The sequence below is a fragment of the Lissotriton vulgaris genome, chromosome 5, assembly GCF_964263255.1.
Source record: "Lissotriton vulgaris chromosome 5, aLisVul1.2, whole genome shotgun sequence".
NCBI lineage: Eukaryota > Metazoa > Chordata > Amphibia > Caudata > Salamandridae > Lissotriton > Lissotriton vulgaris.
This window is the reverse complement of record NC_141693.1, coordinates 433,224,375-433,512,732: the sequence shown is the minus strand read 5'-3', so window position 1 is coordinate 433,512,732 and position 288,358 is coordinate 433,224,375. Positions and strand designations below refer to the sequence as shown.

Below are 288,358 nucleotides of genomic sequence, written 5' to 3'. Positions count from 1 at the left end.
TGAGTAAAGTTGCGCTGACGGAGGGAAGCGCTGCAATGCCTGCAAAGTAATAATAGCAAAATCCCCCATGAGTAAGTGCACAAAGCGGAGCCCACCCGCATTCACCACGAGGCCCCCCCCCCCCTTCCACCAACAACACTCAAGCACTGAGCACCGTACGTGCATCAAGCCCCTGCACGTCCTGGGGTAAGGAAAAATACAGACTAACTCACCATGGAGGAATAATCCGGCTGCAGGACGGAGACCCAGTAAGGCTGATTTCAAGACAGCCAGAGACATTTGCATACGAGTCCCACGGAAAGGCTGCAGCTGAGCGTGAGCTGTGACGCCTGAGCGGGACAGAGCGATCGTCGCCGCCGGTTTCTCCTGATGTTTCTAGGATCCTTTGTGACCGCTTTAAGAGACAGCCAGCATATCAGCCTAGGCTGGAAGACTCATATACGCTGGAAGGCATTTCACCAGGAAGCATCCCCTTTGAACTTAATGAAATAAAGAAATAAGAAAATTCCGTACCCCATTAATTCATATGGACAGAATTTTTACGCTGGATAGCATTTAAACTAAGAAGTAATCCCCACTGAATATAAAGACGTAAGATAGAGAATCTCTTACTCAAAGAAGCTGTTTACCTACCTTCATCTCACTGCGTAGGATAGCCCGGCTGGGTCTAGCAGGAGGCTGCTCCCCCAGGTCCTGATGAAGACCCGCGTAGGCGCCGAATTTGCGCCACTTTTGGGTTGAAACGTCGACATTTAAACAACATTGAACCTACATTCTAAGGACTCTGTACCCAAGACTGACTATTGCAGTGTACAGAAGACATTTGGTCTAGGAAAATATTGGTCCCCTGTCCCCTTTTTTCAAGACACTGTAAATCAGCATTGTATATACTGCATTTTGCACTGGCACTATTCCACAGAGCACCAATTGTCACAATATACTCACTATTGTCACCATTTTACAAAATCGACCGCCTATAGAATGTAAGTACTTATAAATGAATACAATTTATAAAGTATCTAGTAAAAACTACAGTCGGTTTGGATTCCTTGTTTTCACTTTCGTGAATTTGCATTTTGATTTGCTCCTTCTGCATTTTGATTTGTTCCTCTGCAATGAATGAATCAATTGTATCAAATAAGAGATATATGAAGAAATATAGTGAGCCCGTATGAACCAACTGTGTGTAAATTTTGCTGTATTGCCTAGGTTCATATACTGGGTCACCCCATTGATACTTAACTAGTGTGAGCAGGTGGCTAGCCTGATCCTTCCCGGCGTTCAAACCAGGCTGAGGGGATCGGGAGGTCCATGGCATGCCTGCAGGAGACCAGCGCACGGTCAGAGTGAGAGCACGAGGCTCGCAGCGGTTGGGGAACTGTTACAGCCGGTAAAGGACAAGGGAACCCTGCCATCTAGTGGACTTTTTTCGGTACTGCAGCAAATGGAAAATAAACAAGCTTACAACAAAGCTTAGGAAGTACTGCAGGAAAAAAAGACAGGCTGGCAGCAGCATAAAGATGGAGGGAAAGAGCACCTGTGAGTAGAAAGGACCTATTTGGCAGAGACAAGCTAAGAAAGGGATTCCAGTGTACAAGCAAGCATGTAGCAACCAGACGTACAGGGACTGCAGTGAAGAGACTACAAAGGGCAGCAACCTGCCCGCACTCACGTCAAGAAAAGATTGCAACTGATCATGCTGCAATAAACAAAGGACAGCACGCAGATGTGCCAGAGTGAGACAAGGACGTCCCTGAGTCACAAGAAGGAAGTGAGTGGACAAACTGCATCCACCCAACAAGGACTGTGCTGCCGCCACATCAAGTGGAGTGAACAAGCGGAACGCAAGAGACATTGCGCAGATGTACCCCGAACGCGGAAGGTACAAGTCAGCGCCTGAAAGCGAGGAAGCTGCACCCAAGGACCAGAGGATGTGCGCAGCAAACACCAGAAGAGCGCACCCAGAAGCGCGCCAAAGCTATCGAACTGCGACGGAAACGAAAATGGTTGCACAGACAACCAGAAGCTTGAAGACACTTACCGGAGGAAGCCGACCAGCTAGATGATCGCCCAAGCAAAGAAGCTGACCAGTCAGATGGTCGCCCAAGCAAAGAAGCCGACCAGCCAGATGGTCGCCCAAGCAAAGAAGCCAACCCACGGGAAGGTTGCGACAGGAGGTGACCGAAGCAGAGGTCAGCGAGAATCCACGTAACAAGAAGTCCGACACGTGGACTGAAGGTAGCCTGCCTGAGATCGGCAGAGTGAACTGGCAAGAGGTCCAAGAAGTTCAACTAAGACGTGGTCCGCGAACAGGGACCAACGAACTTCGACATCACAAGTTTGCAGAGCAAAACTGAAAGTGAAGGGAAGGTCGCGACGCGAACTCTGGCGGTTAGAGTGAAAAGAAGACAGTGTCCCAGGACTAGGACAAGACCGGGAAGACGTGTGCAGAGGGCGCACGCTGCATGAGGAAGCCCGGCCAGAGAATATGAAAGGAGATCGCCCCAGGTTACGTCGCGGCGGAAAAGGAAAAAAGGAGGAAGACCAACTGGGAACGTGTGAAGAGGTCTATGGACGGGACCAAGGAAGGGTCGGATAATATTGACAGGAAGAAGGTGCGACGCCTGGTCCGGTCAGCAGAAGACAAGCAAGTGTTGTCCTAGGGGTAAGACACAACCAGGGAGACACATGTGGAGTGCACGCCACATGGAGATGGCCTGGATGATGAAGATAAGAGGAAAGGGACCGACCACGTCGCAAAAGGAAAAAGAAAAAGAAGGGAATTGAGTGGCATGGCGCCACCAGAAATAACAACGTCCAGGGAGAAGAAAAGAGGTGTGACAAGTCAACACACACACCGGAAGAGGAAGGTGACATGCGCTGGAACATCAGAGTGCATCGGAGCACAAAGCCTGGGAAGAACATCAGCGGCACGGAGCAAAGACGTCTACCGACGAGGACTCTATCCCCAAGGCGATCGCAGGTGGGAGCAGGATGCACTATTAGCAACACCTACCTCTGGGGTTGAGCGGAAGATTGGATGGCGAGAGTGCTCAGGCATCCGGAAACAAAGGAACTGACCACTCCACAGCAGCCCGTGGAAATCCAAGGGGCAGAGGCCTCAAGGGACTCTGGCATCAGCAGATCCCAGACGAGAGATAGATCCACAGCCATACATCTGCAGGTCCCAGAAGGGTAAAGACCTCGCATGCAATGACAGGAGACACAAAACACAACCCTAGAGGTGGAACGAAGAACAGAACGGTGAGGCTCGTAGCGTGTCCCACTCACGGCCCGAAGGCTATTGTGGAGCAACACGTCAGAAAGCACCAGTCCCGTGGAAGCCTGGCAAAGAGGCCTCCCAGCCATCCTGAGAGAGGAACACCGGCGAGAGGGGCATCCTAGTGAGAGGGATGTTTGCACCTACTCTTTATTTGCCAAGAAACACTTTGAAGCCTGCCCGAAGACACCGCAAGAACCAGGACTGAACGGCGGAAAGCAACACCTAGCCATCCACCGTCTCTCCAGCTGATGTTTGTCACCACAAGAGCGAGGCAGAGCATGGCTGCAAAGCAACGTCCAGTTACAGAGCCAAGTGGAGGCCGGACCCGGAGAGCACTCCTGAACTGTGCCAACATAAACTGGTAGTCCAAGCCGCTGTTTGCCAACATAGCTATTCTGCGAGCAACTGAAGAGACTTAGCGGAAGTTTCAGCTATTATATTTTTGTGGTTCATTTTCCTCCCACTGGTTTCAGATTTTTCCGGGGTTTTGATTTAGTACTAAGTTTGGGAGGGATGTACTGACGTGCAGTCAGCACACTAGTGTTTCTCAGTTACTTTGTACTACACTGTGCACCCACCCACCACAGACGTCACCGGTCAGGTGATGCTAAGATAATAAAAGTGGCCGGGCGCACGTGCTCGAGGCCATTTGTACCCAGTAATCACGGTGTCTGGGTCACGGTCCTTGCTCAGCATGTGGGCCTAGCACCCGACTCTACACTCATGTAAAGCTCTCCGATACCCCTATCTTAAATTGCTAATTAATAGAACGAACAGCAGGATAGGGTTGGGAAAAGGCTTGCTCATGAAATGTGTTTAGAAGAAAAAAGTTCCAACAACCAACGCAGATGGGAATTAGTAGTTAGGTCAAGGGAAACTGAACAGATAAGAGATACACAGATGGGAGAACACCCTACATCCAATAGAAATAGGGGAGAGTAAACTTGAAAGCATACGGACCAATAAAAATGTGAAGGCAGGATGTAAGTCCCTTTTAAGATATATTAAAAACCATAGATTTTACAAGCACATTGCAGGTGAAAACTAAAAATGGCAATTTCAGAACAGTAACGTGCTCCACAAAACATGGTTTTTCTTAGATAAGTAGTAAGCAGCACATTAGCGAGAGACACAGTGCAGCAGAATAGTGGTCTCATACCAACCAATCCCTCTTCCCCATTCCTACAAGGTTTCCCAACATTCAGCCTTTTCGGACAGTCCAGGTTATCTATCACCCAACCTATGTTTTATCTGGCCTGTAATTTTAAGTCTAGGCTTGTAAAAAATACTGGTAAAATCAGCAAAAGTCAAAACATGCATTCAAAATAGCAAATATTTTAACAAATAACTTTGATTATTTTATGCCTGTCTAAACTATTCCTCACAACTACTGCTAAGATAAACAGAATGGCATATTCAGAAATAACACATCAGAATTTATACTAAGTCATAATGCTTCATTCCAGAAATTCTAAACATTAGGAAACGTCTAAAATTGTTTTATCGGAAAGGAAGCCTTAACGCCTTCACAGCTCAGACGCTCCCACGGACCGCTTGGTTACAGGACTGTGTGCAGTGTCAACCCTATTCATATTCTGCTCCTGTATCCGTGCTGCCGTACGTGTGAGCTAGGTGCAACCTATCCACATCGATGTAGGGGTGGAGCTTGTTTGGAACTTTTTGGGGGAAATGTGGCCTCTTCTTTCTTGATGGGTCCAGGCTTCTTTCTTCCTGTCGGTGCACGGGTTATTTGGTCCTGGGCTTCGTAAAATCGAAGGTTTCCGAGAGTACCCGGACTCGTTAAGTGTACGCATTGGGCGAAGAACAGTTGGCGGTAAATTGTGAGTCTAACAGTTTAGAGTTTTCCACGTGGGTGAAGTACTGTCTGAGCTGTGCGGGTAGAGCTTGTGCTTAAACTGTTATTTTATAACTAGGGTGGTATTTAACTTATCCTGTTATTTTTCAGCCAGCGCGGAAGCACATAGCATGTCACTGAGGAGTAGGGTGACCAACGGGCATGGGTGTGAATTCAGGGCGGGGAGTGTAAAAATTCAGGACAAAGGGTCAAAATTCAGAACAAAAATTCAGGACGGAGGGTCAAAATTCAGGACGATAATTACTGACACTACAAATTAAGTTGTGCAATAGTATGTGAGTAAATAGACAACAAACATAAGTACAAGTCAAAATAAGTGACATAGCGGCCTCCCCACTTTCAAGTCCTAGTAAATCCCATATTGCTCTGGGTGTTTTTTCTGGCCCAAGGGAAAGGAAATAGGATTTTAGTACTGCCCAGCACTTCAACAGTTGCGCAGTGACTGGGAACAATGTGAGCCACCGTGTTGGGACATGCCGAAACAAAGGCTGCCACTCTAGGACCACAAAAGTGAAAAACCCTTTCAATCCCGCTGTCCGCTTTGTAGAAGAATAGAAATGGCGGTAGACTTTTAAAACAAAGGATTCTACATCTATTGAAAGTCCATTAATAGCTTGTTTAGCATAGTTATGCAGGATATGGGCAGAACAGTTTGCAGGCAGAAGGTCTCCATTTGCTCCCTTCAAATGCTGGAACAGAATGATTTTTTTTTTTTAATTTTTTTTATTGCAGAATTAGAAACAAGACCTCAAAATAGGCCAACCGTTACACTTATGGCATCACGAAGGTTGAAGTGACATAAATACACTACACAGCCATTTAGCCCACATCCCGGAGGCTGGGCGGCGCGCCAAGTCTCCTGCTCTCCAGAAGATGCCTCAGTGTATGCCCTTCTCGGGCGTCTGGTCAGTTGCACCATGTAGTATCTGCTTTTACCCCCCTAAAGCCCACCCCCCTTGCACCATCGAGACCCAGATTGCACCCTGGGTCACCTTCAACAGTTCTTATCCACACCATTTCAGACCCACCTGGTTCTTCTTAACTATGTCGCAGTGCTTAACTATCAGTCTCAACAACGCCCCCCCCCCCTCCACCCCCCCTCAACTGCTGCTGATGCGGGCACCTATAATCCGTCCTAACGTCGAAGCACGCCACCCATCAGGATCCACGCGCAATCATTTAATCTACATGGAACCCAATCCTATCACTGCTCTTCCTCTTCATCTTCCGTCATATAATCACGCAGCGCTTGGACCACCATCTCCCAGGCTCTCGCCGGCTCCGAGCATTTCTCACTGCCAGTTCTAGTGGCCTGTCGCATTCTGATAACACTTTCGCAGCCTGACCACTTCAACAGCTCATTCATCCATCTCCTTGTTTCCAGTGCCAAGTTATCTCTCTCTGAGCCAACATGATTCCCAGGTCAATAAATTTACTCGTTATTTTTGTCCTCTTAGTATGAGGGAACCAGAGGAGCAGACATGCCGCCATATCAAAGTCTACCTCCCTGTCCGTTACTGCATTCAGGAGTTCCCCCACTCCCGGCCAGTACGCCCCTAGCTTCGGGCATCCCCATAGCAGATGATCCAGATCAACCTCGGGCGCCAAGCATCTCGGGCACATGGCATCGAGCACCTGGAAATACCGTTTCATCCTCTCTGGGGTCAGGTACGCCCTATGGACAATGAAAAAGTGCACCTGTTGAAATCGTGCGTTCCTCGTCCCCTTCCACGTCCGTCGCAGCACCTGGGTCCAGACAGTGTCCGGTATGGGCTTGCCTATGCTGTCCTCCCATCGCGACTTCAGTGCCAGCAGTGGCGCCAGTCCCTCATTCAGCATTCTAGTATGGAGGCAAGTCACTGCTTTGACAGTGCCCGCTGCCATCACCACATATTGGCATGCCATGGTCATCTCCGGCTCTGCCAACCCTCCCCTCCAATGTCTCTGCATCGCTGCCAGCACTGCTGCGTGCAGTAGGAAAGTTCCGTCTGGCAAGCCAAAATGCTCCTGTAGCGTCTGATAGGGGACTAACGTCCCATCGATATACAGATCCCCCACCACCTGCAAGCCCAGCTCCTCCCATTCCAATAGCTGGGACCAATCGCCCCCATGTGGCAGCGCGGTCAGCATTCCCAGCGGTATCTCCGGTGCATACGGCCGGTCTCTTTTCGCTCTTTTTAAGCTCCTATGCCAACATAATTTAAGTGTCCTTTCCTCTATCGTAAGATCTCTCATACCCAGTTTCTGTTGCATTATTATATACGACAAGACACACCTCTGGATGCCAATCCCACGTTCATACTCAGGACCCCCTGAATTCTCTGGCAATATTTTGTGTTAATACCTGGAGTTGTGCCGCCAGGTAGTATAATTCAAAGTCGGGAACGGCCATCCCCCCTTCGGACTTGGGTCTAGTCAGGGTACCCAGTGCCACCCTGCGCCGTCCATGGCCCCAAAGGAAGCTAGTCACCAGCGTCTTCAGTTCTTTAAAGATCCGCTGCGGGATCCATATCGGTAGCGTCCGGAAATAATAGAGCAACCGCGGGAGTGCCACCATCTTCAACAATGCCACTCGACCCAGCACCGACAGAGGGAGGGAGGCCCAGAAATCCATGCAACCCTTCAGCGCGCGAACACAACGCTCCACGTTCCCCTCCAAGAGGTCCGCAGCCTCATGATAAATGCGCACCCCCAAGTAGGTGAAGCAGGAGGGCTCCCACACCACCTCTCTCGCTAGTGGTGGACAGGGCGTACTCTTCCGCAATGGGAACACACAGGTCTTAGTCCAATTCACCCTGAGGCCTGACAGCTGCCCGAATCTAACCAGCATATTCACTGCTCCCTCTAGTGATTGTCTAGGATCCGCTAGATACAATAACAGATCATCAGCGTATAGTGATATATAATGCGACTCTGACCCTTGCGGGATCCCACTATACATGGCGCCTGATCGTGCCTGTGCCGCCAACGGCTCCATCGCCAAAGCGAACAGCAGAGGGGACAGTGAGCAGCCCTGTCTCGTTCCCCTACAAACAGGGTAAGCCGAAGATACAATAGGCCCCAGTCGTACTCGCGCCTTCGCCAACGAATAAAGCACCCTCGTCCATCTCGGAAAGCCTTCTCCGACCCCAAATTTCAACAGCACCCCATCCAGGTACTCCCACTCGAGGCTATTGAAAGCCTTTTCGATATCAACCGCCAACACCACGGGATCAAGAGCCGATGCCCCGGCGCCATCTATGATTCGGATCAGACGACGTATATTCATCGACGTGCTCCTAGTCGGGATAAATCCCGCTTGATCCCTATGCACCGATGTGGTCATGTGTGGCAGTAGCCTGGTGGCTAGGATGCGACTCAAGATCTTATAATCCACCATTAACATAGACAATGGTCGGTAAGAAGTCACATCCAACGCATCTCTGCCCGGCTTCAGCAGCGGCACCACCAGTGCCTCCCTCATAGATTCAGGCAAGCACCCCGCCTGTTTTGCTTCCGAGTACACCACCAATAGTCTGGGCGCTAGTGTATCAACAAATTTGGCGTAAAATTCTATCGGTAAGCCGTCCACCCCTGGGGTTTTGTTCCGAGCCATATGTTTAATTGCCCCCCTTATCTCGGCCAATGTTATGGGGCCCCCCAGTTCTTTTGCCTCTTCGTTATCCATCACCGGTAGTGGGATCAGATCCAGGTATTCGCCTATCTCCGAGACCTCCGCCTTTAGTTGGCATTCATACAGTCCCGTGTAATAGGACTGAAAGCGCGCCAGGATTGCTGATTGAGAGTAGACTACGTCCCCATCCTCCTTTCTTATACTCATGACCGGGCACCCCCTAGGCTCTGGATCAGCTAGCTTGGCAAGGAGCGTACCCACTTTATCTCGTTCCTCATGTACCTTAAGAACATACAACTTATAATCATAGCACCGCAGCCGTTCCGTCTCAGTCGCCACCACTTCTTTAGCCTGCATCAGTTGCTCCTGTAAATCCGGCCGCTCAGGCCTTCGCTGTTCCAGCCCCCTCAACACCTCTTCTGCTTTCGCAAGATCATTCAAGACTGTCTTTCTCTCATTCGAAAATCTACCCATGCATACCCCTCTCACCACTACTTTCATCGCATCCCATTCTATTGACCTGGTCGTGGCTGAGCCTCCATTCTCCTCAAAGTAGCAGTCAATGCCCTGTCGAACCGTGTCGCTAAACACCAGGTCTTCCAGTGTATCAGGCCGCAGCCGCCATGACGGAACCGCCGATTTCGCCTGCTGCCACTGCATTGAGATCAATAAGGGGTTATGATCCGAAATGGTCCTGGTCAAATATTCAGAATGAGTCACCACAGCCGCCAGGGGGCCACTACACAGCACCGAGTCTAGTCTAACATGTAAGTCGTGAAGTGTGGAAAAGTAGGAGTAATTCCTAATCTCAGGATGCTGTTCCCTCCACACATCTACCAATCCCCACCGCTCCTGCCAATCCTTCCTGTGGGTTGCTAGCCTGCGCACCGGGGAATCGACCAATGGCGGGTGCGACCTATCCAGCTGCACATCAGTAATTGAATTAAAATCTCCCGCCAGTATGATAGGGCCCGCCAAGAAATAGGCCAGCGAGCGCGTTAAACCCTCAAAGAAGTGGGCCTGATCGGAGTTGGGGGCATATATATTACACAGGACCACCTCTCTGCCGTAGTCACCCCTCAACCGCTACATATCTATCCTCAGGATCTACCCGCTGACTAGTCACCTGGAATGGCGTCCCCGCCCTTATCCATATTAGCACCCCTCTGGCAAATGCTGAGTATGTTGTGCCTAACAACTGATTCCGCCACCTCTTCTGTAAAGCCCCGCACTCTTACTTGGTCAAATGGGTTTCCTGAAGCATTGCTATCTGTACGCCCCGCCTCACCAGATAGGCATGCACTTTATGACGTTTCACCATCGTACGAATTCCTCGGACATTCCATGTAACACATTTCACATTAGGTAACGTCCCCGTGATGTACTTTTCTGCACAGTGGCACTAGCCAACAATTATCCCCCGCATTGCAGCAGTTGTATACCCCCTTCAACAACATCCCCCGCAACTCCCCAAACCCCTCTCCCCAGGACAGGACCTAATAACCCAGCTTCAGCCCAGTTCCAAACCTCCAACACCCCACACATTATTCTAACCTGTGGTCGTCACCACAGAAGGCCTTAAGGGCCTCAAGAGGTCGATGGAGCGCCGTACCAGGGTAGGCAGAGCTCCCGCCCGCGCCCGCAGTCCCATACTGCTTATACAGCCCCATACCTGGTAGTTCAACAAAGGTCTGGAGAGTCTGTACCAACAGATACCTCGGAATTGTTCGATGTTCTCAAGCCTCACTCATTAAACAAGCCATCCGAAGTTTGTGGCGTGACCGCCGGTCCCCTTGCACTCCCCGTGTCTGAGTCGTCGCCTCCGGATTTCTCTCCCTCCTCCTCCGATTCCGACCCTCCGGATGTTCTCTCCTGCTGCGACCCTGTGATGGTCGCCGTTGCAGCCAGCGCTCCCCTCCTGTCAGCTGCCATCTGTGCTTCTCGCTCGGCCCTTTTGAGCTTATTCCGGGAGCGGATGCTCTGTGATTTTCTGATCTGGACCGGCTTCTGCTGTTCCCTTCCGCTTTTGTGCGCGCGATCCGTCCCTGCACGATACAGTTCAAGCCACGCCCATGCCTCGTCAGGAGTCTGAAAGAAGTGGGTCCTGTCATCAAGGATCACTCTCAATTTGGCAGGAAAGAGCAAGGAGTATTGGATCCCCTTGTCTCTCAGTTCCTTTTTCACTGACAAGAAGGATGCTCTGCTTTTCTGAACTTCCTGCGTGTAATCCAGAAAGACCGTGACTTTGTTATTGTCCACTTGGAAGGGGCCCTGGGACCGTGCCCTCTGTATCAACAGATCGCGGTCCTTATAGTGCAACAATTTGACCACCATCGGCCGAGGCGGTCGGCCCTCCAGGGGCGGTTTGGCAGGGACCCTATGCGCTCTCTCCAGGGAGAAGAAGGGAGACAAACCCTCCGGCGCCACAACCGTCTTAAACCACTTCTCCATATAGGACACAGCGTCCCCTTTTTCAATTTTTTCTGGAAGACCCACTACCCTCACGTTATTCCTCCGGTTACGACTTTCCGCATCCTCCGCTCGTCGCTCCAGAGTCGCCAGACGGCCGAGGATATCCGTCAGTTTATGTTCCGCGGTCACCACCGCTGGTTTGAGGTCCTGAAGCAGTTGTTCATTCGTTTTCACTCTATCCGAGAGCTTGGCGTGGTCTGCCCTCAGTAGGCCCAGCCCCGTTGCGACCTGCGCAATGTCTTGATGCAGCGATTCCTTTGTCGCGGTGATCGCCTCCGGGATGGTGTTGAGGCGCAGGTTCAGCCTCTGTTCTTGTGTCGAAGCCTCCAATGGGGCTTGAGTACCACCATCTTGGGCCAAAGCGATCGCGTCTTCTCGCCCTTGTGGCGTATTCAAAACATCACCCAGAGCGGCCATCTTGACCGTGATACGTGCGCCTCTCGGGCCGCCGCCAAGGGCCACACCAGTTCACCGTGCTCACACCACAGGCCCTCCGGGGTCCCAGGCACCTCCCCGTGGCGACCAGTGATAGAGTACACAGGGTTCGGCAACCACAGTCACGGACCATCAATGGCCTCACAGCACCCCTGAGCACACTTCTGTCCACAGACTACTACCGCTGACCTATGGCCGTGTGCTGCGTGGGGCCACCAGCACTTCCACAGCGACCCAAGGAACTGTCCAGTCCAGAGCAGCAAGCCCGCAGCACACCTTCAAAAGGGCAGGCGGGCGTTATCCAGAGCCGATCGCGCCGGCCGCCCAAACCAGTACACTGTGGTAATTGAATCTGCCGTCCCAGCTCTCTTTCCACGTTCGCTCAATCACCACGCTACGCGGTCTCCAGGCGGGCAGCGCCCACCGCCGGCCTCGGGGCACATAGGACGATCCAGCCAGCTCCAGTCACTCATAGGGGCACTCAGGGACCGGAGGGGCTCAGGTCCGGGTCCGCTCTCGCTGCCGTGTTTCAGGCTGCCGCCCCCCCACAGCGCTTCTCACACGGGCGGCCGAGCCCTTCCTCTAACGCGCCCCCTTCAGCAAAGCCCGACCAGTTCCTCGGGTGAGCGGCCACCGCCGGCTGCCGGTGTTGCTGCCCAGGAGCAGTCCGTCGTTCACCAAGCCTTCTTGTAGGGGAGCGGGGAAGCGGGAGGGGGAGGGGCACCGCGCTCACCGATCTGTAGGATCCCAATATCCCCGCCGCTCCGAGCCGGCTCTGATGGCACCCCCCGTCGAGTCCCCGCTCCACTTGCTCCGCTGGGCAGCCACCGATGTACCGGCTCAGTTCGGGTGATTCAGCTCTTGGATCCTCCGAGCTCCATGCGCCGCCATTTTCCCTTTGTCCTCGGCCCGGCTTCTCCGAGCTCCGGGATCAGATCAGCACGCTGTTACCGAGGTCCCGCTGGAATCCAGACTCTTCCCTCCGGTCTGGCTACACCTCGTGCTGCAAAGTCGTACCTCCAGGGGCACCAAGGGCAGGATTAACAGGATATTTGTCGGGACTCGGCGCGGAGCTACACGCTCACACAGCCATCCCGATCGGCGCCCAAGTCACGCCATGCTGGAACAGAATGATGTCGTCCATAGTCAACACTTGCGTTGTCCCCACAGTATGTCGCGACGTGCTCCATTTTCAAACCATGGTTATTTAATTTTGTTGTGATCTGCTGTGCAATATCTGTAGCAGTCTCTGCTGCATCCTCGTAGAAATCCAGCAGAGTGTAGGCCACACCGGAGGTGAAATTAAAGTGCAGCAACTAAAGTGGATAGAGTTTAATGTTACCTTTGTTTGAGGCATCACTGAAAACAGTAAAATAACCATCTTTTAAGTATTCTTGTGCTTGCTGCAACAATAGAGGTGCAAGCACATTCAGAGTGATGCTCGAGGCCTTTGTGCGGCCACAAGATGCTTTCATCGCTATGGATGAGTCGGGATACATTACTTTGCTTAGCTTGATGCCACAATCCAGGGAGCGGTAGGAGATGTGATGCTTCACAGCATGGTACATAAAAGGGTGTAAGCACGCAAAGAAAATCTCCATTGGTGAAGAAAACAATGGCCACAATGGGGCTTAGAACTGCAAATTTAAACTAAAGTGTCGGCTGGCAACCCGAAAGCAATTATGACGTGCTCTTAATATAAACAGAGTGAGAAAAGCGCGGTAAAGGCAACCTGACTTGGTAAACACTGCTGCACATTTAAAGAAAGTAATAGAAAATTGTTAGATGGCTCGCCTATTCAGTTTGGGAGTCTTAGAGTGTGACAAAGCAAAAAGAGTGTAAAAGAATTACATAAAACCCATGTCACATTATGATGAAGCAAGCAATTACTTACTTTGGATACTTCTGACTGGAAGCTTGGTTGCAGGAAAGATGAAATTGTGGCACTCAGTATGTGGAGTTATGTTTGGATGCGATGACACAACTTGTGCATGCTACTATCACGCAACATAATTCAGGCCTAAACATGATACTGGGACCGGAGAGTCAGCCGTTTTTAGGGTGATCTGCTCACCGGAGACTGAGGCATAGGAGAAGCACAGCATTTGTAAAACTGAAATGTTTAAACTAACTTAAACAAACGTGGAATAAGGAGTGAGAGGCGGTTTTGCCTACAGGGACATTTAAAGTTTTCACCTTAATGGTGCCAATATCTTAAAATATTCTTAAATGAATACTGTCTCCTGTATTTATGAAACCTGTCCGGGTTCTGCAAACATTGTCTGATCCTGGGCATGTGCAATTTCTCTCCGGACCATCTTCATTGGCTTAGGTTATAAATGCTGCCTTCCGATTGTTTTTAAGTTTGTTAGTCGGGCCCCATGACAGCCATGTCAGTCATTTGTATCCTTCAGGGCTACTGGCCCCTTTACTCGAAACACTATTTTCTTTCCCGTGTCCTCCCACCCACGCCCCCTCTGGCAGTCTGTGATTTCTCTGCCCCCCCTCCCATTCATGCCTTTTAGCCCGCCCGCAGCCCCGTTTCAAATGCAATAGGACTCACGTAAAGGCGAGTTCTATTGTATTGCAAATGCTTGTTTTTAAAGTATTGCGCACTAACATGCGCGCTGCCTTACATCTGGCGCATGCGCCAAAAGTCTCGCACACCACTCGTTTATTAAGCTGACTGCGAAAATTATGCCAGCCGATTAAGATTTTACGGTCAACCTACGGTTAGGCTTCTGGCGGAAACAGAGGCTAACTTCAAACTGGGAACACATCCACTCAGAAGCCCACCTGTCAGCTATATAGTAAGACGGGTCAGACAGATACTGTCTCTGCACCTCAGAGGCACGCGTGGACGACACAGCTAATAAGCACATCGGAATTTCACACAGCGCATTAAGATTGGTTGAGGTGCCAAAAATTCTCCAATCCTAGGTCATAGTTTACATTTCGAGTTGTGCCCACTCCAAGAAAATTTTCAGGTATGGGATTGGCCAAAATACGACCCGGAAGTACTAGGGCGGACAGAGGTACAGCAGGATCTTGGAGGTCTCTACTGGCCGAAAAGTGAGTCAAAAGTTTATTGTATAAATAACTTCTACAATTAGTCACAAAAGGTACTGTGTTTTTAGTTACCCGATGGTCCAAGCATAGGCTAATTGGCTGTTTTGATTTATACTTTCAAAAAAGGTGTTTTACATATAGCCCCATGAGCGAATGGTCTGTGGTTCGAGATTCTTCGGGGTCGTGGGGACACTGCCAGGGGGTGATATCCGCCACAGTTTATATCAACCTGGGGGAGCGAGAAAAGATCTATTAACCCTTATTTTTTTCATAGCGGTAACTCAACAGAAGGTAATGGACTGCTTTACATGAGAACGCATTTGTTTATGGTAGGCACAGGGAGATGAAGGGATTTTCCCAGTATAGCAGAATGTTGGGCCGATGCCGAAACTTGAACCTGGTTCCCCATCGCCAAAGTTGGCGGCTCTGGCCATTACGTCACATCCTCGCAATCGAGTCTCTGCATTGACCCAACAACATTCTATGATTCTGGACAGTTGTATTTTGGAGTGCTTTACACAGGCACCAGTTACCTTTACAGGGACACATCCTCTCTGGATGTTTATCCGCGTTTATATTATTTCGTAATGAGGCATCTTAATGAAGAAAGCTGCTGAAAGTCTCCCTACACAAACATCCATTAGATTCTTACCTGGTGAGCTCCCTGCTTTCCTTGTCTGATCCCTATCGCACCAGACCTACACTTTAAAGCATCCCGATGCTTCACTTAGGCACAAGGTGCTTTATAAATGTAACCAGGTAGCGATATAACCAAGTGCAAGTTCATATTTTTTAAATTACATTTGCTATTACAAAGGGCTTCAGTAGGAGTGGTAAGGAAGGACACGCTTGAAGAGGGACGTGGTGGTGGTATGGACGTTGTTTGTGGTAGGGTGACGAGACGTCCCGGATTTCTCAGGACTGTCGCAGATTTCAGAGTACTGTCCCGAAGCTTTTCTTCATGTTAAGTATGTCTCGGTTTTTAGAACAAAGGTCAAGTCCTCCTGCAAACCAAAGCCCGTTTGAAAGTTCTGCTCATGTTTCCAGAATTTTTACAGGCACATCTAACGTTGGAAATAATGTATCTGCCTCTTCCAAGCAGCGCAGAAGAAGGCCGGCTGCATGCTCAGAGGAGACAGAGTGGGAGGAGGGCAGGGGGCTCAGGCTGGCGATCCTGCCATAGGCACGCATTTACATAGATAACATAGCAAAATATATATTTACACACACAGGGCTTTAAGTGGGATGGAAAAACTGAGGGGTCTCGCAAAGTGGCGTGACCAACATAATTAAGGGTCCGGCTAAAAAGCACCTAAGCTGAAAATCTATGCTTAGCTTCTCTGGTTGCCATCCGACTGGCAATTTGGAACTTCTGTCATTACATCCAGGTATACAATTCAGCAAGTAACACTACCCTTACAACAAGCCAGTACTATTGGCTTTGTCAATGGGTTTTAGTTGCACAACATGAATAAGCAATAGCCATGGCTTCGTAGTATAGCATATTGAAAATGCTCCCGTTTTGAAATGATAACACTATAAAAGAACAACTCTCCATGAAATTCACATGAAAGACAGTGAAGGGACCAGTCTCATCACCTGCTTTTTAGAACTGCTGGTGCTGAACACCGGCAAGACCAGGCCCACTTAAAGGGTGTGTGTGTGCGCGTATAATAATCAGAACAGGCCAAAAATAGAAGTACAGGACTAAAAGATCAGAAGCCCTGAGAGCGCTGACAAACAGCCATGAACACGCCTTTTAAAGATGTACTGACACGGAGGCACGCGCTCTGCATCAACTTCCTTTTGAATGCATTGGACCGCAGAGGGAAATTGGAGGGGCGCATTAGAAAATTATCTAATTGTAGGTATATATTTACCTATTTTTTTTAATATAGTTTACAGTTTGTCTATTATACAGTGCATTGATAAGTGTGTGTATCCATGTATGTAGATTTAGAGTGATTGTAGCTAACCTCAAGGCAACCGGGTGCTCTGTTAATTGATAATACAATTATTCATGTTATGTATTTGATTGTTGACTGTTTTGAGGCAATTCTTGAGCCTCTGTTTACACATAAATTGCTCACATAACCTGCTGTGGGATGGGAAGAGATGCTTGTTGCAGTAGGAAACAGCTGTACCATCTACAAGGACTTAAATTACAACTAAGAAATGAATGGAGTGATTGCTTTCAAAAGCTATGCACTCTTAAGGTGCTGTCAGTATTAAAAATCTTTATTCGAATTTCCAAGAATTCATAAAAGCACATATACAATTACACGGTTTATCATAAAATCCATAAAAATAATTTTGAACATCAAGCATAGTAAAAATGAGACTTAAGCATTGTCCATCATTTTGCGGGCGCGAACAGCAATTTTTAGGAAAGTGCAAATATGGCAAATTATCTCCTCATTGTCCGGGGTAAGCAGCAATTGATAAGAATCTTCCATAGTGATTGGTCTATGTTTTTAAAAAAAATGAATTAAAAGCCATTTAGTATACTTCAGATAAAAAGTACATGAGAAGAAAAAATGTAAATCATTTTGGTTACTTAGCCCATCACAAGGGCAATTTGTTTTACTTAGACTTGAATGGTGGCCCAAAGGGAAAATTAGCAAAAATCTAATGGAACCTGCCCTCAGTCGGACCAGGAGGCTTCTTTCCAATGTGTCATCGGTAGAGTTAAATACAGTGCTAAGGGATATCTATATAGTTCCTTATCCATATACCTAGCAACTGTAGTTTTCTCCGATTCTATCCTGAGTCTGTCCATTTTGTAAAGTGCGTAAAGTGCTTTCTTCAGGTCATTTTTATTCACCATGTTGGCTTTGCTTGGATTAGTAAATATACTATATTTTCCTATCCTGCACAAGCTTTTATAAACATACGAAAGCCAGGGAATCTCCATTCCCCTTTCACATTTTAGAGTCGGTTATGATCTCTTGGGTCAGAGTGGCTAGATTGTTCCTCCATACTGAATGCCAGAATATCACCGTCGTGTGCTAATATAATCCGATACAAAGTCTAAATGTAGTTCTTTGTGCAAAATATAATTAGAAGTAGAAATTGGTACACTTAACAGCTTTCTACAGAATCGATTTTCTTCCTGCTGTATATGTTTCTTATTTCCTGTGCCCCATACTTCGGATCCATAGGTGGCTACGGGCACACATTGTAGTCTAAAAATCTTGACAATTGCTTTAATAACACCAAATTTCTTCGGTCTGGGGATGCTTGAAATTGAGTTGATGGCCTTTGAAAATTTGCTCGTGGACTGGGCCAAATGCCCAGTCCACCAGCCATTCGCAGCAAAGGCCATTCCCAAATATGGAACAGGCATTTACAATGCAATAGGTCTCGCATTTGGAAAGTTTGAGCTATTGGCATTATAAATGGCGAAGCTTTTATTTATATTGTTAGTTTTGAAATTAAAGTAATAGGTGTGTTATTTACAATGCCACGTGAATTTTGTAACTTGTTGAAATAATGTTATGCATATTAAAGTTATTGCTGACTTTGTGAAATTCTGCAAAGGTGGTGCGGCAATTATTAGTATTAATGAAAAACATGACATTACAATTTATGTGAAAGAAGTGTTAATTAATTATGTATAGCAAAAGTAGAATAGTAAAACATATTTCGAACTTGTAATGAAAGTTAGCATTTTTTTTATGATAGACAAAGAAATGGACAATGTTTATAGTTTGTTGTAAATATAAGCAAAAAGCAATGGTAATTTTACGAAATTTGTATTTGTAAGTATATGTACAATATTAGAATTTTTTTTGCTGAGCATATCTTACATTTGTGTAATATAAGCATTGGAATTATGCCTGTAACAATATTATACATTTAAATGAAGTAGGCAAAAATATATGTCTTTTTTTTTTCAATTGGCAATATTGTGCAATGTACAAAGTTACAAGCCATGTTAAAACAGTTTTGGTATTTATCAATTTGTAGTCTATAAAGATTTGTTGATAAGTAGTTTGAACATTGTAAATAGATATAATTTTTAGAAACAAATGATAGTTAAGAAATCTATAGCATATAAGGCAATAAACTTTTAGTCTGAAAGAAAACATGGAACACTTTTGGGTAATATATATTTTTTATTAGGCATGTTTATAATTTGAACAAATTGTAATAGAAATACCTTTATAAAAGTAGACAAGTAAAACATAGTAATGTATAGTAACACATAAACAAGTGTGCTTTAATATTATGCTATAAAATGTAAAGATGCAAAACAGTATCTGAAAAGGTAATAGAACTATTCTTCTGTTTGTTTTTGTAAACACGGTTTTTAGCGCAGTAAAACAATTTTTTTTATGATGTTACAGTTGCTTAATTATATTGGTAATGCATCCATTGCAAAATAAAACATTCAATGATATTGGTAAATACTGCATTAATGAATTTTCTAAGTCTTCAGTATCTGTTGCAATACTTAAAAAGTCCATTAAAATGGTATTGTTTATGTCCATGGATTGGATGTGGTCACTTCCTTCGATTTGCACAGCCATTGTGCTTTTTTCCTGACGTGTTTTTTCTACTCCAAATAATGTGACGTTAATGTCTTCATGTTGTGGTTGTTTTTTCTGTAGAGAGAGGTTTTTATTACTGAGTTTTCCTTTTTTTTTTTTTAGGATGATAGCTGTTAAAGGAATTTTTACTTACTTGTATTGTAGTATTTCTAGTTGTGTTCAATATCTTTTCCCCATTGAACATGTGTACAGACAAGTGTGTTAACTGTACATATTGTCCTATGTCCGTAGTAAAGTCAGTTGCTTCTCTCCAGAGAGAAATTTTGACAGAGTCTGTGGCGTCATTAATGGTAATACTTTTTATCTTTGTGTCTTGTCCATTGACAAAGATAGTTTTTGTATCTTCTACCTGCAGTATATAAAATAATAATTTGTTGCTGTGTTTTATATATTTATGTTAAGGCAATATTAATATAATATTTTTAGTACATTTAACTTAATAACTATAGCTATTATGTTGTTAGAAAGTACAGAAAATAAATTAGTATCATTTATTTACATATTGTTTCAAGTATACAATAATGAAATAAATAAATATAAGATGACTTACAATACATAACATTTTCTGGTAAAGAAGTGGTTGTTTAAATACATAAGTGTTACTTACATGTTTTTTCTATTGTTGTTTTTTTATGTTTTTCTAAATAGTGTGATATAGAAATGTTTTTACTTACTTGTTATCGTTGCTTAATAGTTGAATGGCAGTAAAATAATGTTGCAAGTTTGTTCTACAAAGGTAATTTGTTGGTAGAGTAGCAGTAGTAAAAAGATGAGATTGTGAAATAAGTGTAGTGGTGTTGCAGGGATTGACATTAACTTGTAGTTAGCTATTAATGTGTATTTTAAGGAGTACTTCTATTTGTTGTTGTGTAAAGTATTATGGAATGCAAAGTTAGTGGAGGCCAATTAAGGAAAGTGTGAAAATTTTTGATTATAGGGTGTTAAGTAGAAAAAGAACAATACACTGCATTGTGATGTGCTACTATGTGAAGCTATCTTATTGGAGAAGGCAGTGACATGCTGAGATGTATGTGGGCTGGAGAAGGCTGTGACATGCTGACATGCTAGTGGAATTGAAGAAGCTAGTGACATGCTGCAAGGTCTATGGCAGTGGAGAAGGGCAGTGAAATAGTTATAGCCTGTTGGGATTGGAGAAGGGGCAATGACATGCTGTTAGTGGGAGGCTGGTGTGGCTGAAGAAGGTAGTGATATGCTGATAGGCTGGTGGTGCTGCAGTACTATTCTGATATGCGAGAGTCTTTTGAGGCTGAAATGGTAAGTGAAATGTTGATAGGTGCTAGGGCTGGAGGAGATAGTGACATGCTGTGTGATTGTGGAAGTGGAGAATGGTAGTGACATGGTGACAGTAGTGTGGGGCTGGAGATGGGCAGTGACATTTTGATAAGTTAGTTGGATTGGAAAAGGCAGTGACATAATGACAGGATTGTGGGTGTAGTAGGGAAGTGACATGTATACAAGATTGTGGTGCTGGAGAAGGCAGTGACATGCTGACACGCTGTTGATGTTGAAGAAGGGTAGTGACATGATGACTGTTGGTTTGGGTGGGGAAGGCTAAAAATGAGCTTAAGTAACTCCTTTTCTGTTGCAAAAAGTGCAATTATTGCATTGGGATACAAACGCCTGGGTATTTTACTAAATACTGGTGATTATGATGAATGTGATGGTGGAGCAGTAGTGTATTGTACAACTTTTGTTAGACATGCAGGTTGTGTGAATATCAATAGTTTACCATTTACTTGTTGCTATTAACTTGTACAATTTTTTCTTATTGTACAAGTACTTGTTGAAACAAGTGAATGTTCTATGGCAGTGAGTATTATTGTATGTAGCTTTTAGATTAAAGTAAAATATAGAAAAGTTTTTACTTACGTTGTATTTAGGTATGGGCGTATTTTGCGGATCCACGATCCGCGGATTTTGCGGATTTGCGGATCGTAGATCTGCAAAATCGGCGGATTTGCGGATCTGCGGATTTGCCCTGCTGAATGAGTCACTTCATTCAGCTTCAACTAGTTTCAGCGGCCATGTGTGTGTTACTATGCAATCGCCCCGAGGGGCGCAGAGTTCCCTTGAGTGAGCTGTCCATCATAGTGGTTGAATGGCGGGAAGACGGTGCAAACCGTGAGTGTGTGGGCGGGGCTAAACGGGCAGGGCTTCCATGCGAGTTCACATGCTTCTTGTGTGTATAAAAGGTTATAGAAAGATCAGTTCAGCAGATGAAGAGAAAGAAGCTCCTAATCATAGGAACAGCACGGGTATTGCGCTTGTGAAAGTCAAGGATGCAAAGGCCTCTATCCAGCATCACAGCTGATTTTCCACGGTAGATTTGAGAAGAAGGCACACTTGCCTTGACGACGCTCACGATTATTTTTGGGCTGATGAATGAGTCACTCACAGGAAGGGCATGTTGCAGCGGCCATGTGTGTGTTACTATGCAATCGCCCTGAGGGGCGCAGAGTTCCCTTGGGTGAGCTGTCTATCACAGTGGGTCAATGGTGGGAAGACGGTGCACACTGTGAGTGTGTGGGGGGGGGGCTTCCAAGCCCAAAGTCAGGCACACCAAAGGGCGCAGGGGTCCCTTTAGTGAGCTGTCCATTATAGTGGGTGAATGGCGGGAAGATGGTGCAAACTGCGAGTGTGTGGGCAGGGCCAAACGGGCAGGGCTTCCATGCGAGTTCACATGCTTCTTGTGTGTATAAAAGGTCAGAGAATGATCAGGTCAGCAGATGAAGAGAAAGAAGCTCCTGGTCACAGGTACAGCACGGGTATTGTGCTCGTGAAAGTCAAGGATGCAAAGGCCTCTAACAAGCATCACAGCTGATTTTCCCCAGTAGATTTGGGAAGAAGGCACACCTGCCTCGATGACGCTCACAATTGTTTTTGGGCTGATGAATGAGTCACTCACAGGAAGGGCATGTTGTAAATATTTTACGATGGCGCTGGCAAGCTGCCAGCGCCATCCTAAAATACTTACTAAATTAGCTTCAACAGGAAGCTCTAATAGATAAATTAAAGCAGGTGTGAGCACCTGCCCTGTTTTATCTATTAGAGCTTCCTGTTGAAGCTAACTTAGTAACTTTTTTAGGATGGCGCTGGCAGCTTGCCGGCGCCATCGTAAAATAGTTACAAGAGGCCAGCCAGTCTTCAATTTTGCCCCCGGAATCTTAGCTCGCGGATTTGCGAATTCGCGGTAAATTCGCGGGAGTTCGCGCATCGCGAATTTACCGAAAATTTGCAAAATCCGCGAGCGGAACGGATTTTGCGCTCACCCCTAGTTGTATTGGTAATTAATGTTTGCCTTTTGTAATTGTGTAACATTTACTTGTTGCAAATAACATTGTACAATTTTATTTTGGTGTACAAGTACTTTTTTGAAACAAGTGAATGCTTTACGTTAGTTACTATTATTGTATGAAGCTTCTGTTATTAGTAATATATAGAAACGTTTTTACTTACGTTGTATTGCTAATTAATAGCTGGTTTCTGTAATTGTGTAGCATTTACTTGTTGCAATTAACATTGTACAATTTTTATTGTGTTGTACAAGTACTTGTTTGAAACAAGTGAATGCTTTATGTTAGTGACTATTATTGTATGAATGTTTTTGATAATAGTAAAATATAGAAAGTTTTTACTTACGTTGTATTGCTAATTAATAGCTGGTTTCTGGAATTTCATAGCATTTACTTGTTGCAATTAACATTGTACAAATTTTTATTTTGTTGTACAAGTACTTGTTTGAAACAAGTAAATGCTTTACTTAGTGATTGTTTGTATAAAGCTTTTTGTTAATAGTAAAATATAAAGATTTTTTTTACTTACGTTGTATTCGTAATATGGCCGGGATGCCTGTCACCCCCTCCCAACACAATCCCCAAGGATGGGAAGACGGACGCAGTTCTGAACTTTTGGAAGGCGGGAGGGAGTTACCCTCCCGGCCGTATTTATTAAAATATGAAACAAAATTAAAACATTAAAATAAACGTTTCATATCATGTACAATTTTTCACCCCTAGTTGTATTGGTAATTAATGTCTGCCTTTTGTAATTGTGTAACATTTACTTGTTGCAAATAACATTGTACAATATTATTTTGGTGTACAAGTACTTCTTTGAAACAAGGGAATGCTTTACGTTAGTTACTATTATTGTATGAAGCTTCTGTTATTAGATATATATAGAAACGTTTTTACTTACGCTGTATTGCTAACTAATAGCTGGTTTCTGTAATTGTGTAGCATTTACTTGTTGCAATTAACATTGTACAATTTTTATTGTGTTGTACAAGTACTTGTTTGAAACAAGTGAATGCTTTATGTTAGTGACTATTATTGTATGAATGTTTTTGATAATAGTAAAATATAGAAAGTTTTTACTTACGTTGTATTGCTAATTAATAGCTGGTTTCTGGAATTTCATAGCATTTACTTGTTACAATTAACATTGTACAAATTTTTATTTTGTTGTACAAGTACTTGTTTGAAACAAGTAAATGCTTTACTTAGTGATTGTTTGTATAAAGCTTTTTGTTAATAGTAAAATATAAATTCTTTTTTTACTTACGTTGTATTCGTAATATGGCCGGGATGCCTGTCACCCCCTCCCAACACAATCCCCAAGGATGGGAAGACGGACGCAGTTCTGAACTTTTGGAAGGCGGGAGGGAGTTACCCTCCCGGCCGTATTTATTAAAATATGAAACAAAATTAAAACATTAAAATAAACGTTTCATATCATGTACAATTTTTCATTTATAACATTCCGATGCAGACACGTTTATTGGCTAACCTTAACAAATCTCTAATACAAAGGTTCTCGTAGCCGAGTCTAAACATCCTGCAAATGCATACTTTCTAAATAAAAATTGTACATCCTAACATTACGGGCCAACGGCAAGGTCTTAACCGGTGTCAGATCCCTACTACCAGAACTCCCCCCTCACGGTGTGAGGGGCGGGCGCACAGAGGACTGTACCTCTGTGCCAACTTCCAATTTCCCTTGTCTTAGCGGGGGCCCTTTATTTAACTCGACGCCATCTTAGTGGTCGTCCGAGGACTCGTGTGAGGTGTCTAGAAGGTAGCGTGGACCCCCCCTCCCACCCCACACTGTTCATCACATCCGCCGTCGCGGATATCCTGGCCCCGGGAAATTCCTAGGAGGGGCATCGAGCCGCCTCCTCCCCTGGGAGGGGCCTTGACCGCCTTCCCTTCGGCGACCCCATACTTAGTGGGTGCCGCCTCCCCGTGTGAGGGGCCAATGGCCGCCTCCCCCCGGGCGCTCCCATCCATAATGGGTGGCGCCCCTCCTCTAGGGACCTTGAAATTACTGCTCACCGATCATGACCTTACCGCCCGACCAAAAATAAATACGACGTCTTATGAACCTATTGAAGTAAAGCGAATAACTTAACATTCTAATATTTATTCAACACATTTCTCAATTAGACTATGATACTCCGCTGCACTGGGGGAGAAAATGTTATGAAGCAAATCATTTTATTGCAATAAAACAGCAACATCTTTAATAACCACTACAACCAAAAAGGATACTATCAAAGCAAATCAATTTTATTGCACTACTAACGTTGCCATAAGGGGCTGGTGGGTGGGTCAAAATTGCTCCTTGTTCCGTCAAGGGCTCACGTGCAACGAGAGGGTGCAGCTTCCAAGCACAGGAACAAGAGGATGCTTCTTCGGATTGTTGCTCCTTTTATTCCTCTTCGGGAGGGCGTGTACCCTCCTCTGGTACGCCTACGGGGCGTGGCCAACGGTGTAGGTGTCTAGGACAACCCTTCTTGGGCGGGAAAAGGCGCGCCCCGGCTACGCCGCTTCGGGCATACCAGCCGAGACACGCCCCCCGCCCAAAATGGTTTCCCGGGGGGATCCGGGCCCCCTACCATACGTTCGGGGGGACCGAGTGGTCGCCCCTTTCCATATGGCCGGGATGCCTGTCACCCCCTCCCAACACAATCCCCAAGGATGGGAAGACGGACGCAGTTCTGAACTTTTGGAAGGCGGGAGGGAGTTACCCTCCCGGCCGTATTTATTAAAATATGAAACAAAATTAAAACATTAAAATAAACGTTTCATATCATGTACAATTTTTCATTTATAACATTCCAATGCAGACACGTTTATTGGCTAACCTTAACAAATCTCTAATAGAAAGGTTCTCCTAGCCGAGTCTAAACATCCTGCAAATGCATACTTTCTAAATAAAAATTGTACATCCTAACATTACGGGCCAACGGCAAGGTCTTAACCGGTGTCAGATCCCTACTACCAGAACTCCCCCCTCACGGTGTGAGGGGCGGGCACACAGAGGACTGTACCTCTGTGCCAACTTCCAATTTCCCTTGTCTTAGCGGGGGCCCTTTATTTAACTCGATGCCATCTTAGTGGTCGTCCGAGGACTCGTGTGAGGTGTCTAGAAGGTAGCGTGGACCCCCCTCCCACCCCACACTGTTCATCACATCCGCCGTCGCGGATATCCTGGCCCCGGGAAATTCCTAGGAGGGGCATCGAGCCGCCTCCTCCCCTGGGAGGGGCCTATGACCGCCTTCCCTTCGGCGACCCCATACTTAGTGGGTGCCGCCTCCCCGTGTGAGGGGCCAATGGCCGCCTCCCCCCGGGCGCTCCCATCCATAATGGGTGGCGCCCCTCCACTAGGGACCTTGAAATTACTGCTCACCGATCATGACCTTACCGCCACAGGCCGGATAGTTGACCGGCTATCCGGCCCCCCCACAAACTCCTACTAAAGGTCATGCTTTACAAACCCCTTAACCATGCTATGAAGTCTCCTATGAGTAAGACATTCCCCTCCCGGGACAAATGGACCCCATCTTCGAGATACATGTGATCCCCCCGAATACATCCATGCGGAATACTGTGCAACTGTTCCGAACGAAACAACCTACCAAGCTTGTTATTGACTTTCTTTACTGAATGATTCAAAGCTGACACAGAGAGGGCCCCCCGCCACACCTTTCTGGGAATAATGTGTGACCATGCTATCGTGCACCCCGGGATCCTTCTCGCCAACCAGCTAACAGTGAATAGAACCTGCTCGAGGAGTACCCGCCGACCGAGCGTCACCAAATCATTGCCTCCCAGGTGTACTATGATTATAGACGGCGGTGACCTTGTCCGCCCTAACAGTCCCTCGACAAAACATTGAAACTGGTCAATACAGAGCCCGCCCCTTCCGTGGAAGGTCACCCTGTACCCGTATTCCCCAGCTGCGTGAATCATGTCACCTGCTTTGAATACGTCCCCGGCACGCCTCACGTATGAGTGGCCCACGACCCACACCACTCTCTCCTCAGCCGTTGGTCTTTGACCGCTGATCCCCAGGTGTCGGGTCGACTGCACAGTCCGCCCCGCATCGCATGCTCGCGAAACTGTAAACCAAACAAAAACAAGAAGCGTGAGTGCATGACATCGGCCTCACAACATGTGCAACCGCACATACCTTTTATAACAGTTCGAGGACCATCGTCCCAATTGTTTCACCATTTCCACACTCTGACCCCTGGCTGTAGCTTCTGTAGCAGCCCCTATCCTAAAGGAATGGGTCCCAAAATCGCCCGGGTCCAAGCCCGCTGCCGCGATTGCCATTGTTAACACCCGCTGAAACTGAAACCTTGTCAGTGGGGTGGCGTCAGTGTGTCTCAGCAAGCTTCCCCCCCATGCTACCGCCCTTTGCGCTAAATATTCCTCAACGCATTGTACTGGGCACATGGGGGACCCTCGCATGCGCTGAACAACAATACTGTCCCCCATCGCACCCTGATCGGTTTTAGACCTGGCTATCGTGATTACCATTGAATCACCCTTGATCAGGATGTGTTCCCGACACAGACCTCCCCCCATATCCTTCTTATTTTTTGCTACCAGCTCGCTCACCCGCATAGCCCCATGGAATGCTAATGCGAAAGCGGCCCGGAATAGCACTGCCTCGGACTGGGAGGAACATATCGCGGGGAGTACCGACATCAACAGGGACAACATTTTCAACCCAATCGGGCGCCTTTCGCCTACTCTATGACCCTCGAGGCGTTGCCACCCACGCAGTTCCTTCTTTACTAAAAAGGACGATGTGGGGTCCTTGATGCCATGCGCCTGCGCCATGAATGCAATGGCGGCCCGGTGCGTATTAGCCGTTGCTGCTGATCGGCCTGCCTTGTGGAGTGCTACTAAAAACTTTAGGACATACTCCTCCTGTCCCCAATTATCCCCTCCTGCTGGACCCAAAAATGCACAATAGGAACGAAACGCTCCTTCGTACGCTTTCCTTGTCCTGGGGGCTAGGCTTGCTCCCACGAGGTCCTGTAATCCGGGGCACCGAGCAACCAGAGAGCTTCGGGGAATGGTGCCGCCACTAGGTCCGCGGAGGGTAGATAACCCCTGAAGGCCTGCATGTGGGAACGAGAGAGCGCATCAGCCGCATGATTCAGCACACCCGGCACGTGCCTCGCCCTAAACTGCACGTTCAGTCTCATGCAAAGTAGCATAATTTCCTTCAATAATCTCAATATCCACTTGCAGCGTGCTGCCTGGTTATTTATGCATTCAACTACGGTCATGTTGTCGGACCAAAACACCACTGAGCAGCCACGGAACTCGTCCGGCCATGCCTTCAGGGCCACAAAAATGGGGAACAACTCAAGAAACCCAATGTTACCTGTGAGCCCACTGGTGAGCCACCACGTCGGCCATGTTTGCGCCGACCATCGATTACCAAAAATGGCGCCAAATCCAACGCTCCCTGCCGAATCGGTCCACAAACCCAGCTCGTCCGAGGATGCTGGTGGCTTGCTCCACACCACTCGACCGTTGAAATCCGCCAGAAATGCCAACCATATGCGCATATCCTGGCGAACCTCTGCAGACAGTCTCGTGCGATGGTGTCCTTCTTTGAGACCGACCATGGCTTGGGCAATAGAGCGGGAAAAGGGACGGGCCATTGGCATTACTCTAAGGGCAAAGTTAAGCTGGCCCACTGCTTGTTGCAACTGATGGAGAGTTACTTTTTCTTTGCTAATGCACAATTCTAGAGAAGCCCTGAATTTCATTACTTTGTCCCTGGGCAAACGGAAGCATCCCTCCACTGAATCGAGCTCAATTCCAAGAAACTCGAGTGAAGTAGATGGTCCCACCGTCTTCCCTGGTGCCAATGGCACGCCGAACCGCTTCATGAGATTGCAAAATTCCAACAAAGCCTGTGCACATTCCGTGTCACCGGCTGGCCCCAAGAACAAAAAATCATCTAGGTAATGCATAACCTGTGTATAGCCCGTAGCTCTGGTAAACGCCCATTGCAGAAAACAACTGAATTTCTCAAAATAAGCACAAGAGATGGAGCAACCCATTGGCATACATCTATCCATATAGTAGCGTCCTTGAAACATAAAACCTAACAGACGCTGATCCTGAGGGTGTACTGGGAGCAACCGGAATGCTGATTCGATATCTGATTTAGCCATCAGCGCTCCGGGCCCCAGGCGATTCAACATGGCGACGGCCTCATCAAAGGATGCGTACCGCACCGAACAAACTCCTGGGTCAATCGCATCGTTCACCGAAAGACCCCTAGGAGCCGACAAGTTGTGAATTAACCTAAACTCACCCGGGTCCTTCTTGGGGACTGCTCCCAACGGTGAACAAACTAAATTAGCAACTGGCGGTTGCCTATATGGGCCGGCCACCCGGCCACGGGCAACCTCCTTTGCAATCTTATTTTCCAACACCGCCGTATTCTGCTGAACCGACAGTTGGTTTTTACACAGTGATTCCCCCCGAAAATCCCCCACCGGGATGTGGAAACCATACGAGAAACCGTCCCGCAACACCCCGGCGGAGACATGATCAGGGTATTCATTTAGCCAGGGGATCATTGCCATGATATCTACGGGGGTAGGTAGCGAAGCCCCGTGGTCGACATTAGACCTGTTTGGCCCCTCCCTTACCCCCTGTATCACCATTTTTGGCTCTGCACGAAGTCTCGGGTGTGAAGAGTGTCCGCACCCCGCACACTCATGCCTGAACTTACATGTCCCTTGTGGCCTCGTGCACTTGCCTCTGTTAAAGTTCCAACAAACCCCTTTTCTACCCCCATTCCCACCATTCCTCGGTTGGTGGTCAACTGCGGGGTCTGTCCGAAAGGGCGCCGCCGATTGATGGCGGGAGGGCGCCGACCCATTCCCGCCAAGCGAAGACGACTTCGTCGCGCCCGGCAGGAGCTGCTTCTGCCAAGATATGGAGTCGAGACAATCCCACGTCAGAGATGAATCGTGCTCCTTGGCTTTACGAAACTTACTATCATAACCCATCCATACATCACCCTCATATGTGTCATAGAAATCCATTATACGTGTCTGATAGCAGGCTAATTCAGACAAAACCTCGGGCCTACGTTCCCCCATGATCGCAGTAAACATTGCAAATGCCCTGGCCCAATTTGAGATTGTCTCATCAACCCTGAAACCCGCCATTTTTGCACGCCACACACTCGGGTGCCATAAATCCTTCTGAGATTTAACATACTCCACCTCGTGATGATCAGTCAGGAGAGAAAACATATTCACATACTTATCAGCCCAAATCAATTCCTTCGTGGCCAGCGGAATATGTTGGACCACTTTTTCCCTTCTTGAAGGTAACACCCCTTCCCTTGCCATTGGCAATGGCTGCTTACCCGAATCCAAAGCTGGTCCCGCTGTTTTTCCAACGCCAGCCGCTGGTCGTTCTGGAGGAACCTGTGAGGGGACAAGAGGGAGATTCGCCTTTGCGGCATCTCGCGATTGCCGCAACTGCTTCATTAGTAACCTGGCCTCCTCGGCCGTGTCTCCTGGCGCCGTCGTACCCTCGGTACTTTTGCCGAGCCATGCGGCTAACTGGGCGGCCAATTCCGGAGGCATGTCCTCCTCATCAGTGGGCGTAACTACAACAGGGATCGGTTGGCCCGCGTCCGGCATCGGAACCGGGGCCTCCACCGGACCAACCGGGCTTGTCGGGGGTGACTCGGGAACCGGGGCCTCCCCCCCTGCCGCCCTATTCCTAGCCTTTTTACCTCTCCCAGCGGGGACTACTCCCGGCAATGCTGGCCCGATGACTTTCTTCGGTCTGCCCGTATTATTCATTGCCGCCATCTGTTTTTTCATGCTCGCCATATCCTTCATCAACATGCGAAGCATCTGTTCAGTCCCTGCCTTCTTTCCGGCCCTCTTGCCAGGCATCGTTGTGGGATATTCGGTCCTTGCTGCGCAACGAGGTCCTGGATCCAAAGGTTGGGAGACGCTGAAAGAGAAGCACAAAAATTACAAGTTCTCAAAATTGCTCCTTGTTCCGTCGAGGGCTCACGTGCAACGAGAGGGTGCAGCTTCCAAGCACAAGAACAAGAGGATGCTTCTTCGGATTGTTGCTCCTTTTATTCCTCTTCGGGAGGGCGTGTACCCTCCTCTGGTACGCCTACGGGGCGTGGCCAACGATGTAGGTGTCTAGGACAACCCTTCTTGGGCGGGAAAAGGCGTGCCCCGGCTACGCCGCTTCGGGCATACCAGCCGAGACACGCCCCCTGCCCAAAATGGTTTCCCGGGGGGATCCGGGCCCCCTACCATACGTTCGGGGGGACCGAGTGGTCGCCCCTTTCCATTAATTGCTGCTTTCTTTATGTTGTAAGCTGGTCACTTCATATTTAAACACATTTTCTCTTTGAATGTTTAGTTAACATTTTAAAATAGTCCCTTGAATATTCTTACTGGTATATTCTAATTTATGTCTGTACATGTTATTATAATCATTTATAAGTACATTTCAACGGATACAATTTGTTACAGTTATACAGTTGTAAAACTGAGCAGCTCATAACAGTAGTTAAATGACATTACATTAAAAAGTGATAGAATGCAGCTTACCTTTGTTATTGTTCCTGAGACACTCATAACTGTCTTTACAGCAGCTCCACGGACAGTTTTTATGGGAGATACAGGTGGTGCCAGTGGCTGTAGAATTTGTTCAGCCTCCTGTATTATACCTGCGTAAATTGTAAGTGGTGGCATTCTTGCAATTTTTGTTTGCTTTGTTATCAACAATATACCATTCTTATACAAATAATTACGTATTATCATTCCATTTTGTTCTTTCGTTTGCATATAGTATGTTTCATCATAACATGTTGCTTTTATAGTGCCAGTTTCATCTGCCAAAGCCATGTGGTACAAAACTCTATTTTCTTGCTTTGAATTGCGATAATAAGTCTTTGTTGAATATCTGATGATGTTGACACGTAGTGCTTTTTGATATGGCTTTGTATTGTCTTCTTTGCTGTTTTTCAATTCTTCAATGGAAATCATCTGTAAAACATAATGCATTTATTAAGGATATTGTAATGAATAATAGGCAAATGATTAATTTGTATTACAAAACTTTAATGCATTTTTTCAAATAGCTATCCATATTGGTTTGTGGTCACTGTAATATGATTCTAATGTGCCGTAATTTGTAACATGTGCATTTGTAAAAATGTGGTCTAGCAAAGAGTTGTAATCTGTTGTAGGTGTGTTTATTTTTTGTTCGCAATTAAAATGTGTTTGCATGTAATTTATTAGCAATTTGCTATTGTGTGTTTCTTGCTGTAGTTCAGTATCAAAATCACCCATTATGATATATTCATGATGTGGATATGCATTCATTGTTGTACTTAAAATTGTTAACAATGTTTGTATTGCAACTTTAGGTGGCTTGTATATAATTACTATTAGGTATTGTATGTTGTTGATTTCTTGTATGAATTTTAAAATGTCAATTTGTTGTTCAGTTGTGAATATCGGATGTACTACATCATGTTTTTTGTAATATATAGCTATTCCATGTTTTGCATGTTTATTATAAAATTTGTCAAATATTATACAATTATAACGATCAATATTGTATGTGTCAGAAGGTGCTTTGTATGTAATGTTGATTTCAGTTAGACATAATATGTCAGCATGTAATATATTAGTATCAGCTTGCATTGCTTTAAAATGTTTTTGCAGTGATCTTATGTTATGCATTATAAGTGTGAAATTTTTGTCATATTGATGTATTTGTGGTATAGATATTTATAATAACATATATGTTCTTAAGCGAAACGTTTCTTCATGGACTTTAAAGTGTGTTAATATTTTGCTTTCATTAAAGTTTTTAATGTATATGTTTTTCAAAGACTTTGCTCTGCTGATTGCTACATAATGTAAATGATGTGTTTTGCTGTTATTAAAATGTATATATAATGGTTCTTTTGTTTCACCTTGCGTTCTGTGTATAGTGCGTGCAGATGATTGTCGTAATGGAAATTGTTTTCGTATTATAGTTATGAACTTCTTACTGTATTGGAAATGACGAGAAATTGGTAGTATAGGTGTCCAAGTTGGAGAAATACTTGCATTGTATAGGTGTTTATTTTGTTGTCTTGTTTGTTTGCCTATTTTGTTATTGTCAAATTGTACCCAAATAATAATTGGAATATTATTTGCAGTATCTACATATTCGACTATACCTGTTGCACCATTAGTTAAACCGTCATTTACATTAATATTAGAAGTTAGATCGTAACGTAATTTTATGGCAATATTTAATATTTTGGGCAAGCCCATTGTGTGTGTTGTGTTTGTAGGTAATTTTTGTAATATTATTTCTTTTACTTCTGCAGTTAAGTCTCCTGCTACTTAATCTATAGCTACTGTTGTATACATTGCGTAGTTTTTTATGTGTTGCATCAAAACATTGTTATTTATTTCATTTACTTCGTTGTTAGTACCCATTATGTATGGTATAGTTTGTATTAATGTTGAGTCTGGTTCTATTTCGCGAGATTTTAATGTTTGCACATCAATGCTTGTTTGCTCACCTATTCTTAGTCTATTAAGCATTTGTGCGAATGGTAAATCATTAATCTGTCTCATTATTTTGGTGAGTTCAAATAATTTAAAATGTGTTTGCCATAAGTTTGTACTTAATGGTCCATACATATGCTTTGAGTTTTCAAATATATATGTACCAAACACTGGTTTCAATTGGTAAAAGTCTCCAATTGCTATTATAGATATTCCTCCAAATGGTTCAGTAGATGATTTTATTTCTTGCATTCTATTGTGTATGAAAGTGAACATATTTGTCCCGACCATTGATATTTCATCTATTATTAATACTTTTAAATGCATTAATTTACTTTGTAATGCAGCTCTATTTTCATGTGTTAATTGCTTATATGTAAATGTTTGAGAAACTGGAATTTTAAATGTACTATGTAATGTTTGTCCTTGTATATTATGTGCTGCTTTTCCTGTTGGTGCTGTTAGTAATATGTGAACGTTGTCTGGATTTTCTCCTGCTTTAGTATTATAGTATCGTAGTAATGTTTGGTGAAGTGCAGTTATTAGGAAACTTTTGCCTACTCCTGCACCACCAGTACAAAAAGTGAAGAAAGATGTTGTTTTTGTTATTAGCCAATTTAAATGATGATATAAAAAATTTAGTTGTTCAGTTGTTAAATTTTGCATAAGACTATCATATTCTTCTTGTGGTAGTATATTTTGTATTAATAATTCTTCTTCTGTACTAGTTCTAATTCCTAAACCTAGTGATAAGTCATATGTTGCATCTTTTTGATAGTCTTGTGTGGTTTGTTCTTGGTTATCTATTGATATTAGTGTTGTAGGTGAAGGAGGTGGTAGTAGCGTATCATTATCATTATATGTTTATTCATCATTAATTATTATGCTTTGTTTATTATACAAGTAATAGTTTGTGTCTACTTCTTTTTTTACTTCTAAGTATCTTTCATAGTATGTACTTTTTTGTGAAATTATATTACTTTCTATTCTCCATGGGTAGTAAAGCATTAGTAAGTCTCTGTAATGATTTTCAGTATCGTTAATCTTATTAAATCTACAATAACGTATAATTTTGTTTTTGGTACGTTCCTTGTATATTTTATTGTCTAAGATATTAGATAATGTATTTATTTCAAGTTCTTCGTCATCTGAGCTATAAAAATTAGTTTCTAAAAGTAAGTCATCATAAGTACTTTGCAGTTTTTTGTTCTTTGTTTTTTGTTTTGTATTGAATTTCGATGCATAATCAGCTAAAGTACATTGTTCTAATGTAATTGGGCGTTTACTATACTTGTTAACTACATTGTCGAATTGTACCTTTGTTGATGTTTCTGGCATTATATTAAGTGTATTGATGTCTTTCATTAAGTATGTTCGTTTTTCTGGCATACTTGTATTGATAAATACAAATGAACGTGAACTTTTCCTTAATGGTATTTGCAATATAAGGTAAGCGGCTTCTTGTGCACTAATTTCAGTACAATTTAAAAATGTATTGCCAATTAATTTTAATTGTTCTTTAATGTTTACATTATAGGTAACTTCTTTTGCAGCTTGTGCTATTATTTTACTTACTCCACGTTGAGATTTACTAATATATGATACAATATATACAGCACAAGCATATGCATCTAAAACATACTGTATATCTATGTTAGCTTGCCATGCTTGTAAAATTATTTTATTGTAATTATTAATATAACATTCAGATGGCGTTCTTTTCAAAACAATAGTTGTTTTTTTATTTGTGATCGTATGCATGTTATATATTGTTCTTCAGTCATTTGCAGTTGTTCTAAAAAGTCTTCATATGTGTAATCTGCAAATTGCTCTGTATTCATTGGTGAATGAATAACATCTATGTGTTCTTTTAATGTAGTAGGTGTTTCTTCTAATTGTAATGGCTTTAATATCATTGTACAAGCCATAGGATATCTTGGGAATTGATATTTGCATGTTCTTTGATGCTTAATACGGAAATTTTTATATTCCCAATCTGGATTTATGGTTATTCCATATTCTTTAAACAAATCACTATTATAAGCTAAATATATGGCAGCTTTTTTTTACTATATTAGGTCTTACATTTTCATAATGTGTGTATGATTTATAACGTAACTTTCTCTTTAATTGTCTTGGTAATATTGTAATAGTTGTCATAACATCAGCTGGTACATTAACAATAGCACCTGTTAATGCTTTTTGAAATCCATGTGGTAATGTTTTAATTTGTAAAAAAGGAATTCTTGGAGATATTAATCTTTCTTCTAAATTATGCAAATGAAGTTCAGATGGTATTTTTGGAACTCATTCCATTGTAGACTGAACATGGTGGTATTTTTTTTAATTATGTATTGATAGCATGTATTACATATATAATTTGTTTTCACTTATGTTACATAACAAGAAAGTTTTGTGATCACTAATATTTTTTATATCTTTAACTGTTTGTTTGTGCCACATTTGGTTACAAATGGTACATACATATTCAGGCCCATATTTTATTTCATTATGAAAGTTATCTATTATAGATAATGTTTGTAACAAGTCTGGATTAATATTGTGTATTTTACTTGTATTAATATTGTCAATTATATTTACATTTTCAATGACATTGCTTTCAATAGATGCTTTATTTTGTGAGGTATTAATTATCATAGTTGGTATTATGTCACTTTCAATACTGTTACTTATATCTATATTGATATCATGTTGTATGTTTGGGACAACATTTGTTATATTTGCATGCTCAATAGCTGTAAGTGAACATGTTGATTGTTCACTGTAATGTATAAGCATTTTTTCAATGCATTTTGTTTCATTTTTTAAATTAAATCTTTTTTGTGTTTTTTTAAATGAAGATCTAAGAATGGTAGATACAGTGAAAGGTATTATTTTGAGTATTATTACATCTGTATTATATGACACTATTTTATGTGTTAGTATATATATATATTGCATAAAATTTGTATATCCTTTTATGTTTTTATCTATTTGGTATGATATTAGTACTAATGTTTTGCTTAATTTGTTCTCCGTCTGAATAATAAATGCAATAGTTTGCATTTTCTTTAATAATAACAATTAAAAAAGAATTTATAAGTATTATAATAGAGTTATATATATCTAATGTATTTTCTATAGTTAATTTTATATTTATTTCCAATGCATTATTTTGTAACATTTTATGCATCTTTAACTTTTTCATTTGGATTGAAAATATTTCCTTATTGTATTCAATATAGTTACGTACATCTTCTATGTTTATGTTTTTTTAATAAAAAGTTAATATATCTATATATAATTTTTTGCTAAGTTGCATTTATATTATGCATAACTTCTGTAGTCCATTTCTGAGTGTTTTTTGTTTTATTATAAATTATAGCAAATACAATATTGCAAATACATATATTTTCTGTTTCATTAACGTCTAATTGTGTATTAATTACATTATTGTTAAACTTAACTTCTATTATTGAGTTAATATTTTTATCTTTAACATTAAAAATATTAGTTTTAGTATTATCTAATTCGTATACTGCAGATTGTTTTATTGCCTAACTATCTTTTTTTTTGTTAATAACTTTTATTGCTTGTTGACTGTTAATATCTGTTTGTATATTTGTTGTTATCAACTTCTGAGTATTTTCGTTTTTGTTTTTATTTTTTTCTATTGGTACTTTCACATTGCATATTGTATTAATATGCTTTTTTTCAGTATATGCTAAGTTTTTCTTGAGTATACTTGCATATGTTTCTTTGTCTATATTTGTTGTCTGCTGACTTGTAATATTTTGTTCTGAAAGTGTGTTAGTTTTTTTTTTGAGAACTTCATAATTAATTTTATTTGTGTTATGTCTTTTGTTATCTGTTTTTTGTGTGTAATAGTTGTAGTTATTGTATTTAATATTGATGTTTCTTCTTGTGCGTATGTAGTAATGTTAGTTTGTTTTACTTGTAAGTTATATGTTGTTGCTTGTTCACCTTTGCTACTTTGATTATCTGTTTGTGCTAATATATTTGTGTTATGTACAAAAAAACTACTTTTATGTTGACTATTTTGTTCTTTCCGATAAGCTTGTTGAAATGTATCTGTTTGTATTTTAGTAATATCTATTGGTGTTAATTCAAATTGTACATCTACTGCATTAAACGGTTTTATGTAATTTGCTAAGTTAAAAATATAATGTAGCACATCTTGAAAAGTCTTTTTTTGCATTACTATACATGTGCCATTTGGATGTGGCATGCCAGTTTTATCCCGACTATGCGAATCAAATATAAAGTACTTATCTTCAATTTTAAATATAGAAATAACATAAACATCCATACAAAGTAAGACCCTAGAATGTGCTATTGCTAGATTTAATGCTTCTTGTATGTCTGGATATCACAAATCAAACCGTTCAAATATATTACCATAGTATGGTTGTCTAAGTCGAATTGAATATATATCATTCCCATGTGTAATATATTTTGGCAGATCATCAGGATGCATAAAATCTTGTTTGTTAATAGAATGCATTTTTATATACAATGCATCTCCAAGGTCCATTATGTAATGCAAGTCTTCTGAATCCCATATATACGCTAGTTTACTGTTGTTGTGAATAATAGCAAATAAACTATTTGGTAAGCATTGTTTGCCTCTAGAATTTTGTGAAAATTTGTCATGTGCTTGATTATATTGAGCTTGTATAATGTTATGCATATCTATATATTTATATGTGGTTATGTATTAAGAAATTGTTAAGTAATTATTATGAGTAAGTGTATTTTTTATATTTTATGTATGTTATAAATGGTATAGTTATGTGTAATATATATTAAAGTAATGTTGTTATTTTTGAAGAGATAGTAAGTTATTCTTTATAACGTTATTAATTGTATAGTTATGTAAAAATTATAGAATGTTATGCAGTACTTTGTAGTAAATAGTAATATCTAACTAAAGGTGTTTGTAATAAAGTATAAGTAACAGGCAATAGCAAGCAATGCAACAATATATATACAATGATTTGCAAGTTACATTTGTGTATTTTAATGAAAATTAATTACCTTGCTGTTAGCTTCTTCTTTTGTATAACCTGTAATAAAAAGCAAAGAATGCATTATTGTATTAATTTAATTATTTATTTGTAACATTATTTTAAATTAAACAGTCATATTTATAATGCATTTTAACAATGTAATTTAACTTATGACATTTCGTTTTATATTTACTGTTAGTAAAAAGAATATATTTATACAGTGAAAGTGTTTAATAGATATTCATATAAATAGATGTATAAAACTATAGTAGAAATAATCTGTAAGGGCTAAGAGGAAACTGTAGTAATACTGAATAAAAATCATTAATATATAAAGTAATTGCAGCATAGTGAGTGCCCAGTTACATATATTAAATTATTGTATTTAAACTGTAATGTAGTAATACTTAGAAGTTCAGGCAGAGTAATATACGTTGATAAATATAGTGATAATGGCATAGTGCATGCAAATTGCAGACAAATTTAGTGATAATGACAATTAAAGTTTGAACAATTGAATAAAAATTTACATTTGTAAAGAGCACAATTACTAGTGAGGGTCTTATTGCCGGGGCTTGTCAGGGAAAGCAAGCAAGCTATTGGCCAGAGTCACATGGAGCTGGGCTAATGTATGGCTGCCTTGGGGATGGAATTGTTATTCTTAGATTTTTAAGTCAGTCATCTTTGCTGTGGTGTTACACCTCTCTTAAAGTAATGTTACAGCTATATAGTGAGGATAATGTGTACTGGTTTAGATATACATATTGCATTGTGTTAACGAAAGACTTTGCTGCTTTATATACATACATATTGTGGTGTTTTACACACATGTACAGTGCTGTATTTTAAATAAGCATATAGACTGCTTTATACATATATATATATATATATATATATATATATATATATATTATTGTTTGACATACACACTGCACTGCCTACTAAATACACAGTGCTGCGTTGCATAAATTCATAATATGCTATTTCAGATACAATGTTGCTTTACACACGTACACACACTGTGCTTTTCCATACATATATAGTATTGCTATATATATATACACTATGTTGCTTTACAAACACATTGTGTTGTCTGACATACAAACAATACTGCCTCTCATATATACACATATGCACTGTCTTACACACATAGTGCTGCATTACACATACTCATACACATACACTGTAGTGACTTACAAAGATACATACTACACTTTATTATATATACACTGTGCTGTAAAAGACATATATAGCAACGTGCTACAATTAATATAGTACTTTACAGCTACATTAAATTGTTTATATAATAAACACTGTGCTGCATTACATACACACTAAACTTATTTACACATACACTGCAAGGCATTATACATACACAATGCTGTCTCACTCATATACTTATTGGTCTGCTTTTCATACATATTACATTGCTTTACACACATATTGCACTAGTTCACATATATACTGCAGTCTTACATACATACTGTAGTACCTTAGACATATTGTGCTATTTCACAAATATACTGCAAAGATGTACATACACCCAATGCTCCTTAACACACATATACATATACACTATGCTACTTTATATATACACACAGATTTCTTTCTATGTACACTGCATTGCTGTAGACACATAGTGCTGCTTCACACACAGCAACACTGTGCTGATTTATACATCTACAATCTTCCTTTACACACACACATATATGCATACTGACTTATGCTTATATATGCATTTTGCATTGGCTCACACATATGTTGCATTTCTACATACACACAGTGCTACATTGCATACACACACTTTGCATTACTTTATACACACACAGTGCTGTTTTACATAGACACATATATACACTATCCTGCCTCACATACATACATGCTGCACTGCTTTACATAAACAATATGCTGCCTTATAAATATACTAAATCTAAAAAGGGGGTGGTGTTGGACAGAGTTTCGGAATCAAGCAGAATACTTATACCCAGTCAACAGATGAGGGCTTGACCCATCACTGTTTTTTAGCTCACTGCACCATCTTAGCTTAGATGTTCTGAACTGGGATGGGCCAGTGAGTTAAATAACGGTGATGGATTAAGCCCTGATCTTTCAACTGGGTAAGAGTGGTCTGCTTAATTCAGACACTCTGTTTATTACCACCCCCTTTTCTGAATATTTTTTGGCCTATATAGGTGTGGCAGGGTATACTTAGACATGAGTTCCTTACTAACTACTCCATCAGGATTCAAGCAAGCCGGGCTGACGACGGCTGAAATTCAGAAACCGTTCCCTGGAAGCTTGTCTCCTTTCTGGTGAAGAATTGGCTTGGTAGTTTGGTCTGCCCTGTTCTCATGATGCACTGGGCCAGGGATAGACTGATTTGCATATAGTCATGTTCAGAATTGGCTTGGTAGTTTGGTCTGCCCTGTTCTCATGATGCACTGGGCCAGAGATAGACTGGTTTGCATATAGTCAGGTTCTGAACTGGAATGGGGCAGTGAGTTAAATAACGGTGATGGATCAAGCCCTGATCTTTTGACTGGGTAAGAGTGGTCTGCTTAATTCAGACACTCTATTCATCACTACCCCCTTTTCTGAATCGGTATTGGCCACTGTAGGTGTGGCAGGGTATACTTAGACATGAGTCCCTTACTCACTGTTCTATATAGATTCAAGCGAGCAGGGCTGACGATGACTGAAATGCTAGAAACTGGTCCCCGAAAGCTTGTCTTCTTTCTGGTAAAGAATTGGCTTGGTAGTTTGGTATGCCCTGTTCCCATGATGCACTGGGCCAGGGAGAGACTGATTTGCATATAGTTAGGTTCTGAACTGGGATGAGGCAGTGAGTTAAATAACGGTGATGGATCAAGCCCTGATCTTTAGACTAGGTAAGAGTGGTCTGCTTAATTCAGCCACTGTGTTCATCACCACCTCCTTTTCTGAATCGCCTTATAAATATACAGCAGTGTGCTATATACATACTATGCTGTTTTACACACACAATGTATTGTTTTAAACATATACACTGCAGTGCTTCACACATATACACTGCAGTGCTACACATACACTGTATAACCTTACATATACTACATTGCTTCATATGTACTGTGTTAATTTACACAACATAATGCTACTTTATTTATATACACACACATATTGTACTGCCTCACAGATAAATACACTGCATTGCATTACACACATAATTTACTGCCTTACACACACACACACATTGGTGTGTTACAAACAGACACTGCACTCCTTTACACACACTGCACTGTTTAATACACATGGTGCTGCTTTATACATAAATACTGTATTGCTTTAGAAACATATACTGTGTTAACTTACATATACATAAATTGCAATTTTTTATACACACACTGTGTTATTTCATATATACATTATGCTTTAACATACATATACTGTGCTGTCTTCACACACACACACTGTGCTTGTTTATACATACACTGCGCTGCTTGTCACATATACAATGATGTCTTACAATAATTGTGTTGCCTCTTATACATACTGAACTGCTTTACATACACATACTGTGCTGTTTCACACATATACCGCTGCTATACATACACTGTAGTAACTTATATACATTGGCTTCTTATACACACACTGCAGTACTTCACACATATACAATGCTGCCTCACATACACTGTGTTGCTTCTTATACATACTGCACTGCTTTACATACATATGCTGTGCTGTTACACACATATACTGCTGCTATACATACACTGTAGTACCTTATAGACATTGGCTAATTATACACACACTGCAGTACTTGACACATATACAATGCTGCCTCACATACACTATGTTGCCTCTTATGTATACTGTACTGGTTTATATACACACACGGTGCTTTTATACATATACTGCACTGCTATACATACATAGCACTACCTTATATACATTTGTTGCCTTACATACACATTGCATTGTTATATATACATATACTCTTGCTTTATAAACATACATACATATGATACACTTCCTCACACATATACATATTGTATTGCCTTACATATACATTGCACTGCCTTACAAATACACAGTCCTGTTTTGCATATACTATATTGTGCTGTGTTACACACTATGCTGCTTTACACATGTACATACATACACTGTGCTGCTCTGCACATACATATTGCATTGCTTTATATATACACTGTACTATTTTACATACACATAATGCTGCTTTACATACACATACACACTGCTATATTTCATACACACATAGCGCTGCCTTATACATACACAAACACACATAGTACTTTCATACCCACATATATTGTTGCCTTATAAACAAACACATATTAACTGCCTTATACACACACATTGCTGCTTATTATACAATTATACTATGCTGTTACACACACACAATGCTGCTTTACACATGTATACACACCTATTGTGCTGCTTCATACATACACATTGCATTATACATACACTGTGTTGTTTTACATATACGTTGTGCTGTATTATATATACATACATAGTGCATTGCATTACACACACATAGTGATGCCTTACATATACACAGATTATTGCATTATTGTTTTTATTTGCGTAGTGCAGTGTTTCCATACGTTAAGTAAAGTGAAGAGTGGGGCCGTTTTGTAGTGCTGTACTATCGAGCGCGTAAAAAAAAATACTTGGAAAAGGGCATTTAGCAGCACGCTAGATAGTATGCTCAGTAATAGTGGCTAATAGGGCAGAGCGAAGCAAGAAGAAAAGGACACACATAGTGATGCCTTACATATACACAGATTTTTGCATTATTGTTTTTATTTGCGTAGTGTGGTGTTTCCATATGTTAAGTAAAGTGAAGAGAGGGGCCGTTTTGTAGTGCTGTACCATCGAGCGTGTAAAAAAGTAATACTTGGAAAAGGGCATTTAGTAGCACGCTAAAGAGTATGCTCAGTAATAGTGGCTAATAAGGCAGAGCGAGGCGGGAAGATAAGCGATAGATCATGCAATGCAAAAAAATGTTAAGAGGGACTGACAGCAGGCGTGGGCTATTATGGAGTTGTATTTTTGTTTCGGCAAATGTGAGCGTGTTTGTGGCAGTCACGGGATGATATGTAAGAAGCAGGTGCTGCGCGCAAGCAAAACGTACAGAGCGCATTAAGATTAATATATTAGCATTGTTCTACAAATGCAGTATTTTAATATTTAATTTAAATGTACTTGCTAAAATAATTCTTTTATATGACTGCCGATTTTTAGTATATTATATTATTTTTTTAAACTTAATAATTAATAACGTAAAAATTACGATTATTAATTGTAACAACAAAACAAATAGTACGCTGAAAGTGAAAATGATAGCTTTTAGTCACATAAGCGTATGCATTGCGCATGCGCCTTGTGCGTCGGACATGGGCGTGGGATAGAGCACGTAGCAGAGTCTAATTTTTAGGTAAGCTGTTTGTTATGCTTGCATGTTGCTAACTATGGAGAGAAACAGAAGTGAAAGACATGTTTATAGAAGTTTAATGGCTGGTAAGTTGAGCACGTTCTCTGTATATATTGTGTGTTATGTTGTACATGTGAAGCTCTTATTGTACGCTATATGTGAAGTGTGTGTGATACTATATGTGTTGTATGCGTAATATACTGTGTAGTATCGCATTTGAAATGCTGTATGCGTGAAGTGTAGTGTAACGTTGTAAAGAAGCTGTAAATAGAAAATAGTGTGAGTATTTAAACGTATTTTGTTCTCTGCTGTTATTGCAGATTGTACGACCATTACTTAAAATGGCGCCTTTAAGACATGTTGCATGTGAATGTTGACGCAGGAAGTTATTAGTAAAGTACCAAAAAGCAGCTTTTTTTGAGAAATAAATGTTGTTTTGTTATTTTTACGTACCTGTAATGCCAGGGACTGAAATTTGAGTAAAAAACGTTTTAATTGCGTGTGTTGTGGACATTAAACGGAAATGTGTGTTTTTAAATATTTATCCTGTATTAGCGCACTTAAGGTATGTTACCAATAATAAAACAAACTAATGTAAAAGCAACATATCGTTTATGAAAAATGTAATTAGTATATTGTTTTTTAACGACTGCTATTTGGCATAAAGGAAAAAGCACGCGTAAAATAATAAGGAACGTTTTTACTTTTAATGTGAAAGTAATTCGTAATGGGAACCTAAAGTATGTTAACAAATGAGCAAGCGTAGTAAATTAAACGTAACTTTGTAATAATTAATTTAGCTATGTATAGTAATTCTAAATGTGTTACGTGTCACGTTAATAAATAAAGTACGAAAAGCAGCATGGTAAACAAACGCGTTTTTTTGTTGATGTTACGTACTTGTAACACAAGAAAAGTAAATTTACGTTGACAGCTAAAATAAGTTATAGTCTTTGTTGTGAACTTTTACTTGAAACGCCGCTTTTAAATAATTATTGTGTATTAACGCACTTGACGTTTGTTAATAAATAATTAAGCGTGTTAAGTGAAACACATTGTTGTAATGCTAAATCTAAATATATTATGTGTGAGGTGTTAATGCCGTGCACAAGCAAGGATATTGGTAAGGTGTAAATAAGCGTAAGATAGGCATTGCACACAGAGCTTATACAGTAAATAAGAAAGCATGCTGAATGAAAGGCAGCCTTTGCATAAAAATGGTAGCACGCATTTAAATTTGAGATGCAATGAAAGTGTTTTGCCGGAAATAACGATTAATATTATGCGTGCTGTGTAAAAGACTGATGTGGTATACAATTGTAAGTGCATGTCGCTTTGTATGTAATAATGTATTATTGTGATGCAATAATTTAAACGTATTTGCGCAGTTATTTAAATGTGCGCATTTTGGCGCGTATAAAGTACGGGGTAGGAGGAAAGAGGCAGGGTGGAGGGGGGTGCCTGGACGATAGTAGTTGGAAGGAGAGAGCGAGTGGAATAAATGCGGTAAATAGTGCGTGAATTTAGAGCGGGCAGGGGGCGGTAGCGGAAGGAGGGGGGGTTGGGTAATAGTAGCTAGAAGCGAAGAGGGAAGCGCAAGAAAAGCTGTACATAATGCTATGTAAGTAAATATGGACAGGACAGCGTTAGGCGTTTATTTTTATAGACTTACTGTTTATGTGAGCAAATGCGAGGGTGTTTGCGGAAGTAATGGGTGGTATGTAAGAGGATGGTGTTGCACATAATTATAAGCGCACGTTAGTTTGCATATTAATAATATATTTTGTAATGTAATAATGTGAACGTATTTTCCTAATTATATTGATGTGTGCAGCTTAGCGTGTAGGAAGTTTGAGGCGAGGTGGAATGAAGGGCAGGCTTGTTATGTTGTAATATAGACTGTGTGAAAATGAACGAGTGAAAGAAAGGCATTGAGCAGCATGGGGGAAGGGGGGGGGGAGGCTAGGTGATAATAGCTGAAAGCGAACAGGAAAGCGCCAAAACCTGTAGTGGTGCTTTGTAAGTGAATATTGAGCGGAGAGAGGGCGGCAGCAGTAAGGAGGGGGGGAAGGGGTGTAAACGATATTAGCTGGAAGTAAACATGGGAGCGTAAGTAAAGCGCCAGATAATGCTTGTAGCAGATAATCGCGAACATATTTTGATAATTTACTATACAAAGAAAACTATTTTGTAGCTACTTCCAAAGTACATTAGCGTTATGTCAAACGTATCCAAATTTAAATATGCATTATTTTACATACCAATGAATTATACAATAATTGTATGTATTTTTCCAGTATTTTAGATTTGCATAATGCGACGTGTAGATAGTGCAAGGAAATGAGTGTAAAAAGGGCACTGGGTAGCAAGGCAGGGGGGGGGAGAGGCTAGACGGTAATAGCTGTAAGCGGACAGGGAAGCGCCCAAAAACCTGTAGATAATGCTTTGTTAGTGAATATTGAGCGGACAGGGGGCGGCAGCAGGGGGGAGGGGGGGTGTGTAAGCGATATTACTTGGAAGTAAAGATGGAAGCGCAAGTAAAGCGCTAGATAATGCTGTGCAAGTAAATATGAATCACACAGGGGGCGGCAGCAGAAGGGAGGGGGGGCTGTGTGATAGTAACTGAAAGAGGAGAGCGGAGCGGATGAAAAGCAATAGATAATGCTGTGCAATTGTATATAAAGTAGACAGAGTTAGGCTTTGACTATGGTGGAGTTGTTGTTTTTTTGAACCAATGCAAAGTTTTTTTGCAGAACTAGTGTCACTTAGAATTGTAAATCCACGTTCCTTTATATACTAATAATGTAATATGCCAATCCAATATTTTGAAAGTATTTGCGCAGTTATTTTGATGTGCGCAACTTGGCGCGTAGAAAGTACGAAGTGGTAGGAGAGAGGGGCATGTTTGTTGTGAGGTATTATAGGTGTGTAATTAGAAACTAGTAAAAGAAGGGCAGTGAGCAGTAAGGGGGGGGAGGGAGGGTTGGGCGATGGTAGCTAAAAGCGGAGAGCGAAGCGGAAGGAAAGCGGTAAATATTGCCTTATAAGTAAATATTTAGCGGTTAGGTGTGGTAGCCGGGTGGGGGGGGGGGGGATTAGAGCTGGACGATAGTAGTTGGAAGGAGAGAGCCAGTGCCAGAAAATCTGTAAATAGTGCGTGTATTTAAAGCGGGCAGGGGCGGCAGTGAAAAGGGGAGAGGGTTGGGTGATGGTAGCTGGAAGAGGAGAGGGAAGCGTAGGAAAAGGTGTACATAATGCTGTGCTTGTGAATATGGACAGGATAGCGTTAGGCTCAAATATGCGCAGTTGGCGTATAGAAATGCGAGGCGAAGTAAAGAGAGGAACATGTTTGTTATGTTGAAATATGTAGCGTGTGAAAGAGAAGGAGTGTAAGAAAGACACTGTACAACGGGGAGGGGAGGAGGAGTAGGTGATGATAACTGTAGGCCGATAGCGAAGCGCAAGAAAAGGGGGAGATAATACTATGCAAGTAAATTTGAACAGCGGACAGGAGAGAGGCCTTTGTTATTGTAGATGTAGTGTTTTATTAGGGCAAATTTTATTAAGGACATCGGGGAGTTTAAAATAAGCATAAAAAAGGCATCGCGCACAGAGCTAATTTATTAATTAAGGAAGCGCGCTCCAATCCAACAATTAGAAAGTATTTGCACAGTTATTTTGATGTGCGCAGCTTGGCGCGTAGAAAGTACGAGGTGGGAGGAGAGAGGGGCCTGTTTGTTGTGAGGTATTATAAGCGTGTAATTAGAAACTAGTAAAAGAAGGGCAGGGAGCAGTGGGGGGGAGGGAGGGTTGGGCGATGGTAGCTAAAAGCAGAGAGCGAAGTGGAAGGAAAGCGGTAAATATTGCCTTATAAGTAAATATGTAGCGAATAGGTGCGGTAGCCGGGTGGGGGGGGGGGGGAGAGAGCTGGACGATAGTAGTTAAAAGGAGAGAGCGAGTGCCAGAAAATCTGTAAATGCGTGAATTTAAAGCGGGCAGAGGGCGGCAGCGGAAAGGGGAGGGGTTGGGTGATGGTAGCTGGAAGCGGAGAGGGAAGCGTAGGAAAAGCTGTACATAATGCTGTGCTTGTGAATATGGACAGGATAGCGTAAGGCTCAGATATGCGCAGTTGGCGTATAGAAGTGCGAGGCGAAGTAAAGAGAGGGGCGTGTTTGTTATGTTGAAATATGGAGCGTGTGAAAGAGAAGGAGTGTAAGAAAGACACTGTACAACCGGGAGGGGAGGAGGACTAGGTGATGGTAACTGGAGGCAGAGAGCGACGCGCAAGAAAAGGGGGAGATAATCCTATGCAAGTAATGTTAACAGCGGACAGGAGAGAGGCCTTTCCTATTGTAGATGTAGTATTTATTAGGGCAAATGAAAGCAAGGACATCGGGGAGTTTCAAATAAGCATAAAAAAGGCATCGCGCACAGAGCTAATCCATTAATTAAGGAAGCACGCTAACTGAAAATTATTGTTTTTTAGAAACATTGTAGTAAGTAACAGTTGTTATATATATAATTTGCGATGAAAAAACATTACTTCCTATCTAGTACAAAGTTTATTACAATTGTTTGTTGGTACTTACGTTGTTGCTGTGAAAATTATTTCTTGAGCAGTATTTGTTTGCTGTTTGCTTCGATAAAGGCAACTGTGGCAGCAGACGCTGTAGAGAAATGCAGGAAATGATTAATTTTTTGAAACCCATTGCAAACTGCAAATAATAAACTTGTTAAAAATATGTAAGTAAACTTACCTATTGCAATAAAGGCAGCGAAAATCGAACGTCCAACAGTGTGCAGCAGAAGCAGCCAAAAACCACGGTACACTACAAGGCAAAAGCTTGTTGTGGAAGAGGTCAAGTAGCATGTGCTTTGCATGAGAACAAGGTTTCTGTTTAAGTACCTTTGTTTACCATCAGATAGGAAAGTTTGGTGCAATAAAATGCCACAGGCGCAGAGGAACGAAATACATTGTGTTAGTGTGAAAATGGCCACAAGTGTGAAAAGAACTTGTCTGGTAAGCGTCAATGTGAAGGAAAGGTTAAAGGTGACCTATAAAATAGAAGGAGTTTCGTTTCTTTAAAATCTACCCAGTTACTGGGAAATGTAGGCACGTTTCTTGAAAATCGAAACCAAACTTGTTTTTTTTTATGTTTGGGGCATGTTCTTTTAAAATAATCTTTGTTTAGTCTTTAAAAGCATACCAATTTCAGTTTGTAATCCTCAACGACATGCACCAAAGGTATTGCGTGAAAACGACTTGTGTGTTAAGCGTTAATGAAAGGAAACGTTCAAGGTGAGCTCTAAAATAAAAGGAGTTTCTTTTCTTTACAATCTACGCAGTTACTGCGAAATGTAGACACGTTTATGGGAAATGGAAACGTAACGTTTGTAATTGTAAGAACATGCACTTAACATATTTAACATGCCATATTTACAAGAAGATATATTTTTGTGGCTGCCTGTAATTGTACTTGCGGGATGTTAGTTTGTACAAAGCAATAATTTGCATGATGGCACATTTTGCTTCAAAATTTAAAACAGCAGACAAGAAAGCGGCAAGTTAGCTTATTGTTTAGCACCTATTCGACATCACGCTGTTCTAAGCCTACTGCAAACTTTCCCACCCCAGCGGAAATTGCTCCGAAAGCACACCTTTTAAGACGGCAACACTATTCCTTTAAAAGAAACCGATCTCTACATTTGCATGGCGCAGACTTAATCAAATACACAAACGGTAAAGCAAAGAAAGTAACACCTCTTAGAGAGCTACATCCAAAGTGCTCGCCATTTGCATGGCGCCAACTGAGTATAGCAAAAGATTACCCGACTAGCAAGTGCTGAGGACGCATACGCATTGCACACAAAGAGGCATGACATTATTTAAAGGAGTCACTGTCATGCTTTCAATACGGAATAGAACGCTAAATGTGCCTTTACTGTAAAAGCCTACCCGCCTACTTCATAGTGATAGCGCACACGCAGTGCACGCAAACAGGCATAACATTATTTAAATGAGTAAGCATTGCATTAACAGTTAACGCTGCCGTCAGGCTTCCGATACTGGTTAGAACGCTAACCATGGCGCCAGATTAATAAAAACACAGCTTCATAACAAGCAGCTTGAGCCATTGATTCTTTTAAAAGAGAGCACTGCAAAGAAGTGTTTTGAAAGGAGTAGGAGCAAAAAACATAATCCATGCATAGTGCTCAGCAGAAAACATGACGCCAGAATAATAAAACAAGCAGCTTGACCCATTCATAACTTTAAAAGAGAGCACTGCAAAGAAGTGTTTTCAAAGGGATATGAGCGTGCATGTTCATTACGAGCCATCTTGCAAATAATTACAGATAATGTTCACAGCAAGCCTGTTCATTCGAAGCCAGCCTCGGGAAAACGAAACTAATGAAAAGCGAAACTGACACTGCCACTGCACACAAAGCTGCACGCTCCCGAGGTGAAATCTGACAATGGAAAGGCGCACGTCTGATTGCTGTCCACTTTCACAAATACGGGCAACATAAGTTGTCGAGCTGACAGCATTCATGCTTTCGCATGAATGCCAAATCAGCTCGACCTAAAAATATGTGTAGCAATAAGTCTTTCATCCCCTACCTGTATGGAGTTCAATTTTCTTTTCCCTGGGCCACATGACATTATAAAAGACTTTTTAAAATTAACCCGCAAATCTAGATCATCCATATATTTTGTAAATCTTTTTACTAAGATACGCAAAGAATTAGGACCGCATCGTCTGCGTAAAGTAGAGCGGGTAACAATTTACTGTTTATTATAGGAACACCTGGGGTGGGATTTTCAAGATAGTTACTTAGGCCATTAATAAAAATGATGAAAAGCAGGGGTGCTAAAACGCACCCCTGCCTGACTCCCCTTCCTATTTTAATTGGCCCGGTTAATTCCCCTCCCATTCCTATCTGTAAGGGTTGCTGTTGCTAGGGTAGCGAGCAAAGAGGCAAAGTCACAAAGTAAGGTATAGTGGTATTGGGGGTTTATTAAAGTAACAACGGTAGAAAAGGACTGTAGGCCGACGTATAGGTCTTTCTTCTGTTCCACCAGGACTCCCGAGTTGAACATCAGTCGAAAGGTCTTCTCACTCGCAAGGGGCGTTGTGCGGGAATGGAAAGAAAGAAAGAATAAGCCACATTACTGGACTGCGCTATTTATCTGATACAAGTGAGGGGCGGGGAAAGGACGTGTGGGGGATCACCAGGGACCATCACCGGTTGTTGTGTTTCCTTAATGGGGGCGGCACTCTAAGCGCTCCCGTCCCTTATCCACCCAGCCGCCCTCTACCCGTTCCCTCCCTCAGACTGAAAGAGCCCCCGTATACGAGCCCGTACCTTGCGGTGCCACACTTCTCCAGGTGAAGTGTGGCTGGGCGGTGCGTGGTTCCGTTGGCCTCCTGGCTGTCCTGCTGGCGGTTTCTCCTCGTCTCCTGCTTCGGTCTCCCTCAGCAATCCGGTTCCGGGTTCCTTCCGTCCAGCGGCGAAGACGTCCGATGCTTCCTGTGCTGCTCCGGCGTTCGCGCCCTTCTGTTCGAAATCTCGCGTTATCAGCGCCGCCGTAGGCGATGATTGGACCTCAGGGGATGACGTCACTGATGAATGTCCCGCCTCCGGGTAAGCCCAGGCGGCCGTGGAAGGTGTACGAACATCCTGTGTGCGCCGAGGCGGAAACGAAGAGGGACAAACATCAGTAGCAGAGTCGTGGCAGGTAGGAACCCCCTGACACATCCCCCCCCAGGATTTCCCCGATCGGGGGAAAGAGGAAACCGGGACAGGAAGTCAGCATTGCCCTGGTCAAGACCCTTGCGATGTCGAACTTCAATCTGGAAGGGCTGGAGAGCAAGAAACCAGCGAAGGATGCGGTCATTGTGGCCACGGTTGCGCTGCAGCCATGTCAAAGGGGCATGGTCCGTATACAGGACAAAAGGACGACCCTCCAGATAGTACCGGAGTTTGTCCACACTCCAGCGGACAGCCAAACACTCTTTCTCAATGGTGGAGTAAGCCTGTTCTCTGGGGAAGAGTTTACGACTGATGAAAAGAACCGGCCTTTCCAATCCATCAGAGTCTTCCTGGGAAAGGACCGCCCCAATACCCACCCCAGAGGCATCAGTCTGAAGAATGAAAGGTTTCCTATAGTTCGGTGAAACCAGAACAGGCGAAGTGGTAAGGATAGTTTGCAACGCCTGGAAAGCTTTGGTTTCTCTAGGACCAGGGGCTGGCAATCTTGGGGACGACTGTGATTTCTTCAACAAGTCCGTGAGAGGACTGGCTATTTCTGCAAACTGTGGAATGAACTGTCTGTAGTACCCCACTAATCCTAAGAAAGCCCTCAACTCCCTTTTGGTTTTGGGATAGGGAAGTTCTAGGATAGCCTTCACTTTCTCCGTCTGGGGTTCGATCAGTCCATTTCCCAAAACGTACCCCAGGTACTTAACCTTTTTGAAGGCCACTCTGGTTTTCTTGGCATTAATGTGGAACCCTGTGGTGCGTAGACTACAGAGGATTTTCTCGAGATGTACTTTGTGATCTTCCCACGTTTTACTAAAGATGACAATGTCGTCCAAGTAAGCGGAAGAATATTGCTGGTGGGAGGACAGGACCGTATCCATTGCTCGCTGGAATGTGGCCGGAGCTCCATGTAGGCCAAAAGGAAGAACAATAAATTGAAAATGGCCTGAGGGGGTGGAGAAAGCTGTCTTCTCTTGGTCTGCTGGGTGTAGGGGAATCTGCCAATACCCCTTGGTGAGATCAATAGTCGTAATATATTGTGCCTCACCAAGACGCTCCAGTAGTTCATCCACGCGAAGCAGTGGATAAGCATCCTGTTTTGAGACCCTATTGACAGCTCTAAAGTCAATGCAAAAACGGATACTGCCATCCGGTTTGGGAACAAGTACAACCGGAGAACACCAGTTGCTTTTAGAGGGCACAATCACTCCAGAACGTAACATCTGGTTGATTTCGTCCTGAAAGGCTTGTCTTCTGGCCTCAGGGATCCTATACGGTTTTTGTTTTACTACAGTACCGTGTGGAGTGGGAATGGTGTGAACCGCTATGTTGGCTTTCCCGGGCTGGTCAGAAAAAACATCCTTATAACGGAGAAGTAGGGTCAGAATCTCTTCTCTCTGAGCCTCCGTTATTTCTGGGTTGATAGGAGTGTTGTGCACCGTATGAGGTACGGTCTCGACTGTTTGTACCGATTGGGGAGGTTTTCCCAACCATTTTTTTAACAGGTTAATGTGATACATTTGAGTCTTATTCCCTTTTACACGTAATACATAGGTGGTCTTTCCTATTTTTCGGAGAACCTCAAAAGGTCCTTGCCATTCTTTCCTGAGCTTGTGTGTAGAGGATGGCAATAACACTAAAGCCCAGTCGCCCACATCCAATTCCCTCCACTTTTTCCCTTTGTCGTAAAATGTCTTTTGTTTCTTCTGGGCTACAGCGAGATGCTCATGGGCCAGCGTCCTTAGTTTATGGAGCCTAGTCTGAAGTTGTTGTGTATAGTCCAAGAGGGCCTCTGCCTCTTGGGCTTCCCTCCTTTTCCCAACTGTCCTTCGTAATCTCTAGTAATGTCCTGGGAGCACGACCAAAGAGCAATTCGAAAGGAGATGTACCCAGACTAGCTTGTTTTTGACTTCGGAGAACAAAGAGGGCCAAAGGCAACAACTGGTCCCAATTCTTACCATCCCCGGACAAAAGCTTCTTCAGTGTGAGTTTTAGGCTACCATTATACCTCTCAACTAGGCCATCTGTCTGGGGATGGTATACAGAGGTTTTAATGTGCTTGACTCCTAGTTGTTTACAGACTTGGGCCATTAAACGTGATACGAATGGGGTTCCTTGATCTGTAATAATTTCGCGAGGAAAGCCCATTCGGGAAAAGACTTCCACCGACTTCTGAGCAATGGCTGTAGAAGTGGTTGCTCTGAGAGGGAATGCTTCGGGGTACCGAGTGGCATAGTCCACTAAGACCAGGGCATACAAAATGTCCTCTTGTTGATTTTGGCAATGGACCAATAAGGTCCATTCCTACCCTGTCAAACGACTTCCCGATGATGGGTAGGGGGATCAGAGGAACCGGTGGGGGAACATAAGGATTTCTACGCTGGCAAATCTGACACTCCTGACAATAACGCTGTATCTGTGCGTACACTCCAGGCCAAAAGAAATGCTTTAGGATGGCCTGTCCTGTCTTTTCTGCCCCTGAATGACCTGCCAGTAAATGGGCATGTGCAAAGAAAAGTATCTGGTCTCTAAAGTCAACAGGAACTAAGAGTTGTGGGGTGTCATCGGGCTTGGCTAACCTGTACAATAACCCGTTTTTCTCAATAAAGGTGGGGAATGTCCTCAGCGAAGGATCCTGACCGGAGCGGGCAATTTGCCAAGCGTTGGCAAGTGTAGCGTCATTCAACTGTGCTGTTCTAAAGTGTGCATCTCTAGCCCAGGGCTCAGGAACAAGCAGTGCATTACGTGGATCAGTTTGCAAGGCATCCTTTAACAGAGCAGAAAACCCCGGGTTATCGGTGCCTATGATCACGGGCTCCGGTAGAGTAGGCATAACCCCCACCACTACTTCCGTTACAGTTCCTGCAGCGGTACACAGACTAACGGTGGCCAGGGGATATTCCCTTACATCCCCATGAACACAGCGTATATGCACAGTTTTTCCACCCATTAAACATGAGGAAGGTACCAGTTCTTGTCGTACGACCGAGTGTCTGCACCCGGAATCCAGTAATGCCCTTACTACTTTCCCGTGTATGGTTACACTCACGTAAAACACCGGTCCAGTTTCTTCTGCAAACAGAAGGGAATATGGAGTGTAACTGACGTCCTTGGGTTCTTCATCCCTCTCTTTCGGTTTTTTTCTGCAAAACCTCGCTATATGTCCCCACTCTCCACAATCATAACATTGAGGACCAGGATTAGGTTGTACCTCCGGTTTGGGAAAACGTGGGCGCGGAGATTCAAACAGAGGCTTTGCATACTTTTTCTCGACCCTCCCTGGTAAGGGTTTCAGAGGTTTTTCTGGTTCTTTCACAGGGGGACGTCCCTGGGCACGGGCATAAGAAGTGGCCATTTCAATGGCATGTTCCATTGTGTACCAACTAGTTTTGGATTGAATCCCTACTCTGAGCAGAAATTTCTCATCTCGAGGTGAGTCACAAATTGCGGAACACCTCTTTCTTGACATACTTGGGAGGACTGTGCCTTTGGAGATGGGCTAACAGTTTTCCGGTCTGTCTTTACCTCCGATAGGTGTATCGCCCAACTGATCTGGAATTGCGACACTTTCCAATTTTAATTGGTAATGTACCCAACACTTCTTTTAACTTCCTTCTGATTGGAACCCCAATTTATAAATGGTTAAAATATTTACACTTACCATTACAGGTGCTTCCCCGTCCCCTTCCCTACTACCGTCCTGAAGAAGACCCGCAGCAGAGGTCGTGACTTTCCCTTATTGCGCCAGGGTCGAAACGTCGACGATCCCCCCGTTACTTCCTTAAAGCCTACACCTGCCCCTTCCTGTCCCTTTGTATAATATTGTATATAGATTGTAAATGGGTAGGCTTTACATGTGCAATGTACAAATAATTTCTCTGTTGCACTAAATTACTTTGAAATCTATACTTACACCTTCCTTCACTTGAGCACCAACTCTCTTTTTTCCCTTTCTTTTTCCCTTTGCTGAAATTTTATGAATTTGTAAATAAACTGCAGTAGAAATTGTTGTATACATTGTTGTGTTGGGTCTCCTGTATTTTTGAGCTGAATTAAGCTAACTATACATCTCCTTGTGTCTGTATGTTCAGATTTAGTCTGATTTTGTTTTTGACTGTGAAGAAACAATATTCACATCATTAGTTGTGTTTAAAAATTGTATCTAGGACCACTTTCCTTATATATATATGTTCTAGAGTTAGTCCTGCGTGTTGTTTCAACCGCCGTTGCGTACCATAGGGGAGTGCCTCTAGAAACTGTTCAAGGTATATTTTATTCATCACATCGTCTATGTTCCCTTCCTGTGGTTTCAACCAAAGGTCTGCGGCTGCTTTTAGTTTGTAAAACAGAGTCTTAGGAAGATCCCCAGGGGTTCCGCGTTCCTGTCGGAATTTAAGTCTATGAGTTTCTTCGTCTACACCCAACCAGTCCAAGATATATTTCTTTACAACGGCATACACTGCGGTGCCATCTCTATTGATCATTTGGTAAGCGGATTGGGTTTCACCTGTTAGCAGGGGTGCAAGATAGAATGGCCACCTATCTCCCGGCCAAGCACTGGCCCTGGCAGCCCTTTCAAAATTAAGGAAGAAAGCCAAAGGGTCATCACCCGGGGTGAACTTTTGTAGAGGGACAACGGTACCGGGGGCATTCGTTCTACCTTGACCCAACACAGTCATGAGTTGGTTCTGTCCCTCAGCCAATTTCACAAGGTTATCGACTTGAGCCTGTATGGCGTTGGAAAATGTTGTGTGGTCAGTGTCAGCCTGAGTAGCGGTTTGGCCTATTGCCCACTCGAGTTTGTCCTGGGCCTCTTTCATTTGCTGTATTAGGGCTTCCATCTTGTATCAGAGGACGGTTCAGAGGGGGATCCGAGTCACGGCACCACTTGTAAGGGTTGCTGTTGCTAGGGTAGCGAGCAAAGAGGCAAAGTCACAAAGAAAGGTAGAGTGGTATTGGGGGTTTATTAAAGTAACAACGGTAGAAAAGGACTGTAGGCCGACGTATAGATCTTTCTTCTGTTCCACCAGGACTCCCGAGTTGGACATCAGTCGAAAGGTCTTCTCACTCGCAAGGGGCGTTGTGCGGGAATGGAAAGAAAGAAAGAATACGCCACATTACTGGACTGCGCTATTTATCTGATACAAGTGAGGGGCGGGGAAAGGACGTGAGGGGGATCACCAGGGACCATCACCGGTTGTTGTGTTTCCTTAATGGGGGCGGCACTCTAAGCGATCCCGTCCCTTATCCACCCAGCCGCCCTCTACCCGTTCCCTCCCTCAGACTGAAAGAGCCCCTGTATACGAGCCCGTACCTTGCGGTGCCACACTTCTCCAGGTGAAGTGTGGCTGGGCGGTGCGTGGTTCCGTTGGCCTCCTGGCTGTCCTGCTGGCGGTTTCTCCTCGTCTCCTGCTTCGGTCTCCCTCAGCAATCCGGTTCCGGGTTCCTTCCGTCCAGCGGCGAAGACGTCCGATGCTTCCTGTGCTGCTCCGGCGTTCGCGCCCTTCTGTTCGAAATCTCGCGTTATCAGCGCCGCCGTAGGCGATGATTGGACCTCAGGGGATGACGTCACTGATGAAGGCCCCGCCTCCGGGTAAGCCCAGGCGGCCGTGGAAGGTGTACGAACATCCTGTGTGTGCCGAGGCGGAAACGAAGAGGGACAAACATCAGTAGCAGAGTCGTGGCAGGTAGGAACCCCCTGACACTATCCTAACTCTTGATTTTAGATCTGTATGTAAAAATGCTAAAAAGTGGACCAATGTGTGGTCCAATCCATAACCCAGTAAAATAGACCAAAGCTTGGACCTGTTAACTAAATCAAAAGCGGATGACGGGTTCATAAACGCTAAATAAATAGGGGCAGAACGAGCAATGTTATATTTGTCAATAATTAATTTAAGATTTAAACATTGTTCGACTGTGCCAACCCTGCTTCGAATCCTAATTGACACGGGGATAGAATGCCACTTTCCTCTGTCCAAACAACTATCCTATTATAGATAACGCGGCCCAGAATCTTTAAAGTGTTATCTAATAATGAGATAGGTCTGTAATTCACAGGATCAGACCTATCTCCCTTTTTATATATGGGGACAATTATACTAGTTCCCCAGGTTTCGAGCATCGGTGCTTCAGGTAGGCTATTAAAAACATTCACAAGGATTGGGGCCCATAGGTTAGGTTTCCATTTAATAAGATCAATTGGCAACACGTCAGGTCCGGGTGCCTTGTTACCAAGACTCTGGGCAATTGCCACTTCCACTTCTCTTAGGGTTATCTGTAAATTACCAAGCTGTTCTGGTACATGGTGATTCAAGCTATTTTACGGTGGTGCATATATTTTGGAAAAATGTAATTCCCATGCGCTACTGGCAATAGTGCACCTTACTGGTGTTAGTTGTTGGCCCATATTACGGAGATTTTTTACCGCGGGCCAGAATAAGTTGCCATGTTTCCCTGCTGCAGTTTCTGCCAGGGTTTCCCAACGTTCTCCCAGAATTATACCTCTCCGCTTGTCTAAAGCTAATTTATAGACTTTCCTAGCTGCACTGACATTTGCCCTCATTCGAGGAGTCTCTATAAGGGCCTTCCGCAATTTCCAATTTGCCTCAGAACAATTATGGTCAAACCACTTTGTATCTTTTGGACCCTGGGGTACTTGTACTGATAAAAGGGTTCTGACTGTAGAGCATATTTTCGTAAAATATGCAATAACTTCATGACCACTGGTTGTTGTAGCTGAGCATAAGTTCATTAACATATACTCCTCAGTTAATAATGAATTTGTGATCTCATCTTTGTCTATGCCTCTCCATTTCAGCCTCAATCTATCTGTGGATACACTTATATCCCTCGCCCCCTGCATGGTGCCGTAGACAGGCCGTTGAGCTAATCGTAAAACGACTGTCACTGGGTTGTGGTCCCCAAAATCTGTTGCCACAACCTCAGTTACCAATATGCGGTCCACCAAACTGGGGGAAACAAAGATAAAATCAATAGTTGAAGTGCTGACTCTTCCTCTATGTGTAGGAGCCTGCTGAGTAGTAGATTGTCGGCCAAAGTCCATTGTATTACTCGAAATATGTTCATTAAGCAGGGCTCTCAATTCAAGTCCCCTCCGCCTAGCTGGCTCCCAATTGTTTATTCCTCTGTCCCAAGTATCCTTTGGAAGTTTGGCGTTGAAGTCCTCGCCCAATACAATCCCCAGGTCTTCACCTTTGTCCCAACTATCCTCTAATTTGGAAATAAATTTAGAAAGTGCTACAAAGTTCTTATTTGGAATGGAAATAAAATCATTATTATAAAAATGTATTAGGAAAAAAGAGACTTGACGCTTGTATTCTATGACCTGTAAATTAGGGTTATTGGTATCTATGTTCTTAAAACTCCCCCAGCCATTATACTAAACCCGACAAACAGACCTCCCACGGCCCGGCCAAAGTGTGACTTGGAGGCCACTGTGCTGAAGCAGTGGAACCCATCTATATGCAGGTCATGCGGGGCCCATGTTTCTTGGAACATTATTATGTCGTACATAGAAATTAAGTGTAATCTAGCTTCAAGACCGGCAATGTTCCAACTGAGTATTTTGAGGTTTCAATCACTGTTGCGCTGATTAAGGTTGCCTCTTTTTGGCGCAAGGGTTAGTGTGTTCAGTTCCTCAGCTGGCCCACTCTGTTTATATATTCCATTATCTAACTCAGGTTGCCTTAAGGGGTTCTCAACCTCCTGCCTATCCCGAACAATATCTGGTGCAGAGAATTCTAAATTTGTCTTCTAAAGCATTTGTTACTATTGATGGGGGCAATTCCTCTCCACCATTTTCCACAATTAATACACCCCTACGTAAGACTGAAAGATTCTGGGTGATAGGAATGGGTTTATCCTTGCACCGTCAGTCTACTCCCTCAAGACCTTCTTGTACATGGAGAATGTCAAAGCGGTCTTGGATAGGGACTTTGAAATAACTGTTGTAGAAATCCCTATGCCACTTCCCCTGTGCGCTTTCTAAGTACGTGTTACATTGGGCCATTGGCGGTGGTGGGTAAAAATACCTCAGATGTACTGTTTGTACCCTCCAGCCACTAATATGTTTTACCACCCGCCTATCTCTGAAGTTCACTACGATGCAGTCCCCTTCTTGAACTTTTTGTCTCTGTCCCACCCAACTTAGTCTGCGGACATGAAGAATTTCACAGTGTAAGGATGGAGGAATCGGCCTGTACCTATTTAGCCAGTGGCTTTAATTCAAAGTAGCTTTCTGGCTTACCCTCTTCTAAGCCTGGTACCCCTATTAAGGCCACAGTGTATGGGAATGATTCCGGCGGCAGGTCAATACGTGTGTACTTATTCATTGATCTTACTCTGTCAGATTGATTTTTGCCCAGGCCCTCATCTACCCTTTTATCCCGAGCTTCCCATGAGTATTGCCAGTTTCTAATTCCCTGATCTGAACATCATTAGATATCTCCATTCTCTCTTCCCCTGATGTGGATCTGGGCTTATTTGCTGGAAACGTATGCCTGGTAACGGATGTTCTGTGTGGTTGCGTACATTTGACAGACATACTTGTACCAGATGTAACTATTGGGCTATTCATATTTATAGGGGGGTTTGCTGGTGTCGTAGTAGTTAGAGTCTGTAGTGGAGAAGTGTGGCTCAATGGTTAGAGCGGCAGACCTTGATGCAGAGCACTGGCCAGGGACCAGGGTTCGATTCCCGCCTCGGCGGGATCGGGCTTAAATTCCTCTGACCGGATATTCTCGCCTCAGTGCCGATTCTAAGCATGGGTCCCACGCTGCAACTCTGGGCAATAGCTTGCTTAGTCTCCACAAAGGCCCCCTGATACACAAGGGATGCCTGGTTTCACCATGGGATGCCCAGGAGTGGACACCCCACAAGGAAAAGCCAGGAGGGGTTCCCTTGTGGTAGGCGTACAAGCGCCGGGATGCCTCCGGGTCACTGTTCGCGCTATACAAATACGCAACATTCACATTTACATTCTGCATGCTTCATCAGCATCTCATTATTTAACCGTGACACTTCCTCAATTTTTACCAATTTCTCCCCTATTCCCTTTACCCTTTCAAGGAAAGGTAGCATAAGCGACTTGACCAGTTGTTCCATTTTTAACAAAAAGCCCTCTATAAATATTGTATTTTCCGATGGCTGATTTTCATGTTCTACCGTGATAATGTCAGTTTTTTTAATTTCATGGGTAGTTATTGGCGAGGTATAATCTGTAGCAGTTATAGTCTGTACTGCTATACTAGCACTCCTGGGCGCTTGAGTTTTGCTTCCTCCTTTTTCAGTTATGGTTTTTGCCATATCCGTCCTTCGTGTCCTGCTTGTTAATAGGCATTTCTTTGAGTGTTTTAGTTTTCTCTCCACGATTAGGGATATGTTTAGATTTGGACCTGGTCCTGGGGGGTGAGGTATTATTGCTAGCTGTGCTAACATCATTTGAGTCACTAGACTCAGCCTCAGCCAATTCTTCAACAGAATCGCTACTCTGTACTAGTGGTGTATTTAACGTGGAACTCGGAGAACCCTCTTTATCAATAACCAAGTTGTTTTCCCCCACTTGTGATCTAACTTGATGTGGTGTATTGGGGTTTGCTATGGTCCCCATAGATGAGCGTCTGTGGTATAAGGGTTCCAATGACAGACGCCTTTCTGTTGAAGCAGTTTCTTTTTCGAGGACGCTAGCAGGTCTAAATATAAAGTTGTCTAGGGTACCCATGACACTACCACCAACTCCTCCCTTTCGCACTATGTCATTCCGTGTTGTCATAGCCTCTATCTTAGACACGGTAGTATTAAATATTATAAGTGTCACAGATTATACATACGCTCCAGGAGACGTTAATAATATGGCCCAGTCCAGTATCGCTCAGTCACGAACTGTCCCGCCCTTGGCCCGGGACGCTCCCGCGACGCGGGGAATGATGCAAATATTTAAGCGCCTCCTGGCGCGATGACCCGGTATGCGACTTCCGGTCGAAAGGGCTGCTGGGGATTGTGGTCTCAGCCCCTCAAGCTCTCCCCCACTCAGCAGCCGCACTAAAAGGTGTAGAAGTGCGGCGGCGGGGGGGGGGGGAGCAAACACAGCAGCGTAGGGCAGCGGTTCGGGATTGGTAGCGGCCCCGGAGGAAGCAGGTAGGACTTTTAGTAGTTCGCCAGAGTTCGCCAAAGTTCAGAGCTTAGTCCTGTTATTTATATGTCAAACTCATCAAGTTGTTGCCAGGAATAAATTATGAAAATGTGACATAGCGTGACATCTGTGATCATGACGAAGCGCTTACACAGTGATATATTTATAGCTTTTCCCTACATATTAACCAGCCGAAACGCTTCATTAAATTGACATCAGGGTGCAGCTGCCATCAGATATCGGTGCTTGTTGATTGTCAGCTTCACTAAATCCAAACTTTGCTTTAATTTGGGAGGGTAGGGGCGTGGGAGATGCACATACGAAGAATTACAGAGATCACTGTAATCAGAGCTTACAAGGCTTTCTGCAAGCTTTCAGTAAAAGCATGCAGATCGGTACTGGGGCACACAAGCACAGTGGCCTACACAAAATCAACAATTAATTTGGGCTGCTGGATTTTACCACAGGCCGAACGCCACTGAAGTCATGTTAAAACTCTTAGTTAGTATAGCCCTGCTTCTCTAAAGTTCATCAACAACAGGCATGCATAAAGCTTCTTATTTGATGATATCAGCTCCAATTTGTCTTTACTTTTTGACATTCAAAAAGTGCCCCTTTAACCCCTCCCCTGCTGATGACGGAACCGCTCTATCATCAGCTGCGGTGGCGCTGTGCTGATGACGGAGCGGTTCCGATATGGCCCGCCGATGCCTTGCGCGGCGCGAATTCCGCGCCTGCGCTGAGTGTTCTATTGAGCGGGCAGGGCCAATGACGGAACCGCTCCGTCATAAGCACAGCGCAACCGACGCTGGTGACAGAGCGGTTTCGTCACCAGCATGCGCCCGCCGCATTTCCGCCCGCCCCCTTAGCACTGCGGCGGAATAGCCGCCGCAGTGAAGGGGTTAAAGCTGGCTCTTCTTAATATAGGCAACAGCTCCTCTGCACTTTATTTACTCTCCCCATGGGTGTGCAAGTTTACTTTATATTAGCCACTAAACTACCTAGTGGTATAACATTTTAGAGGGGGCTGCATCAGTTTCTTTGTCAGAGCACTTACATAGTGATACCTTTACAGCCACAGAGATCTACATTGCACTACTGTGCGATAATATGCTGCATCACTAAATACTTGTAAGGTCCCAAAGGCGAGACCGATTGCATTGCAAATGCTTGTTTCCATACTCTGTGCTAAAACAGATTGGATAAAACCTCTGTGTTGTCAGCCTCTTAGCATTTACATAATAAGACATATGAATAGGAGGAATTTACTAAAAATGTTGAGGGGGGCTGGTTCTCGTTCTTTAGGGAGTAGACCTTTTAAGGACAGCCTATAAATGGTGTTGTCGTAATCACACATATTGCTGCTTGACAGGTTACATAATTGAGAGCAACCCAACGAAGGTCTTGTAAAGATAGTGAACGAAGGTCTTGTAAAGATAGTGGACGAACGTCTCATCTCTCCAGGGAATACATGCACGTATATCTAATAAGTGTACGTGAGCCAGGAAGCATGTTCGAGTTAATATTAACATTGCGGCAAGACAGGAGTCCATTTCAGCTGCAGGATGAACCGGTGTCTTTTATACATTTTGTTCCAAATGTACATCTTTTAAATATTTATACCACGAGGGGCAGTTTAATCTTTGTAGAAGGGATGTGTAATTATGAAGTGATCTGCACCTGGGACTTCTCATTTACAACATGCGGCTAGGCGGTGGAGTAGTGAAATGAGTGGTAATCGGTGCCGTTCACTTAAGATAAAATAACGTTTTCAAGTTTTATTTTGCACGAAAAATTCTCTGGTCAGACAGCCCCAAAACAAGTTTTTCACCACTGGACACAACCTTGAATGCCGCACGAGATTCATCTCGAAAACATACGTTTCCTTGTGTAGATTTCAAAAACACCGTGATTGATTCCCCTTCAGAAGACTATGCCTCAGTCTCTGGTAACGGGAAAGAGTGAGGCATAGTGAACATACACTGAAAATAAACGCACCTCACGCTTCATGAGGCAAAGAAAGCAGCAACTAAATTTACCGATCACCAAATCGGAATAAGTAGGTGTTAGCTGGTAAACGGCTAATCCACGGCAGACTGGTGATTCAACAAAAATGCAAAAGCTAAAGGCTGAAAACGTGCTCTGCATGTCCGGTAGTACCGTCGTAGCTGTTCTCATTAGCCCTGACGCATCAGGCCAATAAGAACACTCCTGCAGTGTACTAACAAGCTCTAGGATTGGCTGATGGCTTTCAAGCCAATCCTAGATCGCTTTGTTTGTTCTCCATTATCAACGATTGGAGGAACGATTGGTGATAGAAAGGCACATGATCGGCCCACCAACTGGTCACCCAACAGCAGGTAAAATTACGGACAAATGGAAACCTTCACGGACAACGGACTTACGGCCGATATTATGGTTGGTCACCCTACTGAGGAGTTCCGTGACCCTATAGAGTTAAAGAGGAACGAGGCCGAAGGTCACGTTAGTCAGAGGTGACTTGTAAATATTGAAATAGAGATGGGCGAGCCACTGAAAGCTCGAGCCTGAAGCCTGGCTCAGCTCAGGGTGCTTCTAGAGCCCCCAGCACCTAACGAGACGCTTTCATTTGGTTTCTCACTCCCTCTACCCAGGCTGTGGCTTTAGGGCCAGTGCTGCCGACTTTGTAATTGGGAAACCAGGTTCCAGTCTCGGTGTCGGCACATCATCTGATTCTGCGCAAATCCCTTAATGTCCCTATTCCTGAGCAATGAACGTCACCTCGTGTAACGAAGTAAAACTTTTTGGTGAAATAAAATATTTGCCCAAGATCACAACATGAAAGCAGCGAAGCCACGATTTATCCAGGTTTTCTAGTTTTGCTTTGTACAAATCAGCCAGGAAATTACTATCTTTATGTTTAGGATTGTTGCAATTTTTATATAACGTGAGCTCGTCCCAAACGCCAAACTGGAGTGCTTTATATGAGCACCAGTTACATGATTGTGTATGGAATCATTTTCAGTTATTGAGTTCAGAATACTAGTTGTTCAGAAAACCGTTTGTGCTTGATTTAATAGACTATAATGTTGCTCTGCTATAATATGGACCACATACAGGTTTTACATGACAATTGCCTTACCTCTTAGTGCACTAATCGTTTGTTTAAAAACGATTGCTTTTAGTAAATACTTCTCAGTGCAGTGCCATGATGTGACGTATTATTAACCTCAAAGTTTCATATGTTATAGAAATACACATTTTTTAATAGAGAAGTGCTTTATTTTGTTTTACACGATGCTTGTTGTGTGACTTACATAGCAAACATTTTCAGGGCTCGGCTCGTGCTCAGCTATCTGAGCCAGACCCATGGCTCGGCTCTCCCTGCAAGTGTATTGGCTTGCCAACCTCTTTATACTTATAATGTACGACATAAGGTACTTTATTCCAGAACAGAATAAGGAAACGCTACATTTTGTTTTCATTTTTTAACATGCAGCTTTAATTATCCCCGTGACCTGCCTTTCTCCTGGACTGTTGGCTCTGGCAGCAGGCATTGTAATATTAGAACTCAATTGTGATCACATCACTGCCATCCTTATGGAACTCCATTGGCTGCCCTTGCTGGCCGGCAGCATCTTTAAAACCATTTGCATCACTTACAAAACTATCACGATCAGCAACCCCCTTTATCTTGTAGACAAGCTCACCATTGCTGGTGGATCTCGGTGCGCCTGCGGCAATGACTCTACCAGATTGCAGAATAAGAAGTTAAAAAAACAACATAAAAACAAGACCACATTGCCTTTTCCATCAATTTACCCAGGACCGGGAACAGTATCCCCATATACATCAGGACCGCCCAGCTCTGCTCCAATTTAGGAAAGAGTTGAAGGCTCACCTATTTCAAGAACACTACTTCTCAATGCATTAACCAACCACAGCCGAGCTTCCTCTCCTCTTACTTCTTGACTTTGTTTGTCCTTTACCAGGTACAGGGTTTCCCTGCCTTTTGGCTAGGCTTGCACTATAGAATTTCCAATATAGATACATACAAACTGTAATAAGTTATTACAGTTAGTGGGCTAAGTTGTTTTTTTTATTATCACAAGACGCCTGTAATAAGGAAATTAGAGATGGTCTTTTATACGGGGTAGGCAGCCTCCCTTGTATTGTAAGGTGATCATACAAACTCCACACTCTTCTGATAACTGGCTGAAATACCATGATCGCTTGAACGTCACTTTTGACATGTGAGTCCATTTGGCACAACTGCATTAGCTCTGATGTGAGTTTTAACTGTGCAACCTCTAGGTACACTGGTGGTGTAGTTTTGTTGCTGTGTAATTTGGTTGCAACATACTGAGGGTCCTACCTATAAACATGTTGATGCAACCTGGCGGTCGTTGATTTGCTGGACTGCACATGCAGTGAGAAGTACTTGTGCCAGTTGCAGAAGCTTTGCCGATCTAGCTCATGCTTGACACCAGAGTCGAAAGCTGCTCTATATCACCTCATGGGAACTGTATGAAAGAGTGGTCTTAAGCCACAGCAATGGTGATCCTCCAGTGCTGCACATCTTTCTACTGCAGACTCGGAGGATCTTGAGGTTCATAGTGTCAAACACTACAAAGAGAGTAAGGACCAAGCATTGCCCTGAGCCTTTTTAGGTCTTTTATGATCAGTTTCATATTGGTCGATTTTGATGCTACACCAAACTACTGCTCCAATTACTGAAGGTGGAGTTGACTTATCATATTTCCTCAGAGATTAACGAATATCTGTGTTTAAAGAATCTTCTCCAGTGATGTAAGGAAGGAGCTCAGCCATACGCTGGAAATGGCATCTGTGCCTGCACTGACTTTCGTCAACAAGTGGGGACTAAGCGGTTCTTGAGATTCTCGGGATGTTACATGAAGCTTGGCTTTCAGTTACAAGCTTGGCTGTAAAAGGTGTGAGGACAGGCGTGGCCTTTCGAAGATTTGTGTATCGCAGATTTTAGAAGGAGATACATGGTTTCATCAACTTGAAAGTCTTGCCAATTGCGTCTAATGAGACTATTGTCAACTTGCAGAACGAGGAGGCACGGAGGATGTTTTCACATCTGCACTGGTTCGAGAACACCAAGTCATAAGTCAAGTCATAACATTTATATAGCGCACTACATACCCAGAGGGTTTCAAGGCGCTTAGGAAGGGGAGGAGGATTATTGTTAAAAAAAACAGTAGAAAACAAAAGAAAAATAGTCAACAACAATAAACAATAAAGCTCTATCAGAAATTATTTTGCTCATTGGTTTCTGTACACAAGTGGACTTAATATACTGTTTCATTCTAGGTTTTTATTTACAAAAAAACGTAAATTGTATTATCTAATCAATGTCTGTCACTTTGCTATAGACCTTTCCTAACTCTGTTTCTTCCCTATGTATAGCAAGTGCTACTATATTATATAGGGGTCCCCTTTTTCCAAATATTTAAGATCAGTTGAGTGTCATCCGCGTAGGAGATGATGTTGAGGTTGTGTTGGCGGGCGATGGCTGCGAGGGGGCTCATGTATACGTTGAAGAGGGTGGGACTGAGTGAGGATCCTTGTGGTACGCCGCAGATGATTTCAGAGGCCTCGGACTTGAATGGTGGGAGGCGGACTCTCTGGGTTCTTCCGGTGAGGAATGAGGTGATCCATTCCAGTGCCTTTTCTTGGATTCCGATGTTTCTGAGGCGTTGTAAAAGGGTTTTGTGGCAGACTGTGTCGAAGGCTGCAGAGAGGTCGAGGAGGATGAGGGCGACTGTGTCTCCATTGTCTAGTAGAGTTCGAATGTCGTCTGTTGCTGCGATGAGGGCGGTCTCAGTGCTGTGTTTGGCTCGGAAGCCAGATTGTGAGGGGTCGAGTGATTTGTTGGCTTCTAGGAAGGCGGCGAGCTGGTTGTTGACAGCTTTCTCGATGACTTTGGCCGGGAATGGAAGAAGCGAGATGGGGCGGTAGTTTTTGAGTTCGGTGGCGTTGTAAAAGGGTTTTGTGGCAGACTGTGTCGAAGGCTGCAGAGAGGTCGAGGAGGATGAGGGCGACTGTGTCTCCATTCTCTAGTAGAGTTCGAATGTCGTCTGTTGCTGCGATGAGGGCGGTCTCAGTGCTGTGTTTGGCTCGGAAGCCAGATTGTGAGGGGTCGAGTGATTTGTTGGCTTCTAGGAAGGCGGCGAGCTGGTTGTTGACAGCTTTCTCGATGACTTTGGCCGGGAATGGAAGAAGCGAGATGGGGCGGTAGTTTTTGAGTTCGGTGGGGTCTGCTGTTGGTTTTTTCAGAAGGGCGGTGAGTTCAGCGTGTTTCCAGTCTTCTGGGAAGGTAGCGGAGTTGAAGGAGCAGTTGATGAAGTCTCGGAGGTGCGGAGCTATGATGGAGTCTGCTCTGTTGAAGATGTGGTGAGGGCAGGGGTCTGTGGGGGATCCAGAGTGGATGGAATTCATCAGGCGGATGGTGTCCTCAGTGGAGATTAGGTTCCAGGCGTTAAGGGTGTTAACGGGGGGGAGATGGTCAGCTGATGGTAGGGTGGGTTGGCTTCCGGGTTGGTTGTCAAAGCTGTTGTGGATGTCTGCAATCTTGTTGTGGAAAAAAGAGGCTAGGGAATCGCAGAGGGTTTGAGAGGGGGTGATGTCGTTGGAGTTGGCCGAGGGATTGGAAAATTCCTTGACGATGTTGAAAAGTTCCTTGCTGTTGTGGGCGTTGTTGTCAAGTCGATCCTTGAATGCTGTTTTCTTGGCTTTTCGGATCAGTTGGTGGTGAGTACGGATGGCGCTTTTGAAGGCGTCCTTGGTGCTGGTGGATGGGTCTTTTTTCCAGTCCTTTTCAAGGGAGCGGCACAGTTTCTTGGACTTCTTGAGGTCATTGTTGAACCATGAGGCCTTCTTGATGCCAAGTTTGTGTTGACGTTTTTTCAGTGGTGCTAAGGTGTCGGCGGTTTTGGATAGCCAAAGGGTGAGGTTGGAGGCGGCTTCGTTGGCGTTAGAAGAGAGGGCTGGGGAGGTTTGAAGGAGCGATGTGGAGATCTGCTCCGTGGTGATTTTGTTCCAGTTTCTTTGTAGAGTTGGTTGGAGGTGGATGATGGGTTTTGGCTTGTTGTAGGTGAAGTGAACGCAGAGGGTTGCGAAAGTAGTGTGTGATATGGTAATTTGTTAAAAGTAGTATGCCAGTTCTTGACAGCAGATCTATTGAGCAGCAGTAGAAGGCACTCACTAAGCTGGTGTTTTCCAGTCGCTTTTGAAAAGTACTTTTGAGAAGTCCTCAGTGTGCGATCTGCCGTACTCTCCTTAGATCGAGTTGGAACTGTGAAGGCTAAACATCGACCAGTATTGGAGACGGAAGGAATATGGGCAGAGTGGTTAAGTTTATCATTAACTGCTGTCATTCATATCAGTGTATTTCTCCATTTGAACTCAAGTACAGTAGTGATTTTAGGGTTGTATGTAATGATATTAGTATTAGCTTCACAAAATATTCGAAACTCAATAACTTACTGTGCTATAAAACAATATAGCATAACCGGTGTAGAAAACAAGTAACAACACACCAATGAGCTTTACTCTGTAATGCATCCAAGAATAACGGCAGAAAATCATAAAAACTTGTTTGGTGTCGCAAACAGTGCTCAGAAATGTTAAATGTTGTTTTAGAGCCACTTAGATAATTACATCCTTTTTAGCTCAAGCCTGGGCAGCACATGGGCTGCTCTGCCAGGCATGATGTATTCAGGAAGGGACTTAAAGCTCTGCCCATCTTTTCAATTAGTTCCTGTTACTGTTGTCTCTAAATGGTTGCTTGTGATTCGTTAATAGGCTTCTTAGTCCCTCCTTAGTAACGCCTTGTCTGCATTTGTAACCTCTCATGAGGACAGGACATTTTATTTGTGGTGTTATTCAATATGTTTATTTAGTCTGTGAGCACTATTTTCTTTACTTATTTAGCCCTACTGCAAACACGTCATGCTTTCCTGCGCGAGGCACCTTCAGGTTCGAGAACGGCAGCCGTTCATTTCTTTTGTTATGTGCAACTGCCGAAATTAACACTGATCGCAGCCCCTCATCTCTGTCCCACGCATGTTGTTCCTGCTTACATTTCAAGTGCTTTACTTATTTGTGTTTTTAATAGCAGTCCGCAGGGCACCGGAGGGCTCCAAACATGCTACAATGCTTGGCACATTATCTCCCCACACCGTCATATGGTGGCAGCCGTCTGCTTTTGCTTGGTTCTGTATGCCAGTGCGGCAGCTGGCCTCCCCTGGTATTTAAAGGCATTATGAAAGTTAGTAGAAAAGAAAACTATAATTATGCACTGCTGTAATTAAGACGTTCACTACTAACGTCTGATTCCCAGATTATGATCTCGTTAGGAAGGTCTCCTGACGGATACTGGAATGTGCGAATCCGATTCAGTGCCTATGTTTCCGACCTAGTTGTCACCTGTTCCAAAAGACCAAGTACGATGCGATGATCTCGTCCGCGTCGACAGAATCGTTTCCGGAACCCAATCCTGTCTGAGTGACTCGTTCGCAGATGAATGGAGCCAGACTCCGACTGAGCGAGTGCAATGCACGATTTGGTAGGCTGTATCACCTCGGTCTCAGTGAGACGAAGTGGCGGTCGGAATCGGACTTCAAGGAGTCATAGCAGCCCCCCTTCACCTAAAGCCCTTCTAATCGGTCTCAGGGGGGAGCCTATGGGGCCCCCGAACCATGCATGCACAGTGTGGCGGGCAACCTGAGGTTCCCGTAATACAATAAAGGGGGTGTTTAAGGGAAATATTTATTGACCTGGCATTGCTACGATCCCTACGTACAATGAAAGAACAAGTAGTAGTAATGGGTCAGGGATAACTAAAGCTATCTAAAAAACTGTGTATACATATCCGGATACAATCCAGGAATCCAAGGTATTCGTGGTGAAAAATTGTGTTCCCATCAGATACCCATCCTGTACCGCCCTACATCATTTGGGATCCTTCACCCGAAGGAAGTGGAAGCATGTCCACTGTGGATTAGGTAGATTGTAGCCTAATCGTCTAGAAGGATACAGGGATGTGTTGAGAGAAAGAGTGGTATCAGGGGGTAAAATGACTAGCAGTGCAAATTATTGAAAGTGCTATGTGCAACAAATAAGTGAATGAGTTAATATTGGGTTGCAGGAATGGAAAATGAAATTTAATAGGATCCTACCCACACCCAAGGTTAAAAAACAGTGCAAAGTAGTGTAACAAATAACTACTTAGATGTGATCGAGGTCGACATGTTTCTGCAGTGTAATAGGGTCAAGGGATCCCTTTCTGCTTCTTCAGGACCTTAACAAAGGATGCTACTGCTGATATGTGTATCATAGTGATTTAAAATCATATCACCCACAGTATGGGGAATAAGCTCTCCACCTCACCCGGCTACAGCTCAGGTAGAAATGGAGCACCGCTGTGTCCGTCGGTACTCCTGACATCCGTCTAGGCTGTCATGTGGGAGGTTCCCGCCACAGGGTGTACGCTTTTCTTCACCCACCCCTTTTTGCTAAGGGAGCCTGTGTACGCATCGGTACACGGTCTCCCATAGAGTTCAATGGGAGTCCGATCGAACAGCATACAGCTGCAACTTACTCGTTTGGTCGGACTTGCACAGCGTGATTCGCTTGGAAAGCCCTCCGGATCAGAGTTGTATGGAGGGCTTTCCTTGCGAGATCGTAATCTGTCCCTTAATGGTAGCAGTGTGGTCATGACAACATCACAGGCTGCATGGGGCGCAGATTCAACAATTGCAATTCAATAGGTCTCACATTTGCAAGAGTTTAAGCTATTGGCATTGTAAATAACAGTGCCTTTAATTTTATCTGTTCTAAAAAACATCACATAAAAAAGGCATTGTCATTTACAATGCCAATAGATGAAACCCTTGCAAATGCGAGACCTATTGCGTTGCAAGTGCTTGTTTGTTCTCTACTATGCTAGTAGGACTGGGGATTTTGTTGTATCCCATGAACCAATACATTTTATGACTAGACATTCACCTACAGTACCTGCTTGTTTCTAAGAAATGAACATCACCCCATCATATTTAACATCATTAGAATGTAAGTGCTTGTTCATTTTAGCCAGCATAATTATTCCATAGCAATTTTGCATTCCACTACAGTGGGCCCTCCTACATAATGTTCAGGCGTCTCAGTTGTGCACCCAAGGCCTCTACAGGTGCAGTTTTTTAAATCCTATCAGACAACCAAGTGCTTAAAAACCCTTTATTTGTTCAAAACACTATTTAAAAGAAAAGGTAACATTTTCTTGGAGAGTGGATATTATTAAACATGTTTTTCTTTTGGATAGGATCTATTTAATGTAGCTTTTTAACATGCAAGTGCAGCTGAAGTGTGTTAATTCAAAGATGAGTCGGGTCCAAATTTAGATTTGAGTTAAGTTTGCATGCCCTTAAGTACATTAATCTGCAATTACTATTAAAGAGGCATGTAATGTTAAGTTACAGTAGTTTTAGATTTAGTTCCAGTTTGATTAACTTATTTTTTCGCCTAACGTAGTCTTTGTGGTAGAATTTAGGAATTTATGACAAAAAAATAAATAAAGCAAGCAGTGATCAATCTCTGTACCCTATTTTTAGGTCGAGTTATTTATAACTCGAAACCTATTGGGGCTAAACTAAGAGCAAAACTAAGCTCTCAAAAAATGCAGATTTCCAGAAGTGCATGTGTCCCGTGCACGCGCTTCTATCCGCCTGCCTGCCTCGCATCACCACATCAAAGCCAGCCATCTGTTGCTTCCCCAGCGTGGTGCCGCCAGCAGCTTCACTTCAAGGGGATCCGCTCCGCCCCCAGCTGCATCAAAGGCTTTCATTTCACGGTCGCGTTTATTTACTTTCATTTCGCGGCCGCGTTTTTTCTGCCCCTGTTAGGCTCGTTTTTTGTGCCTTTCTGTCCCTATCACCCCAACTATGCATCTGTCGGCAGTCTAATCGTGAGAAACGCAGGCGACTGAACTTACACTTCCATAAAGTCCTCTTTGATTTGCAAGCATGACTGCTATACGTGTTTAAAGCACTGCATTTTGAAATCACACTGCCTGTAAGGCGAGAAGATAATGTATCCTAAAGCCGCCCTTTCTTGTTAAGCTTGTTTGTACTCACATCCCAATATAAGCTTTTACAGCAGCCCGACTCATCCGGTGTTTGGCAAAGTCTCAGTGCAGCTTCTATTTCGTGCCTCTAAAACTCTCCCATCACCCCCTCAGTTTGCCGTCCCAGCCCAGGACACTTGCCTGAGGCAGCGACCCTCCTGGGGCACAGCATGAGATGATATGGCATCCTCCTGCTCGCTGGATGGCAGAACATGTACGCATGGTTCTGGTCATCTTCTTCAGGCCCTGTTTGGGCTGTCGGTTGACCACCTCCTCCGTCCTGGGTCTTCGTCTCGTTTTCTCCTATACACTCGTAGTAACTTATTCTTTCAATTTTCATCTTTTGATGTTTGAAGGCGAATTTAGATGCACTACAGCGAGATTGTTTTTTAGCAAATACAAAAAAAAGTGTACTGTTTCGTTATTATTACTTACAGGTGGCAAATAGGTGTTTATATTTGCGGCAGTAGGGATTAGGTTTTGCGTTGAGTTTAACAGAACAGACTATTGCGCTGTCACTGTATTTAGCACATTGAAATGCAAGAGTTGCACCATTAAAGATTCCGTAGTCTGACACACTCGCCTGCCTCACGCACCACACCAGCCTTATGCACCCGGGAACTCAGAATGCACACTACACCCACATACACTGACCCCTCCTCATACACTGCCCCCATTTCACTGCTCTCTCACACATTAGCCACTCAGAGTACTTTAGGCCACATACACTGCACACTTACAACCCGCGCACGCACACAGCCCGCACCCTTATACACTTACACTTTGCCCTTATACAATTCACCCTCACACACTGCTTTCTTACGATGTCAGTATGTTTTTTTTTCAAATTATACAATAAAACACACGTAACAGGATGAAAGCGTTTACAAAAGGCGTCATTACATTTTAATTTGAATTGTAGGGGGTTGTAAAAGCCTGTGTTTTATGCTTCTTTTTTGTATTACTACATTTTACAATAAGTGCACGTGGACGTTGCAGTCTACAAATGTGGTGGCGCCGACGGGCCCTGCTCTCACTCTCTTACCACAAACATTAAACTCACGAAGCACAACACCCTCTCCCTCTCCATATGGTCGCTAGAGTTTTCTTTGATCTCCGCCGCACGCTCTTACTGTCTCCTCTCCACCCACGCGTCTCTCAGCTTCCATGGAGTTACGTACTTCCTTTTACATGTACTCTCACAAGCTCGATCATTGTTTTACATGAAAACATGTTGCCTACGTGTATTACATTTATTTACTTGCATTGCTTTAGTAACTCACATTTACGCGCCCAAATTAGTTCGTCATTGTTTTGTATAAAAACATTTTCTTTAGACCGATTACAATCTAAGGCAAATTACAAATAGACATTCCATGCAAAAAACACTGTTATTATTGGATTCACTACCACTTCACTCTGGGGCACCACCACATCACTCTGAGACATCACCACATCACTCAGGGACACCCCGACATCACTCAGGGACACCCCGACATCACTCAGGGACACCCCGACATCACTCAGGGACACCCCGACATCACTCAGGGACACCCCGACATCACTCAGGGACACCAGCGCATCACTCAGGGACACCAGCGCATCACTCAGGGACACCCCCACATCACTCAGGGACACCCCCACATCACTCAGGGACACCCCCACATCACTCAGAGACACCAGCACATCACTCGTTGACACCAGCACATCACTTGTTGACACCACAGCATCACTCAGACACCAGCACATCACTCAGGGACACCACGGCATCACTCAGAGACACCAGCCCATCACTCAGGGACACCACGGCATCACTCAGAGACACCAGCACATCACTCAGGGACACCCAGACATCACTCCGGGACTCCACCACATCACTCAGGTACACCCCCACATCACTCAGGTACACCCCCACATCACTCAGGGACACCCCCACATCACTCAGGGACACCCCCACATCACTCAGGGACACCCCCACATCACTCAGGGACACCCCCACATCACTCAGGGACACCCCCACATCACTCAGGGACACCCCCACATCACTCAGAGACACCCCCACATCACTCAGAGACACCCCCACATCACTCAGAGACACCAGCACATCACTCGTTGACACCAGCACATCACTCGTTGACACCAGCACATCACTCGTTGACACCAGCACATCACTCGTTGACACCAGCACATCACTCGTTGACACCAGCACATCACTCGTTGACACCAGCACATCACTCGTTGACACCAGCACATCACTCGTTGACACCAGCACATCACTCGTTGACACCAGCACATCACTCGTTGACACCAGCACATCACTCGTTGACACCAGCACATCACTCGTTGACACCAGCACATCACTCGTTGACACCAGCACATCACTCGTTGACACCAGCACATCACTCGTTGACACCAGCACATCACTCGTTGACACCACGGCATCACTCGTTGACACCACGGCATCACTCGTTGACACCACGGCATCACTCAGAGACACCAGCACATCACTCAGGGACACCAGGGCATCACTCAGAGACACCAGCACATCACTCGGGGACACCACAGCATCAGTCTTGTACACCACCACATCACTCTGGTACACCACCACATTACTCTGGTACACCACCACATTACTCTGGTACACCACCACATTACTCTGGTACACCACCACATTACTCTGGTACACCACCACATTACTCTGGTACACCACCACATTACTCTGGTACACCACCACATTACTCTGGTACACCACCACATTACTCTGGTACACCACCACATTACTCTGGTACACCACCACATTACTCTGGTACACCACCACATTACTCTGGTACACCACCACATCACTCATGGTCAACACCACACCACTCAGGGACACTACCAAATCACTCAGGTACACCACCACAACACTCAGGTACAACAACTCACAATATCACTCTCCCTCACTATCTCACTACCTCGCAAACTCACTCTCCCTCACTATCTCACTGCCACACTCTCTCTCTCTCACTGCCACACTCTCTCTCTCTCGCTGCCACACTCTCTCTCTCTCTCTCACTGCCACACTCTCTCTCACTGCCACACTCTCTCTCTCTCTCACTGCCACACTCTCTCTCTTACTGCCACACTCTCTCTCTCACTGCCACACACTCTCTCTCTCTTACTGCCACACTCTCTCTCTCTCACTGCCACACACTCGCTCTCTCACTCCCACACACACTCTCTCTCACTCCCACACACTCTCTCTCACTCCCACACACTGTCTCTCTCACTCCCACACACTCTCTCTCTCACTCCCACACACTCTCTCTCTCACTGCCACACTCTCTCTCTCACTGCCACACACTCTATATCACTGCCACACACTCTATATCACTGCCACACACTCTATATCACTGCCACACACTCTATATCACTGCCACACACTCTATATCACTGCCACACACTCTATATCGCTGCCACACATTCTATATCGCTGCCACACTCTCTCTCACTCTCTCTCTCACTCCCACACACTCTCTCTCTCACTGCCACACACTCTCTCTCTCACTGCCACACACTTTATCTCACTGCCACACACTCTCTCTCTCACTGCCACACACTTTATCTCACTGCCACACACTCTATATCACTGCCACACACTCTATATCACTGCCACACACCCTATATCACTGCCACACTCTCTCACTGCCACACTCTCTCATAACAAAACACAACAAAACATAGCATAGCATAACAAAACAAAGCATAGGATAGCAAAACATAACATAGCATAACAAAACATAGCATAGCAAAACACAACAACACCTAGCATAACAAAACATAGCATAGCATAACAAAACATAGCATAGCAGAACAAAACATATAATAGCATTGCAAAACATAGCATAGCATACCAAACACAACAAAACATAGCATAGCACAGCATAAAAAAATAGCATAGCAAAACAAAGCGTAGCATAATAAAACACAACAAAACATAGCATTACATAAGAAAACCTAGCATAGCATAACAAAGCATAGCATAGCAAAACATAGCAAAGCATAACAAAATATAGCATAGCATAACAAAACACAGCATAGCATAACAAAACACAGCATAGCATAACATAAAAAACACAGCATAGCGTAGCATAACAAATCAAAGCATAGAATAGCATAACCAAGCATAGCAAAACATAGCATAGCATAACAAAACATAGCATAGCATAACAAAACACAGCATAGCATAACAAATCAAAGCATAGGATAGCAAAACATAGCATAACAAAACAAAGCAAAGGATAGCAAAACAAAATATAGCATAACATAACAAAGCAAAACATAGCATAACACAACAAAACATAGCATAGCTTAACAAAACACAACAAAAAATAGCAAAACATATCATAGCATAACAAAACATAGCATAATAAAAAACACAAAAAACATAGCATAACAAAACAGCATAACAAAGCATAGCAAAACATAGCATAGCATAACAAAACATAGCATAGCATAACAAAACACAGCATAGCATAGCATAACAAATCAAAGCATAGGTAGCAAAACATAGCATAGCATAACCACACAACATAGGATAAGAAAACATAGCATAGCATACAGCATCACTCAGCTCCACCACAGCATCACTCGGGGGCACCCCAACATCACTATGCGCTACCACAGCATCACTGAACGCTACAGCATCACTCGTTCGCCATCACAACATCACTCAGCGCCACCACAACATCAATCTGTGCAACCATTCAACAATAACTGGTTCAAATATGTTCTCTCAATGTTTCAAGCTTTATTACAAATGTAACAAAAAGATGTTATTTCACTTCTGTTCTTGGATTTTATTTTCGTCACAATAAAATACACTGAACATAATCTTCACAAAAGTTATTTACAAATGTTTAAGCTATTGCCATTATAAATTACAATAACTTTTATTTAAGTATTAAATATTAAATAAAAATTAAAAGCCATTGTTATTTGTAATATCAATTCATGAAAGTCACGTAAATACAATACATATTGTATTACAAATGCTATAGGTGTCACATTTGCGAAAGTTATAACTATTGGCATTGTAAATGACAAAGCTATTTTGCTATTTTCAAAACCAACACATAAATAAAAAATGTGTCATTTACAATACCAATAGCTCAAACTTTCCTAATTCGAGACCTATTGCATTGCAAATGCTTGTTGCATCTATTAGTTATCCACCTCTACTGGAGTGAAGGCCATCTACTATTTCTGTACTGTCGGGTGCAAAGTCGATTTTAGATCCCTAGGCTTTAAAGGAAGGCAGAATGAAAATACTATCTCAATGCGCCCAGTGGGAATTAAATTGTATAGGCATGCAATGGTCGTCTTGAGCCCTTTCTACAGATATAAAATAAAAATGAGCTCAAGAAAAAAATGCTTTTATCACTATGAAGTTGTGCTTGGAACTAATGTAGATCTACCCCAAGATGTTTTAGATTTTCCATGTGAATACATTCTTCATCCTTCAAATGTGTTTTTTCCAAACCATTCAGCAAAACGTTCCCTAGAGAGGTCTGTCATTTCTTTGCTGGGACTACTGCTTAAAAAAAAACCAACATCAAAAACAGGACAATCTTTTTTGTTTCTTACGCCTGTTGCTAGAAGAAAGTTTTTCACTGAGCAAACGGACTGATTGTGGAATATTGGAAGCTGTTTTATAGAATGCTACATGCCTACTGTCCAGGAGTAATAGTCTATTTTGCACTAGGTAGTAAGTAACGAGTATGGATCTGATTCCTTTCCTGTTTTCCAAGATATGCAAGGTACTTTTACATAGAACAATTTATATTTTCTTGGAACCATTACTGATGATTTATGGGTGAAGTTGCTGATTCTCAAGTAGGTTAAGCAGCCTTCACAAATCAATTCAGGTACTGCTTGGTAATTAGTGCGTACTTGCTGTCATATGTCATGGCTGAAAACTTCATTCACCCTCCCTCATTAGTGAAAAAATCCAGTATCAGAAATCTCTAATCACCTGTGGGTTCACAGATGTCACTGCCTTCCTCTCCCATCTGATGTTTGTCTTCTCCAAAATGATGTCAAGATGGCATATTTCGACTGAGTTTTAATACCCTCTGATGTGAAATGCGACGTTTTGAATGGCAGTTACTGATAACGGGGAGATGCTGCTCGGAGAGTTTTTTTTAAACATGTACCAACTTAATAAAGCACTTGTGTTTCACCACGTTGCGCATAAATCTGGTTAAACCACCTGAAGGATTTTCTATGAAGCAGAATAATTGATTAACATAAGCATGGCTATTTTGGAAGACACCTCTTGGGCAATCATTGGTACAGGATAGTGACGTGTTTTTCAATATATGTCGCCTTGTGAGCATATATGGTTATAGATTTTAGTTCTGTCTTTATTGTCTCTGGCAGCAGGTTTTTCGAACTTTGATTTCTTGTTTGATTTGATTTCAGTTTTTTTGTCGTTCTTTTCACTTTAGGTTTCTCTCAGTTACCCTAAGTGATGCGTCTACAACAGCTCCTGCGTCAGGCAGGGGAGTTTAGGGAAACATTTAACTTTGCGGGCCGGGACATGGCACACTGGTTCCCAGGACATATGTCGAGGGGTAAGTGAGAGATGGCCTTTTGTACCATGTTAACAGCAAATATGTTGTATTGTACAGGAAAAAAAAATCAAGGTCCTCTGGTAGTGGGGGCTTTGAATGAGCCACCTGCATTAGTGTCATACATATGCGTGGAGGTCTTTGTCAGAGAGACACCTGAAAGTTATCCGCAAACAATGTCATAGACATTCAAGAGCATCCTCTAATTATCAGGGGAAACATATTTGATTCTGTTTGCATGACACCAGGGCAGCAGCAATTCCTCACTTTAAAACCACTACCTGTTCAGGTAAGACATGAAGGGCTTTTGCAAAAAAATGTCATGCTGAACTCGGTCCACCCATCTCCAGCCTGATTAAGCTTGTCCAAAACTATTACAGGAATCTTTTGAACATAGCCACCCTCCTTCCCCCATAAATCATGTAGTGAAAGACAGCAAAGCTGTTTGCTACATGGCGCACTGCTACATAAATAGTGAAAAGTGCACTGAGGCTGAAGGACACCCTGCTGAAAGTCTCCAATGCCTTCACAGTTTAGTGTCGTTAGTACATCTTAAATGACAAACTTCAAAATAAAATAATGGTAACATTCGACATGCAGTTGATCACCATAGATTGTTTTCAAACTACTCACAAATGTCAGCAAGGGGTCTAGTAAATCAGGTCGCAGATCATCATCATCTGCTCCTGAACACCCCAACAATTCCTGATGAGAGTTGCATCAAATTTGCCTCCTCCTTCCTTGGCAACATCAGATAACTTAGAAAACATTAATGTTTTCACATGAAGCTGTCAGTTTGAACTAGTTTTTCTTTGTTTCACAGTCCCTTAAATCACAAGGCCAACTCATAAAACAAACATTGACAAAGCCAATAGGTGCAGCTGTTTCAAGTTGTGTTGCGACCTTTTGTCTTTGCCAGCACTAGTTGCCAATGCCATTGGCTTCTGCCGGAAATCAAAATGGTTGCCAGTGCATCATGACGCATGTGCCTGCATGCCGACAATATTGGAATGCGATTCTTTACTTTAAGAAATAAAAATTCCATGATGGCTGCCATCATGGAATGGTAAATTAAAAATGGCAAAATGGCGATCAGTGCATGACTATATGTGCCCATGGATTTATTTATTTAATTTATTTATAGGTTTATATAGCGCTGGAATTGACTCCAGGAGGAGTATCTCTGCGCTTAATTCGCCTAATAGATAGAGAGAAATGCTCCCTGGATTTTAAAGGAGGAGCTACGTTTGAAACAAGAAAGTTTTCAGGAATTTCCTAAATGCCAGAGGGTTGGTGCAAAGCCTAAGGGTGGCGGGTAGAGTGTTCCAAAGAAGTGGGCCCAGGTAGGAAAGAGCCTTTTTCCGCCCAGTCTCGCCCTTCTAATTGGGGGGATTTGAAGTAGGAACTGATTGCTGGAGCGGAGAGCGCGTGTTGGATTGTAGGGAACAAACCTTTCCGCCAGATAAGTGGGCCCCAAGTTGTGCATGCCCTTGTGGATGATACAACAGGTTTTGAAATTGACTCGTTGTCGAATCGGTAACCAATGAAGCTGGTCCTGTAGGGGGCGAGAGGGAGATCTGGGGGGGGCATTCAAAACCAGCCTTGCGGCGGTGTTTTGAACCACCTGGAGCTTACTGAGTAAACTGTTGTTGGCAGATATAAGTAACCCGTTACAATAGTCCAGGCGACTGAGCACCAGGACCTGAACAAGGGTTTTCCTAGAGGAGTCTGGTAGTAATGGAAACACTCTTCTGAGTAGTCCAATTACGTGGAAATAGGATCAGGCTGTTTCGATATGTGTTCTTTTAGGGACAGGCCTTGATCCAGCCGTACACCCAGGTTCTTCGCTACCTGCTTAGGGCTGGCGACAGGGCCGAGGTCTAAAGGCCACCAGTCCTGGGTCCACAGCAGGGTGGCCTCACCAAAGAGCATTACCTCAGTTTTCCCTGTGTTGCACTGCAGGAAATTCGCGGCCATCCATTGAGATACAGCCCTCATACCCTCTGAAAAGGACTGTTTAACTGCCATAGTTAGTGTCTGGAAAGGGAAGTGAGTGTCATCAGCATATGACACAGGAATGAATCCATAAGATCTCATAAGGTCCGCAAGGGGTGCCACATATATGTTGAAAAGCGTGGGGCTCAAGCACGAACCCTGTGGCACCCCCTTGGTAACCTCCACAGGTGCAGAATGGAAGGAACCCATACTAACACTCTGTGTGCGGCCAGATAAAAAACTCCGCATCCAGGATAGTGCTGAATCCCCTACTCCCACCTCCATCAGGCGACTGAGCAAGATGTCGTGCGATATTGTGTCGAATGTTGCGGACAGGTCCAATAGCACCAGATTCATAGAGCTCCTTTTATCCTGCGACATTCTGATTGTGTCAGTCACAGAGAGGAGCGCTGATTCTGTGCTATAGTTGGGCCTGAAACCGGACTGGGAATAAGCCAAGCCTCCAGTTGACTCAATAAAGTTCGACAAATGAGTGTTGACGTGTTTTTCCGTTATCTTGCTCAAGTACGGGAGGAGAGATATGGGTCGGAAGTTAGATCACTCAGTCCAAGGGATGGTGGAGTTTTTACGGATGGGTCTCACCAGAGCCTTCTTCCACTCCCGTTGTACCTCACCTTCCGAAAGAGAGAGGTTAACCAAGGATTGGACCAAGGGACCGAGTGACTTGCCCAAAAATGTCTTAATTTGGCCGATTAGCGTCTCTATGTCGCTTAGACTGGCAGCTGGAAATGCCGTAAGCAAGATAGTCAGTGGCCTTGGAACTCTGTGGTGACACAAAAGGACAACATATAGGACTATTTGTCTTGATAATTTTATCGTAGATTACCTCTATTTTGTTAGTAAAAAATAGAGAGATGTCCTCAAATAATTGTTGAGAAGACAAGTCAAGACTCTCACAAGCCGTAGGTTTGGTGAAAGATTGAAGGATCCGGTACAGCACCTTGGAGGAGTTGCCTGCCTCAGTTAATTGAGCGGCTATATGGTTTTTCCGTGCCAGTCTAATGTTTTCATGATATATAGACAAGGCAATATGGTAGTCACGTTTGTCTTCCTCCAAGTGAGATTTCCTCCAGGCCTTTTCTAACTTTCTACAAGCCTGCTTGTAGGAGCGTAGTTGATCAGTGTACCAAACCTCTTGACAGGGTGCGGGACGCTGCCTACATAATTTCATGGGAGCTAAAGAGTCAACGCGGTGGGGATGGCAAGATTATACTTGGATAAGGCCAGCTCGATGTTATCTGAGGCTGTAATACGGGGCTCGACTAATGCCTCCTGGAAAGAGTCTGATGACACTTTGTACCACTGTCTGCGAAGGAAAGAAAGGGATGGGCACCGTTTACTGGGTTTGTCCATCCCAAGTATGGAAAATTCCATAACAAAATGGTCGGACCAGTTCACCTGCGTGGGAGGGCTACATACAATCTTGGAGGAAATAGAGAAGATCATGTCCAATGTATGGCCGGCAGAGTGAGTGGGACCCTTGTGTCGTATTAGTCCTAGTAGAGATAAATCGGCTGAAAAGGACAGGGTTTCAGGGTTGTCAGGTAGATCACCATGCACATTAAAATCCCCTAACAATAGGAAGTCGTTTCCGGATTTAAAGTGCAGGGCCAGTACTTCGACTAAGGAGATTGCAAAATTGGTGCTTGGGCCCGGTGGGCGGTAGACCAGCACCCCTGTCCAGCAGGCCTTTGAGGGGGTATTGATCCTAAAGACCATTACTTCCATACTGGCAGTGCTCCTTTGATCCAGTATGGAGACAGTAATCCCATTTTTATAAATAATGACAATACCTCCTCCAGTTTTAACAGGTCTCTAGCCTCACCATCTTAAATCCCTCTGGAATACCCAGGGTGATTGCAGGGACCGAGTGGGGTTTCTGCCAAGTTTCTGTCAGGAAGCACAGTTCAGGCTGAACAGTGGAAATGAGAACCCATACTTCAGTGAGACGTTTAGGCAGAGATCGAGTGTTACAAAACAGGTTCTTCCACCCGTCAAGCGGGTGTGTAACCTCCGTGAGAGACGCTGCAGGTTGACTTATACAGGAGGCCTGGCTGAAACCGACAATGTCAGCACGAGATCGGACCTTCTAGGCATGGCCAGGTTTCGGGGGCACAGCCCTGCAAGGTGGCTGTCTGCAAGCTTAGTAACTCCTGAATGGAATAGCTAACACGACAGTCTGTTTTACTGTCCCTAGCAGAAAGGACAGAATGGACAGAGTCCATGGCCCCTGGCCCCGTCCCGTCTAAGATTGCAATCTTAGACATTTTTTTCTGATACAAACAAGGCACTGAGTGACTGCTTCCATGTCTGGGCATGCATAGTCACTCACCAGTGGCCATATTGCCAATTTTAATCTACCGTAATAAGATGGCCAACTGCCATTTAACAAAGGTAAATTAAAAACAAGAAAAAGATGCTGGACCCACAAAAATAGAAGCAAGCAGCCTGAAATCACTTTGCCACTGCTGGGTCCTTATATAAAAGAAAAATGTGAAAAATAAATAAAACCAGCCAGTAGTCCAGGGAGAGGCAGAGAAGTAACGGACAAGCTTGGAGGAAGAGAAGAAGCACAAAATAGAGAACATGGCAGAGGGATATGAAGAGTAACGGCTGGATGAAGGATAGAACAAGGAAAAACATGCACTCCCATGAAAACAAATTAAATAAATAGTTCCTTTATGTGAGCAATTGAAGGATACAACTCATCCAGTCAAAAACTAGACTGAGGAGGAATGCCTTAGAATCAGGAGCATGGAACTTCGCTAGACAAGAAAGCCATCTAATCGTGATCAAGGGGCTGTCACAAGGCCCACTTTTTAGTGCTTACCTAGGCCCGAAAGATGTGTCGGCATTCATGGGAAGCTTCTCAATTTTTTGTTTTGACTTTAGCTTTTTATAATAGTAAATCAACACAATGCTTTGCATGATTTTACATCACAAGACTGCTGTGCTTATCTTTAGTAAGTAACTCCAAATGTATCGTATTTATTCAGTAGGTCTTTGATAACACCGAGCTGGAACTTACTGTAGAGAGGAGCTAAAAATAAAAGCAGCCACACGTTTCCAGTGAAATTGACATTTTTATCAGTGGTTTCATATAAAAATTTGCACTTTCAGACACTGGTACTTGTATTGTTGATAAATGTTTGAAGAGCAACCTAAGAGACTGGTTAGAATGAAAATCCAAATGGAGAAGTGTGGCTCACTGGGTAGAGCAGGCAGACCCTGAAGCAGAGGTCAGACCCGGGACCAGGGTTCAATTCCCGACGCGGCAGGGTCTTGAGCTCAAATGTCCACGGACTCGACAATTCTCGCTTCGGTGCCTGACCTAATCATGGGTTCACACTCTGCAACTCTGGGCATTAAGCTTGCTTAATCTCCACAACGGCCCCCCCGCGGCGGGATGCCTGGCTTTCACCTTGGGGATCCCCGTTAGGGGCTATCTCACAGGGAAAAGCCAGGACGGGTTCCCAAGGCAAGCGCCGAGATGCCTCCGGGTAGTCGAGCGCTATATAAGAACCTACAAAAAAAAAAAAAAAAAAAAATGTGTTTTCAGTAATGCACGCACTTCTAATTATAGCTTAGTGTGAATAAAGAAACAAATTAGATTTCATAGCCACTGCTGCATGTATTGTCAGTATGAGACATAATTAGATAGATATGTTACTTATGTTGTATTTAATGGGACTATAAAATAATGCTTCTTGATTGTGCTGTAGTGCAAGAATTGAGTTCCAAGTTAGTGGTTTTATAAATGTTGGCACTATAAATGTAAATAGTATAAAATAGGAAGATCAATAGCAGCTACATGGGCTGAAAGACTAGCAGACTGAACTACCATTTGGCAGATGTCCCAACTGTTTAGCAGACAAGGAGGCTGATTGAGTGGCAGACTGACTAAATGCCTAGCAGACGGGCTGCCTGACATAGCAGTCTTACTTGCTGGCGAATGTGCAGGCTGCCTTACGAATGTGCAGGCTGCCTTACTGCCTGGCGGACGTGTAGAATGTGGGTAAATCAGGACTCTAAGACTGTGTTTTTCAACACTCCTGAGGAGACCTGGGCTTGGCTCTCTGCAGTGCGGCCCCTAATAGTGAGTCGCCCACCGAGTTTGCACCCTAACACTTCACCTACTTACAAAGTCCCGGACCAGCGGGGGCACTGGAGAAGTGGCACCGGAAGCGATTGCGCCAGACACCTAACGGATGGGTTGCTGCAGAGATCTCCTCTGACTCCAAAAGGAACCCAGGACACAGCCCATGACCACAGGTCCAGCAGACCCACCAAGTGGGGAAAGACCGAGAGATGACCAGGACTGTATCTGCAGTGTTGCCAGATAAGGTTTCTCGAGAGTGGGTGATGGGTGTTTCGCCTACACCATCTAGATCCATCACCCCCTAGTTAGGTCTCTGTTCAAGTTGGGATTGGGCAGCAGAAGCTTCTACTGGGTGGTAAGTATAGGGTGAGGGATTTTGGGGGTATGGGGCTGTTTTTCTGTTGCATTTAGCTAATGTATTTTATTGTTTGGTTGCTTGATGAAACTATGTGCATCACCCAATCCGCTCTTGCCACTATGTGTGACTCCTAGATGTTGCAGGAACCGTCCCTCTGGAGACTGGCCTAGTAATGGATGGGTGACACCCCATGAGGATATCTGTTAAGCCACTACACACTAACAGTATGGGGACATATTCAGTAATGACCTATCATGTTAGTGGCTTGCTGGACCTGGTCAAGAGGGGGAGCGAATTACAGTTTGCACAAAGAAACAATCCCCAAATCCTGCTGCTCCAAGAAACCCACTTGCACTGACACAACTTCCAATTCCTATCCCGCAAGAGTTACAATAGAGTGTTCTACGCATGTTACACTGGGCTCCCGGGGTGTGGCCATCCTCCTACATAGGACTCTGCCCTTGGCCGATACATAATCTTGAGGGGCTCCATAGAGGGAACCCTTACAATGTAATCAGTAGTGTATTCGTCCCACCTGTCACACACCAATCCACCTTGGTGACCCTTAGGGGACTGATTGCGGCTCTGCCCCTGGGGTGACTATTGTGGGGGGGCTCAAAATCAGGGTACTGTGTGAAAGGGATGGACCATGAGAAAAGGAGCATCATCATGGAACTAGAAACTTCAATACTGTCGCGTGAATGGGATGGCCTAGGTGGGCTGACAGACTTGACACGAAGCAGCCTTGCGCCAATTGTGCCTTGAGGAAGCTTGCAGGTGCTACATGGCTTCCAAAAGGAGGGTTTACGAATGGGGGAACAATTCCAGTAAGCTGTTGCACTGGTTAGCCACGAAAGATACGGGGACGAGAGTGGTGCCTGTGATCACGGATGAGGCGAGGCAGGCATGGAGGACATTCAGGGGACATTTGCAGTATTCGCTCGATACTATGAAGCGCTTTATGCAGCTCAGGCGTGCCAAAAATGCAAATCATAGGCCTCCCTGGTCGCTGACCTCCCGATGTATAACTTGACTGAAGCAGACAGAACGACCCTAGAGCAGACAATGACAATCTAGGAAGTGGGTGTAGCCTTGACAGGCCTAAACTCCGGTAAGACAATGGGACAGGACGGCTGCCTGGTGTAATACTACCGAAAGCTCCAAACGGACATCCTTCCACTCCTCCTGAACATGCTTATCAAAGTGAGTACCAGTGGCTCCTTGTTCCCAGATGTGGACTTAGCAACGCAGGTTGTCATACCCAAACTGGGCCGCCCTCAGGCCCGTTGTGCATCATAGCAACCCATCTCCCTCATCAACACGGAGGTCAAGACGTATGCATAACTCCTGGCCAACCACTTGCTGCGTTTTGTACCCCTGCTGGATGACCCCGACTAATGAGCCTTCATACCACGTCACAGCACCTGACACTAAATTAGAGGAGGTGCTAGAGAATAACCCACAGAAAGGACGCCTGCTCATGAGCCACCTGCGACGAGGGAGGAGCTCACAGATTCATATAACTCTGGTGTCAAGCTCATCTATACATGTTGGAGCACCTGAAGGAGAAATGGGAGAGGCGTGTGGGAACAGTGGATGTAGCAGACTGTTGCGACGCCTGTATGACCCCCATGCCTTAGCGATATCTGCGTGGCTCTGGCTGGTGCAATTAAAATTCCTGCCTCAGGCATACCTCACACCCTTCTGGTTATAGGAGGCAAGTAACCATACCGCCCCTGCATGCAATAGGTACCAAAACCCACTCAGGGACATTTACCATATGGCGTGGTCGTGCCCGGTTATACAATCGTACTGGGACACCATCATGAGGGCCTTATCCGCTGTAGTGGAGACACACATTGAGGCACCCCCCAAGATTGCACCGCTGGGCATATTGGAGGATATGGGAGGGCTCAGTGGTGAAAGGACTGTGGTGGGTATAGGCACTGTAGTGGCCAAAATACCTTACCGGGCAATGGAGCTTGCAGGCTACTTCTTCTTTAACAGCGTGGACTAATCGCATGGACCGGTGCACCAAAATGGAGGAAACAATATGCATGGGTAGGGGATGTCCTTGTAAATACGAGACCGCTTGGAGGAAATGGTTGACACACTATGGTCTGGATAGTTGAGAGTGGAGCTGATTGACTTCGAGGGTCAGATACTGGATGGAGGCGCGAGGGATGGGGGGAGGGGCAGGCACATTACCCAGGATATATGCCAAAGAAGAACATCTGTATTTTCTTTAATCGTTGTTGATATGGCCCCCAGCCCTCAACCCCCCTTCACCAACACTATTGTAGACCTCATTGCACCCCAGGCTCTTGCATCCACTGACTAAATCCTACTCTGAGACCTCAATCTGGACAATCCCAGTGAACAGAACACTGCCTCCCTTCTGGAGAACGTCACCAACATTAGACACAAGCAGCTAGTTACTGCACCAACCCACACAGCTGGACACACACTCGACCCAGTCTTCTCCGCCAGTGGTAACATCATCTATAGACACACCACCGAACTCTCCTGGACCGGCCATCACTGCGTGCATCTCGCCTTCGCCACACCCACAGTACACCACCTCCATCAAGGCCACCAAAGGACTTCTCGTCAACTCCCTCAGCACAACCACTCCGCCAATGCCTATGGATGCCTACACTGTAGCACGCAACCTCCACCGATGGATCTCCTACTGCGCCAACACCCTGGCACCCCTCAAGAAAAGACCAGGCAAACAACACTCCAAGAAGGCCAGCTGGTTTATTCCCGCCCTCCATGAGTCCAGACACACCTGCAGATGTACTGGCTGCTAGAAGTACACCGGACACGGCTCCCGCTCGAGTTAGGACACAGAACCTCTTGCAGGTCCATGTGCTTTCCAAATTGAAATATCCCTGACTCGGGACTTTGCACATTGTGGACCAGGTATTCGACGCACGTACAGAAATCATTCCAAGATACCACTGTCCTCTTCATTACAACCGTTTCATGTATTACCGGCCTAATCTGTGATGCTGTCCTAGTGAGAGTCAAATATACCACCTAGTGCACTTGAGAATTGTTTATCTTTATTTTCTTTTACAACGTGTTTGCTCCATGATAATTCACATAGAAGAATTATGTTCTTTCCCTTGGCCTATAGTACGTCACAGATCTTCTTGTATGCATGTGGTCTAACCATACTCTGCTTTCCTCAGAAATCCAATATTTTTTCCTTGTAGCAGTATATGATAAACATTGGAGGAAACCCTTCTTACATGAAGGTTATCTTGAAATATGATGTTTCTTTGACATTTGTTGAATATCTTGATAATCTAATAAAACGTTTCAAATTAAATAATTAAATAATTTAGTACCACACCTCTTCTCTGATCCTCCAAGGATTTCATCCCCCTATCATTCAAATTTCCTTTCTTTTACTTCATCTTTCTGCTATATTCTTACTTTCTTCATCCCTCTTTTCTGCCTTTTTTAGTATTCCATTTTTCCATTCATCTCATCCACACCTTATTTCATTCTTTCCTTCTTTACACTCCCTATGCTTAAGTCACAAACATATCCTAGACCAGTGACCAAGCAGAGGGCAGTGCGATAGGCCATTCTCTTTAAAATACATTACTGCCATTGAAATTAATGTGACTGTTGTCACTATCTGCAATTAATTAGAGACCGTTTCTGGTTCAAATCCTGATTGGGGTGTCTCCTTCTTTCATCCTTGCAAGGTCGATAAAATGTTCATAATTTATGTGGCTTTAACGACTGTGATACCTATCATGAGTATTTCAAATGTGACATCTGCGCCATGCAGACATCCCCTATGCCATTACATTTTTTAATCCCGGCTTCTTTATTTGCTTACATATGGTTTGTTAAAACACCCTTCCTGCTGTTTTTATGAGCCACATGTTTTTAAATCCGAGCACAGTTTTCAAGATAAAATGTGGCTTGTTGACAACATAGAAGCCTAGTTTGACTCGATCAAGCCCACCCTCAAGGCTGCCTGGTGCATCCATCACTAGCACGCAGAAGGAAGACATTCTTTGTGAATAGGATGGAGAATGAACAGAAGAACAACTATCTAGACTTAATCTGGTTGGTCTGCAAACCTTTTCATTTGTGCTACAGACTTCTCTCAACTCACTTGGCTGATTTCACCATTTCCAGGTCCTCGGAGTTGACAAACTTTTCTTGCATGCCGCCTCTGTTTAGGAACATCAATGCTAGAGGGAGACAAAAAGAGTACAGTGCCCCACTTTGGCCACAGTAAATGTCTGCATTTGGCTCCGTATATATTGTGTAGCAGAGGTTCCTGCCTGGGGCTTGTGGTGTCATGCAACTCCACCAGAAACATTCTTTGCCCTCCATCAGGGAGGAGCAGTTTTTCCTAATGCCTTCCTCTTCATCGACTTCAGTCTCCAACCTGACAGGTCATCTACTTGCTGCCTGTCCAGTTGCTGTTTTGCCTTTCTGGAGGAGCCAAGCCTACTCTGTCTTTGAAAAGATTGATGTAAGGATCAAAATCTCACATTCGAATACATTTTGATGAGGTGGTTGTGTTAAGGAAAGTCATGGCTGCAGTATATCAGGATTTTTCATAAAAGGCTACCTCCTTGCAGCAAGAAACGTCTACGCTTTTAAATAACAAAATTCTACACATTTAGTATTAAATCTGTTTTATTGAAAAGATACAAAAACAGAGAATACAAATAACATGGCCTACAACCCAGCGGGCCGGCCAAAAAAAGGCGCAGTTTATGCAAGCAAATCAATGACAATAACAGAGTTTCAAGTGTTAAACACAGCAAGCCGCCTACAACCCATCAGGGCCGGCCGCGTAGTAACAAAAAATGGAGCGCCAAGACGCTACACTCTAATCCTTGCGGTGATTGAAAGATCAGGAGGCCACAGATCGCCGCACCTCCCATAGAAACGACCACCCCCCAGATCAACCCACAGTGTTTAATCTGTATATTGTTGACAAATGATTGCACCAGCAAATATGGCACCAGTCCTCAAGGCCTTAGCCGTGTACTGCATCGGGAGCCAAGCAGCCAGAAAGCTGTCCAGAACATCAGCCGAGCTATACTCAAGAAGAAAGTCGATGCCTATGTGAGGGCCACAGCCTGGGCGAACAAAGACACAAAAAGGAAAAAAGAAAACCAGAACCCCACCCATCCCCCCCAAACCCAACACCCCTCCGGCCCAACCATCCCCCACCCCGTTCTAGGTCCAACCCCCATGGGAGAATGACAGGCTACCAATGAACAATTCTAAACATTTACTATTTTTTTTAGGTCTTGCAGACCTGCGTGGCAGCACGCATGCGCTGCTCGCTCTGCGAGGCTTCTTGTAATCTGGACATTTCAGAAGTGGAGTTCAAGCCCCACCCTTTCTTTCCATTGGCTTGCGTCATCGTTCATGCTAAACGGTGGCTTTTCATTGTAAAGGAGACTTCTTAGTACCTCCTTGTTACCGTCCTGTCTCCTTTTGGCCTCGCCCACCCAGACTAGATCTTTTGCTCGCGGCGTTACACTGTGTCTTTTAGTTAGCTGCTAACCACTTTTTTCTTGCGTTAGTGCAATGACAATGCCTTGCAGAGGAGCCCTCCGTTGTGCGCTCTTATGTAATGTCGGCCGTGTTACTTTGTGTTGTATGCTTTTACGTAATGCCAGCCAGGGAATACTTATTTATTTATTTTTGTTAACAAGCGCGACGACCACGTTACTTTGTTTACCTGCGGACACCGCGCTGCTTCTATGGCCTCTCACATATTCATCACATGCGCTCTTAAAATATTATTGTAGCATCTTTTTTTTGTTTTTTTGGAGGTCTGCAACTATGAAATGTCTAATTCATTCAATTAATTTTAGATAGCGCGGATATTTCCCAAAGACGCTAGAGCGCTTTACAACCGAGATAGATCATTCCATAAGGTGAAACCTTACACCATCATGGCGCAGACATTGGGGTACAGTATTAGTTGCATCACTCCTAAGAATCCACTGAAAGGCGAGGCAGAGGGAACAATGGGACCTTTTCCTTTTCTCATGGTGGTTTTTACACGTAGGTGGGGCGGCAAGTTGCTAGTGTCGAGATATGGGCAGCCATCAGGTGTGGGAGGGGTGAGACTACTGTGACAACACTGCCAGTAGGGGTTCTACTGAGACACTGATGACGTAGGCCCCATGTCAAAGGTCACAGAAAGAACAAAGGTCACCTCACGTGCACAAGAAGGGAGGGCGGGTCCTGAGTTTAATATTAAAAAGACATGCCACATTCTCAGTCTGAAGAGAAGAGTTCAGTGAATAAATCTGCTCCCCGTGAAAAAATACTCCTGGGGCAAGGTATCGGGCATTCGACCCTCACCTGTTCCTGCCCATTACGTGAAAACCCAGCAAACATTGGCTTCATCCCTGCCACGGTCAATAGAAGAACGGGTTTCTATGCCAGCAGTGGGGGGCCCTTCGGAGTGGGGAACACGAGGGGGTGTCATGGCCTCGCACTCTTACGGGACTGTCCATGAAGTCCCAGTTGGCTAAGGTTACCAGGTGTCTTTATTGTAAGGTCGGGCCCTCGGCCCTCATGCTAGTAATGACTGGACCACAGGACACACTGGATACAGGGTACAACTGGCCACGAGCACGTGCGCTCAGCCACTTTTATTATAGCTGTGTCACCTGACCAGTGACATCAGTGGTGGGTGGGTGTTTAGTGTAATTAGTGTAATTACATCCTTAGCACTAGAATGCTAACTGTGACTCTGGGTCCTTACATCCCTCCCAAAATTGGTGAAAATCAAACCAAACAGAAAATGTCCAAAACCCTGTGGGGAAAAGAAAGACACCAAAGTATGACATTGGACTCATGATTTCAAACGAGTCTCTTTGGCAGCTTGCAAACCGCAGGCAGTGTAGTTCCTGCATCCAGGACTAACAGTTCTCTGTGTTACGGCTCGTAGTTCGGCGGGTTCATTCTTTATCTGTGCCGTCTGGACTTTGTTATTAGCCCTGCCTTTGCTTCGCTCACTTAGTGATGATGAGTAGTTGGAGAGAGATGGATGATATAGGTGTTGACTGTCTTCTTGCTTCTTTTCTCCATTCTAGATTGGTGATGTGTCCGGGCAGGCTACAATGTTGTCTCTCGGCGGGTGAAGAGAATAGGTGCAAACATCCCTCTCACTAGGATGCCACTCTCGCCGGTGTTCTTCTCTCACCAGATGTCCGGGAGGACCTCTTTGCCAGGTTTCCACTGGACTGGTGTTTTCGGTCGTGTTGCTCTACCATAGCCTTGGGGCCGTGAGCAGGGCGCTCCACGAGCCTCACCGTTGTGTCCTGGTTCCACCTGAAGGTTGAGTTGTCGACTCTTTTTCCTTGCTCGCGAGGCTTTCATCCTCGTGGATCCTGCAGACACGCAACTGAGAATCTGTCTCCCGTGCCGGACTTGCTGCCACCAGAGTCCCTTGAGGCCTCTGCTTCCTGGATTGCCACGGGCTGGTGTGAGGTGGTCAGTTCCTCAGCTTCCGGAGGCCTGAGCAGTCTCGCCATCTAATCTTCCGCTTAACCCCAGAGGTAGATGTCGCCAACAGTCTAGCTTGCTCTCTTCTGCTATCTCCATGTGGATGGATGGCTCGTAGGTAGCTGTCTTTGATCTGCGCTGCCGGTGCTCTTGCCAGGCCTTGTCTTCCAATGCACTCAGATGTTCCAGTGCCTGTCACCTTCCTTCTTTTTGCAGGGGCGGCTTCTTCTTGCAGTGGCGGTGTGCCACTCTGATTTCTCCTTCCTTCTTTCTCAGTGGCGGTGGCCACTCTGATCTTTCTTCCTTCTTTTTGAAATGGCAGTGTGCCACTCTGATTTCTCCTTCCTTATTTGCTCAGTGGCGGTGGCCACTTTGATCTTTCTTCCTTCTTCTTCTTCTTGCGACGTACCCTGGCCCAATCTTCTTCATCTTCTCTGGCCAGGCTTCCCCGTGCAGCGCGCGCACTCCGCACGTGTCTTCCTAGTCGTGTCCTAGTCCTAGGACACTGTCATCTTGTCACTCAACTCCCAGGGTTAGCGTCGCAACCTTCACTCTTTCGATCGCCTCCTTTAATTTGTGAAGTTGAAGTTCGTTGGTCCATGTCCGCGGACCGCGCCTTGGCTGAACTTCTTGGACCTCGTGTTGGTCCCTTCTGCCGATGTCCGGCAGGTAGGCTTCGTGGTGCGACCATCTGACTGGTCGACTTCTTGGTGCGACCATCTGGCTGGTCGGATTCGTGCTTTGTGACCAGGCTGAGTGGTCAGGTTGCTCTTGTGCTCAGTCTTCACTTCTGCGGGTTGTCTGCGCAACCATTTTTCTTTCATCGCAGTTTGATTGCTTTGGTGCGCATCTGGGTGCGCTCTTCGGGTGTTCCCTTGTAGTTTGCTGCTTTGGGCTAGTGCTGTCTGCACTGCTGCGCATTTGTGTCATGCGGCTCTGCACTTCCTGGTGCCGAGTTCCAGAACCATTGTTACTGAGGCAGGAATACAACTCCCAGAATGCTCTAGTTCATGTGCCTGCCACACAGGTTCATCGTGGTTTATCGCAGAAACTCCGATGCGGTTGTTTACATCATGCTGTCATGGAAAAAGTACGCACTAGGACCGGTTCTAGCAGGTGAGAACCGGCTGCAGCTGGGGGGTTTCTGGTAAGACCGCGACCCAACAGAACAAGCGCTTTGCTGCAATAAATGCTGCTTCCAGGCGCTTCTGTTTTTTCAGATTATTCTGAGCAATCCCCAAACTAACCCTCTCTCTCCCCTTAGGAACAATGTCAGTCAGCCTTGAGTCGAAGCTCCCTCTGTTGGGCAGGCGGAGAGCTACAGCTGGCACCGGCTGAGGCGTAGGTATCATTTGTGCAGCAGGTGCAGTGGCCACCGGGCGACAGGGGTCCACTGCACCCGAATAATTACTGCAAGCTGAAGATAAGGTATAAACACGCAAAAATGACTACAAAATAAATAAAATAATAAAAAGTGGAAAAAAGCACTGTCTGGATCAAGTAATATCCGTCTAGTCATGGGAATGAAATGCACTGCTTGTTAGGCTGATGTGCACAGGTGATCAGGATCGAGCTATTTATTTATTTTGAACTTTCATAATGAGTGCGGTGCCCGCTTCAAGAACACTGTGCTTGTTTATTGTTGTTGTTGTTTTTTTTTTTACTTTAAAACTGATCACCGCGACTGCTTCAAGGACATCGTGGTCCGTGTTAAAGTAAAAAAAAGAAACTGAGCGCGGTGTCCATGAAGCAGCACCGCGCTCCGTTTTAAACTTAAGCAAGGATTTGCAATGTAATAGGTCTCACATTTACACAAGTTTAAGCTATTGGCATTGTAAATGACCATGCCTTTTGTTTATGTTTAAAAAAACTAAAATAATAGGCATTGTCATTTACAAGGCCAATAGCTTAAACTCGCATAAATGCGACACCTATTGCATTGCAAATGCTTGTTATTCTTATCTGAGTTAAAGTTAGATCCATGTCTTTGGCCGTCCAATCGGTCTTAAACAATAGTGTAATATTTTCCCTCCTAGTTTTGTGGACCATTCCAGAAAAAAACAGTTAAGGTCGGATCCTGGGAGGTTAACCTGGAGTGAACAACTAGGGGTGAATGCTGTAGAGGGGGCAACAGAGATTTACCGTGGTAGGGGGAGAACTGTGCTTTCCTCAGCCCTAGTAAACGGTGGGGAAAACGGAGCATTAACTAAGGTTAATCAGTTGGGGCAAAGGGTGAGAGAGTTTTTCTATGGTTATTCATCTCTTTAAGGGTTTTGTAATACCACTTCTGTCTTGAGAGAGAGCACAAGGATGGCAGTAAGGGATTAAGTGTTGCACCACCTGTATATACACCTGAGTACAAATAGATTCCTGTAAAGAAGTTGCCCACCTCCTGAGTCCACTGCCACAGGACTACAATTAGATAAATACAGAACAAGCAAATAGAGAGGCAACTCGAACCCTGATAAATGGTATGTATCAAAGCAACAAAATACAACACATGTCCTTCAATAATATGAAAAAAGTCCAGTTTTAATGAGTCTTCTTGATATGATGACAGAGTAAACATCCAGTATTCACAATATAAGATGACCAGGGGAACAGCTAAGAAACAGCCAACGCGTTTCACCCTTAACGGGCTTCCTCAGGGCAGAAATGATTAGTGGTGAATGCGGTCTCGCTATTTTTAGGCCTGTGCTGATATGATAAGCCGATTCAGAAAAGGGGGTGGTGATGAACAGAGTGTCTGAATTAAGCAGGTCTGCCCTGTTCATCATTATGCACTGAGCCAGGGTCAGACTAATTTGCATATAGCCACGTTCTGAGCTGGGATGGTGCAGTGAGCTAAAAAACGGTGATGGATCAAGCCCTGATCTTTGGACTGGGTGAGAGTGGTCTGCTTAATTCAGACACTCTGTTCATCACCACCCCCTTTTCTGAATCATTTTTGTCCACCACAAGCGTGGAAGGGTATACTCAGATGTGAGTCCCTAGCTCATTGCACCATCAGGATTCAAGCAAGCCGGGCCAAAGACGGCTGAAATGCCAGAAACCGGTCCCCGGTAGCTTGTTTCCTTCCCAGTATAAGAATTGGCTTGGTAGTTTGGTCTGCCCTGTTCCATGATGCACTGGGCCAGGGTCAGACTAATTTGCATATAGCCACGTTCTGAGCTGGGATGGTGCAGTGAGCTAAAAAACGGTGATGGATCAAGCCCTGATCCTTGGACTGGGTAAGAGTGGTCTGCTTAATTCAGACACTCTGTTCATCACCACCCCCTTTTCTGAATCATCGATATGATAAGCCAGCAACTTGTTATTATAAGTGTCCCTTGTAAGTAACGAAAAACCGAGCAAAAGGAATGAAGGACGAAATTGAGACAGGATCAGAATCCAATAACTGTAGTTCAATAACACTATACTCTCTGTATAGATCTTTAATTTTCTTTCAAAACGTGTGTAATCATGCGGTAAAGGTGTATGTTAGGTATACAAAACCCCAAGTAAGTTCCCAATTATAAGGTCGTCCCCATTCCATCCAGCAAGTCTAACTCTTGCTTGTAGTCAGTCATATTTCGCGCCAAAGAAAAGGAAAAAAAACACTACTGTCTTCCAAGATGTATCACTGAATAATAACGATGAATCAGGGTTTTCTTGTACCTGAACGTGCTGATGTGTAGCAGGATTCCACATGACGATTTCCGGTGACCAGATGTACAATTTATTTGTCTACTCTTCAAGAATGCATTTCGACTAGAAATGCTCCACATAGTGCTAATATGTATCTGTAAAATAAGAATAGCTGGATGATTTGTCGATAAAAACAGGATAGTACATATATGTATCATACATTCAAATACACAAAATATCAGTGACAAATTAGTGCAATGTTAAAACTGTTCTTGCTGGGTGATATATTCCTTAAGAGTTGTTTTGAATGGTAGAGTGTAGCGATTGAGTGACCTTCAGCTGGAGTAGCCTTCCAGTGTAGTTGCCCCACTAACTGAAAGGATTGTAATCCAGATGCACACATGGGAGTTAAAATGTTGCTAAGAAGTTTTTTGTGGCCATGCGTAGGGTGCGAGTGGGAACGTAACGTTACTGGGGTCCTGAAAGATAGCTCGAGGAGCAGATGTCTTCCCGAACATCAAAACACAGTTGCACTGAAGCTTTGTTGATGGTCCCAAAAAACCTTCATTGCAGCTATGTGCCTTGCTTACGCGTACACGTTGTGACCTCCAACATAACTAAAGAATTGGGCTTTTTTAATTTCTATCTCACTGGTAAAAGTGCCTCGGGGCACACCAAGGCGACCTTTGCGTGTCAGCATAAGTGTTATACAAATGACCTATAATATAACATTTGGGACCATATTAACATAAAGAATTGTATTGTTACCACACAGCAGACCCTGATCCTTGACTGCTCCTGAGATATAATTAGCTAGTGATTCACTATTTCCCTTCTCCCCTCATAGGTCTTACACAGATGAAGGCCAACCTCAAGGATGTGGACTGTCTCATTGAGGTGCATGATGCTAGAATATCCTTTTATTCTTGACATGTTGCTCCAGCAGTCAGGTAAACTACAAAGAGCGCTGTAATGTCAAATTTGATAGGGCTACAACTCCATTTGGATAAGAGACATGTCCGGCTCTTAGAAGTGCGTTGCTTTTGGTTGGAGACCGACTTTGTTAGGGAGCATGCCACTATTGCTGTGTCTCAAATTAGCTTGGCTCCACTTGCCCCCCCCAGTACAGCTGCTTACCAATTTGATTATGACAAAATGAGAGGACAATGCTCCAGATAACATTTGAGTTGTGAGATATTGTACTCCCTGTTTTCTAATAGGTAGCTTAACTAGAAAAAAAAGAAATAATTTGCGGGCGTTTAACATTTTTTAAAACTATGAAAACTGTAAATCATTCATTTTTAAATATTATGTAGTTTAACACTGTTAAAAATTGTTCAAAACTAAAACTGTTCATTGTGTGTTTTTGAAAACTGCATTGTTGCACAGGTTTGTAGATGATCACTATGGTCAATTACATTTGTGCATAGATAGGCTTGAGGCAAGGTTATTGAGGATGAAAGAGGGGAGCTATTAAAGATCTCTTATCTGTATAAAAAATGGAAGTATCTACTTCATCTACATTGAGTAGCAGCTAATTTGTGAAGGCTGTAGTCTGTGAGTGGGTATTTTGTACGAGCTGTTATTTGCTAGCCAATTTATGACTGGGTAGAGCTTAGGCTTAATAGACGGCTGTGACACTTGGTTGGACTGAGACCAGCCCACCCAGGCCTTTTGGTGAGTGCAATTCATCCATCCTCCAGTTGTGGTTACGTGCTGTCCCAAGACTCATCTCAAGATCACACAAATTAATGAAGTCTACATATTCTTGAAAAGGCATGTTGTGGTTGTATTTAGTGGCGGTCATTAATTTTGGCAGGGAGGCGGGCAGGGCATACTACATGCACACACATACACACACTCACCCATGCATTCACAAACACGCACATACACACACCCATTCACAGCACTCGCTCACAACAAATTCATACATTTATACATACACACACACATGCACCAAACACCCAAAAACATAAAACTTACCTGTCCTGCCGCTCCTGGAGAGAAAAGCCTCAGAGGTCCCAGTAGGGTTGGAATTGCGCCTTCTCTCAGGGAGGCAGTAGTCCCTCCCTCTTCACAGAGTAGGATGGATTCGGTGAGACTTGCTGTCCCCACCCCACACACCCATAGAGAGTACTCAATTTCCCCATAACCAGTCTGCCCTTAAAAGTAACAAAGTGCAAATAACTTTGGTATAGGCAGGCTGAATGTTAACAACATTGACTGGTGTAATTATTTTAAATCGCACAAGTTGTAACGCATTTACATGTTTTAATGTTTTGTTATATTTTCCACAAATTTGTTTCTTACTTTGATGAAATTCCTTCTGAAAAATGAAGCATGTATCTTTTGAATGCATCAATGAAGAATAATGTTGCTTGTAGATGATACTAAATTATTACAATTGATAAAGTAAGGTACAACAACTGAATGTGTTGCATCTGAAATCTGCTGAATAAAAAAGCAGTGTTGTGAATTGGAGGCCAGGTACCCTTTTTTGTCTACATTCTCTCAGGGAGACAGTAGTCCCTCCCTTTTCTCAGAGTAGGATGGATTCAGTGAGACTGTGTGATGTGGTGTCACTGATTGACACTTGGCCCTGGGTACTTCAAGGCTTACAACTGAAGTGCCCAGGTCCGAAGCAATCAGTGACACACTCCCTTGTCAAGAAGGGGAGGGCCTTGCTACAGTTTTACCAGGCCGAGGAGGTCATGCACGGAGGGTTGTGAGATCCTTGTCCTGACAAAGTTCTTTTTGAGTTCAAGAAAAGGTTTATTGAAAATATTAATATGATCATATAAGTCATACTTCGTAGTGACAATCATTTACCAATGCATAAGTTCAGAAATAAATAATCAAGAAACACGTTATACAATAAACGTTAATATAGTGAACAAATAACATAAAAAATTATACGAATGTGATCAAAGAATCACGAGAATCACTAATTATGGTATATGTGCATGTCAAAGAACAAGAAAGAAAAAATACTACGCATATGACAAGCTAAGCAGGATTATAATCATACAATGGAAAGTCAAGGAGGCTTGGTAACTTCTTGTATTGAGGGAACAAGTGAAAAAGTTTTCTTTGCGGAATCATTTAGAAATTGTGTAAGGAGGAACTAAAGGTGTAAGCGTTTCATAGCAAGAGAGATAGGGTGAACAAGCGGTGTATCAAGATGGTGATTATGGCACACAGAATACCACCAGGCTAAATGAGACAATTTAGAGGAATCCTTCCAATTTTTTGATATCTGCTGGAAAGCTACTGCTAGTAACAGATCAATGAGTTTTAACTGGGATTGTTCCTTATTCCAGTCCAATGATAAACTGCCTAAGAAAATATTTGTGAAGGAGAGAGGAACTGTGGTGTGAAAAATACTGTTAATTTGGGGCCAGACCTGTGTCCAATATTTAAAAACATGTGTGCAGGTGAAAAACATGTGTTTAAGATCAGCATCATCCTGGGAACATGTCCAACAAGTATTGGGATGTGTATTATGTATCTTGTGTAGGTGAGTGGGGGTGAAAAACAATAGATTATAAATAAAATAAAAAGTGTTTGTGTTGTGCCGGCCGCTCTGGAGGATTTTCTAAGTGTTGTCCAAATTTTGTTCCATAAAGAAATGGGCCCAATCGTCTCCAGATCCGATTCCCATTGGAGTTCCACTTTAGTTTTGTCGCGGTTCTCTGGGGATGTTGTTAGACGGGTGTAAATAGTGGAAGCTTTGGGGCTTATAAACAAGAGATTATGCCATGGGAAGAGGTGTTTGGGAGGTAAGGCAGGTGAGGTCCTGACAAAGTTCTGCTCAGGCAGCCAGGAGCCTGCGCATGCCTAGCTCCTGGCTGCCTGACCTGAACAAGAAGTGTATCTATTAGGCTAGCCTTTTCTCAGACGGATAGACACTCTTCTCAGAACAAACGGTGAGGGGGGCCCATTTGCCCATATGGACGGGCATTGGCTGGCTGTATTGCACAGGTCCAGTCATTTTCTCAATGTTTCTTTTGCTGACACAAATATATAACGCAGTTGTTCAATTAGCGGAGTTCAGCTGGCCCCTGGACCCCAACCCTGACATCTTATTGTTTGGAGTTTGCAGTGTGTTCATTTTCTAAGATAAAGCCCTCTAATGTTTAATTATATCTTGGTTTTCATAACCTTGTATCTTCAAATGTACTAAACACATTTCAGGATTCGGTAAAGGTATACCAACTCTTAAAATGGGTTGTGAAATGGATAGCAAATTGTTATTTGGGTGTGTTTAGGGGTGGGTAGTTTGTGTCCCTTCCACATAGTGATTCCTACCCATATGTATCAATGGTGTAAGACTGAAATAGCGGGGTAAACCACTGAACGGTTACTGACCCCCAATTTGGGCTGGTGACTGATAGACAAAAGGGAAGCTGTCCCTTCTGAATGTCGCAAAAGGTTTCAAAGGGAGCAGACAGTGGTCCAGGGGAACACTGCAAACTCTTGAAGAAACTTTACAAAAAAGGAAACTTCTTTACTTTAAGGAAAATTTGCTGCTTTACAAAATATGTCTTTATTTAAAATCAGTCACATACGTGGGTGCCTGTTGACCCTTGTGCGGTTCACCATGCTTGTGAAAGCCACTAATCTGAGGCACAGTTTGCAAACTACCTAATGAATATTAAGGAGGTAGTTCCGATTGTGACCCACTCCGCTTTGGAATTTTGAAAATCAACATATTGGTACATAGGTTGGTTTGCAAATACCACACTGGTCTCAGAAATATTGGTCGCAAATTGTGACCCGTTTTTACCACCATTGTATTAGTACATCTGGCCTTAAATCCCTGAAACAGCATATGTGTCTTCTTGTCAAAGATAAGCTGAAAGTTAGACACCAAGGGGCAACATTCCTCTATTCTTTTATGTAGATATTTTATGAAGCACAGCTTATCTTATGAGAACTTTGGAGTTCCGAATACAGCATGCTCAGAGTAGAGCTGCACAATTAACTGTGCGACCACAGAACTGTGACCCTTTACAAATAATAGATGGATTGTTAAACAGTCCACAACTACAGACCTTTGTCAAACAGTCCTCAATAGTAAAATGACTTCCAAGAACACATGAAACATAACCAGAATCATGACTCTGTACTGTTCCTGCTTAATTGGACAGGGGAAGGGCAAACACACGTTTCTGATTTCCAAAGTCGAGCTTAATAAGCCTAACGAATGTGGGCCTAATTAAACCTATAAGAGAACCTGGCTCTCTCATTAAGCTGCTTATGACATCCGCTAGACTTTTTCATGGTAACTAACAGGACAGTATTATTAAAGCCATTGGTGTAAAGACACAGAGTTCAAGTTTGATTACGCCTGCTATTGAGTGACAAAAGCAACAGCAGATATTTAGGAATTTTCTTACTTTAAACCAAAGAGGACAAGATCATTCTGTTGTGTTGTGAGTTACATGATAAACTACAACACATGCTAGTTGAATTCAATTCGACTTCAAGAAAGAAAAACAAAATATATGCGAAAAGATTTATTTATATATATATATATATATATATATATATATATATATATATATAGATAGATAGATAGATAGATAGATAGATAGATATTTGTCTGTGTATGTGTGTGTGTGTGTATATCTATACTAATATAATAAAGAGAGAGCCCAAACCTTTGTGGTGGGTAATCTCAGGAACCACAGCACCAATCACAACACCCAATACAGCGTTGGAAAGGGCAGTTGCAGTAGAAGGACATAGGCTATGAAGACGCCCACCATATACATTTAAAAGTTAAAAGAACCGTGCCAGCAAAGTAGTCCCTTGTGGGCGTGTCTGCGTTTTGCTGTGGGCGTGTGCTGGAGGCGTGACAAACGCTGAGGGTGTGTGGTACGTTCTGCCCTTCATGCCATGTCTCATATCGTGTGCTAATCCCTCCCTGCTCCCTTTAAATACCCCTGCACCCCATAATCATAACCCACCCTTACTCCTTAAAATACCCCAACACCCTTACACACTAACCCATCTTAACCCTATAAATATACCCTGTACCCCAAAACCCAAACCTATCCCTAAACCCTAAAAATAGCCCTGTATCCCAAAACCTAGCCCTGAACCCTATAAATACCCCTGTACCTCAAAACCCTAACCTACCCCTGAACCCTAAAAACACCCCTGTACCCCAAAACCAAAACCCAAACCTAGCCCTGAACCCTAAAAATACCACTGTACCCCAAAACCCAAACCTACCCCTGAACCCTAAAATACCCCTGTACCCCAAAACCCAAACCTAGCCCGAACCCTTAAAATACCTCTGTACCCCAAAACCCAAACCTACCCCTGAACCCTAAAAATACCCCTGTACCCCAAAACTCAAACCCAGCCCTAAACCCTTAAAATACAGCTGTACCCCAAAAGCCAAACCTAGCCCTGAACCCTAAAATTACCCCTGTACCCCAAAACCCATACCTATCCCAAAATCCTAAAACTACCCCTGTACCCCATAACCCAAAACTATATTTGAACCTTAATACCCAAACACCCCAAAACATACCTCAGTACCCCAAAACATATACCCCTATGCCAATACTTACCATATCCAAACATTAAAAAAAACATGCTTTAACCATTCATGCATTTACAACGAATTTTGTTGTAAATGTATGCCTGGTAAAAGCATATAAAATGTAATGCCATGCGTTATAATGGCATTGCGGAGTCATGGTACTTTCGTAATGAAAGTATGCGGAGTGATGGTATGCAGAAAGAAAGTTGCGGAATAATGATTGTCCCCCCCCCCCCCCGGTAAGTACATTGGTGGCACGGGGGCCCACATCTCCAGCAACATACTCATATTTTTTCACCACCCACTTGAAAAATGCCCAGGTCTCTCCCATAGATGGCCAGAACAGACATACACTTCTAGACACACCTCCTGCCACAAGTTCTAGAATTGCGAACTTTAGAGCTGGGAAGCTACGTTCGAATCTCGGCATCAGCTCAACATCCTGTGATTCCAGGCAAATCGATTTGTCTCCCCGTGCCTACCACAAATGAATGTGTCCTTCTGTAATGTAAATTGTGCTCATGCCATGTTGTCGAGTTCGCGCTATATAATATTGCAAGGAAAAATAAAGTAGGGAAACTCAAGTTCACACACTACTGAACGCGCACTCTTAAGTGCATCAGCAGTGCACTGTGAATCGGAGCGTTTCACAGGTCTGTCACAGATAAGAAATGCTATCAAAACGAAATCCTACAAAACAATATACTACTGGCCGGCAGCAATTTCTACCCAGATAACGTCGGGACTAGCTGCTAGTGTGTGTATATATATATATATATATATATATATATATGTATATGTATGTATATATATATGTATGTAATGACAATCCTTATAACCTCAGATTTACTTCAAAGATCAGCACTAAAAAAGCAGATTTTTTGGATGTCATGGTCTATATTGACAATCACAGTAGAGTGCAGACTACCCTTCACCGTAAGAGCACGGCAGGCAACACTACCCTCCATGCCTCCAGTCTACATCCCAGGCACACAATTCAGAGTATTCCATATGGAGAAATTTTGAGGTTAAAAAGAATTTGTAGTGTTGCCTCTGATTTCGATACCTGTGTTGATGAGTTGCGTATCCGCATGAAAGCCCGTGGTTACACTGAAAAAATGTTTAATCTAGCTCTAGCTAAATCTCAGAGTAGAACCCGGGCGAGTTTGATAATGCAAGCCTCCGACGATACAGAATTACCTGACGAAACATTAAATATTGCCAAACAAGAATGTCCCAGGTTTATTACGAACTATAGCAGCCAACACAACAAAATAAGACAAATGTTCAACCATCACTGGCCCACGGTATTAACTGACAATGTTTTGGGCAACATACTTCCTGACAAACCTTTGGTTACCTTTCGCCGGGCACTGAATATGGGAGCTACACTAGATCAAAGCAGCCCAGAGCTCAAACTGAAACCCAGTTGGCTAATCAAGGAGGGATTCCGAAAATGCTCTACGTGTAGAGCTTGTAATTTTGGAATAAATAAAACACACTATAAAACTCCCTTCAGCGACAGAGTTTCCCATCAAGGGCCAATTTACGTGTAAAACAGAATATGCTGTATATGCACTGACATGCACCTGTGGCCTCAATTATGTAGGCAGCACTATACAACCGGTGCATGTCAGAATCTTGCAGCATATTCGGGCCATTCTACACTCAGATCCTGCTTATCCTGTCGCCCGCCATTTTTTGAGCTCACACAACAAAGACATCAATTGTCTATCATATTATGTTGTGGCTTCAGTTCCCAAATCTAGAAGAGGGGGTAATCGAGAACTAAAACTCCGACAATCGGAGTCACGTATGATTCTCGAATATGATAGTAAGTGGCCAAATGGGCTCAATATCACAGAGGATCTTCGTCACTTTATATAATAAGGTTTATGATGTAAACATGGAGTCCTTGTAAACAAAGTATCAGCTCTGGATATTATGGCTGAGATACCCGCCACCCCCTCTCAACACAATCCCCAAAAGGAGGGAAACCGGAAACAGTTCTTAAAGTTTTTGGATGTGGGAGGGAGTGACCCTCCCGGCCGTATTTATTAAAACAAAAAATTAAAACATTAAACGTTTCATATTATGTACAATTTCATTATCACATTGCGATGTTTGGCTAACCTTAACATATTCTCTAATACAGAGGTTCTCCTAGCCGAACTAGCATCCTACAAAAACATTCTCTAGAAACACTGAAATTGTACATCCTAACGTTTAAGGGCCAACGGCAAGGTCATAACCGGTGTCAAGATCCCTAACCAGACTTACCCCTCCCACTTGGGAGGGGCGACAGCACAGAGGCTTACCTCAAGTGCAACTACTAACAATTTCCCTTGACTTGACGGGGGCACTTAAGACTCGACGCCATTTAAAGGTCGTTCGAAGACTTGTGTGTGGTATCTATAAGGTATCGTGGACCTCTCCCCACCCCACACAACTTACCGCATCTGCCGTCGCAGATGACACTGGCCCCGGGAAATTCCCCAGGAGGGGGCTGTAACCCCTCCTACAAAGGAAGGGGCCTTGACCGCCTTTCCTTTACTTCCGGCGACCCGCCCTTAGACGGGACCGCCTCCCCATTGAGGGGCCAATGGCCACCTCTCCCGAGCGCTCCCATCCGTGTTGGGTGACGCCCACTCATAGGGATCTTCTAATTAGTGCTCACCGATCATGACCTTACCGCCACAGGTCCGGATAGTTGACCGGCTATCCGGACCCCCCACAAAACTCCTACCTAAAGGTCATGTTTTAACGATTTTAACCAGGCTAAGAAGTTTCCTATGAGTAACTCATTCCCCACCCTTGACAAATGCACACCATCCCCCAAATACATACTGTCATTGTTAATACAACTATGTGAGATCGAATGCAATGTCTTGGAACGGAACAACCTACTCACTTTGTTATTCAGTTTTTTAACAGAATGATTCAAAGCAGGGATCGAGATAGCCCCCCGCCACACTTTTCGTGGGATCATATGAGACCACGCAATTATGCACCCCGGAACTCTCCTCGCTAACCAACTTACCGTGGAAAGCATAGCCTCCAGGAGAAGTCGTCTACCGGTGGTGACCAAATCATTGCCCCCCAAATGCACTATGACTATGGACGGCGGTGACCTCATCCGCTCTAACAAACCCTCAAAGAATGCTTGAAACTGGTCAATACAGAGACCGCCTCTTCCGTAGAAGGACACTCTGTACCCGTATTCCCCAGGTACGTAAATCATGTCACCTGCTTTGAATACGTCTGCGGCCCGTCTCACGTATGAGTGGCCCACGACCCACACCTCCTTTCTCACAGCCGGTGATGTGCGACCGCTGGCCTGGTGTTGGGTCGACTGCACAGTCCGCCCTGCCGCGTAGGCTTGCGCAACTGAAAACAAACAAAAGACAAGAAGCGTGAGTACATGATTACAGCTTCACAACATGTGCAATCTCACATACCTCTTATAACAATTGGAGGACCAACGCCCCACTCGTTTCACTTGTTCTACATTAAGACCCCTGGCTGTAGCTTCAGTGGCAGCCCCTATTCGAAAGGAATGGGTCCCAAATTCGCCCGGGTCCAAGCCCGCTGCGGCAATGGCCATTGCAAGCACCCGCTGAAACTGAAACCTCGTCAGCGGGGTGGCGTCTGCATGCCTCAACAATGTCCCCCCCCATGATGCCACCCTTCGTGCTAGGTAATCTTCTAAACACTGTACCGGACACATGGAGGACCCGGGGGTCCTGCGAATGATCGTGCAGTCCCCCCTCCCATCTTGATCGGTCTTGGACCTGAGAAAGGAGACAATCATCGCATCGCCCCTGATCTGAACATGTTCCCTGCACAAGCCCCCCGCCACATCCTGTTTGTTCCTTGCAACCAGCTCACTTATTCTCATAGCCCCGTGAAATGCCAGCGTAAATGCAGTCCGGAACAAACAGGTCTCGAAAGGAGACGAGCATGTGTTAGGGAGTGTGGCCAGTAACTGGGACAACCTATCCAGACCTATCGGTCGTCTTACGTCTACTCTGCGACCCTCTAGGCGTTGCCACCCACGCAGCGCCTTTTGTACTGAAAAAAAACGCTGTCGGGTCCTGGATGCCATGGGCCCTGGCAACAAAGGAAATGGCGGCACGATGCCTTTGGGCCGTAGCCACCGACTTCCCAGCCCTACGCAAGGACATCAGAAAATGTACTACCCACTCTTCCTGACCCCAAAGTCCCCCTCTCTCAGCCCCCAAAAAGGCTAAATAGGCCTGAAACGCCCCTTCATATGCCTTCCTTGTCCTGGGTGCTAGACTCTCTCCCACGAGGTGACGAAGTTCGGGGCACCGAGAGACCAGAGATCTTCGGGGAACGGTGCCGGCTCTGGGTCTGCTGAAGGAAGGAAACCCGAGAAAGCCTGCATGTGAAAACGAGACAGTGCATCAGCAGCCTGATTCATCACCCCCGGGACATGTTTTGCTCTGAAAACCACGTTCAGTTGCATACACAGTAAGACAATTTCTTTGAGCAGCCTCAAAATCAATTTACAACGGGCTGCCTGACTATTGATGCATTCTACAACGGTCATATTGTCGGACCAGAATACGACAGAATGATCTCTGAACCCTTCAGGCCAGGTTCTCAGTGCCACCAGAATGGGAAATAGTTCAAGGAAAGCAATATTACTCGTCAGCCCCTTCTCGTGCCACCATGGGGGCCACCTTTGTGCAGACCATTTTGTGCCGAAGATGGCGCCAAAGCCTATGCTTCCTGCTGAATCTGTCCATAGCCCAAGCTCTTCGGAGGACACGGCTGGCTTGTTCCAGACGACTCGACCATTGAAGTCCGCCAAAAATGCTAACCAAATTCGCATGTCCTGGCGGACCTCAGCCGATAACCTCGTACGATGATGACCCTCCTTTAGGCCAACCATCGCTTGGGCAATTGAGCGGGAAAAGGGGCGGGCCATTGGGATCACCCTCAAGGCAAAGTTCAACTTTCCCACCAATTGTTGCAACTGATGCAGTGTAACCTTAGATGCATTTAAACATACTTGGAGGGCTGTCCTGAATTTCAACACTTTGATAGCTGGTAAACGGAAACACCCCTCCCTTGAGTCCAACTCGATCCCCAAAAACTCGAGGCAAGTCGTGGGACCCATAGTTTTACCCGGTGCCAATGGCACGCCAAAATGACCCATCAACACACAGAATTCAGCTAAGGCCTGGGCACATTCGGAATTTCCGGCGGGACCAAGGAACAGAAAGTCGTCAAGGTAGTGCATGACATTTCGGAAACCCGTTTTCGTAGTGAACACCCATTGCAGGAAAGTACTGAATTTCTCAAAATAAGCACATGATATAGAGCATCCCATTGGCATACACCTATCCATGTAAAATGACCCCTGAAACCCGAATCCCAGAAGACGCTGGTCGTCTGGGTGTACCGGGAGCAACCGGAACGCTGACTCGATATCTGATTTCGCCATCAACGTCCCGGGCCCCAGGCGATTCAAGATGGCTACTGCCTCATCAAACGATGCGTATCGCACCGAACAAACTTCTGGATCAATTGCATCGTTCACCGAAAGACCATGTGGAGCAGACAAATTATGGATCAAACGAAACTCTCCTGGGTCCTTCTTGGGGACCACCCCTAACGGAGAACAGGCAAAATCCGGTACCGGGGGTACACTAAACGGGCCGGCGACCCGTCCCCGGCTAACCTCTTTCTGAATCTTCTCTTGCACTACAGATGTATGTTGTAAAACGGACAGTTGATTTTTGCACGTCCCTACACCCTGAAAGTCCCCCACCGGGATGCGGAAACCATGTGTAAAACCGTTCCGCAGCACCCCGGCAGAAGTACGATCCGGGTATTCGCTGAGCCAGGGAATCATTGCCAAGGTATCAATCGGGGTTGGTAAAGGCGCCCCTCGGACTATCTTAGACCTGTTTGGCGCCTCCCTTTCCCCCATTCTCACTCGTTCTGGCTCTGCACGATGACTCAGGATGGGACGACCCACAAGTACTACATTCGTGTTTGAGTTTACAAGTTCCCGGAGGCCTGGTACATTTCCCTTTGTTGAAATTAAAACAGAAACCCTTTCTCCCCGTATTGCCTGCGGGTCTCGAATAATCGTCGGTGCTCGTACTTGGTCGAAAGGGCGTCCCCACATTTTGGCGGGAGTAATCAACAACATTGCTCCCAACCAATGGCATTTTTAACATTCCTGATTCCTTCATTTTATCCCATGTCACAGAATCGTAACAATCCCAAGTCAAACTCTTGTTATGCTCCTTTTCTTTCCTGAACAGATTGTCATAACAGAACCAATGGTTACCTTGATACGCTGTCGAGTAACCCATAATTCGTGATTGATAAATGGGAAATTCGGGAAGCAACTCGGGCCTACGTTCCCCCAAAATCGATGTAAAAATACCCCACGCATTGCCCCAGTTGCCAATATTCTCATTTACCTTAAAGGCGGCCATTTTTGCGCGCCAAACACTTGGATGCATTAAGTCCTTCTGACTCTTGACATGCTCTACCTCATAATGATCGACAAGCAGGGAGAATATATTCACGTATTCCCCCGCCCAAATCTTTTCTTTTATTGCTAAAGGAACATGCTGCCCCAATCTTTCTCTACGAGAGGGTACTGACTCGTCCCTTGCGATCGGCAATGGCCGCTTACCTGAACCGGATGCTGCTTCTGCCACTTGTGGCCTTTCTATCACTGCTACCGGTGCGGTCACCTTGGCTGCTTCTTTCTCCTTACGCAGCTTTCTTATCAGCGCCTGTGCCTCGGCAGCCGTGGCGCCCCCAGTACTATCGCCCAACCATGCTGCTAGCTGTGCTGCCAGCTCGGGGGGCATATCCTCGTTGGTTGTCGGGGTGATGACAACGGGGATTGGATTCCCCTCCATCGGTAGCGGGGTCGGCACCTCGAGCGGGGCAGAGGGAGCCGGGACATCGCCCCCGGCTGGAACCCTTCTCGGCCTCTTAGGTCTCCCTCCAGCCGGTGGTTGGCCCGATCCCTCCTCACCGTCTCGCTCCGCCAGCCGCTTCTTTATGTCGGACATATCCTTACAAAGGGCCCGAACCATCTGCTCCGTCGTCATTCTCTTTGCGCCTTTCTTGGGCATCTCTCCGACGAAGTATCTAGAAGACAAAGAAAAAGATCAAAACGCTCAAAAATTGGCTCTTCGTTCTGTCCCGAGCTCACGTGTAGCGAGGAGGTGCAGCTTCGGAGCACAAGAACAAGAGGACGTCTTCTGGTCTTGCGTCTCTTTTTATCCGTCTTCAGGGCGGGCGTAAACCCGCCCCTGCCTGCCCCTAGGGCGGGGCTGGCTACGTCGGTGTCTAGGCCAGCCCACTCTAGGGCGGGAAAAAGCGCGCCCTGGCTACGCCGCTTCGGGCATACCAGCCGAGACGCGCCTCCCGCCCAAAAATGGCTTCCCGGGGGGATCGAGGCACTCCGCCATACGTTCGGGGGGACCGAGTGGTCGCCCCTTTCCAAACTTCCCCTAGGTAGTCAGGTTCCCTGTTACCTAGTGGACCATATAAATATATAGGAATCTGTATATGTCTGTATATGTAAAAATATATAACATGAACTAGGATATGACTTTTCTGATAGGTAAGACAGGTGGCCAGTCAAGTTCCTTGTTGGCCTCCTTTTCATAAAAACAGATAGCCCCTTACCTCCTCCTATTTTGTAAATATACACTAATTACTATTTAAAAATTTTGTATACACTTTTTTACTACCTAATGTTATTTAATCAGCACGTATTTTACACTGGGTGTTTTTAGTCATAATTAATTTTACATATTGTAGTTTTAATACCAGTATCAAATGTTTTTACAGTTTTTAATATGAGATATAGTAAAGGACAATGTCCTATCTCTAACTGTTAAACTGCATTTATGCATTGAATACACATGGTACTTTTGTGCAATATGTTGGCTCAGCACTTTATTCCCATCCTCCTTATTCCCTCATGCACTTTAATATACTCCACTTGACGCAGGCTCAGAACCGGTCTAATTTAAATACATTCACACTTATACATTAGCCCGCTAGTCACTTTAAAGATTTTATACATATGAAATATTTGGTCTTTTTTTAAGGGATTTATCCTGAAAATATGAAATTCCTATCAACTATGTGTGTGGGATCATATGACATTATCATTGCATTTATTTATATTTTATGGTATGTTGTTTTAAAGAATGTCTTTTTACACATACTCTTTTTGCAATAATGTATAAAGGCCATATGTAACAACTGATTCGATATATATATATAAAAGTATGTCTTTTATGTCTATCAGACTGCAACATCACGTGTCTGGGCGGGCTAATTGTGTCACACTGCATTATAAAATTAGAAAAATCTAACTGGTTCACTTGCATGTGAACAAGGGCTCTTGAAGCCCGAAACGCGTAGTGACCTCTTGCTACCGACTGTAATGCAAATAAAGAACCTGTGTAGCGCATCAGCTGGTCCGTCTCCTCTGTTCCTGCGCCGGCCTGACCTCCGGTCTGACTCGGAAGTGGTGTGTGGAGTTTTGTGCATGTATATATATATGTATGTATATATATGTATGTATATATATGTATGTATATATATATATATATATGTATATGTATATATATATGTATGTATGTATATATATATGTATGTATGTATATATATGTATGTATGTATATATATGTATGTATGTATATATATGTATGTATGTATATATATGTATGTATGTATGTATATATATGTGTATATATATATATATATATATATATATATATATGTATGTATGTATGTATATATATGTGTGTATATGTGTATATATATATATATATATATATATATATATATATATATATATATATATATATATATATATATGGTACGTGGCGCTCCCGTAGACTAACACAGCAGAATCAGCCGATCAGCAATGCAGGAACAAGCAAGACCCAAGTGATGGTGCAAATATTTTTTATTTAGAATTTAGCCCAGCACCAGTCCGCCATGACGCGTTTCGGCTAGAGATAGCCTTGATCACATGACCAATATATATATATATATTTGTGTATATATATATATTCGTGTGTGTATATATATTTGTGTGTATATATATATATATGTCCAAAAAGTCGTCACACACTGAGCTGTCGCTGCCAAATCCAACAAGCACTGGCGTTGCCAATAGGTTTCGCATTTGGAAAGTTGGAGCTATTGGTTTTGTAAATGACATTTTATATTTATATATTGTTATTTACAATGCCAATAACGATATATAAATATAAAATGTCATTTACAAAACCAATAGCTCCAACTTTCCAAATGCGAATCCTATTGGCAACGGCAGTGCTTGTTTTGCTTAAGGCCTTTTTGGATTCCCACAGAAATCTAAGTGGCCCAGAGACTGGCGAAGAAGTCAAGACTGCTTCTCGCCTGCACCACAGGCCGGGCAGGAGCTCCCGGGAGGGGGTGTGGTGCGTGTCAGAGCCTTCCTGTAGCGGAGGTGCCTAGGGGAGTGGTGGTTCTAGTGTGTAAAGCGTACTCCAAGGCCCCGCCCGTGAAATGTCAATAATATAATTATGTGCCTGCTTTCTGGGGCCGGTTTGGTGAACTTACCCCTGGATTCCCTCTCTAAACTAAACTAAGCTAACCTAACCTGTGTAATAAATAAACATGCAACACAATGTATCTACAAAAGAGTTGTCCGTGTCCTTTATTGTGTTATGTGTATGGTATTGTAAGATTATATTTGTTCTCGCATCCTGCAAGGGCTAGGGTAGCTATGTAGCTTGCCAAAGGGTTACTTCGTTGATGTAGAGCCGTCTGTTGCATGATCCCGTTCTCCTGCATGTCACAGAGTGGGCGGCAAGAGTTGCTGGTTGACAGCAGGACGTAAACCATCTTTACAGCAGGTTTGCTGGCACCCGCTCATTATCCTGCTCTTTTTTGGTTGCCACTCTAACTTGTATAAAACAAGCATTGTAAATGCTTACAATCGGGTGTTGGGCGCCAATGTAGTTATATTCATTCTTCTTTTGTATAGTGGTATTGCTTTGTGTGTTATGTCAACGAATAACTGTAACAGTAAATGATAGTGAACAGCTGTACTCAATGCGCATAACAACAATAAAAATGTTTACACATTTTTTTTCGTTTTTTTTTTAAATCTTCGGTGACTTCTGTTTTCCTACAGAAATCCGAGTTGATATCTTTTTCAATTAAATGTATTTCCTCGCTCGCCCTCCACTGTCTCGTTATAATTGACATTAATGTCATGATTGTTTACTGCTTTACAGGTTTTCACAGTTTCGTGGTATCGAGTTCATCTGAGGCTTAACCTACATAAAGAGTCTAAATAATTTTGCAGTGGAGTCAGACTACACGTGTGTCTGGGAGCTCATTTTTTTACAGAACTGCCTTAAGCATCCTCTTCTGTAAATTCTTTGTTACCTTTCATAGCTCTGTAAAACGAGTTTAACTTGAAAGTTGACTAATCGTTATGAACGGCCTGTTGTGAATGGTAGTGAGCCAGCAAGTAGTTCAAAGAAGGGGGTTGCTGCACTGTTCCTCAGGAGGGGGAAAATTGAGGAGAAGCTGACGTGACCTAAGGTGTGGGTAGTACACCTTGGGCATCCATTTAGTTGGATGTATTTGCCTCACACACCCAAAAGGGTGTCATGCATCATCATTGGCGGTTGCTCCTCGTCGGGGGAGCGGTGCAATCCCCAACGGGCTCACCTCTAGGAGGGGCTCTTTAGCGGAGATCTTTTGTATCCAACAGCCCTATGGTGAAGTGAGGGTATGTGGGCAGAGTATCAGATGGACTCGGTGTAGTGATTAAAATGCAGTAGGGGATGCCGGAAATAACTTTATTCTGGGGGTCCCCCTACTACAATTAAAACCAGTGGGGAAAGGCGAAAAGCTAGGGGTAACCAAATTAGGTAAAGTAATCCTAGAGAGGCCTTAGAAAACAGTGGGTCAACATGTTTCTCGCATTTGGTTAATCACCTGCGATTCATCAGGACCTTTAAAATTGAAGTGAAAAAGAATTTTTAACATGCGAGTGTCATGTATGTGGTGTAGGTGTATATTACCTTGGTGGGAAGTCCTATGCCTAAATAATGAGACAAAACAGAACATTATAAATAATATTTTTTCTCTTCCCATCAAAAGCATGAACTGGGTCAGCGTCAGCATATAAAGAACAATGAGGCATGCTCCATGTGATGTTGGGGGTGAGGACCCAGCCAGCAAGGACATTTGAACACGTTAGTCCCGTGTACTATGAATTGTCTGCATTTGTATTTTGTTTGGCCAGCACTGGAGTTGGTGGGAGGAGTGGAAAAGGAAACCCTGTGTTTACAGTTAAGCAATGCTGTGAAGGAGACATCATGATGGATCAGGAGTCTGAACACTGCAGTAAAGACGGCTCCAGTGAAATCCATCGTCGTCACTCAAGACTACATCACACAGACGGCTGGAGCTCGATTCAAGTGTTCTTAAATATTATGAAACCTTATTTTTTCAGTGAATGGTTTGACTGATGAAATCCATCTCCCGGTTTAAGAAGAAAACCGTATTGTGCATTTTTAAAATGTAGCTTCGTATGTAACTATCCGTTGCATCTATATGGTTTTTACATGATCTACATATTGTGCAATTTGATCATATTATTTTCTTGACCCTTTTTATAGCCGTTTAGCCAGTAACATAATTCAGAGCAGGCACGTAATACTACATGCGTGGAGGGAAGCCGGATGGGGGCGGGAGAGCCTGGTGGGGGGGCAGGAATGCGAGCGAGGGGAGGAGAAGTGTGGCAGGCGGATTCCGTCGTCGTCACTCAAGGCTACATCACACAGACGGCTGGAGCTCGATTCAAGTGTTCTTAAATATTATGAAACCTTATTTTTTCAGTAAATGGTTTGACTGATGAAATCCATCTCCCGGTGTAAGAAGAAAACCGTATTGTGCATTTTTAAAATGTAGCTTCGTATGTAACTATCCGTTGCATCTATATGGTTTTTACATGATCTACATATTGTGCAATTTGATCATATTATTTTCTTGACCCTTTTTATCGCTGTTTAGCCAGTAACATAATTCAGAGCAGGCACGTAATACTACATGCGTGGAGGGAAGCCGGATGGGGGCGGGAGAGCCTGGTGGGGGGGCGGGAATGCGAGCGAGGGGAGGAGAAGTGTGGCAGGCAGATGCGCCGAGGGAAGCCGGATGGGGACGGGAGAGCCTGGTGGGGGGGCGGGAATGCGAGCGAGGAGAGAGAAGTGTGGCAGGCGGATTAGGGCGATGCGCGTGCTTGCGTGGTCACGTGACCCGCTTTTGTGGTCACGTGACTCACATGCACTGTGAAGAAACCGCAGTGGTTTGAAGAGTCGATCGAGCCCTTGAATTTTCGCCTATTACATTCGCAAGCGAATGATAATAGGCGAAACCTAAAAATGACGAAGAGCAGACCCTTAGATTGCTGGTGCAAAGTGATTTCGTTTATTTGTGCCTACGCGTCCGCCATGATGCGTTTCGCCTCGGAAAGAAGCTTGATCTCGTGATATATTGCATGCTGGAAAGACAGACTTTTAAAGTGACAGTGCAGTTGCATTGATAGTCAAGTTGTAAACATAGACAAAATACTGTGCAAATAAACACAATGGAATAAATAAATAAATATCGTTCCCTATATCAGAAAGCGCCAAGTAGCAGCATAATGGGGCACATTAAGAAATATCCAAAATAAAAACATGTGTAAAAAATTCATATAAAACATGGTGCCAACTGTGAGATGGAAACTCTCATACCATCTTTCACATTGGTATTTATGGGGCCCAAAAGAACAGAATAACCCCAATGTCTCTAGGCCCAATTACAAAATGCTGCTGCATATTATGAGCCTCTGTTTAAAATATTGCACAATCCCAAAATTGAGGATAACAACTGTCCAACAAACCATCCGGTTTTATACAGCCCAAGTGGGCGATGCTGATGGTCCAAGTCTGCCCAAAAAGTTAAAGTGCAGGGTGCAAAGTGCAAATGAAATAGTGCAAAATACGCTAATTGTGCAAAAAACAGACAGATCATAAATACATTTATATCATAAGTAACTGTGCCTCGCTCAGCCTCAATCTGTAACCACAATAAATCACTACATATAGTCAGATTCCCCGGACAGGCAAAATCTTACTGGTTAGTTTTTAAATACACGTGTATAGGTCCTCCCTTTCATTTAATCCATTTGGATTTTTGCTGTCCAACTCCAATATATCAAAAACAACTAAGGAGTGCTTAAGTGTAGCTAAAAAATACCCATATACCCAAAAACAAATGAAACGGCAATAATAGTGACAGTTTATTCCTGGACCCCAACCTTAGTCAGGTAGTTCTGTGTATTAAGCATGACTATACCCACTAATCAGGAGGTATCCACCCTGTGGCCAAGGATGTCAATGTCCAACAAGGCAAGGCAAACAGCCTTTTGTTTAGAAGGACCCTCACTCACCACTAGTTGGTGACATGCTTCATCATCGGGTCCCCGCTGGGGTGACCGAATGTCGCCCCAGCGTGCTACAAAGCCTGAGTTACAGCGGAGCGGGTTTTGGTGGTGAGTGTACTAGTGATTAAACTCAAATGTGTGTGCAGAATAAGTGAGTGCAAAATTAAAAAATACAGTGTTAAAGCCCAAACAAAATATTTAATGCAGGCTAACCCGTATTAAGGTTAAAAACATGAAAATCGGACAATCAATGGTACTGTATTAGGTGACCTGTGTCCTTAATTACAACAACTGGTCAACATGTTTCTTCTGTCAAAAAAGCGGGATCGCGCAGCATTCGTCAGGACCACACTAAATGGCACTCCGGGTGTATGCACGCTCTAAGGTACACCCTCCCGTGAGGCACTTATGTGAAAAATACAAAAATTAATTGAAAAGGAATAAATTACTCACGGTTATTAACCGTGGCGGCGCACTGTGGAGTACAGTCGCCTCGAGGTACCTGTAGAAGAAAAAGGAACAAACTGACACTTAGAACATGAACATCAATAAGACATGTAATCCTGCTTAGTCACACGTCTTTGTATCTACATCAAGGCTCACTTATGCCCCCGTGTCATAGACCCCATAGTACGGTGAAAGGGTCAAGATTCCCCTTTTACTAAGGAAATAATCCCCATGCCAAACACGATTGTCATGCATGGACAGGGAAAAAACGTGCGTTCCCTGAGGTGTAGATGCAGTAATAGCGTCTGCTTCATCACCTTAACACCAAATCGGCAATTCGACCACCCTGCTGCTAATCCAACCAAATACTCATGCTGAAAAAATCAGGGTGATCATGAAGAGAAAAACAATAGACTCACGAAAAGCAAGATTAAGGACCTCAGTGAGGAGGATCTGATAAGAGTGACTGAATTTCAAAGTACGGCAGGGTGGGCTAATGGTATCAATTGCGTGTGAAAAACACGATGTAACCCACGTGACCGAAGAAATGCTTGTGGCAAGTATAATCAAGCAAGTATGCACATTCATGCCGAGTGTGGGGAATAAAAACTAATTCCAAACCTAGAGGAAGAATTTACGAATTTTAAGAAACTCGTAGACTACCTGGGTCAGGACAGCGTTGGGCAATGTTCACGCAGCGTCCTGAGGAATGAAAAACAACGGTAAACACTTAGCAGAGTTCTCGTGAAACCGCTGACTAAGGGACCGGTAGCGGGACTCCTCTCGAATCCAGCCTGACACTTACTTTCACGCCTGCGGCTCCCCGCCCTGCACCTACATCAAGGGATCACCGTCCGCCCGGAAGGTAAAACAGCAATGGAGCCAGGCTGTTTAGATTCTCATTACTGTCTGTCACGTGACCGGCGTACGCGAATGCCGGCGGCGTGACACGTTCCTGTCTGTCACATGACCGGCGTACGTGGACACCAATGACGTAAGGCCCACTGCTAGGGAAAACATGAAAATTAAAGGGGGCAGTGTTAAGAAACAGCCTGCAGGGTTCGAGACCCCGTGTCCCCACTAGACACATGCGTAGCGCCGTGAGAAATTATCAAGACTACAAAAATCAAAAGGCAAAATAATGCACATTATTGCAATCTATCAAGGTACAGCCATAGCGTGTTTTGTATCAGAGTACAGCCATAGCGTGCATTGTTAAGCACATTAGTGTTTAACTACACTGGAAATGGTAAATCACTAATTAGATGGAATTACCTTCATTAAATAAAATCAAACATGGTATCACTGAAAGGAACACTCAGATGGAGTCAAACTCTGTTTATCAACAGGCTATGAGTGCCCTGATTGTGTAGGGAGTAGTGTCTCATATACCAATGATTTATAAAAGGAAAAAAAAAGGAGAAAAACAGAAGTCAGTCTATCCTTTTGCTAATGGGTGTGCATGAATACAGAAACCTGATGGGTAGGTGTGCATGAATACAGAAACCTGATCCGAAATCAGTAATTCCCCAAATTACATTGATCCGGAGGGTCATAACACTAACACCATGGTATCATGTAAAGCAAAGAACTGTGTTTGAGAATGCACACAACAAGACTCTCGGGGGTAGTGGGAGAAAATATAAATCCCTGATCATGAAGAATCTGTATGCCACCAATGAACAACAGTAGGCCCTTCAGTTTTGTTTCAATACTGACCCCCACGGAATATCATCATTCAAACCAGACTTGTTGGTTGATAAGCGGTAAATCCATCGTTGTTCTTTTTCAAACAATTGGGCTTCTGATCCTGTTGGTACTTGTTCCAAAACCGTCCAGCGCATGTCGTTGGGAGTATGTTGCTTTTCCAAAAAATGGGTAGTCATCTTAGTTGTTGTTTTACGGCAGCGGATATTGCTGCGATGCTCACCTATTCTTACTTTGATGCGTCTGGACGTCATGCCAATGTATTGTAAGCCACAAGAGCACGTGATTACATAAATCACACTGTCTGTATTACAATTCGTGTTACCACGTTGTTCCCAGATTTGGCCATTTGAAAGGTTCAGTGTTCTGGTGTGGGTAGTAAGGTGACATATACTATAATTCCCGCAAGGGAAATGACCCGTGACTGCTGGCAATCCCCAGGCATTGAGCACTGTTGACCCTGAATTCAAGGGAGTAAAGTCCCTGGGGCGAGTGTGGACCAAAGAGTCTTTCAAACTGGTAGCTCTTTTGTACGAGAATAAAGGTTTTTCCCACTTGTGTCTATTGCTGGTCAGTATCTTCCAGTGTTTGGAGATGCTCCTGTTGACGGCATTAGATAGTGGATTATATGTTGTCACGCAAGTAAGTGGGACTTCTGTGTTTTGGGTCCTTGGACTGGTATCAAGTAGCGTCTCTCTCTGCTGGTTTCTTGCTCTCCTCTGACTGTTGTTAATTATCCTTTGAGGCTATCCCCTGTTTTGCAATTTCGTTGTTAGTTCCTTTGATTGTTGTTTATAGTCAGGTAAATTACTGCAATTCCGGCGTAGCCTTAAAAACTGGCCGTAGGGAAGATTTTCCCGCAGGGCCCTGGGATGGTAACTTGTGAAGTATAACAGGTTGTTTTTAGCTGTGGGTTTCACGAAAGTTTTAGTCTCCAGGTGGTTTTCTCGCCTCCTGATGGTAACATCCAGGAATGTAATGGTATCAGAGGAATAATCCTGCGTGAATTTCAAATGTTGGTCACAGGTGTTCAGCCATGTAAAAAAATTCCGCAATGTGTCCTCACCACCTTTCCATATCATCAACACATCATCAATATAGCGCTGCCAAAAGATGATGTTGGCAGCGAAAGGGTTCGTGGGGCCAAGGATGTATTCGACCTCAAAGTTGTAAACATACAACCCTGCCACCGAAGGGGCAAAAGTGCTGCCCATTGAAGTGCCTGTGGCCTGAAGATAGATATTCCCCTCATATTCGAAATAATTTTTCTTCAGGGCCAGAGTGGCGCATTCTACCACAAAGGAGCGTGATGTTTCAAAATCCCAAGACGTGTTATCCAATGCCTCTTGTACAATTTTGATGGTGTCATCCTGTGGAATACAGGTATAAAGGCTCTCGATGTCCATTGTGACAAGCAGACATGGCTCATTGGGCAGGGTGATGGTATTGAGCATTGCAAGAAGGCTCTTCGTATCTTTAAGATACATACTGGTAGACTCAATAATTGGTCTCAGGAAAAAATCACAATATTTGGAAAGTGGTTCCAAAATGGAACCGATTCCTGAGACGATTGGGCGTCCTGGAGGAGGTAATGTATTTTTGTGAGTCTTGGGCAGTATGTAAAAATACGGTACTTTCTTGGCTGTTGTGGTTAAGAAGTCAGCCTCCTTTTTTGAAATATATCCATCTCTCTCTGCCGTGGAAAAAAGATCACAAATTTAATCGTGTAGACTCGAAGTGGGATCGTCTGCAAGTGGGATATAATTGGTGGTATTGCTTAATAAGCGGGTGCACTCTCTGTCATAGTCCACTTTATTCTGGATGACTACCCCTCCCCCTTTGTCTGCACTCTTAATAATGATGTCCTTGTTTTTCTTTAAGGACTGAATTGCTTGAAATTCCGCTGTTGTCAAGTTTTTAAAGGGTGTGGGTTCCTGTAACTGTTCAACCTCCAGAGAAACTGCCTGTTCGAAAGCCAGGATTTCAGGGGGAACCATGTTAGGAGGAGGAGTAAAAGTTGATTTTAATCTGAAATTAGTGTCGCTTTTGATAACCTCACTAGGATCATTTTCCCTACTCTCAAAAAAACTCTTCAGTCTTAACTTTCTGAAGAATTCGTTCAGTTCATAATTTAATTTGAACCGATCCAGTTTGGGAGTTGGAATGAAGCCCAATCCTTTTTCCAAGACATCTTCCTCAGCCTTATTAAGATTGTAGGACGAGAGGTTGGTAATTAGGGTTTCGCGCTGCTTGGGCCCGGTCTCTGCTCCCCTGACCTGCTCCGGCTGTTGTCCCCCGATGTTTCCGGTTGTTCCCAATGTACCTGCACATTGCCCTTCTGTCTGCCCCTGTCCCTTCTGCCTCAGTCTAAAAAAGGATGGGGGTAGGGTGGTTGGTTAAATTGGGGTTGTGGGACGAAAGGAGCATTCCAGCCCATCATTGGATGGAAGGGAGGTTGGAAAGCATTCTGTAGGTAAGGTATCATCCCAGGTTGTGGATACAGTGGTTGCCACCCTTGGAATGGATATTGTGGTTGGGGTTGTTGTCCCCGTCCTCTGCCACGGCCTCTCCCTCTTCCTCTTTTGCCCACGCTTTCAGTGCTAGAACCACTAGTGTTGGAATCCACCGAGGTGTCGGAATTATATCCTGATGTTGGTGTGGGTGTGTAGTCCGGGCAAGAGTAGGGGTAAACCTTAGAATAGGACCAGCGTTTCAAGTCCTTTTGTAATTTTTGGGACTTTGATTGGGCTAAGTTTTCTTTGAACTCATTTTGTTCCTTGTTCAGTTCTTCAAGCCTTTTCTTATATCCAGTAATAGTTGTTTTTATGTGGGCTTCCGTAGTCTGAATATCAATAAGCAGAGCTTCAGATAGACGCAGTGCGGTCTTAATGATCAGGATGCCCCAATCCCTGGTACAGTGCCAAGCAATTTGCGCCCATTCTTTTCGGAACAGGGCGTCATCAAGGAATATCCTTGGGGCATTGGTGACCAAAAGCCCTTTGGGTGCTGCATTATTGTTAAGATATTCCTTGATCATGGTACCATGAAGGATGGCCCTAATCCGGCTGCGTTTAAGTTCTCCTAATTTCTCCCAGTCCCCTGTTTGGGATATAGCATGTGCTAGGAGAGGATCAGAAAAAAGGTGTTATCACTAAGTAGATCATCTACCTCTTCTTTAGAGAAGGAAAGGCCCTGGTCCTCCATCATGGATGTTTTGTATTGTTAATCGTGAGTCATAGGATAAAGAAAATAGAAAAAGAGTAGCTAAATCTCTCACAGCTGTGCGCTGGTCTTCAATCTTTATGTATCAACGGGAGAGGTAGGGCTCGAGTCAACACTCCTGTGCCCCCTAAGGTTATATCAAAAACAACTAAGGAGTGCTTAAGTGTAGCTAAAAAAAAACCATATACCCAAAAACAAATGAAACGGCAATAATAGTGACAGTTTATTCCTGGACCCCAACCTTAGTCAGGTAGTTCTGTGTATTAAGCATGACTATACCCACTAATCAGGAGGTATCCACCCTGTGGCCAAGGATGTCAATGTCCAACAAGGCAAGGCAAACAGCCTTTTGTTTAGAAGGACCCTCACTCTCCACTAGTTGGTGACATGCTTCATCATCGGGTCCCCGCTGGGGTGACCGAATGTCGCCCCAGCGTGCTACAACGCCTGAGTTACAGCGGAGCGGGTTTTGGTGGTGAGTGTACTAGTGATTAAACTCAAATGTGTGTGCAGAATAAGTGAGTGCAAAATTTAAAAATACAGGGTTAAAGCCCAAACAAAATATTTAATGCAGGCTAACCCGTATTAAGGTTAAAAACATGAAAATCGGAGAATCAATGGTACTGTATTAGGTGACCTGTGTCCTTAATTACAACAACTGGTCAACATGTTTCTGCTGTCAAAAAAGCGGGATTGCGCAGCATTCGTCAGGACCACACTAAATGGCACTCCGGGGGTATGCACGCTCTAAGGTACACCCTCCCGTGAGGCACTTATGTGAAAAATACAAAAATTAATTGAAAAGGAAAAAATTACTCACGGTTATTAACTGTGGCGGCGCGCTGTGGAGTACAGTCGCCTCGAGGTACCTGTAGAAGAAAAAGGAACAAACTGACACTTAGAACATGAACATCAATAAGACTTGTAATCCTGCTTAGTCACACGTCTTTGTATCTACATCAAGGCTCACTTGTGACCCCTTGTCATAGACCCCATAGTACGGTGAAAGGGTCAAGATTCCCCTTTTACTAAGGAAATAATCCCCATGCCAAACTAGATTGTCATGCATGGACAGGGAAAAAAACGTGCGTTCCCTGAGGTGTAGATGCAGTAATAGCGTCTGCTTCATCACCTTAACACCAAATCGGCAATTCGACCACCCTGCTGCTAATCCAACCAAATACTCATGCTGAAAAAATCAGGGTGATCATGAAGAGAAAAACAATAGACTCACGAAAAGCAAGATTAAGGACCTCAGTGAGGAGGATCTGATAAGAGTGACTGAATTTCAAAGTACGGCAAGGTGGGCTAATGGTATCAATTGCATGTGAAAAACACGATATAACCCACGTGACTGAAGAAATGCGTGTGGCAAGTATAATCAAGCAAGTATGCACATTCATGCCGAGTGTGGGGAATAAAAACTAATTCCAAACCTAGAGGAAGAACTTACGAATTTTAAGAAACTCGTAGACTACCTGGGCCAGGACCAATATACCAGACCAATATATATCTCGTCTCGAGGAGACGGAGTATGGCCTCCTGATCTCCTCCTCTCCTAGATGCTACTACTGTGTCGATGACATAGTATTGGAGTTGACCTGGATTACCTGTATGTTTCAGTTCGAAATGCCTGGCAACCGGGTAAGTCTGGTCATGCCCAACAATCGCCCGTATGTGTTGGAGTATCCGTTTATGGGCGGGGAACCTGGTGCTACCAACATCCCTCAACCCACACGGACACTCCAACACATACACTGCATAGTCAGTCCTGCACGTTAGCCTCTTAGTGATAGCGATTGGTTCCTGCCTGAAAGGACTACTGTAATGCGTCCTATTGCTCCTATAACGGCAGGCTTTGCATTGCGGACATGTTTTAAATCCCTTACTTAGGGACAACCATGTGGTGGATAATTGATGTTCCAACGGATTCATGACTAAAGCCTTAGCCATAGAGGGTGATCTTCTAAAGGTAAGTAGTGGTTTACTGGCTACTTTGTGTCCAATGACTGGGTCACTTTGTACTAGGTTCCAATTCTTATAGAGAATCATTCTGAGCTTCCCATGTTGACGATTATAAGTTAATATAATACGTGAGAATATGTGAGGGTATATTGGAATCCTGACCTCTAGCTTGATCTACCATTGTCTTTGGAATCATGGCCTCCTGTCTGGTGATGGTCTGAGTGCGTTAAATGGCCTTTGTAAGAATTGTGGGAATACCCTCTATCTAGGAAGCGTTTCTTACTATCCTCCTGAGAGCTGCGCACTCAGAATTAGTACCTCAAATTCTTCTGATATATATATGTGTATATATATGAGTACGCAAACTGTCCTTAGCGAGAAAGCTCTGTACAGCTGGTGCTGGCGGCGAGATAAGTGCAAAAACAACAGTTGATGGACAGAATGCAGAACAATGTCATACATTCACCCCAGTACGGCGAGATAAGGGCAGAATCTCGCTAAAGTATTCATGCAAATTCCATAAATACGCAGCACTCTTCTTGGATTTTCAAACTAAGTGTTCGAGGCATGTGGGCTGCTGAATTCATATCTTGTGCATAGATCGCCACCTAGTGTTGGGTCCGGATGATTGCACTTTGTTGTCTTGGAAGAGTCTTGGAAGTATCACGAGATAGGTGACTCCTCCCTTGGACTACAGTGCGCATGGGCATCTTCTCCATCCTCAGCTTGTTTTTTTCCGCCATTGGATTCGGATGCTAACTCCTATACTCCAACTTTGGAATCAAAAACAAAACTTTCTAAAGGCCAAAAGGCCTTCGATTCAACGGTATTGTTCTCGCTCGGTACCTCTCTACTCGATCCTGCCTTCCATCTCGAATCGGTCGTCGACGCGGGCCTTTGGGCCTTTTCGATGCAACGTGAGTCGACTGTCGATGGAAAGAAGCCCCTTTAAAAGGTGCCCACAATGCCACTCCAAGTTCCCACATACTGATAAGCACTCAGTATGCAACAAGTGCCTTTCCCCAGACCATAAGGAAGAAACCTGTCCAGCCTGCGCCCAGTTTCGATCGAAGAAAACTATTCGAAACCGATGGGCCGCTAGGCAAGAAATGCAGCGACAGGCACCGGAACCGGACAACATCTTCGATGAAGACCAGGATCTACAGGAAGCTCCAGACTCGGACCTAGAAATCGTCACCGTCGAGGACTACTCGGACTCCGATGACGACATCCCACCGGGGCAAATCGTGAGTACCCTGCCCCCGACACCAACTACCCCGTTACCAAAGGCTCCGGTCAAGGCATCGCTAAAAGGCCTTAGCCAAGATCATAAAAAAGTGTCGCAAACCCCAAACAAGCCTACTGTTCCGAAATCCGTCGACCCGGCAAAAGGTGCCGTACCAAAACCCGCGCCAATGCCGGAAAAACCTGTCGACCCGAAGACACCAGCTCCAAAAACACCAGTCGATCCCAAAAAATACCATCGACTCGGAAAAAGACACTCATCCAAAAAAGCCAAAGTCACCAGTCGATCCGAAAAAGAACATCGACTCGGAAAAGGACACCCCTCCAAAAAAAACTACGGAGCACAAGAAACGCGTCGAACCGAAAGTTCCGGTCGACCCGAAAAAATGGCCCAGAGCCGATAAAATCCGTTACTAAGCCAAAAGTCGTCGAAAAACCAAAGTCTAACACTCAACCCAGGACTGTAGAGGAAGAACCCTTCCACCCAGATCCTTCTGACGACCAGGCAAAGATATACATTAATCCAGAGACTGGTAAAGTTACCATCCTGTATAGAAAAAAGAAGCCTTTGGACTTTGAACCTCAGTCCTCTATTCCATTAAAGAAAAAGGATTTTGGGACTTCTCCCTCTAGACCCTTCATTCCTTTTCAGTCTATCATGCCTACTACACCTTTTATGCCCTACTCTCCTTATTCTCCTTCTCACCACGGGGACAATGAAGGTAACATGGGGGATGAGCCACAGCCTCAATATGATTTTCCACAAGATCCTGAACCACAAGAGGAACCATGGGAGGAGCCAACAGACCCTTACAACACCCATCCCATCCCTGATATACCCTCATACCCTACTAAGCCGTCACCTACTGATGACATCGTAGTCTTTAATCAACTCATAGACAGGGCAGCACAATTCCACAATGTAGATATGCATAACGACCCTGTTGAGGAAGACTTCTTGTTTGACACCTTCCCTACATCAGAAAAAAGTGTCAAAACACTTCCCATGTTAAAGGGAGTTCTGAAACATGCACCTGACATATTTAAGTATACAGCCAGGGCACGGGTAATCAACCCCAGAATAGAAAAAAAGTATAGGGCAGCTCCTACAGACCCTACTTACATAAGAGGGCAGTTACCACTAGGCTCCCTGGTAGTGGTCAACGCACGAAAAAGAGCCAACTCCCAAACGACTGGGGAAGCACCTCCCCCGAACAAGGAGTCAAAAATACTAGAGGCATCAGGCAAAAGGGTAGCAGCACAAGCCTCCAACTCATGGAGGATTGCTAATACACAAGCCCTACTGACTCGTTACGACAGGGCGCAGTACGATCAGCTAGAAAGCCTAATGCACCACCTACCTGAGCCTTTCTAAGCACAAGCCCAGGATCTTATTCAAGAGGGAAAATTCATAACAAACGCCTCCATCAAATGTGCGCTTGACGCAGCAGACACTGCAGCTAGGTCAATCAACACTAGCGTCCTACTACGCAGACATGCATGGCTGCGTATTTCTGGTTTTAAAAATGAGGTGCAGTCCACCATTCTTAACCAGCCTGTCAATCAGGATTTTCTATTTGGCCCTGCTGTCAACACCATTTTGGATAAAATGAAAAAGGACACAGAGACCGCAAAATAAATGGGGGCATTGCAATTTCAGCAACATAGAGGCTCCTTTCGTCGCTCCTCATACAGAGCAACTACACGATGAAATACCTCACAAACATCTGCCTCATACAAAAGTAACACACAAGGTTCCTTCAACAAGAACACAAACAGAGGAGGTTACAGGGGAAACAACAATAAGGGAAGAGGACGTGGAGGCAATAACACCAGAGCCTCCATGGCCACAAAACAGTGACTTCATTACGCTACCTCCAGACAACCTAACACCGGTCGGAGGCAGAGTCCAACAGTTCCTGCCTGTCTGGAACGCAATTACCACAGACAGGTGGGTGAGAGAAATTATCCAGTCTGGCTATTGCCTAGAACTGACTTCCACACCACCAAACATACCACCCAGACATCGTCCAATGTCCAAGGGAACACATCACCCTGCTACAACAAGAGGTGAACTGCATGCTAGAAAAGGGGGCCATAGAGCAAGTCCCTTTCCAACAGCAAGGCACAGGAGTGTACTCCCTATACTTCCTTATTACCAAGTAGGATGGTTCCCTCCGATCAATATTGGACCTAAGACCCCTAAATTAATACATACTATCGGAGCACTTTCATATGATCACACTACAACAAGTGCTCCCGTTGCTACAACAAGGAGATTTCCTAGCAACACTAGACCTCAAAGGTGCGTATTTTCACATACCCATCCATCCAGCCCACAGAAAATACCTCAGGTTCACAATAGAAGGTCAACACTATCAATTCAAGGTTTTGCCCTTCGGGGTTACCACGGCTCCAAGAGTGTTTACAAAATGCTTAGCGACAGTAGCAGCACATCTCAGAAGGCAACACGTCCATGTGTGCCCTTATCTGGACGATTGGCTGATACAGGCAAAATCGTACCAACAGTGCGCAGCACACACGTCTCAAACAATCCAGTTGCTACACAGCCTAGGCTTTTCAATCAACTACGCAAAATCACATCTGCAACCGTCCCTCAAACAGCAGTACCTGGGAGCCACTATAGACACCTCGGTGGCAAAGGCATATCCAAACTCAGCAAGGATATCAATCAAAGCATTTATATAGCGCACTACTCACCCGGACGGTCTCAAGGCGCTAGGGGAGGGGGGTCCGCTACTGCTCGAACAGCCAAGTCTTGAGCTGCTTCCTGAAGGCAAGGTGGTCCTGGGTCCGGCGGAGGTGGGTCGGGAGGGAGTTCCAAGTCTTGGCGGCCAGGTAGGAGAAGGATCTTCCTCCTGTGGTGGCTCTTCAGATGCGGGGGACGGCGGCGAGGGCGTGGCCGGTCGATCGAAGCTGGCGTGTGGGGGCGTAGAAGTTGAGGCGGCTGTTGAGGTATCCTGGGCCTTGGTTGTGTAGGGCTTTGTGTGCGTGGGTGAGGAGACGGAAGGTGATTCTCTTGTTGACCGGGAGCCAGTGCAGATCTCTCAGGTGTCCGGAAATGTGGCTGCGACGGGGGATGTCCAGGATGAGTCGTGCTGAGGCGTTCTGAATCCGCTGGAGTCTTCTGGAGTTTGGCGGTGGTTCCGGCGTAGAGGGAGTTGCCGTAGTCCAGACGGCTGGTGACGAGGGCCTGGGTGACCGTCTTCCTGGTCTCGGTGGGGATCCACCGGAAGATCTTACGTAGCATGCGCAGGATGTTGAAGCACGACGAGGAGACGGCGTTGACTTGTCTGGTCATGGAGAGGGAGGAGTCCAGGATGAAGCCCAGGTTGCGTGCGTGGTCTGTTGGTTTGGGTGCGCTGCCCAGGGCGGGGGGCCACCAGGAGTCGTCCCAGGCGGAGGGTGAAGATCCCAGGATGAGGACTTCCGTCTTGTCCGAGTTCAGTTTCAGGCGGCTGTTCGTCATCCACTTGGCTACGTCTGTCATCCCTTCGTGTAGGTTGGCTCTGGCGGTGGCGGGGTCGTTGGTGAGGGAGAGGATCAGCTGGGTGTCGTCGGCGTAGGAGATGATGTTGAGGTTGTGTTGGCGTGCGATGGCTGCGAGGGGGCTCATGTAGACGTTGAAGAGGTTTGGGCTGAGCGAGGAGCCTTGAGGAACGCCGCAGATGACTTCGGTGGCTTCTGATCTGAACGGGGGGAGGCGGACTCTCTGTGTCCTTCCGGCGAGGAACGAGATGATCCATTCCAGTGCCTTCTCCTGGATTCCGACGTTGCTGAGGCGCCGCACTAGGGTACGGTGGCAGACAGTGTCGAAGGCCGCGGAGAGGTCTAGGAGGATGAGGGCCGCTGTTTCTCCGTTGTCGAGCAGGGCTCGGATGTCATCGGTGGCTGCGATCAGGGCGGTCTCGGTGCTGTGGTTGGCCCGGAAGACAGACTGCGAGAGGTCGAGGGATCCGTTCGTCTCGAGGAAGGCGGCCAGCTGCTTGTTGACGGTCTTCTCGATGATTTTTGCAGGAAACAGGAGCAGCGAGATGGGGCGGTAGTTCTTGAGGTCGGTGGGGTCGGCTGATGGCTTCTTTAGTAGAGCGCTGAGTTCGGCGTGCTTCCAGTTCTCCGGGAAGGTAGCGGTGTCGAAGGAGGTGTTGATGATGTCCCGCAGGTGGGGTGCGATGACAGCGTCGGCCTTGTTGAAGACGTGGTGAGGGCAGGGGTCGGTCGGAGAGTGGATGGAGTTCATCGTGCGGATGGTATCTTCGGTGCTGATCGGGGTCCAGGCACGGAGGGTGGTGGTGGGGGGCGGTGGTTCAGTCGTGGCGTGCGTCAGTTGAGTGCTGAAATTGTTGTGTATGTCCGCAAACTTGTTGTGGAAGTAGGAGGCGAGGGAGTTGCAGAGGTCTTGCGAAGGGGTGATGTCGTTGTTTCCGGCGTTGGGGTTGGAGAGCTCTTTAACGATGTTGAAGAGTTCCTTGCTGTTGTGTGCGTTGTTGTCCAGTCGTTCCTTAAATGCAGTTTTCTTGGTGGCGTGGATCAGTTGGTGGTGTTTTCGGGTGGCGAGCTTGAGGGCAGTCATGTTGTTCGGTTTTGGGTCTCTGCGCCAGGCTTTCTTGAGTGCTCGGCCGTTCTTCTTGGAGCTCTTGAGTTCGTCGGTGAACCATGGGGCTTTCTTGCTGCCGGGGCTGCTTGGTGGGGTCTTCAGAGGGGCGAGTTCGTCTGCGCAGTTGCTGATCCACTTCGCGAGGTTGGTGGCCGCCTGGCTTGGGTTCGTTGCGCTGGTGGGAGGGTTCATGCTCAGGGAAGTTGCGAGCTGGTCGGCTGTGATCTTGTTCCAGCTTCTGCGTGCAACCTGTTGCTGGTGGTGGTGGATCGTGGTCCTTCTGAAGCTGAAGTGGACGCAGCTGTGGTCCGTCCAGTGGAGTCCGGTGGCGTGGCTGAAGGTGATGTCCTTGCTGGATGAGAACACGGGGTCGAGTGTGTGTCCGGCGTAGTGGGTGGTCACCAGCTGCTTGAGACCGAGGTTGGCGAGGTTGTCCAGCAGGGTGGTGGTGTTGCGGTCATTGTTGTTCTCCAGGTGGAAGTTGAGGTCCCCGAGGAGGATGTAGTCAGCGGAGAGGAGGGCGTGCGGGCTGATGAAGTCGGCGATGTCTTCGCTGAATTGTGTGCGTGGTCCCGGGGGTCTGTAGATGAGGGTGCCTCTGAGGGTGGTCTTGGGGCTGATGTGGATCTGGAAGTGCAGGTGTTCGGCGGGTGCGAGGGTGTCGTCGGTGTTGGTCGTGTTGTGGATGGTGTTCCTGTGGATGATGGCGATGCCTTCTCCTGTCTGGTTGACGCGGTCTCTCCGGATGATCTTGTAGCCGTCCGGGATGGCGATGGCGATGTCGGGCGCTGAGGAGGCGTTCATCCAGGTTTTCGTGAGGAAGGCGACGTCTGGGGCTGTGGTGTCGAGCAGGTTCCAGAGCTCGACGGCGTGTCCGTGGATGGAGCGGGTGTTGAGCAGGATGCACTTGAGGTGGTTGCTGCTGGTGCTCGGCTTGGTCGGTGCTGGTGTAGTGCAGGTCCGGATGCAGGTGAACTTGCAGGAGTGGCAGCAGAAGGGTCCGTGGGTGCGTCTCGGGGTGGCTCGATAGCAGCCCGGGATTCGACCGACGTCGAGTGCGTAGAGTTCGGTGGCGTCGGAGGTCCGGCGGGTGGGCTGGTGTCTGCGAGAGCCAGGGGTCCTGGCTCTGGGCGCGGTCCAGGCGCGGACGGGTGCAGACGGGCTTACCTTTGGCGCACCTTCGGCGCTTAATCGGTGCGCCCGCTGCTCGTCAACGCTGCGCGTTTGCCACTCTGCCATATGAGGAGAGTGGGGGGGGGGCGGGGCGAGGGAGGAGCAGCTGGGAGGCGGGAGCGGGGCGGTGAATGTGAAGGGCGATAGAGGGAAGGGGGTCGGGGCCGCAGGGGGGCAGCTGCGGGGAGCGGGCGGGAAACGTGACCGGGGCTGGAGGGGGAGCAGCAAGGGGGAACAGCGAAGATCAGAGGGCACAACAAGCAGACAACACAGAGGTAAAAAGGCACAAAACAAGATACTTAGAGCTGGGGGCCACGCAGGGGGTAAACAATGGAGAAAACAAACGGGGGGCAACGCTGACACAAGCGACGTTGGTTACCGCAGCGCAGCAGAGGAACTACCGCTCCAGCAGACCAGGAGCACGGCTGCGGGCAGTGGCGGCAATCGGCAGGGTTGGAACCTGGGCTCACTCGCAGAGAGTGTGCGCGGTGCGTGGGGTGACCGGCCCAGAGGGTCAGCGGTCACTGCCCACCACCGCGTGCACTCTGCACTATATTGCCCAGTGGGAGGGAGGAGAAGCTGGGAGGCGGGAGTGGGGCGGCGAATGGGAAGGGAGATAGAGGGTAGGGGGGCGGGGCCGCAGGGCGGCAGCGGCGGGGAGCGGGCGGGAAACGCGACCGGGGCTGGAGGGGGAGCAGCGAAGATCAGAGGGCACAACAAGCGGACAACATAGAGGTAAAAAGGCACAAAACAAGATACTTAGAGCTGGGAGCCACGCACGGGGTAAACAATGGAGAAAACAAACGGGGGGGCAACGCTGACTCAAGCGACGTTGGTTACCGCAGCGCAGCAGAGGAACTACCGCTCCAGCAGACCAGGAGCACGGCTGCGGGCAGTTGCGGCAATCGGCAGGGTTGGAACCTGGGCTCACTCGCAGAGAGTGTGCGCGGTGCGTGGGGTGACCGGCCCAGAGGGTCAGAGGCCAGTATGCAGTCACCCATTCGCAAATTACTGCCAAAACACTCTCTGCCAGCTCAAGTCTTCATGCAGCTCATAGGCATGATGGCTTCCTGCATATTCATTGTCCCCCATGCCAGACTTCAAATGCGCCCATTACAGGAAAGCCTAGCACGGCAATGGAACCAGGCTCAAGGACAACTAAAAGACCTAGGGCCAGATGTAGGTGGCCGAAAATAGCCATTTACCGATCGGTAACGGCCGAATTTGGCCGTTACCGACTGGTAAATGGCCATTGACATGTAGGGGCCCTTAAATGTTGCATTTTCGGTAATTTTACCGATTCGGTAATTTTACCGATTTGGTAATTTTACCGAAAATGCAAGATTGAAATGTGGGTAGCCAATTTTCCATTGGCACATGGCTTTCAGAATCGGTATTTTACCATGGAATACAAATCCATGGTAAAATACCGATTCCTGTGTACATGCACATCTGTGCATGTGCACATGTGCCATGTGACAGACAGACGTGCCCTTAGGGCATGTCTGTGTGCCACATTGCACACATGCCCGTTTTGGGGGTGCTAGAGGGTGTCAAAGTGACACCCCCTGCACCCTTGACAAATTCGGTATTTACAGATTCGGTAAATACCGAATCGGTATTTGAATTGAATCCTATGGGCTTCAAGGCCCATAGAATTCAATAGCAAATACCGATTCGGTATTTATCGAACCGGTAAATACCGAATTTTTAAGGAATCGGTAATAAATCCAGATGGTGGTACCTACATCCCATTTACCGATTTTGAAATACCGAATCGGTAAAATTCGGTAATATTCGGTATTTCCAAATCGGTAAATGTGATTTACCTACATCTGGCCCCTAGTGTTGCACTCACAACTCTCTGCAGTGGTGGAACCCCCAAAACCTTTCCAAGGGGCGACTGTTCCAAGAGCCGGTTCCACAACTAGAACTAACAGCGGACGCATCACTGACAGGCTGGGGAGCCCATCTCCTTCAATACACAGTACAAGGGCTCTGGACAAACAAACAGAAAAAGCTGCATATCAACCAACTGGAATTGCTAGCAATATTCCTAGCCCTAAAAGCATTTAAGAAATACTTGTACAGCAAGACGGTGTTGATCAGGACGGACAACATGACCGCGATGTACTATATCCAGAAACAGGGAGGAACGCACTCTCCACAGCTGTCCCAACTGGCACAAAGCATATGGAAGTGGGCGATTCCCAAAAACATTTTCTCCTAGCAGAACACCTTCCAGGGAAGGACAATCAGGTTGCCGACCTGCTCAGCAGGCACAGCCAACAACTACACGAATGGGAGATTCACCCCCAGGTTCTCCAGCCATTCTTCAAAGAGTGGGGTCGCCCAGAAATAGACCTGTTCGCCACAAAAGAAAACTCGAAATGCCAGTACTTTGCCGACAGGTTCCCAGATCCATTGTCACAGGGCAATGCGATATGGATGAACTGGTCAGGCAGATTTGCGTACGCTTTTCCACCAGCACCGCTGATCCCGCTGGTGGCACGCAAACTGTGGCAACACTCCCTCACACTAATCCTACTTGCTCCCACATGGGCGAGACAACCATGGTACACAACGTTCCTAGAACTCTCAGTAGTTCCTCATCAAAGACTGTGCCTTGCACCTGATCTTCTAACTCAGAACCATGGAGAAATCAGACACCCAGATCCCAATCAAATGAACCTAGCGATCTGGCTCCTGAGGTCTTAGAGTTTGGATACCTTAACTTGCCCCCAGATTGCATGAACATCATTAGGGAGGCAAGAAGACCAACCACACGAGCTATGCAGCTAAATGGAAGAGATTTGTTATTTATTGCAACAATAATCAAATCAACCCCTTAGACGCTTCAATACAAAACATTATATGTTACCTGCTGCATCTACAAAAATGTAACTTAGCATCCTCTTCAATACGACTACACCTCGCTGCTATAGCAGCATACCTTTAAAACAGGCAACACCTTTCACTGTTTAGAGTACCAGCAATCAAAGCCTTCATGGAGAGTGTAAAAAGGGTGATTCCTTCTAGGCACCCCCCTTACCCAGTCTGGAATCTAAGGCCTAGATATATCAAGCATTTTGCGATTCGTTAAGGCCGGAATTCGCACTTCACGAATCGCAAACGGACATTTTGCATCTTTTGGGATGTATGTGAAATTAGCAAAATAAGCAATCGCAAAAAATTGCGATTCCTTATTTTGCTTAAGCATTTAAGGAATAGCAATTTTGCGATTCCTTAAATGCCATGTATGAAGCTTTTTTAATTTGTGAATTCAGGTTAAGGAATCGCAAATTAACACCAACTTGAGGTTCGTGTTAATTTACGAAATTCTTTCAAAAACCAAAATTTGGCAATTTTGAGGGTGGCATGTGACACACATACATGCCCATAGGGCATGTATGTGCGCCATATGCACACACATGTAAGTTTCAGGGGTGCAGCAGGGTGTCCATGAGACACCCCTGCACCCTTGCAATAATTCTCAAATTGCGATTTAGCAAATTGCGAATTCGCAATTTGAGAATTATTTCGCAATCATTCCTCTGGGCCTCCTGGCCCATAAGAATGAATGGGAAATTATTCCTTATTTGTGAATTCGCAACTTGCGAATTCGCAAATTAGGAATAATAAGGACTCGCAAAAAAATAGCGATTTAAAATATACATCCCATTTTGCGATTTCTTAATAGCGATTCGGTAAAAATCGCTATTAAGAAATCGCAAATAGGAACGATGATATATCTAGGCCCAAATATACTGCTTATCAGACTCATGGGCCCTCCTTTCGAACTTCTACATTCATGCGAACTACAATTCTTAACGTGGAAGGTTGCATTCTTGGTTGCCATCACCTCACTCAGAAGAGTGAGTGAATTACAAGCACTAACAATTCAAGAACCTTTCATGCAGGTTCATGCCAACAGGGTGGTTCTTAGAACAAACCCTAAATTCATGCCTAAGGTTGTATACAATTTCCATATCAACCAATCAATAGAACTGCCAGTGTTCTTTCAAAATCCACAGTCAGTAGCTGAGAGAGCCCTGCACACATTAGACGTAAAGAGAGCTCTACTTTATTATGTGGACAGAACTAAATCCTTTAGGAAAACAAAACAACTGTTTGTTGCTTTTGCATCACAACACAAAGGGAATCCAATTACAAAATCAGGAATAGCCAGATGGATAGTTAAATGCATTCAAATATGCTATCAAAAGGCAAAACGCATGTTAACTGTCCCCCCAAGAGCACACTCCACAAGACAAATGGGGGCATCCATGGCTTTCCTAGGAAATATTCCTCTTGAAGATATCTGTAAGGCAGCCACGTGGACCACCATACACACTTTCACAAAACACTACTGTGTAGACGTGCAAGCAAAACAGCAAGCTGCGGTAGGCCAGGCTGTCCTCAAAACTCTTTTTCAAACTGCTGCAGCTGGCACAGGTAGCCACCGCTAGAGGAGATACTGCTATACAGTCTATGCACAAGATATGAATTCAGCAGCCCACATGCCTCGAACGGAATATGCTACTTACCAGTATGCATCTGTTCTTGGCATGTATGTATGTATAGCGTACTTATATAGCGCATACTGTCACGCATGTAGGGCTGCTGACATTCATATCACCCGCCCTCCTCCCCGGTGCCTGTAGCAGCTGCAGCATTATCTCTGGCATGGCCATCTCTTACTTTACTATCTTCATCTCTGCCTCAATGGCGAAAAACAATCTGAGGATGGAGAAGATGCCCATGCGCACTGTAGTCTAAGGGAGGAGTCACCTATCTCGTGATACTTCGAAGACTCTTCCAAGACAACAAAGTGCAATCATCCGGACTCAACACTAGGCGGCGATCTATGCACAAGATATGAATGTCAGCAGCGCTACATGCCAAGAACAGATGCATACTGGTAAAGTAGCATGTTCCTTATCTTCTCCACCTACGCGTTTCGAACAAAACAGTTCTTGATCACGATAGTTAGACAAGTCCATTTTCACTTTCTACTATTTATACTAAGTCACCACAGTTGCTCATAATGAGGCATTGTGGGTAGTATTATTTAACTGTTAGACATTAACAATTAGTAGAAAGTGAAAATGGACTTGTCTAACTTCCGTGATCAAGTACTGTTTTATTCGAAACGCGTAGGTGGAGAAGAGAGAGATGGTCTTTAAAACGAAGTTTGAAAATCCAAGAAGAGTGCTGCTTTTTTTATTTTATTTGCTTGAATATGTGTTCATATATATATATATGTGTGTGTGTGTGTATATATTGTATATATATATATATATATGTGTGTGTGTGTGTATATGTATATGTATATGTACCTAGATATGCATTTCTCTGGTTTTGTACGAGTGAAATGTCATCCTAACAATAACATCTCTGTAACCTTTGTTTTTTTAATGGGAAAAAAATATGTATATTTTAGCTCCTTTTTTATTTTCACTGTATATTAACAATTTGGACCGAGAACTTATCAAGCTGGGAGTGGACTCCCCCAAAATTGGCCAGCGTCCGGTACCCGTCCTCTTGTATGCGGACGACGCAGTGTTGCTAGCCCGCACCCCACTGGGTTTACAAAAGCTAATTGATGGCTTTGTCAATTTTATGAATTCATTGGATCTCTCTGCAAACCTGGACAAGTCCTTCGTTATGTCCACAGGTATAAACTCAAAAAAGGCCTTTTCACACAGCATAGGTTCACACAAACTAGGAAGAGTTAAGTTCTTCTCTTATCTAGGCGTACTTTTTGATGAGAAACTGGAATTCAGAAACCTGGCTGAAAAACATGCATCTAAACTGGTGGCTTCAACGGGCGCTCTAATGGCATATGGGAGGAGGTTAGGCAGATGGTCGCCGGAACAGATACTGAATCTTTACAGAGTGGTTTCCTGCGCCAAGGTGTCATACGGGGCAGAAGTCTGGGGCTGTAAAACTAATCATGTACACCAGATACAAGCCGAGGAAAATAATTTTTTTTTAAAAACTATTAAAGGTTCCTCAGAGCACCCCTTCACACATAACACACTTGAAATTGGGCGAGCCATATATCGAGGACAGAATTATGGTTCGACCCATCCTGGCCTGGATTAAGATTTGGACTAACTCAGAGGCTGGCCTCAGTAGACAGATCATCAAGGACTGCCTGAGCCGGGACAGAGGGGGTCAGATTCCTTGGCTCAAATATGTAAATGATACCATGGAAGGAATTGGCTGCTTGAATCTGTTCTCTGAGCCGGAGTCGATGACCACCCAGAACAAAACCCTGGCCCAAAAACTTTTAAGTGTTTGGGTAACAGCCAGAAGGGCCCGCGCTGAAAACAGGAAAATATCCGTTGTGGCCCACGGTTTACTAAAAACAACAATACCTGGAATGGAACCATACCTAGCGGTAATGTACAATGCGCAGGAAAGATTTTACATGACTAGGTTCCGACTGAATCTCCTTCACCATTTATTGGCTGTTCCCGCAGGATTCACACGCTCGGTAGAGTGGAAGGGTACCTGCGGCTGCGACACTAGGTCTCCGCAGGATACCCTTCACTTTGTTTTATTATGTCCTTTTTTCCTAGAGCCTAGAAGGAAGTTTTTAGTAAAGATTTTGAAAGATAAAAGACTGAGACATGCTAAAGCAGCCCTCCTTTTTCTGCAAAAAGCCTCAGACCCATATACTTTGTTATGTGTAATAAGTTTTATTAAGGCTGCCATGAGACTAAGGAACTCCAGGGAAACATCTGCCCACATCATTACTACATAGACTGAATCAATGTTCGAATAAGATTCCCAATGAACTATTGCTCTTTCTTCCCCTTTTTTTAGTCCTATTTTTATTGTTTTTAATAAGTCATTTTAAAATGCTTTTTAAATATTGTATGTATGCACTTTCATGTTCTTTAATGGTATCTTTTTAAGTACTGAATAAAGATAATTTGAATTGAATTGAATTAATGGGAAAAAAAATATATATATATATATACACATATATCAAAAAGAAATTCACACACTATTCAAAACCGTGAAAACAAGCCCTCCAGTCAAATATCAGGTAAGTAGATTTATTCTTTAGGCAGACAAAGCATAACGTTTTTCGACCCTATGCGGGTCTTAATCATATGCTGACATGAGGGTCAGTTGCATCTGACTTTAAATATGCTTAGATCTTGAACATTGATGAAGACTAGGAGTGCAGTACACTTAGTTTCCAACACTGTGATGAATGTTTTTATCACCTAAAAAGGACCAGGCAACATTTTTCATAATGAATACTCTCAACAATACACTGCTTATGCCCTCTATTCAGTAATGATCGAGTTCATAAGTCCTGGCCCTAAATAGTGTCTTTGATCGGACTAATATGTCCATAATGTTTTGTAACTGCCTCAAAAAGCATTGTAACGTCCTTCACTTTAAACCTTTTGTTTCATGCCTTGATAAGTCTCAATAAGATGAAAATGCCCCATTCAAACCTCTAAGGGAATAATTTCATGTAGTGCCAGGCTGCAATCAATCTTCATTTTACCTCCATGGCACTTGACCTCATGTGCTCGTTGCTCGACGGGCTGCCTGCAAGAATTCATTATCTTCTTTTGAAAGTGTAAGAGTTCAGCGACCCTTACAAACCTTGGTTGCTACTTAAATTTAGAGAAATCTTCAGCCTGCAGGCCTCCAGGTAAATCAGTGGCACCATCTCTGCAGCAATCCTTCTTTCCAGAGCCAATGCAGCCCACTCCATGAATATCTAGCCTAATGGGTCGGGGCTTGTAGGCGACGTCACTGCCAGAAAATAGCAAAAAGAAATTCACACAATATTCAAAAATGTGAAAACAAGCCCTCCAGTCAAACATCAGGTATGATGGTATGAATATTGCATGAATTTCTTTTTGCTATTCTCTGGCGGTGATGTCTCCTGTAAACCCCGACCCATTAGCCTGGTGTCACATGTGTGTGTGTACACACACGCCCCCCCCAGCCCAGGAAGGAAACTAGCCAGCAGGTGAGTAATCAATGATTTATTGGCCGCATCTGGCAAGCAGGAAACAAGGAGAAAAAGGCATCCCTATATGAACTGAGCCAGACGCGTTTCGGGTACTGACGTCCCTTCTTCAATGGCTTGAGTTCCTGTGTTAACCTGACCTGAAACGTGTCTGGCTAAGTTCATATACGGATGCCTTTTTCTCCCTGTTTCCTGCTTACAAGATGCTGCCAAGAAAACATTGATCACTTACCGGAGTGCTGAAAACAACCAACAGTTTTGGTTGACCACGTCCGTGCGGACCGTTGTCGGTGTCAGATGGCTTGTAAACAGTACCTTTGGTTATGGCCGACCACGTGCATCGGTGTCAGTGCGGGCTGGTTGCGGCAACCGTCATGGTGCAGCGTGCGGTGCCCTCAGGACGTGGTGCAGGCAGCGGCTTGGTGACGCCAGCTTTGTCTGTGAGACCGGGGTGGCGATCCGAAGTGGGGCAGTGCTTACTGCGGTGCTGACAGGTCATGGTTCAGGCGGTGGTGCCAGTCGATTGAAGCTAATGTGCCGTGGCTGCAGTGTGGGATGAGGCGGTGTTTTGTGCAGCTTACGAGCGGGCCCCCAGACCACGATGCAGACCATGGCTGCAATGTCAGCTGGCAACGGCGTCCTTGGTGAGACCAAGGCGGTAGGGTGAAGTGAGGCAGTGCAAGAAGAAGCTTGGTGGCAGTCATTGGTGAGACCAGGGTTCCGGTATGAAGTCCGGTGGTGCCCTCTGTGGTGCCTTCAGGTCATGGAACGCCGGAAGTCTTGGTGGCGGTATCCGATTGCAGTTTCCCTCTGTGGCAACTAAGACACATGGTACCCAGAGGAAGTTGAAGGTTTTGCTGTTCCTGAGACTTCTTGGACAGGGGGCACACTCTACTTCAAGCCCTTGGAGATACACAGTAGAAAAGGTTGCAGAAAGCTCAGTCCAGCTCTTTCTCTGCCCAACACAGAAGCAGCTATTGAAGGCCAACACAGCAAAGCACCCAGTAAAGTGGTAATCTCTCCTTGCAGCTTCCCTAGCTCTTCTTCTTGGCAGGTTCCTTGATCCAAGCAAGTTCTAAAGTCCTGGGGTCTGGGCCCCAATATTTATACCACATTTCCCTTTGTTTTCTTGCGGCAGCGAGTGTCTGTGCTCAGTCCAAACAGTTTCTGTCTTTTCTGGCCCAGCTTCCTGGCAGGAGGTAGAGACAGCATTTTTCAAGGTAGACCAGGCCTATTCAAGTGCAAGGAAATCTCCTCCCACTACTCTAAATACAGCCCAGGTCTATTGAACCTAGTCCAGACTCATCCAGGGGAGGCAGAACACACCTCAACCCCCAGTGGCTATCTGAAGAGAATGCAAATTCCCAGCCCTTGTCACTCCAAAGCCAGGCAGTCAATCTAAAAACCAGCAGAGGCACACATGATGGCTAAGCAAGAAAATACCCACTTTCTAAAATTGGTATTTTCAAACACACAACATAAAAATCATCTTTACTAAAAGATGCATTTTTACATTCTGAGTTCAAGCATACTAAACTCCATTTCTCTATCTTGTCCCAATGGGAAGTTATACTTGTAAGATGTTACAGGGTATCTCCCGTTCTATCCTATGGGACAGATATCCTTTCAGTAGTGAAAAACAAATACATTGTATTTCACTATCAGGATATGTCGCGCACACCAGTACATGTCCTACCTTTTACATATACTGCACCCTGCCTACAGGGTTCCCTTGGTCCTACCTGAGGGGTGTCTTGCATGACAGAAAAGGGAATGTTTGGGGGCCTGGCAGGTGGGTGCACTTGCCAGGTCGACATGGCAGTCACAACTGCACATAGACACTGCGGTGGCAGAGATGAGAACCCTTTAAAGGGCTGCAGGTGTGGGTGGCACAACTCGTGCTGCAGGCCCACTATCAGCATTTGATTTACAGGCTCTGGGCACAAACCGCTAGATGGGGCCCATAGAATCCCCTGGATTAAATTTGTACATGACTTAGTGAATGAACTGGGTCACCCCGAATATTTCACTACCCCATCTTCAATGATGGTTATTACAATAAAGACATTAAAGAACGAGGGTATCCAGTTCTTAGAAGCTAAAAGACTACACGGAGAATCTGCAACTAAAATAACCGCGAGAAGTCATCAGTTGTTACGTACTACCCTTGGGATGGAACCCTATTTATCTTTAGTACCTGGGACTTTTGATAGATTCTTTCTCACTAGGTTAACATTGGGTATTATTCACAGGTTGATGACCTTCCCAAAAATGAACGATTGGTCTTGTACATTTTCACTATGCCCTTGCGATAACATCTCTACCCAAACCACTATGCACTTAGTCCTATCCACTATGCACTTAGTCCTATTTTGTAAATCTTATCATGAGCATAAGAAAGTTTGGATCATACCTTTTTTAAGAAAACTCGGGCTTAGGCAGTGTCGTAAAGCAATGCTCCAGCTTCAATTATTAGAGAACAAGCATATAGCATGGAGAGTAGCCCAGTTCTTAAAAGCTGCATTTTATATCAGGAAAAGTATTTATTTAATGGTGTAGTATTGTAAAAATTTATTGTATTGTGTTTTTTTCACTTGTAAATAATATGCTGTGTTTTTAGGTTTTGTGCTTTTATTACTGTTTTATATAGCAGCCGAATAAAGCTTTCCTTGACTTGACTTGACTTAGTGCACTGTACTAGGGAGTTGAAGGTAAATCAAATAAGCCAATCATGGAAACAGCAATCCATTAACACAATTTACATAGGAAGCAGTTACACTTTGGCACTGATCAGCAGTTGCCAAGTGCCCAAATCATCTAGACCAGCAAAACGAAATCCAGCACACAGCAAAAACATAGGGGGCAGAGGCAAAAAGACAGGGAAAAACATACCAAGTCTAACTGCACTATTTTCCACATGGTTGGGCTGAATATAGAATACAGATGTCAAGGGTCTGTTGCATAATCAGGAATATAGTGGTGTCTGCATTTGGTGTTATCCAGCTAAACTGATCTTTGCTTTCAACCTTGAAGTCAATCAGATTATCTGCATTTTAATTGCTCCTATTTTAAATAGTTTATATCTCTTGTTTTTGTTCCTTGTGTCTGGCTCTCTCGCTTGATGTGAGTACAGGGGAGAATGTTCTCTGAGCCTCACACCAGGGCCAGAGTTGAAGCCTCAATCCGACGCTAGCGGTAAGCCTCATCCACCCCATTGTCACACTCACCTGTCCCCTTAGTTCTTCCACAAGTGTGTGTGTGTGTGTGTGTCTGTGTGTTATATATATATATATATATATATATATATATATATATATATATACATACATACAGCCCGTCCTGACGTTGTCCGGGGATGAAATACAAATGTACCGTCCTGGCTTCTACGAAGGCTGAGGGTGTGTTTGTCCTCTCCGAAAGCGACAGTGTGCAAATGCCCCTGAGCTGTCCCAGCTTGGTCGCTTCACGCACTCCCCAAAGACTGGGTGGTGCACAGATACGCCACACACGTCGGCCTCGTCCGATGGCAAACTTTCCCGAACGCGACTCCCCCCGCTTTACAATGCAGCAAGCGCCTCAGAATGCACAGGCCCACAACAACGGTGACCGGCACGCACCTCACGACGTGCACGAACGCTAATCTAACTGTGATAGGATGCTGTTCTCAGGCTGCAGGCGTATCTATGGGTTACAATGCTGAATGCTTAACGCACACACCCACCCGCGCAGAACGCACACGCCCACCTCAGAGCTGGTGCTACTTCCAAGGGACTACTTTGTGAAACAACGTACTTTGCCCTTCTAAAGTATATGTTTTGCTGGTGTATAGCCTATGTCCATCTGCTTACCCTGACCTTTACAATGCTGTTTTGCGTGTTGTGATTGGTGCTGTACTTCTTGAGCTTACCCGCCTCAAAGGTTTCAGCTCTCTCTTTATAATAGTAGTATAGATATAGATAGATATATATTTCACCAGAGTTCCCACAACTCACTCCACAATCGAGGCAAAGATAGGGACACGGACACCAGGTTAGTGCGTGATTTCTTTCTTTATTCTAAGAGGCAGATGCTTTGGCATGGTGGATGACACGTTTCGCCAAACAGGTGGGCTTGTGTTTGTGTGTATATATATATATATATATATATATATATATATATATATATATATATATTATTTTTTATTTTTTATTTTTATCTACTGGCAGTCGCCAGTAGGTATAGTTAGGACCTTGTTTCTATAGGAAAAGCATTTTTTGTTTTGCCAATATCTTTGACATCGTTTGACAAATCTTTGTGAAATTTTCAAAACTAATGAGGTTGTCAGGTCAGCGGCTGTGTTAAAGGTTTCGGGGTGATTCGTCAAGTGGGGGTCGAGAAAAAGGGTGGGGTCCCAAAATGCTTTTTCTGCATGTTAATTTACATAGGAAACTGTTGAAGCAGCTACAGCCCAAACTGCTGAACGGAATTGCACCAAATTTGGCAGAAAGGTAGCTCCTGTTCCAGAGTGCACTCTTTGTTAAATGGTGTAAATTTGTTCAGTATTTCCTGAGAAATGTAAACATTTCTCAGATATAGAACTTTGGCCTCCAAGGATTCGCGAATCCTCCTGATCTCCAGCCTGCAATCTGATTGGCTGCCAACACTTCAAACCAGGAAGTGGTGGCAGCCATCTTGTGACTTTGTTGAACGAGTCACAAGAAAAAAGGTGAAAGAACCTGAAAAAACAAGAAAAGGGGTCAGGGTGTTTCCACCCTGACCCCCTAGGCCTAGCTCTTTGTTTCCGTTCGGCCCCCGGGTGGGCCAGGTCCCAGGGGACAATGATAAATAAGACATGCGTGGACCCGCGCATGCCCCTACACCTCTGGGGATCACCACCTTCCCGGGGCTTATACATTGAATGCAGGGGGCTACGTGGCCTCCTGCAGCCCCGTTGGACCGCCACCTTCCCAAGGCTATATTGACAAAAACAATGCATGGGGGGCTCCTGCCCTTTGCATCCTGAGGGCCTCAGGACTAAAATGGACTTCATCCCCCAAGCAGCAGTGCGCCAGGAGGTGCGTTTGCAGAGTGGTGGGAAAAGGGGGCATGGCCTTGACCTCCTCTCAGCAATCCGGCTGTGTGGGGCTTACTAGAGGTAAATGGAGAGCTAGTTGGCCCCCCGGCACCCTCAAGAGGCAAGGGAACTTCATCCCCCAACCAAGAGTGTGCCAGGAGGCGCGTTTGCTTACTGGTGGCGAAAGGGGGATTGCCTGCTATCAGAACTCAGCAATCCTGCTGTGTGGGGGTAGTTGGCCCACAAGGACGTCCTTGGGCCAACTTCCTCTCTTACCACCAGTAAGTCCCACCATTAAGTCCCACACAGTGGGATTGTTAAGAGATCTTCAGCGGCCACGTCCCCCTTTTTCCACCACTCTGGAAACGCGCCTCCTGCGCACTCCTGGTTGGTGGATGATGTCCTCTTTATTCCGAAGGGACCTTGGGGGCCAAGAACTACCTAGGTAGCTCCTGTAAGTACTGCGTAGAAGAATTTCTGAGGCTGGTTGGAGGACCAGTCCCTTTTCTCCACCACACTGCAACAGTGACTGCTGGTTAAAAAACTTTAGAAATTCACTTTAAAAAACCAAGGGTTACAGGGATGTTATAGTTAGGAATTAGCATTTAAAAAACCTTAGACATTCACGGAAAAAACAGGTTACAGGAACATTATATTTAGGCTGACGTTTCACTTGTACAAAACCTGTGAAGTTCAGCCGTTATAGTTAGCTGAGTTAACTAGAACCCGCGCCCCCGTAATGCACTGCTGATGACGTCACATATCCCATCGCTCATGACATGGTCAGTGACATCACTGATGACATTTCAGATAACTTCATCCATATAATCTCTGAATCATCTACTCCTACCCCAATATAACCTTTATTTCATACACCCACTCCAAATTTCAGACTACCATTCTTGAAACCATAGACACAGCAATACCAGTAAGTACATACTCACTCACTGATTCATAGGTCTACACACACATCCACTCACTCACCCATACAACCACTCATACACCCAGTCACTCACCAATACAGTCTCTGATATATCCACTCATACACCCATTAACACGCACACACCACCACTTACCCATAGAGCTATTCACACACCTAGTCACTCACCCAAATAGTCACACACTGCCACTAACTCACCTATACAGTTATACACACACCACCTCACTTATTCATACAGATACTAACACATATTTACTCTCTTATACAATCACTGACACAAGCACACACTCCTCCATACAGCCACTTTCACAATCACTCACTAACACATACAGTCACCTATATACTCCAACACTCACATATACTGCCTTTCATATATTCAGTTACTCACTCATATACCAGAGACATCCATCCATCCACTCATTGACACAGCCATACACACACTCGCTCACACATACAGCCCCTCACAGACTCACTTGTGAACCCATACACCCAGTGATTCACCCACTCACACTTCCATGCAGAAAGTCACCCCCCCCCTCACCCCCCCCCCCCCACTCAGGCACCCATACAAGTACTCGGACAACACATCAATAACCCATATAGACACGTCTGTATCTACTCACCAACTCATGCAGCCACTTACACACTATCTGACAGACTGATACAGACATTCATACAGATTAGTCACTCACCCATACATTCTCTGAGACAGGTATAATCACTCACTTATACAGTCAGTCACGCGCCCGCTGAATCATCCATACAGACATTCACACACCCACTCTTTTTTCAATACACCTTGGCATGTATATATATAACATTCTTAAACTTTTTAGAAATGCTGAGTTTCTGGATGATGTCATCAGTGATGTCATTTGAGATATCAGTGATGTCACTGATCGTGTCATGAGTAATGTAATGTGTGACATCATCAGCAGTGCATTGCAGGGGCATGAGATCTAGTTAGCTCAGCTAACTATAACGGCTGAATTTAACAGGTTTTGTCCTAGTGAAATGTCGGCCTATTTTTTTCTGTGAAATAAAAAATAAAAATAAATATATAAATATATCCATATCCCAAAGTAGTTTTGTAGGGCTGTTGATTGAGAATTGGTTGTTTCTTCCTCCTTTATGTGGTACAAATTGCTATGTATACTATCTCTTTCAGGAAACTACCAGTAGATCCCTATTTCAGGCTTATGTGTGGACCACTGTTTTGTATGTTTACATTTATTATAGATTTATTTTTTCTTTGAGCACTGATTAAATAGGTCCTGAGGAATACAATGGCCCCTCTGATGGGGTCATTAGTAGAAACATGCCCACTTCTTTGGAAACATCCAGCGGATAGGATTATGACTGGCTGGCCCTCTGCTTGGTTTTAATCCTGACTTAGGGACCTATGAAAAACGTGTTGAGTATCCTGGAGCCAGTTTTAATTTGCACACCCTTTCACTCATTTCCTGCTTCCCTTTCCACTTTGTGCTCATTAGAAAGGTATTTATTATACCTCTGAAAAACATCCCTGAGCTCCTCCCTCTAGTGAGGTGGTTGTACCCCACAAGATGACTAGGCATAACGGTGCGGGGAGGTTCCCTATGAGGAAGCATGCCACCTCTGGTGGGTGAGGGAATTCGTCCTTTAAAAGGAACACCCCACATCAGTTACATACACCAACTCTCATTGCTTTCCTTTCCTCTATTTAGACCCATGTGTTTGTTTTGTGATTGGGTAAAATGCAGCTGTGCCTGTCATTCGAAGAGGGATGGACCAAAAACACAAAAGTCCTTGAATTATGCAGAAAGCTGCAGTGTCTACCTCTACAAATGTTACATTTATAAAGTCACACTTAGTAGGTTACTTTGGTTGTATTCTAGCAGACCATGCTTCCTACATATAACATACTGTTTTTGACTAATCTCTAAAAGTAACAGATGTTGCTCCAACGTTCGTCCCTACAATCAACAGACAATACTCAGATAGTCATTTCTACCTTGATTCTCAATCCTCTTGTACATTACAGTCAGCAATTCCTGTTTCCTTAACTGAATTTGTTAAAAAAATTATTCTCTACATTGAGCAGTGTTCCAGCTCTCTTCCTCTCTGTTAGCAATTGGTGTGTCTAACTTTGTTCTTATTGTGTTCATTTAGTGCTATAATCCTTATCTCTACAGTGATCAGGCAGTACCCTGACTTTTCATCCATAGTGAGCAAACAGTGCTATGAGTCTCATACCTGCAGTGAGAAGTCAGAGCACTGACCATGAGGGCAATGTCCTCTGAATCAGATTCTTAAAATGGGCAGACTGTGCAGCAAACTGCTGTAAGAAGGCACTGTTACATACAGTGAGGGTGTAGTTTCTGACGTTAATCTCCATAGCAAGTGTCTACTCTACATAGTGAGTAAGCAGTAATCAGACCTCAAAGCTTACTTTCAGCAGACAGTGATCTGACCCTCATCTCTACATTGAGCAGACACTGTTCTTCGCCTTTGGTAGACAAGTGGTTTCTATAAAAGTTAAATGTTGTATTTACTCAAACTATACAGATTTTATCCTAAAGTAATACTCGCTGGTACCATCCTTTAGTATTTTAAAGTATTTGTTCTTGCACACCAGGATAAATTTCAGGATTCAGTGAGCCTACAAGCCCATTCCTTTTCTACATAATTGTGTGGTTGTTTATGAGTATAAAGCCACCATGGACTAAAAGCTTTGGATCAGTAGAACTATTCTGTATGGAGAGTTCCAGGCCTGTAGGCGGTAGCTAAGGTGCATTTATCCATCATCTGGATACTGGATTCGATGAATCCTCCCATCTCGGAGCTGAATTAGTAACATGTTGTGTATCTTGGGAGATCTTGGTTCAGAAAAAGAGTCTGGATGGCTCTGATACCTCAGATGTATAAGATCATTTGTATATATATATATATATATATATATATATATATATATATATATATATATATATATATATATCTAAAATACTCCTTACCTTTATATCTTTAGGATTGAAAGAAAGTAGTACAGGCAGTTGCTTCTTGTAAACCATCCTCATTCCATCACCAATGAGCATTCGGGTGGGAAGATCTAAAGACACAAAAGATATTGAGAAGACAAGACTGCGTAGGAATCCAAAGGGGTGCCATGGGCCCAAACCCAAGCATTTGGTGGCATATGGAAGTTTCTTTGACTGCACAAATGCAGTGTGCCAACAGATATTTTCATGTTAACAACCCGAATAGTCTAGAGAAGAAAAACTACCAAGTTTACTCCAATGGACATTGTGCGCCTCAGCCCATAGTACTTTTTTGAGGAAGCAGTAGAACATTTCACTTATCTCTTTTTAAATAGAAGCATTGGGTAGTGGAAATAGAGCAGATGGTGCATGCAATATTTAGATAAATCAGATCTCTCTCTCACTCCTATATATCCGCCTTTTTGGCTTCTTACATTATGCTCACAGTACTGTCATCCTAGCTGGATTAGCTAAAAGCAGATAGTTAACTACTTTCTACTTTTTTTCTTGAAATAGAAACACATACAGGTTGGGCAGGGAAGGTTGTCAATGACAGTATTTCCTGTGACAGAAGATTTAATATTGTTGTTCTTAACTCGAATCACATCCCGCTATCAGGGCGAAACCCGCTGTTTCAGGAGAGCCTGGGAGCCAAACCGCATTTGTTGCTGCTCAACAAAATGGACCTAGCAGATCTAACTGAGAAGCAGGTAATAACCATCTTAATCCTATCTCAAGATTTGACTGTCTTCAATCCTGCAACACTCTCCCGCTTGACCTGATCCCAAAAATTGCCATTCTTATGCTTGTTTTCAGATATTAATATTTCACTCTTACTTCAAAATATGATGATTTCACAACTAAGAAATGTCCTTTCTCTCAAGACTGGGTAATCCCACTCCTGCCTAAAAACACTACAATTTTATTCCTGGCCGAATGTCGGTTTTCATATCTTTTGTCCCAATATAGGACTGTCCTACTGCCATCAAGATACATGGGAATCTTGTTTCTACCCCATGTCATGCCAATCTCACCCATCTCCAGAGACCTGTGTAGAATGGATGCATAGCAATATTGATGTTTCAACACCATTTAACTATAGAGTCTTATCAATTGCTAGAGACAGAACATACAGAGGTGTTACAATATGTTTAATCCCACATACAAAAATGTGCTTTGTTATCTTTGAAGATGCTTTTGTATGCTGTGATGTAATGTCTTTTCTTGGGTATCATTTTAAACTGTGTAGGATGAATCTGAATCTAGTGAAGTAAAGGGTTTGACATTTGAAGCCTTCTGTCCTCTTTTCTCATGTTTTTTTCTAATGAACCAGTTTTTGAAATACCAGGGTCTTCCCTGCCCAGGATGATGTAGATGTAAAAGATGCCCTTTTCCTGAGGGTCCAGTTGTGAACTTAGGCAGCATTTCCTCATTATTGTAGTTTTACAGAGGGTCCCATTTGTGTTCCCAAAGTGCTTTTGGGGATGTTAGGGGAATAGCAGGTATTATTTTAGAATGATGCACAGGCGTCATATATGTCATCATTGCACCTTTCCATGTGAGAAGTCACATTGAAGTTACAATGCTTGGACTTAAAACTTGAGGCAGTCGGATGAAGACAGAGGTTATTACATTATGAGAATGAAGACTGTCAAAGCTGTCTATAGCAACTTTACCCTTGCCCGTCACTTTGAACACAAACAGTTCTAGGAGAGGGGAGGGGGCTGCCGGTGAACGTCAGTGCTTTTTTGGCCGTTTTTTTTATAAGGGAAGCTCATCACCTTTATGGAAACTGTGCTTTGCATTAGTTTGTATATGAGTAGAGCAATTATAAAAGTGATTTGGTCTACCTACTTAATCAGCGTTGGTGGTACATTATTGAACGAACTCTTGCGAGCAGATTGTCTTCAGCACTTTACTTACATTTATCTCCTGCCTACCTTGTCACCTAGGGGATTTCTTTCTTGGAACTGTATTGGCGTACATGATCTCCATCAAGATGCCATACCACAGGGATTATGCACTGAATGAAAATTCAAGAATCAGAAACTATGTAGGGATTACAGCTCAGTCTACATTCCTAGAAAAACCTAGAGGGCCTTCCTTGAAATTGCAGCAGTGGATGGAAAGATTTCAAGCATTTGTCAAATCTATTGGTTGGGAAATTTATGTTGCGGGAAAAAGTGGCAAGTTGTGTTAGGTGGAATGGTGAAGAGTTTGTTCGTATTTTTCTGATTTGCAGTTGATTGTAAAGGAGTTGGATGAATTTGATATAGTAATACGTATGTTAGATGAAATATATTGCTTGTGGAAAAAACAAGTAGTGGAAGGCACCGTTTTTTGCAAAGGGGTATAAAGTAGAATTGTATGTGGTAGCATAGGACGGGCTTGCTGCTTACCTGCTATTTTCAGGATTTTTTCGATTAGATGATAAAGGACAATTTTGTTAAAAAAGCAAGCAATCTTAAAAAAATCATTACAACTTCTAAAGGTAAGGGTTTACTGATAAAAAAGAGTTTCAAATTTCAACGATATTACAGAATGCCTTGGATTTTTATAGATTTTTGAGAGCTTATGTCTTCAATTTACTGTTTGTAGGTGTTGTTTTGGGATATGTCTGCAGGAAAGTGGGGATAAGACGCTGTTCACCCTTGCTATTACCAAGCACTGTGGAACCAGCTTTTAGTTTCTGCAGTCCACTTTAAAGGTGTATTGGCTGTTTTACTGTCCTCAGTTTGGATTGGATTTAAAATCAAATATCCCAAATTGGGTACTCCAGGGAGTTGGCATAAAGACTTACAACTTTCTAACTTGTTTATCTTCTGGGTCCAGGGACGGATCACTAGGAAGGGGACTGGGGAGCTGAAGAGGGAATCATAAAGAGTGGATCGGGGAGCCCAGAATTAACCTCTTGATGGACGTATTGCTGTGGCTGACATCCAGGTGTGAACTCTAGTCACCCCCATGATCTGTTGTTGGACAGTCAGCTTTGGAGTCTTTCCTGCTGCGACAAACTGCCTTTCAAGAGGAACGAAAATACAGAAAAGTGTCCACTACAAAAGAAGCAGAACCCCAACATAAAAATTCAAAGGCTCAGACCCACATTTAGTGTCTGGAAATGGACTATAAGAAAGGAGGGGGGATTGAGACCCCAAATGTTGTCATCTGACCAGCAGCAAGACAAGCTATGTGAGAAGGGGAAACTCTGCAAGAATTTTGCCTGTGACCAGGACTGAGTGCCAAGGTCTGATAGGGCCCCTACTGGGTGAGGGGGACATCACTGAGGGAAACCAAGGCCACCTGCCCTGAAGCTTGGAGCACCAGCGCCTGACTCATTGCAGAGACTTGTGTGCCCGGTGAGGAAGAGGAGAGTGTTGGAGGGAGCAACGTCCAGTAGGGACTCCCAGTGAGAGGACTCCCCGAACAAGGTGTGAGAAAACCACTGAAGTCATTGCCTGTGTGTAGGAATCATCAGGCGACCCTCTACAGATGTCTGCTATGGACAGAAGTGTGTACTGAAGGCCATACTGGAGGTGCAAAACCCATACTGTCTCATTGCAGTGACCTCTTAGGCTAAAGGGGGCCACCACTGAAGTTATTGTTGCAAGCGTGTTAAGACTCATGTCCGCCTTAGCACCGATTCTATATGCCGGGAAGGGCTGCCGTGGTGCGGGCGATTGCATCTTAGGAGTCTGTGCCGAGGCTGAAAAGTATTGCTACCGGAGGCGGCTGCCGGTAAGAGCATTGCAAGACATTTAGACGTTTGGCCCTTTGCACAGAAGATTGCGGCTGTGACCTGTGGGCCGATCCTGCCCACAAAACCTGCCCCCGACTTCAAGGACCGTGAATGAGGCTCCAGAAGACATCTTACCCTTGCTGGGATTCACTTGGGAGCTGGAGGATCGAATTCCCCTGCCACAACACCCTCCTCTCCCCCCCCTCTCAAGTGAGTAAGATTGACTTACCTCTTCTTTGCAGGTTGGGAGTATCTCCAATTTCTGGGCAAAGCCAGTAGCACCACTTGATGGAGAGAGCCTGTGCCTACTAAATCAATAGTGAATGGACACTTGTAACCACGTTACAGATAGATTTTATGGATCACCCTCATAAACGCTATGTATCTTTGCGGTTTATATCGTTTTTCCGCCCCACATATGGGTTTTGGCATTATCATTGGGTGTTCCAAATTTGTGCTATGCCAGCCTCAAGCCTGCAGCAATCTCTGGTGTAGCGTGGTAGTGTCCAGAGATAAAAGTGCCCCCACCCCCTCCCCCCCAAAAAAGGTGAAAAGATATGTTCACTTAAAATAGACTCTCACCTGATTTGAACTTTAATCATCAGGTGTGAATTTTTGTAGATAAAAGCAAGGGATATAATAGAAGATTGTGTTAATGGATCTCTTTATATCACTTCAATAAAGGTCGACATGTTTCTGTCCCATCTTGCCCAGCCGGGTCTAAGAAACATTCGTCAGGACAAAAAAACAAGGTTTAAAATGTGATTCACACTATTTGTGTGATATCTAGTGGATTTTGGCCACTCTGTCTCCAAATTAGGTATGTTGTACCTTCGATGGAATAGACCGCGCTTTAACAGGAGCACAGGATTCTCTGGTCCTAAACCGCACTGTGGAAATGCTCCGCTTCTGGTGCTGGCTTTGCTCCCGATTGAGAGCCTGTGCCTACCACATGTGCCAGGAGCAGCTCAAATTCTATCAGGATCAAGACTGGTGAGCGCCCGCAGACAGGGCACTCGCTGCCGCGCTGAATGCTTCCATACTGCAGTAGCAGGGAAGACTTGAACTGGGCCTGTGGGGCACCACTCTCACTGCTGACAGTGCTACGGTACCACTGACACTTTTGACTAATTTCTAAAGAGTTAAAATGGCACTTTTGAGTACAACCCACTAGTGAGCATTCCCTGGATCAATCAATCAATCATAACATTTGTAAAGCGCACTACTCACCCGTGAGGGTCTCAAGGCGCTGAGGGGAGGGGTGCTGCTACTGCTCGAATAGTCAGGTCTTGAGTAGCCTCCTAAGGGTGAGTAGGTCCTGCGTATGCCGTAGAAGGATGGGGAGGGTGTTCCATGTTTTGGCGGCGAGGTGGGAGAACGATCTGCCCCGGTGTTAGCTCTTCGGATACGGGGGATGGTGGCGATGTCGGCGGAACGGAGCTGGCGGTTCGGGGTGTAGAAGTTAGGTCGTCTGTTGAGGTATGTCGGTTCGGTGTTTTGGAGTGCTTTGTGTGCGTGGGTGAGAAGCTTGAAGGTGACGGGAAGCCAGTGCTGGTCTTTTAGGTGAGGTGTGATGTGGCTGCGGCAAGGGATGTCAAGGATTAAGCGTGCGGAGGCGTTCTGTATGCGTTGTAGTTGTTTCAGGAGTTTGACCGAGGCGCCTGCGTAGAGGGCGTTACCGTAGTCCAGCCTGCTGCTGATGAGGGCCTGTGTGACCGTTCTTGTTTCGGTGGGGATCCACCTGTAGATCATGCGGAGGGTGTTGAAGCAGGAGGACTAGACGGCGTTGACTTGCTTGGTCACGGAAAGTGTTGAGTCGAGGATGAACCCTAGGTTGCGTGCGTAGTCGGTGGGTGTCAGTGCTGCTCCCAGTGCGGTTCGCCACCAGGAGTCATCGCACGGTGAGGGAGTGGAGCTGAGGGTGAGGACTTCTGTCTTGTCTGAGTTCACCTTCAGGCAGCTGGTCTTCTTCCACTCTGCGATGGCTTTCATTCCTTCGTGAAGGTTGGTTTTGGCGGTGAAGGGGTCCTTGGTGAGGGAGAGGATCAGCTGGGTGTCCTTGGCGTAGGAGATGATGTCGAGGTTGTGCAGTCGGGCGACGTGAGCGAGTGGTGCCATGTAGATGTTGAACAATGTTGGGCTGTGGGATTATCCTTGGGGGATCTCTGTGGCTTTGGATTGAAAAGGGGTGAGGTGGACACTCTGGGTTCTGCCAGAGATGAAGGAGGTGGCCCAGTCCAGTGCTTTGTCTCGGATCCCAGCGTTGTGGAGGCGTGTGCGTAGAGTGCGGTGGCAGACAGTGTTGAAGGCGGCTGACAGGTCCAGGAGGATGAGGGCCGCGGTTTCGCCGTTGTCCAGTACGATCCTGATGTCATAAGTGGCAGCGATGAGGGCAGTTTCGCTGCTGTGGTTGCTGCGGAACCTGGACTGGGACGGATCCAAGATGCTGTTCTCCTCGAGGTACCAGGTCAGTTGTCTGTTGATGGTCTTCTTGATGACCTTAGTCTGGGAACGGGAGCAGAGAGATGGGTTGGAAGTTCTTGAGGTCCTTGGGATCCACCTTGGGTTTTTAAATTTTTTTTTTTTTAATTTTTTGAAAACCTTTATTGTGCGAATGGAAGCATAAATATACGGGCCTACAACCAATCAGGCCGGCCACGACACATTATGAACGCACATGAGTCAACATTGATGTTCCCCGGCAATCGCCCAGTGTTGTACAGGCAAGGGATCAAACATTAAAGGGCTGAATATAACCGCTAGAAGCAGGATTGAAGAAGGTCAATTTTATAGTATAATAGGAAGTATAGCAGGATCAGTTGCAACTTTTAACATCTGAATTCCCATGGCGGGCTACTTTTAAAGCATCAAAACAGAGGGGCATTGATAAATGGGAATAACAGCAGCGATTGACAGGAATCAACGTATAGACGCCCCGTTCAGAACAGTTCCCACCGCGGCCCACCACACACCCGTCACCACCTGAATGCGTGCTGGTACAAATCAGAGGAATCAGAACAGCAACGTAAAGATAGTCATCCACTATACTAACCCAAATAAAGAGAAAAAGGAGGGAGGGGTAGAGAAAAGAATATTAGAAAGAGGGAAAGAAAGAACGCAGCGCCACTGCACGCGCCCCACGGTGAATAAAGCACGCAGAACTGAAAGACCCGCTATCGGGGTCAAGGCGTGTAAGACAGGATATATGTGCAACCAATATCGTGGCAGCGGGGAAGTCATCCCCTTCACTACCAGCTAACACTCCATGGAAGACACGCGCAGACACAGCGTCCCGATAAAGGGATACAAAAGAGCCATAGAACTAAAAGAAAAATGAACAATATAGAGACCCCATCCCTCCCTGCACCCCTGCAGAAGGCTACAACCTACCCCCCCAGCAGCGTGCCTGTCGCCCTAATTGGAGCCCGAAATATAGAAAAATCAGAAAGTGAGAAAAGAAACACAACAGACAAAAGAAAAAGGGGGGGGAAGGGATCCAGTGGGAGAGGAGATCTGCAATCGAGTCATTCGGCTCCTACCCCCCGCCTTCACACAACTGAAACCCACATCAAAGCGAGATCGACACAACCTCAAGTATCAGGAGCAGGAAAAGGAATCCGCCATATTGCCACAGCTGCGGGCAGTCCTCATCTCCATCCGTTAACCAGTAGTCCGCCGAGGCAAGTCTGTCTCACCCCTGTCCTCTCCTGATCATAGCTTTCATGCGCAATAAAGTAGTAGGCAGCAAACAGTTCGGCATGGAGTGTACACAGGATCGAAACAAGTCAGGCCAAGGGTGTAAACCAGAGGACCCCAGTCTCAAACGGCAAAGCAAGCAATGGCTGCAGCAGACCAGACTTTCAAATAGCAACATCAGGAGCAGCAAACAGTCTGGGTGCGGTCCCGCCGCCCATAAAAGCGAGGTCTCCCCCACAGGGCAGCAGCGGGACCTCACCAAAGCAGTTCGAATCGAACATCCGCCGAGCTCCCCAGCCAGACCGGCATGGACGTGCCCCGACGTGGGGCCCCCGCCCATGCCTGCCACAATCAAAGCTTCCTGGAGATTCGGGGCCGCAGACATACAGTCTTGTAAATGCACGGTGGCAGCACTCTTCGCAGCAGCCGAGGGGGGCCAAGCAGCACACACCACAAGTCGAGCCGCGTTCATGGGGGACGGTCCAACAGGCATGGCGGCAGAACCGCTATTTTGCACAACAGCGTCGAAGGCCATGGCCGCACGTAAAGAACATAGGGCGGCAAGGACATCACCAATCGTGGGCTCACGCCCACAAGTCTCGGCCATCGTGTATTTCAGCAACCCAGGTTTGCCGCCCCGAGCAGATCCGGGACTCAGGGCGCTGGCCGCCATCTTGCAAGTGCAGCCGTGACTCTCCGCGCCTCAACTTCTGGAGTGGGCTCTCAAGCAAGGCCCACCGCTGGAGTCCCCTCGAGCCCCAGTAATGGCAATCTTGGTGCAGAAAGAAGGGCCACCAAAAACGGGGGCCGCCGGCGCCACCGTCCCACGGACGCCGCCCGCCGAATCCGGGCGAAGTGCTTCAAGATGGCCGGACAAGGCAACAGAGGGGGGACAAGCCTCCTGCACGGTCTACCCCCATCCGAGGCGAGCCGCGCCCTGCCACAGGGCCCCCAGGCCGCCAGACCGGGCCCAGTCAGTCGCCACCGGCACAACCGCACAACGGCCTCTTCAGCCGACCCCTCTCCTCCACCGGGGGCCGGCGCCGACACCCCACTCCGGCCGACTGTCACAGGCGAGTCCCCGGCCTGCACGCCGCGGAGGCCCCGGAACAAGCAAGGGCACAACTCCAGATCCGCGGCACACAGGAGCCCCTGGGACAGACGGTAAGCGCGAGCAGTGTTTCACCTTCCCATTTCTTGCCGAGTGTGTCTCCTCGGGGCAGGATGAAGTTCAGGATATGCGTTTAGGCAGGAAGGTTGACGGAGCCGAGCTACAGTGCGGCCATCACGGTCGCGAGCTTGGCTCCTCCCCTCCGCCTTGGGTTTTTTGAGTAAGGTCTTGATCTCGGCGTGCTTCTAGCTTTTGGGGAAGGTAGCAGTCTCGAAGGAGATGTTGATGGCTTTGTGGAGATGGGGTGCGATGGTGGAGCTGGCTTTGTTGAAGATGTTGTGTGGGCATGGGTCTGATGGAGAGCCGGAGTGGATGCTGTTCATGATTTTGATGGTGTCATTGTTTATGTTGGTCCAGGTGAGCAGGGGATTGGCGAGGGTGGTGGCTGTGAGGTTGGCGGTCTCAATGATTGTCGGGGTGGTCAGGGTGTTGAAGCTGTCAATGTCTGGAAGAAGGTGGCGAGGGCGTCGCACAGGTCTTGAGAAGGTGGGATGTTGTTGGTGTTGGAGCTGGGGTTAGAGAGCTCCTTCACGATGCTGAAGAGCTCTTTGCTGTTGTGTGCATTGTTGTCTAGAGGTCCTTTTGACAGATCTGATGAGGTGATGGCATCTGCGGATGGCGTTCCTGTGAGCTGCGTAGCTGTCTGGTGTATGTTCGCGTTGCCATTTCTTCTGACCTTCGGAAGATTGTATTATTGCTTGCAAATGTCGTTATTGCTTTGTGATTGTAGAGTTAGAAATAAAACACATTATCTTGTTATAAAAGCAAGTATTTGGATTGAAATTGATTTATTGACTGCACTGTGTTCACTTTGAGTTATGAGTCGTGTTCACACGAGGGAGCCTTTGACTGTTCATCTACAGCAACCACAGAGAGTGAATTGTAGAAGAGGTGTTTGGCCCAGTTGCTCAGGATCCCTAGTGAAACATCAGGAGTAAAATTCCTAAACCACCACGCTTAGGCCCAGTAGCCCCTGAGTGCCCTGTGGCCCTCTGAATGGGGTTCTGACTGTGGGTTAGTTGCCTTAAGGTATAACTAAAAATATTAATAGGTGCAATTGGAATTAAAACAGGCTGCAGTGATCTCCAGTATGTCATGTTTAAGGTTGTTGTGAGTGTAATTCTGAAGTACAAGTTCTACAGTCTTAAGGAAGATTCCAAGAATGCATGTTTCATTTTTCTTGTCCATATGCTTTACTGAGAATACGATTGTAAGGTGTAGTTTGTATTGGGGTCCGTTTTAAATATATATATATATATATATATAATTTTAGTAATGGTAGGTGCCTGACTTCCAAATTGGCTTCAAGAATATGCATATATGTCGCAGAGATTTGGCCTTATTCTCAATAATGCGCACCACATAACTGGAAGATATCTGATCCCATGTGGACACTCGTGTTGGGTAAATGACTTTGACATTGAATAGCACAGCACATCATGCAGTGCATCTCTCTGCATGATGTGTCAGAGGGAGCAGCTGGGTTAGGCTGACAGCATGAGGTGATTCCCAGATTGCAGTCAGATGTTTATGACGGAATCACTCATTTTAGTACTGCACTGTGCTATGTTGGGCCGGTGAGTTAATGTGTCAGTTCAGTTCTGCCTCCTGTCATCTACTTGTCACTGCACTGAGCAGCTGCTGCAGCTTTCTGAGTTTCTCTCTCCATAGGTAGTGGTGTCAGCAATTGTAGCCATTTCAGAGATGTGTGTTGCTGGTGGGTAACTTTGAGACAAGTGGGTGGTAGAGGTGAGGTCTCCAGGTGGTCTGGTCAACAGGGGTTTACTTTTTTTCTGTGTTTGTTTAGACACATTTGTAGTTCTTTCTTATGCTTTATGCCCCAAGGGAGAGTAGGCCTTGTTGGGTAACAAGGAAGCTGAGGGCCAGTGTACCATTGCACCCCTTCCCTCCTTTATCAGATTTGATGTTAACTGAGGTGTCTGGGAAGATGATAACACCGAGTATTTGGATTACCCCAGCTGCTTAGCAGGTTAATGCAACAATGAGAAATAAAAAACCAAGCAGGAGTGGACCTCTGGCCATCTTGTTAAATGGCTAGCCATGCATCACCACCCTCCTACTCTTACCATAGCACATGCCAATCTGTGGACACTAGAAAGACATACAGTTTTCATTGGGACATGTACATCAGACTTCTAGTTCAAGATGTGGGCAACTTATTTTTGCGAAAACAGATGACTGACTTATTTCTTATTAAAAAAAGTGTAGATTATTCCAGTCCACAAATATGTTGATATTAGTTCTATTGCCTGTCGATAATGCCCTGGCTTGAAACTTGAAAGCTTACTTCTAGTACAAAATACAGACCAACAGGGCGCATTGTACGCAGGTGACATGCAGTATGTACACATTGGAGCGTAATACATGTGCAATTTCTGTAGTTACGATGTGTGCCGCAGCTATGTTGTATTTACAGCATTGGTATCATTTCTCTCAATCGATTATTGCATTGTCTATTATGATTTATATGCTTTACGTTAATTACGATGAATTTTGCATGTTCCAAGATGTCTGCCACTCTGATGACAGAGAAGATGTACTGTTGTCCTTCTCCTATCTTCATTACTTTGCTGCCGGTAACTTTACTAGTCGAACTTCACTGCACTTTTCAGTTACGTACGTGATCAAGGCTTCTCTGCAAGCTGAAACATGTTGTATCTGAATAAACACCCTTGGAACTAATGAAGACTGGCGTTTTTGTTTACTGAGAGCGCACGTATTTGGAACTTTTCGTGCAAAATAAAGATATATCCTTCGAAATTATAATGTTTATAGGTGGGTTGGGATGAAAGGGAAATTATTTTCTTGTCTCATTGGTTTCTGGCACTTGGACACCTGTGCTGTGAGAAAGGCACTGTTTACATTCTCACCTCTGTCCGAGGGGAAGTGTACTGGTTAGAGCAAGAGCTCTGCATGTGCTTTTACCTCCACCCTGATGTTGCAAGAGGGTCAGTGGTTCTACCAGCACTACCACCTAGTCAATGTGCTAATCCTGATAGTAGAGGGAGGTGGATAATTTGGGAGCAGATTTTGTTTGTACTGGAAACCAAGTCACAGTTTGATTACCTCTGCAGGATTTGGCAGCGCTTGAGTGAGAATATGTTTGGGTATGTTATTCTGAAACGCATATATTTATCTTTGAATTGGCATTTCAGAGAATAATGAATGAGCTGGAGCATCAAGGCATCAAAAAAGTGATTTTCACGAATTGTGTCAAAGATGAAAACATTGACAAGGTGAGTGAACGTGAAGCCCTGTTATAAGATTTTCTCACTGTTGAATGTTCTTTTTGTGTTCGAGTGCATATCCCCTAGGCACTGTTTAGGGCCCTGTGACTCTTATTTGGGAAGAGATTCCTTTTGAGGCTTGGTTCTTAGAGACCTGTTACGTTTTTTCTAACCTGGAAACCTACCTAGTGCTCTCTACTTCTACTTTCTCCCCTCCCCTCAGCCATCCTGTGACCTACTCCTCCCACATGTCTTGCTACACTCCCACCTTGATCCTTGCAACATTTTGCCACCTCCCTTGTTGTATTGCCTTGTAATTTTTTCGTAAACTCTCCGAATAGGCTCTATACATGGTGAACTCCTCTCCCCGTGCCATATGACCCTGAGACTGTACACTGAGGCCTTGAATCTCATCCATGTGAATCTGACTTCCTCATAACTAACCTTCGGTTAACTTCTCTTAGGGCCAGGCAACACTTTTCTCAGGAAGATGAAACTTCCCCAACCTTCATTGAGATACACTTCACCCTCCCTTATGATTTAATAACATCTTATGCGTTTCCCTTGAGGGTTACAATGGTTCTTTCCTGGTCCACTTGAAACTCATATTGGCCCACATGACTCTTCTTTAGGTTTTTATAATTCTTCGGTGATGTTGCAAGGCTCGCTCTAGCATATACAAGGGTCTCCAGCGGGTCTTAGACTGTAAACATTTTGTCTCTTTATTGGCTCTATGATTCTTCCTTGTGGACCACACACTTAGTCCTGTGGTTCTGTTTTTGTGTTCTGCGAATCCTGTTTTACCTTGGATTCCTTTCTATGTTATGCAACTTTTCTTTATGACTCCTTTTTTTTATAGTTTAGAAAGCTTTATTAAAATAGATGAAAATGATATGGTACAAAATTCTAGTAAGTATCGTGGAGTACAGTCTAATGAATAACATGGAATATGAACATTAGTAAGAGTTAAATATAATCTATGAGTAGCACAGTAAGAGTTAACATTTTTTGGTTTAGAATTAGAAATAGTAGAAAAAGGGGGACAGAAAGAAGAGAGAGAAAGAAAAGGAGGAAAAGAGAAAAAGGGTACAAGATAACAGCTAATATATCATATGAGCTGCAAAAAATGTTCCAATAACAATCATAACATAATTTCTATATGAAAAATACAATTTTGAACAGCATACAGGCAAAAAAGAAATGAATAAACACTGCATTCACTGTGGTTGAAAAAGACATCCTTGGCTTGAAGTGCTGCAGAAGAAATATAATTAGTGAGGGGAGACCAAAAGGCCTCTTTATGTATAAGCTGTTGAGAAATGGTCACATACGCTCTATCAAGCCTATGATGGTAACAAAACAAATTCCACCAAGCGGGGAAGGAAACTTTGGATGCGTCCTTCCAGCTAGAGGTAATAACCTGAAAAGCAATAGCAATGGATAGATCTATAAATGAGTCAAGCCTACGAGCACCAAACCACTGCATAGAATTACTACCCACAACTATATATTGAATGTCAAAAGGAAAATTTGTGGAGGAAATAGAAGCAATAGACTTGCATACTTTTGTCCAAAAAGTGAAAATATTGGGACAAAGAAAAAAAGAATGAATATATGTGCCAGGAGTATTCTTACAGGTCCAGCATTTAGGAGATAGGTCAGAGCTAAATTTAGAAACAGCTAATGGGGTTAGAAAGAGTCTCTGGTAGAAATAATAAAGTGTCTGGGTGGTGTTAGTATTGCAAGAAGTATGGTGTATTCGAGCCCAAATGGAGTTCTGTGTGTGTATAGAAAAAGTGTACTGAAGGTCCTTTTCCCATAAGAGTTCAACCGTGCTTTTAGAACGATTGGGTATAGAAAAAAAAAGATATTTGTAGATATGAGATGCACGTAGAAAAGGGGAAGAAGGTAGCGGAAGGATAGAAGGGTCAGGTGAAGAGGGAGAGGTTTCAGAGAGAAGAGAAAGCCGGTGAGATAAAATCTATCTCAAAGGTTCAAACTTAGAGAGTGACTTGACGGATAAATTATATTTAGATTGGATTTCCTGAGGAGATCAAATCTGCTTATTATGAATGAAATGTTTTTTTTTTTTTATGACCTTTATTAGAAGCAAGTAAGAAATACACAGCTTCCACGCCTACAACCTGTAAGAGCAGGCCGGCAGCATCAACATGAATGAAATGTTTTACAAGAATAACCAGTGTAAGAATCCAGTCTTTTTTCCAAAAGATAGTGCGGTTTGAAATTTTAATGGATTTATTGTGCCAGATAGAGGAATCCAGAAATAGCTGAAGTGGTGAACGCGATTTACTAAAAATTGGAGAGAGAGTAGAGATAAGATACGGAATAGTAGGAGATTTGAAAGAAAGAGGAGGGTGAGCAGAAATGGCTAATGAGGGAAAGGGTAATGGATAACAGATTTTTCCAATTTATACCATTCTGACGGGAGGGTCATCAGAGGAAGAAAGATAGGGCAAAACCTGCTGTATAAGAAAGGAGGAATGATACTGATGAAATTTAGGAAGATTAACCCCACCATTATCCTTAGGAGCAGATAAAGCAGAAAGAGATATGCGAGCTTTCCTGTTATTCCAAAGAAATTTACAAAGGATACTGTTAAGATTCTTAAAGAATTTTAAAGTGAGTCGTACTGGTAACATAAAAAGATAGAAATTAATTACTGGAAGCATCATCATCTTAGATGTATCTGACCTGCCCCACTAAGACCGGAATAATGGGGACCACTTCCTTACCTTACCAGAGATTTTTGATAAGACATCATCCAAGTTCAGATGAACCGTCTTAGCAACTAAAGAAGAATATTTAATCCCTAGACAAGTTATGTGATTAGTATTCCATTAAAAATCTATTCCTTCAAACGTACTTTTAAGGCAATGTTTATTTAACGGGAGAATTTCAGACTTAGAAAAATTTAACTTATATGCAGACAATGCAGCATATGAAGACAAAAGGTTGGTAAAAGCAGGTAAAGAGATAGCAGGATCAGACATATATAACAGAATATCATCAGCATAGGCCGTGAACTTGACTTCGATGGATTTATTAGGAAAACCCCAAAAAGCAGGAGAGCTTCTAAGGGAGTGAAGAAAAGATTCCAGGGACAAGATCAAAAGCAAAGGAGACAAAGAACAACCTTAACGGGTGCCTCGTTGAAGAGTAAAATAAGGAGATTGGAAGCCATTAACAAAGACCGAAGTAGTAGGAGAGGAGTACAGCAAACAAATCGGAGATAAAATAACAGTGCCAAAACCATGCATCATAAAAAGCCATTGAATGCGGTCAAAAGGTTTCTCCGCATCTAGGGTGATAGCGGCAATGGGGTAGAGCTTTTGGCGGCAAGGTGTATAATGTTCAAAAAAAGTTCTATAATTGTCAGCGATCGTTCCACCTTTAACAAATCCTGTTTGCTCATAACCGATCAGATCTGGAATAACGTTATTAATATGAAGAACAAGGACTTTAGCAAAAGTCTTACAATCTAAATTGATTAAAGAAATAGGGCGATAGCTAGCACAAGAAGAGGGATCCTTGCCCTTCTTAGGAATTAGACAGATCATAGCTTCCAGAAAAGAACCACTAGCTTCTTTGTGAGACGTAAAATGCTGGAATAAAGATAAAAGATGAGGAAGTAAAAACTGAGAGAAACAAGAATAAAATTCAGCAGTAAAACTGTCTGGGCCAGGAAACTTATCTTTTGGTAATTGAGCTTGGGCGGATTTAATTTCAGAAACAGAAAGTTCCTTTTCTAATATGGAGCAGTCAGGAAGTGAAGAGGGACGTGCAGGAAGTATTTAAAAAAAACTAATATAGTGCTTCCTCAGAAGGAGAAGATTCTGGAGTATACAGAGTCTTATAAAAATCAGTAAAACACTTTAATATTTCATCATCCTTGAAATGATCGACACCTCCATTATCAGTGATCTTGACTACCTTAGCACGTTGGCATTTCACTTTTAAATGATTTTGAGTTGACTTTGAGTAGAGAATCAGAAGCTTCTTCAGTAGATTTCTTATTAAAAGACAACTTAGCCTGAATGAACTCTTTTAAGGTATCCCAATTATTAGAAGTAAAATATGTGGGTTTGAGGCGTTTAATAGATGCTAGCAGAGAAGCGGAGTCCTTCCTACATTGTTTCCTTTTAGCCGCAACGTAACCAATGATGAATCCTCTGGCTGTTGCTTGAAGGCATCCCATATTGTGGGAAAGGGAATATCCGGAGTAGCATTCCTAAGGAAGAAATCTGGCAAGAACTCTATAAAGCGTTCCAGAAACTTATGATCCTTGAATAGATAATTGTTGAAGCACCACCTGTAGGGTTTGGAAGGTTCAGAGGGGAGGTCCAAATAAATCAAAACTGGGGCATGATCGGAAATAAGAATAGAACCAATATCAGAATGTATTAGATTAGAAAGGAGATGGGGACTCAAAAAGATATAATCTATTCTAGAAGAAGATTTGTGAGTGGGAGAATAGAAAGTGTACTCTAACGTATCCGGATGGGATATTCTCCATGCATCAACAATACCCCTCGAATGAATTGTAGACCTGAAGGTTTTTTGCATTGTGTTGGGAATGTACCTAGTGTTAGATTTCCTGTCTGTGAAGGGGTCCATGGCCTGATTGCAATCACCTCCCACTAGTAAGTTAGAATCTGGACAGGAATGAAGAGTGTGTGACATATTTTTCTAAAATTGTACATCAACACCGGTGGGGCCGTATATATTAAGAAGGGAGAGAGGGGAACTATTTATGTTAAGATGTAAAAGGAGCCACCTTCCATCACCATCTCTCTCCTCATTCTCCACAACAGGAGAAAGGGATTTGTGAAATAAAGTAATCACTCCATTTTTCCTGTCTTTGGACGGGGAACAAAAAGTATGACCCACCCATTGTCTTTTAAGAGAAATAATCTCATCTTCGTTCAAGTGGGTCTCCTGAAGCATTGCTATTTTACATTGCAGCCTAGACAAGTGAGTTAGGACCCTCTGTTTCTTAAGCAGGTTACGTAGCCTTTTAACATTCCATGAAACAATGCAAACATTATCAGTCATAATAGCTAGAGAGAAACACCATTAAGCAACAATGTATGCAAATGGTAACATTTTAGCAACATCTCAGACAAACTATAACTTTTGGAAAACATTGAGAAAAAAGAATAATAGAGCAATAACAAAATGGAAAATACCAAGAGATGGAAAAAGATAAAAATGTTACGCTGAAAAGAAAAAGGGAAGAAATGAGGACAGTATGGATAAGTGAATAATAAAAGATATAAATAAAAAAATAAACTAGTAAAAGGAAGTAAAAAGAGAAAAGATAGAAAAGGTAGAAGAGGTAAGTGATAGACAAAGACAAGTTAACAAGTAGCCCGAAGACTTCAGTCAAGAGAGACAGGATAAATAACCAGAATAAAAAGAATAGCATGAGGAAGCAGATAGCCGCAAAGGGAAGAAAGATGGCCAATCCAGCCAGGACATCCGAGAACAACCGGAACCGAATAATAGAGAAATAAATGTGAAAACAAGGAGCCAATATGAGACAAAACAATGAACAAGACAAACTACAGATCAGACCTGAATCGGTAAACGTGAAGCAGGCAATCAAAACAACCAGAATATGTGAAGAAATACTTAACACTTACCATACGTGAGGATAACTGTAAACATTAGGATTAAAGTGGAAAGGCATGGAAGAGGGAAGCATCGGGGGAATGGGTCTGAACATGAGGAGAGAACATCTGTGGAGAGAGACAGAGAAAAACAGTAACCAGTTATGACCAGCCATAGTAACAAACAAAATACCATAGTCTAGAAAAAACAACTACAACAATCCGAGACCAACAACATTGGAAGAAATTCAACATCTTAAAACAGATATGATAAAAGGGATGAACTCAGAGAACATAAGTCAAAGTATAAACAACAAATTGATGAGGTCCCTCCAAAGTCCATCTCATCCCCTTTATGACGATAAATACATTGTCTTAGATCTTTAGGACGATCAAAAGAGTAGGACCTCTCTTTATAAGTAACTTTAAAGTAGCAAGGGTGTACCAAACTGAATCTGGCATTCATGGAGCGAAGCGCCGGGTGGAGAGAAAGATATTCCTTGCGACAAGTTGCAGTAGCACGAGCAATATCTTGAGAAAAAAAGACTTTGTGACGACACCATAACCTCTGTTTTCTTTGTCTAGCCGCTGAGCGGATCATTAACAGTTCATTATATTCCAGAAATAAAACGATTATCCCTCTGGGACGGTTAGTTGATATTGAAGAAGAAGAACCTCAATTTTTAGGGCCAATGCGATGAGCACGCTGCAGATTGAGATTCACACCTTCTTTGAGACCAACAATTTTGGGAATATGTGTCTTTAGAAGGTGATCATGTCGGAAACTTCCTCCCCCTCAGGAATGCCATAAATGCGAAGATTATTGCGCCTGTTGAGATTTTCTAAATCCTCTGTTTGCGACTTGAGAAGAGCAATCTCTTTAGTCATGGCAACAACCTGGGGGATCAGATCTTGAGTGTTGCTAATTCTCTGTTCCATCTCTGACACTCTTGAATCTAAATTGGACCATTTATCATCCATCCTCTGAAGGGTAGCGTTGGTTTCAATTACAAAAGGTTTAATCAGCTTTATCTCCTCCATAAGATCTTACAGTGTGATAGAAAGTGGAGACTTGGTAGGCGAACTAGGTTCCATCTTATGACGTTTGGGAGGGGCAGCAGGGTTGGAGTCCTTGCAAAGAGAAAACATACTTGGTGGAGTATTTTTCTGACCAAAACAATAAGATGAATCCATATGGCAGGAAGTAAAAATGTAAAAGTGTCCGGAAGATGAGCAAAAAATATAAGCAGAATAAGACACCTGTAAGAGGCAGCTAAAGGCAATAGTAAAGACAGCTCCTCTGGATATCGCCTCACACAGTTGAAGCACGATGTTAGAATCTACTTACGCCCAAACGAAAACCAGATTCAGTGTCTGTAACCAGTTGTGTTTGTGACAACCATACAGTTAAAGGTGCCCATTAACTGTTATGCCAGGCTCGTAAAGTATTTCAACTTAGCTTAATCCATCTTAATTCATGTACCAGGAAGGTAGCCAAACATTGGAGCATTTGTGCTCATTGGAGGGCAATGTGCATACTATTCCAGTAATTAGAACCAACACTGCGTAAAGAAAAAAAAAACACAGGTGAAGCAAAAACAGTCTCAAATAACATTCCAAGTGTAACGTGTCATATCGCTGGGAGCCGGCGAAGTAAAAAAATAGTATTAAGGGCCATTTCTCAGAGTCTATATAAAGGCAAGTAACTGTAATGTTGCCTAATCTGTAAAGCTTTTGCACATAAAATGATGTTACTTCCTGATAAAATAACAATATGAGAGTCAACAGGGAAGCTCATTTGAAATTCCAGCCAGCAATAAAAGAAAGAAAGAAAAAAAAAGAGAAATCCCAAAAATAAAGGTGTCCATCAAAAACACAGAGCTACAAATGTAGAACTGCAGTGGCGACTTATAACATTTTGCCGCAAGCAGCCCGAGAAGCCTGTGGATAAAGGTAGCGTCCCGCTGAGGACAAAATGGCGGGCGCCACAGTGAGCACTTGAGGAAAGGCGGTGTGGGGGAAAACAGGCAGAAAACAAGACCAAAAAGAAAAAAAATCTGCTACCTGTGCCCCCGCGTCCGCTCTGCAAACGCCTCAATCCATGCCACTGGAAATGTCGAAAAAACTGATCCAGCAATACAAAAGGTCCCGCTTGCAATGCGGAGCCTCAGCCGGACACAGCCATCTTACGGCAGCTCAAGCCACCCCCCCAACCCCCTTATGACTCCTCGACTGTTCTAAACGTTCTCTTCCTCTCCTTCCTCTCCTTTGAGGTGCGCTGTGACTAGGATACTTTACCAGTATTTATAGTGCTTTTTTTTACTTTACCATGAACACACAATTCGGATTTGTTGTTCTCTGTAACTACTAATGAAAGCCTTGTGACTTTCCTCAAGGCCCTATAAGTACATGAGGCCCTACGACTGTCTATTGAACTATCTTTCTACACCTGGGTGCATGGTGTTACAGTATAAGCTTGAAACTCTGCATGTCTGAAAACTTGAACACTTCAATTACCTATGGGTCTCGAGTTCCTATATGTATGGAATTATGAAGCTTGGGAATCTTGTCCCTAGCCGTGTACCCATTCACCATTTGGGAGTTGTGGGCTCAGAGAATCTGCATCTTAAGGGTCCTGAAATCTGATTCCCTGTACACATTAGGATGTGCTATCAGGCCTTTCACTCTGTGCAGTCCTGAGCTACAAGTCCTTGGACATTTGTGTTCTGAGTGTCTGTTTCCTCATCTTGTGAATACTCCTGAGGCATCAGTCGGTATCCAGAAATGTATTAGCAGTAACTCTGAGCACCTGCAGCTCTGCTCCAATACATTCCAATTTGCAATTGACATGTGGAGCTTCACAGAAGTGCCATCCATCCATGCGGATGTAATTTCCTTTGTTTCCGTGTCCTCGGATGTGGCTCTAGAGATTCTCCCAGGTCTTTTGGCGAGAGTTTTACTGCCAAATTATCCAGTGTGCAAGGGAAATCTCACATCCTAAAATGACAACCTACCATGCAGAAAGTGTCTTAACAAATGTCTGTGACTGAACAACATGAAGTCTGATTGTGGTGCCTCGTGTTGGACCTGGACTCCAAGCCCTGTGGTGACTGTGCCCAGATAACCCCAAAAACCAGTTTGTGACTGCGAAGCCAAACTCTACGTCACCCAGCACAAGAAGACTCTGTGCCATGATCGGTCGAAATCTAAAGGAAGATCCTGTTTCTGCTCCCGAAGTTATTCCTGCAGCAAGACCTCTTCGGGGTCAAAGTTGTCGTGCAAATTGAAGAACAAAAAAAAATCCTAGCATGAAATCGCTCTCTTCTGCCAATTGTGAATTCCCGAGTGGCCACTAAGATGTTAGCGTGCCTCTCAGTCTCTTTCCTGATTTCCATCGGACCCAGTTTCATCCCTGGCCCGACACATCCTGACTTCCCGGGTTCGAGGCTATGCTGCGGCTCTTCTGCACTTTATTGGTTCCCTCTGGCACGCCTTTGGGCCCCAGTGAACGTTAGGGGCGTCCAGTTAGACCTCCGCTGGCAGATACGCTCTCGGCACTGTCTATGTCCCTTTGAACCACATTGGGTCCAGCACCAATTTCGTTCCCAGCTGCGGTGTTACCAAACTGGGCATACACTGTTTCCATTGATCGTGATGTTGACGCTATTGATGCCGAATAAGGTTATACAGCTTATAATACTATTCGACTCTGAACGGAATTTACCATGACCTTAACTGAGGTCACCCCATGCGCCATCGGGCATGCAAACTAATGTCTATCATTTGTTCCTTTTGCGTTGCCCTAAGTGGGAAGGGAATGCTCAGACATGGGTCCGGCGCTCACTGCACCCCTGGATTGAAGCTAGCCAGGCTGATGAGTGGTGATGCCCCAAAACCGGTCCCAGATGCTTGTTTCTGGTCCATGGAGGACCTGGCTTGGCAGTTCAGGCTGGACTGTTCCCACGAGAAACAAGTTCAAGACTGATTTGCATATGACTGGGTTCAGACGCGGGTGGCATGATGAGCAAAAGAAAGATGGATTAAACCCAGATCTTTGTGACTGGGGATGAATGTTGGCATTGTTTCAACTTTCCGTCCATCATTTGTTCCTTTTTGCTTTTCCCAAACACAATTAGGCCGCTGTGTGCCACGAGTGGGAACTGGGGTACCAAAATCGAAACCAATAAAAACAACAAAAAAATAAACATGCGGTGCAAGGCTGCAATTAAATGAAGTAGAGTGGAGTGACCCGCTCGTTAGTTATTCTCGAAATCCCAGCTGGAGCACTCTGTAATGCAGTGTACGGACTTTTCAGCATTCCTGATTGCTTGTGTTGCAGCAAGAAGGTGCAGGGATGCCACCAACATGGTGCCGACTTCTCTTTGGCTGCAGGAGGTGTAGCTACCCCCTAAGAAGATTGTCACAAACACTAACCCTAATTCTTCTGGGGTCATATGCAAATGACCCCAGGAGTGGTTTCAATTGTTCCTCAAGCACTCAGAGCTAGAGCTTTATGCTTATAACTTCAGGAGTGCAGGGATCCCTATGGGGAGTATTATGGCTGCTTTATGTGACCGGAAGTAAGTAAAAAAAGATTTGACACATACTGTCTTTAAATTAATTTGAATCCTTCTTAATATGTTGGTGATAGACAGTGCAGTGCTTATGCTTATTTAAGTAGTTTTATGATGGAATCCCGCAGGAATTTACACTGTACGCCATTATAACCCAGTCAGTACCCTGGATGCGACGTTACCACGCCTTAACTTTAGCACTCCAGTAGTTACCACAACTTGCTTTAGTGGGCGGTGGACTTTGGAATAATAATATAAATTACTATTTCAACTCCAGTCTGCGCAACAGTAGGGAAGGTTTTGGACTTAAAAATCCAACACAAATCTAACAACGCTCCCTCTACAGCAAGTCGTTGTAATGAATTATGTGCTAAAATAATGTGTGGTAATGTCTCATGCAGGGTACCAACCTCGTTGTAAATGCTAGTTGCTATAAAGACTGTGGGGTAAATGATGTGTCCCTATTTAAGTTAATGCATTTACTCTGTTGCTTAACAACTTACTCGTATTTACTCTGCGTAAACCAAGGCTCTGGCTTAGTTCTACAATGTTTATTTACCCACCCACAAATGACTGAACTTGGTTCAGTGCATCAACGTTTTAGAGTAAAGGTCCATGTTGTTGTAGCCCCACACAATCCCGTTCAACATACTTGTTGATGTGATGTCCCTTAAAAAGAGGTCAGGGACGCTCCTGACATCTTTAAGGAAGCTGTACAGGACTAGATAATCACCACCCTCACCCGGGTGGATACAAAATATACGGTGTCCTCCTCTGACCCTGTATACATTAAGTGACAACTTCCACCGGCATCCCTTGTCGTCCTTCCCACCCGCAACCATGCCAACACCCACTGCACTGGCAATGCACCATCTCCAGACAGGGAAAGTAAAAAGGTAGTCCAGTCAGGTAAATGCACCTCTGTTCTCTCTGCGACACGTTGACTCATTGCCAACTCTGTCGGGTGGTTTGCTTTCCTGGTACAGTAGGGCTCACTAGGATGAGAGGGAAGAGCTTCTTCAGCATTTCCCGAACCAGTAGTAAAAGAAGGGACGACCTTGTGGCAGAGGGCAACCTCATTTCCCACATCAGTATTCAGTGTTCCCTCGATGGTGCTGACATTGCAGGATGAGTTCAGGTTTCCTTCTTTAGCGATGCACCTGGCTGCAGGTTTCCAGCTTGAAGCCAGAGGCCCAGCAGCACCTGCTCAACCTGCCCTTCAATGGGTAGCACCCTTTTGGATCACATGTTAACCAGATGCTCGAAAACATAAAGAAGGACGCTGATACTGCAATGGCAATGGGAGCACTGCAAACACCTACCTGTGGTTTCTTTCGATGTTTTCAGTACTGTGGAGATTCCAAGACCTCCTGAGGCATCCACTTCTTTTCAAGGGCAGCAAACACAGCAGACCTCTCCCTGGGGCTATGTCTGAGGAGGTTACAGGAGCAATAGCTCTAGAGGCAAAGGCAGGGTCACCAAGAGAGCTGCTCTTGCAAAGCAGTGACTCGCTTGTGCTTCTCCCAAGCACACAACCGATGTTGGCGGACGATTACAGGGGTTTTTGCCTCAGTGGGTGGAAATCACTTCAGATCAATGGGCCCTCAATGTAAGCTGTGGTTACTGTTTGGAGCTCACAAACACACCACCAAACATTCCTCCCTGCAAACACACCCTTTGCCTAGAGCATTAGTGCCTCCTTCCACGAGAAGTGGAGGCACTTATTCATAAAAAGGGCAATAGAGCTTGTGCCACCTCCCTACCACTGCAGGGGAGTGTACTCCCTGTACTTTCTCATTCCTGAGAAGAACAGGTCTCACGTACTCGACCTGATGCCCCTTAAAAAATACATCGTCAGAGCACTTCCACATGGTAACACTCTAGGATGTCATCCTCTACTATAGCAAGGTGACTTTATGAACAGCCTCTACCTGAAGGATGCCTACTTCCACATTCGGATCCACTCTGCACTTTCACCAGTTCCGACGTTTCGTGGCAAATGGCCAGCATGATCATTTCAAATTGCTCCCCCTCTGCGTCATCACAGCTCCCATGGTGTTCCCATATTATCTTGCCATGGTAGCCCCTCATCTCAGGAGGAACACTGTCCACGTCTTCCCTTACGTAGATGACTGACTGATCAAAAGTGCAACTGAATGGCAGTGCTTGGCTCACACACAGGCCACCATAGACATCATTTACAGTCTAGGTTTTACCATTCAATCAATCAATCAATCACAGACATTTATAAAGCGCACTACCTACCCGGAGGGTCTCAAGGCGCTAGGGGGGGGGGGAGTGCCGCTACTGCTCGAATAGCCAGGTCTTGAGCTTCTTCCTGAAGGAGAGGTGGTCTTGGGTCAGGCGCAGGTCGGTCGGGAGGGAGTTCCAGGTCTTGGCGGCCAGGTAGGAGAAGGATCTTCCTCCTGTTGTCGTTCTTCGGATACGGGGGACGGCGGCGAGGGCGTGGCTGGCTGATCGGAGATGTCGTTTGGGAGCGTAGAAGTTGATGCGGTTGTTGAGGTAGCTCGGGCCTTGATCGTGCAGGGCTTTGAGTGCGTGGGTGAGGAGGCGGAAGGTGATTCTTTTGTTGACGGGGAGCCAATGCAGGTCTTTCAGATGTCCGGAGATGTGGCTGTGACGTGGGATGTCGAGGATGAGTCTGGCTGAGGCGTTCTGGATCCGCTGGAGTCTCTTCTGGAGCTTGGCGGTGGTTCCGGCGTAGAGGGCGTTGCCGTAGTCCAGTCGGCTGGTGACGAGGGCCTGGGTGACCGTCTTCCTGGTCTCGGTGGGGATCCACCGGAAGATCTTCCGTAGCATGCGCAGGATGTAGAAGCATGACGAGGAGACGGCGTTGACTTGTCTGGTCATGGAGAGGGAGGAGTCCAGGATGAAGCCCAGGTTGCGTGCGTGGTCTGTTGGTTTGGGTGCGCTGCCCAAGGCGGGGGGCCACCAGGAGTCGTCCCAGGCGGAGGGCGAGGAGCCCAGGATGAGGACTTCCGTCTTGTCTGAGTTCAGTTTCAGGCGGCTGGTCGTCATCCACTCGGCTACGTCTTTCATCCCTTCGTGAAGGTTGGCTCTGGCGGCGGCGGGGTCATTGGTCAGGGAGAGGATCAGCTAGGTGTCAGATTAATACCACAAACGTTCGGCTCCAGTCTGTTCAAGACTAGCTTTTCTTGGGGTCGATACCCAACTCTCTCACTGGGAAAGCCTACCCCAGCCCTGCAAGAGTGCAAGCTTTCCATTCCCTATTCCCTCTTTCTCAGACAGATTGTCAAGAAATGGTCAGGAAAGTCAGGCAAAAACTTGGCAAGATGGCCTCTTGTATTGCCATAGTTCCTCATGCCAGATTACATGTGCACCTGTTGCAGGTGTGCTTAGTTGCACAGTGGTCACAAATAGAGGGTCACGGGGAGAATCTACTGTTGATATAGGAATGCACTCATTACTCTCTGCAGTGGTGGAACAGCAACAACCTGTTGCAAAGTCAGCTCTTTCTCAGGTGACCATCACAACAGACAATTCCTTCACCAGGTGGGGTGCACACTTAAAGGATTTGACCATTCATGGCAGATGGACTCCCCATCAAAAGAGTCTCTACAACAACTTCCATCCAGTTAGCCCTTAACCCTTTCCCTGTGGCGCGAATTCCGCTGCGGTGTGGGGATTTAATTAGGGGGGTAACCCCTTGCATGCTCAGGACAGTCCCCGGCCGTCCCACATCACGGTAGGCATGTGCGGAGTACGGCCGGGGTCGTTTGAACTCTGCCCACGAATTAATTCTTCTGCACAGGCGTAGAATTTGCACCACGCTGGGGAATCGGCAGCTTTCGGATGGCCCCCGTCCATCCTGAGCACACGCCCACCGTGACGTAGGACGGCCCCTGGCCGTCCTCAGCACACACGGGGTTAAGGCGTTCCTCTGCCACATCCAGCACAATGTAGTCATCATTCGCACAGATAACATGACCGCCATGTTTTACCTACAGAAGTAGGGCAACATTCATTCTCCATTGCTGACTGCTGCTGACTCCATCACAGTGTCTTTCTACTAGTGAAGTAGCTGTAGGTAGTGGCAACGATTTTAAAGACCTGGTCACCAGGATGCAGCAATAAGTCCACGAGTGGGAACCCCACCCTCAAGTCCCATTCCCATACTTCCATTGGTGGGGGTTCCCGGATATAGACCTCTTTGCCACCGCTGGAAATTCAAAATGCTAATTGTACCTCCAGGTACCCACACAGTCCATGGGCAATGCGCTATGAATGAACCAGTCAGGGATATTTGCCAATGCCTTTCTGCCTCTCACTTCTTTCGCTCACAGTTCGGAAGCTTCGGGAAACATTCTTCACTCTCGTACTTGTGGCCTTCACCTGGGCCAGACATCCCTGGCTCATCACCCTCCGTGACCTCTCTCTAGTGCCTCACCAGAAGTTGCCCAACAGGCCAGACTTTCTTACGCAGAACCACAGCACGCTAAGACACCTAAACCCCAAGCAACAAAATCTTGCGACTTGGCTTCTGAGGTCTTAAAACCTGGCTACCTCAACTTACCTGCAGAGTGTATGTCCATCCTGAAGGAGGCCTGTCCACCTTCAACAAGAGCCAGCTACTCAGCCAAATGGAAAGGATTTATGCACTACTGTATTCCTACGCACATCAAGACTCTCCAGACAGTGGGACAAGTGGTCCAAGTCATTGTCTGTTACCTGTTTCACTTGCAAGGAGGACCTGGCCTGTCAGTTCGGGCTAGGCTGTTCCCATAGGGACTAAGGTCGAGACTGATTTGCATTTGGCTGGGTTCAAACTGGAATGGCATGGGGTGCAACAATTAAACAATGGATTTAGGCCCAGATCTCTGTACTGGGGTGAATGTTTGACATTATTCTGCATTCTGTCCATCAGTTGTTCTTTTGGCATTCGTCACCCCGAGTGGGATGGGTTTGCCGAGACGTGAGTCCTGTGCTCTCAGTGCCCCTGGAGTCAAGCTATCCTGGCTGATGAGGGGTGAAACCCCGAAACCAGTCCACTGACTTTGAATTTGGCTTAAAACTTGTGCAGGCAACTACGGGTCTCGGTCACAGAGGGCTTAGAATTACAGCACAAAAATGTTGCCCTAAGCACAGGGAGAAAGTGTACAGCTAAAATGGCGAAACAAACGCTCCAGTATGGGGAGCTTGCCATTAAAATCGAAATAGAGGAAGAGTACAGAGGTACTAAAGATCTAGAGTATGTAGTGAAAGAAATACTTGAAAAAGTATTCAAATGTACTGCTAAGGATTTAAAATGTGTACAGCAAAACAAAGATAGAGGTTTTTTTGAAATCACGTTTTTTACAGAGCTGAAATATGAATTTTTTTTACAGGGTGTGTCTCTCATGTGTTCACATGAGAACCTCAAGGGGGTAAAAATTACTGCTATGGCAGCAGCAAAGGAGGTGCCAGTAATTGTCCATATGTACAATGCCCATGTGTCTACATGGGAGATTGAATGTTTTTTAAATAGGTTTTGCGCAAAGGTGAGGGGAGGTATATTACAGAGAAATAAGTTTGGAATCTGGAATGGCAAGAGGAAGTTTTTTGTGATACTTAAACCAAACCCTGCTGGGGGAGTGACCCACCTCCCACACACCTTTGCATTGGGCCCAAACAGAGGCTATTTAAACTACCCAACCCAACCACAATATTGTAGGAACTGTTTAAGTTTTGGCCACCTTAAAGAAGAATGCAAAAATGAGGGTTGCAAGTTCTGTGGGGACATAGGCCACAAACACACCGAATGTAATGCCCCCAAATCATGTAACCTATGTGGATCCAAAGAGCACCTTTATAGAGCATGCCCAAAGCAAAGATTCTCATATGCGGCATCTGCAGCTGCCAAACATCACCAGCCAGGGGATAGTAAACCTTATACCGCAGTACTGGCACCATTAATCTTTAAGACAGTTAGTGATGGAGGCACCGGGGAAACACCCAACACAAAAAAACAAGTAATACAGGTTGAACCTACCCCTACCCCACAGGCAGAACAGTAACAAACCAAGGAAAGTACACAGGTAGTAGAGGAAACTCAAATGACAGAAATAGTGGAAAGTGAAAAGAAAGTTAAAGGGATGTCAGACATAGACTCACAAGTGGAAGACAGGGAAATAGATCCAGATTGTACTATTATCCCTACAGATATATATAACATCATCAAAGAAGCCAAGGACAGGGCACAGGAAAAAAGGGAAAGAGAAGAACAGACCTCCTCAGAAGAGGAAACAAAAACCACCGAGGGCCAAATGCAGATGGTTAAAAAAAGAAATAAAATCAAAATTAAAAAACAAACGGCGGACCCAAGTGGTCCGGCCGCAGCAGAACAGAAAGAAACTAGGAAGATAACTCTACCAAAAGAGAACTGCTCAGGGTCCAGGTATAGTGTACTAGGGGACCTCTCAGACTCAGAAGACCTAGGATATAGCTTATTCTCACAAGAGGTAGGAGTAACCCCCCACAAAGACCTTTTTCTACTGTCCCCATACTTAGGCGGTGCAGAAGAAATTGGCGGGCAAGAGACGCAAAATAGTGAAAGCAATCAGCAAATATGTGACAGCATCTGGTCGCCATTGAGCTTTGAAAATGTTCAGGTTTAACATGTATTGTATACCGTGCAAAGTAATCACCATTGCAAATATAATGTTTAACATCATATCATGGAATGCCCGAGGAATGGGCTCACAAGTGAAAAGAGCGTCAGTGTTTGAGCTCTGCAAAGTACAAAAAGGGGACATTATATGTTTACAGGAATGTGCAATTCCCCACTCCACGGACTACAGTCACAAATATCCAAATATTGGGAAGAAGGCCCCTCCAAATGGTCTGGGGGTGGAAACAAGAATGCTGGAATAGGCATTCTCATAAAAAACAAAGAAATGTCAATCCTTGATACTAAAATTATACAGACGGGCAGGGCTATGATGGTCTCCATACAATACAAAAACACCACCTTTAAGGTCTGTAATATTTATGCACCAACCGACAAGAATGAAAGAATGTCCCTGTTTGAAATGCTCCCACTTTTTATTGCAGGTGCAACCCCAATGGTGTTAACAGGGGATTTCAACTGCATCATAAACCCCACAGACAGATGTGGCAAGAAAAATTGTTACAAAATTTATAAGTCTGCAAAATGTCTCAAAAACATGTGTAAAGATTTGCAACTGTCAGATACAGGGGCAAAATCAGGGTCAAAACAAAGGTTCACATGGGAAGCAGAAAGTGGCAAAGTCAAATCAAGAATTGATTTCATTTTCACCTCCAAAAATATAAAAGCAAGGAATTATGAATCAAACGAGAGTGGTATGTCAGACCACAAAATCTTGAAAGCAACCGTTGAAATCTCAAACATGTGTCAAATGGGGAGGGGTGTGTGGAAAATGAACACCTTGTTATTATAAGAGGAAAATATATGTAAAAATTACAGTGATATGTACAACAACTTAAAAACCAGAAAGGAAAGTTTCCCATCCTTAGCAGAATGGTGGGAAGAGGTAAACAAACAAACAAAACTTTTTTTTAGAAAACAGAGCATGATCAAAAGCAAGGAAAAGTTTCAAAAATTTGATGAAATACAACAAAGAATGATCACGCTAGAAAACCTGGAAAGGGGTGGAATGGAAGTAGGGGAGGAAAGAGAAAAAACAAAAACAGAACTGTAAGAATGGCTGAAACAACGAGGGAAAGAACACATTTTTAACTCCAGGGTCAAGATCTTTGAGGAAGATGAAAAGTGCTCAAGGTTCTTTTTCAAAAAGGCACAGCAAGTCTAAAAGGTAATGAATGAACTGAAAGACACAAATGGACAAACACAAAAGGGCACAGAGAAAGTAGGGAAAATAACAACAGCCTTTTTTTCCCAATTGTACAAAAAAGAGCCATCAGATGTAAGTGCATGTGAAGAATTTCTAGGGTCTTGGCAGAGCTCTTTATCCCAAGAGGAACAACATTTTCTAACCACCCCCATTTCAGGAGAAGAATTCTTCCAAATCATTCAGGAAGCCCCAAAAGGATCTGCCCCTGGGCAAGACGGCCTTCCATGGGAGTTTTACAAAGCTTTCTGGGAGCTTATTGCAAAGGATTTTTGGAGTCTGTTGAAAGAATGCTTGGAAAAAATGTTTTACCCCCCTCCTTTCCACAGGGCATCATCATACTGCTGGAGAAAAAGGGGGACAAGCTGGACATCAACAATTGGAGGCCAATCACCCTCTTGAATGTGGACAGTAAGATCCTAAGTAAAGTCCTGGCAGGAAGATGCAGAAAGGTGCTGGCCTCCATCGTGCACCCAGACCAAACATGTGCGGTCCCAGGAAGGAAAATCTGGGACAGCTTGACCATCATTAGAGACACCTTGTGGTTAGCGAAAGACATGGGGAATCCACTAGCTATCTTGGCCCTTGATTTCCAGAAAGCCTTTGACTCCCTAAGTCATGAATACCTTTTCAAAGTGCTCAGGAAAATGGGATTCCCAAAAGGTTTCATCAAAACTATTGGCTTAATATACACTGGATGTGAAAGCCAGGTCCTTATAAATGGTACACTATCTGAGGGGTTCCACATTGAATCAGGGGTCAGACAGGGATGCCCCTTATCACCGGCACTCTTTGTATGTGCAATTGAACCTCTCCTATATGCCATCAGGAAGGACAAGTGCATAACTGGCCCTCTGGTACCGGGCAGCCAAGGCAAACAGGTCAAATGTGTAGCATACATGGAAAATGTCACCATTGCTTGCACTGTCGCTAGATCCATAAAAAGAACTTTCCTTATCACCCAACTCTTTTCCCTAGCAGCTGGGCTACAGGTGAATGTGGAGAAAACACACTGCATGACGGTGGGACAATGGGACAAACTGTCTCAGCTCCCAGTGAAACTTTCCAAAGACCCAGTAAAAATACTGGGGATTCTTTTTTCACAGGACATGAAGGGAGAAATAAACTGGGAGAAGATCCAGACAAAGCTCAAGCAGAAAATGGCGCTCTGGACGACAAGAAAACTTTCCCTGGAAGGGAAAGTCTTGGTGCTGAAAGCAATATGTCTTCCAATCCTGATGTTTATTGCTATGATTTTCCCTCCATCACACAGGTGGACAAAAGTGACACAAAGACTTTTTGCAAACTTCGTTTGGTGGTCAAAAATTGAAAAACTAAAAAGAGACACAGTTTTCAAACTACCCACAAAAGGAGGGAAAGACCTGCCAAACCTCCATGACTTCCTGATGTCACATTTTGTTAAAAACGTACTGGGGAATGCAAAGAAATACTCACATGTGGCTGCCTACACACTGTTTGCTACAAGCTTCATCTTATCAAGAGAGGGCATATGTAAACTGGACAATACAAAGCCTTTTTTACTAGAACCACCCCCTGCGTACAAAGGCATCAAACCTTTCTTCAAGAAGCTGGAAGAGAGACAAATTCAAGCGAAGGACATCACACCCCAGATGGCCTTAAGCAAAGAACTGAAAGAAACGGACTCAGTGACAATGGTAAACAACTTATCAGAGAAGCAATCAGGGAAGGTTTGGGAGATGGTGAACCACAAAGACTTGACAAACTCCCAGAAAGACTTGGCATGGATGAGGGTATCCAAATGCCTACCAGTGAAGCAATTCCAACATGCAAGGAAACTGGCAAAAACAGCAAGATGCCCAACACCAGGCTGTGCAGCAGATGAATCCCTGATGCACTTCATTTGGAACTGCGGCGGAGCACAGAGCATGTGGAAGGCAATGGGACAGCTCATTAAAGAATTAACAGGACAGGCATCCCTGTCCTATGAACTGGTTCTATATGGGTTGGGCATGAAATGCAATGCAAATAAAGAAAGAACACTATGGAGAATAATAAACTGCGTGAAAGAGGCGATGTGGGATAGCCTAATGCGCTTCTTTGAGAATGGTTAAATGTACAACACCCAAATATAAGGGACTGCTTAAAATGTAAACCTGACAAATAATTTTAAATAAAGTATATTTTTACAACAAAAAAAAAAACAGTCCTAGGATGCTTGTTTCCAGTCCAGTGAGGACTTGCCCTTGCAGTTCGGGGTGGACTGTTCCTATAAGGAGCAGGGTCAAGACTGATTTGCATATGGCTGGGTTCAAACTGGAATGGCATGGAGAGAACAAAAACTATGGCTTTAGGCCCAGATCTCTGTACTGGGGTGAATGTTTGACATTGTTCGGCATTCTGTCCATCAATTGTTCTTTTTACTACTGTATTCCTAGGCACATCAAGACTCTCTAGGCAGTGGTCCAAGATATTGTCTGTTACCTGCTTCACTTGCAAATATCGGGCTTCACTTACACCTCCATTACACTTAATTTAGCTTTAGTTCCTGCTGCCTTTCAGAACGGGGAACACATATAACTCTTCATGCTTCCAGTTATTAACGTCTTTATGGAAGGACTTAAGTCATTTCACCCAGAGTGCCTCCTGCTTTCACTCATGACCCCTGCCCCTTGTTTATTTGAACCTACTATGCTCTGTTGTTGCGTGCAGCTGCGTAATCCCGTGAGGCTACGTGAGGAGGAGGTGGTGAGGAGGACGCGAGGCTGAGGCGAAATACAGAAGAAGGAGAAGAGGAGCAGAATCTGGGAATTCAGGCCCCCGGCCCGCCCCGGTACCCGAGGCAGGTGGCAGGAGGACACGCTGCTTCAGAATTAAAGCGGCATACTGCCGGAAACGTGAAAAACGCTGAACCCTCACACGGCATTACTTGGCCCTTGGTCCCAGGCTCTTGGTGAAGTGAGGGACAAGGTTGTAGGAAGGCATGGAGAGTGGGGGGTGAAGACGTCTTTCCACAAAGCGCTGCAAGTAAAACAAAATAATAGGGAACTATGTATGCTCCCTTATGGGGCATAATAATACTTAAGGAAAATAATCTCCCAGTTAATCTGGCTATAGTGATAAAGCGAGCTCAGCACCAAGAAGAACTGCGTCCTCAAGAAGAGTCCCCAGAGTGCAAGTGGGAAGGGCACGGGTGCAGGCACACGCATAAAGCACAACAGAGGTGAGTGAAAAAGAGTTTTCTTTTTCTTCTCCTTCTTTTTCAACAGTATAACTGGCCACCCCTGTTTGGAGGACTGAGTTTGGAAAATAAGGGGTAGTGACAGGTAGGGCACAGAGAAGTAGCTATACATAATTTGAAGAGACTAAAAGATGGCTCCAAGGAAGAATAAAAGTACGCTGGGTCAGACCCAGAAGCAAAAAGACCTACCTATAGATCAAAAAGCTTCATGAGAAAGCTTAGTGTGCCTAGGGACAAAATCAAAACCGAAACGAGTACAGAAGACAGAAGAGAAATTATCTAAAGAGTCATCGCAAGTGGGACGAAAGGGAGGAATAGCATCTAACTCCCTGAAAGACTTTGTGGGGAAGCACTTTAAAAGGGTCTTCTCACCAGCTAAGTCCCCTGCTGCCGAAGCAGAACTAGTAGGGAAGGAATCATGGATGGGGGATTCCTCCCTCATCTTGGATGAACAAATGATGGACTCTGTAAATTTGATCAACCAATCCCTACAGTCCTTAACAGGTTATAAGGGACTAATAATGTCACCTTGACTATCCTCATCCCCAAGGATGTCTTTAAAGTGTGATTCCCAGGAAACAAATAGTGGTGACTTAAGGCAAGAGGAGGAAGATGTCCCAGCCTTGGATGGAAGTTCGAAGGGAAGAGAAAGACAAGAAGTGTACGGCGATCAGAATACAGCGTCCATGGGCAGCAATGGCTGTAATCAATCCTTACAGCTTAATTTAGAATCTTCAGCAACACCAGCCTCTTCAATGTTGGAACTGATGCTAATGCTGCAAAGGTCACTCCTGGGGCTCTTGGAAGTTACAATGTTAAACCATGACATTTTATAAACACAGAAATGCCACTTTTCTAAGATTGAGGGGGAGCTTCAAGAAATCATGGGCCAAATGCCATCAATGTTAAGACCTGTCCCTGACCCCCGACCCTCTTGCCCCAGTTGTGGTGGGAGAGGAGGCCGTGATCGCAGAACCCCCAATCAACAACCACAAAGTTTATATCTAGAGATGGCCGATGTTGGTAAAAAGAAGGGGCGGGTATACTAGACATGGTTTACGAAAACGGGTGAGATCCGTAGGAAGAGGTGCTCAAAGAAAGGGTAATACTAGAGTGGTGGAAAAAAGGAGAGTGATGGAGGAATTATCAGAACCAGCTGAACAAGAGCTAAAATGAAAACCTTTTAAAACTGTGAGAGTAAGTGCGAGTAAAATACGTACAGAAAGTACGGAGAAACCTGCAAAGAAATTAATGAAAAAGGGGATTTGTGGTAGTAAATAAAACTACCAGGAGAAGTCGATAAGGCATATAAAATGTATACCATCTAATATAACTAGAATACCTGGTATTACTACTTCCCATACAGAGAGGCCTTATTTGGGCAATATATTAGATGAAGGGGCTAGAATTAACAAAAATGGAAAGGTGGGAGGTGCACTGCACGGTAGAACAAAGTGTAAGAAGAGGATTTCAGAAGGATGAGTGCACTCTAGGGTGGCGGATCCGTCTAGCGCCTAGAGATAAACAAGTGATAGGTGTACGCAAGGATTTGCAAATACATCCCCTATAAGAGGCACTCCATAATAGTTCATCGAAATGATTCCAAAGTTCAAATATAGAGTTTTATTGATCAATTATTTTTCATAGAGATGAAGGTTTCAATGATATTTTAGTCATATCACGATGTTGAAAACACGATGTAATGTATACAAATAGTAAGTGTTACATCCACTTATAGGTGCCCTTTTTGAGCGCCGCGCCTTTTTAAACTCTCGTTTGCTAAACTTCCGTTTGCGTTAAATTCGCGCTTTGGTTAATCTCCCGAATTCACTAACGGTGACGTTCTGCTGTATACCCGGTCTCACCACTTGCATGCCACACCATTCACGTCTTGCCCCTGGGATGCACCTTTTAAATTCGTAAAGCAATGTCCATGTGTAGCTCACCTTTTCATTTTTTCCATCCCTTCACACGATCCCAACAGCATATTGATAGGCACGTTAACACCAGCTAGTTATTACCCCATCACATTCCCCCAGTCCTTACCCTCCCTGATTTGGGCTTATTTCTTCTTTGTTCCCAGCTCTCCTTGATAAAGGGTGTCCAGCCCGAAATGCATTGGAGGAGTTGACGTTTTACCATGTATACATTACATCGTGTTTTCAACATCATGATATGACTAAAATATCATTGAAACCTTCATCTCTATGAAAAATAATTGATCAATAAAACTCTATATTTGAACTTTGGAATCATTTCGATGAACTATTATGGAGTGCCTCTTATAGGGGATGTATTTGCAAATCCTTGCGTACACCTATCACTTGTTTATCTCTAGGGGCTAGAATTAATACACAACAGCCACATAGGGGGCCCATATCGGTAGGAATGGAGGACAAAGGAAATAGGTGGCTGTATTTTGAACAAATGAGAATGGGAAGGGGCAGGAAAAAAACGAAGAAGAGGGCGCATTTAAATAGGTCCCTTCTCCTTAACTCATTTGCTCACTGTCCCAATCTGAAAGGAATAGGTTGAAAAGACCTCCGACAGGTGGGCTTCCACCCAACCATTGATGGAAAAGAGCTTACCAGGGTACAAGTTTACTCTGACCTTGTAAAAATTGCCATAGAGAAGGCAGAGAGTGAAATACTAAAAGCATGGATTCGGTTAGTACCTAATGAAGAAGTAGAGAGAGAACATAATGTTCAGCAAGAGAAATCCCTCTTAAAGCATCATGCAGGACTAGGAAAGAGGCAAGTGAGACTACTGGAAAGAGAAGCAGGATCAGGCTTGGGAAATCTTAATACAGAAATAAACCATTCTGATTTGGAGGATTCTTGGAAGAATTGGAGCCATAGTACAAGCTCCCCAGGGCCTTCCCACCGTTACTTAGAGGAAACCAATAGATATGGGCTCCTTAGTGATGTAGAATAGGAATTGGGGTTGCCACATGGCTTACAACTGGTCTCTTGGAATATAAATGGATTAGGAAATCTAATAAAGCATGAACGGATAAAAGAACTGGCAAAAAAAATGATATCATTTGTATCCAAGAGACCTGGCTATGTGGCGAGACCCCTGTAGTTGATGGGTTTCGACCAATTCTATCATCCGGCAATGAAATCTAGGTCTGGTCGCCCTGCAGGTGGCTTATTGACATTATTATCCACAAAACTAGTGAAAAATGTACTTAAGCTCTCTGTAACATATAAATGGCTGCTTGGTTGTAGAATATCCCTAATCGTTGCGGATAAAAAGAATGAAAATGTGTTGACCCTAAATGTATATATGCAATGGGGTTCCCAGGAGGAATATGGTGTTGAAATGGTATATTTTAATTATGATATAGTTTTCCTGTGCGAAAAGTATAATTCAGATTTGATCTTGTTGGTGGGAGATTTTAATCATAAACTAAACCCAAAGCAGATAGATCTTTTGTATTTGGAAATCTTGGAGTCCTATGATATAAATCAAGCAAAGTTTCCTGAAAGCCTTTGTTCAATTCATGATGCAAAGTTGGGAAATTACCTAGCAACAAAAAGTCTTTTTTGTTTGAATGGTAGGTTATCCCAAGATTGCCCGGCAAAGAAAACTTCTAAACAAGGGACTCAAAAATTGTCCCATAGACTATATTTGTATGCCAGCATGGAATTTTGCTTTAGTAAAGGGCTTCAGGATTAGTCACATAGAAGGCAGTGACCACAATATACTAGAACTAGAACTGGTAAACTTTCATCAGATTGTCTGTGAGAAAGTAATTACACAACAAATGGACTACCCAAGGCGCATAACAACTCGGTTAACAGAAGAATACACAGAAAAGTTAACTAGGCTCCAGCAAAGCATTGATCTAGGACGTGTGAGTGGCTTAAATCTGGCTTGATATGTTGGGAAAATAAATCAGTGGTAAGAAGTATCAAGGTAGAACTCAGAACAGATGTAAGGGCTACTAAGAGTAAACAAAATACACTGGTTAGACAAGGAAACTGGTTCAACATAGACTGTCTAAACAAGAAAAGAGAACTAAGGATGGAAGAGCATAGCCTGCGTAAAAAATTTGATAAGATCAGGGCTGAAAATCTTGTCAAACTAAAGAAAGACTATACCATGCTTCTTTATAGTACTAAAGGAGCCCACAAGGAAACCTGCTGGGGAAAACTGCTGGAGGCTATTGAATTTAAGAACATACAACAGTTCTGGAAGCTGGTACAATCAGCAACTGAACCTTCCGTCGCCTCAATGAATTGTGTGGTGGAAGAGGGTGCCTGTGAGGATTATCTGCAGGAACTATGTACCCCGGGGAGAGAAATTGACGAGGAAGTACTAGGGGACTGGAGTGGCCTGGTAGAAGATCTAAAAACAGATTTCTCAGTAGAAAATGTGTTCAATACGATAAAGACCCTGAATTTAACAAGAGCTGCAGGCCCAGATAACCTGCCAGCAATGATAATAAAATTAGGTGTCCTGGTGGGCAGAATTCTTTTCCCTAATGTTTTTAGTAATCTTAGAATCGGGGAGGATCCTAACTAACTGGAAGGGTGCGATAATCAGGCCGATTCATAAGAAAGGGGGCGTTTATGCACCAAAGAATTATAGATTAATTAACTTACTTGACATTGGAGAAAAGATTTTTGCTAAAATAATACTAGGAAATTTAAATGATTGGGCAGAATGGGGATCAGTCATCCCAGTTGAACAAGAGGGATTTAAAGAAGGCCATTCAACAATAGATCATTGCTTTGCCCTATGGGCACTGGCCCAGAAATCGATAGAGCAAAATGGGAAGCTGCATTGTTGCTTTGTCGATTTCCGGGGAGCCTTTGACTCTGTGGACCGTAATTGCCTCTGGGACGACATGATAAAATATGGAGTACCGGATGGCATATTGATGATTTTAAAAGAGTTTCATAGAGAGAATTGGGCCTGGTTATCAGAGACAAGCAAGGGTCACTTACCCATAAGATATCTGTAGGGAATGGCCTCAGGCAGGGGTACGTTTTGGCACCTTTGTTATTTGCTATTTTTTTTTTGCAGATCTCCCTGCAGTATTAGAAGGAGACAGAAGTGCAAGCCCAAGAATGAGTGGTAACAAAGTGCCTGCCTCCTTTACGCAGATGATCTTGTGATCCTTGATCAAACAGAAATAGGACTCCAAAGGAAATTAAATGCTTTTCAAAATTATTGTGATAGAAAGTTTTTAACTGTAAATATGGAAAAAACAAAAGTCTTATGCTTTTGGAAGAGTCATAAGAATTTTAATTGATTTTTAGGTCAAGACAAATTGGAGGTAGTTAAAGAATACTGATACTTAGGCCTCTGGTTTGATTGTGCGTTAAAATGGCGCACCCACTTGGAGGCACAAAAAGCAAAAGCTTTCTCGTCAGTGTGTGGGCTTAAAAAATGTAATAAAGAATATGGTGATATTTTACACAGACCCATGCTAAAGGCTTTCGAAGCAATGATCCCCCTGCAAGTACTGTACGGGTCAGAAGTTCTTTACTGAGTGGTAAATGCGTGTGTGATCGGGAAGAAGGGAACATTTTAAAAATACTAATGTCACTACCAAGCTGCACAATGATCCAAGCATTTAGAATGGAGCTAGGGTTACCATCATGAAGTGTGCAGACCCAAATGTCTTTGTTAAGATTCTGGAAACCCCAGGACCCAGGGATGTACAGAAGGGCTCACAATGGTGCAGGGAGGAGTTTCAAACAAGTAGCCTTAGCTGGGCAAAGGCTGTGAGAAGAAACCTCCAGAAAATAGCATTGTGCCTTAATGTGAGACTCTCTCAGCAATCCCTGGTAGTCAATTTTACAAAGAGAATGTTTAGGGAACAAGGGCAGGCTTATTCAAGATCGCAGAACCTAGACTACACGACAGGGAAAAAATCGGTCCAGTGGTTAAAAAGCTCATGGGCAAATGAAGCTTGGTTTCCGTACTTGGATAACTTGCCCAACCAAGGCTTAAGATATGAAATTTTAAGGGCCCGAGTTGGTATTAATCCATGGAAGACGGAAGAAAAAATAAAGGCTGCATTGATTCGCCCAGATGCTATCTGTAAATGTGGGCTAGGAATAAGAAACAACACTCTGCACATATTGCTTGATTGCACATTGGTCTTAGCCATACAGAAACTGTTTTTACGTCCAATATTTTTAACATATAAGCAAACTTCGCGTGCCCAAGCCGTCTGTTTACTCACAGATATACCATTGCTAGATATTGCAATTGGACTGGGAACATTTCTGAAAGCAGCAAAATAATTTGTAAGACTATGGTCTAAATAAACAATGTTTTTCTCTCTCTCTCTCTCTCTCTCATGCCCTGGACAGTTCCTTTCTTGGAAGGTAGCTTTCCTAGTGTTAGTCACCTCTTCCAGACATGTGAGGGAGCTTCTTGCTCCTACACTTGTCGAACCTTTTTTTAAGTTCACACAAAATCCTGAATTTCTCCCGAAAGTGGTCTCTTCTTTCCACCTCAAACTGTTGAACTGCTAGTGTTTTTTTTCCTCATCCACAGTCGATGGCAGAGAGGGCTTTTCAAACACTAGATATTTAAAAAACCCTCATGTATTAAATTGATAGTTCAAAACACCTCTGTAAGACAAAGTAGCTCTTAGCCTCTTTTTCTAAACCACACATGGGTTATGCTCCCTCTAAAGCAGGGATAGCAATTCTCATGGGTCAAATGTATACAGACATGTTAGAATTTTTCGCTTTTCCTCCCATAACCCACTCTACTTGTAAAAAAAATCTCTTTTGGGGCTTCCTCCGTCAAATTCCAATAGCTTGCATCTGCAAAGCAGCTACCTGATAGACTCTCCACACTGTCATCAAGCATTACTGTGTAAATGTTTTAGCATGCCAACAAGCTAACGTTGGCCAGGCTGTCCATAGCACACTATTCCAATCTTCTGCAATTTCCTCCAGCTAGCTCCTGATTGCTCCTGCTTAGGGGAGGACTACTTTACAGTCTATGTACAACATGTGTATCTAGAGCTACATATGCCACAAGCGGAACATGTTACTTACCCTGTAAGCATCTGTTAGTGGCACATAGTGCTGTAGATTAACATGCACCCACCCCCCTCCACAGAAGGCTTTGGTTGTTGCAAATACCTTTCCTTCTCCTTTCTATGCATGGCCATCTTCGTTATCTCTACACTTCATTTCCATCTTCATCTGCCATGCATTACCAGCAATAGGTGGAGTCACTATACCTACCTTGTGACCTGAAGGTTTCTTAAAAGAAAAACACATTGCACTAGCCCGAGCACAATACTAGGTGGCAGGAGTATGCACTGCATGTGAATCTACAGCACTACGTGCCACAAACAGATACTTAAATGGTTAAGTAACATTTTCCTGATGTTTAAAACTGTTTATTTCAACTGTCTCATCCTTCTACTTTGCACATGAATCATACCCACACAGAACATTGTTAAAAAAGCACTAATGCATATCACTAACAATGAGAATAGTATAAACATTTTTAACTTGGGTGAAATGTCATTTGGCAACCCACAACACTAAAGACTACTTCTATGCGTACTATGAGAGCGTGGACAAGCTAACTTGCATCTAGAGTTTCTTGGGATTCAGCACAGTGCCCACCTGTTTACAGCAAAAAGCTGCAATCATCAGAAAGCCAGGAGAAAGTGTTCCCTACAATGGAAAACACACATCTGCTAGGCTCATCTCCTCTCGGAAATTGGTTTGATTAAGCTCTCAGCACACAAATGGATGGTGCAGCAGTGTGGCAGCGTCTGGCAGGATATTGTGCTATAATCTTGCTCGAAGTCCTGTCTGAGCCAGTGGCCACTTCATGGGGTTTTTATAGTATTGGCCATAGACCTTTATCCTACATGGGGTAATTTTCATTAAATGCCATACTTAACCTTTATGTATCAATATGATAGTCTTAAGATGAACCAGGAGGAACCATTATGACAAAAGAATGTCAATTTAGGCTACACTGTTTGTTATATTCGTTGTCTGACCTTGACATATAGATAACTGGGAACTTGTACAAAACTGTTGTCATTTTAGGTGTTTTGTCAAAGTCGTAGTCTTGATGATTTGACACTTTCACAGGTTTTTCAAAAGATAAGGGCAGACAGTATCTAGGTCAAAGGTAGACGGAACAATGATCTGTCAAATAATGGAGTCTTGGACTTCTCAAAATTATGTCTGGCCTTGAGGTCTTTACAATAACGTTAATGGTTTTACTGGTAATGCAATAGTGAATCCTAACATGTTGTTTTGAGGTCTCGCGCCTAGCGTTGCAGTGCGCAGCAGTGGTCGCACAGCACAAGACCTCTTGTAGGGGGTTCTGAAAGCTGACCACACGCTTGTGCATCTGGTTTTGCTTTCGCCGGCTGCAATTGGCTTTAGCGTGCTTTTTAAAAAAAAATACTGCACGCAATTAGGCAAAGGCGGGCGCATGTCCCGCCTGTGCTCCGCCCTTTCCTATTGGTGTCTGTTACGCGCAGCTGGAGCGGCACAGACAACAGGCTCCCTCGCCCCCGCTCCTCTGTGGTGCGGGCGCACCACTGGTTTCGATTCCGTGGTTTTATTTTTTTGAAGTTGCATTAGATTCCTGTCAGTTCACAGTGTGATGACGCGCTCTAGATGGCGGGAGAGGCGGTGGTCTTCTGTTGACCCGGGGCTACAATTCCTGGAGAGGGAAGGCGCATTCCACCCTGTCTAAGGCTATTCTGAAATTTGTAAGGCGGATTGGTGTATATGAGAGCAAGATATAGCGCTATGTATAGGACGCACAACATGTCCCAGACAACTTTTAACTGTTTTTTAAAACTAAAACCGACCTGAAGTTATATGAGTGCTATGCTTAACCACCACTTACATTGGATGACAGCACATAAGAAAGAAAAAAAACAGCATATTGATTGTTTAGAGTCTTGGGGAATAATAATTTGCCCAAAAACACAGGGAATTGAGATGACGTTGATATTAGAACCAGGCTCCTCATTTGCCCCATCAGCAGCTCTGGCCGCTACCCGCATCCCCTCTCCCCGGGAGACTTAAGGCTCCATATTCCCGTTTACAGTAAATGCCTATATATTCTTCAATAGACATGTGTGATCCTGAACGTACAGAGCTAGTATCTGGTCAGGATACAACAGCATTTCCAGGCGTTGGGCAGTGGCATTTAGGCGGGGTGGGGGACGGGGGTGGTGTCTTCCCAGTTTGTTTGAAGATGGAGCAGCCCGACAATATCAAAACCTGGGACCCTGTACCGCCTGCTATTGGTTGTGACTTTACTTACAAATGGGAGTTGGAGGGTTATGTGCATGGATTCTCCTTATATTACATATGAAGGAGTCTAATCACATCGTGAGTATTGCAACCACTTATGTCCCCTACTGCTTTTATTTATCCTGTTCTAAGATGGCGCCTATGTAGATGATGTAAAAATAAAAATGAACATCCATAAAATTTGAGGAAGGTGCTAGAGACTTCGTCTCACTGTAGTAGAAAATCGAACCCCAATGTGACTTGGATTCCTTGATAAAATAAATGGATGGAATCTGGCTGCATGCACAGGCGTCACATGTCTCATGGAGATCCGAAGCACACCACCCCGTCTTGCTCAGCAGCAGGTGCGGCTGGACTGCAAGCAAGTTAGAACAAGCATTTGCAATTTTGCAATGTAATAGGTCTCACATTTGCGAGAGAAGCTATTAGTATTGTAAATGACAATGCTTTTTATTTATGTTTCAAAACCAAAACATAAATAAAAGGCATTGTCATTTACAATGCCAACAGCTCAAACTTGCGTGAATGTGAGACCTATTGCATTGCATATGCTTGTTTTTATTAAGGTGGTGACACTGACAAAACCAAAAGTCTTGACTTGTATGTACTGACTCTCCTCATAATGTGTTACCTTGACAAAGCATAATGTAGTTATTATTATTGATGTGATGACCCCTTAACAAAGCCATTCGTCCTGCTTCATTTAACACCCTGTTATATTGTGATGCTGCATTTGGTTTAGGTAGGTGGTACTGTGACTATGGTGTTTAAGATCCACTGTCACCAAAGGTGCTTCCATCTACCGGAATGTGTGGCGCTTAGTAGTGTGTGTGTGTGTGTGTGTGTGTGTGTGTGTTTGTGTGCACAGTAAAAGTACTTTTCATTTATAAAAGTAAAAACACTGACTGGACAAAACATTGAGTTTTGTTGTTACATGGCAGTGCATTAAGATTGTTAGCCCACACCACCTTCCTTGAGTATGCCTTGGACTGCTATGCATCGCTACCCTGAGAAAGTCATGTTTTACAATGGGGTTATTTGTTTCCAGTAAAAAGACAATTGGGTACATAATACGTGAGCAGGATTCACATCCTTTGCAGCTAGAAGCCCAATTTCTTACATTCTTCCATTAACTGACTCACTAGGAATTGCTTGAATGTCCTCTTGTTTGGGTGATTACATACAGAACATATGTACTTTAGTCTGCTTAGTTTCTGTCTGTGCTTCTTTGTTTTTCAGGTGGTTCCCATGGCCACAGAAGTGATCCAGTCCAGTAATCGGTTCCAGCGGACTGAGGTCAGCTCAGAGAAATGTAAACATGGGTTTATGTATAGAATTTGTCGGGGAGGCATAATCACTTTGCTCTGAAGATTCTCTTAATTGGTCTTAGGCCTTATCACTACAGATTCCGGATTCTCTTTTACTTTAATTTAAGCTTCGTTTCGATGTGTGTGCTAGTATGTCTCTCGTTTGCTCTCTGCCTTAGACTGTTGACAATCTCAAATTGGAAAATTGAACTCGGTGGCCAGGCCTTGCCTCCACATTCAAATTCGTTGTGACATGTTTCTTTTGCTTTCAGACTTGATTTCCCACTTGTCCTTTTTTCTCCAAAAACTGATTTGGTTTCTGTGATTTATTTTTCCTGCTACCCTTACATTTGCTTGCTGACTCTGCTGTCTCTCTTTCTGCTAAACTGTACCTCCTGCTCTCTGTCTTCATTTGCCTCTGCCTTTTTACTCTGCCTCTTTCTGTATCTCCCTGCCTTTCTATTTCTTACTTTGTACCTTGATCTCATTCTTTGTTTCTCCCTCTCCTGCTGTAACCTTTGCTCTCTTACTCTCTGCCTTGCTTGTTCTCCATTCTGGTTTTGTCACTTTCTGCCTATCTCCCACTCTGTTTTACTTTCTTTGTCTTCTTGCTTTGCTTTCTCACTCTCATCACCGTTCTTGCTCTCTTTCACTCTCCTTCATGTTCCTTCTCATGCACTACCTTTGTCTTCTCCCACTTTTCTGTTTCTCTGCATGTTGAATTGATTTTTTCTGAGGGAGTTCTAATTTGAACTTTCTTTGTTCCAGACCCTGGGCTATTGTATCATGGTGATCGGAGTGCCAAATGTGGGGAAGTCATCAGTGATTAACGCCATACGAAGGCAGCATCTCAAAAAGGGTACGGACGAGATTAGTAAAACCTATTCTAAGATACAGAAATCATAGTCACTTTCTTGCAAGCTGATCATTCCTCCCACAAATCCTAGTGTCATCCTTTGCATTCCCAGGTCTTAACCCCTTCCATGCTCATGACAAGGTCAGCTCGTCATGCAGTACACTGGTCGTGTGCTTATGACGAGCTGACCTTGTCATGAACAATGGTAAATATAATTCTTCAACACAGGAGGGGAATTCCCTTTGCACTGATGTGGTTAAACTAGGGTGCTAAAAAGCCGGCATTAGGAAAGCATTGAAGATCCCATATGAGTCATGCACAACAAAGACAATAAGAAATCACTTTATTTGTGTTGGGGTCTGAGATAACTACTATCATAAATGTCTCCCTATAACAAGGAATATTTTTCATTGTTTTAAAAAACTGAATATTCACCCCTGCTCTAAAAAACGCACCAACCCACTAGAACAGTCTCATCCCCTAACCCCCTTTCTTAGCAAGATCACAGAAGGCAAGGTTACTCCACAAGTGCAGGCCTTCACGGAGTAAAAACTTAATTTTACATGACAGGTTCTCTGGATTCAGGCCAGACAAAGTGATACAAATTATTAAATCAATGATATCAAGGAGCACCTGCTATCCTCATTAGACTTGGAAAATTCCAAATTATTGCTCCTCACTGACCTGCCCCCGACATATGATACGATGTATGGCAAAGCATTATTGGACTGGGTAGGGAAACCATCTGGATTCTCTGGCATGGCACTCCAGTAGAGCAATTTCTTCTTTTTAAATCACAGCCAGCAAATCAGATTCGGCTCTTCACCATCAACAGTAAAACCCATCTCATGTGATGTTGCAAAGGGATCTCTGCTGTTACCCCTTTTGCTGAACATCTACATGAAGTGATTCGTTCAGTTGTTATCACAGTATGACGTAGAATTCCAAATATACGACGCGGGCACCAGCTTCATAACCGGGTAGATTATCACAGTTGGCATTGTGAAGACCTATATGCCTGCCTGAATTAAGCTTATTACTAGATGAAGAAGAGTTATGGCTACCTGAAGGGGTCAAAAAAATAAATCTTTGAATGCGGCGATGCATAGTGTGATAGCCTTCTCTTAATCTAACTGGAAGAATGAGGTCTCTCACCATAATCCACCAACACAGTGAGAATTTGTATAGTATGGTTCAAATGAGAATTATCATTTAGCTGTCTTATCTTGGTAGTTACCAAAAATATCAATTTGAACCTTGTGATGCCAAGAAGATTCTGCCACTGCTCCTTCTGCCTTAATGTACTGAGCTGTCAAGGCATTAATAGTTATCAAACCTTGCGGTCTGCAATGTTCTCTATGGTGGAACCACAAAGAAAAAGAGATGGAAACTCCAGTTACTGCAAGCCCAAGATGCTAGATTTTGTTTCAATTTAAACAAATCATCACACATCAAACCAACTTTTAAAGACCGCATTGTCTTCTGGTAACACAGGGAATTATAGTCATAATTATGTACACCAACTTCAAAACTTACATTGGTCAACGTCCAGAATTCTTTAAATGGTTGTTCTTGAACTGCACTCCAAGTCCCAAGCTGTGAGACAGTAGCAAAAGCTTGCTAGTTGAGGCGAAGTTTAATAAAGGAGCCCTGATAGCCAGCCTCTGTAGCCTACAGGTCCTTACAGGTCCTAGGCCATCCTATTTTGGTAACTCTGATATCCTTTGGGATCATGTTCGCGCTATATAAAACTTTATAAATAAATATCCTCTACAGGCTAAAGTAAAATGGCCTACTTCTACAACAATTGTTTGCTGTTTCCAGCTAAATTGGGAACAACTCACCTCAAAGTGCAGACTTTTTAGTGATTAGGGCTACGAAATGACAGTACATTATAAGTGAGGAATTGTTCAAGACAAATATATCAACAGACACTTCAGGATCCCTCATGACTTCTGAACTAGGCTCTGGAGAGATGCGGGTGTGATGTTTTAGAACTGTTAATACATGTGAGGCTGGAGTGAGTGTAGGGGCCCATTCTTTCTTTCTCCTGCAGGCCACTGAGTAGCTACTGGTTGTTGCTGTGTACCCTACGCCACAGTATTGGATCTAATTTGGAAATGCTAAAAAAAAAGGACTTCTGATTCACAGATTTAAATAGGCCAATGGGCAATCCAGTGCCTCTATTACCCATTGCGCTCCACCTATTTAGGCCTTCTGAGCCCTAATCCGGTCATATTTTTGTTGGCGAAATATGCCCTAGCAGCTAGAGCTGAAGGAGATGTGGCCTAGCAGCTAGAGCAGCCGACTTTAGAACCTGAGGATCCAGATTCGAACCCAGGCCTCAACACCACACCAGTTGATTATAGACAGATCACTTAATCTCCCTGTGCATCAAAAATTTGAAATGTTATGTTTGAATACTTTTTTTTTAATCCCCACTGGATGTACCCATTCGTGCGGATAATCTCTCATTCCCCCAAGTAATGTACAGCGCTCTGCTGCTTCTAAGCTATGTTTGCGCTATATAAATACCAGTACTTTCAGATTTGTTTTGTTCTTCGAATTATGTTGTATTAGAATTATCACCCAAACCTTCATTTGGAAATAAGAAGTGTTATTGTGGGATTAAAGTGTGGCACAAGGCTAATGGTGCTCTGCCAGTTGACACTGTGTTCCACTACATAATTCTTTCTGACCTTTCGTCAGTGAAGTATAATATAAAAGGCTTTGGTTATTAATTTATTGAGAATTTGTATGTAGCCCGTACACTGCAAGAGAGGATCAGAGACCTTTACAGAGGTGGCTATACAAAAAAACCTTCAGAAAAACATCAAAGGCTAGACAGACCTGTATGGATATGGATTTGAAAAGGAGGGAACAGGTCATACACACAATATGGAATAAATGTGAGACATCGATTAAAACAGTTCAAAGTTAAAATATCAAAAGAAAATCATTGAAGGCCAAACATTGAGCAAGTGTACTTAATGCCCTGACTAATTGCAGAGGTCAGTGTTTATGGTAAGAAATCAAACGAAGCAGGACGTAATGAAAGCAAGAAGTGCAAAAGCACAAGGTATCAACATATGATAATAGAACAATTGAAACCCAGTAAAACCATAGGTTATTCATACCGGCAGGTATTTACGGAAATCAGTTTATTGAAATGCAGCCGGAGAATTATAAGTATTTACCAGGTTTGCTGAGGACAACTGGCAGTTTTGCAACAGAGTGGGTAAGCCAAACTCAAACCCAACATCCTAAACAAGTGCAGTGCGAAAAACACTTTGCAGCCGGTGTACAACTCAAGGGAAGGGAGGAAAACCTTGGCCTATAGAGACGATGGAGAGAAGAGTTGGTCTAAGAATAAATATTTGCGTTCTTCTTTGAATATTGAAAGAGAATATAGTTATAATATCAGGTGGTGTGACATTCCAGAGTTTGGGCATTTATACTAAGAAAGATTGTTTCAAAGTGTGTTTTTATTGAACACAAGGGTTTTAAGGAGAGTGAATGTCAACAGCAGAGTTTGTGAGAGTCCCTGGAAATCTTCCTCTTATTTTGCATACTGTGATAATGTTCAGAGTGAAACAGTTTAAGCACTAGGTATAAAAGTTTGTATAAACTATGAGATTGTGGAATGGGTTTGATAAAAGTGTAATTGTCTTTCCCAGAGGACAAGTGTGCTGCTGCTCAAAAAGGCTTTGATTGGGACAGGTGAAGTTTCCATGATCAAGTCTTGATAATACCAGTGCTTGGATGTTATTCTTGAGGTGATGCTCCCAATGGAAATGCTTGATCCTCAGGATCAGTCTCAATTGATGCTTGACACAGCTAGCCATGCTGGCCATATGCTTCAGGCGATTGTACTTACTGTGAATCGCAAAGGTTTGTCTTTCATTTATTAGTGGGGATCAGCCTGAGATAATGGTGGAGTCAACCATTCATTTTTTAGTACTGCACATGATTGGGGCGAAATAACTAGGAGTTTGCAATGACAAGCAGTCATTTCGGATTTTTTCTTGTTAAGGGTATTGGTGGGAAAAGTGATATCAGAGGAAGAAGAGACATTCAGATGTAGCTATGGATCATTGTCGTATTGGTAATGTAAGATTGCTGAATCTCAGATGTAACCCAAGGGTTCAAGATGGATATTAAAGAGAGACATAGCTAAAAAGGTATGTCTGTTGAACTCCATGTGTACCAGAATTAGGGTTGGAAAAGGAACTATCAATTTTGATAGTTTGTGATCGGTTAGAAAGATAGGATTTTACACCAGTTCAGATTGTTGTCTTCAAGACCAGGCGATCTTTTACTGTGTGTACAAAGATGACACGATTGATGGTGTTGAAGGCTGCTCAATAGATATAGCTAGGATGAATCTCTGGTGTCCAGAATGCACAGGGCATTATCGATTTGTATTATTATTTATTTATTTATTTTTTGCATGAAATTGATTTCAGTGCTGCAGCTCCCTGTAAAGTCAGACTGAAAGTAATTAAAAAGATTCTTATCCTTTACACATTTTACACAGGCACATTTTCTAGATTTTAATGAGAAATGGTACAATCCTAATTGGCTGATAATGTTTTAAGTTTCACACATTTACAGAGGGTATTTTAGGAGAATTGACAATTGATCCATTTTTAAGCAGACAGGAACAACTTGAAATTGAGAGAACGAGAGCTTAAAAAGGTTTAGTCATTAGGGTATCTCTTTATTCAAGTTCAAAGGTAATAGGTCGATCACATGTTTAGAGGGTTTAAGAATGGAGATTGTGCTATAAAGCTCCATATTTGAGATCTCTGAAATGATTCCAGGTGTTTTTAGAGATTTTCTGTGTAGTGCAGGCTGGAATAAAATAAAGTGCTGACAAAGGCTCATCACTCGCTTTGACCTTAAAATAAAAAAATGTGACTGAATTTGTTGCATTTCACTTAAGGTTCATTTGATGGCACAGGATTTGTGCCAACATTGACAAACTCGTAGAGCTCCTTTGGGGCGATTTCTGCTGGTTCAATTTGCAGCTTAATGAAGTAAGAGTCAGTTTCGATGATGTGATGATCTTGTGGCCGCGTGAAGGTGTTCCAAATCAAACTGGGCAGGTTTCAGCAGCATGAACGTTCAATTTCTCTGAATAGTTTTTTTTCTCTTTGTTGAGTTCTGTGGTATAGCAGTGTGAGGACGTTTTATGTGTATTTATTTTTGTCACTGTGTGAGGCATTGTCATTTAGAATCCGAGTCTTGGCATGATTCTATTGTTTGTGGCATCGTAGTGCGTCCTAGAAAACCTGGGTGGGGCTGTGATGAGACGCTATGATCATGGACATTAGACAATGACCAGAGCAATCCACCACAATGTAGTCCTTACTTAAGATACCGACTGCTTTGGCACTAATGAGGCCCTCGAAGACCCCTTTGATGCGGGTTGCTTTAAAACAATACTGAATCAAGATTTTTTTCTGCAGGAAGATATCAAAAGAGAATGATGAGTTGTCAGAGGGATTACCCCAGTGAAGATTCAAATCACTGGTAAAAGTGTGATTATCTTCAGCATATCAGCTGTATTGATCTTTTCTTGTTACCTCTTCCGTGGAGGGCTCAAAGCTTCTTTCAAAAACCCCAGTGCCAGCCCATCTCACAAAATGACTGTTGTCTGTAGGAGTGTTGATTCTAATAGACCGACTCTCTGAACCTATTGTTTGGGATCAAGTACTACACATTTTATGGTTTTGTTGTCTCTGGATAAGAAGACCCAAACCGTTACAGCACAAACACTTTGGCTGTCAACTTACAGCAGGCACTATGATTTTGGGAAATATGATTATCTTCTGCTAAACAAAGATATGCATCCACATGTGTAAGATCGAAATGTGTGGTATATAGTTTACCGAGGTAAAGTCTTTACTAATGGTGCAAGTGCTCTTAAGGCAATACAGTGAGCTGGTAAGCTCAGCTCGCTACAGTGATTCCAATACAACCGTATGTCCACATTTACAAACTTGAACAGTTTGTGGCTATTTCTAATGCTTCCAGAATGCTCCTTGGTTACACAAATGCTTGCAGAAGAAGAAAAGAAAAATTGGGGATTGTTTTCAACATACAATTTGCCCAAGCAAAATTTGTAATTTTAAAAAAGGGTTGAAAGTCTGAACCAGTTTCGCTAAATGATTGTCCAATATTTTAAGAAAGCTTTAAGTACTATTTCTCTACAACATCAGTTAAATAAAAAAGTTTAATGTATGCTTGCATTAAAAAAAAAAATAGTGTAGCAACAGTGTAAAACCATTAAGGGCAACATTGTGTGAAACGTATTAAAAAAAATACACTAGGGGCCTCTTCCTTAAAACAAAACAAAAAAGGCACGACGTTGCACTTGCAGTTCCATGACCTTGCATTTGCACAGATTTACGACTTTCATAAATTTAGTGAAGTAGTCCTAGAAGTAAGACTCCTAGTTAACGTTTAGGAAATCCATTTTGGCACAAGCAAATATACACATGACCATTTGCTCATGGAAAATTTGCAACTCAAGCGTGGATCTGCTTTTTCCTTGTTTTCATCTAGTGATATATATTTTACACTGTGAATCTTTGTGCCCTATACCCCACCTTATATTTTAGAGGGGGTGGTTCCTTTCAACACTGGCAGTCATTTTATTCCTCACTTTGCCATGAGTAGATTTCCAACCTTTGTTTTGGCATAACCAAGCCAGGTTTAATATTTGTACCTACTATATGTACTGTGCAGGTTAAATGGTGGATATATTCTGTGGGCTATGCTTGTTAATTAAACTAATGCATACTTTTCCTTCTTTTACAGGAAAAGCTTCCAGGGTTGGTGCAATGCCGGGTATTACCAGAGCAGTGCTTTCTAGGATCCAGGTACGTGACACTGTTGATGCTCCCTCAGGAAGCTCGATAAGACTCTGCTCCTTGGCTGCCCTCACATGGTCCCTACAATTCCACCAACCTACATTCAGGCTGAGTACCCCAACTGCCTCTCATCAAAGCTTCTGCTGAAGCACAATGTCCCATGCCATTGCTCTAACTGCCCCCAAATTGATGTTTCACCCCTAATTGCACCCATCTATGGTCTGTATCCTCATAGCATCTGTTCAAGTCCTATCTTACTGCACCCATCCAGCTTTCATTCCTCTCACTACACACATACAGATGTTGTCCCTCTCTATATCCATCCATGTCACTTAGGTTTTGTCCCCCTCATGCAAGCATCCAGGTTATGTTGGCTTAGAAATGCGTTTTGTTGACTGTTGGCTCGTTAGCTAGAGCTGTGCTCTTCCTGTTTTAATCATTGTCAGAGTTATGTCCTATCTTGTTGTTAGTGTGTCACAGCTGTACATATAAGTACTGTACGTTTATAAGTCAGAACAGTGTATTTTTCTGGCTACGGTTTTTATCTGTGCTGTGTTTGCCCTGAGTCTGATCTTGCAGGAATCCTCACATAGAACGATATGCTTGTAAGCCAATGCTGCACATTTCTTTACTGTCACTCTTTAGCTCTCAATGTATGTGTGTCTCAAAGCTTCACGAATTCGCCTTTATAGATGGGAACCCTTGTTGCTTTTCACTTCACAGGTGTGTGATAAGCCCCCCATATATCTGTTGGATACCCCAGGGATCCTCACTCCCCAGGTGGAGACAATTGAGAATGGCATGAAACTGGCGTTATGTGGTAAGTGACCACATTAATGCTTCATTTATTCGCCACGATTTGACTTACTGCATTGTGTGTTAAGCGACCTCTTTAATGCTTTCCATAGTGGCTTTCCTTCACTTGCTAAATAGGAGCCTGTTTTACCCTGCTAAATGATTTAAAGCTGTACTGGAGAGCTTGTGTCTGTCAAAGGGAACTTGCATCATTAGAAGAACACAGCACGTCCAATCTACCAACCAAGATGGCCATGCAACTTCTCAGCCTGTCCTCCTCCATACTTTTGTCCTCCCTTAGTCCAAGCTAAGTCTGTTTAATTGTACCTGACTGGGGGACTGACTGCGTGTTGGTGACTTCAAACCCATTCTCCACACTGGGTGCTCCAGAAAGACCAAGAGTTCAAGTGTGTCTCTCCTTGCTCTGAGGGGAATGTGTTGGTTGGTCAATCATGGAAGTTAATCCCATTCTTGTTATCTTGCCAGCCAGAAAGGTGTAGAAACGTTTCCACACATTTTGTGGTGAACCCAGCAGATGTCATAAGACTGTCTATTGTGCAGCTAGGTTTGCCTGATGACCAGCATGGCACTTCATACGGTGCTCGGCTTCATAGATGCTGTAAAATAGCGCACCTAGTATCTGTTAGTCAGTCGTCCAACTGGCAGGCTGACCTTTAGCCCTGGCCTTAACAACAACTCACTAGTGCTGATCCTGGTGATGTCTCAAGGACAGCATCTGGGGTCGGGTGAATTGGTAATCATGATGCCTCTGAGTTGGTCACTCCCACTCGCCGGAATAACTAATCCCTGGCATCTGGAAGGTCAATCCTTGGCTCATTTTTACACATCTTGGAGGGAGGCAGCAAGAGCCTTGTGAAAAGTCAGTCTTTGCGCCACTGAGAGAAAGATACTCTTCAACCTGACTGATATCCCTCCATGGTTCTGTAGGCAGCTCAACTTAGCTCCCTGATGTCCTCCTAAACAAGAATCTTATGGGCACATGCATCAACCTATTTAGGAAGTGCAAACGGTGCGAATCGGTAAATTCGGCCGTTTGCGCTTCCTAAATAGGTTTTTGGGATGCATGAAACAATTTTTCAAAATTCGCTTTTTTTTGCATTTCCTAAAAATGCGAATGCATTTAAGGAATCGCATTTGTGCGATTCCTTAAATGCAATGCATCAATTTTTTAAAAAATGCGAATTTTGAAATAGGAAGTGCAAATTAACACGAGGTTGACCCTCGTGTTAATTTGCGAAATTCTTTAAAAAAGCACAAAAATGCATTTTGGAAAGTGTCATGTTACAGACACACATGTCCTTAGGACATGTGTGTGTGAAACATGCACTTTAAAATACATTTCAGGGGTGCAGGGGGGTCCTTTGGACCCCCCTCTGCACCCTTGCAATGCATCAACAAATTGCGAATTCCAAAAAATAGAAATGCAAAACGGCATTGATTCCTATGGGCCTCTAGGCCCATAGGAATCAATGTAATGCAATTCCTTAATTGCGATTCGCAATTAAGGAATCGCAAATTCCGAAAATTTAGGATTTCTTGATGCATAGGATTTTGCAATTCCTAAATTGCGATTCCTTAATTTTCGCAATTTAGGAAATGCAAATTCCTACAATGATGCATGTGCCCCTTAGTTTTTAAAATAGCAGCACTGGTCCCTTTTATGCACATGGGCTACTCTGTTAAAGGTTTCCTGCTTGGGAATGCAAATGCAGGGACAAAGGTCTGTAGTCCCTTTCAGACCGATCCATTCCTGCAGTTTCAGCCAATAATAGAGGGCTGCAAAGTGGGACTTACCTAATTAATGTTCACTAGGCAGCCCCACAAATGTTCTATTCGCAATTCAAACTATGAATGTATAGGTCGCATCACAAGTTACATTCTTATTCACAAACCAATCAGTGTACAAAAATTGCACATCCCAGGTTTGCAAATGGGATTAGCACATTAGGTCCATACTCCTTTGTGGCCCCCTCACAATCAGAAATTCCGTTATTTAGGTGCAAAAAGCACCCATAAAAAGTGCATTATTCCAATTAAAACCATGACTAAGATATCATACAAATAACCGTACATATAAAAACATGTAGTCAGTCAGTCAATTTTATTCGATTACTTAAAATCATTAAAGTACAAAAACAGAACACAGACATAAGCAATATTATAAATCTTTTGACATAACAATTAAAATACATAGACGATATTTCAATTAATTATAAAACACTATCACCTAATCAGACCCCTTAACCTAACAATAGCAGTAGACCTCAAGCGATGAACCGTACATAAAAAACATGTAAATTTATATCCGAATACAGCGAATTCATATGCAGTAAAACAAGAAAGTGATAGAAGAAATAATTAAATCACTCAAAGTGCAAAGTAGTACCTGACGGTGCAACAAATCTAAAAAATATCCTACGTATAGACAACAGTCAACAACCGCCAGTTGCTGTAGGAAGCATATAGTTGATCTACACTGTCTAAAATTGTGCAATCTAATAAATGGAATTGAACATTTTTTGGCGTATTTTTTATAGAATGAATTCATTCATTCATGAAAATTTAACACTGTCTGAGCAGATCTTCCATAATAATGGCACATGCTAACACTTTTCTGAAGGCCCAAAGGGAAGCAAAGCAGGCACATAATTATATTATTCCCTAAAGCAGAATAATAAGGATCTTTCCAAACACCCACAGGCATTAGACCAATATTGTGCCAGTGCACTCTCTATGCTCTATGGAGAGTTAGCTAAAGCTGGAGAGTTTATAATTCCCATTGAGAGCTTTTGTGAGCAGTCATAGTTTAATACTAGTGCTTTCATATGCTTTTTGTCTGGTCCCCGGCTGGAGGCCTCAGTGAAGGCATGATGCAGCCCTATCTCGTGAGTTTTTTTCACATATGCTAATCATGGAATACTTAGGCCCTTATTGCACACTAGGCAATCTTTAATGATCGCTTGATTCGGGGCAGCCTTCTCAATTTTCCATATGGATAACCACAAAAGTAGGGGGCTAGCGAAATATTACTCGCGCCTAACTCCTTGTGACAAAAAAAATAAGAGGTGGATAAAACCTTTCTACAAAATTGATTTTTCTCCACCTGAATAGCTACGCCATTAGTAATGCCCCATAACTCGGCGCTGGTCATTGCCACAGGCACGTACTGTGTAGCATAAATCTGCAAAAGCGGAGAGAGTACCCCCGCCCCCCAACTCCCCCCGCGGGGGACTGTGGTAGGCAAAAGAGAGAGCCAACGCCTCTTGATAGCTTCAGCCTACAATGTGTAACATTGGTACCAAAAAGCCTAATGAATCAAAAATAACCCCAAGACAAGAATAAATACTTGTTCTATCTAACCGATTAGTACCAACAGCAAGAGTAGAAACTTGAGTTTGTTTGAGGCCACAGGCCATAATGTATCATTTAAAAAAGTTTTTGAGACGATCAAGATCGGCCATAAATTGAGTGAAAGAAGTGACTAGCAGATGCAGATCTTTCGGAGTTCAGTCCATTAACACTACACTTTAGCGTATATAGCAGTGTTGGGAGAAATACACTATCATCCTTGGGAACCTCAGAGGTAATACCAGTTAAATAGGGGTTTCGTTTAATAACAGTGTGTGAGAAGTTGGACTGGTATATGATGTCCCCTGATTAAAGTGGGCACCTTGCACCCGTCCAAACAACCCTTATGATGATTTAAGAGGTTAAAGATTACCTTAGAAAGCTATCCAGGTGGTAGCTGTGAATAGCAGCCTTCAGGCTTAGTCTTGAAGGAATGTTAAGCAGCTTGTTTCTCCAGAATGCAACTATATAGTATTGATTAAATGAAAGGAGAACCGCACAATAGTTAAAAAATATGTATTTATAATTATAAGGCACCTTACATACCTCACCTTATCTGCTACACACATACAAACACAAAGCACACAACACTGTAGCACAGAAACAATCATAAGTAGCACAAATACACAGTGGGCTCCAGGGGGAGACCAAACCATATACTAAAATAGTGGTATAAAAACCACTACGAGTCAAGACAGTGTCTAGAGGATGTAGAATCACTGGGAACCAGAGGAACCACCCATGGTGATTAAGTACGGACCCAACAGAGGACGGGTGCAGTGTGAGAACATGACCGCGTGCTACATACAATTCAGTGGGAGAGTTGAGGTTTAAAGTTTAAGGACCCTTCCCAGTGGATTACGAAGACCCTTTGTAACTTAAAAGTTTGGAGAGCCACCCCAACCGTGGATACTGAAGTACCAGAGTTACCTATCCCAGGGAAGCCGGTTGCATAGGGTCGTAGTGGTGTCGGAAATCACTGTCGTTCTCAGTGGGAGCCTTCAAAGAAATGCCACTGCTTGAAAGAAGAAAAGTGTCCGGTGGAACCCACAGGTGGATTATTGATGGAAGAAACCTGAAAGCAGAGGTGACGGAGTCCGGGTCACACAGGAATGACCAGGGGCTCGGTAGACAAATGCCCACCGATGTCGGGTGCTTCAGGTGTGAAGATGGAGACCTTCACTCTACAGCTGCAGGGACCAGGAGACTTCTAGGATGACCTGGAGCCGGATACGAGCTGTCCCACGAAGGATATTAAGTGCTGAGGTGTCGGTGACAAGCTCCAACAAGCCTTGGCAGCGGCAACCCACAGATAAGGTCAAAGAAGGTTACGGTCTGGCCCAGCAAGGACCAGGGGACTCGCTACAGCAATGGGAGTCAGGGCAGGCCTGGGGCAACAAGGGGAGCCCAAGGAAATCAGTGTTGTCCTTTAAATGGACCCACAGGCCGAAGCCACAAGAGTCGCGAGGGGACCTCTAACAGTTTCACAAAGTAATAGCTTGCAGGGCACAGAGTGCGAGGAAGCCGAAGTCCTTGGTACAAAATGTGCACAGAGGTTGGGGCTATCGGTAGCACAATGCTCTTAGTTGGGGAACGCCAACGGGCATTTGCACTTGCAAAAGTACGAGGTGCACAGGGGTTAAGAGTTATGCGGTCCCCATTAGGGTACTGGCCTCAAACTTGGTGAGAGGGCAGAATGACCTCAAGGAACATAGGAACCCACCTCCTGTGTTGCTGGAGCCTTTGGAGTCCGCAGGAGATCAGCAGACCAGTCAGTTGCGTTGTGGTGCCTGTGTAAGCAGGGGAGTAACTCTTTCACCCCAAGGGAGATATTTCAGTTGTCCTTGATGCTCTACAGGTCATGCATGGAGCCTGTATAGTGAACAGGCACAGACGTTGCTGTGGACGGAAAAGGAGACCAAGTCGGGCCCAGTCGAAGTCCAGGGTGTCCAGACGGTCGAAGGTCAGTGGTTTCTTGTTCAGAATCTTGTCCACATCAAATCTAGGTTCCTACTGCCAGGTAAGCCCTTTTGTACCCACGCAAGAGGGTTGGACAGATTCAGGAGACCCTCCCAGGGGATGGTAAGGACAGTGGGGAGGTTACTCCCATGTCCTTTGTCCAGTTTCGGGCCAGAGCAGGAGCCAACGGCTCCCAGGACTGGTTTGAACTGGACTATGCACAGGGACACCAAATGTGGCCCTCGTGCAGACTTTCAGGTGCTTTGGAAGTGCACCCACCCAGCTCCAATACACTAAATCCTGTCTGGGAGGTGGTCACACCTCCCTGTGACAGGATGCCTATTGTGTTGCCTTCCCCTGCTCGAGCTTGGCTCATCAGCAGGAGGGCAGAACTGTGTCTCGGGTTGGCACTACCCCCTTTGTGCTGTCTGGGTTGAGAAGGCCGGGAAGACCAGGGACCCCACGAAGATTGCGTCTGAAGGGTAGAATCATACCTCATACCGAATCATACCTCCCACACCGGTTACTGATGTGGATGTATGATTCCAAGGTGTTTGATACCAAACACGACATGGTATGTTGCAGCCATTTTCGAGATAACATTTTATGCGAGCATATAATGCACCTCCACCTATATGCCTGGCTGAGTCACCGCCAACCCGGGAGAAAGGTCTTCCAAGGCTGCAGGGGTGCTCTACTCATGCAGGGGCACCCTCTCACATAAAACCCAGCAGCCTGGCTTCAGGATTGTCAAGGCATGCTATAGGGGTGACTTAGTAAACAAATATCTAAAGTAAGTGGTGCATGTACCATCTTACACAGGCTGCAATGGCAGGCCTGTAGTTCCATTTTGCATTACCTCTAATGGGTGGCATAATACATGATTCATCCCATGGGAGGCCTCTGGAGTACCTAGGCCCTGGGTACATGTGTACCATATACTAGGTTCTGACAAGGGTACCCCAGTATCCAATCTAGAGTGTACCTAATTACATGGCATAACATTTTAGGGAGAAAGCAGATGGACTAGGGTCCTGAATAGCAGGATCCCAGTCAGACTAGTCAAAAACAGTGTAACATCAAGCAAAATGTAGGGGTAACCATAAGAAGCAGATCCTACTTTCATACACAGTGCTTAATTTGAGCCAGTGGTTTCCGGTGCTCGGTACCAGCACTTAATTGGCAGCACCGGCACTTATGCTGATTTAGAGTCAGCACAACAACAGTTGTTTACTAATGCAATATAAGTGACAAATGACTATTACCTTCTGCCCATGCTAATCTTATAGCTTTGTGGGCGAAAATAGCCTGAACTGTCACACTTGTAGGAGTGTGATGGTTAGTAGTTGGTTTGGTACTGCAGTTGGTGGCGCTAGCAGGGGCAATGGGTGGTGTAGGCTGTAGTGGCCTCCTGATGAGGACCCTGGCACTTAATTTTATTACAAATTAAGCGCTGCTTAATAATATAGAACAGAAAAAGCAATGGTGCCAGTACACAACCCTGCCTGACACATTGAGAAATTTCTATCTTGCTAAAGAGTTCACCATTTGCCCCAAATCTTATTCTGGCTTTTATGTTCTCGTGTAGGGTTGCTTAAAATGTACGAGCACTTCATCCATTTTCATGAATAGAAGGAGTCTCCACAGATTTAAGCTGTTTATGCAATCAACTGCTGAGGACAAATCAATAAAGACAAGATATATTGGGGAAGGTTTAGCTAATACATATACTTGTGAATAATTAGGTTTAGGTTCAGACATTGCTCAATTGTTCCCACATGATTCTTGAAGCCATACTGATGTATCAAGAAGTGAAATGGGACAATAGCAACTGGGATTAGACCGATTACTTTTTTTGAATATTGACACTGATTGAAGTGTACCATGAGCCCGGTATCTGGAATTGTGCAAGATTGTTGAAACATTTGTCAATAAAGGCGCTCACAAATCAGTATTGCACTTTAGCAAATCTATAGGGACTCCATCAGGCCCAGGTGCCTTCTCACTGAGACTCTGCTGGATAAACTCAACTTCTTCGTACAGTGACATCAATGTGCCCTGATGCTTGCAGCTAATCTTACTAAAGTGTCTAGTAGGTGCTGTCACAGAATATGTTTTAGAAAATTGGGCCACCCATGCTTCACTAGAAATGTGACAAACTATCGGGGTAACAATCTAGTTTAAAGTTCTCATGGCAGTCACTGCAGACCAGAAGGACTTAAAGTCCATCACAGACGTTGCTTGAATTACTTTGTTACATTGGTGGGTTGTGACCTCATTCTGCCTTATTGTAATGACATCTTTAAACTACTTACGTGAAGTGAATACAGTGAGTGGGTCGCTAGGTTTAGCAGTAAGAGCCCTACACACCTGTTGATTGGCCTTTGAACAATCATTATTAAACCACCTTGGTACTGCATGTTTAGATCTGTTTGGTTTTACAAGAGCTTTTCTAATGCAAGCACAAGGACAAAACCAGCATTTGCAATGCAATAGGTCTCATCTTTGAGACCTTATATGTATTTAGCTATGCAGCATATTACCCTGGGTGGTGAAGCATCTACTGTTCTTTAACATGGAGGGAAAGTAAGGACCAAACTTCGTGGCACCCTAGGTATGAGAACACATGGAGAGAAATATTGCCTTCCAGAGGGAAATGGTATTGTCCAAATCCCTGTTTTTATTACAAAATCAGGGCCTTTGGTGGTTATATCACTGGAAATACAAGATTTGAAAAGAATATTATTGTCTACGGATGCTTGTGGAAGACAACTTCTATGGACTGGAATCTAGAGAATGCTTAAGTGATTTTGCTATTTTACTGACCTCTGCTGGTCGTTTTCAATCAAGAAAGTTAAATAGAGGCCGTTGCCAGAAAAAGAAAAAAAAGAAAGTCCCTCAGCAGAAAGCAATTCTTGTATTTTACTGACCTTTGCTGGTCGTTATATATATAAAGACAGGTAAATAGAGGCAGTTGAACAAAAAAAAAGTCCCTAAGCCGAAGCAGACAAGTCCTAGGGCTAATCTCCAGAGCCGACGAAGTGCATACACATATAAGTATATAAAAAGTATATACTAAAGTATATACAAGAGGTCTCAAATGCTACTACCTAGTCTCTACCGTCCTCATTCTCCAAGCATCTCATAGTCCGGTCCTGCTTATCTCTTATTAAGGTTTCAAGGGATTGGACCGGGTTATGGAGTCTCTATACCAGCCAAAGGACATCAGAAGATGGTTGAAGTTTACTAATCCAATTAACAGCATTGGATACCCTACCCCAATGATAGAGACTGCTACTTCTATAGGTTTATGGTCACCAAAATTTGAGGGTTTAAGAACTCCATACGCTAGTAGATTAAGTCACTAGGAATTAAAATGTCATTGATTATTGAGGTACAACCTCTACCTACATACATAGGCAAAACCATTTCGCTAGTGCCACCTCGATCAATAATGTTACTCAGATTATAGGAGGCTACGAAGGCCTCTAATTTTGACCTCTAATTCTTTGCCTCTATGATGTACGCCACCTACAATATTTATGTATTTATTTTGAAGGTTTTAATAGCACGAACAAGATCCTTGCGGGTGTTGGTATGCTGTACGTTGTGTTACATCGGACACTGACCCAGCCTGGCATTAAAATGACCTACTAGAATTCAGTGTATATCGCTTCCCATACCAGTGGTCTTTCATATGAGCGAACCAATGGACTCAAACAGAAAGAGGAACGTCGCATTTGATAAGTTTACAAAGTAATTGTTATAAAAATGAATTATATACATGAATAGAGCTTGAAAATTATCCAGTATTTGGGTGTCTTTCATAGATTCACATGCCTGAATCATTCCCCGTCGCCGAGACGGGAGCCTCCGGTACATAAAAAAGTAATGTCCTAAGGACATACATAGAGAATATAGGCCGAAGGGCCTCCCCTTTTGGGGCCTTTCCACGTCCTTATGTAAAAGGACCGAACTCTCATCGTTAGCCAATCAGCTCTGACCTCCCTCTAGAACCTTCCCGGGAGGAGCCTCCGTCCCTCAGATTTTTCTACCGCACGTTGTGCTAGGGAGTCTCCAACCTGAGCTCTTCAGGTTTCCAAAATTCGAAGTCTCAAACTATCATCGACTACATGTCGGAATCTAATAAGAAAGCTTCGTCCATGGCGGACTCACAGAAGAAAGCCCTCCTAAGGGCCTGCTCCTCCTGCGGCAAGCAGCGGATTCAAGCGGAGGACAAGCACGACCTGTGCTTATATTGCCTGTACCCTGACCACGTCACTGACAAGTGTAGGGTGTGTAGAGCCTTCCCAAAGAAGACGGTTAAGGAAAGGGAAACTCGCCTTCGCGAATGGCTCGACAGGCTTAAGGTCCGAGACACTCTGGAATCTTCCGAGGGTAGTGTCTCCGCGACCTCCAAAGTCTCCAAGAAGAGACCCAGGGTGCAGTCCCCTGGAGAGACAGACACTCCTCCTAAGAAGGCGCACAGGAAGCCTTCGGAGGCACGCTCCACCACCTCCTCCGTGTCTGTTAAGGATGGCCAGAGGTTCAAGAAGCCCGCTCCATCTACTAAGCGGACCACCTCAGTCACGACCACTGTGTCGACCACTACGGCCTCATCGCCCTCCGCGACGGCCACGACGACCACCACTGCGTCCTCAGGCGCACCGGTCTCCTCGACCATTCCTATGAAACCTTCATCCAATACGAAGGCGGCCTCTTCGTCACCTAAGAGGTCTAAATCTACAGGTACGCCTTCGCCGAAAACACCTCATACCGAAGGCTCGTCACCTAAGACGTCGAAGTCAAGTTCGTCTCCTAAAACGTCGAAGTCAAGTTCAAAAAACACACCTTCGACAACGATATCTCAAGTCCAAGGCCCTACCATCAGTAAGGCGGCGAAACCCTTATCCCCGCAAAATTTGATGCCATTAACCCTGACGGAGGTGCCCAAATCACCAACACACATGGCGGGGGCACCATCTTCACGCACGTCGTCGGAAGAGACCCCGGCGCCATCTTGGAAAGAATCGAGATTGGTCGAAGTCTCTATTCACTTGATTCCAACGCCCTCGGTTCGCCCAACGGTGGAGTTGGCACCCGAGCAAGAACAGGAAACACTCCAGAGTGAGGAGTCGGACGAAGAACCGGAGGTTCACGAAGAACACCAGGACGTCCACGAGATCCGGGACGGAGTTATGTATCAAGGCAGCTCCCTGAACGTCGACACGGTGAACACCCCGATGATCTGTTTGCCACTGTCTCTGGTCAACGATTTGAAATCCCTGGTGCAGGACTATAAACAACGGTTCCCGGACGCCGACAGCGGTGCCCAGGTGCCGGGCACCCAAGCGCATCCATCAGCCTCGCACCCTTCCGCTCCCCAGGCCCGTCCTCGGAGCCAACTCCGACCACAAACCCAGGCGGAGGACTCATCGGAAAGCGAGGAGGATGACACGGACTTAGAGGAAGGCGAGGTGCAAGACGTCGCCTCGGACCACAGAGACGACGATGCCGATGCTGCGTCATCACACCATTCGTCTACCCCGGCATCCCCGCGACCGCGCCACTCTGAAGCGGCGGACGTGGGAGGTTTCCACAAACTGGTGGACAGAGCTGCAAGGAGGTTTCACATGGCAGTGGAATCCGCGGAAACGGAATGCTTCCTCCATGATTTCAAGGAGCACACCCAGAAATCGAACAAGTCTATTCCTCTTATAGACTTTCTATGGGAACAGGGCAAGAAGCTGATGCTCACGCCTGCTTCGGTGCCGGCGGTGGTTCCGCGCCTAGACAAAAAATATAAGGCCCCGAACTCCGCACCTGCCTGCCTGACCGGCCACCCCAAACCGGACTCGGTTGTCACTCAGGCGGCCCAAAAACAATCCCGCAACCCCTCCTCGCCGCTGTCCGCGCCCCCGGACAAGGAAGGAAGGAAGCTGGACACCATAGGCAAGAGGTTCTCCACCACATCCGCCATGTCCATCAAGGTGGCAAACTCCATCGCCCTCCTTGGCCGCTACAACCGCCAGCTATGGGAAGACATAGCGCCCTATCTGCAAGGCCTGCCGGCCACGGTCCAGGACGAGGTGAAGGCTCTTCTGGCGGAAGGACAAAACTCCGCGGCAGAAATTATCGACTGCGCCATCGACGCAGCCATGACGGGATTCCGGCAGTTGGCCGGGGCTGCCGTGCTCCGCCGCCAAGGCTGGCTCAAGGCGACGTCTTTTCGGCAGGAGGTCCAATCTAAGGTGCTGGATATGCCGTTCGATGGTCAATTCCTCTTTGGGGAGAAGATAGACGAGGCACTCCAGGCCATCAAAAAAGACACCGACACGGCGAGGGCTCTGGGCTCCCTCCAGTCCCGGAACCAATCCTTTCGGGGGGGCCGCTCCGGAGGTCAGTACTCCTACAGAGGTTCCTACCAAAATCGGTCGTCCTATTCCTACGGCAACAGGAACCAGCCCCAGCAAAAACAACAGTCCCGACAGTCATCCTATGGGAGATCGTCCTTCAGAGGCAAATCCGCCAAGAAGGGCACTGGCGGCCGCCAGTGACCATTTACTCCAGCCAGTCCCACCACCGTCTCAATCCTTTCGAATTGGGGGAAAACTAACCCACTTCCTCCACAATTGGCAAAAAATCACTACGGATCGGTGGGTACTACAAATAATTCAATTTGGACATTCCCTCGAACTGGTCAACACCCCCCCCAACACCCCTCCGCTGAAGCGTGCTCACAGACACCTGCACCTCCTTCTCCAGGAAGTCTCCGCCATGTTGATCAAAGGAGCCATCGAAAGAGTCCCGGAGTCCCAGAAGGGGAAGGGTTTTTATTCCCACTTCTTCCTGGTCCAACAGAAAGGGGACAAGTGGAGGCCGATCTTAGACCTCCGGGCGCTCAACGCCTTCCTGCGGAGTCAATCCTTCCGGATGGTCACAATCCAGGAGATCCTAGGAGCACTGGAAAGAGGAGACTCGATGGTCTCCCTGGACTTACAGGACGCCTACTACCATATCCCCATCCTCGTCAGGCACAGGAAATACCTAAGGTTCGAAATAGCGGGCAGACATTACCAGTTCAAGGTCTTGCCGTTTGGCCTCAAATCTGCCCCACGTATCTTCACGAAGTGCTTGGCGCCAGTGGCAGCCTTCCTGCGACAAAGGGGTCACCAGGTGTTCCCCTACCTGGACGACTGGCTGGTGAAGGCTCCTTCCCCGGAGGACGCGCTGGCTTCCTTCAACGCCTGCAGCGCTCTTTTCCAACAGCTGGGTCTGACGATCAACCTCAAAAAATCATGCACTACTCCGTCAACGAGGATCACCTTCCTAGGGGCGACCCTGGACACGAAGCGTGCAAAGGCTTTCCCCTCAGAGGACAGGATCAGCAAAATACTGTCTCTGGCCGCGACGGTGGCCAAGAAGCCTCGCATCAAGGTCCGGACGTTCACCTCCTTGCTAGGGATGATGTCTTCATGCATTCTCCTCGTACCGCACTGCAGGCTCCGCATGCGCCCCCTACAGGAGGCGTTGGCGAGACAATGGAAACAGTGTTCCGCTCATTCGACGACATTCTCACAATCACACCGGCCATCATAAAGGCCCTTCTGTGGTGGAGAAACAGGACACACCTGACGGCCGGCTTGCAGTTCCTCCTGCCGCCGGCACCACTGGTCATCACGACCGATGCCTCACTGGAAGGCTGGGGCGCAGTACTGTTGGACCTTCGAGTCAGCGGCAAATGGGACGCCCAGGAGAAACAACTACACATCAACCTCCTGGAACTGAGAGCAGTGTACCTGGCTCTACAGGCCTTCCTGCCACGTATCGGCTCTTCCCCTGTGCTCGTCAAAACAGACAACACCACGACGATGCACTACCTGAACAAACAAGGGGGAACGCGATCTCTCTCTCTCTCACGAGAATCGCAAAAAATCTGGAACTGGTTGGTGGCGCACGGCCTCTCCCTCAAGGCGGAGTACGTTCCAGGGAAGGACAACACTATCGCGGACGCCCTCAGCAGGCAGACCTCTCTCTCCCACGAATGGGAGCTCAACGGCGACACGGTGGCCCACGTCTTCTCACAATGGGGCACCCCGAGGATCGATCTCTTCGCGACGGCAGGGAACACCAAATGCCGAAGCTACGCAAGCTGGCATCCCCAACGGGGGTCGCTGGGAAATGCTTTTTCCATCGGCTGGTCCAGCGTGTTTGCGTACGCTTTTCCTCCGTTCCCGATGATACCGAGGCTCCTCCGGAAGATGAGGACGGAACCGTGCACGCTGATACTGATTGCTCCGTACTGGCCGAGACAACATTGGTTCTCGGATCTACTTCGCCTGTCCATCAGGCCCCCGATTCACCTGCGACAACACCCGAACCTCTTGACAATGTCCGGAGGCCAAGTACACCACCCGAACCTCCGTTCGCTCAACTTATCGGCTTGGCTCCTGAGCACCGTGAGTTCGGAGACCTAGATATACCGCAGGACTGCAGGGCAGTACTGGCCAAAGCGAGAGCGGGCAGCACGACCAAGACCTACTCGCTGAAGTGGAAGAGGTTCTGCTTGTGGTGTTCGGAACAAGACTTACACCCTCTCCGGGTCACCCCAGTACAGCTGCTACCGTACCTCCTGCACCTGGCTCAATCGGGGCTGGCTCACGCCTCCATTAAGGTTCATCTGGCTGCGATTTCTAGGTTCACCAGGACCCCATCGGGACCCTCCCTCTGGTCCAGTCGACTGGTAAAGCAATTTCTGAAGGGGCTTTACAGATCCTTTCCAAGGCCTCGGAAAGTCCCTTCAACCTGGCAGTTGAACTTGGTGCTCAACCAACTCATGAAACACCCATTCGAGCCCATACACCGGGCCTCGCTCAAGCATCTTTCCTGGAAAACGGCTCTCCTGCTAGCCCTGACGTCGGCCAGACGGGTCAGCGAACTTCAGGCGCTGTCCATTCAGGAACCGTATCTCCAATTCAGGCACGACCGAGTGGTACTCAGGCCCAACCCTAAATTCATTCCTAAAGTGCCGTCAGACTTTCATCTGAACGAACCAATTGTCCTCAAGTCGTTCTTTGCGGACCCTTCCACAGCAGCAGAAAGGGCGCTGCATTCCTTGGACCTTAAACGGTGTCTCAAATTCTACTTGGACAGGACCAAAGACGTCAGGAAGTCTTCTCAACTCTTTGTAGCCTACAGCAACCCGCGCATGGGGTTGCCCTTGACAAAACAGAGCATCTCACGCTGGATTTCTTCAGCAATTACTTTCTGCCATGAACAGGCCGGACGGCCTTTGACAGACCGAGTGACTGCCCACTCGACCCGAGCGATGTCAACGTCAGCGGCGCTCTTCGCTGGAGTGACGATCCTAGACATCTGCCGAGCGGCGACATGGAAGTCCCCGCATACCTTTTCCAAGCACTACTGCTTGGACATCGAACTGCAGAAGGACGCTGCAGTGGGACAAGCGGTGCTGCGCCATCTCTTCCAATAAGGTGAGCCTTACCTCGTCCCGCCATCCAGGTATGCACATTCTTCATGGTTTTTTTTCTGCTATAGGCATGACTGTATATTACCATGTTTCTCTCATGTTGTCTGTAATTTATGCAGGCCTGCTGGATATGAGAATGTGCTTTACCACTATGCATGTATAACTGCTGGCTACTCTGATTCAGGCATGTGAATCTATGAAAGACACCCAAATACTGGATAAGAAATGCGTTACTTACCTGTAACAGCAGTTATCCAGTATTGGTGTCTTTCATAGATTCACATGCAACCCTCCCGCCTCCCCGGTAAGGTCTCACGTACCTCTATGTCTACATTGCGACACCCTAGCTGGGTGCGTACGAAAATCTGAGGGACGGAGGCTCCTCCCGGGAAGGTTCTAGAGGGAGGTCGGAGCTGATTGGCTAACGATGAGAGTTCGGTCCTTTTACATAAGGACGTGGAAAGGCCCCAAAAGGGGAGGCCCTTCGGCCTATATTCTCTATGTATGTCCTTAGGACATTACTTTTTTATGTACCGGAGGCTCCCGTCTCGGCGACGGGGAATGATTCAGGCATGTGAATCTATGAAAGACACCAATACTGGATAACTGCTGTTACAGGTAAGTAACGCATTTCTTCTTTCTGGTGTTTCCAGGGCCTGAACAAGTGCACCTAAAAATAGATTACTCCAAAGAGATTAATCACACACCTGTACACACCTGTGCTCTGATGGTTTTGCCCAGGAGTCTTTGTGGTACCGGAAGTGTGTTAGGAAAAGAGACGCGGGACCGTCGCTGCAACTCAACACAGCCCCAGGGTAATCGATGCCCTCCGATTGAAGCGGGTCTGCCAAAATGCCGTCTGACTAGAATCCACCCGCCCTCCGTGAACCCCATTGTGGACATCAGCCACCAACTAACAAGGCAGGCTGCACCTGTGTTCCACAGTCTACCCCCGTGATCTTGGTCACAAATTTATGTTTACATTTGATGTTTTGTGGTTCCGTCGGGTTAATCTACAAACCCCAGTCAGCTTTAAATCTTTAGAGGTTGTTGTCCTGATGAGAACTCCCCCACTCGTGTGAGTTCGAAACGCGTAGACAATTTATGCCTTCTAAACAAAAGGAGTAATCTAAAAACTTTCTCTCAACAAAAACTTCATTGATGGAAATTTACTTTTTGTGGCTTACTGTGAATATTTCAATTCCAGTGTGTGTGTATATGTATTAAGATATGAATGGCTGTGTATGTATGAGGGTATGATTGCTTTTGAATGAAGGAAATGTATATATTTTTGAAATTGTACAAAGGTTTGTTTGTAAATATTTTGTAAATTTATATATTGTGTATAGGAGGTCTTGTATTGTATAATGAATTGGTGAAATAATAACCAAATGTCCTTTTTTGAGAAAGAAAATTTAAAAATAAAACATAAGATTCATTCAGACATAACTGTGTCAATTGACCATAGTGTATAATCCATATGGTTTTTATGATTTAAAGAAAATAGTTAGACAGTATTGGCATCTCTTTGTTCAATACTGATGGTTTTGCTGGCAAACTGAGCACGCAAATCCCACATTCCTGGGAAACCCAGGCCTCCTGAAACAACAAAATTTTATAGTCCCGTATGAACAGTTGCCCGTCAGGAAGGTGTACCTTGGGATAAAGGCCCGCTATGTTCCAGCTCAAAATCCTTAGCATTTGTTATAGATGTAGTGCAATTGAATGGGCGGGGAGTGCGCGTATTCTGCTCAAACACTACATCCTGGCTTGCGGCCACAGTGCCAGGCAGTCAGTCAATGTCAGTGATCTCGGACAGAAATGCAAATCTATTCTTCATCTCAAACAATCGCTTAGCTTGTAAGTAACCCTGCATTGAAAGGGACAATGGTGGTTTATAGAAAAAACTCTAAGGTCAGATGACCACCCCAGAGCTGGGATGCTCTCCCTCCTGCCTGTCAATTAAGACGATTTGTCACACAAGCCAGATATTAAAAATTAACCACAATTAAATCTCTCTCCATATTTTTATTCAAGGGCCCCAACTAACCATCGTATCATTAAGATCTTATTCCATTCCATCACATTGTCATTCTTTTTTCAAAACATTTTTGATTGATGAAAGAAAAAGAAAAAATAAAGCAGCAATAAGACAGTATATAATCCCACAACATAGATGTACACTTTTCAATACATTTGAGACCAGGGAGACACAGTAGAGACCCTTCCCTTCCGTCAGACTAATACTTTCCGGCATATACATCAAGTAATTCACACATAGCGTAATTAAAAGGGACACGATGCTGGAGGTAAATTTAAAATTGTATTGTTGGGAACAAACGCAACTCTCACATCATCCACAGGTTATGTGGGTCTCAAGTGAACAATTTTCTTTTTTAAAACATAATGTTCATTTGTTGGAGAACGTGAGGCAGCTACAGATGTCAGGGAGGCTGTTTCTCACTAGGACCTGCTGTGGTTTCTGGTGGTTGCGTCCCCCCGCACAGACAACAGCAGCCGAATCAGAGTCCATGGGTGCCCCCTCATCTGGTGACCGTGACACTGTACGATTGCTTTAAACATCTGGCTCTAGCTATGCAATTGTATTTAGTTCCAAATGTCTTTGGCTCCATACCACCACGGAAGTGATAGAGGAGATCCACATATAATCGCCAACCATCTGAAAGAGACACGTTAGTGATAGATTCCTTACCTTAGAATATCCCCAGGCGTCAGACTGGATCCGGAAACTTTTGCGTAGCAGTACCCTTGCGCGTCGGTAGGCGTCGTCTGCGGCTCCGCGTCCGTCGTCGTGGGCGCCGTGATGGCGTTGTCGGAGTACTTAGACGCCGCCTTCGCGTGCTGACGTTAGTTCTTCTTTTTTCCGCGCCAGCCAGCGCAGATCTGGAAAGAGCAGTTCCCTAGTCAATTTTTGACTAAGTTTTTGGTGATCTTTTTGATCCATTTCGAAGTCGTGTATGACTCCGACGGTGCCGAGGGATGCCCGGCTTCAAGCATTGCGACGAGTGCGACCGCACCATGTCGGTCACGGACCCTCACCGCCTGTGCCTGACGTGTTTGGGCATCGACCACGACGACGAGGCCTGCCCCGACTGTCGGGCCCTTTCGAGGAAAGCCAGGCAGGAGCGGTCCGGCAGGCGCCTCGAACTCCGGCAGTCGGCCCCGCGCCGCGTGAGGTCCCGGTCCCACGGAAGGTCGAGGGACAGGTCGCGAGGACGGAGCCGTCACAGCTCCGGGGGTCGGCACCACTCCTCCGGGTCCAAGTCGTCAGGTAAGAAACACAAGAAGTCGAAGAGGCATCATCGCTCATCCGACTCCCTCCGATGCTGCGCGACGCGGCCGGGGGTTCGGTGACACCGCCCACGCGGCTCCTCGGAGGAGATTGAGCGTTTCCTCATGGCCATGAGGTCCCTTTCTCCTCCGACGGGTTCCGCGGCGCCTACGGGCCCAGCGAACCCGTCTGGGGGCCCTAGTGGGTCGGGGGCTCTGACCCCGACGCCGTTGGGTGCTTCGGCCCCGACGCCGCCGGCGCCTTCGGGCCCGGCGTCGCAGGGCCCCATGATCCCAACACCGCCGGTGCCCTCGGATCCGGTGCCGCAGGGCACAGCGGCTCCAGCGCCGCAGGACGCCGATGGGTCTTCCTCGGGCTCTGGACCGTCACATGTGGACCTTACGACCCCCCCGGCGTCGGTCCCTATGGTGTCACCTCCAGCGCCATCCTCGGGCGGCGCCGTCCCCGATACCTCCTTTGTTTTGTTCTGACGTCAGGACGGCGCCTATCATCGGCGCCTAACCCGACGCCGTTTGGAGATTTCTTACTTCTATGAACCGACCCCATGCAATTACAACCCTGAGTCTCAGGAGATGGGTGATGAGGAGGATTGGGAGGGGTCTGAGGACCCTCTGACCAAAGATTGTCAGTCTGATATGGACTGGGCAGGAGACCTTGGGGAGGCCAGTGGTCTGGACACCTCTCCAGACACTGCATTTGTCTCTCCTCCTACCGTGGCTTCGGAGGAGGAGCCTACCTATGGTGTAGTGTTGACAAGGGCTGCCAAGGCCTTGGGCCTTAAGCTCCCCGTCGCGGCCGTGAGGACTAACCTCCTCACAGAGGTCCTTAAGTCGCAGTCATGCTCCATGGAGCCTCTGCTGCCGTTTAATGAGGCCTTGACCGACGTTCTTTTGGGCACTTGGTCCAGGCCCGCTACGGGTTCGCCCGTAGATAGGAACGTGGCCAGACGCCACCGCCCGGCTCCGGGCGACCCATGTTTCCTGTCCTCCCACCCCACCCCGAGAGTCTGGTCATCCAGGCCTCTAATTCCCAAACCGCATTCCCGTCTGCCCCGCCGGACAGGGAATCCAAGAGGTACGAGAATTATGGCAAGAAGATATTCTCTTCCCTTAGTTTGGGACTGCGGTCTTCCAACACCGCATGCCTCTTGGGCCGCTACACCCACTCTCTGTGGGAGACGGTGGCGGAAGTGCTGCCAGAGTGTTCGTTGGAGGTACGGGCCAAACTCGGCCAAGCCCTTGTGGAGGGCCGGGACGCAGCCAAGTATTCCATCAGGTGTGGGCTGGATACTACTGACTCGCTGGGCAGAGCGATGGCTACGACAGTGGCGGTCAGACGCCACGCCTGGCTGAGATCTGCCAATTTTTCGGCAGACGTCCATAACACTCTGATGGACATGCCGTTCGATGGCCGTCGCCTCTTTGGCGACAAGGCAGACCACGCGCTTGAGCGCTTTAAGGACTCCAGGGCTACAGCCAAGTCCTTGGGCCTCTCGGCCCTGCGCAAGCAAACGGGTGCCTTTCGCTCCTTTCGTGGCCAAGGAAGGGGCGTCCCCACACGCGCCGCCAGCCACTCGCCGCAAACTATCATCCAGCGTGGCGGCGGCCGTGGAAACCGCTGCGGAGGCGGTCGGGGAAACAGGCGGAGTCAGTCCACACCTGCCCCCGCGGCATCGACCTCTAAACCCTCCTAGTCCGTGCTTTTCGGCCCATGTGAAGCCAGTGGGAGGCAGGGTTCGCCATCACCACTCTCACTGGCGCACTGTCACTTCGGACAGGTGGGTGCTGCAGATCGTCCGGGGGAGCTACTCCCTCCCCTTCGAGACGACTCCTCAAGTCATGCCACCGTAACACCACCGCGTATCGGGGGATCACTTGCGGCTCCTGCAGGAGGAAGTTTCGGCCCTCTTGGCCAAGGGGGCCATCGAGCGCGTTCCTGGGCCAGAAGTAGGACGTGGTTGCTACTCCCACTACTTTCTGGTACCCAAGAAGGGCAAAGGGGGCCTACGCCCTATCTTGGATCTGAGGAACGTCAACTGCTTCCTCCGGAAGGAGAAGTTCAAAATGCTGACTCTGGCTCAGGTCTTAGCTGCCCTAGACCCAGGAGACTGGATGGTAGCGTTGGACTTGCAGGACGCGTATTTCCACATCCCCGTCCTGCCGGCCCACCGGCGTTACCTGAGGTTCACGGTAGGCCACGAGCACTTTCAGTTTACCGTGCTCCCCTTCGGCCTTACCAGCGCCCCACGGGTGTTCACGAAGGTGATGGCGGTGGTCGCAGCTCATCTGCCCAGGTTGGGGGTCTCAGTCTTCCCCTACCTCGACGATTGGTTGTTGAAGGCGGGCTCGCCCCAGACAGTCGTCAGTCACCTCCAGACTACGGCGGATCTCCTGCACCAGCTGGGATTTTCCATCAATGTGCCGAGGGCACACCTGTGCCCCTCTCAGAAGCTCCTTTTCATCGGAGCGGTTCTCGACTCGGCGCAGTTTCGGGTTTACCCACCCGAGCAGCGGGTTCGGGATATACAGGCTCTGATTCCGATCTTCCGGCTTTTATCCCGAGTTTCGGTCAGGTTGACGCTGCGGCTTCTGGGGCTGATGGCCTCCTGCATCCTTCTGGTGCATCACGCACGGTGGCGGATGCGGGCTCTGCAGTGGCACCTGAAGTTTCAGTGGGCCCAGCATCAGGGCAACCTGTCCGACCATGTCCTGATCTCGGAGGGCACTGCGAGACAGCTGCAGTGGTGGCTCACGGACCGCGATTGGGTCAACGGCAGATCCCTCTCCCTTCCCCAATCGGAGCACGTGGTTGTGATGGGTGCGTCCCTCCAGGGCTGGGGAGGCCACTTCGGAGAGGCGGAGATCAGAGGACTCTGGTCTCCGGCGGAGTCCCGGCTCCATATCAATCTGTTGGAGCTGCGGGGGATTCGTCTGGCACTGAAGGCATACCTCCCGTCTGTCCGAGGGAGTGTAGTGCAAGTGTTCACGGACAACACCACCGCCATGTGGTACGCAAACAAACAGGGCGGAGTGGGGTCGTGGACCCTCTGCCAGGAGGCTCTGCGCCTCTGGCAATGGCTGGAACATCAGGGCATGACTCTGATGGTTCAACACCTGGCAGGTTCTCTGAACGCCAGGGCGGACGAACTCAGCCGTCGGTGCTCGATGGATCACGAATGGCGTCTGAACTCGGACGTGGCGCAAGGCCTCTTTCTGCGATAGGGAGAGCCTTGGTTAGATCTATTCGCCACCAAAGAGAACGCGCAATGTCCTCAGTTCTGCGCGTTGGAATTTCCAAGGTGGCACTCTCTCTGAGACGCTTTTCGTCACGAGTGGAGCTGCGGTCTGTTGTACGCCTTTCCGCCTATACCACTTCTGCCCAGAGTGCTGAAGAAGATCAAGCGCGACCGGGCACAAGTCATCCTTGTGGCTCCGGACTGGGCACGAGGGTACTGGTATCCCGAGCTACTCAGTATGTCAGTCGATCCCCCGGTTCGTCTGCTTCTTCAGGAGGACCTTCTGTCGCAGCAGCAGGGGACGGTCCTCCACCCGAATCTGTCCAGTCTCCACCTCCATGCTTGGAGATTGAGCGGCGACAGTTGAGGCCATTTGACTTGCCTCCTGAAGTCTGTAACATCATTCTGGCAGCCAGGCGTCCCTCCCCAAAGTCAGTATACGCCTGCAGGTGGAACAGATTTGTGGCATGGTGCACAGCAAAGGCTGTGGATCCCCTCAATGCCCCTCTTTCTGAGGTTCTCCTCTTTCTTCTCTCTCTTGCCCAGCAGGGCTCTGCTCTGGGCACTTTCAAGGGCTATCTTTCAGCTCTTTCAGCCTTTCTGAGGCTGCCTGACCAACCTTCTTTGTTCAAATCCCCTATCGTTAATCAATTCCTGAAGGGCATCACTCATACCTATCCTCCTGTTCCCTTCGTGATGCCTCAGTGGGATTTGAACCTGGTTCTTACGTTCTTGATGTGCGCTCCCTTTGAGCCACTTCACAACTGTCCTCTACGCCTTCTTTCCTTGAAGACTGCCTTCCTGGTAGCCATCACCTCTGCCAGGAGAGTGAGTGAGCTCCAGGCTCTATCTTGTAAGCCTCCTTTCCTTTTCAGTCCATCCGGACAAGGTTGTGTTACGGACAAGGCCCTCCTTCCTTCCCAAGGTAGTCACGGCCGTCCACATTGGGCAATCCATCACGTTGCCCACCTTCTTTCCGCCTCTGCACCCCTCGAGAGAGGAGGAGCGGCTCCACCGTCTGGACGCAAAACGTGCGCTTTCATTCTATCTGAATCGCACACAACAGTTCCGGGTGGATGATCAACTCTTTGTGGGATACGCGGGCGCTAAGAAAGGGAAAGCGGTGCACAAGCGGACCATCTCCCGGTGGATTATCTTGTGCATCCAAGCGTGTTACTCCTTGGCTAAGAAGGAACCCCCTGTAGGGCTGAGGGCTCACTCCACTCGAGCCACGGCCACTACAACTGCCTTGGGCCGAGGTGTGCCCTTGCAGGACATTTGCCAGGCAGCTACGTGGGCCTCGCTGCACTCGTTTGCAAGACACTATTGCCTGGACAGTCAAGTCCGGAGGGACGGCTACTTTTGCCATTCCGTCCTCCAGGACGGAATGGCACCTTTCTGGTGTGATTATTGGTTCGCAGACCCACCACCACGGGGATGGTGTTGCTGGGGTATCTATTCTAAGGTAAGGAATCTATCACTAACGTGTCTCTTTCAGATGCACAAGTTACTACTTGTGTAACGATATATCTGTAAGAGACATTAGTTAGTGATAGATTCCTTACCGACCCACCCATCCTCCCCGTTCTGCGAACCGATATCTAGGGTTAAGGTCATCCCCTTTCAGGGCCCTAGTTTCATGGCACCAGTGTTGGTTTTTGTCATGGCTCTGCGCTTCTGGCGCGGAAAAGCTGTGGCTAAGAACTAACGTCAGCACGCGGAGGCGGCGTCTAAGTACTCCGACGACGTCATCACGACGCCGACGACGGACGCGGAGCCACAGACGACGCCTACCGACGCGCAAGGGTACTGCTACGCAAAAGTTTCCGGATCCAGTCTGACGCCTGGGGATATTCTAAGGTAAGGAATCTATCACTAACTAATGACTCTTACAGATATATCGTTACACAAGTAGTAACGTGTGCATCCATGCGGATTTTTCCCCTTTCTGCACCCTCAGATGCAGAGCATAGAACAAATTGTCTGAGACACTGTACTGATTCCTAACTTGGGACTTTTTTTCTAAATGTAAAGAGGCCACTCCACAGAATGGGGAGGTGGAAAGCCAATGAGGACTCTGCAGGTAGATAAATTATCCATCAGAAAGAGCATTACCAGAGGTAAGTAGCTAGCTTTTCTGAAGGATACTTCTAATCATTGATTTTTCACCTTTTGAACAGATACCAAAGCAGTACCTCCCAAAGATGGAGGGTCTGTGGAATGGACTAAATTCAAAAAGCCCTGCAGAACTGAGCTTGAGAATGGTTCTTTCCCCTAGACCTGGCTGTCAAAAAATTATTCCTTGTGAACTTTAGCACCGTCGTCTAGGCAGCTTTGGAGATGTCAAGAACATGCACCCCTTGTGTCACCTCTTATGTAGAGGCGTTGGCCCTGGTGGAATTGGCTCTCATACCTCATTGGACTACTTTTTGGCCATGGTCCTCATCTGCACTGTCTCTACTTTTTTCACACCTGGAACGATGAAAGGCTAATTTTCTCTCCGATGGTCTTTTGTGCCATCAATATAAAAGTTAGACAGCCTGGTAGGATCAAAGCAATGGAGACTCTCTTTCTCTTTCAAGGGGTGAGGTGGAACAAAGAATGCAGGCACAGTGATTGACTACCAAGCATGGAAGGGCATTTCATGTGTCGTGGTACCCTGGTGCTCTGCCAAAACTAGCCGATGGCTCTGATAGCACACAGCAAGACCGGCAATAGCAATCACGCTTTCTCAGTACACCTCAATCCTGAGCTGCATCGTACATCCTTGTTGCAAGTTTGATATCGAGTTCCTTTAACGCTCAAGCATGATGAGAGAGTCAATCTTAGTGTTAATTAACAAAGACTTGTACGTGTTTAGAAGAGAGGAAATGTGGAATATGTTTCCGTAAATGCTTTTAAGCAAGCATTGAGGGTTTAGACCAGCACCGAAATGAATACTAAGATTTCTGCATTACATAGTCTTTAAAGTGTCTCGCTAGACTATTGAAAGAATCTACATTTCCCAGATTCTTGTTGGGTGCCAGGTGAGGTCCATCGAGCTTGCTCAGCCTGCCCTGATACGTGCGCATGAAAGATACCAGCTATCATTGCACTGCCTGCCTCTAGTCTGGGCTGATCGGCTTTGGTTGCACACCCAGGGAGAGCGAGTGCACGCACATTACCTGCCAAAGCAAGAGGAATGCTTCTCCCGAAAGCCTTAGCAAAAGTGACCAGCAGCAGGAATAAATCAGCGCCTTGCCCTGCCAAGTAACCCCCAGGGTGGAGACTCACTGTCTTTGAGTTGTTGGATAGCCCCCACCCTACAGCATATAGTACTCCAACTGAAACCATACATTCAGCATTTTCTGGCCACATCCATCGGTCGTGCTTTCTCCAAAAAAGCCCTCTTGCCTTTTTATTTCTCTATTCCTGGTTCTTTTTTACATTTAAAATAAGCAACAACTGTTGAGGATTTAATCAAGCTAGTTATCATGAATCTTGTCATGAAACTTTCAACAAGTTGGTAAGAGCTCAGAAAAAAACAGATTTGGAAGATGCAGCACCATCAAATGAAAGGGCAGAAGACAAGCGCCTGTCACAAACAAGATCTGTATCTTATGCCCAGCATGTGAGAGGACCTTCATGAGTTTTGGACACTTGGTGCTAATAAGAATATGAGACATATGGCCACTGACCGTAGCGAGACTAGCTGCTAGAGATGTTGTAGCAATAGATGGTGTGTAACACCTTAATTGCCTCACTGTATTCCGGAAACCTAATGTATCACTCATGAGAAAAAGAAAAAACTCAGATGGAGATCAGATGGAAAAAAAGAAGATAGAGGTGTAGGATTTTATTGAATTTAGCAACTTCCTAATAAACTCAGTGGAAGACAATGCTTCCTGCTTCAAGCTGTTTGAGTTGCGTCACAAGTATGCAGATCGTCTTATGGCACCTAGAGTTCAGGCGGAGGTCAACAAAGAAAATGGATCCTGGCTACTTTCCACAGGGCAAAATGGAGAAAGCATGTTGTGCTTATGTTCAACCAAGACATGAAGCAAATGCTGAAACATGCTTTGACATTATAAGGGTGATGCAGCCATATTGGCAAAAGCTGCCAATATCATTCGAGAAGAAATCTTGGAATCTGATGGATTTCACTTCAATGCCACCTGCCCACTAAACTGTTCAAATAACTCTGTGCCATCGACATTACAAATGTTTGCTTCAATGTTGTTGAATGGGTCTGGCATCAACAACTTTGTACGAATCCCAGGACACTCTTAATGTCTCCAAAACAATCATGTTCAACTGCAAGAAGAGAACAAAATCTGTGGTACAGTCGCGCTATTTTTTGTCATTTTAATGTCCACTTCAGTTGTACATAGGGCTGAATGTGCACACCCTGACATGGTCAAGAAAATTGATAACTCATCCTCACCGTTTGGGTATTAGCATCAGTTACCACCGTGCTCTTCAAGTGGAGAATTAGCTACTTACGGCTGTTTCCCTGAAAGCACAGAGGGGAGTTGTGTGCCCATCTAAGCTTCGTACTGGGCTTTTCACAGTTGATACAATAGACAGACAATCTGGATCACAACCCTTCTAGCACCACTGCCAAGGGTTCTTTCCATGGCACAGGGATCAACATGTTTCAGAAACCTTGAGTCTCAAACCCAGGACAGAACAGAGAAGCTATCACTCTTTCTTCAGAGAAAGAACATATCTTTGGCTGACTGCTTTACCACTGTACCAGCTGTAGCTCTGATGGAATCTACAGTTGAGGTGCCAAAATCAACATGACAAAGGTAGTCGTGGGAGATTTGGTGGAAGCAATGAAGCATGAGAAACTGTGTATTGAATCCTCTTCTCTCCAACTGATTGAGAAGGAGAAGCTAAAATAATGGAGACAGTCTGGCATGGTCAGCCTATCCTGCTTCTCATCCGACAGAGCCATCTCTAATTGAGCCTGCTCTTTCACAGATTCTGCCTCTCTTCTATGAGAAGTCCAATTCAGCAATCATGATCAAGCATGGCATTGATGATGCTCTTCTGTCAACAGAGTTCCTCAATCACATGCAGATCCCAGAAGTTGTAATGAGTGTTCCTCTGTTATCACTGGCAAAGTACATACAGTGGAAATGGCCCAAGACATACAGAAGAGACAAGTTTGTAGTGATGTTCAGTAGCCTCCACTTAGTTAGATTTATGGAAAATCATTGGTGACTATCTGGAAGGCTCTGAGTGGACAAACGCTCAGACAGAAGCAGGACTTGCCTCGTCAGGAACAGCTGATTCTTTTCTCAGTTCCTCACAAATCAACAGGACAAGAAATTGTTACCAGGTATGTGCTGCTGTTCTGAAGAAACTTCAGAGAGATGTATTTCTTACATCACAGTCCCAGACACTGAGGAATCAGTAGAAATATGGAGACATTCCAGTAATGGAATACCAACTTCAGGCTTGAACTCCTTGGTTTCCTCCTTGTCAGAGCTCACCTAGAAGCTGACTATGTTTTGTATGAAGAGTTACTGAATTCCCTGGTTCATGATTCTCTGCCTTCGACCATCAGAATTACACCCGCTGGATCCCTATCTATATACGAGGCATTAAGAACCTGCTTCCGTCCATCTTGGAAGAATTTCTAAAACTTGGCCTCTGGGTTGTTCATAAAACAACAAATAAGATCTCAGCCATGCTTATTAATCAAGCTAATGAGCAGAACAATGAGCTGGCCAATGGTTCTGGTGGGGCAGTTGGACTCACTGAAAACCGGTCTGCATTCAGAAAGTGGATGCTAGTAGGTCCTGAACAAGCACATCTTCTCACAGAGTTTAACAAGCATTTACAATGCAATGGTCTCGGCATTATTAAAGGTAGAGCTATTGGCATTGCTCATGACATTTTTTTTAATCTTAAATAAATGGCATTGTCATTAACATTGCCAATAGCTTAATCGTTAAATAAATGTCATTGTCATTTACAATGCCAATAGGTTAATCGCTCGCAAATGCATGACCTATTGCATTTACACCCACACAGAGCCACCCACACAAAGCCACCCACACACACATACAGAGCCACCCACAGAGCCCCACACACATCCACAGAGCCCCCCGACACACACATCCGCAGAGCCCCCCGACACACACATCCGCAGAGCCCCCGACACACATCCGCAGAGCCCCCCCCACACACCCGCAGAGCCCCACACACAGAGCCCCACACACACACACACCCACAGAGCCCCACACACACACACCCACAGAGCCCCACACACACACACCCACAGAGCCCCCCCCACACACACCCACAGAGCCCCACACACCCACACCGCCCCACACACCCACACCCACAGAGCCCCCCCCACACACACACCCACAGAGCCCCCCACACACACACCCACAGAGCCCCCCCACACACCCACAGAGCCCCCCCCCACCACACACAGAGCCACAGAGCCACACACACAGAGCCACATATACACACAGGAGAGCAAGCACAGCGAGGGGGCAGGAAAGCAAGCAAAGCCAGGGGAGCAAGCACAGCCAGGGGAGCAAGCACAGCCAGGGGAGCAAGCACAGCCAGGGGAGCAAGCACAGCCAGGGGAGCAAGCACAGCCAGGGAAGCAAGCACAGCCAGGGGGCAGGGGAGCAAGCACAGCCAATGGGCAGGGGAGCAAGCACAGGCAGGGGAGCAAGCACAGCCAGGGGGCAGGGGAGCAAGCACAGCCAGGGGGCAGGGGAGCAAGCACAGCCAGGGGGCAGGGGAGCAAGCACAGCCAGGGGACAGGGGAGCAAGCACAGCCAGGGGAGCAGGGGAGCAAGCACAGCCAGGGGGCAGGGAAGCAAGCACAGCCAGGGGGCAGGGAAGCAAGCACAGCCAGGGGGCAGGGAAGCAAGCACAGCCAGGGTGCAGGGAAGCAACCACAGCCAGGGGGCAGGGAAGCAAGCACAGCCAGGGAAGCAAGCACAGCCAGGGGGCAGGGAAGCAAGCACAGCCAGGGGGCAGGGAAGCAAGCACAGCCAGGGGGGCAGGGAAGCAAGCACAGCCAGGGGGGCAGGGAAGCAAGCACAGCCAGGCGGCAGGGAAGCAAGCACAGCCAGGGGGCAGGGAATCGGAGGGGGAGAGAAGGGAAAATGTATGTGAATATTTCTGTGAATTACCTAAAACTTCTAACTCAAAGTTCTTCTATTCGTCCTCCACTCTCTCTGCACCCCAACACTACTGCACCCCGCTTTACTCACTTTACAGGATATGGGGAGACTCCTAGATAACACCACACATATTAAACGCCGTGGGAGCCCAGGCCCGGCAAGAAGGTGAGCTCCGCCTAACTGTAAAAACACGTCAGGCTGGCGGGAAAGACCTAATCAGAACCCCATGTGGAGGCGAGGCCTGGCCACATCCGCAGTCATTTCATTCTGACAACGGCACATGTGGTACAAACATAACATTCATTTTTATGTTAATCTTGAAAGAAGTGAAAGATTGCATTGCCCTGGACACGCACACACACCCACAGGCACACACACTCACGCACAAATGCTTTTACATACACAGGCTAACACACACACAGAGGCAAACACACATACACAGTTGCGCACACACGCCCAGGCACGCGCGCACACACACACAGATGCACACACACACACACAGATGCACACACACACAGATGCGCACACACGACCAGGCACGCACACACACAGATGTACACCCACACACAGAGATGCGCACACACGACCAGGCACGCGCACACACACACACAGATGCACACACTGATACGCACTTGCGCCCAGGCACGCACCCACACAGATGCACAAACATACACACAGGCGCACATACACAGATGCGCACACACAGGCACGCGCACACACACAGACATGCATTCACATACAAAGGCAACCACACACAGGCATGTACACATACACAGATGCACACACACGCCCTGGCACGCTCACACAGACACACACACGCACGCGCTGCACGCACATTCATGTTTTCGTCTGCGAGGCTGGGAGATAGAGTTAATTCCAAACTCCCTGAGTGTTCACATCTATGGATCTTATGGCCATCATTTACATGCATAATATCGCCCAATAGACCCAGCACATTCGTGAACGTCCCGCCACACTGGGCTCCATTAATATCCCCAACAGACCAACATGGCCCGTCACGGAGGTAAATATGACATAGTATTCCTCGGATTAAAACATATCTTTAGAACTCCATTAATTGCCAAAAGCACCTGGAGCTCACAGTATTTTCCAATAAGGTCTATTCAATGCTCTGAGAATTGTCTCATTCATACATTTGCCTCTGGAGTCTCTGGAAAAAGGAGTACCCTTTGAGCCCCCCTGTAAAAAAAAATTGATTCATTTCTTTTCAAAATAAAGAACTATTGAGGCCTCTGTGCGTGCGGTTAACCCGTTCGGTTCCAATTCAGTCAGGAAGGCATAAGTAGGGGAAAGTCTAGTTTCAGCGTGAACAAGTTTTAAAAGGTACCACGTGACTCCTCTGGATCTCTCGGTGTTTCCAGCGCCTGCTTAGCACACCAGCAAACAAAAGGGAGACGGACCACAAAACTTCAGCATATCGATTTATTTTTCGGTACACAGAAAGCAGCTACACGTTTCTGGCAAGGTATGCCCTTGATCACGTGGGTATCAAGCAGCCTACAGTGTGTAGTGTACACCTAACTCAGATGGATTAAGCTGTATTTATTTTTGTGAACATAGCTATACTATCCCTCGCAGTAGTTGTTGGGTGGCGTCTTGGTCAGTAAAGCTGTTTTGGGGGATGGTCTTCGGAGGCGGAGGTGATGTTTTTTTTCCCAAATTAGTATGGAAACCTCGCCTTGGATTTGGACACTGGTGAGAGAGAGTCTGCTGTGTGCAGATTATTTTAGAGAATGAAAGCATGCTCTAAATAGGAGGCATTACTAGTGACTGATTCACTGAGTGGGCGCGAGAGATCCGAGTTACAAGGTTTTCGCGACATCTCCGGGGGATACATAGTTCGGTGTGCCCGCTCTGCGCATCCACGACTCTGGCGCTATCTTCGCATCACGTGCTGCCTCCTCGGATGCCAGGGTCGCATAGCTGCGTGGCTCACCTGCAGCCTTCAGCCAGTACCGCGTACGTGCTTCGTGCTTCGGTGAGAGAGGAGCACTCCAAATGACCACGTTTCTCCGAGGCAGGCGAGGCAGAAATGCCTCGGAGAAACACACGGCCATTTTCGGATTCGGGGGCGTGTTTTGCTGTCCTGAGTGACGGACGACGTCACGAGCTAAAGAACAGCAAAATGTACGCCCCCGAATCCGAAAGAGACGGGGATAAATCGGAGTGATGGCTCTCTCCTCCAATGGCTGGCCTCTGTTTAGGAAGCCAGCCAATGAAGGAGAGAGGAGGGTTAAACGACCCTACTAAGAAACATAAGATCTCCTCCCGGAAGCTGGCAAGCCAGCATTTCCGGTCCGAGACCTAAAAACTATTGTAGCCTGGAAAATGCAAAGCATTGTCACCATGAAGAAGGCCTCGCAACAGAGAAGAGCTTCAAGCAACGGGTGCAGATTTACAGAGATTATCAGAGAAATGGGCAATCCATTTTTAAATGTAACTGAAGAACTGCTGACTTTGGATTCTCATGGTGTCCTCAAGCAGTCTGTAGTGATACAATGCATACAATCGAAGAGGTTGACAAACAAAAGTGCAAAGACTACTGCAAGTCTTCCTCGTTGACTGTGAAAGGTCTTTTCGAGACAGAATTAAGTAGAAATCACTCAGATTGTTCAAGCCTCCTGCTCCGAAAATCCACAGCAAACAAGCATACAAGATTGCAAGTCTGAAGACAGATGTCAACCTCTTCTCGAGACTGTACATCGTCGCACAACACCGGGAGTGTGATATGAATACTTACTTCAGTTATGAAAACCACCCATTTCCACCGTTCCTGTCTGATAAATGCAAGCTTTGTTTTGGGATTAAATTTGACCTAATGACATGTTTGGTGAAGACATCATAGAAAGAAGCCCAAAATCTACTTGAATTTAATGACATCGAAGATGCAATTGCGTTGTTGGTGAGCTTGGAAGAACTGGATAAAGAAGAGCTATTAACAGAGTCAAATATTCGGCATATATCTCCTGAGCTGGTGTCTTTAGAAGAAACAGCTGAGACAGATGTGCCAACTTCCTTAGATGTGAAAGTGTTAGATGGTGCTGCTGTTGTGCACCTCCTTCTTAACTGCCGGTGGCAGGACTCTTGAAGACTATGCCATTGATATTTTCAAACCTTACATAGTGCAGCAGCTTCATAGCTTGAGATGGGTGGGCATCGTCAGGAACGGGTATATCAAAGGCAGCATCCAATACTCTGCCAGAGAGAAAAGAGGAAAGGGAAAGCGAAGAAAGGTTGCATGTCAAAAAAGATTCCAGGGCTGTGCACAACTACTTGTGCGATGCAGACAACAAACCGTTTGTCACATTCCTGACTGAAAAGATCGAGAGCAGTGAATTCCCCCCGCGCAAGGAAGTAGTGACAACAAATGGAGACAGCATTCAGGTCAGAGTCAATAACTTATCCATGCCAGCCTCTTACCACGAATAGGCATCACAACATGCTCTGCAACAAGGCGATGTGGCTTTTTTGTCTGCACTGTGGACACTGATGTAGTAGTGATTCTGGCAGGAATGTTTCACCAGCTACAAGAATCGTTTTCCAAGACCCATATCTAGGTAGTATTTGGTATAGGGAGGGACTTTTTCTTCAACCACGTTATTGTAATTGCTCAGCCCTTGGAAAGGAGAATTCCACAGCATTGCCGATGTTTCACAGTTTTGCTGGCTGTGACACTGACCTTGAGTTTCTCGGAAAAGGTGAGAAATCTTGATGGATGACCTGAAAATCTTATCTGGAAGTTACAGCAGTTTTTGCCCACATTGCCTGAAATCCATTCATAGAAGTGGACATTCAGAGTGACAGTGTCCGATTTCTTGAACACTTCACTGTAATCTTGTACCAGAGAACAAGTCAACTGGAGTCAGTGAAGGAAGCCCGCAGGGAAATGTTTTGTCAGCAAATGGAAGCCATCCCACTAACACAGCCTGCTCTTCTTGAACATACAAAGAATGCTGTTTACTAAGCAGCGATCTGGTTCACATGTGACATGCATCAGCAGGAGCTACCCAGTCCGAAGAGAGGAGGGTGGAAAATTGACAAGGACAGTCAGTGCAGGACCCTATTATGGACAGCACCACCAGTGGCATCTAAGTAATATGGTGTACTTTTGAAGTGTGGCTGCACAGCTGCAGCTGGTTGCACGGTGGACTTTCACTGAACTGTACAAGTGCATTGTATCAGAAACTGAGCTCACAAAAGGATTTTTTAGGAACGTTTATGACATTGGATTTATTTTTTAAGTTCATTTAACACAGTAGAAATCAGCAAGTAAATGAGCTCCTTATATAAGAAATCTTGTTTTAGTTTTTCTTTGTGTCCTTTTCTGAAGTGCAAGTTGTGCAGCCCGACTTCTGAGAAATGTCACGTGACCGGATTCATGACACTGATCGCGTGGATCATGCCAAAAACTATTAGCATTTGATCCAACAGAATTCTACTCACATTACAGTGCTTTTTTCCAACCTGTCCCCTTGATCTTGTTAAGGGACTTCACCATAGTGGATGTTGATCATCTTATGTCCTCAATACCTTTAACCCAGAACCATTACTTTGTTTTTCTAATGTTGATTAGCCTGTAGTTAAACTGAATTTGTCATTTTTATACATTATATTTGTATTTCAGGTGGGATGCAGCTGGTTCTGAACCAGCTTCCTCGCACTGGAAAAATTGATGAGTGTGCAGGCTTGTGGCCATACATAGCTACTGCAAATGTTATTCTTTGATCACAAATAATCAGTTAACTAGAATGGCTCCTGAAATTGCCATGGTTTGTTGCTTGAAAGGACTTTGCAGACATTCTTTTTAAATGTGGTTCTGCTTTCTATTTTCACATTTTAGGAACAATTCTGGACCACTTGGTGGGAGAGGAGATCCTGGCAGATTACCTACTTTACACGCTCAACAAGTTCAAGCAGTTCGGGTGAGTGGCAGCAACCACAGATGTCTCACATACCTTCTCCCTTCCTTCTGTGCATGAATCTTCAATTACTTGGAGTCCTACTCTTCCCCAGGATTTTGGTCGGCTAATTAGGTTCTGCCACTGAATTATACATTTCTCCTCTCCCCGTCTCTGCCCCCCTCATAGGGACTCCGACATTTTCTCTGTATTCCTTTGCACTGGTTGTCCTAAATGGTTTACTGTGTTTTTGTAATCACAAATCCTGTCTCACTTGTCTATTCCCTGGCTCATTTTTTTTAAATCGTTTTTTTATTTTTACATAGTGCAACAGCCTGATAAAAGTTCACTATGAACTGTCAAAATTAAATGATTTCAACCTTTGTAAGACCAAATGTCCGGCCCCCATCAATATACAAGATTGGAAACCAAAAACAAAAAAATACATCAGATGGGGGCAGGATGGGAGGGATGTATGATGATACAATGCGATCATTTAGATCGCGGTACATTACATTGCTGTTTTTAATAAAGCAAGTCGTTACAACGACTTGCGCTGGACTTAGGAATAGTATGATTTACTATTCCAACTCCAGCCTACGTAACAGTAGGGAAAGTGTTGGAATAGTAAATCACACTTTTCCTTAATCTAGAGCGCCATCCAGCGCAAGTCGTTGTAACGACTTGCGATGTAAACACAGCGATGAAAATGTATTGCTGTGTTTTGACCGCGCTGTAAAGGTCGTTTTCCGGATGGCAAGCTTTGATGTGGTGCCAGGTTTGTTGTAGCAAGAGCGATGGTGCAGACACGTACAAGGGCAGGTCGAAAGGTATCTGCTTAACTTATGGGGGTCTAAGAAAAGCAACAGAGGCGTGATAAAAGACACAAAAAAAAGTAGACCAGTAGTAGGCTTGAGTAGTATTGCTGAAGTAAGAAGAGTGATTAGCTGTTAGTGAGGGTAGTACAGGATTAAGTCCCTGAAAGCTGGGCGGTGGTTGCTGTGTGGGCACCACAACTTAGTCTGAGCATGTGGGAAAATGCTGGGGTTGGGGGCATCTCCAGGGGTTAGGCACGGAAAAGTGGAGAGGTAGGGGACACTATTTCATCCAGTGGATAGAGACCACTTCATCTCCTGGGTAGTACTAGGGGATGGGGCATGTTTAGGGCATTCCCTGGATATGCATATAAGGGCAACAAAGGAAGCTTCCACAGGGCTAGTGTGATCTCCTCAGCCCAGTGAAGTAGATCACATCTCAACTGCAGAACAGATGGAGGCTGAAGGTATTACCATTTGGTAGAGGTAGCATACTTCACCAACAGGAGCGCTAGATGTAAATAGTGCACCACAGTCTTTGTACTTTTTGGGTGCTTAAAGATGCCCAGCATGCAGGATTCCCAGGACAGCGATTGGGAAAGGGCCATGAGCTCTGGCAACTAGGTGAGTACTCGTCTCCGAAAGGAAGACGGAGAGTGGCAGCCCCATAACATATGTTGAAAATCAGCATTGTTCACTCCACATTGTACACACAACACTTTAACCCCAGCCAAGGGCCAATTAATTTTGGAAAGAAGAAAGATAGGCCCTTTGCAAGATAAAAGTATTTGATTAACTGAAAGCAGGCCTAGTGCAATACGTTGTGTGGATTGTGCCATTCTTTATTCTGCAGGACCCTGCCAAAGTTCTCTTCCCATGCGTACAAAGAGAGTGAGACTTGGTTCAAAAAAGCCCTAGTAAGGCAACTGACTGCTTGGCACCCAGTACCTTATGTATACAAGGAGTGTGCCAGTTTATGGGTCTCAGGCTCTGTATCAGTGATTGCCCAGTAGACTCGAAGATAATGACGTTGAGTGCCATATGTGAGAAACGGACCTTCTTATAGTACCAATTGCCCAACCACAGAGGGGAGGGGAAAAGCTGGCCATCTAGAAGCAAGTCCATCAAGGTAGTACTACTTCATCATCCCAGAGATAACGGTTGAGTCCCATGTGGTGGCCCTGAAATCTGGGGAGCCCCTGGAGGTGGATGGCGGAGCATATAGGAAAATGATTTGGTAACAAGGAGACTTTTAGAGGAGGTCCTCAGTGCTGTTACCTGCAGAAGGCGAGGCACCTTGTGAAGGGTGCGAGAATTCGGAAGCAAGAGATTACAGAAGGTGGGGCTTTTCCAGTTATCACCCTCAGTCAACAGGACAGAAAGGTACCTTCCTGCCATCCAGCAGGAGAGCCATTGTTGTTGTGGTGCCAGATAATAAAGAAATTGGTCAGCCAGGAACCAAAATATTGCATGTATAACTCTGCATCACCGGTTGCACCTGATAAGGTCCCCAAGAAGAGTGACCAAGTCTCAAAAGATCCTCTCACTGAGAAAAATATGCAAGTTGACAAAATGGTACAAATGTTTTAGGAGCATTACCATTTTTGAGAGGGCCGGTGACTGATAAGGGCAAAGCTTTCCAAAAACCTATTTGCATTCTAAGGGCTAAGATCATTTTAGTACGATTACAGTCCCGGAGATCTCAGGGAGAGTGATTTATTTGGATGCCTAAGTAGGGAGAGGAGGTGGCTTCCCAACGAAGGGGGACTCCCCCTAAATCGGGGACCACAAGGGAGGCCAAGGGAAAGAGGCAAGATTTGCTTCATCTGACAGGTAAACCTGCGTGAAGAGCAAAGTTGGAGAGAAGTCGACTAATAGGTGCAAGGTCGGCATGAAGATTGCAAAGGTACAACAAAATGGTATTCACATAGATGTAGCATGAGTTGTGTTGTGTAGTAGGATCTCACAGGTCAATCAACCCTCCCTCGCACGCACTGCCAGAGGGTTCCTAGCTAGGGCAAAGAGAAGTGGGGATAGATGGCAGCCCTAGCGTGTACCTCAGTGAACCAGTAACGGGACAGAGATATGCCTGCCCTGTCGGATTCTGGCCATTTGGGAAGTACATCAAACCCAAATTATTTTCAGCATATGGGGACTGAAACTTTAAGCTTGCGATACATAAAACAGATGGTCCCATCGGAGAATATCCAAGGCTTTTTCCAGGACCATTACTACATGGGTGGATAGGGCCAGAGAGTAGAGGCCGTTTCCATAACTGAGTAAAGTCTCCTTACGTTTCGGGAGGTACAGCGGCCTGGAATAAATGCATTCTGGTCTGGGTGAATAAGATGGACAAGCACTGGTAGAATTTGGTCAGCCAGGATTTTACTAAGGATTTTCTAGATTGATTTAAGAGTGGAGATTGGATGGTAAGAAGAGAGGTCCTGCAGATCTTTCCCCCCTTAACGATAGAGAACAGTAATTCCTAACGAGCGGAGGAGGAGTGACTACCCTCCTTGTCTGCGACCTCAAATACTCTGGTCAGTGTAGGAGCTAAAAGGTGAGGGTATGTTTTAGAAAAGTTCATTGTGAGCCCATCCATGCCCGGTGTTTATCCAGGAGCTGTGTCCAGCCGAATTAATGTGCTGGGCGGTGATGGGAGCTTCCATTTCGTCCTGGAGTATTGCCAGGATTAAGGAAATCTCAGAATAGTGAAAAGGTCTGTTTGTGGCAGAATCTTAGTGTTGGGTCAATGCTATATTAGTCCGAGTAGTATTCTGAAAAGGAGGAAGGGATGACAGCCTTGAAAAGGACCTTAGACTCGTCTGAGGTTTGGAGGGAGGTGGCGGTTAACCCATTCACCTTCGCATGTGCGTAGGTCTTTAGCCAGGGCCTTACGCGCTAGCATAGGTGCATGAATACAAAGACTACAGGTCACCACTTTAAAGAGGGTCCAATTCGACTAAAGGAGAGGACGCTGTGTCACCATTCTCTTCAAAATACACACAGATGTTGTCTTGGGGGTCTGCCAGGAAGGTTGGCTGGAGACGCCATGTAGAGATACATGACTTTTAAGGTTAAAATTAATGCGGTTACGTTTAGAAGGCATATGTATTCCCTAAATATTCTATGTCAAGATGGAGTAGCAAATAAATTGTGCATTGTCATGGTGGGTGAACAGAGAATTGGCTTATTGGAGGCCCCCTTCCCGCCCAGGTGGCCTTTAAAGAAAACCATTTAGAGCCCAAATAAGAGAAAGTAGGCAGCTTATTTGCCATGATAACCCAAGAAATGGAGGCAATATCCCAGCTAGGGGGATTAAGCAGCTAGCTGTCCAAAACAGTATCGATGAGTAAAGCCCCAACCCCACTCAGAAGGCATCGTCTGCAGTGTGTATTAAACAATGACAGGAAGCAGGTCAAAAACATTTCGAAACAAGGAGGGAGTATCTTCCGGGAAGCTGCTCGAGGACATAGGGGAAGTCAGTTAAGGAAGGGAACAGACAGGTGCAGCCGCCTGCAGAGAAAAACACTGTGTATCCTGTACCTGGATGCTGGGAAACAGAGAATTGGGGAAACCCCACTCCCCTCTGGGTGGTTTGGGGTGGCAAAGACTGCGACTTCTGGCGGGATGATCCGGCCAGCTTCGGGAGGCATCTACTTGGGAAGAAGTGCTCTCACTGAAACCAGTCCCAAGCCTCCTACAGTTCTGAAAAGAAATAGGACTGTTGACTTTGGACTACTTGATGTCCAATGGTGTTAAACTGCCAGTGTATAATCTGAAAACTCAATACCTTATGGTTGCCTACTTTGAGCCCTTTGGCTTGACAGGCAGTTTTCAGGATGACATCCCAGTCGAGCGGGACTTGTAGGAGCCCAAGAAGTGGGGTAGCACGCCAGGACCCGATGGTCCCTTGCCAGGGAGGAGGGCAGTTAAGAGTGGCCATGAATGATTTGATCTAAGTTTCAAGATAGTTCATCAATGCTAAACAGTCTCGTCAAGCAGAGAGGGGCACTGGCATGTAAGACGCAGACCGAGGGCAACAAACCCCAGGCCTTTCACCCGGGCACCCATCATCAGACAGGTGCGAAACCCAGATGGAGAAGTAGAACCTCAATGTCCCTCTCCAATGAGGGATTCCCCAGTACATCTGACAGTGCCTTGCCGGGTCTAGGGCCACCTCAATTGATGCCAGTCAAGAAGGGGTGGTCAGTGAACTAAAGCAGTCCTGCCAGTAATTCTGGCTACATCGACCCACCCTCAGAGGAAATGGGACCGTCTGGAGGGACCAACCAGCCCAGCAGAGGAAAGGATGCCTCCTCTGTTGCTCAATTTGTGTGTGGGGTGGGGCGGGCATACCGCAGCAGGCACAAATAACGGAGGAGTGGTTCAAGCAGTGGCCTTGGAGCATCTTGGGGTGACTGAGTGGGAACGGAAAGAGGGTCCCTGCGGCTAGGAGAGCCCCAGATAATGGTCACCCATTACGTAGCACTAGTGGGTGGGGACCTAGCGGGAAGTCCCAGGGGCTGAACCCTTGACTCCGGTTTGCGCCAAATCAGGGGGGAAACACAGAGCCCGCCACAAGTCACACCTGAGGGGCTCAGCAATCCATGCCGCGGGCACCAGGTGCAGTCCTAAAAAGATCCAGGAGGAGCAGGAGACCAGAGCTGGTAGTGCGGAAGGTAAGTGGGCATTACTAGGCCTCAGTGCCTTCTGTACTGCAGTGGAGAAGGTGTCCAGTATTCTATCTTTCATAGAATCACATGCTTGAATCATTGACCAGTCGTTGAAGTGGGAGTCCATCAGTATGATTGTAGTACAGTATACTACACATAGCCTATAAAGGCTAGAAAACAGTCACTTCATTACCCTATCCACATCATTTAAAAGGAACCAAATTTTACCCAATCAGATGACAGCACCCTCTCGAACACTCCTCACATAGGTTTTAATCCCTCAGATTTTCCACCACACGTCTTGTGAAGGGAGTCTTCCTGAACCTGGCTCAGTTTATCTACAGTATTGCTCTTTTACACCTTTATATCATCATAGGACAACTTTAACCTACATCTGCCAAGATCTGACTGCCCAAGATGTCAGAATCGTCAATCAGCACTTTTTCAGACCTTGCAGAAGAAAAGAGACTTTATTCAGATCATCCACTTAAGAGTGTATTTACTGGTTACACCCTTCCCTGAAGGTAACAGATTGTCAAATCTGCTGCACCTTTTCCTCGAAGACTCTTAAGGATAGAGAGGGGAGGATACTTATATGGCTACAGAAATTCAAAACTAAGGAGACTGTGAGGAGGAGGATAGTGAGGATTACTCCCAATCTGAAGTGAGGTCATGGGAAAGGTTGCTTGACCATAGGTCATCAGAGGTACCAAGAAAGGCTTCGAAAAAGACTCATCATGAGTCTTAGAGAGAGGGCGTCAGAAGAGCGCTCTCACAGAGAGAAAAAAGACAAAGCCCCTATGACGGCAACATGGACACCTACGTGGACAACAACTATGACGAAGACATAGTTGATGATGGCAAAGTAAACGGAGGACACCGTCGGCACAAACACGATTGAGTGAAGGGACAATTGACAAAGAGACTGTCACCTATGGTGAAACTACAGACAAAAATCATCAACAACGCTCTCAGTGGTGAAATAGCGATCTGCACTGTTGGAAAACTTAAAAATGGAGTCATTGACAGCCCTGTCGGTCAGGTAAAAAACACAACCAGAATTTTTGCGACGAAAACACTCATCTCCAATCTAGGTCTTTCCTCGCTAAGTCACTTGCTTGATGAAGAAGATTTGAAAGATAAAGGTCCATTTGGACGGGCCCATAGAACTTCAGAGCTGAATGTCACACCCCAAGAAGAGGATGCCGGAGAATATTACCATGGTTATTATTCCTCAAGACCACATCAATATGTAGGAAAGCCTGCACGATATATGAACAGCTCCAGCCTTATAGTCACCCGCCAGTTCAGGATGGCATGGTTCAAGTTTCATTAGCTTTAGTTCAAGACCTCCAGGGCATGTTGCAAGACTACTAGAAACGATTTCCGGAACCTACAAATGCCGTACCACAATCACAGTCTATACATCCGCCTCAAACCCTCACTCCAAGAACTCTGCGTCCTGTATCTGCATCTCTAACTAATTGAAAGAAAAGCTTCCTTTGGATTCATTCAAATAGTCCATACCACTTGCTCCTCACTCACCATACACACAAGGGGAATTCTGTAGTAAACCCAAGGTCAGAACATATGAAAATAGAAATATATATATTTATTGTTATGATTAAACCAAATACAAAAAGAACACAGAATGAATAATTCATTAAAAGCAAATAAAATGAGTTAAACAAAATACTGAAGAGTTGCAGTATAGAGATGAATGCACATAGAATATTTCTAATATTACCTAAGGCAACACCAACACTCTACCTATAGACAATTCATTAAAAAAGACAAAAATAAAACACAAAAGTTACATACAACAAAATAGACAATGCAACCTATACTAGAGAGTACATTCAAAAGGCAGTACAATAAGTCATAAACAAAAACACATCCGTGTTGGAGACAATTGGAGCTGGAACCCGATACGCTGTGCCTTATTCGTTATCTGTAGTTACAGCCACTACACAGATTGTGTAATGGGGCGTCAACGCGTTTTGATGGAAAGTTTCAAATCATCTTTTTCAAGACCAATAATATGACTCTCATTAAACGTGAATGTTGCCAGAAAAGAATTTAAACACCTTGTCCAATATATTAGATGGAGATGAATGCTTGCTAATATTCCTTGGTTTGTCTTAATCTTCCCAATGCACTATCTAGACTGTCACACTTCAATAACTAGGTATGTCAATAATCTTTAAAATCTGTTATTTAAGGGCTTGTCACGTTCCCTCATTAGTAAATGCCCCGAACCTGCTTGGTTGTGACACCAGCCTTCATTAATTGGGTCTTTTGAGGTCTGACTCGCTGTGCGTTATTTCAGAATCATGCAGGAACACTTAAGAAGCTTCAAATATAACCGTGCCTCCTGAAGAAAACCAGCCTCCTCGGATGATGACAGAGAGGAAGCGGAAATCCCCAGCAACTAATCCACTCCTAATGAATGGGACGATTATCTGATTCCAGCACCATCTCCACATGCACCACAACTGTTGGACTCTCTACCTGAGGGCATCAGAAGCTTCCATATTCTCATGCCAAGAGACGACAGAAGGTTTAATTGCCTGCTTCATTTTTGGGGTGATCGAAATTTTGCTCTCGAAGGACCCTCGAGGATTGTGCCCACTGGGTGTCGAGTTGTTCTTGCAGAGGCCTCATCCGCAGACAGCAATTCAGAATCAGTGGAATGCAGGATGATAGCATCACCAATTTGTGTTTTTACATCCTCACAGAAATTAAAGTTTTTGCAGATAGGCACTTTATCAGTGCTTGTGGGCAAGAAATTCTTTCCTCTGTGATACCATGGTGACAGGGGCCTGTTTCCCATCATTGCCTCCTAGGTGCGGCACCTGCTGCCTGGAATAGGTGGATGATGTTGTAGGGCGGCAGAAATGGGCAGAATATTGAGAGTGAGAGCTCTGTTAGGAATATGGGTGAAACTGCTATTGAAATTGAGGTGAGTAAAAAGTTGTTCCCTTCCCCTGCAGAGAAAAGGCAGAAAATGTCTTTGTTGCAAGGTGTCAAGCGACCTGGCGGTGTCAAGTATCAGCCATAATAGATTGCAAAGCCTCATCAACATGCTTCCTCTGTCAAGCGTCATGTGGAGAATCTTTGCTTGTACATCCTGGTGAAATGCAGTTGCTTTTAGTCATCCCTGGTGCTGCAGAACTGCTGCTTCAGCCATCTGTCAGAAAGCTGTTGATAACAAGTCCATGGCTTCATCAATGATCTCAGATAAGGTTTTTCCCTTTCAGAAAGTATGTCTCAGTCCTCTTTTTTTCTTCTTTTTTTTTTTGTTCTTCAGGAGATATTCTAGCAGAGATGAAATGTCAGACCACATCTCCCTAGGGTGGCGAGGGCATTGGAGGCTCTGTTGGATGTAGTTGCCATAGCGGAAAATCTCTTCCCAATATTATCAAGCCTTCCTTGTCCGGAGGAACTGAGCATTGCAAAAAGGGGTTATTTTCTCTTCTCTGAGTCGAATCAGGGCTGGGTTGGCCAATGAGGCATGTAGGAGAATTGTCTAGGGTCTTGTACTCCTTATCCAGCTTGGGTACCACAGCCGGAAGTGATGCTGGGGTCTTCATAAGTTTCAAAGTTCTTGCTAGATGAAGTCTATTATGGAAATAGACTGTGTCGAGCGTTGCGCTCCCTCCTTAAAATCATATAGGAAGCACTCTGTCTTTTTTGCTGGTAGTGGAAGGTCAAAGAGCTTGGAAGTCCTTTCAAACAGGTCATGAAACCCACCAATGTCTGCTGGGTTAGAATCCGCTGTAAGAGGAGTTAGAGATGCTGATGTAGGCGCTACATAATCATCCCACTCAGGGTGGCCTCTCTGATCCGTCTGAATCTCACCTTCTTCAGGCTGCTGATCACGATCACTGTTGTGAATGGTGTCCGAAATAGTAATAGTAATAGTGTAAACATTGGTTACTTTTTATGTTTAATGGAGGGTAGAGTCAGAGCAATTAATTTGAGTTAACCAAAAATTGACAAGCAGCAAGCATAATTGTGTCTTTATCTTATTTTCAGTCAAACCCCTGACGAAGAATTTATAGAATTCGAAATGCATTGGGAGAGCTTAAATTTCATAAAACCACTTTTGAAACATGTTTGTCCTCACATGCCTCCTTTAAAGCCTGGATTGGCAACGTTTGGTGTTTGAAAATGACGAATAAAGAATTCAAAATGCAAACATGCTGTCTCCGTAGTGGCGTAATTAAGGAAGATGCACTAGTAAAAATGTTGGACTAATATGGATAAATTGATTAAAATGACGGAATCATGAAGAGTTTCACAAAGGAAAGATTTCCTCTACCGCAGTGCGACAGTCGAGTGCATGAGTAATGTACCCAATTGGATTTGTTTCTAACTGAACCGTGATGAGGTGTTTCACGGTTTCTGTTCGCACGCACTTTATTACATGGACTGAAAAACAAGAGTAATTCACAAAGGGGAGGAGTGCAGTGGCTCAATCTTGACTCTAAAGGCTTTGCAATATTATCACCTCAGAGCTTGCACCCCAAGGATTCAAGTTTACATTTTAAAGGAACTACCATTACGGAGACAGAAATAATACATCATCTTAAGTGGAATGACTTAAAAGCAATGATTTACAAAATCGATATAGGCATGAGGAGACAATTGAACTTTGCTGCTTGGAGTGTTCGTTTTTATGAATTGTTTATTTACATGCACTTTTTAAACAGGACACTCGGATGTCTAATTTTTTTTGACATTAGCGTTTACGTTTTGTTGGAGGTTTAAAAAGGGTGGATTTTAAGTTGCAGAGATTGTTTTTCTTTAACTGTGATGTGGGGCACCATGGGAGATGAAGTTTAATGGCAGGGTACACGAAAAGGAGGGGCGGAGCAGAGTAGAGGTGGATTGCTCACAGGTGGGAGATTTCTTTCTTTAAAAACGGCACGAGCGCGAGGGAAAATCATTAAGAGCACTTGTCATGTGGAAGCGAAGTGAGGTTATGCTGCTGACAGTGGCGTAGAGAAGGTAAATTGTGTGAAGGGTGTCTTGTGGCTCAGTGGGACCTGTGTAGATGGGAGGGAGTTGCGATTCAAGGGGAATGACAAATTGTGAGATGGCAGGGTTCGAGCACGGAGGGAGAATCATAGGTTAGTGTAAACATTGGTTACTTTTTATGTTTAATGGAGGGTAGAGTCAGAGCAATTAATTTGAGTTAACCAAAAATTGACAAGCAGCAAGCATAATTGTGTCTTTATCTTATTTTCAGTCAAACCCCTGACGAAGAATTTATAGAATTCGAAATGCATTGGGAGCACGTTGATTTCATAAAACCACTTTTGAAACATGTTTGTCCTCACATGCCTCCGTTAAAGCCTGGATTGGCAACGTTTGGTGTTTGAAAATGACGAATAAAGAATTCAAAATGCAAAGATGCTGTCTCCGTAGTGGCGTAATTAAGGAAGATGCACTAGTAAAAATGTTGGACTAATATGGATAAATTGATTAAAATTACGGAATCATGAAGAGTTTCACAAAGGAAAGATTTCCTCTACCGCAGTGCGACAGTCGAGTGCATGAGTAATGTACCCAATTGGATTTGTTTCTTACTGAACCGTGATGAGGTGTTTCACGGTTTCTGTTCGCACGAATTTTATTACATGGACTGAAAAACAAGAGTAATTCACAAAGGGAAGGAGTGCAGTGGCTCAATCTTGACTCTAAAGGAAAAAGGGCTTGTCAGTGTTGATCCGCACAGAAGACACCACCAGCATGCAATGTGTAAACATACAAGAGGGCACAAGATCTCTCGCCTTATCACAGCAAGTGCAAGAAATTTGGATATGGGTGCTGAAGAACCAAATAGCAATAAGAGCAGAACATGTTGCAGGCACAAACAATAACCTGTTGGACAGAATGAGCAGAACCAAAAACAGCTGTCACAAAAGGGAGCTCAATCAGACAACTTTGGACAAGATCTTCCAACTATGGAGCAAACTGATACTGGATCTTTTTGCCACACAAGAGAATTGAAAATGCCTATTTTACAGAAGTTGGCACCCACAACAGGGGTCGTGGAGGAATGTATTTTCGATGGGATGGTCAGGTATCTTTGCTTTTCCCCGATCCCCTTGATTCCCAGACTTCTCAGCATAACAAAGTGGGAACCATCTTGAATTATTCTGATAGCTCCAGGATGGCACAGGCAGCATTGGTACAAAGAAGTATTGTTCCTATCGGAAAGGACTCCAATCCACCTGAAACCCCTACCCTACGTTACTAACAATGAACCACAACCAGGTTTTCATCCAGACCCGACTTCCTTACACCTAGAGGCCTGGCTGCTAAATACAATGAGTTTGCTAACATTAACATCCCTCAAGTTGCAGAGACAGTCTTGCGAAAGCCAGAGCTGATACCACTAATAAGACATATAAACTGAAATGGAAGCGTTTTTATTCATGGGGCCAGAAATCAAATATTCACCCTATCTCAGCACCGCCATAGCAAATTCTACAATATCTCTTATTTTTGGTGAATCAATGCTTCAATCAAGGTGCATTAAGCAGCAATCTCGAATATAAATAATCGGCTGGTTCACCATCCTTGTTGTCTAATAGGGTGATTACACGTTTTTTTAAAGGCCTTTTCAGGGTCTTTGGTCCAATTAAGGAACCACCTTCATCTTGTCAGCTCAACATAGTGCTTGCACAACTGATGAAGGCTCCATTTCAACCTATCTACAAAATAGATTAAAAGTTTTTAAGAAGGAAAATTGCATTTTTGTTGGCCCTTATATCAGCCAGGAGAGTTGGCGAAATACAAGCCTTCACAAATAAAGAACATTTTCTAAAGTTAAACGACAATTGTGTGGTTCTCAGACCACACAAATGTCCTTTAACTGTAGATTCCTTTACAAAGTCCAGACGGATTTTCATCTAAATGAGCCTATTTTCCTGAGGACATTCTTTCCATGTCCACAAACAGCAGCTAAAAGATCCTTGCATACATAGACGTTAAAAGATACCTGAAAATCTAGCTGCATCACACTAAGCGCTTCAGGAAGACTGACCAACTGCTAGTAGAATATGGAAATCACTGTAAGGGTCTTCCAGTTTCCAAACCAAGCTTAGCTCGATGGATTTCAGCGGTTATCCAGCTTTGTCACTGCAAGGCTGGAAGACCTCTAATAGACAAAGTTAAAGTGCACTCCACTAGAGCAGTTTCAACTACGAATGCTCCGTTTGCTCTTGTGCCTCTCAAAGAAATATGTCGAGTGGCAACATGGAAAAACAGGCATACATTCACGCAACATTACTGCCTGGAATCAACAGTGCACAGTTATTTAAAAGAAGATCAGCAGAAAAACACGCTCCCATATATGTCCTGTGACAGTCGTAGAATCACATGTAAATATGTGGCAAATATACGTGAAAATTCACTCTTAGGAAAAAGCGTTCATGTAGTCCGTATATCATTGGTTGGTTTTCAAAGTTTATCCAATAAGATGCGGAAAAGGCATCTCTCTCATTGCCCTTATCTGTCTCTGATACTCCTTACCAGCCTTGGGTTGTCATGAGTACATAAGGCAATCCCCAAGTTGTTGTTGTCTCTTTGTAAAATGTCAGACTCTAAACTGCGAGAAATATAAAGTGCAAAGAGGCAAATAAACAGCAAAATGCAAATTATTCTGCCTGGTACTTAATCAGAAACAGGACCTAAGCAACCACCTACAAGCATTCAGCAAAAAACACTCCGTTGAGTAAACTACTTACATATGAAATAGCTGAGCAGAAAAAAATCAAACAGGTAACAAATTAGAAGTAGAACTGATCCTGACTCTGACATGCTCTAGATAGGTAAAAGAACAAATAAAGTACAGATATGTTTATGATTAAACCTCCAAACTAAGCACAAAGTGAAGCTTATACTGTAGGAAACTTCAGAAAATACTTACTCAAAAGTAGTGTAGGAAAATAGCGTATTAGCTATCTCATCTTGTAATGCACTTAAAACCAAGTATATAAGTCATGCTGAAAGAGGATTATTCTGCGACTTCGTGGTCTCTTGACCTCGTACATTCTGTTTGCCCTGTGTCACATGATGGTCCTGCGGTTGAACCTTTGGTTTTAATGGGCGTAACATGAAGGATGCCTTCCAGACAACAGATGTGTTCAGTTGATGCAGCCTGGGACCATCAGTGGTGAATGTCAACTTGACTTAAAGTAAGCCATTCTCCTTGCCTCATCCAGATATCAGAGTAGTGAAGTACATGCCAACTCTGGGCTCTGAAGGGTACCTAGATGAAATGGAGACCATAGTACTCTGGTCTCTGATATTGCAGCACTGCCACATCAACCTTCCGCAACTGCAAGCCATCTGTCTGGCTCTCAAGACCTTTGTACCTCTCATCAGTGGCAGGAATGTTCAGGTCCTGATAGACAACATGACTGCCATGTGGCACCTCACTAAGCGTGGGGCCCTGTCGGCAACCTCGTAGGCTGTGGCAGTGACTGCTGCTGTATCCCTGTGGCATACATCTGACTGTGTGGCACCTTCCTGGTTCCCTGAATGTTAGAGCAGACAAGTTTAGCAAGTATTATCTTCCTGATCTTGATGGCATCTGCTCCCAAAGATGGCACAGGACATCTTCGCCCAGTGGGGTGTGCCTTTAAGTACATCGTTTTGCTACCTCCAAGAACATGTAGTGCCTGGACTATTAAGCCCTAAGGTGCCCTCGTGTGGACTTTTTGGAGACAAGTGCTGGCTTTAATGGGACGACCTGTAAGAGTTTCTGCCTCTGTCAGCGAAACTTCAGGCTCTAAAGAACATCAGGAGAAACTTAGAGTAGCTCATCCATATAGCTCTGGACTGGGATTGGAGAGCCTGGTATTTCGATTTACTGAATGTGAGCATATGTCCTCCACTTTATCTGCCTCTACGGGAAGATCTGCTGTCCCGGCAGCAAAGAAGGGTTCTGTATCGAAACCTCTACAATATACACTTTCAGATATTCATGTGGAACTTCAGCTGCATTAACTGAGCGTCTTTGCTGCTGCCCTGTGTCATCATGCCCAGTGACGGGATGGATATGTGATGGAGGCTGATGGTGCCACCTGTCAACACACTGGAGCAATTGCTGAGTTCTGGCTCTAATCTGCAGTTAGATTAAGTGTTGACAGTAAGAGTGTAACTGAAGGTAAGTAACATGTTCTTCTAAACTCATTTCCTTGTTAGAACCTAATTCTGGCACCCCTACCTGATTTGTAGCCTTAACCCCCCCTATTTTAGTCCACAATCTTGTTCTCCTTGCCTGGATCATCCCATCCTCATTTAGACCGCAACCCTGGCTCTGGTGACTGTTCTCTGCCCACCATGGTCCACAGACCTGGGTCTTGTTTGTGTCCTAGTTCAGCCACATATTCAAAGTCTAACCCCTTTTTTCTGTTTCCGTCCTGTTCCTGGGTGAAGACATGGCTCGTCTGTCACTTGGTTGGCTTTAATATTCTTGTTCTACCTCGTCTGTATGTTTTGGGGCTCTACAGTTTTACTGGATCCATGACTGAGTCTCCCATCTTTTAAGTTCTTGTCCTGGGTCTCCTGCCTGCCTACTGCCCAGTTATCATTTTTACTACCAAGTGCTATTTCTGCTTGTTTCATGGTTCTTGGTATTCCTTAATCTTAATTGCTGTCTGCATTTCCTAATCTTATATTTCTGTTTAGCACCTGATTATGGTTGTACTCTCTATTTCACTCTGTAATGGCTCCTCATGAAACACTACGTATCATTTTCCTGAATATTAATTTGACCCATCTCTCATCTTAGAATGCTTATGCTATATGCACCGTGTCTCATGCCTTGTACATTTCCTTGTGCCTTTGCAGGAAAGTGAATTTCTGTCTTCTGCAATGTTTGCTTGTTTCCTGCTGGGACAGTCATCTGATGGTTGTGCTCAGTTTGTGAGAACCTTGGGTTATTTTGCTTTTGACCTAATGTCACTTTCCATTGTTTGCAGCTATGTGGAGCGCTATGGGCTGGAGGTACCTTCTGATGACATCGAGAGTGTTCTGAAAAGAATTGCCATCAAGCTTGGTAAAACACAAAAAGTGAAGGCCATCACTGGAGTTGGTGAGTGCTTCCTTTCCACCATACTATGATTTCACTCTAGGCTGAGTTGCAACACCCAAATACACTATCAGAGAACAAGTTGCGTGTCATACACCAACCTCAATATAGTCAGTGTCCAACTCACTGCAACAGAAGCACAGGCTGATACTTCCAATCTAGCTTCACTGTATCTTTCGTTCAGGCTAAGTGTGGCAGCCTAGCTACTGAGAGTTGGTTTGTGCATATTGGACACCAAACAATGAACAATACTTTTTTATTTTATTTTACAGAGTTTTATATATTGTGAACTTGACCCGAAGGTATTTGGTATCAGAGCGCTTTACATAGCACCAGTTGCGTTACATGAGGACACATTCATTTTTTTTGTTAGGCACGGGAAGATTAAATGATTTGCCCAAAATTTATCGGATGTTCAGCGTCATTGCAGAGACTCAAACCCAGTTGGCCATATTAGAGGTCGACCGCCCTAGCCATTAGGCCAACTCCTCTCCTTTCTTATGATTAGTTGCACTGCTCCCAAAGTAAATGAGAATGTTTTGCATTCTGCTTTACTGAGCAACTTAATCAGGGCATGGAAAGAGTGGGGTTCGAGGCATGTGGTCTGCTGAATTCATATCTGTGCATAGATCGCCGCCTAGTGTTGGGTCCGGATGATTGCACATTGTTGTCCTGGAAGAGTCTTCGAAGTATCACGAGATAGGTGGCTCCTCCCCTGGACTACAGTGCGCATGGGCATCGACTCCATCCCCAGATTGTTTTTTTCCGCCATTGGGTTCGGATGTCTTTGGTTCCCTCTTGTCGGAATCGATAAAAATTAACTTAACTTTACTTGAGACCAAAAGGTCTTTAGGACTTGCGTCGGTGTTGTTTTGCGTTCGGCTTCGCAACTTCCTCGGCTTCGAGCCAAGCTTCAAACGATGTCCGGTGTGTGCCTCGAAGTACCCACATATCGACGTACACCCGGTGTGCAACAAGTGCCTGTCGCCGGACCACAACGAGGCCAAATGTATGGCCTGTTCCAGGTTCCGGTCCAAGAAAACACTCCAGCTCCGTCGAGCTGCGCGCCTGGAGGCCCAGCAGTCTGCACCGCCGCCGACGGACATCTTCGATGCTGGGGAGGTCGAGAATGAAGATATCCAGGACGTCTTGGAATCTAACCCCGCGTCGGAGGTCGAGGACGACTACGACGCCGAGACCGAAGATTTCGGTGAAGTCGTCGAGGAGGTAGGGGACGACGACGGGGCCCTTGCCACCATGGAGGATAGCTCGGACGAAGAGCTTCCTCAGACTGACTCCGGGGCCATTCAAATACATAAGGCCCAGGTAGAGGGATCGCCTTCGGGCCTTACCCGAAACCTTGTTGTGAGTTCCTCGGCCCCGCCTGCTGGCCCGGCCACGGACATTGGTACCGATTCACTCCCGGTGACACAGAAACCAAAAGTGAAATCTACGGTCTCGACACCGGAGATATCGAAACCGAAAGTGCGCATCGCATTAGTCGGATCGAAGACTTCGGAGGCCTCGGCGCAGAAGAAATCTAAAATGTCCGTCGAGCCGAAGAGCCACGTCAAAATGGCCGACCCGAAGGCTACTGCATCGAAGCCGAAGGTGAAGGGGTCGGAAGCGCCCGCATCGGCGCCGAAGACTGTCGACGCCGGCAAGGGTCGACTCGATCCCAAGAAGACAGTAGACGACCCCAAAAGGTCTCTTACCGACCCGAAGAAGCAGCCAGACGACCCGAAGAACATCTCGGCCCCGCTTCCACACGACAAGGCCAAGGGAGCTGCGCCGAGTGCGTCGACTCCGAAGGGAACCTCGTCGGACTCCGCTCCAAAACCAACCGCTAAGGACCCTGTCGAACCGGCGCGTCCATCCGCCGCGTTCACTAAAAGGGTTACAGAGTCCCTACAGCGCATTAGGGATGGCACCGCAGCGGTTGAGCCGAAGGACCCTCCGCCGTCGAAGCCTCTGGAGAAACCGGCGAAGGCGCACACGCCGATCCTTTTCACCTTGCCGCCAAAGACGGCGCCGAAGGCTTTCGCTGCTAAACCGGGGGCCGGCGTACCCGACAAGGTGTCTTCGACGCCGAAACCATCGTTAGTGGTCCTCGGCCCACGGCCTCAACAACTTTCGGAAGAGGAGCGTCAGGAGCACTTCATCGACGCCGAAACGGGCAGACTTTCCCTCCTGAAGAGGAAAATCACCCCTGAGCCCCAGTTGGAGTCGTACAAGATCCCACTCAAACGAAAGTTGGCCTCTGCTGGTTCTCCAGCCTTGGTGGAGCCCATTTCACCACAGGCTTACAAACTCTCACCCACTCACTCCGATGCAGAAGCTGGTGAAGGAGACGACGAGGATGAGTACAGCTACCCCGTCTACACAGACCCAGAGGATGTAACAGAGCCCTGGCCCGCTGGTGGCGATCCTGGGTACCCGCATTCTGGAATTGAACCCTCAGCTTTTTTCAGCAAAAACTTCACCCACTGAGGACTCTGTGGCTTTCAATGCCCTCATTAAGCGGGCAGCGGCAAATCACAACGTTGTGCTGCATGCTGACCCTGTGGACGTCGACTTCCTATTTGACACCTTTTCTGTCTCTGAAAAGACTGTAAAGACACTGCCAATGCTGAAGGGTGTTTTGAAGCACGCTGCTGAGGTCTTCAAAGAACCCACCAGGGCGAGGGTCATCAACCCGAGGATCGACAAAAAGTACAAGGCGGCGCCCACAGATCCAACTTACATTAAAGGACAGTTGCCTCTGGACTCCCTGGTTGTCTCCAATGCCCGGAAAAGGGCCAACTCGAAAACTACGGGTGATGCTCCTCCCCAGACAAAGAGTCGAAGGTCTTTGAGGCTTCGGGGAAAAGGGTGGCAGCGCAGGCAGCCAACATATGGCGCATCTCTAACACGCAGGCGCTCCTGGCGCGTTATGACAGGGCACACTATGATACCCTAGAGACCCTTTTGCAACATTTACCCGATCAATATAAGGAAGCGGCTGAAATGTTAATACAGGAGGGGAAGCTAATCACCAACGCTTCCATAAAGTGCGCTCTGGACGTGGCTGACACCGCCACACGCGCAATTAACACTAGCATTATGCTTCGTAGACATGCATGGCTGAGGATATCTGGGTTCAAGCCGGACATTCAAACTACCATCTTGAACCAAACGGTCAACCCAGATCACCTGTTTGGCCCTGAGGTTGATACCACTCTTGAGAAGATGAAGGACACTGACACTGCTAAATCTATGGGTGCCTTGCAGTCCCAGCAGTTTCGGAGTGGGTCCTTTCGTCGCTCCAATGCTAGAGGCACCTCAAGGGGTCAACTTTCGCAGTCAGCGCAGTTCTACAAGAGCAGCACCCAGACTTCTTATACCAACAAGGGTCGAGGTGGATACCGCGGCAACAACGCCAAGGGCAGAGGACGTGGCAACAACAGCTCCAGGTCCTCTACCGCCAACAAACAGTGACACATTGTCACTGCCCCCGGACCACACCACTCCGGTCGGGGGGAGACTCCAGCAGTTCCTGCCCGTGTGGAAGTCCATCACCACGGACAGGTGGGTCAGAAAGCTTATCCAATTTGGTTATTGTCTGGAGCTCACATCCACTCCACCCAACATACCCCCAAGGCACCGTCCTATGTCCGGCGAGCACTTGCACTTATTGCAGCAAGAAGTCACAGTCATGCTGCAAAAAGGGGCAATAGAACTCGTACCCTTGCAGGAAAGAGGCTCGGGAGTTTGCTCGCTGTACTTCCTGATTCCAAAGAAGGACGGATCCCTCAGGCCCATCCTGGATCTCAGGCCCCTCAACTTTTACATCCTATCAGAGCATTTCCACATGCTAACACTGCAGCAAGTTCTCCCACTGCTTCAACAGGGGGACTTTCTGGCAACTCTGGACCTGAAGGATGCGTACTTCCACATTCCGCTACATCCTTCACACAGAAAATACCTCAGGTTCACCATCCAAAACCAGCACTACCAATTCAAGGTTTTGCCTTTCGGGGTCACCACGGCACCCAGGGTTTTCACAAAGTGCTTGGCGACGGTGGCGGCGCATCTAAGACGTCAAAACATCCACGTCTACCCCTATCTGGACGACTGGCTCATTCAGGCGAAGTCGGCCCAGCAGTGCGCCCACCACGTGTCCCACACCATTCACCTCCTGCACGATCTGGGGTTCTCACTGAATTACCCAAAATCCCATCTCCAGCCCGCCCACAGACGGCAGTATCTGGGTGCGACCATAGACACTCTGGCGGCCACAGCACAGCCGAATTCAGTGAGAGTCAGCAGCATTCAATCGCTGATCCAAAAATTCAGACCTCAACACTCGCTTCCAGCAAGAGTGTTCATGCAGTTGATAGGCATGATGGCCTCCTGCATCTCCACTGTCCCGCACGCGAGACTACATATGCGTCCGCTTCAGGAGTGCTTGGCACGTCAGTGGACTCAGGCTCACAACCAGTTGACAGACCTAGTGTTGGTGAGCGGTCGGGCATACAACTCTCTGCATTGGTGGAATCCACAAAACCTTTGCAAGGGCCGACCGTTCCAGGAGCCTGTGCCACAGATTATCCTGACAACGGACGCTTCTCTCCAGGGATGGGGAGCGCATGTACTCCAATACACTGTGCAGGGACTATGGACGCAGCAACAGGGGAAGATGCACATCAATGTTCTAGAACTGATGGCGATCTTCATGGCACTGAAGGCTTTCAAAGTACATCTATGCAACAAGGTCGTGTTCTTTCGGACGGACAACATGACGGCAATGTACTACATTCAAAAGCAGGGAGGCACACACTCTCCGCAGCTGTCTCATCTGGCTCAGAGCATGTGAAAGTGGGCCATTCAGAGGAACATATTCCTCATGGCAGAGCATCTCCCGGGCAAGGACAATCAGATGGCGGACCTGCTCAGCAGGCACAGCCACCAGATGCACGAGTGGGAGATACACCCATCAGTACTCCAGCCGTACTTCCAAAGGTGGGGTCATCCAGAGATAGACCTGTTCGCCACAAAGGAGAACGCAAAATGCCAAAGCTTCGCTGCCAGGTTTCCACACCCACAGTCGCAGGGCAATGCTATATGGATGAACTGGTCAGGCAAATTTGCGTACGCTTTTCCCCCAGCACCTCTGATACCGCTGGTGGCACGCAAGCTCAGGCAACACTCAATGACTCTCATCCTAGTTGCTCCAACGTGGGCTCGTCAACCATGGTACACCACGTTTCTAGAACTGTCCGTGGTACCGCGTCAAAGGCTACATCTCACACCCAGCCTTCTGACGCAGAGCCATGGCGACATTCAGCACCCAGATCCGCAACAGCTCAACCTGGCGATCTGGCTCCTGAAGTCCTAAAGTTTGGCTACCTAAACTTACCTCCCGATTGCATGGACATCATTCGGGAGGCGAGAAAGCCCACTACTAGAGCCTGCTATGCGGCAAAATGGAAGCGGTTTGTCATTTATTGTGCAAACCACAACATTAACCCACTGGACGCTTCTATTCAGAACATCATCTGTTACCTATTCCATCTGTACAAGTGTAATCTGGCCTATACTTCCATTCGCATTCATCTGTCTGCAATGGCCGCGTATCTCCAAAATAGACAGCACCTTTCACTTTTCAAGGTGCCTGCCATCAAAGCTTTTTTGGAAGGCCTCAAAAGAGTCATTCCACCACGGACTCCACCAGCACCCGAGTGGAACCTTAATGTGGTTCTTACCAAACTAATGGGTCCTCCCCTTGAACCACTGCATTCCTGCGAGATTCAGTTCTTAACATGGAAAGTGGCTTTCCTCGTAGCAATTACATCACTACGGAGGGTTAGTGAATTGCAAGCCTTCACAATCCAAGAGCCATTTATCCAAATTCACTCCAACAGGATAGTGATCTGCACTAATCCTAAGTTTCTGCCCAAGGTTGTGTCTCAGTTCCACATCAACCAAACTATTGAATTACCCGTTTTCTTTCAAAATCCTAAATCATTGGCGGAGCGGATGCTCCATACCCTTGACGTTAAACGGGCCCTAATGTATTACATTGATAGGACCAAGGATTTTAGAAAGACTAAGCAACTCTTTGTCGCCTTTGCACCACACCAGAAAGGTAACCCTATTTCCAAGGCTGGTATTGCTAGGTGGATAGTTAAATGTATCCAAATATGCTATCTCAAAGCTAAGCGTACCCTTACCATTCCGCCAAGAGCCCACTCCACCAGAAAGTTGGGGGCCTCTATGGCATTCCTTGGAAACATTCCTTTAGAAGACATATGTAGAGCAGCCACATGGTCTACCACACACACGTTTACTAAGCATTACTGTTTTGATGTACACTCCAAACAGCAAGCAGCTGTAGGGCAGGCTGTTCTCAAAACACTTTTTCAAACTGCTGCAGCTGGCACAGGCGGCCGCCGCTAAATGGAGGGACTGCTATTTATTCTATGCACAGATATGAATTCAGCAGCCCACGTGCCTCGAACTGAATATGCTACTTACCAGTATGCATCTGTTCTTGGCATGTAGGGCTGCTGACATTCATATCGCCCGCCCTCCTCCCCGGCGCCTGTAGAAGCTGCAGTATTCACATATACTCTTAGCATGGTCATCATACACTGAGTTTCACTCCATCTTGGCCGCAATGGCTAAAAACAATCTGGGGATGGCGTTGATGCCCATGCGCACTGTAGTCCAGGGGAGGAGCCGCCTATCTCGTGATACTTCGAAGACTCTTCCAGGACAACAATGTGCAATCATCCGGACCCAACACTAGGCGGCGATCTATGCACAGACATGAATGTCAGCAGCCCTACATGCCAAGAACATACTGGCCCTACATGCCAAGAACATACTGGTAAGTAGCATATTCATTATAGTTTCTGTCTGGGAAGACTGCATGGCGCCACAAAGTGAGTGAGTGAGTGAGTGAGTGAAAGCCAACGTTAGACCACATTTCTCACATTTAAAAGACACATGGAGGCATATAACACCAGCACAGTTACACAGTTACAGTAATAGTTCCATCCAGTTGGGTTAAGGATAGCCAGAGCTCATTAATTACAAGACAGTGACTATAGTGTATAGCTGCATCCTGTGCTCTCACCATAGATTATTTATTTAATTAGATTATGAGGGGCCATAGATACTGCTATTTCATTCACATGTGCCTTGTACCTCTCACTGCCCTAAAGTAAGAGATCAAAGTCGTAGCTAATACAGGCCCAGGGCAGGAAATTATATATACCTCTCTTGACTCTCTAACTTCACACTACGAAATTGTGCCATTTAAGCAGCTTCTTCCCTAAATGGTTCCTCTATAGGGTGCTACACGTATCAGGACTAATCTTAGGCCAAGCAGTGAGATGCCACTGCTCTTTATGTGGGGTTCCCTTTCCATCCACTAATGTTATACATCTATTCTTTCTATTATACCTGTGAGGGGAAACAACAAGCCTATGGGGTCCTATTTTTTATACAATTGGTTACTCATTCCAACTGATGAATACTGACAGCCTTTCTTATCATCCTAGAGCTTGCCACTCACCCTATGCCTTGCAGCACTTTACACCAATTCGAAGTCTTGGGATTGACCCACATTGTGCCCTTGGCACTTCATCACCACTGCATTGCACCATTGAAACAGTCTACCAGTTGGCAGATCTACTTTACGTCATGCTAATGCATTCACTTTCCCTTGCTGAAGACTTGTGAAATATATGTTGCCAGCAGTTCCGGACGCTTCTGCACAAAATTGAAGCCCAAGTGCATGCGTGGCCATACTAAGCCGACAAACAATTTAACTTGCCTACCTGGTGGCTTCAAAACATTGTACCTTCTCTACAATTTTCTTCTCACACTCACATTCTGCCCTTTATTTTCAATTTGGAAATTGAGGCTTTATCTCTTTTCCTCACCAGCCTGAAACAGGTTAGCGGTATATCATAGCTCTTCATTTCCTATTGCATTTACCTTTTTTTGTATACTCTTCAGAAGATGCTTACTCGATTAACCTTACACTATAATTCCACTGAGTGCATCTTGTCTCACTGCAACTTTGATCGGAGATTCCCACAGTAGCCTCCAAAAGGCATTGCTTGATATTTTCTCAGATGACTCGCCCCAGGTTACACCCTTTTAATATGGTGTATCCTTTAAATGGGCATTGCCCAAAGCACGCCTTGTCTTTTTCTTGGCTTTCTTAAAAGACACCTTCCAGAACTTTTCACTGGTTAGTGCCTTAGGTGCATATACGAAGCTGAGAAAGTCCTTATCCAAATTCACTGCCTGCAGCCCAACCCCCCTCCATTGACCTTGACATGGTTCTTTGAGTTGCTCGCACAGGCATCACAAGAGATGACCCACTGTACACTTAAAGCTTTTTTTTCTGTGCCTAGGCCAAGACATTTTCAAGGATCTCCCAGGTTATTTCCAGATCTCCCAGGTTATTTCCATATTTTTCCAGAGATGCTCTTCAGGGCCTTTTATTCAGCCCTTTCCCTCACTGACTTTACACCAACAATTGTCTTAAAATTCCTTGCTGCAGAGGATGCTTTTGGATTTTCTCTCACACTTTTTGTAGCTTCTCTGAACAGGTGGTTTTGCAGCCTTTAACCAGGGCCATGCCACAATAACATCATAGGACCCCAGATAGACTCATCTTTGGTCATGCCTTGAGTTTCTCTTTAAGAAATGTTTCAGATTTTTGTTTTGTCTCTTCACAGTACCCTTATGTGGTTTTTACCTTAACCTGTCAGGTAATTCTGTGGAGGTTCCTTTCATGGCTTTCAATGATCTTAATTATACTTGGCCAGAAGTACCTGACAGCCTTCACACCAGTCTCATTCCTTCTGAAAGATCCTTTTTTCTCTGAATGTCCTTTAGACACGTGCAGCTCCCTGGTCCATAGCCTTCGGGGACCTTAGATATATTGCTACCAAAGTTACCTTGTGGATCTCAGTGAGCGCGCGTCCCCTGCAGTGTCTTGTGTGGGACCGTGATCCAAGAGTGTCATTCAAGGGCTCCTATTTTTCAGGTGTGTAGATAGTGCCTTTTGGAACGGTCCCGCAGATACCATATGAAACATCCAATTGGGGCCTACAAAGACTCTACATAGTTGCACAAACCAGTTAAAAAACTGCCTTTGGTTTGTGCTTGAAAGTGAGCTTTAAAATTTAGAATTTATTTGACAGAAACAGCCTGACATTGCCAGGAGAAATGTCATACAAATCGGCTGTACAGCAGGTAGAGTTGGTATACACCCTGGTAATGACACCACCTTCACCGGGACTGAGTGCCATGCTGTAGAAGGATACTGTGCAATGATTTCTGTTAAAAGCTGATGCACTTTATTTATTTTTGTTCTTCCCTCTAGGGAATGTGAACATTACAGTGCCAAACTACAGCGTGGCTGCATATGACTTCATCAGAACCTTTCGGAAGGGTGTCCTGGGGAAGGTAATGCTAGACTGAGAAAATTGAAGCCAAACAAACACAGATTTGTCAATTCTTCAAATCTCAAATCTTGGCCATAAGCGAAATGTGCACATAACAAGGACAGGAAGTCAATGTCTGTGGTCAGTGGAACCTGCTGAGAGTCGGGAATGGATACATCAAGAAGATTGAACTGCCTGTGTGTAGCAGATTTCCTCAGATATGCTTCAAAATAATTCAACATCTATAAAACAAGCTCTCCTGAACTGGAGATATGGAGTGACTGCTGTCCTACTCTGAATATTTAACTAAAAGTGAATGTTCAAGGCCTGCCTGAGATAATTAATCGAGGATCTTGTAATCGACCATGACTGCCTGCATAGACAATTTCAGGATCTCCTTCTGCAATCCGGCTGTAATCCTCTAAATGGAGTATGGAAAGCAGACACGTTCATGGACATTTGAGACAGTGATGTCAGGGATGGGTGGTCAAATAAACATTATTTGTTACTGAACTGTATTTTCTTGTGGATGCCTCTCGAAGGCACTTGTATTTATTTTACATCAACTGGATCTGGATTTATTAAAACCTGCGTTGTAGAGCAAATCATCTGGTAGTGCTCGCATGACTATTGCATCGATGTAGGGCTTGTATTGTGATTCGGATCTGGTTGGACTGTGGTATCTGGAGACTGATGTATGGGTCAATTATACCAGTGATTTACAGGAACCTGAGTTGAGATTGATTGGATACAGGTTATAGACAGTTTATTATTTATTTATTTATAAGGTGGTACAGTTTTATTTAAGGGCAGAGGATCTTTTGAAAAGGCAAAACAGACTATCCATACTGCTAATGTCAACTTCACTATAATACATTGTGCAACCTCCTTATGTGCAAATGTACTTGTATTTAAGCATGTGCTTGCGAAGCTACTAAATCAGATGCCATTGGTTACGTTTACTTTGCAATGCTGAGTGAACAAACTATTGATCTACAATCTAAACCAACAGCACCTCACCAGCACCACCCACCTGCATCCATTCCAGACAACATCCAGTCCCACCATTTTCAAATATAGGTGTCTTTTTTTCATTGCTATGCAAAGAAATCTAATTTAATACCTTTTCACTGTTTTAGTAAATCATCCAGTACAGACTCTGTGGAGTTATTTTTAAAAGCAACCCCACTTAACAAAAAAAACAATTCCAGACTATCCTGCTCCTATGAGTCTAGGAATGAGTTGCTGTTTTAACATTTCATCTTTTCTTTTTCTTCCCCCACTTTCTTTTATTAGTAGTTGCATCTCCGTTCATGAATCTGCACTAGCTTTCAAAATCAATTTATTGTGAGTTATATGTACAGAAATGATAATGATAAAAACATTTAATAATATATGTGTTCCTAGCATGCATGACTGGAGACACACACATGCTTAAATATACTTGCTTAGCATACGTACTCCTGCCATTTAGTGTAGGACACTTCCAATTTTTTTTTATGAAGAAGTGTTTTGACTCACAAGATGTGGTGTGACTTTTCTTTTTGTACATTGCGCTTGGGCACCAATTCAATTTTAAATAGTTGTTTTCCTCCTTTGATTTGAACGTGTACCAAGTAGGCACTCCCTCCCAAGTTTGTCATATCCTGAACACATTCTTGTTGGCCCTGCTCGGTTACTCTTCAATCTCATTGCGTTGGTTTTTAGCTGTGGTACTTCTCGCCAATGTGCGAACACCTTTTGGCACTGAAGACCAATGTCAATAACCCAGACTATTAACAGTGTCTTGCCCTGGGAGCCCAGATCTGGCTCCAGGCTTTATTCACCAGAGAATACTCAGTGGGTGACAAAATGTCCAGCGTGCATCGCCTTTAGATATAGGAGACCCTGAGGTACCAGAGGGAACGGTGCTGAGTACACAGGAAGACATACTAGCAGAGCACCTTGAAAATCCCAAGCACCTTGGACATCCCAAAATCTTGAGGGAAGAGACTCCCCTGCACCCCCGGGCCAAAGCCCTTCTAGCCTCCAAGCCATGTTACCGACACCCAGTCCAGAGCCAGTATCCTCTACCATGTCTGACAACAACGGGATTGGGGTGCTGAGCCAGCGCTGAATACTAGCCTTTACATGAAGACTGCGCTCAGGATCCTAAGTATGCCTTCAGACCCTGGGTACCATATATCGCCAAGAACGGCTCCAAAAAAAGTTCCAAACTGCTGTATATTGGAGCCATTTGGTAAATATGTGGACCATTTCTTCAAATATTTTGTGACCAATACCCTATGCTATATCAGAGACAGTGGTGATGTTGTAAACAAGATGGAGTAGTTTCTGTCCTGTAACTCCAGTTCTGTAGTAGGGGTATCTCTGTTATAGTCATAATCTAGTGAATGGTCCCACCCATGTGCGTGGACCCCGGAGCAATCAAAAATAATCTCTTGGGAGGAGCTTCGCGCGTATCCAAGATGGACGCGTGAGCACAGGGCTCCCGAGATCCTTTCCGCCTCCCGCATCTATCCTGCAACGTATCCTGATTTGGACGACGGGTACTTTTAGCTGATGCCCTGCTGACACGAAAGTCTTTTTCAAAATTCGATTTGGCCACCGAGAACCGGACTTACTGCGCTTTGAAATTTGCGGCCTACACCGAAGACCAACCACGGACTTGAGTCCCCGAGGTACCCAGGTGGCAATTGAACAACAATGGCTGATGCGACACGTCCACTGCCCCTGTGGTACTTTCGGTTTCGGTCATTGTTGACGGCGATTTGCTGCCGGTCGACACAGCTGATCTGATTCTTGCTGCCTCCCTACGCTTGTCTTCTACCCTCGCCCCTTCGCCTCTCCAAGTCTGCTGTGCAGGGAACCATTCTGACTAGATCCCAAATGTTCCGACAGAGCTCGTCGCCCATTATGGTGGGCAAGGCGGATACCGAGAAGCGTGCAACCAGAGGCACATATCGAGGGGGTGTTGCCCAATCCCATACCATAGATCACTTTACCCGCCCGAAAGGATCCCCTGGCGGAGCGAGTAAGTAAATGTAAATGTCCAGGAATTTATATAGCGCAAATCACCGAGCGGTGTCTAAGCGCTTGCTTAGGGAACCCGTCCTGGTATTCCCCTGTGAGATCACCCCGGCAGGGTATCCGCAAGGTGAAAGCCAGGCATCCCGCCGTGAGGGGCCGATGTGGAGATTAAGCAAGCTATTGCCCAGAGTCGCAGAGTGTGAACCCGTGAATCGAGTAGGCACCGGAGTGAGAATTGTCGAGTCCATGGACATTTTAGGACTCAAGACCCCGCCAAGCCGGGAATTGAACCCTGGTCCCGGGCTGACCTCTGCTTCCAGGTCTGCCTCCTCTAAACAGTGAGCCACACTTCTCCACTGGTCTTGGAGGAGACTGGAGATGTCCTTCCTGCAACTGAGGAGCCGACATTGAAGGACGTTATGGGCGCCATCGCAAGTGTTCAGACATCTATGGGCAAGCAGTACGAAACTCTGGCTGCTAAGATAGACACGGTGGCGATCGAAGTCAACCTTATCAGGACGGACTTAGGGAAAACCAATGAGCGGGTCAAGTCCCTGGACATTAAGACCGCAAGCCTTACTACGGATGTCTCGGATCTCCAGACTGAGGTCCGCAATCTCCCGACATCTAACGACTTGATCTCCAGACTGAGGTCCGCAATCTCCCGACATCTAACGACTTGTTTGCCCGTCGGCTGGATGATTTTGAGAGCTGGGCCAGACGCAACAACGTCCGCATTGTAGGTGTTCCAGAGAATTCCGCAGACTTCTCTACAGTTCTTTTGGTGGAGGACCTTGTTCTGAATCACTTGGCACCAAAGGGCCTCAGTAACTTTTTCACGGTGGAGCGTGCCCACAGAGTCCCCGGCGGAAAGCCCAAACTGGGAGCTGCCCCGAGGCCTATAATAGCCAGGGTTTTTAATTTCCGGGACAGAGACGCTATCCTTCAGGCATCGCGCACCAATGGTCCCACCAAATTTGAAAATGCGTCGGTCAGCTTCTACCCAGACTTTACACAAGCGGTGCAGAAACAACGCATGAGCTTCACGGGGGTTAAAAGGCGACTCAGGGACATGGGACTGAAATACGCCATGCTTTTTCCGGCTCGCCTGAGAATTGAATATGAGGAACGTGCGTTCTTTTTTGATCGCCCGAGGTGGTTAGCGACTGGCTTGACACTCTGCCGACACATCGTACCAGCCCCGAAAGATCGAGGGGGCGCTGAAGGTGGCCTGGAAGAGCAGGAATACTGATTCTGTACCGGCGAGCCAACTTTATGGACTTATGGCAGTGGCTAAATGACTGTTCTGTATATACGGTGTGAATACCCGGGGGTGGGGGGGAATCGGGGCTCTTCCTTCTCTGGGGGCTTTTCTCTCTCTTCTTGTAGGTTAGTTCTATGGGGCGACAGGCACACTGCAAGTTGGGATGGCTTTTTGGTCTACCGCAGGGGTGCAGGGTGGGGGTGTGTGTTCCGGGGGTTCTTTGGGGGGTGGTGGGGGGATCTTTCAATTTTTGTTTGTTTCGAGGCTTCGCTTTGTTGCATATCACATCTTTTGTGCCTGTTTCTTGGCGGGGTGCAAAGTGTTTATTTCTGGGATGGTGGTAGGGGGCTGAGGGTGCTGAGCTGGAACGTCAATGGTCTGGGCGATAGGATAAAACGGGGGATAGTTCTGCAATACTTCAAGCGTTGCGCCCCGGATGTGGTCTTACTCCAGGAGACGCATCTCATTGGAAACACGTGCCATGCACTGAATAGACGGGGCTACCGCCTGGCGGCTCATTCTGGATTCACCACTGGGTCGAGGGGGGTGGGCATCCTGGTTAGGAACTCCCTCCCCCTAGAGATAGATGGCACCGGGCTGGATGATAGAGGCCTATATGCGGCTATCACAGGCCTATGGGAAGAGAAGACGATCTCCATTTTGTCTGTGTATGTCCCACCCGGTCTACAGTCCACCACATTTTCTGATTTGGGCAGGGTGGTTCTGGGATTTCCTGAGGGCATGTTGGTTGTGGGTGGCGACTTAAATTCGGTGGTCAGTGGGGAGGTGGATCGTAGCCCCCCCAGAACACTCCCGACATCGCAACTATGGCTGGGCAATTTTTGGGATGCTCTAGGTCTAGTGGATTGTTGGAGGCAACTACATCCTGGACAGTCCCAATATACCTTCTACTCAGGAGCTCATGGGAGTCTCTCGAGGCTCGATTATATCCTTATACCGGCGGTGCAGATGGTCTCTGTAAGGGAAATTAGGCATTTAGCTAGGTGGATCTCGGACCACTCTCCACTCTGGCTCACTATTGATGTACAGTTGGGGGCCGGGGGTCGGGTTGCCCCGATTAACCCCTGGCACCTTCGCAACCCTAAAATTAGAACTGAGGTGGTTCAGTGTATGGATTACTACTTTGCCAAGAATGAGGGTTCGGTGTCCTCCCCCATCTCCTTGTGAGAGGCTTATAAGACTGTGATTCGTGGTCAGACTCTGTCCTTGATTGCTAGCGAGAGGAAGCGTAAGAATGCGGAAGTGGTGAGTCTGGAAAACAAAATCACCGGGTTGGAGGAGCAGATGGAGTCTGGGGCTACACCCGAGGGAATGCATGCTTTGGCCCTTAAACAGTCTGACTATAGAGCTCTGGTGACTGAAGCGGCAAAGGCGATGAATCGTGAGCAACAGGGGCGTTTGTATGATGTTGGTGATAAAGCGGGAAAGTTGATCGCTTGGTTGGACAAAACAGATAGATTGAATTGTGTGGTGCCTGTTGCTGAAAAAGTGGATGGTACGCGAGTGGTGGACCCGGTTGAGATAGTTGAGGTCTTTGCCCAGCACTTTCAGAAGGTTTAAGCGCCGGTCTCGAATAGGCCGGAGGAAGACTCGCATTTGTTGCTTCGTGATATTGCGTTGCCTAGCCTGTCTGATTCGGACAAAGAGCTTATGGAGGCGGAATTTTCCACCGATGAAATAGCGCTCGCTATCCGCTCTATTCGCTCGGGGAAGGCCTCAGGCCTGAATGGCATCCCGGTTGAGCTGTACAAGCTGTGCCCTGATAAAATGGCGCCACATCTTCGCAGGATGTTTATGGCATCGCGAGATCTCGGATCCCTTCCCCGGGACCAGAGACTGGCGTCCATTGTGATCATCCATAAAGATGGAAAACCCCGCGAACAATGTTCATCGTACCGGCCGATTTCGCTTCTGAATGTGGAACCCAAGATCTTAGCGAAGTTGCTGGCGAACCGGCTGATTACGGTGATTAGCGACTTGGTACACCCGGATCAATCTGGATTCATCCCCCATCGAAATGCTGCGCTTAATCTTCGCCGTCTTCAGGGCGTCTTAGCAAGGGCGGGGTCTCTGGGTGAGCCGGCCATCTTGGTTTCACTTGATGCCTCGATGGCCTTCGACACAGTGGAATGTCCGTACCTGTGGGCGGCCCTTGCCAAATTTGGCTTTGGCCCTAATTTCATCGGGTGGGTCAGGCTTCTATGTGAACAACCGCTGGCCCAGGTGATGGTCAATGGTAGGGCCTCGGAGCCCTTTGTTCTCGGACGCGGCACGCGGCAGGGATGCCCTTTGTCGCCACTTCTTTTTGCGCTTGCCCTGGAACCCCTTGCCGCGTGGCTCCGATGGGAGCCTTCGCTCAAGGGTATTCGATGGTCCCCTGACTTAGAGGATCGTATATCGTTATATGCGGACGATATCTTGTTGTACCTTACCTCTCCCCGCAAGTCCCTGGGAGTCCTGTTCGACGTCTTGAGTTCCTTTGGGAAAAATTCCGGTTTAGTCATCAATTGGGCCAAGTCCTGTATCTACCCTCTCACGGTAGAGTTGCCTCCTCTGCCCCGCATTTGCCCGATACCCGTCTCGAGCGTCGGTTTTAAATATCTAGGAATCTATATATCCTTGGATCCCGCAGTACACTACGAGCGGAATTTACTGCCTCCGCTTGCCTGGCTCAGATCGGATGTCGCGGCATGGTGCGGCTTGCCGTTGTCCCCTCTGGGGAGAGCGGCCCTCTTCAAGATGATGTCTCTCCCTCGATTTCTGTATGCCATTCAAAATACCATTGATTTGGTGCCTGCCAGCTATTTCCGTGAAATTGAGTGCCTACAGAGGAAACTGGTATGGGGCGGGCGACCTCGCATAGCATTGGCAAAACTGACTTTGCCTTGGTATGATGGTGGTATAGCGTTGCCCAATATCAAACGCTACTACTGGGCATTCCAACTGAGTGCGGTCAACCATGCTATGTATGGTCCTGTTCCGAATCCCGCATTCGAGATGGATAGGTGGCAGTTACCCTGGGGCGATTATAATAGGGCGCTCTATTCTAGAGCTGCCAGGAAGAATCTGACGGGCCCCACCGGGGTGGCGGTACGAGTATGGGGTAGTGCGACTATGGCTATGGGATGGACGGACAAGCTGACTAGAGCAACTCCCCTATATGCTGCGGAGAGACTGGGTAGCCTATGGACGACGAAGGGATTCGACAGGTGGGACCTTATTGGTATCAGTAAAGTGTGCGATCTCTGGGTCAAGGACAGACTTGAGACCTTTGACGAACTGAAACGGGAGTATAAATTTGGTGATAGGGAGTATTTCCGGTATCTCCAGGTCCGCCACGCACTTGAGTCGGTTTTCCCAGCTGGGACTACTATTCCGGAGTCCTCTCCCCTGGAAGATAGAGTGCTTGACGGGTATGTCCCTGATAGCACTATATCTCTCATCTATAAAAAACTTATTAATGACCGTTCGGACCTCCTTGTACAGCTCCGTGGGGCTTGGACTGGTGATGGATTGGAGTTGGACGATGAAGACTGGCAGACTGCGATATCCTCCCCCAAAGAGGTCGCAATTCCGGCGTGTCTCCGACTGGTGCAATTGAAGATTCTGCACCGCGTCTATGTCCCGGGTCCACGATTGATGTGTATGGGGTATTCTGCGGATGGGCTGTGTAGGCGTGGTTGTGGTATGCTTGCTACCTTCCTTCATATTATATGGGAATGCCCGGAGGTGGTGGTTTTCTGGAATCGAGTGCATGCGGTTATGGGTGAGGTGACGGGTGTTGAGTTATTGCCAGAGGCCAGACGTGGTTTGTTGAACATCTGGGAGCCGAATGACTGCAGTGTTGCTCAGACCCAGTGGGTCACCCTTGGCAACATGGTCGCGAAACGGGACATTGCCCAATTGTGGGGCTCTCAGAGGGCACCTTTGATTTCAACTTGGATAGAGAACATGGACTGGTGCATGTTTAGAGAGAAAATTGTATAGGTCTCCCGTGGTAGGCCCAAAAAGTGGGGCAGGATATGGGGTCAATGGAATTCATACCGAGGAGAGATTTGCACTCCCCCTTTTATAGAAGCTTCCGATATTCCTCAATCCCCTTAACTATGCGTTTCAGGTCATTTGCTTCCTATTGTGTAGGACTTACAGGTTTGCTCTCGGCCCCCCTCCTCCATTCTGGATCTCTCCTCCCTTATTGCATTGCTCTTTATTTAATCGGCTCCCCCTACCGTATGTGACAGTCACTACGGTGTATAGTGTTTGCCTCGACCCTTTTTTTTTTTGTGTGTTTTTCTTTTTGTTTATTTATAAAATATAAAATGTGAAACCTTTCATTTATCCTCCTATCGCCACAAGCTCTCTATAATATTGTGCATTATCGCTGCCGGGCCCTCGGGTTGTCGGCTGATGAGCTGTGTATCATTGCACTATTGGTATTAATCGCTTCTGACCAGCCTCCGTGGTTGTAGGTCTGTAACTTTACTTCCTTTTTTTACAAAATAAAGGTTTAAAAAAAAAATAATAATCTCTTAAGTTGTAAAAAAAAATGCAGAACTGCAAAGACACTTGAGAGAATACAAAGACAGATAATGCAGCCTATATCCACAGGCTACACTGTCCAGTACTTCAACTAGAAATTCCACCAAAAATCCACACAAACAGCACAGCCTGCCCAGTTTCCTCCACAGAGAAACTTGCCTCTAACAGCAAAAGCCTCTGGAATGATAGAGAGGAAGGTATGGACAGACAAGCCCCATAGGCTGTCATTATGTGGCTCAAACAGTGTACTGTGCCTTTAAGAGAACTCTCCAGAACGTCTCCCAGTGTCACAGAATGCACAGCAGGTCCCTTTTACTTTCAGTTCTTTTTGAAGGCGTAACACGCCAGACCTGTAGGATTCCTTACATGAATATCTTTCTCCACCGGGGAGGAGGGTGGGTGCTTATGACTATAACAGAGATACCCCTACTACAGAACTGGAGTTACAGGACAAAAACTACTCCTTCTGTAGCAGGGGATCTCTGTGTATAGTCATAATCTTGTGAATAGAATGGCAAGCCCATCCCCACACCAAAGCGGCGGTGGAGAATAAAGAAATAACACCACTACTGTGCGAACAGATTTCGCAGCGAAGCCTGCCCAACCTGAGCGTCTGTCCTAGCATCAGTGTCCAGACAGTAATGCTTAGCAAAGGTATGGACCGACTTCCAAGTGGCCGCCTTGCAGATTTCTGCAATTGGAACATTATGTAGCAAAGCAGTCATGGCAGCTTTGCCCCTGATGGAATGAGCCTTAGGTTTACCTCCTACGGTCTTATTAGCCTTTTGGTAACATAATTGTATACAGGACACAATCCACCTAGAAATGGACTGTTTGGAGGTAGAAAGACCGGTCCTGACTGATCCATAATTGATAAACAATTGGTCTGACCTACGAATATCTTTGGTTTTATCCAGATAAAATTTCAACACCCTCCTAACATCCAGGGAATGTAGAGACCTTTCCGCTGGAGATGAAGGATTCTGAAAAAACGTAGGCAAAGTTATGGTCTGGTTGACATGAAAATCAGAAATAACCTTGGAAAGAAATTTAGGGTGAGTACGCATAACAACCTTAGCAGCATGAAATACAGTATACGGTTCTTGGCAACACAATGCCTGAATTTCACTCACCCTGCGGGCCGATGTGATGGCCACGAAGAACGCCGCCTTCCAGGACAGGTGTTGCAACGAAGCCTTATGAATAGGTTCAAAAGGCTCCTTCATCAATCTGGACAGCACCACATTCAATTCCCATGAAGGCGAAGGAAGCCGGACAGGAGAGAATACTTTCTTCAAGCCTTCCAAAAAATCTTTGATCACAGGGATCTGGAAGAAGGAAGTCTGAAGGGCATTTCCTGTAGGCAGTCAGTGCTGCAAGATGAACCTTAATGGAATGGAAATTAAGGCCAGCCTGCGCCAAATGTAGAAGATAAGGAAGGATGACATCCTCCTTACACGTCATAGGGTCATAATTCTTGGACTTGCACCAGATGCAGAATCTCTTCCACTTGTAAGCATAGGAAGTCCTAGTGGAAGGTCGCTTAGCCTCCTTCAGTATGTCCATACAATCTTCTGGTAGATTCAAATGGCCATATTGCACTATCTCAGGAGCCATGCCGCCAAACTCAAAGACGAGAGGTTCGGGTGCACCATCTGCCCCTCGAACTTCGTGAGAAGGTCCGGCCTTCACAGCAGCCGTATGTGAGGAAGGAGAGACCGGTGAAGCAGGTCTGTGAACCACCACTGTCTGGGCCATTCCGGGGCAATCGGTATCATCCGCGCCCTGGACCGGGACAGCTTGATGAGCACCGCCGGAATCAGGGGAATGGGTGAAAAAGCGTACAGAAAGCTGTTCGACCAGTCGATCCATAGGGCATTCCCCAACGTCCCCTGTTGGTAGTAACTGGATGCGAAGTCTCGGCTTTTGCTGTTTCCGGCGGTGGCGAACAGATCTACGTCTGGAGTCCCCCACCTTGCGAAGACTTCTCCTAGCACTTCGTCGTTTATGACCCATTCGTGGTTTTCCTGAATCAGTCTGCTCAGTGCGTCCGCCTGAACATTCTGCACACCTGGCAGATGGGTAGCCGTTATCATCAGTCCTCTGGCCAGAAGCCAGTGCCAGATCGCCTGCGCCTCCTGCGACAGAGTGCAGGATCTCAAGCCCCCCTGCTTGTTGAGGTAATACATCGTGGTCGTATTGCCGTCTGCACAAGCAGAGAGTTGGTCTGAAAGGACGGATGAAAGGCCTTCAGCGCCAGGTGAACAGCTCTGAGTTCCAGGAAATTGATGTGGTACGTGGACTCCATCGGAGACCACGTCCCTTGAACCTGTAAGTCTCCGGAGTGCGCTCCTCAACCGTGGAGAGACTCATCCGTCACGATCGTCTGTGTGGGAATGTCCTTGTGGAAGGGAACCCCTCTGAGAAGATTCTCCGCTAAACACCACCACTTCAGAGACTGAAGAGCATGCAGAGACAGCCGTATCGTGTCGTCCCAAGAACCAGTACTCTGAATCCCACTGATCCTCCAAGCACTCCTGCAGTGGTCTCATGTGCAGCCATGCTTGAGGCGTGAGGAAGATACAAGAGGCCATCGACCCCAGTAGAGAAGACACCGTCCTCCCTGTTGTAGATGGAGCGGTCATAAGAGCCTGAGCATTCCGAAGGAGTGATAACCATCGCTCCTCCGAAGGAGACACGCTTGCTGACAGCGTATTGATGGAGGCTCCCAAGTACTGTATGCATTGGACCGGAGTCGGGACAGACTTGGACATGTTGATGTGCAACCCCAGCTTGTTCGATAGAACGCACGTCTTCTGGAAGTGTGCTTGAGCTTCCGAGAAGGAGGAGGCCCTGATCAACGAGTCGTCCAGGTACGGGTAGACAAACAACTTGTTCTTCTGCAGGTGCGCAGCTACTACTGCCATGCACTTCGAGAACGTCCTGGGCGCAGACTTCAGCCCGAATCGCAGTACTGTGTATTGAAAATGATTGGCGCCGACATGGAATCGCAGGAACTTCCTGTGTTTCTGTGCAATGGGCATATGGAAGTACGCATCCTGTAGGTCTATAGGACAAAGCCAGTCTCCCTGTTGCAGCTCAGGGTAAATCTGCTGCAATGACAGAATGCGAAATCTCTCTCGGCCAATCCACTTATTTGCTTGCCGCAAGTCCAGAATGGGCCTGAACTCGTTCTTTTCCTGCTTGCGAACCAGAAAGAACCGTGAGTACAGACCTCTTTCCCTTTGAGGCAGAGGTACGTCTTCTATCGCCCTTTTCCTTAATAGGATGTCGGCCTCTGCCTGGAGCTCGCGCAGCTGAAACTGCGAGCTCACCGGCGGAATAGCTGGTGGCGGGCTGGTGAACCGAAGACTGTATCCATTGCAAACAATATTCAGCACCCACTTGTCCTGAGTAATTTTTCTCCACTCTGCCAGAAAAAATTGAACGCTTCCCCCCACCGGAGTGGGTAACGGATGTAGGGGAAGTAATCGCTCAGGGCCTAGACCCAGCCGGGCCTTTGGTCGCTGCTGCGGACTGTTGGCCTCCTCTGCCCTTCTGGCGCTTCTGGAAGTGCTTCCGGAACTGCTGCTGTTGTTGCTGCTGTCCTGAAGGCTGCCCTCGCCCTCTGCCTGAAGCTCCGAACCGTCTCTGGAACGGGCGGTAGTTCATCTTCTTCTCAGGCTTCTCTAACCTGACAGCCATTAGGGTTTTGGCTTCTGCTTTCATACGGGTCATTTCATCGTCAGCATGCTTGCCGAACAGGGTTTCCCCCGAGAAAGGCAGGTTGGCAACCCGCTGTTGTGCCTCCGGCTTGAGTGAGGTAAGGCGAAGCCAAGCGTGACGCCGTTGGTTGATGCCGTGGCAGTATCCATGCGCCTCAAACAAACCGAGAGAGAAAGGGTATTATACATATGTGTAGGGAGGGAACTCCTGGTCCCTTAATACTTTAAACAACAGAATGGAGGAGTGCCCCCTTGGGTTCTTCTGCAAAGAAATCTTCTGCATTATGAAATGGTAAGCCCAACCATTTAAAGGGTATGGATAACCCTTTTAGAAGACCCCTCACTCACCAACCTAGTTGGTGGCATGCTTCTTCATCGGGGTCCCACCCCGAAGGCCGAGTGCCAACAGGGTGTGCTTCGACACCTGACTACAGTGGAGTGGGATCTTTCTTTTTTATATGTACAGTGCTATAAATCCAGTGAGTGATATTAAAAAGGGGTCAACGCTACTCACTCGTGGACTTTATTCCTGAGTGGTTGAACTCCCTAAAAAAACAAGTGAAACACCTATGTCTAATTAGGTAGGCTTCGGTGTTTAGAGAAGTGTAGTGTATCAAAATAGAGACATGTGTTATGTGTTTAAAATACAGGTATACATGTTTCAACCATCTTGCAATTGTCGGTTTTCGTCAGGACCAAAATGACCTGGGTGGTGCACACACGCTAAGGCGTGCCCTGCCCTCGATCAGTGAATAATCAGGAACCACAAACTTGTGGTGCAATTTAAAATTGTAGAGTGATCTTCTCCCATGTCTGGGAAGAAAAAACCTGTAAAGAAAAAGGGGGGGGGGGGGGGGGGGTGGGATCACGAAGACATTTGGACAAACATTTGTTGTACATATAACATATAGAGCGTGCTACGTCATGCTCGTAGTGGTTGCACACGGATCACAGTGTCTAGATCACGAGTGCCTCCTGGAAAAAGGCAAACGAAAGGTGGATGTGTCATATCCAAACGTCTGGTGCTAGTATAAATAACATCCATCCATAGGTCTATTGTTGTACTGTCTCCTTTCAGAAAATAGCAGAGAGCTCACGTCATGGGTGACGAAAGGAGGTAGGTCAGCGGCAAAATGTGCATGGAATAGCCGCCTGAACAATAAATCCTCTCCCAATTACCACTATATCACCGCAAACGTGCTACTTTAAAGAATGCCTCGGAGGTGGAAATCGAGTGGTCGATCATGGAAAATGCAATCAATAAAGACGCTTACTCAGAGCTCGGTAATTGCCAGCTCCATGGGCGTCCGGGTTCCAAGAGCGGAATGCTCACGTAACCTGGTGGGTGAAACAATTAAAATAAGGAAATGAGAGCCGTAGCGTATATGTGTCTACGAGGATCTGTTCGGGGAGCCCCTGTTGCCCCAAGACTTACTTGTGGCTTCTTCCTTGCGGTATAGTAACCTACTTGGATCTCATCGCGGAGCCCCGGTGGTGATAACCGGCTAGCTGCGCGGTTGCTGGAAAATATACTCAATCTCTCCACTTCCTGGTGTGGGTGTGGCCAGGGTCACACGTCGGCCCATCGGCCAATGGAGAAGGAGGTCGTCGTCATCAGGCTCAAACCAAAGTGTTGCCCTGGTTACAGAGTTAGAGTCGCTCTGTCAGCCGTCAATAAAGCATTGAAGCATTCAAGCATTGACAGTCCGTATCGGCTAATGAATGTACCGCATGTTTGTCTTGTCAGAACATGCAGATTAATATTTTGGAGGTAAAAGGAGCCCTCGTCGGCTAGCTCAGTTAGCTGCGTAACATTTTAAGTTTTGGCGAACGGTTGGTCAAAAAAAGGGGGGAAAAAACGGAGGGAGGGAGAAAAAACAATGGAACAGTTTCAGTGTAGGAATGATCATGTCATGTACCCACAAATTGGTACATCAAGGTAATGAACCATGTTGGTGGGACAGGAGTCTTGTTGGGTACTTTTTGGAGCGGATCAAAAGACAGAAGATCTCATATAGGGTGATGTGATATTACCCCATAATTGAATTCCACGAAATATTGTCATTCAAGCCAATTTTATGGGTGGACAATCTATAGATCCATCTTTGCTCTTTTTCAAACAAACTTTGGTTGAGGTTGTTTCCTGGGTTTACTTGTTAGATGATGGTCCATTGTAGATCATCAGCGGTATGGCCTTTGGACAAAAAATGCTCCGTCAGTTTTGTCATGAATTTTCTACATCTGATCGTACTTCTATGGTCACAAATCCGTTGCTTTATTTTTCTACTGGTCATGCCTATGAAATGGAGGTTACATGGACATGTAATTCTGTATACAACGTTGTCACTGTTGCAATTTGTGTGGCACCGGATGGTCCAGGTCTTGCCAGGTTCTAGCTGAAGTGTTTTTGAGTTAGTCATTAGTGGGCAGACACTGCAATTTCCGCATTAGTAGTGACCAGTGATCATAGGTAGGCCCCATGCATTAAGTACTGATTGGTTTTCCCTGCTTTTTCTGATGGGTCTGGTGTTGACCACGCAGTCCTTTATGCTTCTTGCTTTTCTGAAGGAAAAAAGGGGTTTGGCCCACTCCATTTTTCCTGTGTTCAGGATTGACCAGTGTTTATTAATTGCCTTAGTCACTTGATTAGACACTGTGCTGTATGTCGTAACGCATGTTAAAGGTGTTTTATTCGTGTTTTTTTCGATGTTTTCCAGGAGCGCATCCCGTGGTTGGTTCCATGCGCGTTTTTGACACTTTTTCAGAATCTTGTTTGGGTCTTTAAGTTTAAGTTTAAGTTTGGGTCTTTAAGTTTGAGAGTGAGATTGCTGGCCTGGTCCTTGTAATCTTCAAGCTTGCTTCAGTTCCTCCGGAGCCGCAAATATTGTCCATATGGGAGGTTTTCTCGAAGAGGTCTGGGGTGGAAACTCTCGTAAAGTAACAGATTATTTTTGGCAGTCGGTTTGTAATGTGTACGTGTTTCCAAATGACCGTTTTCTTTTGTGATTACTAGGTCCAGAAACACCATTGTAGAGTGATCCTTCACATAGGTGAATCTCAGATTCTCATCACATGAATTGATCCATTCAAAGAAAGCCACCAACGTCTCCTCTGTTCCTTGCCAAATGGCCAGGACGTCATCGATATAACGTTTCCAGAATAGAATCTGAGGTCTAAAGGGATTCTGATTACTGAGTATATACTTTTCTTCGAAGTCGAAGACGTAGAGTCCCGCCACGCTAGGCGCGAAAGTACTCCCCATGGAAGTACCCCCAGTTTGTAGGTACAGGGTGCCTTCAAATTCAAAAACGTTTTTTTTCAAGGCCAATCTGGCACATTCCAATATGAACTGCCTCGGCGTTCTAGACAACCATTCCTCTTTCTCCAAAGCCTTCTCAAGGACTTTCAGAGTGGCATCCTGAGGAATACTGGTGTATAGGCTTTCTATGTAGAAGCTCACCAAGATGGACTCATCATTAATTTCGAGGTCATTCAAGAGTATTAGCAGACTTTTGGTATCCTGAAGATAGGTGCTGGTCTTCTGCACTAGGTCTTTGAAGAAGACATCACAGAAACGTGACAGTGGTTCCAAAAGTGAACCCAAACCAGATACTATTGGTCTACCCGGAGGGGGGATTTTATTCTTGTGCATCTTCGGGAGTGTGTAAAAATATGGTATTTTCCCTTCACTCGTGCACAGAAAATCTGCTTCTTGTTTGGAGATGTATCCTCTTGTTTCCCCATGTTCCACCAGAGATTTTATTTCACTTCGAAGGTCTTCCGTAGGATCACAAGAGAGTTTCCGATAGTTTGTTTCATCAGACAAAAATCTCAGGCATTCAGCCTGGTATGCTGATTTATCCTGCACTACCACTCCTCCACCCTTATCTGCAGATTTTATCACAATGGTGTCACACCTTTTGAGATTCTCGAGAGCATTTTTCTCTTGTTTGGTTAGGTTCATGAATGTTTTCTTAGGTTGAAGTTTTTCCACTTCGTTGAAAACAGCTTGCTCAAAAGTGGTTACCTCCACTGGGATGGTGTGCGGTGGGGGCATGAAGGTAGATGTATTCCGTAGGCCAGGCTCATTAGGGTCTTCGTTGGATATCATGTCATCTTTTTTTCTCAAAAATAGCTTTTAGCTTTAATTTTCGGGAAAAAACGGAAAGCTCACAATGGAGCTTGAATTTGTCGAAATTCGCAGTGGGTACAAATCCCAGGCCTTTGTTTAGGACATGTTCCTCAAGATCGTGGCTAGATTTGTAACTAGACTCTCCTGTTGCTGGGTCCCGCTTGCGGTGTCTTGTTCCTTGTTGGATTTGGGGTCTGGTCCTCTGTCCCCCAGTGTACTTGGTTGCTTTGGTTGCTTGGTAGCCGGTTCTTCTTCTGCCCTTGCCCTACCGCCCCGGCCTAAATAAGGGGGTCTGTAGGTGTTGGTCGGGTAGAAGGGTTGTTGAAACAGTGGTTGCCACCCGTACATCTGAAATTTCGGGGGTTGATTGTAGGGACTGGGATAGCCTTGCATTGGCGTGGGATTGAAAGAAGGCCCTTGTGTTCTTCCACGTCCTCTTCCTCTTTGTCTGGTATTTCCAGTGCTAGAGTTACTGCTGGCACTTGAGCTGTTACTTGAAGCATCTGAATCTTGATCTGCATTTGTCAGTGGTTTGTAATCAGGATCAGAGTATGGATACGTTTTTATGTGGGAGAAACATTTCAGATCCTTTTGAAATTTCTGTGCCTTCTGTTGTGTTAGATTGTCTTTGTAGTCATTAATTTATCTGTTTAGTTCATCCAGTTTCTTTTTGTAGCCGGATATTGTGATCTTTATGTGACCCTCAGCTAGTTGTATTTCTACTTGTATTTTTTCTGATAGTCTCAGTGCAGTCTTTAGAATCAGGACTATCCAGTCATGCGTGCAATGCCACGCTATAGAGGCCCAGTCTTTCCGGAATGTGGCATCTTCAAGAAATATGCAGGGCGCATTTGTGATAAGGAGGCCTTTAGGTGCCATGTTGTTTGTGACGTATTGCTTTAGGATGGTACCGTGTAAAATCGTCCTGATCCTATTCCTTTTCATTTACGTCAGATTCTCCCAGTCCTTGGTTTGTGTGATATTCTGGGCTATGTTCATGTCTGCGAACACTGCGATATCTCCCATGATTGCATCAACCTCTTCCGAGGTGTAGGAGAGGCCTTGGTTCTCACTCATGGTTGAGAGTGGTATTAGAGATTATGGGGTAAGACTATGTGTATCTCTCACAGCTGTGCGCTGCCTAACTTACTTCAAACAAACAGAGAGAGAAAGGGTATTCTACATTTGCGTAGGGAGGGAACTCCTGGTCCCTTAATACTTTAAACAACAGAATGGAGGAGTGCCCCCTTGGGTTCTTCTGCAAAGAAATCTTCTGCAGTATGAAAAGGTAAGCCCAACCATTTAAAGGGTACGGATAACCCTTTTAGAAGACCCTTCACTCACCAACCTAGTTGGTGACATGCTTCATCATCGGGGTCCCACTCCGAAGGCCGAGTGCCAACAGGGTGTGCTTCGACACCTGACTACAGTGGAGCGGGATCTTTCTTTTTTATATGTGCAATGCTAAAAATCCAGTGAGTGATATTAAAAAGGGGTCAACGCTACTCACTCGTGGACTTTATTCCTGAGTGCTTGAACTCCCTATAAAAATAAGTGAATCACCTATGTCTAATTCGGTAGGCTTCGGTGTTTAGAAAAGTGTAGTGTATTAAAATAGAGACGTGTGTTATGTGTTTAAAATACAGGTCTACATGTTTCAACCATCTTGCAATTGTCGGTTTTCGTCAGGAACAAAATGACCTGGGTGGTGCACACACGCTAAGGCGTGCCCTGCCCTTGATCAGTGAATACTCAGGAACCACAAACTTGTGGACCTATTTAAAATTGTAGAGTGATCTTCTCCTGTGTCTGGGAAGAAAAAACCTGTAAAGAAAAAGGGGGGGAAAGGGTTGGGATCACGAAGACATTTTGACAAACATTTGTTGTACATATAACAAATAGAGCGCGCTACGTCATGCTCGTAGTGGCTGCACATGGATCACGGTGTCTAGATCACGAGTGCCTGCTGGAAAAAAGGCAAACGAAAGGTGGATGTGTCATATCCAAACGTGTGGTGCTAGTATAAATAACATCCATCCATAGGTCTATTGTTGTACTGTCGCCTTTCAGAAAAAAGCAGAGAGCTCACATCATGGATGACGAAAGGAGGTAGGTCAGCGGCAAAATGTGCGTGGAATAGCCGCCCGAACAATAAATCCTCCCCCAATTACCATTATATCACCACAAATGTGCTACTTTAAAGAATGCCTCGGAGGTTGTAATCGAGTGGTCGATCATGGAAAATGCAATCAATAAAGACGCTTACTCAGAGCTTGGTAATTGCCAGCTCCATGGGCGTCTGGGTTCCAAGAGCGGAATGCTCACGTAACCTGGTGGGTGAAACAATTAAAATAAGGAAATGAGAGCCGTAGCGTATATGTGTCTACGAGGATCTGTTCGGGGGGGCCCCTGTTGCCCCAAGACTTACTTGTGGCTTCTTCCTTGCGGTATAGTAACCTACCTGGATCTCATCGCGGAGCCCCGGTGGTGGTAACCGGCTAGCCGCGCGGTTGCTGGAAAATATACTCAATCTCTCCACTTCCTGGTGTGGGTGTGGCCAGGGTCACACGTCGGCCCATCGGCCAATGGAGAAGGAGGTCGTCGTCATCAGGCTCAAACCAAAGTGTTGCCCTGGTTACAGAGTTAGTTGCTCTGTCAGCCGTCAATAAAGCATTGAAGCATTGACAGTCCGTATCGGCTAATGAATGTACCGCATGTTTGTCTTGTCAGAACGTGCGGATTAATATTTTGGAGGTAAAAGGAGCCGTTGTCGGCTAGCTCAGTTAGCTGCGTAACATTTTAAGTTTTGGCGAACGGTTGGTCAAAAAAGGGGGGGAAAAACGGAGGGAGGGTGAAAAAACAACGGAACAGTTTGTGTAGGAACGATCATGTCATGTACCCACAAATTTGTACCTCAAGGTAATGAACCATGTTGGTGGGACAGGAGTCTTGTTGGGTACTTTTTGGAGCGGATCAAAAGACAGAAGATCTCATATAGGGTGATGTGATATTACCCCATAATTGAATTCCACGGAATATTGTCATTCAAGCCAATTTTATGGGTGGACAATCTATAGATCCATCTTTGCTCTTTTTCAAACAAACGTTGGTTGAGGTTGTTTCCTGAGTTTACTTGTTCGATGATGGTCTATTGTAGATCATCAGCGGTATGGCTGTGGACAAAAAATGCTCCGTCAGTTTTGTTATGGATTTTCTACATCTGATCGTACTTCTATGCTCACAAACCCGTTGCTTTATTTTTCTACTGGTCATGCCTATGTAATGGAGGTTACATGGACATGTAATTCTGTATACAACGTTGTCACTGTTGCAATTTGTGTGGCACCGGATGTTCCAGGTCTTGCCAGGTTCTAGCTGAAGTGTTTTTGCGTTAGTCGTTAGTGGGAAGACGCTGCAATTTCCGTATTTGTAGTGACCAGTGATCATAGGCAGGCCCCATGCATTAAGTACTGATTGGTTTTCCCTGGTTTTTCTGATGGGTCTGGTGTTGACCACGCAGTCCTTTATGCTTCTCGCTTTTCTGAAGGAAAAAAGAGGTTTGGTCCACTCCATTTTTCCTGTATTCAGGATTGACCAGTGTTTATTAATTGCCTTAGTCACTTTATTAGACACTGTGCTGTATGTCGTAACACATGTTAAAGGTGTTTCATTTGTGGTTTTTTCGATGTTTTCCGGGAGCGCATCCCGTGGTTGGTTCCGTGAACGTTTTTGACACTTTTTCAGAATCTTGTTCTGGTACCCCTGGTCTTTCAGTTTGAGAGTGAGATTGCTGGCCTGGTCCTTGTAATCTTCAAGCTTGCTACAGTTCCTCCGGAGCCGCAAATATTGTCCATAAGGGAGGTTTTCTCGAAGAGGTCTGGGGTGGAAACTCTCGTAACGTAACAGATTATTTATGACAGTCGGTTTGTAATGTGTACGTGTTTCCAAATGACCGTTTTCCTTTGTGATTACTAGGTCCAGAAACACCATTGTAGAGTGATCCTTCACATAGGTGAATCTCAGATTCTCATCGCATGAATTGATTCATTCAAAGAAAGCCACCGTCTCCTCTGGTCCTTGCCAAATGGCCAGGACATCATCGATATAACGTTTCCAAAATAGAATCTGAGGTCTAAAGGGATTCTGATTACTGAGTATATACTTTTCTTCGAAGTCGAAGACGTAGAGTCCCGCCACGCTAGGCGCAAAAGTACTCCCCATGGAAGTACCCTTAGTTTGTAGGTACAGGGTGCCTTCAAATTCAAAAAAGTTCCTTTTCAAGGCCAATCTGGCACATTCCAATATGAACTGCCTCGGCGTTCTAGACATCCATTCCTCTTTCTCCAAAGCCTTCTCAAGGACTTTCAGAGTGGCATCCTGAGAAATACTGGTGTATAGGCTTTCTATGTCGAAGCTCACTAAGATGGTCTCATCATTAATTTCGAGGTCATTCAAGAGTATTAGCAGACTTTTGGTATCCTGAAGATAGGTGCTGGTCTTCTGCACTAGGTCTTTGAAGAAGACATCACAGAAACGTGACAGTGGTTCCAAAAGTGATCCCAAATCAGATACTATTGGTCTACCCGGAGAGGGGATTTTATTCTTGTGCATCTTCGGGAGTGTGTAAAAATATGGTATTTTCCCTTCACTCTTGCACAGAAAATTTAGATTTTTCACAGCCTGCTGGGCAGAAAATCTGGATTTTATTAAGGACACGGAGGCTAATATTATGCAAATCTCCTTTATTACCACAGCTCAGTAGCAACAATTGAAGAATATAGAACTTCAATGAACATTCTGAGTAAGAATAAAGTTCCTTAGAAACCATCTCTCGTCCTTCTTTGTTCAAGAACTGCGAAGAAAGATCAACATGAGATAAACTTGAGGATCCAAAACTTGAAGATCCAAAACTCCATAGTTAAAATCCAGAATCAGGTTATTCTGAAAGAAAAAAGGTACACATCGTAAATTCATACAAATGGGAGGGTATGAAAGAGGTGGGATAATATTAGCCTCCGTGTCCTTAATAAAATCCAGATTTTCTGCCCAGCAGGCTGTGAAAAATCAAAATTTTATGGCACGACACGGAGGCCATATTATGCAAGTTTAAAGTGCATTAAGAACATTATCAATCACATTAGATATTGGTTTGAAATAACATGCTCTAAACATACTATCATTAGACCAATCTGCAGCCCTAAGGATGTCTTGTAACCCTCCTCCTAAACAGAAGGCTTTAGAGGCTGAAGCACCTCTTAAAGAATGAGCACCAAAAACAGAAATATCAACACCACTTTCATGCATGACATTCTTAACCCACCTGGCTAAAGTTGGGGAAGAGACTCCTTTATGAGGAGATCTATAAGAAATCAGTAGTTGTGATTCATTCATTCTAAGATATTTAGTTATTTTTTCATATTCCTTTAAACATTTGACCACACAGAGTCTATCATTTGCAGGGAAAAAGGGATAGAAAATTGAAGAGGACAAGGTCTTCGTTCTTTTCTTAAGGAAGAAACAAACTCCTTCGGGTTGGAAAGCCCTATTTGAAATGTCTAAAGCCTTAACGTCAGAAGTTCTACGAAAAGACACCAGACACAATAAGACAGTAATTTTAAAAGAGATGCGTTTGAGCGATAGAGAAGAGTTATCTCCCCATGACGCTAAAGTCCTAAGAACAAGAGTGACGTCCCACAGGGTGGTATATTAAGGGCCAGGAGGGTTTAAAACCCTCATGCTTCTCATTATCTTTTTAGTAAGAAGATTTTGTCCAACTGATGTTTCGTTAATTAAAGAATGACCGGCTGAAATTGCGGATCTATAAACGTTAACAGTTCTGTAAGAAAGACCTGAAGTAAAAAGATCCGAAATGTAGTTGATAACATTGATTAGATCAGTTGAAACGGGATCGTAACGTCGTTGAAAGCACCAGCGAACCCATTTGTTCCATGCCAGTCTATAAGCTTTCCTTGTTCCGGGTGCCCAAGACTCTGAAATGAGTCTGAAAGCATTTGACGAAAGTCCAGGGACATTCCACTGTCTCCTGAAATCTTCCATGCCGTCAGAATTAGAAGGCCCTGCTCTATCAGGGGATGTGTATGACCTTCTGGATCTAGAAGGATTTCCGTGAAGGAAGGAATTAAAATTGGGAAATCTATGCTCATTTCTAGAATGATAGGAAACCATGCTTGGGATCTCCAAAGAGGGGCTATCACGACCACGCTCTGATTGTAACGTCGAGCGTGAAGAAGGAGATGAGGGAGCATTGAAAAAGGGGGAAAAGCATAAGGTGCTAGGTTTGTCCAGTCTTGTAGGAAGGCATCTACTTTCATGGCTTGAGGATCCGGCCTCCAACTGAAGAACTGTTTCAGTTGGGTGTTTATACGGTCTGCAAATAGATCTGTTTTGAATGGACCCCATTTCAATTGGATGGACAGAAATACATCTCTGTTCAATTTCCAGTTGCTGGAGTCCTTGAAATTCCTGGAACACCAATCTGCAACTTCGTTTTTCAGTCCGGGAATGTGTTCTGCTACAACTGAAATACCTTTGTTCAAACAGTAGTTCCATAGGCCTTTCGCCAAGTCTGTCAGGTCTTTGGAGTGAGGGCCGCCCAGTTTGCTGACATAGCGAACTGCAGACACATTGTCCATTCGTAAAGTTACGCAACATTTCATTGAGTCTTGAGTAAAACAGCGAACCGCAAACGAGCCTGCTAGTAACTCTAAGCAATTGATATGCAATTCTTTTTCTTGTTGGGTCCATTGACCCCCTGTGGATAAGTTCCCGCATCTTGCACCCCAGCCTCCTAAACTGGCATCGGATTCTATTATTAGATCTGGCAGATCTCCGAAAATGGCTCTCCCATTCCAAGCTTCTAAATTTTTGAGCCACCAAAGTAGTTCGGTTTTGGATTCTTGATCTAGTGAGATTAGTTGGGAGTACGAACCGTTGGATCTCAAATGTCTCGATTTCAGTCTCCGTAGAGCTCAATAATGGAGGGGACCTGGGAATATAGCTTGAATTGTGGAGGAAAGAAGGCCCAGGATTTTGGCTAGGTATCTCAGGGGAAAAACTTTCATAAGAAGTGTTTTCCTCAGTTCTTTTCTGACTTTCCTCACTTTGTCGCTGGGAAGACGGAGTTCTGTCTTTAGAGTATCTACCAAGAACCCTAGGAATTGGGTTTGTTGAGAGGGGATTATACAAGACTTTTTTAGATTTATGATAAAGCCCAGGTGTTGTAAAAGACGTATCGTGAGATCTGTATGAGAGGAGACAGTCTTTTTTGACTGTGCCATTATAAGGATATCGTCGAGATAAATAATCATCCTCACTCCCCTTTGTCTCAGCCAGGAAGCGATGGGTCGGAGTACTTTGGTGAAGCACCAAGGGGAGGACGAAAGGCCGAAAGGAAGGCTGCAAAACTGGTATAGATGGCCTTGCCATGTAAATTGGAGGAACCTTTGATGAGGTTCCCAAATAGGAATCGTTAGGTATGCGTCTTTTAGGTCGAGTCTCGTCAACCAGTCTCCTTTCCTTAACACGTCTCTTAGGAGGTGAATTCCCTCCATTTTGAAGTGTTGATAAATAACCCATTGATTTAGTTCCTTCAGATTTATCACCGGTCTTTGCTCTTTGTTTTTCTTTTCTACAAGGAATATATTGCTGAGGAAGCCTGGGGAAAAAGACTCGACTATTGCGCCTTTTTTTAAGAGTTCTTGGACTTCCTGAGAGACTAACATTTTGTCTTTGCCCGAGAATGTTATTTCTCTTGGGGTTTTTCTCTGAAAAGGAGTAGCTATAAAATCTATTTTGTAGCCCTTTACTGTATTGAGTACCCATGGGTCTTTTGTCACCAATTTCCAGTTTCCAGCAAATTGGGGTAGTCTCCCTCCCACTTTTGGAGGGGTATCTGAAGGGTCTGGTAAGGTTCTTACCTGTGGAAAAGGAGCGTTGTCTCCTCTCGCCTCTGAAGTTTCTTCCACGGGGTCTTTGTCTTTGGGTATAAAATTGTCCAACGTTGTTGGAGTTGTTGAAGTTGAATCTGCCACCACCACGAGACAGGAAGGGTCTTGAGTTTGAGTTTCCTCGGCCGGGAAAACGACCCCGCATTCTCCCGGCCCGAGTAAAAACACGGTCTTGGAATACTCTCTTTATATCTTTTTGGGATTTTTGAATGGAGTTAAAGGCTCCTACGTATCTAGCCATATCTTTGATGAATTCCTCCCCAAAGAGGAAACCTAGGGTAGTTTGACCGCCATCGTTCTTTGCTAGTTCAATTAATTTGGGGTCGATTTTAAAAAGGACTCCCTTTTTTCTTTCGATAGATAAGGCGGTATTAGCATTTCCAATTAAGCATATAGCCCTTTGGACCCATTCCCTCAATTCCTTAGGGTCGACATGTCGGTCCTCGAGATAAGCTGTTTCTGCCATCTCAAAAGTTTTTGTTATAGGACCAATTGAGTCCAGTAGGCGATCTTGGCAGGACCTAAGGCCCTTATCTAGCCCTTTTCTAGGGTCTCGGGAGGTTTTAGAGATAAAGGCTACCACTTTGGGGTCAAGTTCGGGGGTTGTGGTTATTTTATTAGGTAGGGAGGGTCTAGGGCATTCAGAACGAAGTCTTGCCCTGACTTCTTGTGGAATCTCCCTCTGAAGCCAGAAAGATAGGTAATCAGCGACGTGTTGGGAGGGAGCCCATTCAGGAGATAGAGGGTGTTTAATTCGAAGTGGGTCGAACATAGGGTCTCCAAAGGGATCTAGTAGGGCTATATTTTTCTCTGGGACCTTAGGTGTCCCTTCTGAGTCCCCTGTTCCTCTTTTTTGGTATTCATCTTCATCAGTGTCGAATTCAGAGGAATAGGACAGGTCTATTTCAGGATCTGAAGCATCTTCGGTATCCATATTAATAGGGGGCTCCGGGCCTTCATTTTGCCCACATGGGGTGCCCAAGGCACCATTCTTGTCACCACCACGAGGGCGTGAGGGGGCGGAGGTCGCCTTATGCTTTTTTGAGTCCTTACGATCCAAACCTCCTATTGCCCTTTTTTTGGGAGCCTTGGATGCTCCTGATTGAGTTCCACTCGTAGAGGGGAGGGGAGAGTGTAAGGCCTCGAGCCTTTTATTAATGTTGTCTTCGATTGAGTCAAGGACCTTTTCAAAGGCCTTATTGACCAGTTTTTCCAATTGACCCTCAATATTGGAAATGGGCTCTGACATGCTTACCAGTATTGTTCGAGGTGTAGAGAGGTAAATATTGGTAATATGGTGTAAGTTATTAAGAAGCGCTGTTGATTCTCAGAGAGGCACGATAAGTGTGGGGGTAAACTGTCATTCAGTTGAGACAGCAAGGTGAACCAACGAGTTAAAATGGGCGTCCAATTGGGAAAGATAGGGATTCCCCAACGTTTCAAAATGGCCGTCACGCACGCTTTACGCGTGCGTCCGCCGTTACTACGGTCAATTTCTCTAATCCGGCCCCTCTCGAGTAACGTAAGCGAGGGGGCCGGAAGATCGGCGAAAGAGTATCGGACCGATGGGGATTCCGATCGATGTGTCCGCGATGCCGATCGGGTCGTCGGGAGAGTGCTTTGAGCGGAAAGGCATTCAGGGAAGTCACGGAGGTGAGCGTGTCAAAGTGTGACCTGCGTGTTGCGGTCGGCGCGCGCGTGTTTTAAAAGACAACAAGTGTAAAATAGTTGAAGGAAAGCATGAAATCGGTCCGAAAAAGAACCGGAAAGAGGGATAGTAAGGGGTGAGAGAGAGCACCATGAGAGACAATTAAGATATGCATAGGTATTAAAATCAAGGTACAAAGTCAAATATAAACATCATATAAAATATAAGAATCAGTAAAACCTGCAGTAGAGTCAATAGGGAGACATTCCCAAATCAATAGTACCCATATCAGGCAAACATACACTCAAAAAAAGGGTGTAAATAACAAGTAGGTCAGAGGACAAGGAAGAGTTACTTATCTTTCTGAGCAGCAGCAACAAAGAAGGACGAGAGATGGTTTCTAAGGAACTTTATTCTTACTCAGAATGTTCATAGAAGTTCTATATTCTTCAATTGTTGCTAGTGAGCTGTGGTAATAAAGGAGATTTGCATAATATGGCCTCCGTGTCGTGCCATAAAATCTGCTTCTTGTTTGGAGATGTATCCTCTTGTTTCCCCATGTTCCACCAGAGATTTTATTTCACTTTGAAGGTCTTCCGTAGGATCACAAGAGAGTTTCCGATAGTTTGTTTCATCAGACAACAATCTCAGCCATTCAGGCTGGTATGCTGATTTATCCTGCACTACCACTCCTCCACCCTTATCTGCAGATTTTATCACAATGGTGTCACACCTTTTGAGATTCTCGAGAGCATTTTTCTCTTGTTTGGTTAGGTTCATGAATGTTTTCTTAGGTTCAAGTTTTTCAACTTCGTTGAAAACAGCTTGCTCAAAAGTGGTTACCTCCACTGGGATGGTGTGCGGTGGGGGCATGAAGGTAGATTTATTGCGTAGGCCAGTCTCATTAGGGTCTTCGTTGGATATCATGTCATCTTTTTTCTCCAAAAAAGCTTTTAGCTTTAATTTTCGGAAAAAAACGGAACGGTCACAATGGATCTTGAGAGATACATCAGCAGCGGCGCTGATGATCTGGTTGGACACCAGCATCACCTCATTTAATATCTCCAGAAAGTCCTCTTTCTTGTCACGAGGAAGGTACTGCTGGAGGAACTCCCATAGGGCACGATCGTATCGCCCCAGCAGAGCCCCAGCAGCAGCCTTCATGGTGGTAGATGCCGTCCCACAGACCTTTCTGCCCGCCGAGTCCAGCCAGCGGCTTTCCTTATCAGGCGGTACTGTCGAAGGAGTTGAGGAAAATTAAATTTTGGCCATGATGTGTTCCCTAGCGCGTACCCCACCGACTCCGTGTACCAGCTTAAAGTGCATGTAACTTCCCTCCTGTGCCAGCTATGAAGACGCAAATACATTTGCGTCCACCGTCAACTTGTCCTCTTTCAGAAGCACCATGAATGGATTATATAGTCCGTTCCTAAGTATGCTATGCCAACGTCTTTTTATAGTACACTTTTCACTTTTTCCTGCTCTAGCCAGAGTAGGCCCCGAATTCCTGCCATCTGAACCTCTTTTGTGGCTCCTGGCTCTGCCCAGGCTACCTCTGTACTCGTGAACTCTGTCCTACATTCAGCGCGGCCCCTCGCGCTCAGCTCAAGCCTGTTTTCTGCCAAGACTGACTATAACCTTCGAGTTATCTGTTTCGCTCCCCGAGAATACATTCCTGCCTACTAGATCCTGTAAACATCCTCTCCAGCTGCAGAGCCAAAAGGGCCGACCTGTCTCAATGCAAGTAATTCATAGCCTCCGTTGCCATGCTTCCATGGAAGGCCCCGCGCCCCCACGCTTCACATGTAGACATTCAGGCGCTCATACACGCATCCACAGTTAGCATAGAATAGCCTCTACCCTAGAGACCTTTCCGCCCAGATAGTATAGTTCCTAAACATCAGATATCAGATATGATAGAAGTACAAGTTGATCTGACATGCCAGACTTCTGTCTCTTTCCGTCAGTATAAATGTCAAGACCCCTGCACCCCGTCAATCACACGTCATGCAGCTGCGCGCGCATCCAAGCTTCCGATTTCTGCTGACATTGCAACATTTTGTTAGCACCACCCCTTGGTGCCACCCACTTGCGTCACCTATCAGTGACGTTTTCTAGCACACACCTCTAGTTCACGCCTAGTTTACGCCTCTTGATGATGTATTGGTACCACGTGTATACTGTTATCTTGTCTTCTCTCAGCTGTTACGCCTCTTACATTGAACTTTATGATGTAAATCAAGTATATAAGCTATGTATTGTCAATAAACGACAGCGCGCTCATCTATCCCTTCTGACACCCCTGTGGTGGTCAGAACATGATATCCTGATTCCTTTATGAGGAATAAAACCCTTAGAAACTCTAACACCACGGACTCTGTTTTCTTTCCTACTGATTGAGTTATTATTGATTAAGTACTTACCTGCATAGAAATTAAGAGAGTAAATTAATTATTTACGTCATTTTGGCGCCCGAACAGGGACCCCTCCCCCACCTCACGCGCCGGTAGGTGCGTTGCAATCCGTGTCCCCTGCCATCAGTTAGACGGACTACACGTGTACTGGCAGGATTTCCTGCATCCCCCTCTGACCCACGGAGGTGACGAAGACTGCGATCAGTGCCCAGACGAGGCGGTGAGGAGTGCGGAGGATCCCGACCAGAGCCCAGCCGAGAGAAGCAAGGTCCGAGGTGTGAAGAGGCCCACCAGTTTTCCGAAGTTTTCCGAAGTTTTCCGAAAGTTCTCCGAAGTTTTCCGAAGTTCCGAGTCGAGTCCAGTCGAGTTTTCCGAGGCCTTCTGTTTCCGTGCTTCCCGGTGAGTACCATTGCTGGGTCGTATCTAGACGGGTTTGGGTACGCAAGTCCGGTCTGCACTGTTTTTAGGCAGTGTATCTGTACTGTTTAGCAGTATATCGAGTTT

General features: G+C 45.2%; 2 protein-coding genes across 5 annotated transcripts; one reads left to right on the top strand and one right to left on the bottom strand.

Moving 5' to 3' along the window:
- Positions 1-18,490: 18,490 nt before the first annotated feature.
- On the bottom strand, positions 18,491-31,695 carry LOC147711034 (uncharacterized). Its single transcript, XM_086920101.1, has 3 exons — positions 31,240-31,695; positions 19,435-19,650; positions 18,491-19,355 (listed from the first exon to the last, which is right to left on the bottom strand). The coding sequence occupies exons 1-3, from the start codon at positions 31,693-31,695 to the stop codon at positions 19,092-19,094; spliced, it is 936 nt and encodes a 311-aa protein (XP_086776227.1). The 3' UTR covers positions 18,491-19,091.
- Positions 31,696-63,866: 32,171 nt separating this feature from the next.
- Positions 63,867-259,719, top strand: MTG1 (mitochondrial ribosome associated GTPase 1). 4 transcript variants are annotated; one of them, XM_086921847.1, is made up of 12 exons: positions 63,867-63,939; positions 79,196-79,321; positions 97,781-97,847; positions 149,008-149,110; positions 160,180-160,260; positions 192,043-192,099; positions 192,879-192,969; positions 199,792-199,853; positions 200,568-200,664; positions 234,006-234,087; positions 249,556-249,668; positions 259,054-259,719. In XM_086921847.1, the coding sequence occupies exons 2-12, from the start codon at positions 79,219-79,221 to the stop codon at positions 259,149-259,151; spliced, it is 954 nt and encodes a 317-aa protein (XP_086777973.1). In that variant the 5' UTR covers positions 63,867-63,939; positions 79,196-79,218; the 3' UTR covers positions 259,152-259,719. The 4 variants fall into 4 exon arrangements, with proteins under 4 accessions (XP_086777973.1, XP_086777974.1, XP_086777975.1 ...); XM_086921848.1 differs by lacking the exon at positions 63,867-63,939 and adding an exon at positions 63,959-63,997; XM_086921849.1 differs by lacking the exon at positions 63,867-63,939 and adding an exon at positions 63,959-64,074.
- Positions 259,720-288,358: the final 28,639 nt, after the last annotated feature.

Bases quoted from the DNA above. Each gene is read 5' to 3' on its own strand.
- LOC147711034 (XM_086920101.1), bottom strand. From the start codon at position 31,695: ATGCATTATGTTTTACAGATGATTTCCATTGAAGAATTGAAAAACAGC. The intron at 19,651-31,239 runs GTAAGCTGCATT...TATATACTGCAG, and splicing joins TCTCAGGAACAATAACAAAG to GTAGAAGATACAAAAACTAT. The intron at 19,356-19,434 runs GTAAGTAAAAAT...CTCTCTCTACAG, and splicing joins CTAGAAATACTACAATACAA to AAAAAACAACCACAACATGA.
- MTG1 (XM_086921847.1), top strand. From the start codon at position 79,219: ATGCGTCTACAACAGCTCCTGCGTCAGGCAGGGGAGTTTAGGGAAACA. The intron at 192,100-192,878 runs GTCAGCTCAGAG...TCTTTGTTCCAG, and splicing joins ATCGGTTCCAGCGGACTGAG to ACCCTGGGCTATTGTATCAT. The intron at 234,088-249,555 runs GTGAGTGGCAGC...CATTGTTTGCAG, and splicing joins AACAAGTTCAAGCAGTTCGG to CTATGTGGAGCGCTATGGGC.